Source organism: Puma concolor, chromosome A3 (genome assembly GCF_028749965.1).
Source record: "Puma concolor isolate L17-30 chromosome A3, mPumCon1.1.hap2, whole genome shotgun sequence".
Classification (NCBI taxonomy): domain Eukaryota; kingdom Metazoa; phylum Chordata; class Mammalia; order Carnivora; family Felidae; genus Puma; species Puma concolor.
The window spans coordinates 136265919-136515072 of NC_141669.1; the positions used below are offsets into that span (position 1 = coordinate 136265919).

At 48.7% G+C, this 249154-nt stretch overlaps 4 protein-coding genes and 2 long non-coding RNA genes across 18 annotated transcripts; 3 read left to right on the top strand and 3 right to left on the bottom strand.

The window, feature by feature from the left end:
* Nucleotides 1-15619: 15619 nt before the first annotated feature.
* On the bottom strand, nucleotides 15620-20833 carry LOC147582843 (uncharacterized). The gene is made up of 3 exons (XR_015248804.1): nucleotides 20359-20833; nucleotides 18014-18090; nucleotides 15620-15978 (listed from the first exon to the last, which is right to left on the bottom strand). It is a non-coding gene; the product is annotated as an uncharacterized LOC147582843 (long non-coding RNA).
* Nucleotides 20834-25891: 5058 nt separating this feature from the next.
* CIMIP1 (ciliary microtubule inner protein 1) lies at nucleotides 25892-32350 on the top strand. The gene is made up of 4 exons (XM_025932581.2): nucleotides 25892-26001; nucleotides 27897-27978; nucleotides 29904-30005; nucleotides 31860-32350. Exons 1-4 carry the CDS (start codon nucleotides 25934-25936, stop codon nucleotides 32019-32021), a joined length of 414 nt encoding a protein of 137 aa, XP_025788366.1. The 5' UTR covers nucleotides 25892-25933; the 3' UTR covers nucleotides 32022-32350.
* A 48718-nt stretch (nucleotides 32351-81068) lies between these two features.
* On the bottom strand, nucleotides 81069-90306 carry ANKRD60 (ankyrin repeat domain 60). The gene is made up of 4 exons (XM_086702821.1): nucleotides 89955-90306; nucleotides 85476-85606; nucleotides 83890-84055; nucleotides 81069-81483 (listed from the first exon to the last, which is right to left on the bottom strand). Exons 1-4 carry the CDS (start codon nucleotides 90304-90306, stop codon nucleotides 81182-81184), a joined length of 951 nt encoding a protein of 316 aa, XP_086558947.1. The 3' UTR covers nucleotides 81069-81181.
* A 1366-nt stretch (nucleotides 90307-91672) lies between these two features.
* LOC112869085 (serine/threonine-protein phosphatase 4 regulatory subunit 1) lies at nucleotides 91673-175316 on the bottom strand. 10 transcript variants are annotated; one of them, XM_086702566.1, is made up of 20 exons: nucleotides 175272-175316; nucleotides 175077-175121; nucleotides 146193-146325; nucleotides 133265-133371; nucleotides 131840-131982; nucleotides 122900-123046; nucleotides 112047-112154; nucleotides 111145-111210; nucleotides 109111-109269; nucleotides 108376-108560; nucleotides 106786-107246; nucleotides 104747-104835; nucleotides 101927-102022; nucleotides 100866-101051; nucleotides 100430-100591; nucleotides 99405-99505; nucleotides 97072-97192; nucleotides 96135-96269; nucleotides 93962-94103; nucleotides 91673-93133 (listed from the first exon to the last, which is right to left on the bottom strand). In XM_086702566.1, exons 1-20 carry the CDS (start codon nucleotides 175276-175278, stop codon nucleotides 92976-92978), a joined length of 2751 nt encoding a protein of 916 aa, XP_086558692.1. In that variant the 5' UTR covers nucleotides 175279-175316; the 3' UTR covers nucleotides 91673-92975. The 10 variants fall into 10 exon arrangements, 8 of the variants coding, with proteins under 8 accessions (XP_086558692.1, XP_086558689.1, XP_086558691.1 ...); XM_086702563.1 differs by having other exon boundaries at nucleotides 104747-104940; XM_086702565.1 differs by lacking the exon at nucleotides 146193-146325 and adding an exon at nucleotides 169054-169163 and having other exon boundaries at nucleotides 104747-104940; nucleotides 175272-175289.
* Nucleotides 175317-175427: 111 nt separating this feature from the next.
* On the top strand, nucleotides 175428-232716 carry RAB22A (RAB22A, member RAS oncogene family). 4 transcript variants are annotated; one of them, XM_086702574.1, is made up of 8 exons: nucleotides 175432-175755; nucleotides 176740-176819; nucleotides 209479-209560; nucleotides 219626-219697; nucleotides 219785-219891; nucleotides 220515-220624; nucleotides 225291-225422; nucleotides 230643-232716. In XM_086702574.1, exons 1-7 carry the CDS (start codon nucleotides 175720-175722, stop codon nucleotides 225386-225388), a joined length of 585 nt encoding a protein of 194 aa, XP_086558700.1. In that variant the 5' UTR covers nucleotides 175432-175719; the 3' UTR covers nucleotides 225389-225422; nucleotides 230643-232716. The 4 variants fall into 4 exon arrangements, with proteins under 4 accessions (XP_086558701.1, XP_086558700.1, XP_086558699.1 ...); XM_086702573.1 differs by lacking the exon at nucleotides 230643-232716 and adding an exon at nucleotides 226317-226880 and having other exon boundaries at nucleotides 175433-175755; XM_086702571.1 differs by lacking the exon at nucleotides 230643-232716 and having other exon boundaries at nucleotides 175433-175755; nucleotides 225291-226318.
* LOC147582845 (uncharacterized) lies at nucleotides 178989-181610 on the top strand. Its single transcript, XR_015249568.1, has 2 exons — nucleotides 178989-179771; nucleotides 180016-181610. It is a non-coding gene; the product is annotated as an uncharacterized LOC147582845 (long non-coding RNA).
* Nucleotides 232717-249154: the final 16438 nt, after the last annotated feature.

Here is a 249154-nt window from a genome sequence, read left to right on the forward strand (position 1 = left end):
ACATTAAACACACATATATGCACTAATTGAAATGAAGAAAACCTCTTGATGGGTTCAGCAGTCTGGACATAGCTGAGGAAGGAGTTAGCGATTTTGAAGCTATGCCAATAGAAACTCCCAAAACTGAAACACAAAGAGAAAGAAGGATAAACATGGAACAGAATACACCTGAAAAGTGTGGGAAATTTTCAAAAGATATATATATATATATATATATATATATATATATATATATAATTAGAATGCCAGAAAAAGAAGAAAGAATGATATGTGAAGAAGTTAAGGACAGATCCCAAAGTCCAGGTCCAAGAAGCTCAGAGAATACCAAAAAGCTACAGACCTGAGTATATCATATTCAAACTGCAGAAAACCAAAGATAAAAAGACAATTTTGAATGAAGCCAGGAAAGGGCAGAAAAACCTCACCTCTGAAGGAACAAAGATAAGAATTACATCAGAAACTGTGCAAGCACAGAGTAGAGTAGAATATTTAAAATGTTGAATTTAAAAAAATCAACTTAGAATTTTATGTTCTTTTTTTTTAATGCTTATTTATCTTTGAAGGAGAGAGAGACAGAGGGGCAGAGAGAGAGGGAGACACAGAATCAGAAGCAGGCTCCAGGCTCTGAGCTGTCAGCACAGAGCCCGACACGGGGCTCAAACTCATGAGCTGTGAGATCACGACCTGAGCCGAAGTCAGACACTTAACTGATGGAGCCACCCAGGTGCCCCAACTTAGAATTTTATATTCTGATAAATTATCCTTCAAAACTGAAAGAGAAATAATATCTCAAACAAACACACACTAAAGGAATGTGTTACCGGTGGACATGCTCACCGAGAAAGGTTAAAGGATTTTCTTCAGGCAAAAAGAAAATGATAGAGATCAGAAACCTGGATCTATATTTAAAAAAAAAAAAGAAAGAAAATAAAAAGAAAAGGCATCAGAGGAGGCAAAAATGAAAATAAAATCCTTTATTTTTCTTATTCGTGTTTCATCTGAAAGAGAACCGTGGAAAGTAGTAATAGTTTCCTAGTCAGCTCCAACAGCCATGACAAAATACCACAGACTATGGGTGGTGGGGGAGCTTCACTAATAAACATTTGCTTTCTCACAGTTCTGGAAGCTGGAAAGTTCAAGATCAAGGCTTCAACTGATTTGTTCTCAGGTAAGGGTCCTCTTCCTTGCTCTCAGATGGTCATTTTGTTTTCACGTGGCCTGGCCTTTCCTTGGTGCATTCCCCGGGAGACAGAGTATGAGCAAGTTCTTCGAAGTCTCTTCTTACCACAACACTAATCCTGTGGGATCAGGGCCCCACCCTTACGACCTCATGTAACTCAAACACCTCCTTCTGAGCCCTGTCTTCAAATACAATCCTATAGGCTGTTAGGCCTTCAACATGTGGATTGCAGGGGAGAGGGAGCCATAATTCCATACAGAGAAAATAGTAACACTGTATTGGGTGATTAGAGCATATGGGTAAGTGAAATAAATGACAGTGGTGCCATACGGACTAAGAGAGAGGAATTGAGACTACGGTGTTATGAAATATCTGTGCTACACAGGAGGCTTTGCAGAAGTATTTGAAGATGGACTTGTATTAGTTAAAAGTGTATCCTGTAAGGGGCGCCTGCATGGCTCAGTCAGTTGAGCATCTGACTCTTGATTTCAGCTCAGGTCATGGTCCTAGGGTCATGGGATGGACCCTGGCATCAGGCTCTCTGCACTGAGTGTGGAGCCTGCTTAAGATTCTCTCTCTCTCTCTCTCTCTCTCTCTCTCTGTCTCTCTCCCCCCACCGTCTCTGCCCCTCCCCTGCTCTCACTCTCTCATTCTCTCTCAAAATAAATAAACATTTAAAAAAAGACTCCAGTGAACTAAAAGTGAAGGGGTAGTAGAAGGCATCTTGGGAAGCTGGTGGAACAGGAAGCACCAGGAATCTTCTCCCCACCTAGACAACAATTGCTCTGCCTGAATGTGTCTAATATAACTATTTTGAAACTCTGGATGTCTTGAAAGCTTGCAACTTCCAAAGGAAGACTTGGACAGTAAATTTTGGTTAATTTCAGTCAATTTCAGCTCTTATCATAACAGCAGGTATTCATCTGCACCCAACAAATGGTGCTGGGAAACTGGATATCCACATGCAGGAGGATGAATTCGAACCCTTAACTAGCCCCCTATACAAAAATTAACTCAAAATGGATCAAAGACCTAAATGTAAGACCCAATACAATTTCGTCTCTTAGAGGAAAACAACAAAAGCATCATGACGTTAGATTTGGCAATGATTTCTTGGATATGATGCCCAGGACAAAAATAATAAAAGAAAAATAGACAAGTTGGACTTCACGAAAAAACAACATGGCCTCTCAGGATGTTTGTCTCCTGCAGCTTTCCCACGCTGGATGTGCAAGTGTGCATTGTGTGTTCACACAGAGAGACACAGACCTGCACAAAGACATGCAGAGTGGACTCAATGCACACGTGCTGATCGGGCACACATTCAGACACAAAGCACACAAACGCAGAGAGATTGCAGACACCCATTCTGCACGCCTATATGAATACGCTGCTCTTGTAATGATAGCCAAGATCTACACACTTCCTCTATATCTTGGTTTCTTTCCCCCAAAAAACAGAGCCTAAGAGAAGGATCTGTGTACAAATAATCCATTTGGGAGGCAATCCCAGCGAGCAGGAGTGCAGGAACAGGAAACAAGAGAAGGAGGAAATGCCACCATGGGGACACATTGTCAAGGTCTCCCAGAGGGTAATTGGGTTCAGTCCTGCCCCAAGCCTTCCAAGGAACATATAAAATGCCTCTTAAGCTTCTGTTTCTGACCATGACAGATGAACCAGTATTGTGCTGGCCTTCCCACCATAAACAATATATACTTGGACAAGATATGTGAAGCAACATTTTCCAGGCAATGGACAACAGGCAGTACAAGATTACAGCTCCTAATAAAAGAAACCCAGAAGTGAGCCCAACCAATGTCAGTGTATAACTTGTGACAATTCTTAGCCATGGTGCTAGAGGAACCCGTGTAGGATTTGATAGGCCTACTGAATCGAGGAGGCACAAAGCAGAGTTCAAGGCAACTAAAACAGCTGCAATCTATGGGTTGGGGCATCAGAAATATAGAAGCTTGTGCAAAGGGCCCCAGGGTTCCATGTGGGGACCCCCTCCTCAACTAAGGAGAGACTCAAGACCATCTGAGTGCTACCAGGTAGTGGGTGTTATTGATTGAGAGTATAGGCATATTAGAGGTTGAACAGTACTAGAGATGTTGTGGTTCTGGCCCTCACCAGAGTGGAGAGAGCCTGTTAACAGCCCGCTGACATGCCTGACATCCAGCTGAGACACCACATTATTTTTAGGAGTAAGAACTACATCAGAGAGTAGAGCCTACTTGAGAACTTCTCTAACAAAGTCTAATCAAGTTCTCATATGATCTACAGAGGACCGCAGTGCTTAGGGGTTAAGTCTCACTAGGTAAGAGAGCTTGGGAAGTGCCCTATGCTTTGCACAGACTCACAAGAGGAAAGCATAAAATCAAAATTACAAAAAAAATTTCAAGAAAAACAGCCAGCAATTGAATAGCCTGATAAAACAAAGAGGAACAGTCTTCAGAGGAAGATAACAGAATCCAAAGGCTCTACAACATAGTTTCCATATTTCTGAGATTCAATTTAAAAAAAAAGAACATAGGGGCACCCGGGTGGCTCAGTTGGTTGAGCATCTGACCGGCTCAATTCATGATCTCATGGCTTGTGAGTTCGAGCCCAACGTCAGGCTCTGTGCTGACAGCTCAGAGCCTGGAGCCTGCTTGGAATTCTGGGTCTCCCTCTCTCTCTGCGCCTCCCCTACTAATGCTGTCTCTCTCTGTCTCTCAAAAATAAATAAATATTTTTAAAAATTTTAAAAAAGAGCATAGACCTACAAAGAAAGAGGAAAATATAATTCAAAACAAAAACAAAAACAAAAACACTGCGCTTAGCAAAGCGGATTTTGTAAATATGTTAAAATAATTCAAGGAAAGTATGGTCTTAATGATTGCTCAAGTAAGGAATTTCAACAGTAAAATGAAAATTATAAAAAAGAATTAAGGCCATATACAAAAGACCCACAGCTAATATAATCCTAATGGGGAACAACTGAGAGCTTTTCCTCTACAGTCAGGAACAAAACAGGGATGTCCACTCTCACTCCTGTTATTTAACATAATACTGGAAATCCTAGTCTCTGCAATCAGACAACAAAAAGAAATAAAAGGCATCCAAACCAAGAAAGAAGTCAAACTTTCACTATTCACAGAAGACATGATACTCTATGTAGAAAACCCAAAAGACTACACCAAAAAAATTGCTAGCACTGATACATGAATTCAGTAAAGTCACAGGATACAAAATCAATGTACAGAAATCTGTTGTATTTCTATACACCAATAATGAAGCAGCAGAAAGGGAAATTAAGGAATCGATCCCATTTATAATTATACCAAAACTCATAAGATACCTAGGAATAAAACTAACCAAAGAGGTAAAAGATCTGTACTCTGAAAACTAAATAACACTTACGAAAGAAATTGAAGAGGGGCACCTGGGTGGCTCAGTCAGTTAAGCATCCAATTTTGGCTCAAGTCATGATCTCACAGTTTATGAGTTCAAACCCCACATCAGGCTCTGTGCTGATACCTCAGAGCCTGGAGTCTGCTTTGGATTCTGTGTCTCCCTCTCTGCCCCCCACTCTCAAAAATAAATAAATATTTTTTTAAAAAAATAGCATACTATTTTAAAGAAAGAAGGAAGGAAGGAAGGAAGGAAGGAAGGAAGGAAGGAAGGAAGGAAGGAATTGAAGAGAACACAAGGAGATAAAAAACATTCCATGCTCATGAATTAGAAGAACAAATATTGTTAAAATGTCTATACTACCCAAAGCAATCTACACATTCAATGCAATCCTTATCAAAATACCACCAGAATTTTTCACAGAGCTAGAACAAGCAATCCTAAAATTTGTATGGAACCACAAAAGACCCCCAAATAACCAAAGCAATCTTGAAAAAGAAAAGCAAAGCTGGAGGCATCACAATTCCAGACTTCAACCTATATTACAAAAGTGTAGTCATCAAGACAGTATGGTACTGGCACAAAAACAGATACATAGATCAATGGAACAGAATAGAAATCCCAGAAATGGAGCCATAACTATGCAGTCAACTAATCCTCAACAAAGTAGGAAAGAATTTCCAATGGAAAAAAGACAGTCTCTTCAATAAATGGTGTTGGGAAAACTGGACAGCAACATGCAGAAGAATGAAACTGGGTCACTCTCTGACACCATCCACAAAAACAAATTCAAAATGGATGAAAGACCTAAATGTGAGACAGGAAACCATCAAAATCCTAGAGGAGAACACAGGCAGCTACCTTTTTGACATCAGTTGTAGCAACTTGTTACTAGACACGTCTCTGAAGGCAAGAGAAACAAAAGCAAAAATGAACTATTGGGACTTCATTAAGATAAAAATCTTCTGCGCAGCAAAGGAAACAATCAACAAAACTAAAAGGCAACCAACAGAATGAGAAAAGATATTTGCAAATGACATATCTGATAAAGGGTTAGTATTCAAAATCTATAAAGAACTTACCAAACTCAACACCCAAAAAGCAAATAATCCAGTTGAGATATGGGGAGAAAACCTGAATAGACATTTTTCTAAAGAGGACCTACAGATGGCTAACAGGCACATGAAAAGATGCTCGACATCACTCATCATCAGGGAAATGCAAATCAAAACCATGATGAGATATCACCTTACACCTGTCAGAATGGCTAACGTTAACTCAGGCAACAACAGATGTTTGTGAGGATGTGGAGAAAGAGGATCTCTTTTGCATTGTTGGTGGGAATGCAAACTGGTGCAGCCACTCTGGAAAACAGTATGGAGGTTCCTCAAAACGTTAAAACTAGAACTGCCCTACAACCCAGCAACTTCACTAATAGGTATTTATCCAAAGGATACAAAAATACTGATTTGAATGTGATGTTTATAGCAACATTATCTATAATAGCTAAATTATGGAAAGTGCCCAAATGTCTATCGACTGATGAATGGATAAAGAAGATGTGATATATATATGTATATACATATATATACATATATATAATGGAATATTACTCAGCCATAAAAAATAATGAAATCTTGCCATTTGCAACATCATGGAGGAGCTAGAGGGCATTATGCTAAGCACTATGGTAAGTGAAATAAGTCTGTCAGAGGAAGACAAATCCCATAGATTTCACTCATATGCAGAATTTAAGAAACAAAACAGATGAATATAGGTGAAGGGGAAGAGAGAGAGAGAAATTAACAAACCATAAGAGACTCTTAACTATAGAGAATAAGCTGAGGGTTGCTGGAGGGAAGGTGCGAGGGGGGATGGGCTAAATGGGGGATGGGCATTAAGGAGGGCACGCATTGTGATGAGCACTGGGTATTGTAGGTAAATCACTAAATTCTACTCCTGAAAATGATATTACACTACAGGTTAACTAACTAGAATTTAAATAAAAACTGGAAACATAAAAAAAGAACCAAATAAAAATTCTAAAACTGAAAATTGCAACAACTGAAATTTAAATTTTTCTAGGGTACTTAACACTACAACATGGCAAAAGAATTGGTGAACTTGAAGACAGATGAATAGAAATTATCTAACCTGAAGAACAGAGACAAATGGGATTGAAGAATATGATTGGCAGCTTGGGAATCTGTGGCACAATGTCACATGTCTAATGTATGCAAATTGAGTGTCCCTAAAGAAGAAGGAAATGAGAATGGAGCAGAAAATGTATTTGAATAAATAATAGCTAAAAATTCCCCAAATTTGATGGAACACATAGTCTTACATATCCAAGAAGCTCTGAAAAGCCCAAACAAGATGAATTCAAAGAAAAATCCACTTCGGCACGTCATAGTTAAACTGCTGAAAACCAAGGACAAAGAAAAAAATTCTGAAAGCAACTAAAGGGGAAAAAAAATGCTTTATACGTAGGGGCATGAGGATAAGAATTATGATGACGTTTCATCTTAAAACAATGGCAGCTGGAAGACGATGGAATGACATCTTGAAAGTGCTGACATCCTTTCTCAGGATTGTCTACACAGGGATTTACCTAAAGAATTATTTAATCAGAAGCTCCCCTTCCCCATTGCTTGACGGTTTCCCCTGGGGTGTTAACTTCTCTGCACTTTCAAGCTGAATGAGTGTGATGGATGGGCAGGTACCCAGCACTGGGTGCATCATCAAGGAATCTTCAGGGCAGGGGCATGAATTACAGCTGAATTACATGAATTACAGGGGCACACCTGGAGGCTGGCTGCCCCAGTGGTCCAAAGCTCTCACGGAACCCACAGCAGACACAGCTGAAATTACAGGGGAAACAAGAGGTTGTAAGTCAGGGGGCAAAGACACCTGCCATTCTATGTGCCGGGCACTGTTCTAAGCACCTGACATAACCTGACAGCAACTCAGGGGAGCTGGTGCTAGCCATTCTTTAAAGAGGTGGAAACAAAACAAAAGCAAACAGGAGTTTGGTCATATGCCAAGATCCCAGAGCTGGTAAGTGTTAGAGTCGAGCTTGAACCCAGGTCTGCAAGCTTTCAGCCACTACCCCACATTACTTCTCGAGATGCACTGCACACAGTCACTGAGGCACAGCTACGTATCCCATGCTCAGACCTCCGCACACATATCCAAAGACGTAGTGTTCCTACACACAGACACGTAACTCTACGTGTGCTGCCGCACTGCCCCACACATGCATGTGCACACACACATACACACAGACACAGAATCAAGGACATGTGCATGCACACACTCAAGCCATAGGTGCATGCAGCAGAAATATACTCATTAGGGAACCGTTCCAGCTATTTCCTGGACCTGAAGACAATATAATTGGGCTCACCACAGGTAGAAAAGAAGGGCTACTCTGGACCCAGGCAGAAGACCTCCCCGATCCTCTTCCTCCCCACTCATTGTGGTTAGCTGGTCACTTCCAAGGATGTTATTCATTTCCCCCAAAAGACACCTGCTCTCACAGACCTCTCCCTTGTCTCACCCACGCCTGGCAATCTGCCCACTTCCGCCCTCAGCCCTCACATGTGCTTTCCTGAAATTTCTACGTCTGTGCTGTCACCAGCAGTCAGAATGGAGCTCGTTATTCTAAGCCCTAGAGTCTCAGCCTCGCACTGACAGCTGGGTGGGCAGGTAAGGAAATGCTTCACCGCTGGCTCTGTTGTTTCACAGAATTTGATCGCAGCCTCAAAGGTGTGTCCTCCCACTTCCTGTTGCAGCCAACAGGGGGAGGCCTCTCCTGTCCAGGGAGCTGGCCACCTAACTATCCCCAGGATTCTAAAGCCCGCCTTGACCAATTCTTCGTAAGCCATAGCACGTGGGTGTGCAGATGCTTTCCGAGCATGACATCATTTGTTTTATCGTGTGTGTATTCAACAAACATTACATGAGCAACTACTGTAAACCAAGCCCTGGGGTTCCAGTAGGAACCATTTCTTTTGTTTTACTCCCAGTGCCAAGCCCAGGGTCCGGAATATGGCAGGTGTTCCATTCATGTCTGCTGGATGAATGGGTGAATGGACAGATGGACAGATTGACAGATGAGGACGGATGGGTGGGTGGATGGGTAGGTGAATAGACGAGTGGAGCAGGCCCTACACAGAGGGGTGCAGGCTGATAAATAAGACACAGCTGCCACCTCAAAGGGGTTCACTCCAATAAGACTTTGCTTAGGTCGCTCTGTTACACGTGTGCAGGGGGGCGGCGGGAAGAAGGCATGTAGGAAGCGAGGGAGTGAGGCACAGAGGGGTTACACACAGCTGGGGTATTTCAGGCAGAGCATTTGGCCAAAGCCCTCTCAGCTACCTCAAGCCCAGGAAGAGGAGCTGTGCCCATGCCCTGCACCCACAGAAATGGTCATCCAGAAGCATCCTTTGGGGGGGGGGGGGAGGTGACCACGGGGCCACTGGAGTGGAAACTGGCATCAGTGGATTTACCCGAGGTGCAGCCAGACCTGGGTCCTTCACAGGGTCCCCTGCTTCAGGGTGTTTGCAGGAAGTGGACCCACTCTGGACATCTAGCTCATCCTGGTCACCCCATGGCCGCCTCGGCACCCCTCTTGGCTGCGCACCCACGCTTTCTGCCTCCGCACACCGCATCGCGGCACCTTCACCCTCTCACGTGTGCATCCTCTCTTTCAGCTAGCCCACCCCCCCCACACACACACCTACCCACCTCCTGGGCCAACACATGTCCCTCCAGGTGTGGTCAGGGGTTAGAAACGCCCAAACCAGACTCCATTCCAGGCCACCCGGAAGGGTAACAGTAACCTCTAGAAAAGCCAGGCCAGACCAGCTTAAGTGACATCCATTCTTGTTTTTAAAAACTGGGACACCAAAGCAAGCGCACAAACCCACCCCGCCCCCAATGCCACTCTGTCACCGCAGAATGATGTGGGGCACGCACGGGAAGCTGAGGATCCGAACCTGCTCAGCATTTAATTGGCAAAAAGTCCTGGATCCCAAACAAACCAACATTCCGCTCCATCACGTGCTGCTCTCCCGACCTCCACCTTCACTGTTGTCCATGCCCTTGAGGGACAGGCGGGCTTGTAGCCCCACATATCAGGTCAGAATTACCCCCAACTGCCTCCATATTCCAAGCATCCAGGGAAATTCAGGGCGGGCTAGGAGTGTATTTTAAAATCCAGCTCTGGGGTGCCTGGGTGGCTGGGTTGGTTGAGTGCCCGACTTCAGCTCAGGTCATGATCTCGGGGTTCACAAGTTCAAGCCCCGCATCGGGCTCTGTGCTGATGGCTCGGAGCCTGGAGCCTGCTTAGGATTCTGTGTCTCCCCCTCTCTGCCCCTCCCCTGTTCGTTCTCTCTCTCTCTGTCTCTCAAAAATAAATGAAAAATTTAAAAATAAAAAATTTTAAAAATGCAGGTCTTCCCTACAGCCCCTCTCAAACTCCAGTTTTGACTTTGAGCTGTTAATAAAGATCTCATGGAGCCAACGGTTCCTTAAGCTTGTCTGCCACGCTCGCAGGGCTTGGTGCGCCCACTGAGATGGTTGCCATGGAACTTCTCAGCCAATCAAGCGCAGCGGAGAGACCGCAACCCACGCAGAGACGCCCCACCCCTCCCTTCGCCCTCCCCCAGCCCTGCCCCTCTCTCCCCTCCCCCCACTGCTGCCGCCAGCTGGGGGCTGGGGGTGGTGCCTCTTGTGGGTTTACGCCAGCATGTACCACCTGGCCGCATCCTCAGAATGGCTCGTGTGTGTGGGTCCCTCACCTGGCTCCCCTGTGGCCTCCGTGACCTCACCCTTCCCGTCCCTGAGTCCACACAGGGCTGCGGAAAAGCACGGCCCAGCCTCAGAGCTGAGGCTCTCCTCGTGCCCATTTTACAGCCGAGCACACTGAGGCCCAGAATAATGGGACAGCGCACCCAGGATCGTGCCGCTGCTAAGTTACAGGCGAAACGGAGTTGGAGCTGGGGTCTGTGGGAAGCCCACCGGAAGCAGGAAGGATGTGGGGCACAAGTAGAGACCACAAAGTACCACAGTTTATGAGAATAAAAAATGATTTTAAAAATTCAGGCTTAGGGAAGTCTCTGAGCGTCTTGGAAGGCTTTCCAAACGTTCTCCCTCTGCGGCTTCGTTGGGCTTGTCAAATAGAGAGTGAGGAGGGGACCCTAGAGTCTGCCGGTTCCCTCCCTTTCTTTCTTCCCCCCTCACCCCCAGGGCCCCACCAGCCTGTCTAGCGGATGCTGAGCAATCATTTTGCTGATGACTTTGAACTTGGCCTCTGGGAGGGGGTGGGCAGCTAGTGTGGGAAAATGAGAGCCTCGCTCAGATGGTTTGCGGTATTGTTTCTCTGCTGAATTCTTTTCATCCTCTCCGGTTCCTTAGCCGCAAACTGCAAGCGTCTTATTTCTCCCCCCCCTTCTTTGCCTCGGTTGAATTAACTCAATGAGGGCACTCGCTTTCGACGATGCTGAGAGATTTTTAGATCCCGAACACTCCTCAGGAGACCAGCACAAAGTCTGACGCTCTCTGCCTGCGATTACAGAGCTAATCACTCAGGACACGCTCACTCACTTGTATCTGTTTATACCTTGGGACACAAACCACATTTCCATGTGTATCAGGCAGCGAGCTAGTTACCAGGGGCACGAGATGAGCCCGTTTATTATGGGAACACAGACATTAACAAATAGTAACAAGTCATCACCGGGTGGCAGAAGCCGCCAAGAAACAACGCTGTGCAATATTGCCTGCTCTCTGGAGTTCTTTAGAACACGGGGAACTGGGACACACACCTTCGAAACCAAAAGCGACGCGTTTTGAAAGAGTCCGTTGGCAACCAGACCCGTTTCCCACCCCACAGTTGATGGCGGGCTCGACGTGTCCTTTCGTTCGCAGCCGGACCCTGTGTTTCCCGACGTCCAGCCCTGAGCTGGTCAGGGGACACTCTCGGAGGCGGCTTATGTCAGCGGGATGGCTGCTAAAATTCACACTGGAACGACAGGACCTGAGCTCGTGTGATTAGACCTATTTTCGTGTTTCTGCTTGAGTCGCGGATGTGCTGTGCTCGACCTCAACTTGTCAAAAAAGACAAACCTTTCAGTGTCAGGGGAACAAAAAAAAGTACCGAGAGGAGAAAAAGAAGACAAAAAGTAATCACAAGATCAGAGTCCTCATTGTTTCGCAACTTGCGAGAAACAGTATCTCTCCCAGCAGTGACTGGCAAGTGCCCTGAAAACTTCACCAAATTATCACTTTTTCCTTTATTTAAAAAAAAAAAAAAAAGCAAGAGTATTTAGTTGTCATTAGTTACAACCAAAGTTCTCTAAATATCCCAGTGCTTCTCAAAAAACTATGTTAGCAAGTTCAAGTAAGTTTATTTTAAAAAAGGAGGGCTTCAGGAGTTTTGAAAAATGTCGGGTTAAAGGGGGCACCTGGGGGGCTCAGTCGGTTAAGCATCTGACTTCAGCTCAGGTCACGATCCCTCAGTTCATGGGTTCGAGCCCCGCGTCGGGCTCTGTGCTGACAGCTCGGAGCCTGGAGCCTGCTTGGGATTCTGTGTCTCCTTCTCTCTCTGCCCCTCCCTTATTCGCGATCTGTCTCTCAAAAATAAATAAATAAATAAATAAATAAATAAATAAATAAATAAAACAAAACTTTAAGAAAAAGAAATGAATGCAGATCAACTGTGGGGTTTGGGAAACTGAAGTCCTAAATGTAAGCTGTGCTGGGTTTGAGGAACGCCGTCCTCTCCGTCCATCCAGGGCCATCACACCAGAGGCTCTTGGAGGGGGACGCGTCCCAACAGGGAGGTCCCCGCTGCCTCTGGAGGTGCCGGTGGCATCACAAGGCATGGAAACATGGCAACAAAGTCATTCCTCTACAATCCATGCCCCTGCCTCAGCCAAAGAGTGTCTCCACTGGAGGCTAGCCTGCTTTTCACAAACCCCTGAGGCTGCCAGCCCCGTGTTTAATAAAGACAGCAAGCCGCTACGACATCTAACTGGAATTTCACCACCTCTGCGCCCGCGACTTTTACGACCACCTTCTGCATACGGCAAATGGCGCTGGTTTTCCATTTATGGTAATGATTTAAAGTTTCCTTTTTAAAATCAGTGTATGCTTTTAAAAGTGGGTTAAGTGTAAAAGAAAAGATTAAGTAAATAATAGCAGAGATGTAGGGGGGGTGGGGAATGACAGGTTTGGGAAAGCGAACAACCAACAAAAATAAAACCCAAGTGGGTTCTCCCGCTTTCCCACTGCTGCAGCTCAAAAGAAAACTAAAATTAATTCCTTTTGCTGGATGAGGAAGAAGAAAGAGCCCCCGCCCCCAGGCCCCCAAAGGAAATTCACTAAACCGTTAAAAGTGATTCCCCCAGAGAAGGGGCTTGAGGGCAGGGAGAAAACATCCACGTTTTACTTTAAACCCATCTGGATTATTTGAATTTTTCTGTTGCAATAGAAATTAACCCTCTGACTGACGTATAGAAAGGAAAAGTTAGAAATACTTTTTCCAGCTTAGTCGTGTGTGTACTGCCTTTGTGATACCTTTGGCATGGAAAGCTTTTTTAATTTCACAGAGCCAAAAAACAATCACTTTTTTCTTTACGGCTTTTGGGTTTGCAATCTCGATTAGGAAGTTCTCAGCCCCTAGATTGTACATGCAACACGGGCTGTCCGTATAGACACCTCCTGAGTGATACCGGCCCCTACTGCTTCACGCATCAAGGTGCCTGCTCGAACACCAATACACACGTGTTTACTGGGTCTTTGGAGCATATACTAATATCTGGAATGGCAAATCCCCCCCACTGTCCTCATTTCTCACATTTTCCCACCTATTCTGGGGTCCATTTATTCCGTGTGAACTCCAAGGTCATATTTTTATGCATCACTTTAATGTTTTCAAAATAAAATTTCTTTCATTATTAAAAAGGGGAAAGGGGTCTTTTCATGAATCTTTCTCATACACCAAGAATTAAGATATACCAGCATTTTAGGGGCGCCTGGGTGGCTCAGTCGGTTGAGCATCCGACTCTTGATTTCGGCTTAGGCCATGATCCCAGGGATGTGGGATAGAGCCCCGCATCAGCACTTCAGCACTCAGCACAAAGCTTGCTTAAGACTCTCTCTCTCTCTCTTTCTGTCCCTCCCGACCCTCTCAAAATAAAAATAATTTTTAAAAAAAGATATACTAGCATTTTCTGTTTAAGAAAGCAGCTGCGAGTTTATCTCCCTGAATTTGCTGCACCGGGAAGGCAGGGGACAGGAGACTAGAGCCCCAGACTCTAGAAGCCCCACATCTGGTGCCCAGACCCCTCCTGCAAAGGCCCCTTCAGATAAGCCAGCACGTTGCGGGGAGTGGGGGGTGTGAAACCAGTGCATCACAAACACTGCCCTGGCTGTGAACTGGTGCCTTTGCTAGAAGGCTGTGAACATAGCACTGGCTTAAATAAAAATCCGCTCTGACTACAGAAAGCCCTGGATGGGGCCTGGAGAGCTCAGGAAGGCCCACAGTCAACAGCCTTCAGAGACAGCAAGGAAAACATGCAGTACGCAGATACACCAGGGGCTCTCATTGTGGGCCACACACTTCTAGGCCACATGCTTGACCCTACCACCACTCCCAGTTTCACAGAGAAGGCTCCAGAAAGCTCACCTCTCCTCGACATCCACAGGAATCAGGTGTGCTTGAGCTGAGGGCCACTCCACACCCAGCACTACTGTGATACTCTGGGCAAGATCAAGGCCATGACAGCTGGCACTGACCGGGAAGAAAGCATTCACCTGTACCTATGCAGCTGCTTAACGATTTGGACATTTAGGAACAGATGTAATTAATGCCAGCCTGTATATACTCAATAACGGCCAAGCCTGGATCACCTCTGATAAGCCAAGGAGACAGAGACCCATTGATGCCAATGTCAGGCACCTTATGGGAAAAACAAGAAAATGAGAGTCATACCTTCTAAAGATTTCCACATCAAACCCACTATCATTCCATCTGGACTTTAAAAGAGGCTCAACCCAAATCCTAACCGTAACCCTAATCCCTAGTCCTGACCTTGACCCTAACCCTAAACCTAACCCCTAGCCCTGACCTTGCCCCTAACCCAAACCTCTAACCCCGACCCTTACCCTGAGCCTAACCTAAGCCCTAACCCTAACTCCTAACCCTGACCCTAACCCTTACCTTAAACCTCACCCTAACCCATAACCTTAACCTAAACCATAACCCTGGCCCTGACCCTAACTCCTAACCCTGACCCTAACCCCTAACCCTCACCCTGACCCTAACCCTAACCTGTAACCATGACCTGGCCCTGGCCCTAACTGTACCACTGACCCTGACCCATCTGACGCACAGGGCGGTGAAGTTTCCATTATTTCCACTTCCACTTGTCGAAGCTCAGAGTCCCCGCGAGAGAACGTGAACTGAGTGAAGGGTTCTGACAGCTCCTCTTTTCGGGACTTTTTAAAAGTTTGGTGTCCACAGGACTGACTCTACAAACCCAGACCCTAATGATCATATTTTTGCACAGAATTCTGGGATCAAAATACAATTTCAAAAATAATATATTTTCTGACATCCCCCAAGAAAAAAATGACTGGTTTCTTCCCTCTAAAAGGGTTTAGATGGAATAACATCTGTGTTGAGAATATTGTGAATATGTTAAACTGACAGGCAGTCTCTAAGGCACTCTGCTCATTAATGTGCTGTGCATAAAATTAAAACTTGAAATATATTTTTAAATCCATTTTGAATCATTTAAGCAATTCTCCCGCAAAGGAACTATTGTGCTAAAATAATATATTTGGAGCAAGGAATATGAAAGCTATTAAAGTGTCTTAGACCCCCTGCCTTTCATGGGAAGAAGGGGGGATAATGTTCCCTCGCTTTGATTTGAAACATGCTCTATATAAAATAGACCCAGCAAAAGAAAAAAAATAAAAAAAGAAAGTAGTTTGAAATTACACTAAGAGTTTGATTTAAACCCAGAGGAGCCAAAGAACTCAAAGTTGCATCTCTTTATTTCTGCCTTGATGTGCACGGCCCAGCCAGCAACGCTCAGCGGGTCTGGGAGGGCCCAGCGGGGGTCCCTAGGTCTGCAGCAGCCACCGCTGGGAGCGGGAAACCCCAAAGGAGGGAGGAAGACAGGGGTGGAAAGACAGTCTCGTCCTGCCCTTGCCTCGTCCGGAGTTCTGCAAACACCTGCACGGACGTCCAGCACACCAATCGGTCCGTTGGTCTCTGCAGCCCGTGGGAGTGAATGTGTGGTGAGAACAGCAGGCTGCCTCATCCACACCTTCACCAAGCGAATCCTGAGTGCCAACCAAGAGCCTTCGTTGTTCTGGACTCTGAGAGGTCCCTGTTGGGCAAAACTCACTGGTGAAAATTCATTATGAAAATGTGCTGTGAGGCGGGGAGGGGGGCTGGGTGGCTCAGCGGGTTAAGCGCCTGACTCTTGATTTCCGCTCAGGTCATGATCTCACAGGTTGTGGGGATCCGGCCCCACATCAGGCCCCAGGCTGACAGTACAGAGCCTGCTTGGGATTCTCTCTCTCCCTGTCTCTCTGCCCCTCCCCCACTTGCCTGCACTCTTTCTCTCAAAATAAATAAACTTAAAAAAAAAAAAAACTTTCGCTCTCTCTCTCAAAAATAAATAAGCATAAAAAATTTTTTAAAAAACTTTAAAACCCTGCCTACAAATGCTACCAAAGTGTGGGGAGGGCATCTGGCCTGGTCTGGGAAGCCTTCCTGGAGAAAGTGACAGCAGAGTTACTTTGTAAGGGAGGAGGAAGAAAAGCGACATGCATTCCAGGCATAGAGAAAGCCAGTGCAAAGGCCCAGAGGCAGGAATTGGCCTGAAGTGTCTCCTAGATGGAAACCAGGTGGGTGAGGCAGGAGCACAGCCTATGAGAGGTTGGAGGTGAGGTCAAGGTGAATGCATCAGCCTAGGCAGGGCCTATGTCCACCAGGAGCAGTCTCCACCTGACCCTAAGAGCAAACACTTTCGTTGTCTATAACTTGTGCTAGGCCGTGTGCAAATGCCTTTCATACATGGTGCTAATTCATTTCTTCCTCATGACAACTGTCGAGAGGGTTATTATTGTGATTTCCATTTTACAGATGAGGAAGGAATCTTCTCAAGTGAGCACAGCTGGTAAATAGGGAAGGATTCGAACCCAGGGAGGCCAGTTCCACAGCCCAGCTCGCACCGCACGACGTCATTCCTGAGAACACGGGAGGGCCGCTGGGGGGGCCTAACACAGGGAGGGTCCACGCTCCAGTTTGGGACCGCCGAGCCCCCCTGGCTGCCCACGGGAGCGATGAGGGGGCCTGGTGGGGGCTCATCGGGTGAGATGGGAGGGGGAGGAGGTCAGGGGGCCACGGACACGCCCCCAGGAGTGTCCCCACTTCCCCCTGAATGCTCCCTTTCAAGGCTGTCCGACGACGGGGCAGACAGTGGTGGGCTGGGAGCCACTGCTCTCCTCGTTCACTAGCTTTAAAAGACCTGGCCCACACGCGGTCCCCCAGTAACCGCAGCCAGGTCTCTGAAACAACCCGCATTCCCACCTTAGCCTTTTGCATCTCGTAGAGGCCCCGAGCTTTCCTTTAAAATCCACTCGACTGAGGGTTGATGGGGGGTGGGTGAGGGGCATTGAGGAGGGCACCTTTTGGGATGAGCACTGGGTGTTGTATGGAAAGCGATCGGACAATAGATTTCATATATTGAAAAAAAAATAAAAAATAAAATAGAATATTGTAAAAAAATAAAAATGAAAAAAATAATAAAATCCACTAGAGACGAAGTTGTCTGAAAGCAAACAATAGGCCTCATAGACGCGTCTCCCCCGTCTCCGAGGTGAGGCCCCCGAGAGAGGTGACTCCACAGAAGCCCTTCGCCTCTCAGATCAAACATGCGGAGTCCCCGTGGGTCCTGTCCCCACGTCCATGACAGGCAGAGGGGACCACGTTTCTCAGCTACGCGAGATGCCGTTTCATGTCCCAGGTGAGGCCTCCCGCTCCGGAAGGGCCAGAACAGCCTTCGTTCCACCAGACAAGTGTCCCCAGAGGGCCTGCTGCGTGCCAGGCACTGACCGGTGGCTGGGCCTAGAGCGTGGGAGGACGCTTAGACCCCCGACCGCCCACGCCAGGAGCCCGGCCCACAGCAGGTCCTTAAGAAATGCCCAACAGACGCCCACGGAGCCTGGGGGAGGGGTGCGGTGGGGACGGAGAGGAGAAACGCTGTTCTCTCCTTCCTTTGCAGTCGTTTACGGTCACGTGGGACGGCCCAGATTGTCGCGGGAAAGGTACTGCGGACCACTGTCCATCCAGGAGGCCCCAGGACACCCCGGGTGAGCCCTCGCCTTGCAGTTTGCCACACTGATGCCTAAGCTCACCTGGATCTCGGCTTTCCGGCGATAACGCTGTGCGACCGTGGACCAGCGCCTGAACTTCTCTGATGCTGTGTCTGCCTCTGCAAAAGAAGAACGTTCATCACTCCTGCGTCACGGGGCTACCGTGAGGTCGCAAGGCAGAGGGGCTTCGCAGGTACTCAGCCCGGTTAAGTGCTAAGTAAGTTCCAGCTTATACGTGGTCGTCATCACCGTGGGGTGACAGCCAGGCGGTACACACGTCAGGACGCCCTACTGCCCGCGCAGCGGAGAAGGCGAACCTCTAAAAAGGAGCGGCCGCAAAGCGGCTCCGGGTCCTAACTGGAGCGGTGGGGAGACGTGAGGGTGTCCCCAGAGCTCCAAGATTGACATTCTGGCCCCTGAGCCACCGCTCCCTCCCCGCGCAGCCCCCTGTGTGGCTTCCTCCTCTCTCTGGAAGGGGCTTCCTTTCCCAGCCACGAGGTGGGGGGGAGGGGGAGGGCTGGGGAATGTGCCTGACCCGCAGGGCGTCCCTAGGACCGAACACAGGCAGGGCCTGTGCACTAGGCAAACGGCAAACCCTTGCCACACCTGACCCAGCCCGGAAGCAGTGGGGCCACTGGGTGGGGGAGGGGGGGGATTAAGCAAATTAAGACCAAGGACGTTTGACTAGACAGATCTCAGAACACTACTCAGCCGCACGACTTTCCCCGAGGCGGGAGGGTCAGACGACTTTCCAGAGCGAAATGGTCTGAAATCCGTTTTGTTGCAACGGGTAGACCCCCATCACGACCAAAACTGGAGTGGGCTTTAACTGGTTCGAGTAACTGGGAAACCCAGGGGCAGAGCTGGCCTCAGGAACCTGCAGCCATCCAAACCATCACTAGATTTTTCTCTTGCGCCCTCACTTCGACCCTCCCCTCCCCCTCTCTGCACACTGGCCTCCTTGTTTCCTGGAGCATTCAGGCTTCTCCCCTACCCACAGGGAAGCAGCACAGCACGCACAGCGGCAGGAAGAGAGGGGTTTGGCCACAGACAGCTCTAAGCTTTCCATATCCCAGCCTAGGGACAAAAAGGGTCATCCCAGCTTGGTGTCTGTTCATAAAAACCCAGGGAAAGACTCTGATTGGCCCTGCTTCGGTCACATGTCCTCCTATCTGGCCAATCACTGCAGCCCGGTGAAATGTCACCTGGTGATCAACCAGGCCCCAGCCAGGCTGGAGGGAAGTATAGTTAGCTGCTATCCCAGAACCACTTGAAGCACGGAAGGGGATAGTCTGCAAAAGATTTCAGGAGCGCGATCTTCCTACTCTCTTTCATGAGGTCCCAGCCCTGAACCCATTGATGCCCTTGAACTCCAAAAAGCAGCAATGAGAACATGAGAGAACATCGTCTGGGGGGCGGGGGGGGGGGCTGTGGGGACACAGGGGGTCCTACGCTGTGCCCGAGGCCGCAAAGCCTGTGTGTTGGACTGGACAGCCCTACCCAGGTGTGCTAAGCACCTCCCACTGAACTTGGAATAAAAAGTCCAAATTCCCCAGGCCCACCTGGTGCCGAGGCCTGGTGGACCGCCCAGCCCCCATGGGTGTCCTCCTGTGTCTCCAGAGATGGCTTGCTTGCACTGCTCGTGTCCCTGCTCAAATGCCACCTCCCCTGGCATCCTATTGCCACAACTCCCTCACCCCACAACACCCCTTACATGTTCTGTTTTGTTCTTTTTAACTCTTGTCCCCATCTGAAAGTCTCCTGGTTTATTGGTTTACTAAACTGGGAGCTTCCTGAGGTTGGAACCAGTCCTGCCTTGCCCCTGATGGGTCCCCAGTGCCTGGCACAAAGCCCAGCACGTAGAGGAGGTTCGGTACATCTGTCAGTTGAGTGAATGAGCGAATGAATGACCACTGAAAACCGTAGCCTGCCTTAAGCCTCAGCGGAAGGGGAAGGGGAGAGGTCTGCCTGGTAAGTAAATCCGTAATCTTACGGAACAGAACATGGAAACCGCCTCCCGTCTCCCCTTCCTGTGCAGCGGTCTAGTTTTCCTTCCAAACCTTCTGTCGGACCCTCTGCTGGCAGAACGCAGGGTAGCTAGTCCACCCTGGACAGCAAAGCCCTGCGCCTGGCCAGGCCAGCTCGATGAGGTCTCTCTGGAATCACAGGTAATACGCCACTCGAGTTCCATTCAAGGACGGTACCTGCGACTTCAGGCTACTCCAAGCCCTTCTTGGGTGACACCTGCATTCTCAGAGCACATGCACTTCTAAGCGGACTCCTCCTCGAGCACAGAGACTGCATTGCCGACGCGCCTTGTGACAGCCCGTGGACACCCTCTGCCTTCCATTCTGACAGCCACCCGAGGACCGCTCCCGGGCACTTACCACCTTCCCCTGCAAAGATCGCTGAGTGTTAGTCTCGCTTGGAAATCAAAGCTGGCTCTTCTCCCCTAGCATTCAGGCTTACTTTTCACACAGGGGCTGGGCTTTTCTCACATCCTAAGAGCTGGCACAAGAGAGGCTGGAAAGGAAGGGGCAGGTGAGAGCGAAAGAGAGGAACAAAATGCACCCTGACCCGGAGGGGCCGCGACGTGGAGTCATTGATAATTGCGCCCAGCGGAGAACAAAGCTGAGAGGGAGGCTTCTGGGGCGCGGTGGGAGGGATTCGGCTTTGTTCTTCTTCAATAAGCCCCAGAGAGTGATGTTAATTGTTACTTTAGGTGTGTGGAGTGTGGACAATTTGTAAGGTAAGACAAGAGTCCCTTTGCTGTGACCCGAGCTAACATAATGGGGGCGTAAGGACTAGAGACCCTTGGAGTTCCTTAAGCTCGGTGAAGCCATCAAAAACCTGCCCTGCAAATTGGCACCTTTATCTCAAGCCTTCATGTCTTTGTTATGCAGTCGAGGTAATAATCACCCGCCCTGCAGAAAAAGGCACGCTGGCTGGCTGGCTGGCAGGGACGTTGGCTGCACAAAACATTCTTTGGTTTAAAAAAAAAATCACAAAATAAAAAAGAAAACTGTTTAAGCTTAAAAACTAAAAAGAAACAGTTGGCTCCAGTTGTTGAAAGGTTTTATAGAGCAACAGCAAGATGGGGGAAAAAATAAAAAATAAAAAATAAAAACTGTCCCAGAATGCTGAGAGATGGCCAAAAATATTAATATGCAGGAATATGGCAAACCTTCCCAAGCTGTAAATATTTCCTCCCTTTCCCATGTATGATGGGAATCAGCAAGTGTGGCCATCCCTTCCCCTCCCAGCTCTTCCTGAATAACACTCTTTCCGAAAGAACGGAATTAAAGTGAAGAAATGGTGAACAGTGTCCGTCAGAGGTCCGCGAATGTCTTGTTTCAAATATCGTAGGGAGGAGGTTTCCAGTCCTAGAACAAGGAGAGGAGGAGAAGGCACACGCACCAATGCAGAAGTTCACTGAGACTAGGATGTTCAGAGATGACACAGGACCCAGCGAAACCGCACGAGATTTCTTTTTTCTTTTTAATTTAAATCCAAGTTGGTTAACATATAGTGTAATATTGGTTTCAGGAATAGAATTCAGTGATTTCTCACTTGTATATAACACCCAGTGCTCATCCCAACGAACACCCTTTTTTATGACCATCCCCCATGTAACCCATTCCCCGCCTCCGCGACTGCCCTCCAGCAACCCTCAATTTGTTCTCTGTATTTGAGAATCTCTTATGGTTGGCCTCTCTTTCTGTTTTTATCTAATTTTTCCTTCCCTTCCCCTATGTTCATCTGTTTTGTTTCTTTAATCCACATATGAGTGAAATCATATGATATTCGTCTTTCTCTGACTAATTTCACTTAGCATAATACACTTTAGCTCTATCCACCTTGTTGCCAATGGCGAGATTTCAATCTTTTTGATTGCCGAGTAATACTCTATTGTATACATATACCATAACTTTATCCACTCATCAGTCGATGGACATTTGGGCTCTTTCCATACTTTGTCTATTGTTGCTAGTGCTGCTATAAACATTGGGGTGCATGTACCCCTTCGAATCAGCACTCCTGTATCCTTTGGATAAACACCTACTAGCGCAATTGCTAGGTTGTAGGGCAGCTCTGTTTGAACCGCCATACTGTTTTCCACAATGGCTGCACTCGTTGGCATTTCTACCAGCAACGCAAAAGGGTTCGTCTTTCTCTGCATTCTCGCCAACATCTGCTGTTGCCTGAGTTGTTCATTTTAGCCATTCTGACAGGTGTGAGGTGATATCTCATCATGGTTTCGATTTGCATTTCCCTGATGATGAGTGATGTTGAGCATCTTTTCATGTGTCTGTTGGCCATCTGGGTATCTTCTTTGGAAAAGTGTCTATTCATGTCTTCTGCCCATTTCTTCACTGGATTATTCGTGTTTTGGGTGAACAACACACAATTTCTTAGTATAAACATAGTGTGGCATAAGTATGCTCCGTGAAATTCAAATTTAACTGGACATCCTGTATTTACTGAATCTGGCAACCCTAGAGCCCTCGGTGGTCAAGCTGATTGAAGATGGGTCATTCATGCTGACAGGACGGTGAGTGGGGGCTCTGTTCATAGTTGGCTGAAGCAAATCCGTGCCCGTCAGTCAGGAAGGTGTCTTCAGGGAGCGCCTGCAGGTGGCAGCTCAGGGCCTCCGCCTCATCTGGGTCCTCCACCAACTTCGGCCGCCTGACAGCAGTTTCAGGGAGAGGCACAGAACCTCGCAAGACCCACCGAAAGTTCAGGCAACACCTCAGAAAAACCAGAGGTGGGCTTCTTTCCCACTGTCCTTTGCTGCTTGGGTTGGACACCCACGGCCAAGCTCAGCTGCTTAAAAATCATCCAGAGAGAGAAGGGCCTCCTGATTAGTCAAGAGAGAGGAGGAGGATAGGATATGTGGACGCCCCATCTTCCTGCAGGCCCTGCTCCTAGGGAGGAAGAGTCACCCCCAAACCCAGAGTTCACGGTCAGACGAGGGCCTTTGAAGTTTGCTTCAAATCCTTTCTCTCCCACCAATTGTTCGAGCCGGTTTTCCATTCTACAAAATGTCACCAAAGGAATCCCTCCTTCGTGAAATTGGAGAATGTAAAGAAGGATCCAGCTGGGGCCCAGGGAATGCTGGTGCCATGATGGTTACTATGGCGCCCCAGAAAGGCCCATGGGGCTGCCCCAGGTGAGTGTAGCTCTCTCCCCTCTCAGGAAAGAAGGAATCCCGCCCTCCGGGCCAGTCCACCAGCCGCCCACAGCCTCTTCTTCAAAACCGACATCCTCAAGAAGCAAAGCCCAGCTCCAGTCAAGGCCTCATTTCCATCTCCCCACACTGTCTCCCAAACCTTCGTGCCTTTGGCCAAAGACGCCTCCTATGCCGAGGCAACCCGCAGGCCGGTCATTGGGCGACGTTCTCCATTATTCATGACCACCAACCACTCTGGCAGCATGCAGAGCCATTCACACTTGCTCCCCCCACGCCACCTCCTCAGACCCCTACAAGTTCATTTGGCAGATGAGGACATGGGCTCAGAGAGGTCAACCAACTTTCCTGAGGCCACTGAGATGGAACACAGCAGAGGCAGGGCGTGAGGCCGCATCCAGTCCCAAAGCTTGGGCTTTGAACCTCAACCACTTCTCATCCTAGACCCATCTCCCAGGGTGGCCCATGCAGCTATTTCTGAGGAGAATGGGCAGAACTTGCAAACTCCTACTCATCCTTCAAAACCCAACTCACTCCTCGCCGCCTCTGTACTTCCCTGCCTCATCAGGGGCATGCTCTAAATCACATCATCCTACTGTTACCCCATCCAGAATGATGAAACGATGCATTATCATCTGGGGGCATTCACATCTGTGCCCCCACTCGACTGACCTCCTGGAAGGCACTGTCCTTGCTTGTCCGTATCTGTACCTGCCACACCTTCCAGGAACGCCTCCAGCTGCACTGACCTCCTTAGTGTTCTCCAGACACTCGGGGCCGGCTCAGCTCAAGACCTGAGCTTCCCTACCCACTCACAATAGTTCTTCCCATACCTCTCCCCTGACTCCCCGTCACCTTGAACCTCCTTCCTGATTTAGCCTCCTCTGGGCCAGACGTGTCTTCCTGGCATGAGCCAGTTTGTGCATTTGTTTATTGCCTCATTGTCTTTCCTCCAGACGTGTCCACCCCTCCCCCTGGGGCAGGGACAACGACTTAGTCCGTCTGGTCCCTTCCTGGATCACCGCGCACATCAGAGGTGCTCGGCAGACATTTGTGGAATGAATGAGCCCGGCATACAGAGACATTCAGTAAGTGAACTTACTCTTAATTAATCATTTTAACAGAATCATCTTGGAAGCTTCCCGAAGGGAAAGCTGACTTTGCCCTCCTACATGATGGATCCCCCTCTCCCCGCCGTCCACTATTCACACCGCTTTCCAGATTACTTACCCCCTGTTGGAAGAATGGTGGCCTCACAAAAAAAGGCCCCAAAGAAAACCCTGAGCCCACCCGGACACTTGTCCAGCCCGTGGCAATCCGACCAGGCCCACCAGCTTGCTCAGCCAAGGGCATAATGTGTACCTCATTCATGAATTAACCTATCCTCTCTAATTCCAGCCCCCGCCCGGCCCCGTCACTGTTTTGGCTGAGTGGGCAAATGGGACCACCCATTTGGGTGGTCTACCCCAATTTGGGGCCTCTACCCAGCACCTCCCAACAGCCAAGAAAAATATACACGCCTTGGGTGCGGAGAACATTGTTATATGTAAATACATCCCCCAACAGCCCCATAAAAGCACAAATCTGTTGATAAGGGAGCAAGGAGGTCAGGGAAAGGGAGGGAGGCAGACATTCCAGGGAGAATCATAGGTACCCAACTGGAAGGTAAAACACCCACGCCCCCTCAGGTGACCTCGGTAGTTGTCCCGGAGATGGCCTGTAGTTCAGCAGAAGCACGCTGACCCCCTTCGCTCAGTCCCATGAGTCTCTGGGCACCTGTGTACCTCTTGGCTGCTTGGGCAAAAAAACATGGCGCCCTGCCCTCCAAGTCTGTCCATTAACTGTTGTCTCTTAGACCCAGTGTCCAATTCCAGGCCTCTGACAATGTGCGCTGGTGGAAACCTTGGGAGATCACCAAGTCAGTCAGTGAACCGATTGAGAACCCCGGCCGCAAAGGGTTGGTGTTGATGGGCATGATGGAGGGTGTGGGTGTGGGGTGTGCAGGCCATATTATCTGTGCATTTCATGCAGGGGATTGTTATAAATGGCGAATACCAGCAGAAATGCATACATATGCGAGGCTCTCCCCAAGCCATGTGCAGGAATACTCGGGGCAGCGCTGGGGTGGCCAAAACCCCAATCCCCACCCCGGTGGCAGCAGGATAGACTTCGGGAGTGGAAACGAACAAAGAACACGCCCAGGCACGCACAGCAAGGTGGAGGAACCTCTCAAACACAACCTTGGGCCCTGGACGAGTCACTTCTGCAAAGTTCAAATGCCAGGGAAACTAATCACCCCCCAGAGAAGTGGACAAGGCGGGCGGGCTGGAAGGTCCTAGTTGATAATCCAGACCGTGGCTTCGGGGGGGGGGGGGGGTGCGTTCCTCTGTGACAGAATTCATCAAGCTTGGTACATTTAGGATGGGTACACTCGTGGGTGTGCGTACTTGCCTCGCAGGCCTAAATTTTAAAGGGGGAGGGTGGTGAGGCGGTGAGGCTTCCCTAGGGCTTCCCGCACAGGAGAAGGGCTGCCGCCGCCTCCAGGGCCAGGCAGGTGGGCAGGGAGGTGGGCGGAGGGCTCGGAGGCGGGCGGAGGAGGGCAGCGGGCGCGCGGACTCGGCAGGAGCCTCGCGCCCGCACCCCGCGCCAGGTGCAGCACAGCCGCCGCCTCCGCGTCCCGCGTTGCTGGGCAACCGGTCTCCCTGGCGACGCGAGACGCCGCCGAGCCCAGGGCTGGTGCGCGCCCGCCGGGAGCCCAGAGACCAAGAGCCCACATGACGCAGAAACCTCTCAGCACCGCTGCGGCCGAGCGCATGAACCTCGTGGCCCAAGACGAGATCTGGTAACGCCCGGGATCTCGTACCCGATGGGCAGGGCCGTTCCCACCTCGAGCGTGCACACCTGGCGGCCTCAGTTTCCCCTCCAGCTCCCGGAGGCGGTCGACCTCCGGGCGCCAGGACCGTGCGCTGGAGGTGGTCTGGGCGACGTCAGGGACATGAGGGCCACCAGAAAGCCTTTCTCCTCTTAGGCCCACCACGAAAGATAAAAGATACTACATCTGGTTTTGCAATCATCTGCAAATCTTTGCTTGTTGAGCCGACCAACATGTTATTTTTAAGATTTACCAAATTACAAAAAAAAATAAAATAAAATAAAACAAATATCTTAATACTTAATTTGAATGAGGTATGCATAGGCTCTTTACATTCTTGATTTTCCTGCCTTTTTAAATAGTAAGAGATTTCAATTTAAAAAACCGATCCATTTTCTAAAAGGTTTATGTTCAGCAGACATTTGTAATGGGTGTTTTTATTCGGCATTCTATTGAATCGCTAAATATACCATCTCTCTGAAGTTTCCACCAATATGGGAGGTTACTAATTTAGATGCAAGTAAGTGAAGTTGAGTAACAATAAAGCATAATTGCCTACCTCGTAAACTTCAGTTATCCTGCTGGCCATCTCTCTGATGTTTATCATTTCCTTGGGAAACCTGCGTTAATCATTTCATATTTTTCTTTAAACTGGCTTTCTTTTTGGCTCAAATTTATTTTTATAGGAAACTTTACCTCTCTCTTGTCCATGGGAAGCCAGAATCCTTTGCCATAAAATACACAGCTATTCATTGGTTTTTATCTTTGTCTCAGACACCTGTAAGACTGCTGTGGCAGGTATGTTCCGCCCGTTTAAAATGCCCCTCCGTCCCTTCTCCACCAGACAAACTCATACTCATCGTTCAGGACCCAAATCAGATGCCCCCTCCTGTGTGAAGAGAGCCGGTTCAACCGTGAGACGGTTCTGTCCAACGTCCAAAGCGGCTACTGAGCCAGTGGCTGGCCCAAATTGGAACGAACTGTAAATGTAATATAAACAACAGATTTCGAAGATTTCATACCCCCCAAAGAAACTACTATTAAAATTAACTTCAGCTGTTTATTTTCACTTTTTTGTTAGTGTGGCTTCTAGAAAATTGTTGTTATGTACGTGGCTCATACCTGAGGCTCACATTATATCTCCATTAGACTAGACTCTGCTTTAGATGCTCAGTGCCCAGGGCAGAAAGCTTGTTCGGGACCTCCAGAACGGTCGAGACACTGGGCGCTGTAGGGGTGGGGGGTGGGGGTGCAGATACCGATTCCAAAAGAGGAAAAGAAGCTTGAAAGTCAAAATGAGTAAATGTTTAATTAGATGTGCGCAAAATGTGACACACCAGCCCTCAACTAGTAGGTCACTGTATATAAATCATATTTACTGTGGAGCACAAGCAGGGCCGGGATTAGGGCAGGGCCAGTGGGGGACCTGGGGGGCAGTATTTAAGGAGGGCTCATTCTCAGGGTCAGGCCATGCTGGCTCTGCACTTGCTAGAACCTGGAAGTGAGCACCCCTTAAATTCTGCACTCCAGACGCCTCACCCCACCTCACTCACTTCACCAAAATAAGGATTCTAATACCTAGATGGCCCCTCGGGCAGAGCCAGCCCCAAGTCTTGTCCCCAGCGTGCCATCCAACCCATACCTCTGGTAGACGCCTGTCACCCCTCGTGGTCCCCAGAGACCGGGACTCCTGCTCCCTCTGGCACCCAGCTCCCTTTCTGGCACAGAGGCATAGTTCAGTGAATAACACACATGGAAAAAAGTAAAATTTTCCCCAGTGGACCTTTTAGAGTTTGCTACTTTAACCTTTTTCCAATGCCGCCCAGCACTTAGGACCTTTTGTTTTGTTTTGTTTTGTTTTTCAGGAAATACCGCTTGAAAGCTGAAACCGAAGCGCGGCAAAACTGGGCCCAGAACTGGGGATTTTTAGCAACCCCTCTCGAGGAGGTAAATAGAGATTTTATGAGCCCAGAGGTTACAGAATTGATTATTTCAAAGAATAAATGGTTAGGAAGTGCATAATTTGTAAGAATAAAGTTAAACAGAGTGTGGTATACGAAAACCGGTAACTCTGAAACCTACAGGTTCCTTCCTTTCGCGAATTTATTGAGCACTTACTACGAGCCAGCCATGTTCTGGGTGCTTCATCCGAACCAGCTCGTTTAATCCACACAACAACTCTTGCACAGAAGGGAGTGCTGTTTTATGCCCATTTTATGAATTAAGAAATTGAGCTCCAAGACTTGCAAAGTCATACAGTTAATACAGGGAAGCACCAAGGGGAGAAACTGGTCTGCCCGGTTGCAGGGCCACTTGGCCTCAGACTACCCATCTGTAAAATGGGTTGCTAGTCCTCAAGCGGCCTCATTGGGTGAGTGTGTAGTTCAGATGGGACGAGAAGTAGAAGCCAGGTGAATATATAGGGATTACCGGGGAAATATTCTAGGTATTTCCTAAACCAGCCGGGTAACAGAAACAGGCAGAAGGGCCAGGCGTAATTCCCAGGGAGTGGTAGACGTGACGTAGAAACCCCTGGGCCCATGCAGAGCTCATCAGCTCAGCTGAGTGCTACTTGGTAGACAGAAGTGCAGATCCCCCGTGGCTCAAGAGAGTCCGGAAACCCACAAGTTTAAATGAAATCTGGCCAGGGGCGCCTGGGCGGCTCGGTCGGTTGACCGTCCGACTTCAGCTCAGGTCACGATCTCCCAGTTCACAGGTTCGAGCCCCGCATCGGGCTCCGTGCTGACAGCTCAGAGCCTGGAGCCTGCTTTGGATTCTGTGTCTCCCTCTCTCTCTCTGCCCCTCCCCACTCACTTCCTCTCTGGCTCGCTCGCTCTCTCAAAAAGAAAAAAAATATTTCTTTAAAAAAAAATTTTAAGTAAAGAAATGAAATTTGACTCTTGAGTAGTGGCTCGGGTCTGTAAATCACCTTACAGATGTAAAATGCTTGCATGGGCTTCAGTGGGACGGTGGCCACCAGACTACAACCTTTCTTTCTTTATGTTTATTTATTTATTTTGAGAGAGAGAGCGAGTGGGGGAGGGGAAGAGAGAGAGGGAGGGAGAGAATCCCAAGCAGGCTCTGCACTGTCGGCCCAGAGTCTGACGCCAGGCTTGATCTCACAGACTGCAAGATCATGACCTGAGCCAAAACCATGAGTCGGACACTCAACCGACGGAGCCCCCAGGCGCCCCATGACCACAGTCTTTCAAACGACCCCCAGGACACAACAACCCGGAGACCACATTTCTTGGGAGGGACTGCGGAACGGCACAAGAATCGCATAATTCCAAACCTTCGTGATTCAGGGCCGCGTAACCCCTTTCGTAATTCACCCCACCCGCTAGCTTTCAAATTATGCCACTCTTAATGAGTTTTTTTTAATACTTAAAGAATTCTACAACTTGAGATTTTATGCATAAAATGAGTCCTTATTAATACAAAATGCATAAAAAGAGTCTGTATTAATATTCCTCACATGTAATTAAATTGGGATTTCGGAGTTCGAAATCGCTTTAAAAATTAAAAGGGGGGATGGGGACTCTCCTCTAATATTTTAAAGATTCGTCCTGGAAGCTTGTTGGCAAGTTTTTGAGTCCATAACCTGTGAGGTTTTCCCAAATTACGACGCGGGAGTATAAATTAGCAGGTGCAAAAGCTGATACACGGCACAGCAGTCAAGCGCCGAGTCCCGAGGCTGAGCTGTCGGTCCCGTCTGCCCCTTTCTCACGGTGTGATTCCTCCAAGCTCCCCAACGTTTCTGAGCCCTGCTTCGGTCACCTGCAAACGGCGGCCTTCCCGGGGGGACGGGGACGAGACGGCTCCCACCAACCTCAGTCTGAGGCTCCCTGTCTCTGGGGATTGTGTTTCAGTTGCTCAAGGGTGACGAAGAACCTCTCACCCCAAAGCCCAAAATCGAGCTTCCCGAGCGATTCCGCATCCGGCCCGTGACCCCAGTGGAGAAATACATCAAGGTTCGCCAAGTCGTTTTGAATACTTCTTTTCCTAAGTAAGAAATGAGCCCTGCAGGGAACTGTGTTCGCCCCACTCCGCGGTAGGTAAGGAGGCGGTGGCGCCCAGCAGGGGGGAGGCCAGTTTCCAGGCCCTGTTGGGGCCCCCGTGCCCCGACACATCAGGCTACTTGTCCCCACACGACACTCGCGAGGACCTCTGCGTCCAGCGCTGCAGAAGCAGAGGGCGGCTGAGAAAAGGATGGGGTTGGTCCCGTCATTCAGCAAACACTTCTAGGGGCTGGGCCCGAAACCGGGGCGGGGGAAGGACCGGGCCCAGACCACCGGGATCCAAATCCTGCTCGGCTGCTCACCCTCTGCGTGTCCGATTGCCCGTGTCTCCTTTCCCCCCTGTACGATGGGGGTTAACGAAAGCACCTATTTCAGGGAATAGTGTCGGGGTTCCGTGGGAGAACACCTGCGAAGGATTTGAAACATTACCCGGTGGGTTTTAGAGAGTTCCAATGACGGTTAGCTATTGGTGGGTGCCAGGGGCTTGCTTGGGTAAACAGTGGTAAACAGGAAGAAAAGACAAGGGGGTGGGGAGGGGGGGCCCACATGAAACAAGAAAATCAACACAATTGTTAGATGCTGTGCTGAATGCCATGGAGGAAAGAGACAGGTGAGGTTTTAGAGGATAACAGAGGACAGGGTGATGCCCTTTGAGCTGAGGACTGAAGGATGACAAAGAGCCAGCCCTGGCAAAGCTTTCCAGGCAAAGGGAACAGCGTGTACAAAAGCCCTGAGGCAGAACAGGGCCTTATTTCAAATGGAAGGGGAGAAACTAATGTAAACATTTGCCCTCGTTTTCCAAATATTTCAAGTCTGTCCAGGGAATTGACGAACAAAACGGTGGTTTTTCATTTCAGACAGAGCCTCATTTTCCTTCGGTCTTTAATTATATTCTATCACTTTTCATTCTTGTAGCCTCTACAGTTTGGGGGCGGGGGAGTGTGGGTGCATGCACACACGTTTCATAAAGCCTCCTGAGGAAAACAGGAGTATTTGTAACCGCCGGGATACCATCCGACAATATTGTTACATATTTTATAAAGGGGGATGTGAACTTAATATGTCTTTTTTTAAAATGTTCACTTACTTTTGAGAGAGAGACAGAGCAGGGGAGGAGCAGAGAAAGAGAGAGGGGGGAGACAAAGAATCCCAAGCAGGAGCTCTGTGCTGTCAGCGCAGAGCCCGGTGTGGGGCTCGAACTCACAAACCGGGAGATCGTGACCTGAGCTGAGATCAAGAGTCGGACACTTAACCAACTGAGCCACCCAGGTGCCCTGATATTTCTGAACCTTACTTTTTTTTTTCTTTTTGCTCTTTTATCAAATAAAAATTATTTTCCCAGGGGCGCCTGGGTGGCCCAGTCGGTTGAGCATCCGACTTCAGCTCAGGTCATGCTCTCACGGTTCCTAAGTCCGAGCCCCACATCGGGCTCGCTGCTGTGAACCTGTCAGCCTGTCAGCACAGAGCCCATCTCAGATCCTCTGTCTCCCTGTCCCCCGCTTGTTCTCGCTCTCTCAAAAAATAAATAAAAACATTTATTAAAAAAAAATTACTTTCCTGGAGGTCATGGGTCAGTGTGTGAGGCATGACCAGATAAAGAATCACCCCTGGCTTCATGGTTTTGTGGCGAGAAGCGAGTCTCAGGGTCCAGCTGACCGGAGCGTGCGTACCTTGGGCGCACCTCACTTAGGGAGACCTTCCTGTCCTTTCCCCATCGGGCCTCACGTGCCGATCCTGGTGCCTTGGTGGACACGCCCCGTGTCACTGTGGCCCAAGGTGGCTAAACCCCCTACGTCTCCATTCCAGATCCTTCCGTCCCCGCCAGTCCCGAAGACGACCCAGGGCTTCATCGGCTGGAGAGCCGGGGTGCCAGGCCTGAACAAGGGTCTGGCGCACGCTTTTGAGATCAGGAGCTGCAAAGGGGCGTATGCCAAAGAGCTAAGCTGGCCGGAGCAAGGCATCCACTGAGTCCAGAGGCCAGCCGCTGGGCACCTGCCGGCCGAGCACCAGGCCGCTGATGTCGAAGCCGGCGCGGGGAGGAGCTCCCCAGCCCCCCCTCTGCAGATACAGCTCCCCTCCACGTTTGCTCAGGGGATGTTGCAAAGAACACAAAACAGCCCCTTGACATTTTCAGTTCGTCAACACCTCCCCTCCAGAACGTTCTCCTGACACACTCATTCCTGGCTAATATAATGAATAAGGCAAAACAGAGTCTCTGAATTCTGTTTTGATACCTTGGGAATCTCTACGTATGGCTTTTAAAAAACAACGTGATTGAATTTTAAGAATCAAATTTCGTCTGGGCCCTTTATTGTCACTTTTGATCCTACGTGCCACCGTCCGTTCAATGTGGCGTATGGATATGTATTTGTATATATACGTACGTACAACAGAATATTACTCGGTGATCAATAAGAATGAAATCTTGCCATTTGCAACAACGTGCACGGAACTAGAGGGTATTATGCTAAGCGAAATAAGTCAGTCAGCAAAAGACAAATATATGATTTCACTCATGTGGAATTTAAGAAACAAACATGAACATAGGGGAAGGGAAAGGAAAATAAGATAAAAACAGAAGAGAAGGCAAACCATAAGAGAGTCTCAAATACAGAGAACAAAGTGAGGGTTTTGGGAGGGGAGGTAGGTGGGGGATGGGCTAGGTGGGGGATGGGCATTAAGGAGGGCACTTGTTAGGATGAGCACTGGGTGTTACACGTAAGTGATGAATCACTAAATTCTATTCCTGAAACCATTATTCCACTAACTGTTAACACGGATTTAGATAAAATTTTAATGAAATAAAATAATAAAATAAAACCTCCCCCACTTACCCGCCCCAGCCGCCCTGTCACAGCACCTACAGCAGCCGAGCTGGCCAAACCAGGCCGTTTTCCTTCTGCCGTGGACATGTGATATTGACCCTTTGGTTAACATTTTGCTTCTGGTCCCTGACGGGCCCTGAGGCTTTGTTCCAGGGCCTGCAAATGAGGGACAGAGGTAGGTGTAGAAAGTGGGGACATCCAGGTGGTCAGAGAGTGCCAGAAGGAAAAGCCAGCATGCCCACAGGCCCCTCCATCCGGGCCCCAAGGAGAGTTTGTAAGAGGCTTGTGGAAGCTGGTGGGTGTTTCTGAGGAGCAGACCTGGAGGGGGCAGGACGGGAGGGGCCATGCTCAGTCATCTGTCCTCCACGGAGACACGGTCCTTCCCCCTTCAGCTCGCACGCGTCACTGGTCACAGTCCTCCCTGTGTTTGCTTGACTGGGGCCGGGGTGCGGGGACTTCTATATGGCTCGATCCGCTTACAAAGCCCATCCACCCACTCCTTTCCTGCTCACCTTCCCGTCCAGGCATTGGGCGTGCTTTACCAATCCAAGAATCCCTCATCTAGAACCTTCCCCCAAGCCTCAACACTGGCCTCTCCAGCAGGCTCCTAAGCGGACTCTGGCTTTGAGGGCACCAGATACGAGGCGGACAGAAATCCTACTGAATCTAGGCTATGCCCTGCAAGGGGGGGCTCGGAGCCTCTAAATCCTAGAAGCCTCCGGAAGAAGAGCTTCTCGTGTTGTTTGGAGACGTCGTTCTCTGGAAGGTCTGCGGAACGTGACCTGATTGACCAGCCTGCCTACTCCAGGGCACTGACTGCAGACACCTTTAAAGCCAGCTGCTCGGGTACTGAGAACAGAGCCGCATGGCCAAGTTCACCCGCAGCCACCGGTTGGTACTCCCCCCACCCCACAGCCCTCCTCCAGCCCAGACTGGGCGACTCAGGTGCTCATGGCTTCACCCAGAAGAGCCAGAACAGAAGCAGCCTCCGGGAAGCCTTTCCAGCCTCCCTGAGCAGGGGCACCCCCACTAATCACCTGCCACCCCGGCCGCAGCCGCCAGGAAAGCCCACAGGCATCTTGGCTCACGTCCCCCCTGCCACCCACAGATCACACAAAGAAAGGAGAAATGTCACAGCTCCTTAGGTTCTGAGGAAAAGAGAAGCCAGGTATTACGTGGGTTGAACTGTGTCCCATCCTAGAAGGTATGTTGGAGTCTCCAGGGGCTGTGAACGTGACCTGAAATATTGCCGATGCGATGAGCTAAAGTGAGAGGAGGTCATATTGGGAGAGGGCAGGCCTTTCATTCAGTATGACGGGTGTCCTTATAAGAAAAGGAGAGAGACACCCGCAGGGAGGAGACGGACCGCCGTGTGAGGAACAGACGTGCGGGGGAGGAGGCCGCGTGGTGACGGGGGCAGAAAGCGGGGTGATATGTCTACAAACCAACGAAGGCTGAGCATTGCCGACAAGCTAACAGAAGCCAGGAAGAGATAAGGAAGGATTCTGCCACCCTGTAGGTGGGCAGAAGGAACATGGCCCGGCTGTCACCTTGCCTGCGGACTTCCAGGCTCCAGACCCATGAGAGAATCAGCTTCTGTTTCTCTCTCTCTCTCTCTCTCTCTTTTATTTCTTAATTTTTTTAAATGTTCATTGATTTTTGAGAGAGAGAGACAGAGACACAGAGCACAAGTAGGGGAGGGGCAGAGAGAGAGGGAGACACAGAATCTAAAGCATGTTCCAGGCTCCGAGCTGTCAGCACAGAGCCCAACGTGGGGCTCGAACTCACAAGCCATGATGGTGACCTGAGCCAAAGTCGGACGTTTAACAGACAAAGCCACCCAGGAGCCCCTCTCTCCTTTTTTTTAAGTTTATTTTTTTATTTTGAGAGAGAGAGAGAGAGCAGGGGAGGGACAGAGAAGGAGAGAGAGAATCTCAAGCAGGATCTTCACTGTCAGCACGGAGCCCGACAAGGGACTTGAACTCACAAACCGTGACACCGTGACCAGAGCCGAAACCAAGATTCAGATGCTTAACCAAATGAGCCACCCAGGCGCCCCAAACTTCTGTTTCTCTAAGCCCCTGGGGTTGGTCCTTCCCTCAGGCCAGGACTGAGCACACCGGGTCTCCTCTCTCCTCCCCTGCCCAGAAAACACCCTCCTGAGAGCACGTGTCTCTCACTGGTCTTGACCCAGCTGCGTCTCCAGGAGAACCGGTCACGTGGCCCATTCAACTCCCAAGATGTCTCCAATCATCCAGATGTTTCGCCTGATGTAGACTGAACAACACGATGCTTGGCCAAGGCCGTCCCTTTCCAAACCTAACATTTTGGCATCTTGGTCATCACTGCAGGCAAGGCATCTGTCCTTGAAGAAACCCACGTCACTTCTTGTGATCAGAGGCCACCACCACGGTTGGGCAGAGCAGCCAGGAAGGATGGCTGTGCGGGGCCAATCATCCGAACCCAGCAGGATCGTAATTCTGTCTGACCGTCAGGTGTGAGGCAGCGAACACCTGTGGTCTGGGACCAGCCGTCAAGGGCAGGTGTTGCTTTCTGTTCTAACCTTTTTTTTTTTTCAGTAGGCTTCACATCTAGCACGGAGCCCAACATGGAGCTTGAATTCACGACCCTGAGATCAAGACCTGGGCTGGGATCAAGAGTCAGATGCTCAACCGACTGAGCTACCCAGGCGCCCCACTTTTTGTTCTAATTCCTGATCATAAAATGAATCTGAAAGCCATCTTGCACCGTGTGCACACTTGTAATGCTTTGGCCGCAAAAAAAGATGGGGTCCCTTGACCTGTCTTGACTCCTACCGGCATCCTGACCAAACCTGGACAGGGATTCAACAAGCCCAGTTCAACTCCTCTGAAACTTGATGGTGTGACTTTTATTCCGTGTTTTTTTTTTTTAATGTTTATTTATTTTTGAGAGAGAGAGAGAGCACGAGCGGGGAAGGGGCAGAGAGAGGGGGAGACACAGAATCCAAAGCAGACTTCAGGCTCTGAACTGTCAGCAGAGCCCGACGCGGGGCTCGAACCCATGAACGGTGAGATCATGACCTGAGCCGAAGTCGGACGCTCAACCGATTGAGCCCCCCAGGTGCCCCACTTTTATTCTGGTTTTAACGGACTGGTCTGTGTTGCCTGGCAGCCTCACTTTAGGGAGACAGGTCAGCAGATACTGTTGACAGAAATGACCACGGTGGAGCTGAGAAAGCACTCCACTGAGCCTCTAGGAAGACCACAAGTCAGGGCTGTAAAGGTTTGTGAGGCTGTGCTGCCCCTCGTGGTCACTGGGTACCAGTGGAGGAAGTGGGCCCACACCCTTGTTAGATCTTCCCAACTGTAGTTGCTCCCAAGCAAGAAACATTTCAAAGACCCAGATCAACCTTGTGCCCTATTGGTGGGAATGCAAACTGGTGCGGCCACTTTGGGAAAGAGTATGGGGGTTCCTGAAAAAATTAAAAATTGAACCACCATACGATCCAGCAATCCCACTCCTGGGTATATAACCAAAGGAAACAAAATCTCTGTCCCAAAGAGATGTCTGCACCCCTATGTTAATTGTAGCATTCGTTACAATGTCAAAGATATGGAAACATCCTAAGTGTCCCATCAGCTGATGACTGGATAAAGAAAATGTGGGGTGTACTTATATACACCATTTGCAACAATGTGGATGAGCCTTGAGGGCATCATGCTAAGTGAAATAAGTCAGAGAGACAAAGACAAATACTGTATGATCTCACCTATATGTGGGATCCAGAGGAACCAAACTCATACAAACAGAGAATAGATTGGTGGTTGTCAGAGGCAAGAAGAGAATGTGAGCAGGGAGTCAAAATGTACAAACTTCCTGGCACAAAAATGACACTCAGATCAATGGAGCAGAATAGAGAACCCAGAAATGGACCCACAAACGTATGGCCAACTCATCTCTGACAAAGCAGGAAAGAATATCCAATGGAATAAAGACAGTCTCTTCGGCAAGTGGTGCTGGGAAAACTGGACAGCGACATGCAGAAAAATGAACCTGGACCACTTTCTTACACCAGACACAAAAATAAACTCACAATGGATGAAAGACCTAAACATAAGACAGGAAGCCATCAAAATGCTCAAGGAGAAAGCAGGCAAAGACCTCTTTGATCTTGGCCACAGCAACTTCTTACTCAACACGTCTCTGGAGGCAAGAGAAACAAAAGCAAAAATGAACCACTGGGACCTCATCAAGATAAAAAGCTTCTGCACAGAGAAGGAGACAATCAGCAAAACTAAAAGGCAACCGACAGAATGAGAGAAGATATTTGCAAATGACATATCAGATAAAGGGTTAGTATCCAAAATCTATAAAGAACTTATCAAACTCAACAGCCAAAAAACAAATAACCCAGTGAAGAAATGGGCAAAAAACACGAATAGACACTTCTCCAAAGAAGACATCCAGATGGCCAACCGACACATGAAAAGATGCTCCACATCGCTCCTCATCAGGAAAATACAAATCAAAACCACAATGAGATACCACCTTACCCGTGAGAATGGCTAACATTAACAACTCAGACAGCAACAGATGTTGGTGAGGATGCGGAGAGAGAGCATCTCTCTTGCATCGCTGGTGGGAGTGCAAACTGGTGCAGCCACTCTGGAGGTTCCTCAAAAAATTAAAAATAGAACTACCCTACAACCCAGCAATTGCACTACTAGGCATTTATCCATGGGATACGAGTGTGCTGTTTCGAAGGAACACATGCACCCCCATGTTTATAGCAGCACTATCGACAATAGCCAAAGTATGGAAAGAGCCCAAATGTCCATCAATGGATGAACGAATAAAGAAGATGTAGTATATATATACAATGGAGTATTACTCGACAATCAAAAAGAATGAAATCTTGCCATTGGCAACTACGTGGATGGAACTGGAGGGTATCGTGCTAAGCAAAATTAGTCAGAGAAAGACAAATGTCATATGACTTCACTCGTATGAGGACTTTAAGACACAGAACAGATGAACTCAAGGGAAGGGAAGCAAAAAGAATATAAAAACAGGGCGGGGGACAAAACAGAAGAGACTCTTAAATATGGAGAACAGAGGGTTGCTGGAGGGGTTGTGGGAGGGGGGATGGGCTAAATGCGGAAGGGGCACTAAGGAATCTACTGAAATCATTGTTGCACTAGAGGCTAACTTACTTGGCTGTCAATTTAAAAACTAAAATTAAAATTTTAAAAAGTACAAACTTCCAGTTATAAAATAAATAAATTATGGGGATGCCGCGTACAGCACGGTGACCAGAAGTTCTAAAATTTGTTTTCAAAAAGAGAGAGACTCAGATTAAAGTCTGAAGATGCATACACCCTTTGGACAGTGAGAAGACAAACACATTTAAATGTCTAGGTAACTATTTGATGCTTTTTGCTACCCCTTAATTTAAACGAGGTTTACTGCAAGTTTATGGACATGTGCTTCATGCCCCTTAAAACTACTACTTAACACATTGAAGGACGAATTCCTTTTCGCCCTTCGGTACTTGTTCATACACAGGTGGTTAGGTTTTATCAACTAACCGACACCTTGAAAACCTCAGTTGGTAGGGTCTTTCTGCCTCCGATAATTTACTTACCAACTAACCACATGTGTATTTCATTTTAAAAAGTGTAAATGAGGCAATATTTCTTCGGGTATCAAATTCCACTGCCCTGAGCCCCCCACTCCCACTGTGTCCCCTGGCCTCGGTCAGACCTAAGTAATTGGGGCTGCTCTTGTGGGCTCATAACAGCACAAATGTCCAGTCAACAGTCTCGGTTGAGAATCTAAGTGGACAGCGCTCCAGGATTCAATTACCCTGGACGGTTTCAAACTTGACATTTAATCTATGGAAATCAACCTCTTTGTGGGTGTCCAAATGGGCTCATAAATGTCACCACACACTGTAAAATACCACAACATTTCCAAGGTCGAGACGAGGCTGGTGAACCTGTGTACATGATGCCGAAATACATCACAGCAATGAACCTCCAGATGGGCCTTGGTCTGAGTGAGCGGCCTCTGAAATGATGCAAGACATAATTGTGTTGGGGACTCAGAATGGATTCTGTCACGAGCACATCTCAGTCCGAGATAAATTAGAAACTCCTACGTCTGAGTTACAGGAGAATTGCAAGGTGGAAGAAAATGAAACTACTAGAAAACACAGCTCTCGCTGCTACATGTTCAAGTACACCTGTGTGGAAAGGCCCCAGCGGGCACTGATGTCCAGTGGCCAAAGCCTGAGACCACGTGTGTTCGAGAATTTAGGACTTCGTCGATTTCTGCGCATCACGTTACCCCTCTGACAAGGTCTGGGGCAACCCCACACAATTAAACCCATTAATCTTTCTGTAGCAAAACTTAAGACTATTCACGTGGACTCAAGACTCCAAGGCACCAGGAATCAGTTAAGGTCAGGTTTTTGCCACCATATGAGCATTGCTGTCAAACTAATAGTAACGTTTCTTAATTTGGGAGTATTTTGGCATGGGGGATTGATAAACAGATTTTGGACTTAAAAGGTTAGCAGCACTGGGACGCCCGGGTGGCTCAGTCGGCTCAGTGTCAGTCTTCAGCTCAGATCATGATCTCACCATTCATGGGTTCGAGCCCCACGTGGGGCTCTGTGCTGACAGCTCAGAGCCCGGAGCCTGCTTCCGATTCTGTGTCTCCCTCTCTCTCTGTCCCTCCCCCACTCGCACTCTGTCTCTCTCTCAAAATAAATAAAGGTGAAAATTTCTTTTAAAAAACTGTTCTTAGCAGGGAAAAGATAAAGCGAAATAAAATAAAATAAAATAAAATATGAAATGAAATGAAATGAAATGTGTCCTTAGCCGTCTACGCGGGCTGGCTATATCTTCTCTTGAGTCAGTGGAAAGGTGAGGACACAGGCAGTGCGCTGCGTGGAGAGTGGGGCTCAAACCCAGGCCCTCCCCTTTCAGGCCGTGTGGCTCTGGGCAGGTGGCCAGACCTCCCACCCCTGCTTCCTCAGCTGAGAAACGAGGACACAAAACTATCCCCTGGGGGTGGTGTAGGGATCAACAGGGATGAGGTTAGAAAGGGCTTGGCCGAGCATACACTACAGAAGATGTTGGTTTGCATCCCTTGAAGCAAAGGAATAGATTCTTTAGAAACAGCGTAAGGATAAAATGAGAAGCTGGTGATAAAGTATCTGTTCAGACGTCTAGCCTGGCCAAGGGATTCAGCCAAGGGTGACTGTTGCTACTGTTACTGCTGTCCTTGTTGCTGGTTAGAACGATGCTCTCTCTTCAAGAGGTAGAAAAGGGCTGTTCCCGGGCACTTCGGTTCCATACACATGTATTCACCACCTACTGCATTTAAGACCTGGCTGTTGCTAAGGCTCAAGAGAAAGCTGGGCGCTCCTTCCGAAATCCACAAATAAATGCAACTCCGCCCATATCCCCGTGAAAAAGATAAATCTTCACATCCTTCTGGGCCATTCACTCAAACTTTCAAAAGGGAGGCCGGAATAATTGTGGATTTTACACTCGCCACGTGTAATCGCATCGCCGGGAGGCAACCTGACTGGGCTTCAGTTTGGAGAGATGGTTGTGTGGCTAATAAGCCGCGTTCCGCATGGGCGGGTGACGATTCTGATTCCACGAGATGCAAACGATAACTCCTGGATAAGCTGCAGCCTTGGAATCCCAGCACCCGGAGGGAGCCGTCTGTTCCCCCGGAGACATTCAGACAGGAGTTGAGCCACTGTTGTCTGTGTGCTGGTGTGTGGGTATGATTGATCGATCTGCGGTGCAGAGATGCTCTCATTTAATTAGGAAATAAATCTTGCCTCTCGATGTCTGACTATAACATTCCCACGAGGGCACACATGGAGTTTTGAGCCGGGGGACACCGGGCAAAGAGAAAGCCACCTGTGCCGTATGGTGGGCACAGAGCAATAGAGCAGAGCCAGCCCCGGAACCAGAGGCTGGGACCCTGGGCGCCCCGCAGAAGGGGTGCGTTGCCAGGGCCGAGCCTGCTGGTGGTGCTCCTTATAGGGACAGCCACTGGGGGTGGGGGGAAGCATTCCTGGGTCTCTATGAAGCGTCAGTGTGATAGTCTGACCCCATGTTGTTATATCAAACTGCTCACCCATCGGTCTCCCACTCCGCCCGCATCTGGGCACACGGGGAAGAAGGCAGGGCGCCCGATGCTTTGGCACCCGTGGCGAGTTCAGCCCCGCCCCGCCCCCAGCCACCACCCTAACCCCAGCCGTTCACCCCCTTGCTCTTCCCAAGAATCCTCACCACGTGAGTAATAAATTGGTTCCTGCCTTCCGGGTGTGTGCAAGGCCACCAGCCTCGACGGCCGGCCAAAGTTGGGGTGGGGCCCGTTGTGTCTCTGTAGGCTGGGGAGGGGGGGGCTGGCCAAGGCACCAGACGCTGCGCTATGTAGTGCCACACCAATGTGACGTCATCGTGGCTTTCGAGACTAAACAGAAAACCATCCAACTTACCTCCTGTGAGCACCCACGTGGGCCACGGCACACCATGTTGCCTCACGTCACCTGCCATGGTGGGCCTCCTGTGTCAATTGAGCAGGCCGCGGGGGTGCCCGGATCAAGCATTAATTCTGGGTGTGTCAGTGAGGGGGTTTCCCGGTGAGATTGGCATGACCGTAGACGGCCCTCCCCGATGGGGGCTGGGCTCACCCAATCCACTGAGGGCCAGAATAGAGCAGAAGGTGGAGGAAGGAGAAATTCCCCCACATTTTCGTCCCGTCTGCCTGCTTGAGCTGGAATGTCTCATCCCGGGTTTCCTGGCCCTCCCTGGGCCTCCAGGCTCGGACCTCCCTGGGTCTCCAACTCGCCCATGGCAGATCAAGGGACTTCTTAGCCTCCATAATTGCGTGAGCAATTCCTTATGGAAAACAAATATATGCTTACTGGATATATATAATATATATAACATAAATATATATTACATTATCATTATACTGTACATCATATAATGAATATATTATATACTATACATATATTTTCTATATTATATCTAATGAATGTATATTATATTTTATTATATTATGCATATATATATAAGGGATCTAAGTATATATTATACATATATCATATATATTATACATAAGTTATACGTATAACAAATATGTATATGCACGCCTGTTTTATATATGTGCATACAGATAGTTCTGGAGAACCCTAAAAAATACCACGCCCATCTCTGTTGCAATGACATTCACGTGGGAGACCTTTGCCTCTCATCCCTGGTCTCGGCAATTCCTGTTTTCCCACCCGTCTTCGTGAAACGATGACACTGAAATATAGGAGCGTAGTCACAGGCTTGCACCGACAAAAGCCAAGGGTGCCTGGGGCCGTTCTGATCTTGGGTGTGCAGGTTGCGCACGAGGCAGCCGCTGAAATTCCTCCGCTGGCTGAGCCAGCAAGGGTGACCCTCTCACACACAAGAAAACGCACCAAGTGTAAGAAAAAGCACATGCCGTCCGAATTCCTCTGGAACGTGACTCTCTCGCACTGTCTTTTGTTGAGCTAGTTTCAGTGGAGACGTGGGTGCGGAGAAATAGCTAAGGGCCCTCTCCACCGCAGCATCCTGAGCGAAGCAATGAATGGCAACTGACGTGCAGAATCAGGGCCCCGGGTCCTCTGGGAATGGCAGTCGCGGTGGCAGATTGTATAGCGACCCTGCTCCTGGGCTCTGGCAGGTCGCCGCCGCGGGAAATTGGGGCCCAGCGTGGCCAGATCTGCCCATTATTCAAAGGAGGCGGGACCCTTTGGATTTTATAAATGTAAAATCTCCCAAATTCTTACAGGTTTTAAAATCTTTTTCTTTCTTTGGATTTTTTTTTTTAATTTTTTTTTTAACATTTATTTATTTTTGAGACAGAGAGAGACAGAGCATGAACGGGGGGAGGGCCAGAGAGAGAGGGAGACATAGAATCTGAAGCAGGCTCCAGGCTCTGAGCTGTCAGCACAGAGCCTGATGCGGGGCTCGAACTCACGGAACGTGAGATCGTGACCTGAGCGAAGTCGGACGCTCAACCGACTGAGCCACCCAGGCGCCCCTCTTTGGATTTTTTTAATTTTTTTAACGTTTATTTATTTTTGAGAGACAGAGAGAGAGAGAGAGAGAGGAGCAGGGGAGGGGCACAGAGAGAGGGAGGCACAGAATCCGACGCAGGCTCCGGGCTCCGAGCTGTCAGCACAGAGCCCGAGGCGGGGCTCGAACTCACGAACCGTGAGATCATGACCTGAGCCGAAGTGGGACGCTTAACCGACTGAACCACTAGGCGCCCCAACATCTTTTGTTTTTAATCTCTTGTGTTTAAATCACGGTTGAGTACAATGCCAGTTAAACCAAATACGCCAGCAGCCCAGTTTACAATTTCTAAAATAAATTCGTGTTTCCAAGTGCTTTTCTGACACCTGCTTTTGGACGCCGCAGAGGCATCTCCAAGTTGACGTGTCAAAAGAGAAATTCTCGATTCCAGCAGTTCTGCGGCCTCTGCTGCAGCCACGCGTCTCGGCCTCCCCTGGCCCCAGACAACGATCCTTCTGCCACCACTGTCCCCGCAACAGAACGGTCATGGGGCGCGTGATCACACCGTTTGGGGGGGTGATGGTGGTGATAGACGGCACGGTCCACGACAGATGTCACTGCACGCTGGCCTGGAGGTGACACGTGTCACTTCTGTTTACGGCTCATTACCCAACGTAAGTCTCCCAACCACCCCTCAATGTAAGGGGGGGCAGAAATCTTCATCAGCATCAATAGCGTCCACTGCAGGGACTAGCTACTTGTATCAGTAGTAAGTTTTTGTTTCGGTAAGTAAAGATATTTTTTTAATTTTTTTTAATGTTTATTTTTCAGACAGAGAGAGATAGAGTGCGAGCAGGGCAGAGGCAGAGAGAGAGGGAGACACAGAATCCGAAGCAGGCTCCGAGCTGTCAGCACAGAGCCGGACGCGGGGCTCGAACTCACCGACCGTGAGATCGTGACCTGAGCCGAAGTCGGACGCCCAACCGATGGAGCCACCTGGGCGCCCCAGTAAAGAATATTTAAAGAACATAACCATCAGCACCGTTTCTTAGAGGAGGGCTGGCCGACTCTGGCCTGCCACCTCTTTTTGTCAGTTAAGTCTTATGGGGACACAGCCACACTCATTTGTTTGCCTGCTGATGTGACCGCTTTCCTGCTACGTGGCCGTGGGGGGTGGTTTGCAACAGAGATGCCGCAAAGCTGAAAATACCTGCTTTCTGGCCCTTTACAGAAAAGGTCTGCTACCCCCGGACAAGCACCATTTACAACGCAAGTATCTCATCAAAGAACAATTTAACACCAACGAAGTGAAGCACACGGTCTCTTGGAAAAGAGGCCAGTTCTTAAATCAGACCTTGATGGAAGAGACGTGATGTCTTCATTTTCTTCATTGATCTGCAAAGCCAGTGGCTCAGCAGAGACCTGCCACAGGGCACAGACAGGTGTCCTTCAGGGGCTACGTAGTCGGAGGCTGGCGGGGGCGGGGAGCGGCCGGAAAGTGAAGTGGGTCCAATGGACCTAGAGCCACCTGCAGGGCTCGTGCTCTCCTGGTGGGGGCGCCATGCAGCTGAAGTCCCTGATGGTTACCGTGCTCAGCGCAGGGGCTTCCGATCCGCTCGAAGAGGCCAAAGCTACAGACCTCAGGTTGCCCGTCAATTCCCAGTTTAAATTTTTAATGTTTATTTATTTTTGACGGGGGATGGGGGGGGGGGCGTGGGGGAGGAGCAGACACAGAGGGAGACAGAGGACCTGAAGCGGGCTCCGTGCTGACACCTCAGAGCCCCAGGCGGGGCTCGAACTCAGGAACCGGGAGACCGGGACCTGAGCTAAAGTCGGATGCTCAATGGACCGAGCCACCCAGGCGCCCCCATCAATTCCCAGCTTAAAGAGAAAACTGCCCGGGACTGATTGCATGCCTGGAATCGAGGAACAGGGAACAGAAGTTCTGTGGCAAAAGGGGACTCTTCCACCTTCTCAGTAATGTTTCATGGTTCTAAAAAAATGACCAAAAATGAGCAGAAGTCATAAAAAAGAAACACAGTACAGGAAGCATTGACATGCGCTGCTCGCTACAACACGGATGAGCCTCAGAGACGTAACGCGAAGTGAGAGAAATCAGACGCAAAGGGCTACCTGTTGGACGGAAAACAGTCTGTAGGTCTCTGGGGGAAAAATCATAGAAATAGCATATGATCCAGTATTTCTACTGCTAGGTATTTATCCGAAGAAAACGAAAACACTAATCTGGGAAGAGATACGCACCCCTATGTTTACAGCAGCATTGTTTACAACAGCCAAGATAGGGAAGCAACCTAAACGTCCATCAGTAGATGAATGGATAAAGCTGTGGTATACATACACGGTGGAATATTACTCAGCTGTGAAAAAGCATGAGGTCTTGCCATTTGCAACAACGTAGATGGTGCTAGAGGGCGTTGTGTCCAGTCCCATGTATGTGAACTCTCCCGGAGAGATAAACCCAGGGAGCCAGAAAGCGGGTTGGTGGTTACCAGAGGCTGGAGGGGGCGGGGGACGGCAGAGACTGCCGATGGGGACCGCATTTCCCTTTGGAGGATGAAAATGGTTTAGAAGCAGAGGTGATGGCCGCACCACATCATGAATGTAGTAAGCAAGACTGAATTGTGCATTTTATTTTATTTATTTATTTTTTTAATGTTTGCTTTTATTTTTGAGAGACACAGAGACAGAATGCGAGTGGGTTAAGGGCAGAGAGAGAGAGGGAGACACAGAATCCGAAGCAGGCTCCAGGCTCCGAGCCGTCAGCACAGAGCCCGGCCCCGGGCTCGAACTCATGAGCCGTGAGATCATGACCCTGGCCGAAGTTGGACGCTCAACCGACTGAGCCACCCAGGCGCCCCTGCATTTTATTTTATTTTTTTTAACGTTTTATTTATTTTTGAGAGAGAGAGACAGAGAGCACACGTGAGCAGGGGAGGGGCAGAGAGAGAGGGAGACAGAGAATCCCAAACAGGCTCTGCAGCTGTCAGCACAGAGCCTGATGGGGGGCTCAAACTCACAAACCGTGAGCTCATGACCTGAGCCGAAATTGAGAATCAGATGCTTAACCAACTGAGCCACCCAGGCGCCCCTGAACTGTGCATTTTCAATTTTTTTTATTACATTTATTTATTTTTGAGAAACAGAGTGAGACAAAGCATGAGCAGGGGAGGGGCAGAGAGAGAAGGAGACACAGAATCCGAAGCAGCCTCCAGGCTCTGAGCAAGCAGTCAGCACAGAGCCTGATGCAGGGCTCGAACCTACGAACTCTGAGATCGTGACCCGAGCCGAAGACGGATGCTCAACTGACTGAGCCACCCAGATGCCCCTGAACTGTGCATTTTTAAATGGTTCTTTTTATGTGATGTGAATCTCACCTCAATAACAACAACAACAAATGACCAGAAGTGTTTTAAGTTGTCAATTCTGGACAATGTGTGTGAAAATATTCTTTTATATTTCCTCCACTTTGGTATATATATCAAAGTATCCAATAAGCACTGCGTAGGTCAGATTAAACCTGATGGAGGACAAGACAGGCCCCTGAGCCACCGGCCTGCCACCCTGGATCTCGAGCATCTGTGATGGCCATCTGGGCATCACTCCTATAAGCCACAACCACCCAGTGGACCTGCTTCGCGGAATCTTTCCCCGCCTTTGGAAAACTGCTCTGGTGGGATCAGAGATAAAAATAAATCCCCAGCATGCTGGTCCAAGGAAGCCAGACACAAAAGAGAACGTGCCTTGTGATTCCATTTACATCGAATGCAAGAGTTGGCAAGACTGAGGGAGCCAGAGAGAAGTCAGGGTGGCGGGGTCTTTGTGGGAACAGGGGGCTCCGGGGCAGCGGGGGGGGGGGGGGCACAGGAGCAGGGGCCGGGGGGAGGGGTGGTCATCACAACATGTGGCTTAATCTAGAGGACGGTGACACGGGCGTGTTCAGTTGTGAAACTGCACTAAGCCAGACAGGACGACGTATGCACTCCCTGTGTCACGAGCACTTCCGTGTTAGAGAAGTTCCAAAATAAGTCGTAATTGCGTAAATCCATCAGATACATCTAACTTCCTGCCAAATCTTTGAAATGCAGACCCAGGCCTTGGCTTCAGGTTGCAAGCCGCCAGATGGGTGAGTCTGTGGATCCAAACCTCCATCCCCTAGGATGCTAAGACGTCCCGGAAGGAAGTCGAACACAGGGGAGGTGGATTGCAATGGCTCATCACAGCTCTGTCCTGTGCACACACAGCCTTTCCCCGCTCAGGATCCCCTCTGGACGGGGCATACCCAGCTCGGGGAGCAGAGGGTCTATGCGTGCTCCTGTGGACATCCAGAGCTCAGGAAAGAAACCGGAGTGCCGGGATGCTACCAACCCAGACCAAACTGTTCTCAGGCTTGAAAGCGGGGGAAAGAGACACAGGCTCGCAGAGGGCAGACGCTTCTCTGATCTTTTTAGAAAGAATCCGAGTGCTCTGGCCTGTTACTGAGTCCTTGGAGAAGCTTCTGGCCCCCACCTCCCCTCCAGGGGCTCACAGACACCTAGGAAGGCTGTGAAGCCCAGGATCATGCCCAGAACGGCCTTCGGAGCCCCCAGCCCCCAATCCTGGCCCAGCGTCCCTGGCCCTTTGGGTCCGAGAGCATCAGCTCAGGAGTTTCCAGTTTGTCACCATCGCGGCAAACGGCAGGCCGGGGATTCTATGAGAGACAAAGGAGGGAGGGAAGAAAGTGAGGGAAAGGATGGAGAGGCATTGATTTGTTTTCTTTCTTTCTTTTCTTGTCTTCCTCTGAACGTCCCCTGTGCTTTCCCAGGAAAGGGACAGCTCCCTAGAGGTGGCCAGTGATGTACACTGAGCAACCAGCCTGAAACCAGATTGCATGAGTTCAAATCCTGGCTCTGTCCCGCTGGGCTGCATGACCCCAGGGATGAGCTGCCTTCCGGGTGACCAGGTGCTCATGCCCTCCCCCCGGGAGAGCGAGGGGGAGGCAAAGGGTGTTTGTACACACAGCACCAGGTGGTGGGCGAGTTCCTCCGACACCAGCGGCCCCCTCGCTAAGGAGGATCCCGGTGACACTATTGCTCGGTTTAGCACCTGTCCCAGGCAGAGCTGTCCGGCTTCTGCCACTTGCACTGTCCCCCTTGGTCACCGGCGGGGGCTGGCCTGGCTTCAAGCCCCACCTGCACCACCAACCTGGGTAACGTGGACCCCCACGGGGCACGTGGCCTGCGGCCGTCGTGTGGGTCAATGACACAGTGCACCTGCCGGCTCGAGATCCTTCCTTCAAGTTGGCAGTGAGGTTGGCAGAGCTCAGAACTGTCCCAACACTGGGACCAAGGATGCCCTTACAGGCCAAGCGTCACGGGCCTTGTTCCTGACTGGGCACTTCAAGAACCCATCTTTTCTTTTTTTTTTTAATGTTTATTTATTTTTTAGAGAGAGAGCACGAGCAGGGGAGGGACAGAGAGAGAGAAGGACAGAGGATCCGAAGCGGGCTCCGTGCTGACAACAGCACGCCCAACGCAGGGCTCACCCTCACAGGCTGTGAGATTACGACCTGAGTCAAAGTCGGACGCCTGACCGACCGAGCCACGCAGGTGCCCCAAGAACCCATCTTAGGTAGGGTCCCCCAAAAGCGGAGCCTTTGATGAACACTTGGGAGCTGGTGATCAGGGAAGAGAAAGTGAGGGAGAGAGACGGGCCAGGACGGTCCCTGTCCCAGTCTGAAGATGAGTATATTGAGGCACGAAGGTGGGGAAGGGGCTGCCCACAGGCCCCAGCAAAGGGGGTGAGCCTACTTCAAACCCTGATGATTTGGCTCTGGATTCTGGCCGTTGATTCCCACAGACCTTAGCGGTCCCTTGAGGGCAGCGGCCAAGAATGGGGTCCAGGGGTCTGCAGACCCGAGGGCTCAGCACCAGAGTCCAGCTCAAGCCAACAGAGATTTTTGCCACCTTCCCCGGGGGCCACAAGGGCTGGGCCTCGGGTCCCCCGGCCCTGAAGAGCCCTCCCCGGCTCGCATCACCCCAGCCATGGCCCAGCCCGAGGCACCCCCCTTTCAAAAATAAAACACCAGAGTGGGGTTGTGGTTCAGCAAATTCTGTTCTCTGCCATTCATGGCAGGATCCTGAAGGAAGACAGGAACACAGAGTCCTGCTATCTTCTGGGATGGATAAAAAGAAAGGCAAACAGCAAGAACACATCGCAAATTAATATCCTAATAAACCAGGAGGCCCCACGCTTGCTTTGTGAGGCACTCACGGACCTGTCGGGTCTCAGCCAGCCTGAACCCTGCCGGGATGCACTTCCCGCTTCCTGGGTGACAGTGGGGGCCTGACATTTAACGCAGAGGACGTCTCTGAACCGGGGCCTAGACAAATAGCACTCACTTCTGAATCCATTCCTCCCAAAGGTCACCAGCCAGACACCCACGGAAAACGCGGCAGGCGCCGGCCATCCGTCATCTTTCTCACCCCTCCCCCTCCCTCTCTCCGTCCTGTGGAGCCCGCACAGGCCCCAGGGCACCTGCCAGACTGTCACCCTCCCGGCTCCTGGCATCCCCTGCTTCCCGCCTGGGGAGGGCCCAGCTGGAATGCTCACGCACCTGTCTCACCGTGGGAGGAGCAGGAGGCTCCCGGGCCCAGAACCTTCTCCTGCCGCCTGAGGTCCTTCCCTGCACCTGGAGGAGACAAAGCCCCGTGGCCAGGTGACAGCCCCACGCCCTGGGAAGGGAGATCCTTCGTGAACCTACAGCAAGTGCAGACCCCTCCCCGCCAGGCACCTCTCCCGCCAACAGAGCAGCTCATGCCCACAGGTTGCAAGCCTCGGCCCCCCGTGTGCCCCCCGACCCCTGCCAGCCTCCACACATCCTTCGCTGCACCTGGAGCATCTCAAAGGTAGGCGGTCCACTCACCTGTGGGACCAGTAGCAGGCACAGTCCACAGCCCCACAGTCCGGAGGGGCTGGGCAGCTCTGTGCCTCAGTTTCCCCCTCTGAGCTCACAGACGCAGTGAGTGGGGCCGCAGGGCCTCGCACATCCAGGTCTGTTGGCCCTGAACACGCCCTTTGCAGGACGCCACGCTCCCTGTGGACCCCAAAGGTTCTGACTTGTCTAAAGGGAATCTTCACCAGCTCTAGAAATGTCTGCGTTTTACACAGACCATGCTGGAGTCCCATCCGAGGGGGGCAGGGGGCAGGGAGTCAGGAGGGACGGCACCCTTTAGGGGTCTAGAGTCCCGGTCCACCTCTTCTGTGCTGTGTGACCTTTAGCAATTTGCTTAACCTCTCTGGACCCCAGTTTTCCTGGGAAACGGGAACAGTGATAAAAAGTGGTACCCACCTCACGAGGTTACTGTGGAGATAGCATTTAGTCACCACGACATAAAGGTCAGTGATTATCACAGCTTGGGGGTGGACGCAGCGGCACACCCCGTCCTTCTGGAGGGGACAGTGGACAGACACTCATCGGCAACCCAGCCACCTGCTTCCCCTCATGCGGGAGACCACTTTTGACTAAGCATCCCGCTAAGAGCTCACTTTAGCTACATTTTCTCAGTTAATTTATGTCTAAATGTGCTTTTATCTAAGAGTCTTAATTTTTTGTGGTTTTCTTTTCACATTATGAAAGGCAAGGCACACTTGCCTTTGTAGAAAATGAGTGAAATATAAAATGCACAGAGATGAACAGAAGACCCCTCCCACCAGTGCTGGCCCCGGGGGTGGGGGTCGGGGAGGGGGGTCCCCCCTCCCCAGGTGCCACTCAGAGCTGTGATGTGCCCCCAGCCTCCTGGCACAGGCCCCTCATCCGTGACATCACAGTGCCTAGAGCCACCCTCAGCTACTGTACAGGGAGGAACCCAGGCCCCCACCATTATTCACTCCCTCGGGCCGTGTCATTTCTTCACTCGGTCACTCATTTGATGAGCTAAGGCCAGCAGCCCTGGGTCTGAATCCTAGCAGGCCTGTGACCTGGGCCCCCCCTTCCTCATCTGTAAAATGGGGCCACCCTAAGGATTCCATAGGGTAAATACCACAAGGCCCTTTCCGAAGTGCCTGGCATACAATAAGCGCTCAATAAATGCTATTGCTGGTGGGGGCAATGGGGGGGGGCAAGGGGAGGTGTTCTCAAGGCCGACCACCACCTGGGCCCCTGAGGCTCAAGCCCACGTGGGAAGTGGGGTGAGGCACCATACTTCCTCTGGTCGTCTCACCTGCGGGGCATTGACTGCCACTCCCACTGGGCACTCCCGGGGGGGGGGGGGGGCTGCCACAAGGGGACGATAACTCACTGGCACTTGGGCCCGGACCCGAAGTTGGGGCTCGGGGAAGAGCTTCCCGGGACATCTGCAGGGGCCGTAAGGGCTGATCCGTGCGGGCGGTGGGGGGGGGGGGGGGGGGGAGGGGGGTGCCGCCAGTTCCAGGCCCCCCGCGGAACCCCATCATTGCAAAAGGCAGAATTTTGCGCAGCGAACCCGGCAGGTGTTGGGGGTAACAGCTCTCGGCTCTGCGAGCCCCTCAGAGTTCGGTGGAGACCGCACAGAAGCGGGTCCCCGTGGGCCACTGTTCTGAAGACAGGGCAACGGGGAAGACACATCCAGCCCAGATACCCCCCTCCCCTGCCCTGGGAGTCCCGCTCCCCTCAGCCACGGGGTGCACATCTACCAAGCGGGGCTCAGAGTAGTGAGCACCTCTGAGCGCAGCTGAGCGGGGTCGCGGGGGGGGGGGGGGGGGGGGACCGCTGCAAAGAGCCTGGCACGTAGCGAATATTCGTGCATACTTTGCACGTGTGAACGCGTGAACTTTTTTCCGTTCCGAGGCAAGAAAAAAAAGTGCGTTTCACCAAAACAGAACTCCGAGGCTCCTCCCTCTCGTCCTCCCTCCCCCGGGAGTAGGAACTGTCAGCAAGGGGTTAAAGAGCAGGCTCGTCAGCTGTCACTTGATCTGGCCCTCTGCAAGACGTGGGAAGACGGGCACGCGCGGGAAGAAAACGGCCCCGGGGCTGCAGTCTGGGAATGCGCGTGCCCACGCCGCCCCCTGCTGGACAGACGCGGAGTTGCAGGAACAGAGGGGGCGGCGCGCGGGGACTTGGGCACCGGGGTGGGGTCCCCCGTGGAGGGGTGGAGGGAGGCGCGGGGCCTGGGGTCTCCCCTGCAGCCGCAGCCGCGGGGGTGAAACGCCTCCCTTGCCGTCTCGCGCCTTAGAGAGGAGGGAGCGGAGCTGACACAGACTGGGGAGCGCCTCCGGAGGGGATGGGGCAAACGACCGTCCCAAACCTGCAAGGACAGGCCCGGAGACGCGGTGGCGGTGGCGCCCGCTGCCGGGTGGTCCCTGGAAATGCCCATATCCACTCCCCCAGTGCGCGCCCCCCAAGACACGGAGTGGGGTGAAATGGAGAGTAAGATTGAAAGAGGCACCAAAAAGCCAACAAACAAAAAACAGGGTTCAAGATAAACCACATTTTCAAATTCAAAATCAGGGGCCTCTGGGTGGCTCAGTCGGTTAAGCCTTGGACTCTCGGTTTCTGCTCGGGTCCTGATGTCGTGGTTCCTGAGTTCAAGCCCCACTTGACAGTGTGGAGCCTGCTTGGGATTCTCTCTCTCCCCCCTCCTCTGTCCCCCACCCTGTTCGTTCGACCTCTGTCTCTCTCTCCCTTAAAATAAATAAACTTTAAAAAAAGTTTTTAGGTAAATAAAATAAAATTCAAAATCACTGCAGGCATAGCCATGACGAACAAAACATGAAAATTTTAAATGAAGACGGGATCGGTATTCCTGATTTTTCCCTTTGCCCGGGGCTCCCATGTGGCTTCGAGCAGCACTGTTAGTTATCCATCTTTATTTAAAGCTTTGCTGTTTTGTTCTTCATGGATTTTTTTGCTAATTTTGATCTTTTAAAAATTGCATTAGAATATCATTTATCTTGATCACTGTTTCTGCCATCCCCTTACGTTTCTGCCCCAGGCGAGTGCCTTGCTGGCCTCACCGCTTGTCCCCTCCAGCTGTGCCTCCCCTTGGGCTCTGCAGGCAGCCAGACCTGCTGTCGCCCGGGGGTGGCTTCTTAACCATCTCTGCCGCCTGGGGTAAATTACTCAGCCTCTCTGACCCTCTGTTTCTTCCTTCTTCTGACACAGTTGTTTCTACCACACAGGTTGTTGAATGGATTAAGTGAGCTAATGATGCGTGGGAAGCAATTAGCCTTAAGCCAACTTCTTTTGAAAAGCCTAGTGACAGCATTTGTTTCCCTAGTACACAATTCAGAGCCTAGTGATGGCTCGGAAGGATGTGTACATGCAGCCCTTTAGCAGGAGAGGGAAAAAAAAAAATTCCAATTGCAGAGAACGCTCGTGGGGAACCCAAAGCCCGGAGCGAAACATCCAGTCCCTTCTCGATCTTCATCTACGTGGCACAGGAGAGTGGGGTCCCTGCGGACCTGAGTGCCACTCCTTGCTCCATCGTCCCTCTCTAGGACCCTTAGGACAAGTGACTTTGGCTCTCTGCCCAGCAGCTTCCTCCTCTCAACAGTGGGAATGCTGGCGGTGTCTCATAAGGTCCTACGAGCAAAACACCGGGACAGCACGCAGTAAATGGCAGCTAACGTGACCTTTATTAGGAGCATAATCGACACCACTGGCTGAAGCACAGGCCACGTCTTTGTGCTAGGCCTTGCCAGCTCTGTGCACATGACCTCGGGCACATGACCGCACGTCTTCAAGCCTCGGTCTCCTGATCCACATCAAGGGATTGAGAACATTCTACATTCAACGTTGAACATTTAGCTCCCTGGCCCACCACCCCGGAGGGGGAGACACCCCCAGGGGAAGGGCTGGGAGAACTGGTGTGCAGGCCTCTGTCCTCCTCGGACGCCTGGCCCCCCAGCCCCCTGCACCCCAGGGGGTACATCATTCAGATACGAGACGTGTCCCGTTTTCATACGGTCAGCTGTCATTTCACGCAGTCTCTGGTGACAGGAGCCCACGCACACTCCGTGGTTTATGATCCCTACAGATGGAATTATAGCCTTACTGTGTGTAATTGGCCACGTATAAGCCCACGTTTTATTTTTATGTATCATTATTGCTAGTTATACGGGCAACCCCTGGTCATGTAGGGAAGCATATAAATTATATCTCACTCATTTGTGCAGAACTGCTTTCCAAAGGAAGGAGAGTCAACAGGCCCATCTGTCTCAAGAAAGATTTTATAGGGGCGCCTGGGTGGCGCAGTCGGTTAAGCGTCTGACTTCAGCCAGGCCACGATCTCGCGGTCCGTGAGTTCGAGCCCCGCGTCGGGCTCCGGGCTGATGGCTCAGAGCCTGGAGCCTGTTTCTGATTCTGTGTCTCCCTCTCTCTCTGCCCCTCCCCCGTTCATGCTGTGTCTCTCTCTGTCTCAAAAAAATAAATAAACGTTAAAAAAAAATTTTTTTTTAAATAAAAAAAAAAAGATTTTATACACATGTATCATACATACATGCCTCCCCACACATACACATATATTCCATATATTTTTATATACATATAGATGGATACATGTATTTCTATTTCTTTCCCACCTCCTCCAACCTCCCAGGATCTGGGAGTTTATTTTCAAAGGAAGCCCCGTAAAAAACAGACCGTTTGATGGGTCAACTTAGCCAGACTGCAGTCTCCAGGTAGGCCAGCAGATACTGATGATTTGCAGACGTGATTGCAGTCCATAATCAGGTGTCCTCGATGCTCTGGGTGGGCCTGATCCAATCAGTTGAAAGGCCTTAAGAGCTGGGCTCAGGCTGTCTGGTGAAGAAGAAATTCCACCTGTGGGCTGCAGCTTTGGCTGGTGCCAGAAAGTTCGAGTCCTTCCGGATGGCCTGGCCCATGGATTCTGGACCTGCCCAGCTAGCTTCCACAATGGCCTATGGCAACTCCTTCCCCTACTGTATACCTCCAGCTGGTTGAGACAAGGACCCACAAAACAGGCTGGGGGCTCATGAGCTGAGATCTGGTACAAACAATTTAAGTGAAATCATTGAAGTCCTGTGAGTCACTTAGGCCCTCTGACTTTGGGAGAATCATTTTAAAACTCTAATTCTAAAAGGCCAGCAGCATATTCCAATATCTTCAAGACCCATCAGCCCATCCTTTCAGTGGGGAAACTGAGCCTCAGGGAGGGTGTGGACCACATTGAGACCACCCAGGGAGGCCCAGCCTCCCCCATTTTCTCGGAATCATCAGGGCGCCTTCCCGTCTCCCCAAACACCAGCTGAGCACAGCTCTTCAGCGAGGGCTTCCCTGACTCTCCTGCCAGGTGCCCTGTTTCTCGCTCTCCATACAGTCTCCCTGCAGCTGGCGATTATACAGTTATCTGCAGGGTCCCTTGTGGGCACCCCCCTCCCCAAGTGTGCTCACCATAGTGCCCCTGTCACCCAGTCAGGGAATGTTCAAGGCACGTTTACTGACTGAGCTGATCGAAAAGCCGTCAACTGGCTGGGTGAGCAGGGGTGGATCTGTCCCTCCATCACTGGACAGAGAGCTCAGGGCTGAGGGCCTGGGCTTTGGGGGTCCGGCCGGTCTAGCTCGCCTGTGAGTCTAGACAAGCCTCCTGGAGGCATCGACGCCTCCTTCTCTCCCCGTGTGCCCTGGGAGGCCCTGTGCACCTCTTGGTAAAACAAACCTTTCTCTCCAGGTGTCCGACCCGCCCCACGTGCGGGCCGATGGCACCTCTCCCGTGGTCCTGGCCCTCTCATCTGCTGCCCTCTCTAAGCCCATCCTGTCCCCACCACCAGATTGTCCCAGGCCCCCCCCCCCCCCGGGTAGGAATCCCAGCCCCTCCCCTCAGGTGCTGTGTGAGCTGGGGCGGGTCCCTTGGCTGTCTGAGTTCCCCCAGCCTTAAAGAAGGGTAACATTAACCCCTTCTTCACAGATTGTCCTGAGGATTCGGTGGGTCAGGGACGGTTTGTGGTGAGGTCACTGTGAATGTTAGCCTCCGCTGGCAGCATGAAAGTCCCCTCCTCCAGGAAGCCCCCGGCCCAGCCGTAGCTAAGCAGCTTCCACTGCGGCCCCCACACCCGCCGCTCTGTCATTGCCCTGACCACAGTCTGGACTTTTCTGAGCTACTTGGTTTGGAGCACAATCTCTCCTTCCCCCACCAAGTCCCTGTACTCCCTGAAGGGAGAGATTTCCGGATTTTCAGTGCTAGATAACAAGTCACTTTAAGGTCTAGGGACATGATGATCCAAGCTTCTTGTGCCAGGGCTCTGGGCAGGGCTGGGCCGGATGGCTCACCTCTCTGCAGGGAGGGGGCGCCACGGCCGGGGAATTGGGACCTGGGGCTGGCCGGGCCTCTGTTCTGTTTCTCTGTCTCTGTGGTCCCTCAACTATTTGCTTTTTTTCATTAAAAAAAATTTTTCTTAATGTTTATATTTGAGAGAGAGAGAGAGAGAGAGAGAGAGAGAGAGCGAGCATGAGCGGGGGAGGGGCAGAGAGAGGGAGACACAGAATCCAAAGCAGGCTCCAGGCGCTAAGCGATCAGCACAGAGCCCGACGTGGGGTTCAAGCTCAAGGACCATGAGATCATGACCTGAGCTGAACTCAGACACTCAACCCATGGAGCCACCCCAGTGCCCCGTCTCAACTATTTTCTCTTTCCATCACAAGGTCAGTCAATGCACTTGAGAGCCGTGACCCCCACATTCCCCTGGGCCCCCCTGGGCCTGCAGATGTTCCCCCCCCCCCCCCCCCCCCGCTTATTGGAAGATTCTACCTCACTCTTGCTTAAAGGACAGGCAGAGGCCCCAAAGGAGGCGGGTGCCCCATAAGCCAATGCCCGCCCTCCTTACATCTGCCCCCAACACCACCGCCTTAACCGGGACCAAATCCCACCATGGTGACACCGGCTGCTGAGAAAAGAGGGGGCCCTGGCCCCCTGCTCTGGGGAGGGTGGAGCCTACGGCAGGGGGAGGGGGCGTCAGAGAAGCAGAGCCAGGGTCAGTGGCCTCCGTACAGGTGAAGGTTCAGAGGCCTCACGACGTGGGTGTGGACATTGTCATCACACCCCACCTTCTCCCTCTAAGGGAAAGGCGTCTCTGGTCCTGGGGACCCCACATGCCGCACCTGCTGCTGTGACCCACTCATCGGGCAGCACGGAAGGGGCCCAGAGCCGGAGAGGACTCCGTGGGGGTCCAGGCTGCAGCTCAGGCAGCTCGCCTGCTTGGGCCACGGGACCCAAAAGATTCTGCGGTCACTAGAGACCAAGAAAGATGCCGTGGGACATCTCTGGGAAGCACCAACGGGAAAGTCACCATGAAGGCCTCGGGCTGCCAGATCCCGGTTGTGGCAGAAAAAGCACCAGGAAGCTTCCTGGCCTGCTGCCAGCTGCTGGTGGGACCTGGGCATCTGGCCACGGGACGTGAAGGGAGCACGTGGCCAGACCACAAGGCCAGAGGGGCACAGCAGCACACAGGAAGAGGGCACACGGAGCCTGCGTGAGCGCGTGTCCTGACCACATCACCCACCACCACTGTGCCTTCTTAAAGGAGGTGGGGGGGCTGGTCCGTAAGGCGGGAAGAATATGTCTGGTGCTCCGGGGGCCGCCGTCGAAGCTCTGACGCCAGGGACAGCAGCCCTGGCCCCCTAAGGACGTGATACCAGGAGCTCAGATCCCTCCAGGATGAGGGTCTGGGTCGCCCCCCTGGGCAAAAAAGTGCCAGCCAAAGGGAGGCGGTGTCCAGAGTACCTGATGGGGGAGGGAGAGGATGGGCAGCCGGCATGGCCGCAGGACACGTTCCTCGTCTCCCCCGCCCTCCCCTGAGGGAGGTCCTTCTGTCTGAGCCCAGGGCTGATCCCAGGAGGCAGGTGAGGGGAGCAGCAAACACCGAAGGCAGCCCGTTCAGAAAGCCCTAGAAGGTCTTCAGGAAGAAACAATCTATCGCACAATGGATAGATACATCTGGACAGAAAGGAACTTCGGGCGACGGGCGAAAAGCTGGGGGTGAGTCAGTACGTTTAAAAGAAACACGCACACACACACACACACACACACACACACACACACACACACACAGGAAAAGAAAACCAACAAGGAAAACGGCGGCTCGTAACCCCGGGAAAAACAAAGTCAGACAGAAAAGTAAAACCTGTCATCATTTCCCATGTGGCCGAGCCACGTTTATATTGGACACGCTGACTGTTGACCTCTAACTCGAAGACGGGTAGGGTGGGTGCGAGCACGGGGGTGGGAACAGCAAAACCCTGCTTCCAAGGTAACCCCTAAAACGGCAGGATCGGGAAGAGAGCAAACCGAGCACCTGACAGGTCTCTCCCGAGTGGTCGGCTCCTCTTCCGTGCCTGCTTCCAGCTGCTGGCATCTTGCCGCGTCCCCAACACACACCTCCGTGCCCCACACTTCAGGGATCCTTCTAGGGGAAATCTCCAACGTGGCGGGCTTGCCCTGAGCCGGCTCCGGGGCCCCGTCCCCCACTGTCCCGGAGCGTGGAGGGGACGCTGCCCGCGCCACCGTGTCTCTGCCCGGCACTCGGCCCTCCGCACGGACCAGGACCGAGCGGACACCCAGCCGGGGAGAGAAGCCCGCCTCCCACGTCGCGGACGCCCCCACCCCCGTTGCCGTGCTTCCCCTGAGCCTCCCTCTTTGCCAACCTGCCGCGATCGAGTCCTTCAGAAACGAGGCACCAGGCGCCGTCCGAAGTCTTGGCTACATTTCTCATAGGATCAGGTGCCCTCACTAATATTTTGTTTGTAACAGTATAGCTGTGTTTGAGAAAGACCTTGCCTTAAAAAGGAGAAAGTGTGGTTTCGATCAATGCTATTTTACTTAGGGAAAGGGAAACTCACCTGGAGGCCATCAACAGGAGAGGAGAAAAAAAATAGACGCCACTGAGTTGGTCATTATCAGGAAACTGTCCTCCCAAGGGTCATTATTGGTTCCCGTCATAAATGAGTGCAGGAAAGGCAGAATTCTAAGATGACCGTGATCCAGCCCCCACTGTCCACACCCTTGTGTTGTCCCTTCTTTGGAAAGTGGGCAGGACCTGTGACTCGCTTCTACCTAACAGAATAAGGCAAAGGTGAGGGAAAATCACCCCCGTGATTACGTTATATGGCAAAGGTGAAGGGACTTTGCAGGCATAATTAACATCCCTAATCAGTTGCTTTGAATTACTCAAAAGGCAGGTTATCCTCTGTGGGTGGGCCTGACACAGTCCAGGGAGCTCTTTAACAGAAGGTTTGGGGGCGTCTGGGTGGATCAGTCGGTTGAGCGTCCAACTCTTGATCTCAGCTCAGGTCATGATCTCACAGTTCACGGGTTCGAGCCCCATGTCAGGCTCTGTGCTGACAGCTCGGAGCCTGGGGCCTGCTTCAGCTTCTGTGTCTCCCCCTCTGTCTGCCTCCCTGCTCATACTCTCTCTCTCTCTCTCTCTCTCTCTCTCTTTCTCTCAAATAAATAAACATTAAAAAAAATAATTTTTAAAAATAAAAGAAGGTTTAGAGGTGAGAATCTCTCTCTGTGTCTCCCTCTCTCTCCTCTCCTGACCTCATAGAAACTTAAGAAAATTCTACAACCGCAAGGAACTGCATTCTGCCAACAGCCTGATGGAGCTGGGGGACTCCTACCCTAGTCAGGTCTCCAGATGAGATCGCGGGCTGACCAGCACTTTATCTCAGGCTCATAAGATCCAAAAGGAGAAGCCGGCCAAGCTGTGCCAGACTTCTGACCTAAGGGCTGTGGGATGATACGTGGGTGTTGTTCTGAGCCACTAATTTTGTGCTAGTTTATTACACGGGAACAGAAAACTAACATGACGAGCCAATTAAGATTCGCTTGAAGCTGCAATAAAGTCAGCGATGGCGCTGAGAAGGTCACCACCACCCGTCGGGGATAAATGGGGCACGTGGCCCAATGTCAGGCACACGTGCCTTATAATCCCACGTTGAGTGACAGCCTCATAGAGGGGATGTGGGAAGTGCTGTGTTTCTCGCCACCCGGCTGGGAAGGAAAATGCTGAGCTCTGGAAAACGGGGGCCCCTCAAAAGGCCGGGCGATGACAAGGACACTGGAGGAGACCCACGTGAAGAGTTGGCATAAAACTGATGGATGGAACGTGAAGAAAGGGATTCTCCTTGTTGCCAGAGTAACACCTCGCGTGTTGTGTGGTTTTAAACACGCACGCGGTACTAGACGAAGAAACGTCGTGAGTAGGCATTTGACCATCTCATCCACGTCTCGGCCAATATGCTCTCTGTGCTCAGATCTTAGCAGGAAAATGGGGAGAGTCGCCTTCTGGTTCAGGTCCCCATGTAGTCAGGCATATATGGTGACTGTTGTCAGTGAATTCACGGGTGTCTGTTTCCCAAATAGGTTGGAAGGAGGGGAGCCAGGACGCAAAGCAACCACATTTGGCCTGAAGACCACCCTGTTCAGACTACTCTAGACACACCTGGAGGAAGTTTCCAGGACCGCAGGAATCCGCAAACGGCGGGGACGTGGAGGTGGCCCTGGGCCCTTCTGCTGGAATCACAAGCGTCCACAGGCAGCAAGGCCAAGGCCCCTCCAGACTCCCCTAAACCTCTTGGTTCAGGTGCAAAAACCCACACATCTTCCCCGGCTCGTCCCTGAAACTCCCAGAGATAACAACTTGGCTTTCAACACAATTTCAGTTGTGTTAATGGAAAAAAATATATCCCTGAACTAAGGGTTTTAATGACCAGCCATACATTTCTCATTCCCCAGCCCATAGGGATATGGATCTTGTCCATTTACTGTCCCCACCGATATTTGGGGTAATGTGTCCCAGGAACCTAATTCTCGACCATAATGGCAGAGAGAGCCCATTTGGGGGCCACATTTTGAGTTAATGATATATACTCATTTAGCGTATGGACAGCTAAAAGCTAAAATGCGTGGACAGCAAATTACTGTCAAGTTCTACTTTTTTACTTTAATTTTGTTTTGTTGGTTTTTTTGTTTTAAGTACCATATATCACAAGAGTTGTGAAAAGGTCTCAAACTTTGATAAAAAGCCACACATCAAGTTTGGTTTCCAAACTAGGCCAACTTAGGAAAAGAGATGTTGCCCCCCCCTTTTTTTTTAACCATAAAAGAATTTAATGAATAGAAAAATTTATTCTTCCTACCCCACACCCTCTCCTTCAGGAGAGGTCCCAGGTGTGACTGGTGCCGCATTCCGAACACGTGTAGGGGACGGACCGTGAACCAGATGGCCAACCATAATGGAGTCATCCTGCTGGTCATGTGACTCGAGTGGGCCAATCAGAGACTTCCCTGGGACTTTATGCTAAGAGAATTTCTCTTTCTTGAGCTGTGAAGGGCAGGTAAGCTGGAGCTTCCTGCCACCCTTGTCCCCAATACAGGGAGGGACCCAACCTCAGGAAAAGAGGGACGCAAACGTGAAAGCAGAGATTAACGGAGCTGTGAGAGGAACAGAGAGAACAATCTGGTGATGCCACTGGATTCCCTGGAGCCTCTAGACCCGGTGGTACCCCTGAACTTCTCTGTTTCGTGAGCCAACAGTGTCCAATGGGGGCCAAAGCCTGTTTGAGTGGATTTTCTGTCAGTTACACCCAAGATGTCGGATTGAGGCAGAGAACTTCTGTCATTCATTCATGCACTCAGACGAGAGAGACGCAATCCTGTTCCGTGGGGAGGACAGGGGAGCAGAGGCGGCCACTGTTGGACACAGGCGGCCCAGGGAGTTGGTCGCCAGGCGGGGCCCTCTGGGGCATGTGCCAAGGGAAGCCACCTCCAAACGGGGGACTCGGGGCATCTTCCCCAGAACTGACCCAGATGATTGACAACAGCTCCCAAACTCCCCGTTTTGGTCCTGTGGGATTTTCTTCTTTAAGTAAAACAAACACTGTCGTCCCGCTCTCTCGAGAGACACCTCCGCCTCCTCCCGTATAGAGATAAACACTCCTCGCTGTCACAGACAGCCCTTGGGGACAAATGAGCCGCCTGAAACAAAGTCCGGGGGGACGTGTGCTCTCCTCGCTGCCCCCGGAAGGGACCACTGAGCATCTCCCAGGAGGACACGGGGGACCCGCTGGCCTGCAGGCACGCGGACAGCATCCCACCGTGGCTCCGAGGTCCCCACATGCCATTCAGGGTCACATTCAGGAAACTCCCCAGAGAAGCTCTGCTTCCAAAGGAGCCAGCGGCCGGTAGTCACGTAGGCTTGAAAAAGTGCCTGCGTGTTGGGGCACAGACGCCGTCCTCGGAGGGTGGCAGGCCCCGCCCAGCACCCCTGTTCTCGGCCAAGGGCATGGAACTGCCTGCCCCCCTCCAGAGTGGCTACCTTGCATCTGGGGGGACTGCCTGTCTAGGGGAGCCCCTCCTCCAAGGCCTGTGGGTCGCTGTGCAGAGTTGGCCCCATCATCTGGGTCCCCCACCCTGGCCACACCCTCGGGCCCCCCCCCCCCCGTTCTGGCCACACTGGTGTCTCACCAGGGGTGACAAACACAGACACACACACACACACACACCCCTACAGACACGTGTGCAATCACAGACATGCACGTGGGCGCACACACACACACAGATACACAAATACACAGACACACAGACACACGGCGGGGGTGGGGGTGGGGAGCAGAGGGTGTGGAGCTGAGTGTGAGAGGGAAGCAGAAGGGAGAAGGAAGAAGAAGGGACAGGATGGCCACAGACACTTGGGGTCACCGTGGCTCCCTGCGGTGGGTCGGGGGTTCCGGGCCCCAGCTTGGACTAGCCCAGGATTCAGCCGCCTCTGTGGGACAGACTGGATTGGAATCCCAGCTCGTCCCCGAGCTGCCTGAGCCTCAGGGGGGTCTTCCTGTAGAGGGTGGAGGTGACAGCAGCGGCCTCAGGGGGTGTGGACCCCAGGGTCTTAGCACGGCGCCTGGCGCAGAGCAAGTACGCATGGCAGCCGGAACAGCCCTCGTGACTTTAACACTGAGAAAGAAAGTTCCGCCGGCCCCGAGTCTGAATCAGAGAGGGAAGGAGAACAGGTGAGCTGCACCGTCACGTCGGAAGTAGCAGCCTCCCTAGAAACTCTGTAAGACCGCTGGGCCCAGTCAGCACTGCTGGGGCCCCCCCGACAGCATGACAGGAGCGCTCAGGGTCTCGATCTCCCCTCCCCCGCAGCCCAGAGACGGTGGCCGCCGTGGCAGCGCCCAGGGACACCAGCAGAGGGCAGTGACGGCCAGCAGATAGACCCGTTCCGGAGGCCATGTGTGACAACCTGGAATCCCCCAGAAATGTCTGGGCTTTCCTGGGGACCCAGGTGGCAAGGGCACATCTCGCTGATACTAGGCAATGAAAGTGGCCCCCCCCGGACCCCCCCCCCCCCACCGGCCAGTGAGAGACGGAAAGGTCAGGCCCACGAGCAGGACTCGTTCGTCCTGTTTGCAGAAGGAACAGGACTAGAGAGGCACTGGGCTGGGAAGGATCCAAAAACATAGACAGCACAGACCCCGTGGAGATCAGCACTGGGTGCCACCCAGCCGCCAGCCGGAGGAGAGCTCGCCTCCCCCATGGGGGACGAAGACAGCAGCCCCTGGGAAGGTGGGGGGAAAGGCCTTGGCCTTGCTCCTTCCCACCTGAGGGTCGTGCAGCCCGTCTGCTTCTCCCAACACCCGACAGAGAATTTCTCTGTCTTTAAGTCCACAAACTTTCAGGCGTTAACTCTCTGCCGGCTGCCTTAAAGAAACACGGTTTCACGGACATAGAATTCACGTACCGCAAAGAGCACCCATTTCAAGCCTACAATTTCAGTGTGTTTATACAATTCAACAGTTTGGGGTATTTTTACAGACTCGGGCACCCATTGCCATAATTTCATTGTGGAGTGTTTTTGTCACCCCAAAAAGAAAGCTCCATTCCCAGGAGCGGTCACCAGCACCCCGCCTCCGCCACGCCCCCTCCGCCACGCCCCCTCCAGCCACGCCCCTCCGCCACGCCCTCCTTCAGCCACGCCCCCTCCGCCACGCCTCCTTCCCAAGCAATCACTGATGTGTTTTCTGTCTCCGGGTTTGCCTGCACCGGACATTTTATACCAATGAAATCCTACGATATGTGGCCTTTTGTGACGCGCTCCTTCCACTGCCCGTCCTGTTTCTGAGGTTTGCCTTCTAGATGCCACCATCCCCCCCACAAGGACACCCATGCGGTGTCAAAACAGCTGAGATGCTGGCCTTTCCTTCATGCAGCTCCCCGCACTGGAACGGAAACGGAACAACGATGGCGGCGTAAATAGTTCGTCGTGACAAGTAAGGGGTGCTCTAAGGACCGTGCCAGGCCAACGGCGAGGGGCCTGCCGGGAGAGCAGCCACGCGGCCGCAGAAGGGGAGAGTAGGTGGGGTCAACCTGACGACGACAGCCAGAAAGAGCGTCCAGGCAGAGGGAACAGCATGTGCAAAGGGCCTGGTGAAGGGAGCGAATAAAAGAAGTCGCGGAGGAGAGGAATGTGGCCCAGAGCAAGACCCGCGCGAACTTGGTGGGGCACGAAGAGTCTTGAGGCCTTCGGTCGTCGGGAGTCTTGACTTCCTCCTTTGAAGAGCGAGGGCGGGGGAGGGGTCATGGAAGGTCTGCAACAGAGGAGAGATATCAGCACAATTTTGCTTTCGGAGACCATTCTGAAGGCTGGGAGGAGAAGGGAGGGCAGCAGGGAGACATGAGGCGCCGCCCAGCGGGATGAGACTTGGTGGTGGGGCCTGGGACAGCTGTGCCACAGGCCTTGGAAACGGGGCGGGCACAGGGGCCACAGAGAGGCCGGGGCCCTGGGCTGGGCACCGTCCGAACAGTATTCCGCACGATCTGGGGACAGTGCAGCTGGTCCTTCCGGGCCTCAACCTCCCTACCGAAAGGCGGCTCGGCAATGAACTTGCACACGCGGCTCATCAGCTCGTGCGCGTTGTCGGGTAATTTAAAGGGCATCCGGCCCGCTCCTCCAAGCGGCTGCCACCTCACTATTTCACATCATCAGCAAACTGGCACCGTCGTAAAATGACGCTCCGCTCCCAGTCGATGCCTGAACCTTAAACGTTTGCTGTAACCAGCGCCCCTCGTGCCTGCTTTAATGCCGGGGGTGATTTGAGATCCCGCTTCTGCACGGCAGTGCCCCCCACCTCCCAAGTTCCCGGGCCGGCCTCGCTGCAGGGCAAGCCAGAGTCAGCATCCAAATGACCAACCTGAGCCGAGATGTGCCGGACCCTCTGGACGCCCTAGGCACGCTCTCCCTTCCCAAAGGGGCCCCCATCCTTGCTCCCGGAGTGCCCCGGCTGGCCCTGACCTCAGGACCCCTTGGGAAAGAAAACTTTCACCAACTACGAAGGCTCTGCGTAAACCCGAGCAGAAACGGGCCCTGGGAAGGGGGGGGCGAAGGACATAGGTGCCCTGTATGAATTGTGTCTTACTACTCTAGGATCAGGGTCTAAACCAGATCCTTATCTTTTGGTCTCCGGACATATGAAAACAGGATGTCGGGGTTTCTTGTTCCCAAGGATTTAGCAAAACTTTTGCTTAAAAAACAAAAAAAAAAAAAAAAAAAGGAAAGAAAAAGAAAAAGATTCCAAAAGGAGTTTTTCCTTCCAGAAGCAGGGTCATGGGGTCTGAAGCCAAATATAAGAGGTCAAGGCCTTCCCTCTTGAACTTTCTCTGGCAAAGGCTCAATAGAATCATATCCGCTGGTTCTAATTCTAAACTTCCTGGAGGAGGCGGACGGCAGGACGCCTTGCCCAATCTATAGCCTTTCTCAACATAAATCACCAGCAGGTCACGGCAGCAACAGTTATTCAAATATTATTTGCTGTCTCCGTGTTCCCCCCCGCCCTCTCTTTAAGCAGACTTAGAAATAAATGCCTTTAGGCAGGGAGAAATCTTATCAAAAGCTCGAACCAGTTATCTGGTACTGAATGCCTTCAGGCGCCCACAAGTTGTGTAAACTGCGTGGCAGGACTAGGGGAAAGCGGTAAGGACTGGGGTAACCTTAGAAAGGAGCTCAGAGGGGCACCTGGGTGGCACAGTCGGTTAAGCGTCCGACTTCAGCCAGGTCACGATCTCGCGGGATCTCGCGATCTCGCGGTCCGGGAGTTCGAGCCCCGCGTCGGGCTCTGGGCTGACGGCTCAGAGCCTGGAGCCTGTTTCCGATTCTGTGTCTCCCTCTCTCTCTGCCCCTCCCCCGTTCATGCTCTGTCTCTCTCTGTCCCAAAAATAAATAAAAAACGTTGAAAAAAAAATTAAAAAAAAAAAAAAAAGAAAGGAGCTCAGATACTGGGGTCCTTGGCCTTGCCAAAGCCTCTTGTGACACCCCGGCCCCCAAAATAGGTACACGCGTCCTGTGCCATCAGGCCATGTGAGGACCGAGTGTCCTGGAACCGCTGATCGATGACCTAAGCTCAGTTTACAGCAGTCCAAAAAGATGAGCCCCCCCCCGCCCCGAGTCAAAACTTCAATCTACCTCCGAGGAATATTTTCCCTTCCCCTTCCTCCCCCCATCATGAACCCTCTCCTAGGGTGGGGAGCAAGCATTTGGTGCCATTGCCTCTGAGAAGGGGTTGCGGGGGGGGGGGGGGGGTGTTGGGCTGTGATCTGCAAAGAGGAGGAAAACCAGAATCGGTTCTCGGCGTTGGGATGTCAAAAGTCTCATCCTCAGAGAAGCGGGGAGCTATCGGGGACTGTGGAACCGGGAGCAGTTCTGGGGACAAAAATAGGCTTCGTAGGAAACTGACCCCACCTCATCCATCCCTGACATGGGCGAAGTTTCTCCAGGAGAGGATTGCTAGGGGGAGGGGGGTCCTCTTTTCAGGAAGAAGCCCTTGGGAAAAGGACAAGGCCCTCCCAAGGATGCGGCTTGCCCAGGGTTTCTAAGGCACAGAGGACACGAGCTGCTGTGGCAGGAAGGAGGGGCAGCAGAAGGGTGCTGGCTCCCCACCAGGGGCTAGCCCCAGGATGTCACGGGAGTAACTGGCTAGGGTCGTGCGGCCTCCCGGACCCCCAGGTTGCTCCAGATGGTAGGGGAGCAGCTCAATGATCCCACTGTCCCGGAGAATAGAAGGGAAGTGGCCCAGAGACAGCGGGAGCAGGCAGGACCCCGCAAACATCCAAGGGAGGGTTTAGTGATCATCTGCATGGAGCAGAGTCTGAAGGTCAGGCTGGACCACACATGTCCGTGGAGGCCAGCTGCCCAGCCCTGATGCCTACGTGTGCCACAAATGGCACAGAACAGAATTTTTTTTTTTTTAAGTTGCTTTCCCGTGTCTTCCGGTTGGAGGGCTTGGAACAGACACTCACCAAGTCTGGTGCTGAGGTTTCCCTGAAGCAGTGCTGTGTTTGTGCAAAAGGGGATGGGAAACTTCTGTGAGAGGTGCTCAACTGGTAATGCACATGCAAATGTCCTGGGGTTTGTTGAAACGCACACTGACTCAGCAGGAACGGAGGTCTGTGTGCCCAACACACTCCTGCGTGAAGGCATGCTGCGTGTCCAGGGAGTATACTTGGAGTAACGGAGTTCTAGAAGGTGTGGAGGGAAGACCCACATCCTGGAATGCACTGGAAGCCCGGCCAAAGCTCAAACTCTGCCTCACTGGGGGCTTCTGGTACATTCTCTACCTGGGAATTAAAGTTAGCTGATAGGGGCGCCTGGGGGGCACAGTCGGTTGAGCGTCCGACTTCGGCTCAGCTCATGATCTCACAGTCTGTGGGTTCCAGCTCCGCATCGGGCTCTGTGCTGATAGCTCGGAGCCTGAAGCCTGCTTCGGCTTCTGTGTCTCCCCCTTTCTCTGCCCCTCCCCTGCTTGTGCTCTGTCTCTCTCTCTGTCTCTCTGTCTCTCTCTCTCTCTCAAAAATAAGCATTAAAAAAAAATTTTTTTTAAGTTTAAAAAAAAAAAAAAAAAAAGGACTCGGGGGGGTGCCCGAGTAGCTCTGTCAGTTAAGCAGCCGACTTTTTTTTTTTTATTTTTTAAGCGTCCAACTCTTGACTTCAGCTCAGGTTTTGATCTCTGGGTCTTGAGTTCAAGCCCTGCGTTGGGCTCCACGCCAGGCATGAAGCCTGCCTAAAAAAATAAATAAAATAAAATAAAATAAAATGAAATAAAATAAAATAAAAGGACTCCAGACAGAGCAAGCACACACAGTGACCAGATGAAGAGAGCCCAGTGTGGAACGGCTGTAACAGACATTTGGGGGCAACTGGGGCGATCCGCACACAGACTGGCCGCTAGGCACTTTGCTCAGCTGGCAGACGGCCCCTAGAGATGCCCTGGGACCTGGGACGGGTTCTTACGTGCAACGTGCCTCTGCGGCTGTGAACCCTGAGAGGGGGAGTTACCCCGACCCCGTCGAAGCGTGACGCTTCTCATGGGGACAAGGAGGAGGGTGTGCCCGCGAGAGAGCAGATGTGGCCACGAGAGGCGGGCAGGGAGATGCCACGGGCAAGGAGGCCACGAGCCAAAGCGTGCAGGCGCCTCCGGAAGCTGGAAAAGGCGAGGGGGCGGACTCCCCGCTGACCCTCCGGGGGGAGCCAGCTCTGCCGACACCTGGAGGTTCAGCCCGGTGGACCCGTTTCAGGCTTCTGACCTCCGGAGTGGAAAAGTAACGAGTCGGTGCTGTTTTAAGCCCCTGCGTCACTGTGGTCGTTTACGGCGGCCACGGCAGCCGCAGGAAGGGACCACAGAGGCCACGGGGAAGCTTTGTTGGTCTGTTAGGGCATCACAGTGGCACTGCCCGTGTCCTCAGAAGACGCAGACCACGCGGTTCGGGAGCGTGCCCGTGACCCTGGCCAGACGGCTCTACGGAGGAAGCGGATGCGGCCACAGTGAGCAGCTGCGGTCAGATCTGCGGGTTCTATTGTCTTCGCGCTTGCTTATTTGTTGCATTTGAGAAAGAGAGAGAGAGCATAGGGAAGAGGGGCAGAGAGAGAGAGAGAGAGAGAGAGAGTCTCAAGCAGGCTCCACGCGGTCAGCATGGAGCCTGACCCGGGGCTCAAACTCACCACCCTGGGCTCGTGACCCGAGCCAAAATCAAGAGTCGGACGCTCAACCCAAGTGAGCCACCCAGGCGCCCCTGTTTGCTTCACGCTTAGACTTTTCTGTAATAACGAGGCGTTAAAAGCGTGGCTGCGGGACAGGCTCCGCCGTATCCGGGGATCCGGGCCTGGGCGGGGAGGGGGAGGGGCCTCCGCGGACCCCTGGGCCTGCAGGAAGCGGTAGCCCCTCCATCCCTGGGCCTCTCGGAGGGCCCGGCTTCCCCGAGAACTTCCCCTGGGGCCCTCTCCCCTCCCTGCCCCACGGTCCGCCAGACCCTTCCCTTCGACACGTGAACCGGGCCCCCTGGCTCCCGGCTTTAAAACAGCATCTCCTGGGGCACCGTGGGGCCAAACTTCCGGAAGGAGCTGTCCTCACCCGCAGGCCCCTCTCCTCCAGGTTGGCTGCCGGCTCTGCAACCGCGCTGGCAAGGAGTCCAGTCCCCCGCGTGCCACTGAAGGTGGCCTTGTCAGGGACACTCATGGTGCCACGTTCTCTCTCCACCGCCAGCTGGCTGGGCTTCTCCGCAGCTTTCGGCTCCAAAGACCACGCCCTCCACCCTCAGAGTCTCCCCCCTCTGCACCCCCCTCCCCCAGCACCTGCTCTCCTCCTTCTTTGCAGCCTCCCCCCCTTCCCTGAACTCTCTAGGAGCCCCTCAGCTCCGTCCGAACTGCTGCTCTGTTCCATCCAAAGCCTTCTCTCTCTGTAGTTTCCTCTTGACTCCACCTGCTGGCTGACAGCCCCCTGCGACCCCCCCACCCCCCCCCCAGCCATCTGTGCCCGACGTCCCCGTGGACCAGTGGTCGATACCCCCCCCACAGAGCCGCTGGGGTGGGTGGGGTGGAGGATAAGTCCACCTGGAACCTGTGAGTGTGACCTTCTTCGGAAAAAGGGTCTTTGCAGATGCGAGGAAGGGTCTTGAAGCGAGATCGTGGAGTCGAGTGGCCCTAAACCCCATGACAAGTCCTTATAAGAGAAGCGGGCACAGACAGACACACAGAATGAGGCCGCGCAGAGACTGGAGTCGGGGCAGCGACGAGCCGGCGGATGTCTGGAGCCACGAGAGGAGGTCGGCCGTGCTGGTGCCTTGACTTGAGACTTCGGGCCTCCAGAACCGGGAGAACCGCCGAGTCCACAGCGGCCCCCGGAAACAAACGCCCCGGCAGACACAGAAGCGCCCGTGACGGTCGCGACAGCCCTTCCCTTTCCTCGGCTTTCCCCTCCTTGGAAAACAGCCTCACCACACACCGGACGGCTCGGTGCTCTGTCTCTGACCCTCGCGTCCCCCCCCATCCCCAAGCTCCTATATCCGGAACCTGCCATCACAACCCGGTCCAGCCACCGCCTTCTCTCACCTGGACATCAGCAACCTATTGGCTTCCACTCTTGCCTCCCACAAACTAGTCTCTTAAAACCGGCAGGTAGCTCACATCATCCCCCCTCCTGAGCCTTCAGTCACTCCCCCTTGCTCTCAGAACAAAATCGAGACGAGGGCGTCTGTGAGGGAGTAAGACATCGGCCCCAAGTCTTCACCCCTCTCAGCATCCAGCCCCTGCCACGGCCTCATCAGGGGTGGGGTTAATTTCTCGCCCCTTGACTTGAAACTTGACTTGCCTGTTCTATGATCTGTTGTCAGGGGTCATCATTTGGTGGCTCTGAGCTGGTACCTCCAAGCGGCTCCACCAGTTTGGTGACATGGCAAGACCACGCCCAGCCAACCTGCTCGGCCAAGGAGGGTGAGAGGCCTGTGGGGCAGAGCGGCTCCAGCCAAGCCCAGCCCGGAGTGGTCAGACCCCAGCTGCCTCACTGACATGTGAACGGGACTCTGTCACCCGGAGTCCTAAGTGGCTCCACAGCATGGCCGTGCCAACGGCTGACTGGGACAGCCTCTGAGGCACCAGTCAACTGGCCCTGTCTCCTCTGCTGTGTTTGTTGGACCACGGCCCCCAAAACGGCAGGTTCCTGAGGCAGGGACGGACTGGCTTTGCCACGGTTTCTCAGAACGTCGAATAGGATGTCTCCTGCTTTCTTGGAATTTCAGCTGAGGAACACGGCTGCAGACAGGAAGTGAGGTGTCCCCATCTTCCAAAGAGAGGCACTTATCAGTCAGGTGACATCCGTACTTGCTAAGCGACGGCCAAAGCCACCTCAGAGACCCACACCCCGTTCCAAAGAAAATAGCCAGCCGCTATTTTCCAGAAGGTTAGAAACTCAGCACGGGGAGTGAGGATCTCTTTGGAGGGAGTTGTCCTCCTGCAGGGGGCTCTAGGCATCTCCCCCACTCTCCCCACCACCGAAAGCCAAGTGAAGAGCATCTAGAGACACCTTGACAGGGTCTGGGCTGTTCCAAGGGAGACTGACATCTCACCCACCCCGGGGAATATTTACCGGGCCGGTTAGAGACCTGGTTCATGGGAGCAGACCGTACCATACTTCAAGAGTCTGGGAGGAATATGACAAGGATGGTCTTCCCAGGGGCCAAGTGAACACAGAGGAGGCAGGCAAGGGGGCAGGTCCCATCTTGAAAGCCTCCCGCTACCCAAGAGTCTTGCCTGCCTGTGGGACCCACAGAGGCCAGGTGGTGGACAGTCAGAGGGAGGAGGGCGGGTTTTATGAGGTCAGCAGGGGGTCACCACTGTGAGAGTCACCACCGTGAGCTGGAGGGGTCTCCAAACACCTATTCAGTGCCTGGAAACCCCAACAGGGACTTTTGGCAGCCAGGGGAGAGTCACATGCCGCCTTCTGCCTTCGCCCTGCAACGCCGGGCCCACCCCGCAGACATCAGAAACAGCCGGGCAAGTGGGCAGGAGTGGGGGACGGAGAACGAAGGCACACAGCCCACGGCCACCAGCAGAGCCCCTGGCAAGCCTGGGTCAGCCCTGAGCCGGCAGAGGGGGCTTCCGGAGATTGCAGTCTCTATTTGCACCAGGCTGGGCTTTTAAAGATTTGCAAAAGATGGCTGTTGACTAAAAGCAGAAAATGGACAAAGGGTCTGGTGACTGCTCAAGGCAGGGAGGGGAAGTCGATCGGGCGGGTGTGCAGGGCAATAGTGGGGCAGCAACGAAACCATTGCCCATGACCCCCAACCAGAGGGGCCTAGAGCCTAGAGGAACTTTCTAGCACCTGAAGTTCCACCACCAAATGTGTTGAATGCACATCAGACACCTCCCCTATCGCTGTCCGAAGTCTAACGCTCAAGCTGCTGGGTACCAATTCATTTCTTTTCTTTTTTTTTTTAATTTTTTTTTTCAACGTTTATTTATTTTTGGGACAGAGAGAGACAGAGCATGAACGGGGGAGGGACAGAGAGAGAGGGAGACACAGAATCGGAAACAGGCTCCAGGCTCTGAGCCATCAGCCCAGAGCCTGACGCGGGGCTCGAACTCCCGGACCGCGAGATCGTGACCTGGCTGAAGTCGGACGCTTAACCGACTGCGCCACCCAGGCGCCCCATCATTTCTTTTCAAAGGAAGTAGCTTTGTCTATCCAAGCCTCTGTCTCCCCGGGGTGGAGATACTAACACCTCCCAGGGTCCTTACAAGAAGCAAGTAAGATTATGGGGCGCCTGGGTGGCTCAGTCAGTTAAGCGTCAGACTTCAGCTCGGGTCATGATCTCACGGTTCGTGAGTTCTAGCCCCGTATCGGACTCTGTGCTGACAGCTCGGAGCCTGGAGCCGGCTTCCGATTCTGTGTCTCCCTCTCTCTCTGCCCCTCCCCTGCTTGTGCTCTATCTCTCAAAAATAAATAAATGTAAAAAAAAAAAAAACTTTTTTTTAAAAAAAAGAAGCAAGTAAGATCCTTTGTAGGTCCGCCAATAGCAAATCTGATACATTTATTTCATTATTTCAGTACAATTCCTAAACCACGTGTGAGGTGAAACAGGTAGGAACTATACGGCAGTTTGCTACCGGGGGAAGTAAATCGTAAAGTTCTTTGAAGATGTAATTTGGTAAAAATAACGCCAATGTGGGTTCATTTCAGGCTCAGCCCTTCTCTGCAGGCTGGGGCATATATTTTGATTGGCGGTGGTGGGTGGGGAGAGATAACATTGAGGATCCTGGGTTGCAACCTACCTAAATTAGCAACACCCCTTCTTGCTTTTCTTGTTGCAGCCCCTCCTTGATGATAGAGACATTATTTAAAACGTTCATTAGAACTGCAGGGAGGGTCCTGGACTTTTCCTCCTTTTGGGGGTTAAAAGAAAAATGGAATTTATCTCTAAAGCTGGCTGGCTCTTATCCCCGACCCCTCGCCCATAATTCGTGAGGCCCTGGAGGAAGAATCTTTGAGCGGGAGCACCGTATTTCTTTCTGAATTCTTATGTTAACTTTCCGCGAAAGTTCTAGTTACATAAAGTTAGGTTTTTAAAACATATTCTATACTATACACAGATCAAAGCAGCATGAAAGAATCAAGAATGGAAAGCCCTTGGGGCATCATGGTCTCGGGAGAGGAGAAAATGAAGGAATGCAACCCGGTCTACAGTTTCTTTGGGGCCCCTGAGGCGCTCAGTCTGGATCAAAGGACGTTGCCCGCGCCCAGAGTTGATCCGCGGTCTCGCTGCGACACCTGCTGGCCGCTGCGCCCGCCCCCTTGAGACGGCAGCGCTCAGCAGCGCCACCTGGCGGGAGCGCCCGGCCGACGCTGGGAGGCGCTGGGGAACCCCCAGGGGCCTGTCCCCGAGGTCGCCCCGAGGTTTGATTACCTGCTCCTCCATCCGGAGCTCGGCGCTGCCTGGTGGGGCCCAGCAGGGCTCTGGGTGAACACTCCTGTAATGCTTTGAAAATGAGAGCCAGTATTTTCTGCGTTTTACAAACAGGGAAAGGGGGTCTTGGGGGGGTAACCAAGGTCACAGCCACCAGGCAGGCTGGTTGGCCGCTGGAGAAGAAGCGTGGCCTGGGATCAGAGAGGTTAACACCGTCAGGTGCTTGTTACCACCATGACCTAGGTCAGGTAACTTCACGCTGCCATTTACTCGCTGTGTGACCCTGGGCAGGTTGCTGACTTCTCTGCGCCTCAGTTTCCTCAGTGCAAAAGGAACACGGACTAGACTAGGCTCAGGGCCACTCAAAGCCAGCATCTCTGGGTGTGTGTTAGAAATCTCGGGCTCTGCCCCCGACCCAGTGAATCCAGGGCTTCTGGGAGGTGGAACCCATCAATCTGTGCCTTTATAAGCCTGCCGTGTGACTGATGCATGCTTAAGGTTGAAGACCTCTGACTCTCAGGATGGCTGAAAAGGCTCAATGAGATAATGCATGCAAACTGTCTGGCCTGGGATAGGTGCTCAATAAATGATTACTCTCTCAAACTTCGGAGAGCTCCTATGGAGATTTCTCTTCCCTTCATTTTTTTTTTTTTTTTTTGGTATGTTTTTAATTACAAATGTAACATGTGCCGTCAAACACAGAATTACCTCATGACCCAGCGGTTCCCCTTTTAGGTGTATACGCAAAAGAATTAAAAACAGATCCTCGGGGCGCCTGGGTGGCGCAGTCGGTTAAGCGTCTGACTTCAGCCAGGTCACGATCTCGCGGTCCGGGAGTTAGAGCCCCGCGTCAGGCTCTGGGCTGATGGCTCGGAGCCTGGAGCCTGTTTCCGATTCTGTGTCTCCCTCTCTCTCTGCCCCTCCCCCGTTCATGCTCTGTCTCTCTCTGTCCCCAAAATAAATAAACGTTGAAAAAAAAACAGATCCTCAAAAACCCTTATACACTCATGTTTATAGCAGCAGCAGCATCCACAACAGTCAAAGGCGGAAACCACCCAGATGCCCATCAACTAATGAAGGGACAGCAATCAGGTATTATTCAGCCAGAGATAGGAACAAAGTACTGACACATGCTATGATGTGGCTGAACCCCAAAAACATCAGGCTAAAAAGCTGGATACGTATTGACTAGATTTAAAAAAAAAAAAATTTTAATGTTTGTTTTTGAGAGAGACAGAGGGAGCCCGAGCAGGGCAGGGACAGAGCGAGAGGTAACGGAATCCGAAGCAGGCTCCTGGCTCTGAGCTGTCAGCACAGAGCCCTCCTTGGGGCTTGAACTCACAAACCTTGAGTTCATGACCTGAGCCGAAGTCGGACGCTTTACTGACTGAGCCACCCAGGCGCCCCATATCGACTCGATTTATATGAAATATCCAGAATGGGCAAATCCAGAGAGACTGGAAATAAATTGGTGATTGTTCAGGGCTAGAGGGAATGGGGAGATGGGGGGAAGACTGTTCGTGTGAATGGGTTCTGTGTTCCTTTTTAGGGTGATGGAACGTTCTAGAACTAGATAATGGTGATGGCTGCACCCCACTGCAAACGTGCAAAACACCATTAAAGACAAATTGTACATCATGTGTATTTCACCGTAATAAAAAAAAAAAAAGGAGAAACACTGGCTGTAGCAATTTCGAGATGTAAAAAGCAACCTCGCTGCCCTGAAATAGGCAATCGTAGGAGCTAGAAGATCTTTGACATCATTATTTTTGCTCAAGTAAACGTATATGCACATTTATTGGAGGTGCCTCCTTTTTAAAATTGTAACTCAATGATCTCATGCACGTCTCCCCGGCAACCTGCTGTTTTTCACTTACTGACACATCACACTCCTCCCGGCCGTGCCTTGGCCCGTCCACACAAATCATTTCTTAACTGCTGCACAGCGTGTCACTGTCACCCTCACTGGTGGGCATTTGGAGCGTCTCCGGCGCTCGCCACCGTGAAGGCCCTCGCGAACATTCGCACACCCGTCTCATTACGTTCTGGGGCTCCGTCTCTGCAGAGTGGAGGCGCGAAAGTAGGGTAGCGGGGCTGAGTCGTGGGCATTGAGAGCACCTGTTGTGGGATCCTCATGCTGCAGGGTCACCGGAACCGAACGGCTCCCCCGTGCAGGGGAAGAGAAGCCACTTCCCAGGTCCCCCCACCCCCACCCCCACCCCCACCCCGTCCCGGCCACCTGCGCGTGCACGCACAAGCCCGCGCCCGTCACGGCGCCAGACGTGGTCGGTATTTCTCGTCTTCCCAATTGCACGTGGCCGGGCCCAACCGCAGGGTAGCAGGTGACTCCAGACTGAGACATGGGGATGTGATCTGACAACTGGCATGGTGGGCCTCGTTACGTGGCCCAGGTTTTGGAACCTGTCGGGCAGGGGTCCACCGATCCTTCGAGGATGTGAGGGGGGCTGTCACTCCCCGCACCCCCCCGCTCAGAGCGCGCGTGTGCGCGCACACGTTCGCAGACGACCGCGGGGCTTGGGGCAGAAAAGCCGTCTGCGCGCCCCCGTCACTGAGCCCTGCTCTTGAGTTTCCAGTGCGGTGCAGGATCTGTAGCATCTCTGACATTTCCAGGGAACACAAATACCAGCGTTTTTCTAAATGTTAATGGGTTTCTGTGCCCTCTGCTGGATGCTCGCGTCGTCAGGGCGGCCCTGCGGAGGCCGAGCTGAGCGGCTGGAATTTTCCTCTCATCTCAGAGCCTTTTTTTCTTTTTTTTTTTTGCCTCTCTCTCTCTCTCTCTCTCTCCTGCGGAACTGGCCACGCAGTTTTCAATTCAGAACGACTTTCTAGAAGTTGCTGAGGAAGCCCTGTACTTAATACCAAAATCAGCAAGTTTCAGGGCAATTATAATCTCCCACTTTGGGAATTATTAGTTCTGGATGGAGACTCTTACTGTATCAGGTTTGCGGAAAATTTATGAGGCTATCTGGAAACCGGGAGCGTATTGATTCCCGGTGAGTAAACATTTTAAGCAAATTAAGTGCTGGTGGTAATAATAATACTAATTGCCACTATTTTTCAAGTGTCTGCTCTGTGCCAGGCATTTAATCCCTCCAGTGATGACAGGGGCAGATTTTATTACCCAAATGTTACCGACGAAGACGCTGAGGCTCAGAGAGGGGCAATTGCTTGGCCCCGGGACACGCAGCCAGTGGCGGGGGAAAGTTCTAGACCGGACCCGCCAGGCTGTGAGCCCAGCCGGCCACACGGACAAGGCTCCGGGCCCTGAGCGCACGGCTCACATCGGTCCCCTCATCTGAAAAACACAGCCAGGTTAGGATGGAGACAGTAGGGGCCTGTGACGGACAAAGAAAGCGGAGGCCTTGGGGAGGTGACAGTTTGCACCGAGGTCACACAGTAGTTAGGAGCGGAGAGAGGAATAGAATCCCAACTCACAAATATCCTGAAGACAAGCCCATGGCTTTCAATCCTAGCAAAATCTTCTGGCCTGCAGAAGCCTGCCCTTTGTGTGCATTTTTAAAGGGGAGATGAGTGGGGCGCCTGGGTGGCTCAGTCGGTTGAGCATCTGACTTCAGCTCAGGTCATGATCTCGTGGTTCGTGAGTTCGAGCCCCGTGTGGGGCTCTGTGCTGACAGCTCAGAGCCTGGAACCTTCTTCAGATTCTGTGTCTCCCTCTCTTTCCCTGTCCCTCCCTGCTCATGCTCTGTCTCTCTCTCTCTCTCTCTCAAAAATAAATAAACATTGAAAAATTTTTTTTAAAAAGTCATTTGGGGCACCTGGGTGGCTCACTCAGTTGAACATCTGACTTCGGCTCAGGTCATGATCTCGCAGTTAGTGAGTTCGAGCCCCACGTCGGGCTCTGTGCTGACAGCTCGGAACCTGGAACCTGCTTCGGATTCTGTGTCCCCCTCTCTCTCTGTTTCCCCACCCCTACTCATGCTCTCTCTCTCTTTCTCTCTCTCTCTCTGAAATAAACAAACATAAAAAGGGGGGATTAGCAAGGCTCAGAAAAGCTCACTAACACCAAACACACTTTCTCCTTGTTGGAATCAGGACTCGGAGTAATTTGCACAGGGAATCACGTTTTCAGCCTGTGTCTCAGTGTCGCTCAATGCAGTGTCAGGGCCATCGGGAAAGTCCCCCACGTTGCCACCAGGGGGAATGTCCTTCCGCCTTTCCGGGGAGCTCTGGTTGCTGAATACTCCTCAGGCCAGGAGGCATCCAGGGCTGAGATGCATGGAAGATTCAACGGCAAGGGAGAGACCCGGGCAGTGGCCGATCAAGGCGCCCACATCCGGGTTCTGGAGGATGCTGGAGACCAGGCCATTAGAGCAGATGTAGAGTAAAGTTCAGCACCTCTGTTCAGCTGCTTCTGAGACAACGGGAGCACAGCAGGGTGAACCAGAGGCTGGATGGCTAGGAGGCTGGGTCATCCCGGCCAGGCCTGGGCAGGATGCTCGAGTTATCCTCTGAGCCCCCATGATGTGTGGGATCTCTTTCTGGGTTGTACTGCATTGACTTCCAGAAAAGATTTGAGGCAATTTACAAGTGAACGTGTGTCCAAGAAAGGGCAATTCATTATCACTCGTTCAGGGCAGGGGAGAAGGTAGGAGGAGGGGCAGGCGAGGAGACTGGAAACGTAGGGCTGGCCCCGCTGGCATTTTCTGCTTCTAATGAGTCGTGCATTTCTCCAGAGGGCTCCCCAGCCTGGACTGGTTTCCAGGCTGACGCGAGGGAGAATGACAAGGGGAGTGTAACTGGATATTATACTCACAAGACTAACCAGAGCTCCTTTCCAAGAGGTCCCCATCCTTCGACACTCAAGGGAGGTCCACCTGGGCGATCACAGACCACAGTTCCTTCACCGCTGAGGACCATCCCCCAGTCCCCTGGGCCAAAGAGGATTTCAGGGTCCCACAAAAAAGCTTGAAATCTACCCCACAAAACAATTTTTTTCTGTTAGTTCCTAAGTATGACCAAAAAAAAAAAAAAAAAAATCAAAGGCTCAATGAAATACCTACAAAATATAACACAATTGTGACCAATCTCTTCTATGGCTATGAACATATTTTATTCAATGGGTGATACAGGCTTGTTTGGATATAAGAGGCCGTACGCTAAGAATGTCTAAGGGGCGCCTGGGTGGCTCAGTCGGTTGACCGTCCGACTTTGGCTCGGGTCATGGTCTCACAGTTCGTGAGTTCGATCCCCACGTCGGGCTCCGTGTTGCCAGCTCGGAGCCTGGAGCCTGCTTCGGATTCTGTGTCTCCCTCTCTCCCTGCCCCTCCCCTGCTCTCTCTCTCTCTCCCAAAAATAAGTAAACATTAAAAGACTTTTTTTAAAGATTGCCTAAAATGAAGGCCCCTGGGACATGTGTGAGCGTACAGATGACCCCTGCCACAGACGGAGCAGAACGTTAACCACGGAGTTTGGAACTTGCCCCTTTTCTGGCCACGTGTTTAGTTGAATTGGGGGCATATGAAGATACAGGGCCTGCCTCCAAAGTTTTGGGGACAAGTGTCAGGCAGTTGGCTCTGCTAACAACAAAGACAGCAAAACAAAGCCGCTGGCAAACACATCACTTTGAGTAATGCCACTTGTTACGTTAAAAGGGTCCCCAAGTCGCCCCGCCAACACCTCATTAGCTAAATGAATGGACCCATTGGATGGGGTTATTTAATATGTGTCTACTGGCTTTGGAGAATGTCTGCCAGAAACAAGATCTCAGTTTTGACATAGTTGATGCTGAGCTGTATTTTTTTTTTTTTTTCTGACGATTATTTGTCAAACAGATTGCTGAGCCGGGTACAGCCACGTCTCCTGAGTGGAAAGCCACATCGTCAACACAGATCTTCCTTGTTATGACAGCGGGAAATGCAGCCAATTAATTTAAAAGCCGAATCCGGTTATCGGGGTGCGCGGCGGAAAGAAGGGCAGCCGGGATACGGGGCCGTTTTCCATCACTTTACAAACAGAACTTCCACGGTCGGGAGGCCAGCGTCACACAGGCCCCAGAGGTGTCAGACTATAGGGCTTTAGAGAAACACGCATAACCGCGCGGTGGGAGAGTGCAGGGTACCCATCGCCCAGCAAGACCCACGGCCGTCCGGCCTGTGGCTTCTGAGCCCTGCGTGTTCCAGGAGCCATTGGTGGCTTCCGCCGTCTTCCTCAGTGAAACGAAGTTTGGCGACGGGAGGCAGTTCCACAGGCGTGCCTCAAATCTGCTAGTCCTTCTGTACCACGCCACCATTTTTAAAAAATTCAGGCCAGCCCTTCAAGATCGGGACTCATCTGGGGCGCCTGGGGGGCTCGGTCGGTTAAGTATCCCACTCCAGCTCAGGTCATGATCTTGGCAGTGGGTGAGTTCGAGCCCCCACGTGGGGCCCTGTGCTGACAGCTCGGAGCCTGGAGCCCGCTTCGGATTCTGTGTCTCCCTCTCCCTCGGCCCCTCCCCAGCTCACGCTCTGTCTCTCAAAAATAAATAAACGTTATTTATTTATTTATTTTTTTTAAATCGGGACTTATCGTATCAAAACGCTCTGGAAAGATCTAGCAGCCTTTGGGTCACGTTTCCTCTGGAGCTGAGTCGTGGCGCCCCCTTCAGACAGGGGTGTGAACGTCCGCTCGCCCTGGTCCCCACCTTCCCCTCTTGCTCCTGCTCTGGGCTCAGACACGTGGCAGGCTGGGTCCCCTGCAGGTGCACAGCCCTTGCGAGGTACGGAGCCTGGAACTAAGCGTAGGAAGGTTGGTGGTGCTTTCGCGGTTCTAGCAGGGAAAGGACAGCGGACCACCAGGGGCGGGACAAAGGGAAAGAAGGTGCCAGCTCGGAGTCTCTCCTCCACGAGCTCATCAGCATCCTTTACGCTGTCTCCTCCAAATCCAGTGGGGACACATCGCCTTCAGCAAGACTAGTAAGGCACCCCGTGGAGGACGTGTCTGGAGAACCAAGCTCTCTCTGCTCTTGGCCCCCCCTCACTTCTCCACCCCTCAAGCAGCAGACCCCTCAGAGGCGGGTCAGGAAAACTTCCGGAACCTCGCTAGCTTGGGCGGCACGTAGCTCCTAGGTTTTACAAGCCGAAATTCACAGCCCGCACGGCCCGCAACCTCGCGACATTCGCTGGCACTGGTTTTCTACAATGGAACAGTGCTATTCTCATTATTGCTATCACTTCTCTTATGCTGACGCATTAGATGGTCTCCAGACGGGAGAGAAGGTAATTGGTGCCCATCACCCCAAGCAGCGTTGTCAGAGGCAATGCACAAATAGCACAAAATTAAAGGCTGGCATCAGAGGCCGCTCAGTCCGTCATGGATTCCAGAATGAGCGCAAACTCACCTACCCCCCACCCCCCCAAAGCCGTGCGCGAACAGGACAGATGATGTAATACCTGATTCAGAGGGACTGCCATGTTTTCTTGGCTTCCTGCTCACCGAGGGCCACAGTGGACTTGAACTCCGAACAGTGACCCAAGTCAGCTTCGACGCGCACACGTGGCCCGTGGGAGCTAAATTGGGCCCTTCTTGGAGCCAAACCCACCCTTCACCCTGTGAGAAACCTGGTTCGCGAGCAGTTTCTTCGGGTCCGTCGTCCCTGACTTTGTCATCCAGTAGAAAAGGAACATGCGCCTCTCGCTGTGTTTGCGGTTCATGCGCCGGGCAATGGACATGGGGGTCTCCCCCCTGGCATCCTTGTCGGTGACCGAGGCCCCGTGGTTGAGCAGCAGGTTTATACAGTCCAAACGGCCCATGGCCCCAGCCGCGTGCAGGGCGGTCCTGCCCATGGGGGTTCTTTGGAGACAGTCGGCTCCTGTAAAATAAGACAGCTGGCTGAGGGAGGGTCGCCCTCCCGGCCGCGAGCCTCCCCTTCGGAGTCACGTTCGAGAGGAGAAGCGCGGGAGGGGCGAGGCCACGGAAAGAAAGCTCGGGAGAATCCGAACTGCCCCCGACCCCAGCAGCGAGTGTGAGAGGGGAGGCGTCGCTTCACTGGCCCCTGAACCCGGCACCGCCTTGCCTCCAGTCTGCCCAGAGCACACACTTGCTCCAACCCCGTTTCTGACGTCCGCTACCCTTGTGGTGATTTTCTAGGTTGTCAGTGCTCTGTCTCACCTCTACCTCCCCCTATCACTCCAGCATTACCCCCACCCACCCATGCTCTGTGCCCACTCCCTCCATGCTCCAATTATACCAGGCTTCTATCTTCATCGCTTAAATACACCCTGCTCCCTCATCCTGCCCCAGGCCTTTTGCATATGCTGTCTCCTTTGCTAAAAACCCTGTCACCTTTTTCCGCGCCCCCCTCCCCGCCCCGGGCTCTCTTGCTATCCTTCATTTATTTCCTCAGGAAACCCTTCCTGAGCCCCTCTTCCCGTGTATCCCCCCCACCCCCATACGCTCAGTAGACACACTGTATCTTCAGAACATGCCATGCACGATTGACCATGGAATTAATTATTTGTAATAATTTGCTGACTTCCCTTCACAAACTGCACGGAGGCAGAAAACACACTTGTTTTGATCACCGCTGTTTTCATCCCCAGCACGTAGCGCGATGCCTGGAGAAGACAGGCACTCGGGAAATGACAGACGATGGGCACCCTGACTCAGGGACAGATTTCACTTCGATTGAATTCCTCACTGCCTCCCGCAGATGGATGGGCTAATGACAGGTGTCCAATATGGACTTGTTGAATTGAATCAAATTCTGGGTAACAAATATCATGACACAGAAAACAAGGCGATTCAATTACATGCAGCTGACATTTCTGTAGCCAGTTTTTATGAGCTATGGCTGGTCGGCGAGGTAAAGTTTTAAATAGGTTCTCCTAACGCCCAGCCTCAGCCACAGCACGGCTTTTTTGCAGCAGCTGTCTGCAAAGCCCAGAAAACTTTGCAGAGCTGGCTGTAATGTTTTAACTGGTGCTTGCGAATACATCGCAGTTCCATCAGAGTGAAAATGACTTTTTATGAGCTTAACGGACTGCTGGGCTGCGAACAGCCAAGGAGGAGGCCGCTCAGGAAAACCACCACCCGCCAGACAGACACAAGCGCCATTCGGCCCAGGCCGCGGGGATACTCCCGCCCTGCTTGCTGGAAGCAGGGGGCGCAGAGAGGCTGGGGTCAAGGCCGCGGGCAGGAAAGAAAGGGTTCTGACTTGAGGGCAGGCTGATATGGGAGACCCTGGTATGAGGCTCCCTTCTGAGCCTCAAACCACTGACCAAACGGCACGTCACGTTCTTCCTTTTCCCCAGGAAGCCGGCGGCCTGGGCCGTCTGCAACTATTGTCTATTGTTCTTGGATGGTCGACACCTCGATCGGTCCGTGGGCCTCTTTGCCCAAAAATATCCTACGTCCGGGGAAGAGAAAGTTTACCGTGGCAGGACTATACACAGAAGCCTTTAATCCAGAGACAATGCAGACTAAGGCTTCTATGTCTTTCTTTCTTTCTTTTTTTTTTTAAGTTTCTTTATTTATTTTGAGGGAGAGAGAGAATGAGCAGGAGAGGGGCCGAGAGCCAGGGGGAGACAGAGAATCCCAAGCAGGCTCTGCACCACCAGCACAGAGCCCGACGTGGGGCTCGAACCCACAAGCCACAAGATCATGACCTGAGCCACAGTCAGACGCTTGACCGACCGAGCCCCCCCAGGTGCCCCGAAGGTTTCTATTTCTATGGACAGAGAGAGAAGGAGCAACTTGCCCTCTGGGTGGGGGTGGGGGGCAGAAATGAAAACGGGGTTTGGGGTAAGTGTCTTCTGAGCGAAATAAATCCAAAGCCTCGGAGAAAGGAGACTGGCCAGGGACCGGTGCCGGCTTGGGGCTGGGTGCCTCGGACTGTTGCTGAAACCCAAGTTCAGGTGGGGCAGAAATAGCACAGACAGTTTGGGGACGTCTCCGGCAGCGTGTCTGCTTTGGACGTAACAGGCCGGGAAGCCCTCGCGGCTGCTCCTGTGAATTCGTGTCCTGAAAGCTGCATCTCTCGCAACAGAAAGACTCTTCTGGAGTCCTGGCCAAGAGGGGGGGGGACACAGCCTTTAGTAGGCAGGTCCTAAGACGCCTCGGACAGACGGCGAGTGGTCCACTGGGACCGTGAGGGGTGGTGGACACAACTTGAATCCAGGATGCCATTGCCGAAGGGGCCAGAAAGCCAAGCCACTCGGTCCCCCTACCCGCACAAGACCCCAGCTCGCGGACACACTCAGCTGTCTCTCAGAATTACCGTGCTCTAGAAGGTACTGCACAGCATCTGGGTGACCTCTGTGGGAGGTAATGTACAAGGCCACGAACGCCCTCTGACATATCCATTCCTTCCTCCGCTCGCCTCCAAGATGCTTTGAATTTGCAGTTTGGTAGACGGAGTCCTCATCAACAGCAAGACAAGACAGCTGGGCAACAGAACAGAGTTACTTCAAAAGGGCCCAACCTGCCTGGTGGGGGCCGGGACCCTCCCCAGGGGGAGGTTTGCTCCAGTGGCAAGTTGAGGCTTGTGGTGGACACAGAGGGGGGCAAACCCTGACTAAGAAGCCGGGACACCCCCCGGGGGAGGACATTGTTGAACACTCTATGCGTGTCCAGGAAATCCGCATTTACCATCAGGCAGGCTCGGGAGGCAGGAAATTCTTCCTGTCGGTGTTTTGAAGAGAAAATAACTTTTCTGGGTGTCCAGAGGAAGGTGGCTCTGGCCATTAAGGAAGACACCAGCCAACACGAAGTGGCCTCCCCAGAGGGGAGTGCACTTCTCTGGAGACTTGATGAATTCTGGCCTTCCGATCTATTTTCGGGCCCATTGTCTCTGCTAACTTTTGGAACGCTCTGAACTCCACTCGCGGATGAAAAATAGCCCCATAATATAATCATCTCATGCTGAACTAAGGCTCTGAGCACGAGAGGAAGGCTGTGGGCCCCGACAGAGAGGAACTCGGTCCTAGATATGGGGCATCCGGCGTAGGAGCGGCCGTGGGGGGAAAGCAGAACCCGAAAGTGTGGGAGACAGGAGGGAATCCCGGGGTTCAGGGCAAGAGCCAGAAAACCCAGGCAGGGCCCAGGCCTCGGTGGCAGAGGGGAGGCAGGGGAAGGCCAGGAGCAGGAGGAGACCGGGGAAGGACCCGGGAGGGGAGCCCCTCCTTCTAAGGCTGCTGCACACAGGTGGTGGGAGGGGGTTCCAGTCAGCCCTGTCCCCGCCTCCCCGGAGACGACCCACCCTTCCCAGATCTAATTCCCAGCAACCCTCCTGCAGCCCACCTTCCTCGACCCCTTCCCCGCACACTCATGGCCTTGCATCCAAATGTGCCTTCTAGAAGGAACATACACTTGGCCGCCCCTGTCCCCCCAGCCTCCCGTCTTCACTGTTGGGCAGACCGTCGGGCTCCCTCCTCCCTCCTCCCCACTGCCCACCCAGAGCCCAGCCGAGAGCTGCGCACAAGGCCTGGCAAAGACCAGGCACCTGCTGCGTATCGAGTAGTGTTGCCTTAGGGGAGGGGCAGACCCACATTAGGACTTTCTTTGGACTACGCGTTCCCAGCTATGGGGAGCTCTTCGTTCACTGTTCAATCAGGTTTTCAACTTTACAAAATATACATACGGATAGAAAATGCACTGCCCTGTCTCCTTTGTGGGGTGGCGTGGGGCACGAGTGGGTTACAGGTGAACACCGTGAAATAGCAAACCCGAGAGTGACTGGAACCACGCAGTGTAGGATTTGATCATTAGGAGCCCACGATTCCCACACCACCCTCCCCCACACACATCCACAGTTTACGGTTGCTTCATGAAGTATAATATCCATTTAGAGAAGCGTGAAAACACCTTACTAGGATCCCCTTCCACAGCCGCCAAAATCAGTTCTGTCCATCCATCATAATGCCAGATACATAATGAAATAATTCCACCAGGAACAACATCATGGAACTTCAGTGTGGTATCATCCATCAAAACTCCTACAGGGAATAATTTTTTCTTTAAAAAAAAAAATTGGGTGTTAAAGATAAACAATTACATTGGTTAACTTAAGAGATTATCTGACCTTGGGCATCACAAAGATAATTTTAAAACCTTGAGCACCAATCTCATTTGATGACTCCACATGAGTCTGTTTGTGGTCGTTAATGCTTTTTAGAAAATTAATTTGGCTCAGCTCAAACAGAGGCGAAACCACCCCCCAAAATGGCAACAATTTATAAAATTCTGTAATTATAACTTGTTCTGTTGGGGGAAAAAAAAATACATGAGCCGGTAAAGTCATTTTATGAGGCAAACTCTAGAAATAGAACTACCTGACAGTAAACAGTACAATGTATGTGCGTCAGTCATACATTAAAGTCAAATACTAACTCTGGTTGGTGTTGTTAACAGTTGGCTAAAGATGTAACAATGACAGAACTCGGTTGCGTCTCTACAGCAGGGTTTCTCAATCTTGATGCTACTGACATGTCAGACTGGATCATTCTCTGTTGTGGGGGTCACCCCGGGCATCGCCAGGTGTTAGCAGCATCCCTGGCCTCTACCCACCAGAGGCCAATAACCTGCTCACCTAGTTGTGACCATCAAAAACGTCTCCCGGTGTTGCCAAAACGACCCCTGGGGGACAACTCGCCCCAGCTGAGCATTTATGGTAAGGGAAGAATTGTAATGTTGACGTTCACCGTGATTTGGCCTTGAGACGTTACAACTCCTTTGTGTTATCGCCCAGAGCAGCCCTCCACGCACAGAAAAGAATGGGGTGAGTGGATCGACTCACACCTCATAAATGCAGACTCTTTGGGAAAGAATGTCAGGGCTATGGAGGACTCTAGAACATTTTCAGCAACGTTATCTTCAGCCTACCTTTTGAAATATACACTTCCTTACGTGGCCACCTATAATCTTGCTTAGGGGTCGCATAATTTCTTTTCTCCGCGAGCAACCCTACAAGCGCGAAGTCTCAACTCTGCCAGGCTGGATTTACCATTTATTCCGAGTGGAATTCATGAGTTTTGGGGACTCGCGACTGAGTGATTACTAAGCGCCTTGTACCGAGCGCCTACGTTCTTTAACCCTCGTGACAAGCTAAGTTTGTCATCTCTGAGTGTCGGTGAGCACACGGAGGCTCCCATGGCTAGGAGAGTAGAGCCAGGGCTCCGAACAGACCTGCCTTCCCTCCAGTGCCACGACCTCGTCCCTCAAGGCTCCGCTGGCCACCCCCCCCTTTGGTGACGAGAAACTTCAGACGGTGGATGTAAACAGGAGTAGCAATTAGCAAATTTGTTAATTAGGTTCCTATCTGTGGTTCTCGCACAGAGGATAATCAGTCATCAGTCTTCAGCAAGACAACTTGACTTCCTAACAACTTTGAAAAAATTGAATCAAGCTGTGTTTCCCCAAGAAAGAGTGCAATTCACACATGCCGAACAGCTCCGCCATTCTCTGTTTACAGGCAGCAACTGCCTTCGGCTTAGACAAAGACTAATTATCACCAGCTAAATAAATTATTAGAGTTGACAACAGACGTGTAAGGTTGACCCTCATCCATGAATTTGCTCACCCCTTTTAGATTTGTGTCCCTCAAGGTTTTCACACACACGTGATCTCATGTAATCCTCCCTGGCAACCTTGCGGTGGGGAGAGAGGCATCGGCGGATCATTTATAGGCAGAAACCCAAATTTCTTTTATCAACGTAGTGACACCTTCTTCCCGTCTTGTTTGCTATCAACAGTAAGGACTGCAGCCGCGAGAGAGGTCAAGCTTGCAGTGGTTGCTAAGTGCTTGCTGACTGGTAGGATTGTGACATCAGTGCTAAGTCACTCGGTCTCTTTCACTGCCTCTTGGCTTTCTCGGATTTATTGCTCAGCATAGCTCATCAGTGAAAATGAATTAACAGAACGGGTGCCAGACATTTACTGTCCCTCAGCCGCTCACCTCCTCGTTAATGTGTTAAATACACTCTGGGTTCGAGATCTACTTCTCTCCAAATAAAGCCTCCGCCAGGCCCCCGGAGCATCTCCCAAACACTCCGATAGCAAAATAAATACATCGCGAAAGATGCTTCACCTATTTCAAAGAGAGCGGAAGGAAGGTATTTTTGGCCTTCAATGTGCATTTTGAGTTTCCCGAGTCCTCTCTGCCCAGAGCGGGATACGGCCCGAAGGATTGGAGAGCTAAGAGGCTCCGTGTTACACATCAGGAAACTGAGCCCCGGAAGGGCAGCGTCTGGGGGAGCGGAGACTGTGAAGACAGGCTGCGCTCAGATCTCTGTCTCCATCGCTCCTGGCCCCTGCAGGGGTGCTGCAGTATGTCTGCATTACGGGCTCCTCACGTTCTCTGTGCAGCAGCCCAGAGAGTTTTTTATATCTCCGTTTCCTTGAAGTCTTTTTGCACTGATTTCAACCGGGTGGGGAGATGATGGAGCCAGGGGCCCTGATCCTGTCCTGTTCTCGTATCCTAAACATTGTAGATACCAGGACAGGGACAGCCAGGTCCTCAGGCTGAGGGAAGGAGATCAATGGAGGGAGAGACTGGGCTCCGAGTCCTTACCCCACATGGGATCTGTCTGGATAGGGGGCCTTGGGGTCCTGATCTAGCCACAGTGAGCTTTGGGTGCTGGGTTCTGATTCCGATGGGGCTAGTTTTGAGCTCCTGATGTGGACAAGGAAGGACACACCTTGAGATTCGGGGCTCTGGTACGAACTGAGTTAGTGCCAGTATTTGGGGTTCAAACATGGCTAGAGTTTGTTTTGAGATTTGGGGTCCTGATGAGGGCAGTGTTTGCTCTGGATTTGGGGATTCTGATGAAGGCAATGTTTGCTTTCTGTTTGGGGGTCCTGGTGTGGGAAGGGTCTATTCTGGGATGTGGAGTCTTTGTGTGGGCAAGGCTTGTTTGGGGATTTGGGGTTCTAACAGAGTCCTGCGTACTGTAGCAACGCAGGGTAAGGAATCGGACAGGTCAGCCCTGGGCTCTGGGGGTCTTGAAGGCGACAGGCTCTGCTCTGCGATTTGGGGTCCCGAGATGGTCAAGGTTTGGCCTAGAACTTGGGGTTCTGGTATTGGTAAGGTTGCCTGAGGGATTTGGGGTTTCAAATACAAACAGAGCTTGCTTCGAGTCTTGGGGTCCTCACGTAGGCAAGGCTTGCTTGGAACTTCGGCTTCCTTACATGGATATAGTTGGCTTAAACATGGTTTCCTTGAGACTTGGGTTTCAGATATGGGTATGTTTGAGTTTTGGGGTCCTATGGTGGGCAGAGTTTGCCCCATTCTTTGGAGCCCTTAGGAGGACATTTTGCTTAGGATTGGTGTTCTAGTGTCGTCACGGTGAGCTTGGGAACTAGCTCCCAGATGTGGGAAGAGCTCATTTTGGGTTCTGGCATCCTCACACAGACAGAGATGGCTGATGGATCGGGGTTCAAAGGCACAAGCGGTTAGAGACTGGGGGCTCAGGATTGGGCTTGTCCACTCTGAGCTTTGGGGTCATGATCTGAGAAGAATCTGCTTTGGGACTTAGGGTTCTGTTGTAAGCAGGGGTAGCTTGGGGAATTTTATTTGGGGTTCAAACTTGGGCATGGTTTGCATAGAGGTATGGGGTCCTGAGGTGGGCAGTTCGTCTCAGGCATTAGTATCCTTCAGCGGACACGGTTGCTAGAGGATTCAGGGTTTTGAGGGTCACAGGGTTAGCCTGGGGACCTGGGGTTCAGTCTTGGCCAAGTTTGTTCTTGGTTTGGGGGTCCGGGAGTGGGCAGCGTTTGTTCTGTGCTCAACGGCTGGCTGGAGGGCTGAGAGGATTTACGAGTCCAACATGGGGACTTGGAAGTTTGCGGTGAGTTTGGGGTCCCGATATGGGAAGGTTTGCCCTGGATTGTGGGGTCCCACTCAGGACAGGCTGTGTTTCAGGCTTCTGGTTTGGTGTGGACGCTGTTGGCTTTGGGATTTGGGCCCCTGATGGAGACACAGCAGCCCGAGGGTCTTGAGGGGTCCGGCTGTGGCAGCACCTGTGTTGAGATTCGGGGGTCCTGACGTGGACAGGTCTGACCAGACAGCTTGCTTCAGGATTGCAGTCCTGACGCGGGCAGGATTTGTGGATTGGGGTCTTGCTGTGTGGACTGGGTCTGCCTTGAGATTTGAGGTCTAATGTGAACCTGATTTGTCAGGGACTGGGAAGTCCTCGCGGGGGCCTGGGCTGGCTTTTCCATCTGGGGTCTCCTGGCGGGGGGGAGGGGGGGGGTCTGTCCGGACACCTGGGGGCAGCACTTGGGACCGCACGCTGGGAAGGGCAGAGGCCATGCACTTGGCGAGGGAAGGGGGCGGGCGGGGGCCACCTTGGTCCAGGTACTGGAGCCGCTGCAGGTCGAGGGGGACGCCGACGACGAGTTCCAGCTCCTCCTTGAGCTCGCGCACGGTCATGTCGCTGTGGCAGTGCGCCACCTGGAACATCTCCCCGGTCTCCTCCAGCAGCACCCGCAGGACGAAGACGTCCGGGGCCTGGTCGAGTGCCAGCGCGGGGCTCCCGAGGGCCGGGGACGGCGCGGGGAGGGGCCCCGGGCCCGCCGAGCCCGCCCCCCGCCCGGCCGGCCGGCCCACGGCAGGGTTGGGGTCCGCGGCGCCCCCCAGCGGCGCCCCCGCCCGCGCCCCACCGCCGCCGGCTGCCCGCCGCCGCCGCCGCCCCCGCATGGTTCCCTGTCCCCCGGCCCGCGTCACCGGCGCCCCCGACTGGCCCAGCCCCGCAGCGCAGACCGACGGCGGAGACGCCCCGCGGGGGCCACGCCCCCAGGCCCTGCCCTTCGGGTCAGTTCCTGGGTCCACCGCCAGGACGCGGGCCCCTGGTGTCCACGTCCGGTTAAAGAACAGTCCTTGCCGAAGTCGGGGCCCACCACGTGGGGTGAATAGCGCCCCAAATCCTCATCGCGGGCACCGACTACCGAGAGCTGTCAAGGGCAGTCTCCAGTCATGCTTCAAAATCCTATTCCGGGCACGAATGAAAAACCCAGCACGGCGTTAACAGGCGCCCTTCCTGCTCCTCGAGCGAGCGGAGACGCGCCGTCAGCCCCGCAGACGCCCCCGAACGCCCCCCAATTCCGGGAGACAGGTGCTCATGAAGACACTTAACAAGGGGGCGACGCCTGCTGGATGAGAAGCGGAGACGGTTCCATCGCGAAGATACCTTTCAGAGGAGCGCCGTCTGCGAGAAACCCATCTTGTGCTTTTCCATTAATTCGCCCGAGAGGAGGCAGAGTGTTCAAGTAAACAGGAAGCTTACGTGAGATGCTCGGATCACACACACTTAACACCCTGCACCTATGAACAAGTAATATACATCAAGAGCTGAAGTGATGGCGTAAGCAGCCGGAGAGAAAGGAAGGAGGCACAGAACCATCTTAGAAAAAAACCTCCGTTGTTACAAAAGAAGAACATAGGAGCCTTACACGTATTTTTGGCAGAGAGATTAGTCATGAAAAAAAAAAAATCTTTGCACCGGAAAGGCATTCCTATCAAGTTATTGACGATCTTCAGTGTATAACCGGAGATGTTTAAAGGTTGGGTTATTTACGGGAGAGTCGCTACAAGCACATCGGATTCAGCACCCAGATGCTACATTACCCATCAGGACACAAACCGAGGGAATTTTTTTTCCTTAGTGGAAAATTAACCTCTGCACAGAACCCAAGATTCCAGTTGAATAATTCTACGTGCTGCTAGATCAACAGATTTTAACAATAGGCCAATCTCAATTTCTAACACGAAAAGGATCAAAAATGGTTTGTTACTGAAGCAAAACAATTAGCTCCATCTATTTCCTTGAAGAACACAAGATGGACTGATTCCCCCCCCCCCCCCCCCCCCCAATACGTAGCCTCCAATTTATTGGCTCACTCTTTGCTGAAGTTGCCAAAATGCTACCCTGGGTTACAATTTGAAATTCTCACACATGTACCTTATTTTCTTTGGCACGGTACAGATTCCTTCCTTTCTTTTTAAAGAATCAACTCAGTGGAATTTGGGGGAGGGGAGAACATCCTGTATTCCCGGAAATTCAATATATAGCTGCAAAGATTTTATTTTTTAAAAAAAGGGAGAAAGAAAAGACGGACAAGAAAAAGATCCAAGGGGAGAATGGCCACAGCAACATGACCTTTGCAGCCAGCTCTTGAACCCCAAATGGGCCTCTCCTTCCTTCCTTTGATGCCTACTTTCGAGAAGACAAAGATAAAAATAAAAAGAACACGAGCATACACAGTCTACAGAATTTAAGCAAACGTCTGTAGAATCTTAAATGATTAATGGAAAACTCGTTTAAGTTTCCAGAGCATCTTTCCCCCACTCTAAATTTTAAAAGCGTGAAATGTAAGTTCTGTGTACTCAGGTCAAGTTGAAGGGTGTCATAATCTAACCCCCCAAACGACTGGCAAGTATATGAACTGATCAGATCTGCGGGGTCCTATTTTTCTGTTACTTTCTGTTAAGATCCTAGAGCATTAGATACAAAGTCGATATCCATGGCATCTCAATGATCAATTTCCTTCTCTCAAATGTATGATAATGAATCCATGTAAGAACGAAAAATCTTTCTACTTTATGCTCTGTCAAAGGCCAGTACGTGTCTTTATGGATACAGTTCCTACGAGAAGGGGAGGGGTAAGTGCCTGAGGAAAAGTTCCAAGTACAGTTTATACAAAAGTACAATATTAGAAAGACTTCCATAAATCATTCTTTAGTAGATTTCCTTAACTATCACATTTTTCAAAAGTAAACAAATTGGGCTATATTTGCAGTAACTCAAAGTGCAGCATAAATTTAAATGATGTATTTGTTCTGCTCACTGATAGGAGGCTAATGTTACATTAATATATTAGCTCTTCCTGTCAAGAGCTATTTACATATGTACATTATTTCAGTTAAAAATAAAATGTGATACCATAAACTATATTTTATAGGAAAGCATAAGAGAAGCCAAATGTGCAAGTCTATGAAAGACTTAAAAGCTTCTAATAAACTACTTGATGTGTGTGGGGGGCGGGGGGGGGGGGCGCTTAAATAATCTGGTCTGCTGGAGAGAGGGCAGTCTGATGTTCTGGAGGCCCCACCCCCAGCCAGCCGCCTGGTTCCACCACCTTGGCCCAGACCTCCTGATCAGGCAGGGAGGGGCGCAGAAGCGTGGCGCCTGGCCCAGGTGCAGTCCCTGTGACTGTGGGAGGGGAAGGGGCCATCTGAGTGCCCGCCCTCAAAGTTTCAGGAATCTTTCCTCCCCCGGAAGGTGTGACACAATCAGACCCCCCGACAAACTGGGGTGAGCAGTCCGTGCCGCGTGCGAAGTGCCCAGAGCGTACGCGACCACAGAGGGGTTAGTTCTGCTCTTCTAGCACACGGCTGTCTGCAGTACTCCGCCGCTCGGGTTGGAGAGTGGCAAAAAAGGACACGTCTGGGTCCGGGTCAGACTGCAGGGCCAGGACGGTCTCTTCAATGACTTCAAGATGAGGGTTACCGGCATTTCTCAAATACGCTAAAGACAGAAAACAGTAGTTGGGCTCGCGTGTGCCATGAACTGTGCTCCAACACAGACTCTCGTTTTGGGTTTTTCTGAAACCACACCTCAGGACAATAAATCGTTCTTCCCAGAATAATCACACACACAGGGCCTCACAAAGATAAAATGATTGCCTCCATCAAAGGGTATTTCTTAAATTTCAAAGATGAAAGAATGGGTAGGTATGCACATTTTTAAAACTGTAGTTCAGAAATGTTCAATGTCATGTCTTCTCCCCGCCGCTACAAAATAACTGACAGCGTGTGGAGTACGGTGGGGGCGGGGGGGGGAGGTTGCAGGTTTGCTGGCAGGGGGAGGTGTGGGAGGGAAGGGGCAAGGAAGGTACGTTCAGGGACAGGATGCTCCGCCCCACCCGTGGCTTAGATGTGAACGTGTCATCCGAGGGACACAATCTAAAGTTAAGTCCTGTTCAGGCTGAGCTCGACATTTTTCTGACTACAGAATTAATACCATCAAAACCTCAGCGTAATTAAGGCTTACATTTGCTGCCTTTCATAACGTCTGTGTCCTAAGTCGACGTTTACAAAAGTTTCCCGCATTTCTAGAACACGGCGATGTTTTGCATTCTAGCATTACGTTCACTAAATGTGAAAACTGGACCACATTCATTTCCTTAGCCATTTTCTAAACAACGAACGATTCTGCATACAAGTGAATACATCAAGTTATATAATAAGTCTGAAGTTTGCTACCATGCAATCTGCCACAATCTCCTAGAGGAAATCTAGCTGCTGCCCGATGAAGTTTTTAAAACGTGTAAGTTCAGAAAAGCGGTCCACATACCCTTTTCCAACAGCGTCTGCCGCAGAGCTCTGGCTAGTAAAACTCTCACGTTGGGCACAGGATCTGACACGAGGCTTAAAAGACTGGGGAGTAAGTGTTCGACAAACTGGTCTGCGGGGATACACTCCTCGCTCACCACCGCCTGTGATGGAAGAAAAACCACAGCCAAAAATTGATATTCAAGAGTGATCAGCACGTTTTTTCTAAAAACGTACACTTCTCTAATTCCAAGCCTAACTTGGTCACTTACTAGCTTCACAGCTTTGAGTACATGGCTTCACCTGTCTGGGTCTCAGTTTCCTCATCTGTGCAATGGGGAAGTGACGGGCAGGGCAGATCGCTTCCGCAAAGAATCTAGCAAAGCGCCCACCTGTTAAGGTTAAGAACCCTCACCTTTGTCACTCACCAGACCTCAGGTTCTGAGGGCAGGGACCACACCTGTCTTATCGACAGCCCAATCCCCATCTCCAATCCAGGCCGGGCCCTCTGCGAATACCCAACAAACACCGCCTCCGGGATGATCACCAGCACCTGCCCACCGCCACTCTGCTTACAGAGTCCCGTCTCATAGCCAGCCACGGGAATCAGCACAAGCCTAGTTTTACGGGTGAGGAAATTCTGGTCCAAAGTGGCGACGCCCAAAGGTCTCCCGATTCCAAGCTGAGCGTGTGGCTTCTAAGTCCTATACATCTTCCCACTACAGGGTAACAGCTGACATTTATTAAGTGCCTGGCAGTGTGCAAGGGGAGTCAAATGCATCAGTTCATCCCCATCTGCCACGTGGGCCCTCACTAAACCCCAGGTCAGGATCGGTCCCTGGAGCGGCACTGAAATTGCCATCAAATGACCCTTTCCTTTTGTCTGTCTTTCTGTGGGTTTTCTAAATCTTTAATAATTAATTCGTGAAAGCACATACACATTGATTTTTCTTGAACAAAATTAGCTGGGTGTTTCTTCCTTTTATCTCATCATGGATTTTCTAAATCTCAGATGGAGAACTAAAAAATAAAAGCAAAGGTATCTCATTCGCCCTTTCTCCACAAAATGACCTGGGGCACTGACTTCTTCTTTGCAGAAATCTGTGGCGTCAGGCCTGCCGTCTGTTGAGTTTGGCACTGAAATCCGTCAGTCACTGCACTTTGAAAAGCTGACCCCCAAAGTACCGTGTGATGCCCCTCCAGCCCAACAGGGGGCCCTGGTGAGTCCCTCAGTGGGGGAAGGGGGTGTGAGGGAGAGAAAGGGGGCTTTGGGGCTTGGGTGAGCTAGAGTCCCATTACAGCTCGACTGTAATATTGACAGAGCTGGGCGAGGGGTTCATGCAGAGTCATGCCGTCCCCTCCACCTTTGTACACGCTTGAACATGTGCATGGGGAAACATTAAAACTTCTCAAATAACACGTTAGCGGGAAAAGAAAAAATCACGGCTTTATGCTTCCTGTGTGATTTTGGCTGACTCACTTAACCTCTCTGGGCTTCAACTGCTTCCCCTCCAAGAAAAAAAAAAACAAAAAAACTGGTCTGAAAGTACCCAGGTGTGAGGTGCCTGACACACGGCACCTCTTGCCACTGAGGATCAGAGGTACCTGGCACGCAGAAGCATTCCAGAAGTGGCAGCCATCAGCCCCAGGCAAACCTCGACCCCACCATTTCCAGGACACTAAGTAGGGAGGGTGCCCAGGAGCTGGACCGGCTGACGTGAACTTCCCTGCAGAGATGAAATGGTCTCAGCCCCAACCCTACTGCTCTATTCTTCACCGCAGCTTCCCTCCAAGGCAGCTGGCTGAGGGGAGGTGCCACGATGGCCACTGCCCTGGACAGGGCAGGGGGGAGCAGGGCTGCGGGCCCGGCCCTCACCTCACCGGAGGGGAAGTGCTGCTGGGAGAGCAGGAGCGAGTTGGCTCCGCACCGTCTAGAACGTGCCTGGCACACGGCAGGCGTTCGGTCAGCACCTTCAGGACGAATGCACAGACGGGCTGGGGAAGCCCGGGCAAATCATTCTGCCTGACCGGGTCGGCCGCAATCTCCCGTGAGATCAAGGGGTTCGTTCGGTGCACTGATCTCCAGATGCCTGGCTGGTGTCCTATGTCTGACGCATCTGATATCAGTCCGTGGCAACGCAAGAAAATCCCAGCGGAGAACCCTGCCCTGCCCGGCCGCCCCAGGCCACGCTAACCTGACAAATGAAAGCGAAAGCTTGCCTTCCAACCCACTTAGCACAGTGCCGGAACCTTACGATGAGCTCATGGACGAAAGCTAACCCCAACGCGCTTTCACTGTGTGAATAGAACTTCTGCAGAATGGCCACAACCTGTAACAAATATCAGAAGAGCACATTTAAAATGCTGCCATCTATTTGAATTATGAATCCTACTCTACGTGGAGACTAGACATCTGTATGGCTCTTAAAATGAATTTATAAGCATGGGAGAGGGTAATTTTTGTCACGGTAATCATTAGAACACAGAGGAAAAAAGACTTGTGCAATACACGTACACTCACACATGTAGAACCCTTCAGAAAATGAAATTCAAAAAAGGACTAGCATTAGAAAAATACATTCTTAATCTTAAGATTTCCAAATTTTAGGAAACGTCCTCTTGCATAATAACGAAATCATTACCTTTCGGAACATGCCACGTTTGCAAAATTTTAATACACATCAGGGTACCTTAGTAAGACAATATTTCCAAATGAGATTCGATCCCCCCACCCAGTATTCAGCTGGTTATAAGCCCAGGTAAGAAACAGGATAAGCCTTTTTTTCCATGACAGAGCTTTTGCTTACTAACTGCTTTTCTGCAAAACCATGCCATAGGGTTAAGCCCAGCCTTGTGTTTAAGGAAACACTAAGCCATCATTTACAGGGTCTCATATAGAAAATGATTTATCCACAATTTCTATCACTGAAGCATACAGCTTAAGAAAAAGGCTATCTTACGTGCTGATAAAACCATAATGCAGTTCCTAATTTCAAATTTAAAAGCTGGCTTCATAGGTATACTGAAGAATCAGCCCCGGAAAGTAAAGGGGTTGCAATGGAAGAAACAGAAATGTTCCTATTTCCAAAAATCACAAACAAACAGACAAACAAAAAAGCCACGATTCCTTACAAGCTTGAAGGAGATCCATCGAACTTCAGAAACTTTATCTGCACACAACTTCAAGGCAATATGCATTAAATAATCATAAACATCATGGGGATTATAGAGTTCCAAAATGAGTATCAGCTGTCTGAAGAAAGAAAAAAAAAAGGAAATTGGTTTTTAGGGCAAAAAAAAAAAAAAAATACCTTACTAATGTCTCCTTACACTCATTTCATTTTATAGATAAAAAGAGCCGGGCTGGGAAGTTAAGGGCACACGTGGACCTAGCGAGGCTTTCCGTCAGTAAAATGCCAAAAGCAGAAAGCCGAGGGAAATACCACGCAAAATAAAGTGGAAAAAGAAAATCGTCTGTCTTCATCTCACCCAAACGAATCCAACAAAAAGGAAATAAATTAAACTTTGTAAAACAGAGGCAGAGAAATTTATGAACAGGGATAATATTTCAATTCTGGGTTATCAGTTGGAAAGCACATAAAACTCTGAAAAATCAGATAACATAAAAATAGCCAGAACGCTGAAGTTCCCAGAGACCAACAGATCAGGGGAACCTCCGAGGAGCCTAGGCTTTGTGGCTTTGTTCCCCAAGCGGCCGGCAGGCAGCTCGGGCCCTCCCCCCCCCCCCCCCCCCCCCCCCATCAGCAAGGTCCGCTTGGAGAGAAATGGGAGCCTCGGCTCTCTACTCCAAGGGAAAAATTCATAAGATGGCTGGACGGGAAAACCTACCACCAAAGCTCTCTCTCTCTCTTCTAAATGGGGATGGAGAGAAGGGGTATGAAAATAAATGGCATTGTTTCCAGGCTGGCAACGAAAGGAAATGAAAAAGAGATTGGAAGGAAGTTAGAACCAGAAACCAGGAGTGCCGGGGAATACTTTCATATCAAAAAGCCCTGTTTTCAGAAAAATGATACCAGTACCGTGGGCGCGGGGAGCACAGAATTCATATCAGTGGCTCTGGCTTCAATAACCACGGCAGAGATGGGAGATAGCCAGGGCTCCGAGATAACGCTGTCGGCGGTGCGAGCCCCGCCGGCCCGGCCCCCGGCCCGCGGAAGCCGGTCCTCGTGGCCAGGCCCCGACTCCGTCCCCCATTCGGTCCCCCCGCCGGGTCCCCATGCCCGGTCCCCGGCCCGGGGAAGCGGGTCAGTCCGGCCCCGGTCCCTCGGTCCCAACCCCGTTCCCGGGAGGCAGGTCAGCCCGGCCCCGGTCCCCCCCACCCCCACGCCATCGGTGCCCGGTCCCCGGCCCCATCCCCGGCCCCCATCCCCGGTGCCCAGCCACCGCCCCCGGCCGCCGGGGAAGCGGGAAGCGGGTCGGCCCGCCCCGAGACGGACCCGGCCGAGTTCCCGCGCGCTGCCGCTAGAGGGCGCAATGCTTTCATGGAAAACGTGGGCCTGTTTTTCTCGGTTCTCTGAGAATATAAACTAGGAACATGGCATAATGACTAAAACCTCAATCTCTCAAATTAAGCATAATGATTAAAGATCACAGCGAAGAGAAAATCTTTTAGTTTGCCCCTGGCATCGGCCAAATCATAGCCTGAATAGCTGCAAAAGCCTGATGGATTTCTACAGGGAAGACAATTATTTGAGAGATTTCTAGTTGAGGGCAAGAAAAATGAAAAGTAAAGCTACCGAGATAAATCCCGACAAGGTGAAAACTAACACCCACACGCCCACCGCCCACCATCGCCACCAAGTCCACCCAATACTGCGGGAAGCACATGACCTGCCTCGGGAAAGAGCCATATTAACAGCTTTAAGTCTTTTGGAATCAGGGACCCCTTTAACATTCCCTGTGCCGGCACAGGCTGGGATTAAGGAAGTCCTTCACACACGAGATGATGTGCACAGAGGAGGCACCTTGGGGGACGTTTTTATTTAACAATCGTCTGGTCTCAGTGAGCCCCTTTCGTGTCTCTCTCTGTAGCGTAATTTTCTTTAGGAGCTGAAGTGCATAACCACACTGTGCCCTGCAGAGAGGGCTATACTCAGAATGTTCGGGAAGGCTTTGGCAAAAACTCTTCCAATTAATAGGAAAATACTGAAGAGGGGGTGATTCATCTTTTATTTGGTTCGAATAAATTGCCTTAGAGAACAGCAGAACACTCTAATTCCAAAGTGACTCGAGCCCTGTCTTCATCAGAAAATGAATATCTCCCCGGAGACCGTGGTATTTGTAACTTAGTGCTGCGGAATTCACTTTATCCCTTAATAAAAACATAATCTCTTTATCCAAAAGAACACTATTACTGCGAGCTTAGAAATCAATTATAAGGTAGGAAAATTAAGAATTATTCCATCTAATTTGCCTTCTCATATCCCCAAACAGGTTTTACTTACTCTGCTAGTTCATATCGAAACCTCCAATTCCTGCTGTTATCGGTCACTACAAATTCTTGAAGCTGATAAAGATATTCTCTCCTCTTGTCTTCATGAAGCAACTATTTTTTAAAAATGTATACATAAATGATAGTGCAGAACCCCTCCAAACGACCCCAAATGTATTGTTTTATTACACTTGAACTCGTACAATCGTCCCCGGCAAGATCTGTGCATTCCCCCGATGCCTCGAGCCCCGTCTATCACCCGGTGTGGTTGTGAATTAAGGCTGCTGCTAAGGGACCTCACATGTACCCCCGAATGCCTCCGACCTCCGCCCCGGTGGGTGTGTGTGCTTGTGTGTTCCTGAATGCCCCCGAGCTCTTCCCCCTCTCACAGTTTCCTGCCTGAAAACAACACGTGCGTGTGTGTTCGGAAAACAACGCCACTGCTGTTTCCCAGGGAGTCAGCTCTCTGCCGTCAGCAGGAGAGGAAAGCAGAGCCGGTGCGTCATGCGCCCCAGTCCGTCAAGGGCAGCTCGTGGTCATGTGGATGTGAGTAATTAGTTTCTCTAGGTCTTTTTTAAAGCCTTATTTTTACACTCATCATTCCTTTAAGACAAAAATTGAAGAGGCCGGAAGGGAAGCAGCAAGGTCTCGCAGAGAGAGCCCTCCCGCAGAACTGAGATTGGAGAGCAGCCGGCTTCTTCCCCTGGGTGACCCCGGGGCACGGTGCGCACCACCCCGGGGGCCTGGGTTCCTTCGTCCTCACGGGGCGCGCTAGGCTACGCGTCTAGCATCCTCCGTGGGATGAGACCTCCGAGGGACAGGAAGAGTGAAAGGCAAGAAATAACAACAGTTACCCATCACTGAGAACACCCTTTGTAAGACTCTGGATGGTAGACTTCAACCGAAGAAACCCAGACTAGTTGCTTTTTGTTTCTCACTCCTCCTTCACACAGCCAGGGTTTTTGTTTTTGTTTTTTTTTTTAAGACATTGCTTTCAAGTGGGAATGTCTGGTCTTTATTTTTAATCCTTCTTCCTACCTTTAGAAAGTCATACAGGTGTTTGAGAATTCCTATTCGTACTTCATCCAGGTCCTTTAAAAATCCGTTGAAGATGGGTACCAGGTCAGCTGCTGTTAACTGGTCCCCAAGAATCGCAGCCAGCTCGTGAATAGAGAAGGCCAGGGTCCGACGCACCTTCCACTGGGGGTGCACAGAACACAGATCACGGGAAGCAAGCGTGAGTCACCGTCACCAAGAGCACAAATGGCATTTTTAGGGCAGAACGGACACCTCCAGGGGTCGGCCACCAAAGTGTTCATCTCGTGAAGGCCTGGTAGGCGTGCCAGATGGCACCCACATGAGAAACAGGCCGGCACGCCCTGTGGCCCTTCCCTTCACTCCCAAGTAGATGACCCCCGCCCCCCGCCCCGCCCCCCCAGTTGCGTGTGTGCCGCCGAACGGGTTCCTGCTTTACCTGCACGTCAGAAGCCAGCGTTTCGTACGTATCTTTGAGGCAATGCCAGTTTCGCCTGCCCAAGGTAAGCGCCACCCCCGGGAGGCTGTAGGCGCAGTGCTTGGCGATGTCGGTATCGACAGTCTGGGCTCGAGCTGGGTCAGTCATCGACACGTACTGATCTAGCAGGGGCTGAGGTATCACATCCTGGGAAAGAGCAGAGAAAGGAGACCATCATGCTCGCAGGAGAGAAGGAAAATGCTCAGAAAAACAAGGAGTCTGGAATTTGGAGGTGAAAACAGCAAAGCAGAGACGTCAGAGGAACCAGAGGCCTTCGTCCAAGCTCAGGGCTCTGGATTGGTGAACTGCTCTGCAGGAGGTGAATTTTCGACTTGGACCGAATGAGGCTAAAGCAATGTCTAGACCCATCTCTTCCAAATTTGCCTAACATGGGATATTCCAGAGAACATTCTAGACACCAACATCTGGTTAGTCCGATGCACACGCTCTTGAGAACGGAAACCACCTTGTCTTGTGACTGCCTGGCACCTCGAGCCCATACACGCGGATTTTCACTAGCTTCTCCCAACTGATGGGATGGGTCACCGCCTTCCTCAGACATCACCCACTTACCTTTGCTTCTGTAAGGATAATGGAATACAATCATTTAAAAGATTTAAGAGACCTCACATAACACAAGAAGCCAATCCACAAGATAGAACCAAGTCAAACATAGTTCAACCAAAGAATATGTCAAAAAATTTTCAGACCAAAAAAACCCCCAAAAACCGAAATGACTTGTATAGATACTATTAAAGGACAGGTGTCACATTTTTTTCTCATACTTGATTTGCTTTATTAAAATACTGTTCTAGATTGTTCAAAAGACTCTAAACACTCCTTCAGAACTTGTGTTTTTTTTTTTTTTTAAGTAAGTTACAGAGGAAATATTAGCAACACAGATGATGAACGAAGAGAAGTCATTAATATTGATGGGAACTCTCTGGTTCCCCTGGCCATTCTTAAATTTAACTTCCAGAAAATGTGAAGTTTTCAACTGCTTTTCTTTTCAAGGAACAAACCTGTAATTTAGATTTATTCTCCTCGAGTGGGGCGGGGAGATGCCTCTGCTCGGTCTCCAGAGGGTCCCTGACTCCACCGCAGGGTTCGCCAGGGTCCTGCAGAGTTGATGGGACACGTTACCAACTTACCCCAAACAGGAAGCTGTCCTATTGTTCCCCCCCTCAAGGAGTCCTCTTTCGGTGCCGGAAATGACCTCCGCGGACCAATACTGGTGCTTCCCTTCCAGTCACTGGTATCTCTCCAGATGTGAAAAAATACATTTGCACAGTTACAGACGACATGGTAGAGGTCAGTCACCTTAAGTGCCAAGGCAAACAGATGTCGTACATTTTCATCTCAAGACTGCTTGAGGCCCTTAGAGAGGACAGGCTGATGTTGGTGAGAACCAACAACCTGCACTGACCATCCTTTAAGCCCCAGGGTCCCAGGGTGGCTAATCAATGCCCGGCAAGTAATGTCACAAGTTTAAGACAAAAGCCATCCCAGAAGGCAGCGCGGAGCAAACTCGTCCGGCATTTCTCGGGAACTGGAGACACGGGAGCAAGGTGCACCTGCCGGGACGGATGGAGCGGAGTAAGGGGAAGACCTATTCCATCTGAGCGAAAAGACACAGCTGATAAAGGAGTATTTACCTGGAAAACTGTTCTCGATTTTCACGTGTACAAACACTTCTAATGTTTGCTGATGGACCTTTACATTAGGTTAACAATTAAAATGAGCAAGAACACTCAGCGGTGACATATTGGTCTCTGATCATTGATTACATTAGCAGAGATGAACCTGACCTTCTCCTCCAACCGTCACATGGGTTCCTACGTGCACTTGAAATGTCATGCTGTCTACCAGCTTAATGGATCCTGACAAATCAGCTCAATATATGATCCAGGAAAGTCGATTAATACACCGATAGATGCTTCGTTTGCTCCGAGGCATATGCTACCACGATCTTCAACCCCCCAGGTTTCCACTGAAACGTACTGCTTGTTTCAACAGAGGCCAGCCCAAAACAGAAATGTTTTGGTATGATAACCTAAGACCTCAATTTCTCCAAGTTAATAAATGCGTATATGTTGATATGCAATAAGTCATTCGTCTTCTCTCAGGAGTTAATCGGACTCCGAAGTCTTTGGTCCAGTTGTTACGCACAGCACTCGCCCCGGGTGCAACGTACCGCCACCAGTGACAGCAACCTCAAGAGGCACTGGGAGGTCATTTCCCCAGAAAACCACCTGGCAGTCAAGACACAGGTGAGAAGCTCCAGGGCACCACCCCCCCTCCCCCCCCCCGCAACCCCCCGCACTGGGCATCTCGCCACACGGACGGTGCACGAAGAAGACAGAGTAGAAGCAAGGAGCCAAGAAGGCAGAGTAGACGCAAGGGGCGGGGTCAACACCGAGGCACTGCACTAGCCAGCCGCCCGGCCTCGGCTGCTCTTCTGTCGTCTCTGGGAGAGAACACTGTCCTGATCACTTAAGCTCTGGGAGTTTTCTGTTCCCTTTCCCTTCTTTTGCAATTGGAAGCATCTTGACTGATCCCAGTGGAACCTAAGAGTCCAGCTGCAAATTCAAAAGCCCTGGCACCCACCCCAGAAGCCAAAGGCCTGCTTCACGCGAGCCCTTTCCAGTCCCTCATGCAACAGAGCGAACTCCGAGGAATCTGTTCATTTTCTTTTCTCTCACTTCCGTACGTGACAAAGAAGCCAGACTCCGATCACATCTCCACCACAGCAGACATGGCCATGCCTTTCTCCCTAACCTGTGATCTCCACCCTCTAGGCAACACGCTACCAACGAGAGTTTTCTTGCGTGTTTTTGAAAACAAACCAGCAAAACAGGACATCACCTCATTTCTTACTGATCAACGACAACCCGGACAAACCCCTAAACATCTTATATTCAGGCTTTTCAAGCGGGTCTTTTGTTTTGTTTTATTGGAACAGGCCCAGAGGGGAAGGGAGGTGAGGAGTTCTCTCAGTCCCTAAGATCTCATTACGGACGGTGTGGGTGGCGCAGCCGCTGGGGCTCCGGCCGCCCGAGGGCCTGATGAGACGATCCACCATGGCACAGGGACGGAGGAGAGGCCAGCACGCCCATGATTTCATGGTCCTGGACTCCTCCAGATTTTAAAGCTCTAGTCTCACCCCCTGAAGGACCCCAGCTCAAAGTGGCCCCAGAGCAAGTTACTGGGAGTTAGGAAGGCGTCGGAGCCTCCCGCCACTGGCGAGCTGGAAAGCTTAAGGGACTCGAAGTGAGAGCAGACTGCGGGCTCCCTCCTCTCCCTGAATGCAGGCTCCCAGTCTCACGGGGGCCGGTTCCAGGCTGCAGGATAAAAACTGCTGAGTCGTTGGCCTTTCAAAGTCTCTCCTCCAAGAAACAGCACGCCGGGGCCACCACTGGAGCGACCATGTGCCAAGAGGGCATCTACAGGGCGAGGACCGGACATGGTGGGCCACCTGTGAGGCCTGGGCCAACCTCCAGTTCTAGGAGCCGCCTGAACCCACCCTGTGCTATTACCAAGAGCTGTAAAACAGCAGTGAATCAGGGCATGTATGTGGCTAATCCTCCCCCAAAGAACCAAGATTCGTCCGCTTCGGAGAAGAGGGAAGATACTCGCTGGTCCCCCCACTCCTGTTTTTGTGGAGAAGAGTCAGGGTTATCAATCACCTGATTGATTGGTTGTCTCGTTATCCAAAACATGACCTTAAGAACAAAATTAAATTTGGCATTTATCATCTCTGCCAAGATATATTAATAAAAGAAAATGCAGCTTTGTGGTTTCTGTCACATCCTCGGGGGCAGAGGGAGAGGGCAAACGCTTACTGTGCTTTGTAATATCCTGGCCACGGAGAGCTCCTTCTGTGATGATGAAGCCGACAGAGCCATCTGATTGTCAGAGGCAGGGCTGGGATCTGAAGCGGACACTTCATTTAGACCTTCTGTCGGCTGGTGCGCGGGCTCATTCACAGAGTCAAGCTGTGCGGCTCTCAGTGCAGCTGATAATACCTGAACCTGAGCTGCAGGAAGAGAAGTTTCAAGAATTTTAATAACTTTATTTGATTTGCAGGGACTCACTTCAGAGGGGTGTTCACAACAAGGCAGCCTGGCTGTGGGTGTGCCACGTGAGCACGCGCCTTCCGCACATCTGTCCAGGCAGTAGCCGTGCTCCGGGGTCCCAGAACGAGCTCTCGGGGAGGCGGTGATATTTACGGCCATTAACTTTAACTGTTCCAACTAAACACCAGCCATGCACAGAGCATCAAATCTGAACTCGAAACGCCTCAATTAGGACAATCAGGGTTTGCCTCCGTCATCTTCCACGGTGCCTGAATGCCAGTGTCTGTAAGGTCCACCTACTCGGTGAGGGGTCCTGCTCCCCCATTTATAAAGCAAGATGGCTGCCTTCTCCACCACACACACACACACACACACACACACACACACACACACACACACTAGTTCCTACATCCTGTTTTCTACTAGTTACATTCAACAGACCTCAAGATTCATTGAAATGTTTAGAGCTTGGAGCTGGCTTCCCCGCTGGGCCCAGGGCAAGGTCCCACCTCCTTAACGCAGCACACCAGGCCCTTCCCGATGGCCCGAGTCACATTTCCAGCAGCAGCCAGTTCACAAAGAGCCAGCGTGTCATTTATTTCTGAAACTTTGGGGGTCACAGATCCCTATGAGCTCTGATGAAAAGCCACGGGTCCTTCCTCAAAAAAGAAATCAGGCACGCGTATACACGTGAGCTTTTACAAACGACGATTTCCAGGAGCTGAAGGAACCCTCTGAAACTCATCCCTCTCAACTCCTCTGGACGGCGGGCTCCTAGCCGTCGTCTTTCGGGGGCCACATCAAACGCTGCCCGCTCTGCAAGGCCTTCCCTCAGACATTTCCCCTGTCCTCAGGGGTCCTGCCCCGTGCTTCCATGGCGCGCCATGCCTCCTCCTGTCCCAGCCCCTGCCGCACCCTGTACCCGTGGCTCGTTTACCCCTCCACCTGACCGTGAGGTTCCTCCCGTGTCGGTCACTGCTGCCCCAGCACCCGGCCCGGGTCTCAGCGCTGAGATCAACGCAGCTTTCGAAATGTGTTTTCCAAAAACAGACCTTTGTCTGTAGCTATTAGAAGTGATATGTTACATGTGCTCAATCCTTCAGCAAACATTGACTTAATTTCCTTTATAAATTTAAAGAAAAAGAATAATCAGAGGGCTAACTGGATTTTCACATTTCCTTTCCCGAAAGCTTCACAAATCTTTGCCCGGCAACAGCAGCCAGTGTTGTTTTTTCCAATTTCCCCAACCCAAGGAAGAATACAAATATAGCACTGTTTAGAGCAAGGAGAGGCGTGATAATGGATATGGATTGCAAGGCCCGGCTCCCAGATCAGATGCTCAGTGGGAGCACTAGTCATAAAACGAAAAATACCCCAGAGAAGAAGCTGCACTTTTCCTTGCTGTACAAAGACAAAAACCTTCAAGTTTGGCTAAGGGCTGAGTTCATAGGCTCCAAAAGGAGCACCATTCTCAGCGGTTTGTAACTAGAAAAAGCATTATAACGTGGGAAATGATGTAACAGCATCCAAGGAGCTAATAAAACTTCCACCGCTACAGACGGGCCCCGCAAACTATCTGCCTTTCTATTAAAGCCGACTTCGGCCTCGCACAGCTGCAAAACCAGGAGGCGAAACCCGACAGGTACCTGCACAGAGATCCCCAGAGCTCCGGCGTGGGGAGACCACGAGAGAGTCTCTCCTGCCCACGTGGGCACTGTGTGCGTCGAGGTAAGCACACACAGGCGCTGTGGCGCACAGCCCAGAAAGGCCCCGTTTTCTCTTTAATCACGATGGATGACGTTTACCTTGAACATCTGGATCATCCATCACATGCTCCTGTAAACTATCAAGGACTTTCTGAATCTCGCTCCTGGCCACGCAGCTGTTTTGCACAGCCTCGGGTCTGCTGCAGCCTTTTTCGCGTGGCCCAGCCTCACTCAGAAGCAGCTCTTCCAGGTCCTTGCTTATGTCAGGGAGAGGAGTCCGCCAATAGAGGAAATTATTGAATACGTCCTCAGGACTCTCTGGGCAGGCCCAAGAGCCGGGTCCAGGGTGGCTGTTGACGGGGAGGTCGTTCCTCTCAGGGAGCTTGAGGGTGGCACTGGCCTCTGGGGAGAGCCCGGTCAGCTCAGCTCCAGCCAAGGCAGAGTCTTCCACTGAGTTTCCCATCATGCCACGAGAGGAGCTACGGCACAGGAAATTGCTGGTTCCCGCGGACGTGCCTTCCGTGGGCAGGTCTGGCTCCGTGCGCACCGGCCTTGCGGAACTAGGTTAAGATTGAGGGGGGCACTTTCAGCACCATGTAACAGAAGTAAGATGGGTAAACATGAAATCCACATCCTCCCAGGCCCGGTCCTCCTCTTTCCCTGGCCACCCGACCCTCCTGAGCCTCCCAGGGGCGAGCAGATCATAGCCTCACGAGAGCATGAGAGGTCTACCCAGCCCCCTTTGCCCCACTGGGCGTATCGCATGCAGTGAAAATGCCACACAAAAGTTCAGCCAATCCCTCCATTATATGCAAGTGGGGAGTCACCCGGGCTTCTGCCGCCGCACCCACACGCCCAAAGCCAGACTGCGCGTGCTTAGGGCTCAGCTCGTTAGTACCCCACCAGGGGGCAGGCACTGGAAAACAAAAGGTACTGAGCGACACTGGTGAGTGCTATTTGCTCACCACTTGGGAGAGTCTTGAGGGACGTGTGCACTCGGGCCTAACATTCGGCAGGAGCTCAGTGAATGTGGAGGGACAACGATGGGGGGGAAGGACGCACCAGTCTCAAAAAGGAGGTGTGCTATCTGACGTGTAAATCACTACTCCCGTGCTCCGGTGTGATGCTGACAAGGGAGAGACGCTTGCAAACGACCTCGAGCGGTCTGGTTAGCGTTGTACCCGTGATCCTCAGACAAAAGATGAGAAAACTCCGAGATCGATCGCTAGAACTGACTAGAGAAGCAGCACAGCGTCCGCCAACGGTGGGTCAGGAATGGCCCCTTTACGTGCACGCGATATCCCACGTTTACGTGCACGTAACATCATCCCACGGCATAAGCGTACATTTGAGGGATTTCACATCTTCGCTTGCGTAAGTCACCCAAAGAACTTCATTAATCAAAAAGTAAGAGAAAATTTTCTTTACAGGTTATTTAATCACTACTCTCAATGAATATTTTATCTAAATTTAGGAGACACAGTAGCTTCATTATTTATAACCCAGTAGTCATGCTTCAAAATCATTATTGCAATTACTTTTTGCTTCTTTACATAATTAAAGCTCTAATATTCCATCTTGCCCAGGAGGTCACTGTTACTAAAGCTCCAGACAAGATAATTGCTAAAATTTTAGGTGGACGCTTGAGGTGAAGCGCGGGCCCCGGTAATCATCCCGCTCGGAGCTCACCAGGCCGAGGACGTGCTTCCACAACTGCCTGTGCCGGGCGACCCCGGGGTGAAATCAGAGTCCAGGCCCCGAGCCGGTGGTCGGATGCTGAGGGGGCCGTCTTCTCCAATATAAAGGCCAGCCCTGGGGGGGTTCGCAAAGGTGGAAATGAAGGGGCCCAGGGACTGGAAGGCCGCCTGGCGCACCTGCGAACGGAGAGAACAGAGCGGCGAACGTGGCGTCGGCCACACGAGTCAGGCCCCAGGCCGGGCAGCTGGCTGACCACCAGACTCGTCACTGTCCGCCGAATCGGGTCTAGCGAGGCAGATTTTCTAAGGCTTTCTCCAAATTCCAAACGGACCATTTTTCAACAGAAAATAAGGGAAAACTCACTACCATCCTGTGGTTTCTATTCTCCCAGAATTGTAATCCCACATCGAGTGACTGCACACTTCACAAAGTGCTGACCAGACTGTATGGACCACAACGGGCATGTTTGTGAGAGGAACAGAAAAGGTTAACTCTTCGGTTAGAGTGTTTTCCTTCTCGTTTCTCTGATACTCGCTCACGACAGGCATCAGGGTGTGTGCCGCCTGCTGACCAAGCACCAGAGCTTCTGAGACTTTAAGCGCCCTCACCCTCGCGAGGTCTAAATACGCCAATCAGTAACCGAAGAGACACAAGTCCAGGGGCCAAGACGAGGCCAGTCGGCCCGCGGTGGCTGGCGGCCAGCGCTGCCCAGTGGCCCGCACTTACCCATCGGCAGGGGTCGCTGATGAGTCTGATGAAGAGGGGTGACAGCTGGGCTCTGCGGACCTCCGGGGACGCGCTGTAGGACACAGCCATGAAGCACTCCGCACAGGCTTTTCGCATCCCCCACACATTATCTGAGCAGAGCTCCAAAAACTTTGGGATCTACCAAAGCAAACAAAACCGTGCTACTCAAATTGATCACCCTGAGAAGGGCAGAAAGCTTTTCTCGTGCCTTTTTTAATTACGGCGTATCCATAAATTAATGACAAAGAAGACGGAAATACATCCTAGTCTAAAAGGAATCATTTGAAACGGAAAGAAACTATGGAAGGAGAGTGAGGAAACATTTCCTTTAGAGATGGAAGTGATAGAAGGTAAACTGTTAAAAACTGACAGTAATGCAAAATAATTCCTATCCACAGAAATGCAAACGCGTCCAGTGGAATGTGCTCGATGATCACCCTGGGCGCTGGGCAGTTCTGAATCCACATGCAAGTTCACGTCAGTATCCCTTGGTCTGACCAAGAACGCGTGGCCCTTCGAGTTCCCCATTAAGCCAGGTGTTGGACCTTACCGGTTCCCTCACGAATAAAGGACTTCAATAAAATCTTTGACCTCTTTCTTCACTTGCTATCTGTAGGAGGGTCATGACCACATCCTCTTTTAAAATTTATCCTTCAAAAACGAGGCTTTGTTTTTGATATCCCAACGTAAAATAACCAGCCAAAATCCTCCACAAATGTGAATACCCGACTGTGGAAATATCCACCGACAGAAACGTTAGCATGTCGGGCACTGCTGTCCTTCATTCAGACTCATTACACAGAAGACTGCCGATTCAGAGCGACGGCCCACTAAGAATTATTTGGGGTGTCAGAAGTATGTTGATGTGGTGCCCACTTGAAATAAAACAAAATGAGCTTCTGAACTTGAATTTAAAAATCAATTTAGAGAGTGTACTTTTTGAGCTTGCATTCTAACCATACAGGTCACACATCCTGTCCGGTAAAAATCCCGTCCAGTAAAAGTCAAATAAAAACGCAGGCTGGGCATCCTGTCAAATCAAAGCGGCCAGCCCCTATTTAGCATAGTTCTGCGTAGGCACCAGGGAAACAGAGAAGAACAGGAGAGGGTGAAGACCCCACATCAGCGGAACCATAATGAGGTGTGATAAGAGACATGCACGTACTCTGAGCAAAATGTTACGGGGGTGCTGAAAAGGGAGGGATTCATTCTCTCTGGCACAGTGGGTAGGTGAGCCTCGACAAGGAGAGGACTTTGCGGAGGCGTGTGCACATTCGAGCCGGGTCTGAAGTGCGAGTTGGGTCCCACCAGGCGGGGAAGACACTGGAAAGAGAGGGATGGTAAAGGAGCAGAGGTGTGGCAGGGGGAAAGGCAGAAAGCGCCACGGGAGCCGAAAGGCCACCTGCTGGCTAGGGAAGTGGTTCTCTGTCCTGCCGTACATCAGGATCTCGAGGGGACTGAGGGGAAATGCAGACCCCTGGGCTTTACCCACCCCCCGCCCCCCATGAGTCGGACACACGGCCAAAGGTGAGACCCGCCCAGACTAGGGGAAGTGGCAAGAGGTGAGGCAGGAAAGGTACTTATGAAGGGCCCCCAAAGGCCAAGAAAGGTCTGAATTTTAACCTGTAACCTAGAAAACTCCCACTGGTCTGGGAGCCCAGGAGTGAGGGGATAGAGTCTAGGTATTCTAGAAAGAGCAGAGGAGAAGGGACAGAGTGGCTTAGACAGTAAGAAGAGACTCGGGGGGGGGGGGGGGAGTGATCAGTGAGGAAGTGACAGCAAAAGGCCACAGTAAAGTGGGCTGGGGTTGCTTCCGCTCCGTTCCATGGGCCAGCTGCCTAACACTTATGGGAAAAGGTTATAGCTTCAGAAGTCAAGAAATTTGGAACGCATGAATGCAAAACTGAGCTGTCATTCCGAAGTAACGGATTCATAAGTACAAAACTTCACGCTTGATTTTAAAAGTGCCCTAAGAAGTGCATCAGCAGTTACAACTGGCAAAACTTCACATACCAGAAATTTCTCAGTGGCTTCTTGTCCAACGGCATGACAAATATCACCAAAATTTGTAGCACACACCTTAAAAAGGCAAAAGGCATACCTGTTATCCTCAGCTTTCTTTTTGTCTTACCAAATCGTGACAACTAACGAGCAGAAGCCTCGAGGGCAATGACTCCTCTAGTCAGGCACCTGACAAGCACTTACTGAGCCTGCCGCCCACACGGCCCAGCCCAGTGCCCCTGGTGCGTTGGAAACAGAAGACTTAAAACAGAGTACCAAATCTTCTAGGACTTTCTGGCTCCCAACTGATCTCAATACATAATGCATTTGGTGAGCAATAAAGCAAAAGAGACCCCGAATATTCTCTGCGTGATAGATGAGACCTCTCTTCTTGCCGATGCGTCACAAGGAGAGACCAGAGGGAAGATGGCCAGTGACGCAGCAAGGAGGAGGAGGAGGAGGCTGTCTGGGGAGGCGTGGCAACGGCCTCGGAGAGGAAGAATCTGGTAACCAAGCGAACAAGCCACCGAAAGGGAAGGGGGAGGGCAGGGGTTGGAGTTGGAAGGTACGGCAAAGGTTAAGAGGGTTCTGGAACAAAGGGGCGCAGCTCATGAAGGGCCGTGCATGTTAGGGCACAGCACCTAACTGCAAGTCAGTGAGGTCCCGTTGCTCGTGTTGCTGCGACTAAGAGTAGGGGGCTGCCTCACGCAGGACCCGTCTCCAGGTCCCTGCGTGCACCCCTAGCTGCAGCCAACACGGGCAACGCTGTGCACAGGCTCTCCTCACGTGGTTCCCAGTGGCCACATTTTTCTTCCAGCCTGCGTCTACTAAAGCAGCCGAGAAACTGCCAAGGAATCGATTTTGAATTCTCCAACTGTTGGAATTTTTTGGGTTTCGAAACTCCGTGTCCCAACCTTCCGAACTTGAAAGAGCTTCCCGTCCCCACACAATTCACAGAATCGAGGGAGCAGCAGGCGTTCAACTGTGCTCTTGTTCAGCACCGAAGCCAGTTTGCAGATGATCTAGAAGCAAGAGAAAAAGCAGAGTCACTTGACACACCACAGCTCACATACTGCACACAGCTCCCAGTAAACTCCAGAAGCTGATATTCAAAACACGGCCAAGATACCCAGGAAGTAAACGTGGAGAACGCTTTCTTTTGAGTTCTGCCTAGTAATATGATCGGTAGAAGGCCAAATATCCCTTAAGATTTCCTCAGATAAGAGTCTGTCTGAAGCTCAAGCATTGCCATTTGCCAGGTACCTAGCATGTGTCCAAAACATAAATGAACAACTTGTGTGTGTTAACTCACTTTCCTTTCCCTAAACCCTATGACCTGGGCATCATTTATCGTCATTTCTGCAGATAGAGAAACTAACACTCGGAGAGATTAATTAACGTGACCCAACCCCAGCAGTGGTGAGGTAGGAAGTACATAACAGCTGGTCAGAGTAGAAAAACAGTTGTTGGCGATCCAGTAATGACACTACTGGGTATTTACCCCCAAAATACAAAAACACTCATTCAAACACTATAAACACTATGTTTATGGCAGCGTTATTCACAACTGCCAAATTATGGAAGGCAGCACACACACAATGGACTATTACTCAGCCATAAAAAAGAATGAAATCTCGCCATTGGCAACAGCATGGATGGAGCTAGAGAGTATAATGGTAAATGAAATAAACCAATCGAAGAAAGAAAATTACCATATGATTTCACTCATGTGTGCAATTTAAGAAATAAAACAAATGAACAAAGGCAAAAAAAAAGAGACAGGGAGAGGGAGGGAGGCAAACCAAGAAACAGACTCTTAACTGCAGAGGGCACCGGTGGTCACCAGAGGCGAGGTGGGTGGGGGGATAGGTGAAATCGGTGATGAGGATGAAGAGGACATTTACCACGATGAGTACGGAGTGATGTATGGAAGTGCTGAATCACTATATTGTACACCTGAAACTCACATTACACTGTATGTTACCTGTACCGCAATTAAAGTAAAACGAAAATGACTGGCTGCCACTGGGAAATGATCAAGGGCTGGTAGAAACTACAGGAGAGCAGATCCTTGAGAGAAGGAGCCATGCTCCACAAAAATGCACCTTGCTTTTCTGCCCAGGCCTGACCCACCCCGTTCTGCATTGCTACACAGTGTAACTGGACCTCAAGCAAAAAGTACAGCATTCCTGGCTTGAAAAGTCAGAGAACAGAGAGGGAGGTTGCCAGAGCCATTGAAAAATGAGGGCAGAAATCCTAGGAAGGAAGGAAGGAAGGAAGGAAGGAAGGAAGGAAGGAAGGAAGGAAGGAAGGAAGGAAGGAGAAAGGTCAAAAAGGGCAAGCCCCGCTCCCCCAGGTCTGTGATTAAATACTCCTCTAATTCTTGGCTGAACTCAAAACCGTGCATACCCAGAGGAGATGGGGAGGTTCACAGGGAAAAGCAATTGCCCAAAGGCAGAAGGAACTGAATAGTCTCAGCTGCTGACTATCGCAGAGGGAAGAGAATCTGAACTGTTTGCTAGAACAAAGGCAACACTCTTCAGAAGAAAATAACAGAACCCAGAGTGTCTACAATGTTTCATGGGTTGCTAACAACAGACAATAAAAAGCTCACAGTACACTTACCACGAGGAACACGGAACACAGGGTGATGTATAGAATTGCTCAATCACTAGAATGTACACCTGAAGCTAACATAACACTATAGGTTAACTATATTGGAATTAAAATTAAAAACTTAATGTTGCAAAAAAATAAAAACAAAAACACAGATCTAGAAAAAAATTCATACACATGAGAGGAAATAGGAAAATGTGGCCCACAGTCAAGAAAAACAGTCAGCAGAAACAAACCCACAGAAGAGCCAGATGTTAGCATTACCAGACATTAAAAAGCCTTTGAAGCAGCTCAAAGGCTAAAAGGAAATAGAGTCCTAATGAATGAACAGAGAGGAAATCTCATCAAAGAAATGGAAACTATAGAAAAGAACCAAGCCTTCTGGTAATAACACAGTCAGCTTGATCTGACTTACCATCCTGCACATAGCAACTACAGAATCTTGAAGAAAAAAAATTAAAAACAACCATTTAAGAGCACTGGAGAGCAACCAAAGGCGGAAACTAGAGGGGACGTTATCGTTAAAAGACGAGCTTCAATAGGAAAGATTTGCAGGGCAGCCCCAAAGTGCGTGCTTGATTCAATTTGCTGAAATCTGTGATGGACTGCTAAATTATACGTGCATGGGGGAGATCCCGGGAGACCCAGCAAAGGAGTAGTGACCAGAGATTTCAGCAGCTACACACCACAAAGGAGAGAGCAGGGAGGTGGAGATCAGACAAAACAAATGCCCGCTACATGAAAAATCACTTTTAGAGCACCTTATAAAACAAAATAGCCATCTTATGACCAAAAAAGAAAAAAAAAATCACCTTAGAGAAATAAAACAGAATCCAGACTCTCAACAGTGTATCATTTATAATGTCTGGTGTTCAATTAAAAATAACTACCTATGGGGGCACCTGGGTGGCTCAGTCGGCTCAGCGTCCCACGTCATGATCTCATGGTTGGTGAGTTCGAGCCCTGAGTTGGGCTCTGTGCTGACAGCTCAGAGACTGAAGCCTGTTTCGGATTCTGTATGCCTCTCTCTCTGCCCTTCCCCCACTCATTCTCATTCTCTCTCTCTCTCTCTCTCTCTTAAAAATAAACATTAAAAATTTAAAAAAGAAAAAACTACCTATGTGTTGACAGGAAAAGGTGATCCATAATAAAGAAAAAAAAGTGGTCAACAGAAATCGACACCAAGGTGAGATCCCATGTCACAACTATCAGACAAGGACTTTTAAAAAGCTCTTATAGGGGCGCCTGGGTGGCGCAGTTGGTTAAGCGTCCGACTTCAGCCAGGTCATGATCTCGCGGTCTGTGAGTTCGAGCCCCGCGTCAGGCTCTGGGCTGATGGCTCAGAGCCTGGAGCCTGTTTCCGATTCTGTGTCTCCCTCTCTCTCTGCCCCTCCCCCATTCATGCTCTGTCTCTCTCTGTCCCAAAAATAAATAAATGTTGAAAAAAAAAATTAAAAAAAAAATAAAAAAAATAAAAATAAAAATAAATAAAAAGCTCTTATAAATATATTCAAGGATTAAGAGGAAAACGTAAGCATTATGAAGGACACATTGGGGTGCCTTGGTGGCTCCGTCGGTTAAGTATCAGACTTCAGCTCAGGTCATGATCTTGCAGTTCATGGGTTCAAGCCCCGTGTCGGGCTCTGTGCCGACAGCTCAGAACCTGGAGCCTGCTTCAGATTCTGTGTCCCCTCTCTCACTGCCCCTCCCCACTCATGTTCCCTCTCTCTCTCTCTCTCTCAAGAATAAACAAACATTAAAAGGTTTTTTAAAAAAAGGACACATAAAGAATCTCTGTATCACAGAGATTATAGAAACTATAAAAAAGGTCAGAGCAGAAATACTAGAGCTGAAAAATACAGCAACTGAAATTAAAAACCTAATGGGTAGGCCAAACAGCAGATTAGAGATGACAAAAAGAGTCACTGAACTTAAAGACAGATCAATAAAAATGATCAAATCTGAACATCAGAGAGAAAATGACTAAAAAACCAAACAGAACCTCAAAGACATGTGGGGCAGTGTGAAGCACCCCGACTCTGTGTGATCTAAGTCCCAGAACGAAAGGAGAAAATAAGAACGGTACACAGAAGAAAAGCACTCGAAGGAACACCAGCCAAAATTTCCCGAGTCAGGTGCAGTGCACCAACACACAAATCCAAACAGTTCAATAAACACAAATCAGGATAAGCATTCACTCTGCAAAGATAAAGAGAAAAATTTTAAGAGCAGCCAGAGGAAGAAAGGATACTATAAATACAGGACCGTATGAATGACAGCTCGCTTCTCCAGAAGACTACAGGGTGAGATCTTTAAAGCAATGCCAGAAAAAACAAAAATAAACCTATAAAGCCACAAGTCTGTATCTAGTGAAACCATCAGTCAAAAATGAAGGCGGGGCGCCTCGGTGGCTCAGTTGGTGGAGCATCCGACTCTTGATTTTAGCTCAGGTCATGATCCCAGGGTTGAGGGGTCGAGCCCCACATGGGACTCCGTGCTGAGCATACAGCCTGCTTAAGATTCTCTCTCTCTCCCTCCACCCCTCTCCCCCACTCATGTGTGTCCTCTCCCTCTCTCTCTCTAAGAAAAAAGAAAAAATGAAGGCAAAATAAAGATATTTTTAAATAAAAAATGGAGAGATTTCATCCTCAGTCAAGCTAAAAAAAATACTGAAGTTCTTTAGGCTGAAGGTATGATACCAGATGGAACTTTAGATCCAGGAAAGAAAGGAAGACTACTCAAACTGGTAAAAATGTGAGGCTATTTTTTTCCTTTCTTAATTTCTTCAAAATATAGGATTGTTTAAATCAAAAATTGCAATACTGTATTATCAGGTTCATAAGGAAGGTATATGTCCCAATGTGTGTGAAAACAACAGCACACAAAATAGGAGAAGGAGGGTGTGGAATGACTTCATTGCAAGGTGTTACAGGTTTTGAAAATACTCACAGAGGAATTTAAAATATAGCACTACAAAAATACTCAACTGGCCCAAAAGAAGGCAGGAAAGAATGAACAGAGGAACAAAAACAGACGAGACAAATGGAAGAAAATAACAAAATGGCAGAATTCGATCCCAATGTAATCAATAACTGCATTAAACATAAACAGACTGAATGCTCCCATTAAAGAGCAGAAACGGTCAGACGAGGTATACAAGCAAGGCCACCTCCATGCTCACGAAAGCGGGAATAGTTTAAATGTAAAGACACCTAACGAGGAGAGTAAAAAGGACACACGCGTACACTGTGACAAACCATAAGTGTAAGAGTCCCGGAGGAGTTCTACGAACATCGAAGTAGACCACAAGATGCAGATTGCTATCAGAAGCAACATCGTTCCTTAATAAAAGGGTCAAAAGAGCACAAAGATATAAACGTAAAAGCTCTGCATGCTTAAAAGGGAAAAGATGGGCTTAAAAGTAGTTTTTCCTCCTTAACAAGCTAGAAAAATATAAGCAAACTGAAGTAGAAGGAAGGAAATAATAGTAGAAACCAATGAAAAAGAAAACAAGCAATAAAGAAATCAACAAAGACAAAAGTAGGTTCTTTGAAAACATCAATAAAATTGATAAAGCCCTAGCAAGACTGATCATGAAAGAAAAAAAGGTCGGGGGGGGAGGTGCACCTGGATGCCTCAGTGGGTTAAGTGTCTGATTCAGGTCATGATCTCACACTTTGTGAGTTCCAGCCCCAAGTCAGGCTCCACACTGCCAGTGCAGAGCCTGCTTGGGATTCTCTCTCATCCTCTCTCTGTCCCTCCCCCACTCACTCCCTCTCTGTCTCTTTCAAAATAAATGAATAAACTTGAAAGAAGGAAGGAAGGAAGGAAGGAAGGAAGGAAGGAAGGAAGGAAGGAAGGGGAAAGAAAGAAAAAGAAAGAAAGAAAGAAAGAAAGAAAGAAAGAAAGAAAAGACAAGACAAACTATCACTGTCATAATGAAAGGGGAAAATACTACAGATCTTACAGGCATTAAAGAAGGGATAAAGAAATAGTATAAACAACTTTAGCCCAATAAATTTAACAACTTAGATGAAATTAATGAATTCCCTAAAATACACAACTTACCCAATGACACAAATGAAATAACAAATCTGATTATAACCCCCTATCTGAATTGGATCTGCTATCAAAAGCCATCTCACAAAGAAAACTCTTGGACCAGAGGTTTTACTGGTAAATTCTAACAAATATTTAAATTCTAGCAAATATTTAAAGGGAAAAAAACACCAATTTCGAATAGACCTTTCAGAAAACAGAAGAGCAAGGAACGCTTCCCAACTCGTTTCCTGAGGCCCAAATAACCCAGAGTCTAAAACCTGACAAAAAATATGACAGGAAAAGAAAATTGCCCACAATAGTCCTCTTGAATATAGATGTGAAAATCCTCAGCAAACCGTAAGCAAATAACAGAGAAGGGAGCACTCTTCATGGCAGATGGACTCGAACAGTCAATGCACGCTATACCAGTGGGTGCAAATTTGATGACAAGCACACTTACAAAGCCTCAAAGTGACTCCCCTTCTTACGTCCAGAGGGGAAAGAAGTCCCTAAAAGCTGGGCAGACACCGCTTCTATCTCCCCAGTCACCAGAGTCAACAAAGGCCAACTTCAGAACAAACTGGAGTCTTGGGCCTCCCGCCAGGACACATGAGAACATGTTACTTCATGTTTCTTGCCAAACAGAGCCTGAATCCAATCATGAGGAAACATCAGACAAACCCAGACTGGGAGACATCCTACCAAAGAACTGGCCTGTGTCTTCACATGGAAACGTTACAAAACTCAGAGGCTGGGGACCTGCTCCAGATAAAAGGAGACCGAAGAGATGGGACAATTCCATGCACCTAGTGATCCAGGACTGGATCCTGGACGAATGACAACATCTGAACTTGAACTGTGGAGGAGATAGCAGCATTGTACCAGTGCTAGATTTCCTGATTTTGATCAATGTGCTATGGTTGTTTAAGAGAGTATTTCCTTGTCTTTAGGAAATACACATTGAAATATTTAGGACTGAAGGGGCATAATGTCTCTCACTCCCAAATGGCTCCGGTAAATACATACACATACATACATGTGTATCTGTGTGTGTGTGTGTGTGTGTGTGTGTGTGCGCGCGCGCGTATACGCACGCATAAGGAGGGAGACTCAAATAAATTCTCCTGGAGAAGCTGGATAGAGGGTATGCAAGAGTTCAAGAGTTCATTCCTGAGAATTTTCTACAAGTTGAAAATCAAAACAAAATGAGAAATTATCCACCCCCCCAAATTTTTAAAGAACTCTCCCACTGCCCCCCAAAAAAGAAAAAAGTGGGGGGTCGGAAGGAAAAGAGAAAAGGAGGGAGGGAAGAAGGGCTTCCTGTCTCTGAACCTGCTTTCCTCACTGCACACACTGCCTGGGTCAGCAGCTCACCCGCTAGTCTACGTGGAATCTGCACACAGCAGACATGAGGGGGAAGAACACTGAGTGGCGGGAAGGTGGCGGGGGGGGGGCAGGGGGGAGGGCTGCAGGGAAGGGAAATTATCCCAACATGAAAAGGCTTGCGCGCCGAGCTCGGAGGACACAGCTCTCTGACCCGGCTCGAGGCAGACTTGTACAGAGTGGTGGCCACAATAAATGAGCACGCAGGGCTCCCGTATCCAGGGTAACGGGCAACTGAAGAGTGCCCAGTATCTCCAGCCACCCCTCTCCCTCCGCCACACCCACGTGACCTTATTACGACCCGTAGACAACACTTCCAGAATCATTAAAAGCCGGCCAGCGCGCCGAGTGACAGGAAGCGATATTCTGGTGGCCCCGGGAACGAGTCGCACGGAATGACCGTCTTCACAAAGTTACTCGGGGCCAACTGTTCTTTAGAAGACACCACCACAGCCTTCTTTTTAAGGAAATGCGCAAATAAAAATGAGCTTAAGAATAGGAATGACGACAAAAAAAGAGGAAGCCTGAATGTGAAAACGTGTTGAGAGAGAAAAATAGGCTTCTGACAATTAGTTATAATCTCAGAATGCTAATGGCCTTCCTGCGAGCAAGAGGAATTCTAATTGGTCTCCGGTGGCCTGTTTATGCTGTCTAGATCTAATTACAGAATGGGGCGCTGCCGGTCTCTACCGATTCATTCATTCAACAACTAACATTTATTTAGTACTGACTCTGGGCCTGGCACTGTGCTGGGTGCCGATGGGAGAAAGCCACCTGTGTTCAGAAGCTCACACTTCTGAAGGAGGAATCAACACCCAGCGCAATTGCTAAATGACAGAAGACAGATGACGAAGCAAGCCTTCTGACTGCACGAAGGAGGGGGTCACGGGCGCCGTCTACCAGATAGGGAGAGATTTCACGAACCGGAATGCGTGTGCCCGTGAGAAAGCAGGGTGGAAGAAACCAGCCTGTAATTTCCATCGCGTAACTCAATGTACAAATGCCCAGGCCACGTCTCGTTGGCTACCTCTGATTTCCCTAATCAAGTGCGCACCAGGGTCGCCGGCACCAGCATGAGCTGACGGTCGCCTCTAATGGGAGCGAAGGGAAAAAAGTGCAGAGGCACATTTTGCCTCCAGAGGCACCCGGGTTCCTCTGGGCGAGACGCAGAGAACCGCACTGTTCTTGGAGCGCCCGCGCGCGTGTGTGTGTGTGTGTGTTTCCGTGTGGTGGGCCGCGGCCACGTTCACGCCGCGTGGCTGGGAAGAGAGTCCAAAGCACGAGGGTGTCGGAGCAGCACAACTGACTGCTCTCCTCTCCTCACCTGTCACCTCACAAGCACATGTGGGTGCTCACAGTGTTCGGGGGTCACTCACGGACCAGCTGAGAGCCCTGCCCTCCTTGGGGAGCTCTGTAAACCACACGTGTGGGCTTCTCCTAGGGGAAGGAAATCTGCTCTCTGCCCATCCCGTCACTTCTGAGCTAAAGAGAACGGGGCCCTCTGTGCGCCTCGACACAGGGTGTCCGAGGGGTGGGTCCTCTCCAGGAACGACCCCCTCTTGGCCTTCGGGCTCCAGGAAAGGGACACAGAACAGCTTCTGAATCTGACCAAAAAGCATGCATGGGTTGGACAAGACAGCCTGAATCCTGCTTCCAACAGGGCTCCATGGGAAGGGAAGGGGAGCTCCTCCAGAAATACCCTGAAACGTGGGTGCATCCTGGCCTGCAAAGGGTTCAAGACTAAACGTTCTTTGCAGCCACGTCTGGAAGCTTTCACATTCAAGTAATGATATCAGTCACTCACTTAGAATGAAAAACACAATTTATGTAAACTAATTTGTTCTGTAAGTGATTTGTGGAGATAGCTTTTTGAAGGCTTGTTGTATTTTCCAAATATTTTCGCCAGAAGAAAAAAGGAGGAGGAGGAGGAAGAGGAGGAGGGGAAAAAGAATATTGCTGGCAAGAATGTAGTGGTTGAAAACAAAACCAAATAAAAATCATGCAAAAATGCCTCCAGCATTATCTTTCACGGTATTATCAGGCTGGAGGGATAAGATACTTGGTTGTCGGTCGTAACCTTGGGTACTTGCCTAACCAACTTCCCAACAAAAAAGATCTAGCTGGCAAAGTTCACTGCTCAACTGCCAAACAGTCCAACTAAATGCTATTACCTGAGTTCATTTTGCAAAATAAATTTAATTTCTTATAGGGAAACTTGAAATTTATAAAAGAACCCTGGAGAATTTGAATTTTAATAATCAATTATTCTTCAGCCTGATTCATCTTACAAACATATGGAATATGCAAAAATGTGAATTAGTTTAAAAAGCCAGCCCTGTAACTCACAGTTGAGGAAAACTTCTACATAAATGAAGAAGAATTACCAAACGCTCTCATGCTACAATAGAATTTTCTAGCGCCGTGCTGCTTGTTTCCTCACTTCGAGAAAGAATCCCTCTCACCTCATTCTTCTTCAACCAAGAAAACAGCCATCTCCTGTATCTTATTGTATTCAGAAATAAGGCCCAGGATTTTTTAAATCTTTACGTGTGGTTTTTCTAAACTGCTAGGATAATTCTGGGGTATTTACTCTTGTAAGAGAAACACGGGGCGGGGGAGGGGGCGTGCCGTGCAGCACCGTCTGCTTGGGTCAGCGGACAGGGGAGCAGCCGCACAAAACAAGATGGCCGCGGGTACCCTTCCCTCGGGCCACAGAGGAGAAGGCACGAGAGTCTTCGAGAGTCTTCGTCTAAGCCCGGGAGTCTCTGTGTGTAAGGCGATACGTGAAAGCTGGTACTGGCTCATTAGCAGCTACTTCATGAGTGAAGGTTCCAGAAGCAAGGAGAAAGTCCACGACTATACAGTCACTTCACAGTGGGTACAGAATCATACAAACCCAGGGATGCCACAAAATTAACTATTTTTTTAAGTTTATTTATTTATTTTTGAGAGAGAAAGAGGAAGCGAGCATGAGTGGGGAAGGAACAGGGAGAGTGGGCAACGGAGAGTCCCAGGCAGGCTCCGCACTGTCAGCACAGAGCCCGACACGGGGCTCGAGCTCACGAGCCATGAGATATGACCCAAGCTGGAATCAAGAGTCTGACGCTTAACCCACTGAGCCACCCAGGCGCCCCTAGAATTCAAAGAAGAAAATGGAGTATTTGTCCTAGTCCTCTCACTATACACCTTTCACTGGTGTGAGCACCGATACTTGAATAGGGCATTTCTCAAACTGCTGCACTCTTCAGAGTGGACTCTCATACCCACTGACACACCTACGTCCGGCCTGTCCTCACCTATAAACAGACACACAGGCCGACTGGATTTTTCCTAATTGCCCGAGGACTACCCAAAACCATCTCCCATACTACACTGGGCCCCTTGCTTTGGGAAACAAGGCCCATGATCCCAGTGGGTTCAAGGACTGACTGGCCTATAAATCTCTGCATCTCGCCCGGCAGAAGTCTGTATCTTGCCTCAACTCTGCCTAAACTTTGATTTCGACAGCTCTGCTGTCTTGAAACAACTGTCGATCCAAGGATGATTGTTTTCGAAACACGCACGCGTCCGAACTGTGGACCTTCTCCGGCCGAGGCCAAATCGCCCGGTGCCATGTTCGGGCAAGTGCTGGCCAACACCGAACACCTGTCATACTGACAGTCAGGCTCACTCCGAGCTTGGGACCGTCCACCAGGGTGTGGGGCTGTCGTTCCCTAGACAGACTCACGTTCACGGCTTCTGCTTTATATTCGTCGTCGCTGTCTGGGGCAGAGAGTGCCAGCAGGATCGGACACACTTTGTTTTCAATATCGTGCTGGGAAATTAGATCTTGTTCCAGAAGAATCAAGAGCACTTCCTGACTTGACTTTCTAACCTAGAAGAGGACAAAAGGCCAAAGGTGAAACACGGAACGAGCGGAGGTGCTCTCGGGACCCAAACTCCCGATGCAGGGTGCCAAGCTGGCCCTGTCCCCTGCCGCGTGCATGGGCCACACAAGGCCTCCCGCCCTCCACCTGTACTTCTTCCCGGAGGCCCTAGAATACGCCGCTCCCCCTGCCGGGCTGGTTCCCTCCGTTCCTCTCCTCTCAGGCCAAACATCCCTTTCCCCAGAACCCCTCTCAAGGCATGTCCCCCATCGGTCTGTGACATGCCCCCCCTTTTCCCTCACGACCCGTACCCCAGCTTTCTACGCAGACACTCGCCTACGCACACATAGGGGGCCGGGGGGCAGGGGCCCAGAGAAGACCCTGCAAGACAGGACCCAGAGGACGCCTCAGTCCAGACCAGAGAGGAGCCAGGCCGACGAGCTCTTTGTTCTTCAGAGTGGGGGGGGGGGGGGTGAGCGAACACTGCAACTCGGGGGGGATCCCGGGAAGCTGCCCAGAGAACACGCTTGGGGAAATGAAAGCGCAGGAAATTCCAATTTACAGCCCAGGTAATGGCAGACGCGGCCCAGCACAGTGAGGCTGAGGCAGGAAAAGAGCGGGGCCGAGGGTGTGAAGACAGAGTGGCAGCTTGGCAGACGACAGTTACAAAAGACGCCACGCAGGCTGACCACGCACTCTGATGTGGAAGCCTCCCAGCAAGTGACAAGATGAAAACAGTCTTCTAGAAAGATCATTCCGGCAGCGGCGTTCCAAGTAAATTGGAGGCGATGAAAGACCGAGGGCAGAAAGGTCGGCAAGGCAGCTACTGCCACAGTCCCCGTGGGAGGGGCGGGGAGAGAAAAGATGATGCCCCGGCAGTACTGCCAGGCTGAGGTGACAGGAGCTGCTGTCCAACTAGAGGCAGCAAAAGCCCCCAATAACGCTTATTGAGCTTCTGGTGCATGCCTGGAGCAGAGACCGGGAGAGCAGCGCAGACCAGGAGGGCCGGCCCCAGTCCCAGGTGGCAGCTGAGGCGCAGCAGGCAGGAAGGGCAGGGCCTGGGCGGACGCGGAGGAGAACGTCAAAGGCGATTAGAAGCCAAGGTTAGGCGCCGGGGGCGGTGGGCGAAGCTACGTGTGCATCCAATCTCTGGGGCCTTTGAACGCGACCTCCTTTGGAAAACAGGGTCTCCGCAGATGGGATTGGGGGTCACGGTAAGGACCGGAAGGCCATCCAAGATTGCCAGGATGACCCTAAGTGAAATCACAAGTCTCCTCACAAGAGAGAGGCGAGGGGGGAGGACGGACTGAGGAGGGGGCAGCACATGCAGACACAGGCAGAGGCTGGGGATGCGGCCAGCAGCCAAGGGGGTCGGCGCCTCCGGAAGCCGGAAGAGGCAACGAACAGATTCTCCCCTGGAGCCTGGAGAGCAAGCGTGACCCTGACGACACCTGGGTCTGGGACTTCCAGCCTCCGCATCTGTGACAGAATAAACGTGCGCCGTTTTAAGCCCCCTGGCTTGTGGTGCTGTTTCGGCCGCTCCTGGGCACTGCTAGAGCAAGCCAGGGATGGGGACAGGACAGCACGGCACATGAGCCGAGACTCGAGACAGGGAAACGGGCGGCCCAGGGGAGGGAGGCTGAAGGGCCGGCTGGGGTCGGGCAGGGCTGGGGCCTCTGGCGATGACTCCCGGACACTGGGAGCCCCACGCGTGGGAAAGCAGAGGAGTGACAAGACCAGACACGGCTTCGGGGAGGGTGACCCGTGAGAAGCCTCAAGCGGCCCTGAAAGCTGCAAGGGCGGGCGAGGGGTCCCGGGGCACAGCTGCTCTGGCTTTGACCGAGGCGTGGTTTCGGGGGGTGGGGCACAGAGAGGAGAGGGGAGGTTTGAGAGACGCTGCCGAAGAGAGCTCAGCTGGTCACTGCGGACGATCCTGGAAATCAACTATGCCTCGGGCTACCGCCGATCACCACATGGAAGACGTGGAAAGAGGCGCAAGACCGAAGGTAAAAAGAACAGGAGTGGGTGCTGGAGTCTGAGGGCCCGACGCGACGCAACAGATGCCCCGGGAGAACCATCAGGGGGCTGTGGGGACGCGCCAGCTCTGGAGGCCTGGGTGAGAGGCAGCCACGTGCCCGCAGAGGCAGAGGGGATCACCCAGGGAATCCGACACGGTGAGAAAACGACACCGTGGAGGGCGGGCCAGGGCCAGGGCCTGGGGAGGACCAGACCGGCAGGCAGGCAAGGGGTTGGGGGGACACCTGGGTCGCCCACAGGAGACACCGCAGTGGTTTCAAGGCTGCGCCTCATCTGCATCCCACAATCAGTAGCTGGGCCCCCTCGGGCAAGCCTCGGCTTCTTGTCCACAGAAGGGCACGATGGCCTCACCCACCTCCCAGGGCAGCCATGGGGGGCACGACCAAGGGCTCAGAACGGTGTGAGGGCGCCAGTGGCCCCCAAATGAATGCCGCTTCACTGGCACTGAAATCCTATGGCTAGTCACCAAGACAGAGATAGAGGCAGTGAGGTGACCCTGGTGCACATCTGCTTGACGACGAGCTCCGGGAGGAACGGAGAACGTGGCCCGGTCGGCCCTGTGCCCCATCGTGGGGGAGAGCAATGTTAAGTGGCCAGGGGACATCCGAGAAAGGTTCTTCAAAAACCCGAAAGTAGTTAATGGTGACCAAGGGCGCAAAAAGATCAAGTAAAGGCAAAAAAGAAGTCACTCAAAAGATAAATCGATTGTGGAATAAGTATAAATGCAATAGTTTCAAATAGTTAAGATGAATGACCAAGAGCTCTCTGGATCAGTGTGGCTAGATCTTAAAACGGAGGAATAAAAGCAAGGGGCAGAAGGCAAATACGGTCTGATGCCATTGATTTAAGGTTCTAAAGCACCTGAAACAAGGCACTCTCTTACTCGGGGCCGCTTACACGACCGGTGGGAGTCTAAAACTCTGGATGGGAGGGACACCCCAGGCTCAAGAGGGGAGAGAGGGAGAGGAATGGCATGAGAAGGGGCACAGCACAGTTTTAACCGTATCTGTAACGTGTAAAGAAAGCAATTACATAGGTCTAAGGCAAAACTACAAAAGGCTGACATTTGCTGAGTGAGTGTGTAGGTATACGGGTATTTATTACACAGTCCTCTCGTGTCATTAAAATATTCCACGGTATTTTAAAGATCAAAACTATTTTTGAAGAAACAGAAACACTGGGGCGCCTGGGTGGCGCAGTCGGTTAAGCGTCCGACTTCAGCCAGGTCACGATCTCGCGGTCCGTGAGTTCGAGCCCCGCGTCGGGCTCTGGGCTGATGGCTCGGAGCCTGGAGCCTGTTTCCGATTCTGTGTCTCCCTCTCTCTCTGCCCCTCCCCCGTTCATGCTCTGTCTCTCTCTGTCCCCCAAAAAATAACTAAACGTTGAAAAAATAAAAATTAAAAAAAAAAAAAAGAAAAGAAACAGAAACACTGGATTTCACAGTAAGACAGCTGAGTCCCCAGCAGGACACGTCTCCACGGGCTCTCGGGGCATCGGCTGCAGTGGGTTGGGTTGCCGCCTGGCTGGGAGCCCTTGCAGGGAAGAGGCTCCGGACGGACAGACGCTCCTCTTTCAAGAAGCTCGGCAGTGGTCCGCTCAGGGTCAAGGCCAGGGAACAGGAGGCTGAGGGAGATGTAGGCATGATGATACTCAAAAGAGAAAAGCCAGTGCGGGAGACTGGAAAAGTAAGGCAGCTAGGAGACAAGAAGCGGGAACAAAGAGGCAAATTCTGAAGCCATCAAATGTGAAGAGGGGTTGGGACACCCATTCCCCCGGAGACAGAAGGCAAGTAGCTCAAGACAGCTGAAGCAATGTGGCTACACTAGCGAATGGCGTCGGCTGATTCAGTTCTACAGCCCTCCACTCCAACTCTACCGGGTCCCAGGCCCTGGGCTCGGTCTCAGAGATGTATCAAATTAAGACACGGTTCCTACAGTCAGTGCTCAGAGTCTAAAAGGGTAGAGAAAATACTAGTTACAGGATCCAGAAGAGCCCGGGCAATCCCCAAACATCTACCAGATGAGCCTCAGGAAACCAAGCCCGGCATCCCGGGGTCCTTCTCCAGCTCAGCCGCGCCCCAGCACACACAACCACGTTTCTCTGCACCTCAGCTCCCTCACCTCTAAAACAAAGAGGAACTAATGAGCCCCTACTTTGCAGGGTGGTTAGGAAGGGTAAACAAGATAATCCTCGCTAATCCCGGAGCATGGTGCATCACATGGTGAGAGATCAAGAAACGGAAGCTGTTCACAGTACCGGCGACCACAGTAAGGATACCGACACCCGGCATGATTCTGTGATTTCATACCTCCCACGAGTCACTGCAAGTGCCACGGCCAGAAAGAGTACCCGATGACGATGACAGACGGAGGAAGGCCTGGGTTGAGCTGCAGACACTCCGGGACCGGGGACGGGACACACCCACCCTTCTCATATGCAAAAGAATCTGGATCTCGGCCTAATTCAGATCTTACTACCCCCTGGGGGACCGTGAGGCACTCCCACAGGGTGGGAGGGGGGATTTCTGAAAGGGCTGGCCTCAGTCACAGTGAGGCAGAGCTGGACAGGAGGAGGAGAAGAGGGGCCTCTGGAAGGAACAAGGCTACCAGCCTGGGCAGAGTGAGGGGGAGGCACCAATTGGAGGTGCCATGGCGGGTGGGGGGCTGGAGGCCCATGGAGTCGGCTGTGCCCGAAGGCACTGCAGAGTCTGAAGGAAAACCTTCGGGGAGATCGGACTCTGCTGCCTTTCTATGTTTGGAGGTGATAAGAACGGAGAAGAGGGGGCGCACTCAAGAGTTATATGTTTATCATGAACAGAAAGGACACACGGCAAGGTCCAGCTGGGCGAGGGAGGCAAGAGAAGGGAGGATTTCGATGGCCCCAGGCTGTGGCTCCGGGGGACTGGAAGAAGCAGACGCGGCTTCCACTCATCACTCATCGAGGGAGGGGATGAAGACTGAAGGTCTCTATTTCCTCTGTGGAGGCAAAGGCCAGGTCACCTGTTTGGTGCCAGGCAGGGCAAGGTGAAGAGGCTTGATGACAGTGGCAGAGGCCTGAAAGAGCTGCCTTGGGCGACGTGGGAGCAGCTGAGCAGGGACAAGTGAAAGGGTAGGCGGACAGTGCTGCAGTCGGCTGCGATCGAATCCGTAAGTGTGCAATGGCACCAATCAGTGCACCCCCCGCCCCGCAGACTCAGCCTCCGTGATGCAGGAGGGCTGTGATGGGCAGGCAGGACCAGAGCGGCAGAGGCACTGTCAGAAGGACACAACTGGGGGGGCGGGGGGGGGGGGGAGGGTACCAGTGGAGAGACCAGAAAGGGGGAGATGAGGGAGGGGACAGCCGAGGAGGACCTCAGGGACCCGTGAAGGCTCAGCGCGGTGGCTGAGCAGGGAGGGCAGGCTGCGGTGAGGGGGTGGAAGGCCCTCTTGGGGACTTGAGCTCCGGAGACGCCAAGGCAAAAGGAGTGGCCACCGTGCGAGGGCAGTGGGTCTGGCTGTCGCAGGGCCTGAGCCACTGATATGACTCTTCAGCACACACAGCCGAGAGCCTGGGGTCCAAACCACCGTTCTAGCCTCTCCCCTTCTGGAACCAAACAGATGGCAGTGATCTATGACAAAGGTCAAGGAAATGTCAAGTTCTCTGACCCAGTGCAATCTCGTTTTCAAGAACATATCCAAAGGTAAAAGAACAGATGCTCACTGCATCTACCGTATCAAAAAAGCTGGAAGAAAGCTAAGCTTTCAACCAAAGTAAAAACAGGAAGATTATGAAGATGTACAATGTCCACTACGTGCAGATTCGCTTTCTGGGGCAGGAAATCGGTCCTACTCAGGTCTTTATCCCCAGCACAAAGCACCACGCTTGGCTCATATCGGGCACTCAGAAACCGCCAGAATAAATGAATGGATGGGGAAAACTGCATCACGTTAAGCTCAGACCTATGTGGGGGAAGACGGAAGCACCTAGACAAGAACATGTAAAAGTAATCCAAACACTGACATCAGGAGAGGGGAAGCAGAAAGACTGTCTTCCTTATTGGAACACTGCCTTTAACCCTGTCATAGTTAACAGCTCAAGTATTTGCTTTTTAAAAATGCTCAGAGCAAGGGAGAAATAGCAAGCCAAAATGGCAGAACTATCTGCAAACAGTAATAATGAAAACTTGGCATATCATTAAAAATCATAAACACATTTAGCCTCTAGGGTGCCTGGGTGGCTCAGTTCATTAAGCATCCAACTCCTGATTTCAGCTTAGGTCATGGCCCGCGTCGGGCTCTGCACTGACAGCACGGAGCCTGCTCGGGATTCTGTCTCTCCCTCTCGCTTCTCCCTCCCCTGCTCCCATTCTCTCTCTCAAAATAAATAAATAAACTTAAAAAAAAAAAAATACAGTTAGCCTTTGTGCAAATCCCAGAGTAACTGACAAATAGAAAGGCTGCGAGGCTCCCTGTGGCAACAATTCTAAGTGACAGGAAAGTAGAAAGAAGCCAAGTGTCTATCAATAAACTACGCTCCATCCTCGCAGTGGAGGAGCTTGCTGCTGGAAAAAGGGATGAGGGAGCTCTGCCTAGACTGCAAAGGAGTGATCTGCAGAATACCCTGGATGGTAGGGAAAGCAAGGGACAGAGCATCAGGCATGGCCCGCCACTTTGCATCTGAGAAAGGAACAAGGAACACAAGGACATACGCGTATCTGCTCAGTTACCCTCTTGTGTGCACTAAAAAAAAAAAAATTTTTTTAATGTTTCTTTATTTTTGAGAGACAGAGAGAGAGGGAGGCAGACTGCAAGCCGGGGAGAAGCAGAGAGGGGGAGACACAGAATCCGAAGCAGGCTCCAGGCTCTGAGCTGAGCTGTCGGCAGAGACCCCCGACGCGGGGCTCGAACTCACGGACTGCGAGATCGTGACCTCAGGTGAAGTTGGACGCTTAACTGACTAAGCCACCCAGGGGCCCCCCCTGTGTGTATTTTTTAAAGGTAAGAATAAATTAAAACCTAGGGGGCGCCTGGGTGGCTCAGTCTGTTGAGCATCCAACTCTTGATTTTGGCTGAGGTCACAATCTCATGGTTCGTGAGTTCAAGCTCTGCCTTGGGCTCTGTGCTGATAGCACGGAGCCTGCTTGGGATTCTCTTTCTCTGCCCCTCCCCTGCTCATGATCCATCTCTGTCTCTTTTGCTCTGTCTCCAAATAAATAAATAAACTTTTTTTTTTTAAAGAAAAAAAAGAATAAGTCAAAACGTAGAAAAAATGGCTATCTACAGAAGGAGTAGGGAACAGATGGGGGAGGTAGGGATAGAAGTCAGATTTTTCTGAATGTGCTTTGCTTTACAGTTTTGACTTGGAATCATGTACAAACATCTTAAATAATTATTATAAGTCTAAATTAAATCCAAACGTAAAAGCTAAAGCAATTCCTAAAACTAAAAAATAAATGAAGATAAATGAGCCTAATGGCAGATCAAGTTGAGAGCTCAGGCACAAAAAGGGTTAATACAAGTAACTTTGAAACACAGTCTCATTAATACTAATGTTAATAGGACTGTGCGACTGTGCATCTCTAGTGGGAGACAGTCCAAAAACAAAAAGAACGGCAAAGAAACCTTAAACTATACTCAGTTATCCCACCAAACTGTTAGTAATCATACTGGCATTTTTATTTTGGATACACACACACACACACACACACACACACTAATGCCATTAAAAAGCAAGATGTGTACCGTGTAAAAAGACAAAAACAAAACAACAAAAAAGCACAAGAGTTACAAATATAAAATCAAATAAGTAAAAGCCCTATAATCCTCAATTTAACGTGGAAATATCAATACAAACTCATGGTGGGGAATTTTGTAAAGAACAGATAAGGCTGACAAAACCCAAATGCAGTGGCCACACTGCTTTTGTGCTTCCTGATCTGATACAGCAATAGGGCCTAAAAAGGATTCTTATCCAACAACCCAAAACTCTGAGTCTGACCAAGGCTGTAGACTTAAGTAGCAGTTCGTAGGAAGTACTGGGAACAGAGGAACATTTCAAACCACACTATGGGGATGTAATCAGCCAGATCCCAAATGTGGGGAATCCTATAGTCTAATGACTTAGTTTCCTTGGAGCAGAGGAATAAAAGGGAGGATGAATTATGACAAATTAAAAGAAATTGTAAAAGGTACATCAATCAAATGTAATATATGGACCTCATGTGGATTTGATTTAAAGAGACTGCCCGCATAAAACCAGATTTCTGAGAAAAGTGAAAAATCTGAACAATGACTAGAGATTAGTGAAATATCAAAGATCTATTCATAAATTCTATCCATGTGATAATGGGATTGCTATTATGTGTTTTAAAAAGTATCTGTATTTCTCAGAGAGTAATACTAAAGCATCTACAGTAAAAATGATATGGTATCTGGGAAATGCTTTTATCTGGGTTGGATTATCTTAAGATAAATGAGAAAACACTGGTCAAATGTTAATGACAGTCGAAGCTGGGTAGAGAGTACACGGACATTCATTTTAATATTCTCTCTACTGCTGTGTGTTTGAAAATTTCCATAATAAAAAGTTAAAAAAAAAAAGAAGTATCTCATGATAATAAGAATGAGTGCTACCCGCCTGAACAATTGGAGGAACCGAGCACAAATAGATCTTTTGTTCTTGAATCACTTAACTCCACAAAGCTGTTTTCTGAATTATGGATATCAGCTACAAATATGACTAAGGAGAATTCGCTGCACAGATCTTAAGGTTACAATTTTTCACACCTGGTTGTTCGGATCCGTGAGGTACCTCACTACGATCGGTGTAAGATAGTCCGCGAGCACCCCTGGAAAATTCGATCTGTTTTCTTGTAAAAAGACGGCAATGGGAGGAATCTGTTCCACCAGGTCGGTCCGCACCGTGGGCTCTGCAGCAATAAAAAATCAGAAAAGAATCGTATAAGAATAAGCCAAGCATCTTACAGAGTGAGTGTATGGCGATAGTTTCTAGCTTTTCTTACTAAAATACTTCATCAAGGAAATTAGACAAACGCAGTTTAAAAATCATTTCCCGTTTAGAGTATTTATGCTACAGACAGGCTTAAAAAGCTAATAAGCTATCCAGCAATATAAAAACATAAAAGGAAGGGAGAATGACAACTCTATTATAACAAGCCATATATAAATCGAGGAGGGAGCAGGCAGTCTGCAACGCTGGGCCAGCGTCCAAAAGCCATTACAACTAATGGCACATATGCCAGACCTATGGGTTGTGCTTATTTAAATTCCAGCCGGAATGTATACATTATAAATAATTCTTTCATAAGTGCACTCCCCCACAATCCACGCATCCCAATTATTTCTAAGGCAGAGCATTAAACAAAAGAGAGGCTCTAGCTCCAATATACCACATTAAATTTAACACAAATATATAATTGCTTCAGCACTGTAAATGGTGACTCATTTACAAAGAGAACCCATTTAAGGATTCAAAACATCCACTTGGGCCTTTTTAAAAGCATTGTGTCATATTCATCTGAATATTTTAAACTAATACAGGAGCTATATGGAATGTTTATTTTTCTATTTTCAGTGAAAATGATCAAAATCTAAAGCAGTGTAAGATTTCAGAAACTTTCTGAAGCTGTTCACTGATCGTTACAAATGGGGGGTCAGGGGGCGCAGGGCAGCTCTCAGTACTGGTAACCCCACCACTCACTCCTGCGTGCATGGGGGAGGGGGGGCGAGGAGGGACATCTCAGTGTCTACCACCCAGCAGCGTGCTTTCCTCCCCGGAGAGCAATCATGGAGAGGTAGAGAGAGAGAGAGAGAGAGAGAAATCAAGATCAGCCTACAAAGATTACAGGTGACGGAAACTAATGACTGGGATTGTTCTAATCCAAAAGACTTCTTTTGATGTGGTCTTTCTTAGCAACCAACAGTCGGGCAAAATGCATGAAATACAAAAGGCCTTAACTGCCAGGGCAAATGGCATTCATGGCCATTAGTCATTCTAATTTTCTAAAAATAAGGATAATTTGATGCCAAATAAGACACCCATTGTTGATGACAATATCCATTCATGCTTAGACATTGCTTAAAATTTTCGATCAATACCCAGGTTTTCTTTTTAATTCACTACCGGTGGTTATACGCAATTTCTTGAAAATACACAAGTAAAAAATAAACGTACACAATCCTTATACACACCTGCGTCTTCTGACAATCTGACCACAATCTCCATGACCATTAAGAAGTCCTCCTCATTGTTACTGAAGTCCCGGAGGATGTCATTCAGCCCTCTGGCAATAATCTGACTGTGGAGATGAGAAATGATCTATACAGTTACTTGGGCAACACTGAGTGGCGGTATGCTAATTACAGGCATTGTGTGAAGGGCAGGTAGTAAAACCAAGGAACAAAGCAAAGTCAGTGACCTCTGTCCAGAGGGAGGAGAGACGGTCAAGGAACGTCCAAAGATAGTCATTCCCATGTGGGTCACTGTCCTATAGGAACCAGACCTGTGTCCTCTGGTCTGGTGGTCACTGGAGGTTGAAACTGTCTACTTGGAGCTGGAGAAAAACGACTTTCTCCTTTTTGGATTGATTCTTCAGGCCTCGATAGACTCGGAAGAGAGGCTCCATGACAGTAGGCGGGAATTCAGTAATCAATACATGCAGAAGGAAAAGGTCCCAAGAGGCATCCAATGGCCACCTCAATCTCAAATGGCCTCTACCCACTAGGTGTCAGTAGAATCCCCCTGGCTGCCCCCCACCCCATGATGTGACAACTAAACTATGTCTCCGGACATTGCGACAGGTCTATGGGGCCAAAAATCAGCCCTGGTTGAGAATCACCTCATTAGAAGATTAAAGGTATAAGGAACCCTCTGTACTAGCTTTGCAACTCTTCTGTAAATCTAAAACTGCTGAGGGGCACCTGGGGGCCACAGTCAGTTAAGCATCCGACTCTTGATCTCAGCTCAGGTCTTGATCTCAGGGTGGTGAGTTCAAGCCCCACAATGGGCGTGGAGCCTACTTAAAATAAAATTTAAAAATTAAAAAAAATAACTAAAATTAATACTTTTATTAAAAGCCAACACCTTTGCTGGCACAGATACGAGGCAACAGGAACCCACAGATACTGTTGGTAGGAATGCAAAATAGTACAGTAATTTAGAAAACGGTAGGTTCTTAAAAAGCTAAATATGCATTTATCATTCAATCCAGCAATTCATTCTTAGGTATTTGGCCAGATGAAATGAAAACTTATGTCCACATACAGACTTGTACACAAATGTTCATACTGGCGCGATTCACAATAGCCACAAAGTGGACGAATTTCCATGTTCCTCGCCGAGGGAATATACACACAAGGCACCAACTGTCCATACAATGGACACTAAAAAAGGAACAGCCTAGTGGTAATAACGGGGATAACTTCCCAACGTATTTTACTAAGGAAAAGAAGCCAGAGAGAAAAGACAACACGACACACGATTCCGTTTATAAGGAATTCTAGAAAAGGCAAAATCTTTGCCTCCAGACACAAATCGCTGGTTGCCTGGTCCGCAGCAGGGAGGAAGCGAGGGACAGGGCAAAAGCAAGAACAAGGACACAAGGCGGTGATGGCAATGTCCAAATGTGCCTCTGGTTGAGGGTTGTGTGACCGTTGGCACGTATCCACCTGGGTGCTTTAGGTGGGTGAATTTTATTGCATGACATATATGCCTCAGTAAAGCGGCGTTTTGTTTTGTTTTGTTTCTCAATGTGTATTTATTGTTGAGACACAGGGAGAGACAAGCATGAGCACGAGTGGGGGAGGGGCAGAGAGAGAGAGAGAGAGATAGAAACTGAAGCAGGCTGCAGGCTCTGAGCTGTCAGCACAGAGCCTGACGTGGGGCTTGAATCCACAAACCATGAGATCGCGATATGAGTCGAAGTCGGACGCTTAACCAACTGAGCCACCCAGGCACTCCAGTAAAGCAGTTTTAAACAAAGACATTAATACAGGGGAAAGTCAGTGTGATCAGCTGTGGCCTGGAGGCCTCTGCCCAAGATGAGGGACAGGCACTCTGGAAAGGCTTCTTGGAGCCAATGGAAAGGAGCCCCTGCCTGCCTCTGCCTGTTCCTCTGAGCCCCTCACAACCCAGGAACAGCACGCATCATTTCTGGCCGTACATCAGAATTAGCTGAAGTTGCAAACCCACCTTGATTTGCAGGAAAAGACTGGAAACGTGGAATTCAAAGAGGTAGTCGTTTGGCCCAGCACACGACAGGAAAAAAATCCATCAACTCAAGCCTGTCCTCGGAGAGACTTATACCACCCCTGGGATGAAAGGTCGAGATCTGGCAGCCAGGAGGTTTGGGAAAGTCGAAAACAGACACTATAAAGTCCCTGATTACATTTCACTGGACCACATTCAGGTTGGCCTCCCCTGGGAAATCAAGCAACTAAGATCCCCAATCTGCTTCCAGGGCCATAGAATGGATAGACAGACCTGAATCCAGCTTCGAGTGGTCGCAAGGGACCTGCCCTCTTAAGGGAAGTGAGGAGAGGGGCAAGAGAGGGCCCCTGAAGCAGGGAGCGACAGTGTATCCGCTGCAGTGAATACAGAACGGGAAAGCTAGACTCCCACACGCCAGTGCTCTGGCACCAACACTTTGGAAAACTTGGCTGCTTTGGGCTGGAATGACCTGGAGAGGTCATAGTGGATGAGCACAGTCCAGAAACATCAGGCTCAGTCCTTCTCAGTGCCAGCTATGCTAATGAGGAGAAAGGAGAGAGAACAACTGTGCGTGATTCAGAAAGCATTAGAAAGTTCGATGAGCTCAGCCACCGGAAGCTCAGGGCATGGTCCCTGGCCCGTGGTAAGCCCTCAAGCGCATCAGCCATCAGTATCACAACACAAGCAAAGAACTGCAATTAAAATGTCTACCAAAAGAGGGAAGCTTAAATAACTTATGCTAGATCTATCCATGGGCATGCTGTATAAGCAGTTTCAAAGTTACCGATAGATATGCACTGACTTAGAAAGACGCCTGTGATACCGTAAATGAAAAGATGACGTGAAGAATTTTATACACAGTATGAGCCCATTTCTTAATACAAACTATGTTTACGTATGTATGTGCAATACACGTTACTTGTATATGCATACACTCATTTAGGGAAAAGTCTGGAAGCATATATTACCTTAGACTGCAGTAGCGGGGGAGGGAGACTTCCTGTTTCAGAGAACTCCCGAAATTGCTAAATGTTTCAAGAATGTGTTATTTTTGTGAATTTTTTGAAATATAAAGTGGATGACTCAATTTTACTCAGCAATGTTCCCTGGAACTCTTAGCATGGAAGTAACCTCTTGTGTCTTCGTCCCTTCCTTCTCTCACCCACTGGTGCGGTCACTGTCGTGAGTCTGTGAGTTAGCCCAATTACCCAGCCCCAGATGCAGGGCCAAGAGATGCCCATGTTCCAGGGCCTGCCCTGAGGGGCACAGCTCCCACCGGGATGTAGGCAAGCAAATGAACGAGGATGGACAGTGACAAGACCCTCAAGAGAGGGGAGGAGAACACAGGGGAGTGAGCCAGGGAGCTCAGGGTGAAGATGTGCAGGAGGAAGGCAGGACACGGAGGGGGAGGACATGGGACCCAGACACAGACCGATCACACAAGGACTTTAAAATAAGCATGATTATCATGCGGAAGGGCTGGGGTGCCTGGGGGGGGGGAGGGGGCTCCGTCGGTTAAACGCCAGACTTCGGCTCAGGTCATGATCTCACGGTTCATGGGTTTGAGCCCCACGTCGGGCTCTGTGCTGACGGCTCAGAGCCTGGATGGAGCCTGCTTCGGATTCTGTGTCTCCCTCTCTCTCTGCCCTTCCCCTGCTCATGCTCTGTCTCTTTCTGTCTCTCTCTCTCAAAAATAAGCAAACATTAAACAAAAATTAAAAAAAAAAAAAAAACACGCAGAAGGGTTGCTGGAAAGGCTGGACGTGCTCGGACAGTGAAGGATACAGGAACTCTGCATGCTCTGCTTGATTTTTCTTGAAATCCAAAACTACGCTCAAAATTAAAATTTATTAACTAAATGGAAGCGAAATAAAGACTGTTTCATATAAAAGCTTGTGAGAATTCACGGGCAGCAGTCTTAGACTAACAAGAGTCAAAAAGGAGGTTCTTGCGGCCAAATGATGCCGAGTGAGAATGAGCATTTCACAAAAAGAAATGAAAAGCACGAAAACAGCCTAAATGATGGCAAATATCAAAAAAGTATGTTCCTCATTTTCATTGCTTTAGAAGATGGTTGGATATCTCCAGGAAATAAAGTAGCAAGGTACGGTGGGTGGGATGCATGATGGCGTGCACTACAGAAAAACAAGAGCACCAAAGGTGGGAAGAGGCAACGGCAGCCCCCGCGAGCATAGTCTGTACTCTCAGGACGTGCTCACGCAGGACCTTGCACCGTATGCAGAGTGGCATCATTTCATTGGAATACATGTTGTAATAAGTCAGCGAAGTACATTATACTCCCCAGAACAACCAATACAAATTTATTAAAGGAAGCGTAACTAATAAGCCGATAGATAGTGAAGATAAACTGGAATCGTAAAAATGGAAGCAAAAAAAGTCCAAAGAAATGATTCTTCTGTTTCAAATATGAAATACAAATTGTTTATGTTCACACACCCCCTCTCTGAAAGCAGCAGCAAAGGAGAAAAACAGCAAGACGAGTGGAGTCGATAGAAAACGAAAAGGGGGCATCTGGGTTAAGCGTCCGACTTTGGCTCAGGTCACGATCTCGTGGTTCATGGGGTCGAGCCCCGCGTGGGGCTCTGTGCCGACAGCTCGCGGAGCCGGGAGCCTACTTCGGAATCTGTGACTCCCCCCCACCCTCACCCCCTCCCCAGCTCATGCTCTGTCTCTGTCTCTCAAAAAATAAACAAACGTTAAAAAAAATTTTTTAAAAAGAAAACGAAAAGAAAGATGGTACATTTAAACCAACCAAACCCTATCAATCGTCACTTCAAATGTGTATGACCTAGGGGCGCCTGGGTGGCGCAGTTGGTTAGGCCTCCGACTTCAGCCAGGTCACGATCTCGCGGTCCGTGAGTTCGAGCCCCGCGTCAGGCTCTGGGCTGATGGCTCAGAGCCTGGAGCCTGTTTCGGATTCTGTGTCTCCCTCTCTCTCTGCCCCTCCCCTCCCCTATTCATGCTCTGTCTCTCTCTGTCCCAAAATAAATAAAAAACGTTGAAAAAAAAATTAAAAAAAAAAAATGTGTATGACCTAAACATTCATATTAAAAGGCAGAGATTATTAAATTGGGTAAAAAAGACCCAACTATATGCCTTCTATAATAACTACCCTCCAAATATAAGACATGAATAGGTTAAAAATAAACATACGAACAGAAATATATCATCCAATCAGTAATCAAAGGAAAGTGCATATGTTAAATTCAGGGAGTAAGGTTCTGAGAAAGGAATATTTACTAGGGACAAAGAGAGGCATTACACAGAGATAGACAGATCAATTTATTCAAGAAAACAGAACACTACTAAATGTGTATGCACCCAAGCACAGAGGTTCAAAATACACCAAAGAAGCTGTTAGAATTGAAAAATAGACAAATCCATAATCACAGCTGCAGATTCCAACACCCCTCTCTCAGTAACTGACAGAACAAGCAGACGGAAAATAAGTAAGAACACAGAAGACCTGGACAGTGTTTTCAGCCAACTTGCCCTAACTGACGTTTATAAGATACTGTACCCCAAAATACTGGGATGCACATTCCCTTCAAGTGTACATGGAACTTTCACCACCTAAAGCAGTTTCAGAAACGTTAAAGGAAGAGAAATAATACAAAGTAAGTTCTCTGACCACAGAAGACTTAAACTAAGAATACAATTAACAGGGGGCGCCTGGGTGGCGCAGTCGGTTAAGCGTCCAACTTCAGCCAGGTCACGATCTCGCGGTCCGTGAGTTCGAGCCCCGCGTCAGGCTCTGGGCTGATGGCTCGGAGCCTGGAGCCTGTTTCCGATTCTGTGTCTCCCTCTCTCTCTGCCCCTCCCCCGTTCATGCTCTGTCTCTCTCTGTCCCAAAAAATAAATAAACGTTGAAAAAAAAAATTAAAAAGAAAAAAATACTTGATAGCAAAAAGCAATAAAAATATTACTATCAGAATTTGAGGATGCAGCTAATCTAACACTTAAGTACTTCCAGTCCCTAATAGCAACCTGACAATGTTATTTTAAAAAAGGCCAGGGGGTGTCTGGGTGGCTCAGTGGGTTAAGCGTCCAACTCCTGATTTCCGCTCAGGTCATGATCTCAGGTTCATGAGTTCAAGTCCCACGTTGGGCTCCGTGATGACAGTGAGGAACCTGCTTAGGATCCTCTCTCCCTCCCTCCTTCTCTGCTCCTTCCCCTACCTCAAAATAAGTAAATAAACTCAAAAAAAAAAAAGGCCAAAAACATAGCTAAACATAACTCACAAGAAAAAGAACAGCAACAAAACTCGCCTCAAAAAAGAAAATAATATGAATTCGAGGAGAAATTATTGAACTAGAAAATAAACACACAATAGGGAATATCAAAGCCAAAACTTGATTCTTCAACATAACTAATATACTTGATAATCCCCTGGTAAGAATTATCCAGGGGGAAAAGAAAGAAAAGGCAATAATAACAAATAACAGAATGGAAAATGGGGCCATACTACAGATTTCACAGACAATAAAAAGAAAATTACCATTTTCTAACACAGAATGAGATAATAGATCTAAGCAATGATTATTTGTGACCACTAAAGTCATGAGAAGAAAGGCTGGTGGGGAATTTTATAATGAAAGAATCCAACACCTGCACCCACTGCTCGACATGAACATCTCCAAAAGCGGAACACCCGGACATTGTTTCGGGATGTTTTGTAATGAGAAATATACAAAACAACACAAGAAGTATTGTTTAAAAAAAAAAAAAATTGAAGCAAAATCTAATCAAGTCTCCAAGTGTAATTTTTGGTTCACAGAAAACACAAAGAACAAAGGAATATGTTAAATTACACCATGAGAATAATGACCACCAAACCCAGAATGTGGAAAATTCTACAAGACTAATGACCCCTTCAACAAATAGATGATGTAGGGAAAAGATGAGAGGGAGAATCAATTAGAGATTAAAAGGGATTCAAGATCAAAAGGAAAAGAAAAAAAACTGCAAACCAAAAAAGACTTAAGAGACACATCTACCTAATGAAATGTGTGGACCTTATTTGGATCATGATTCAAACAAATCAACCATAAAAAGGCATTTCTGAGACAGGGAAAATTTAACATAGATTGGTAGGCTGAAGGCATTCTTGTTAATTGGGTTGAGTGCAATAATGATACTGCAGTTAGATTTAAGTCTTTAACTGGATAAAATGAAATGTCTTGAATTTCTTTGAAAATACACCAGCAAAAAAAAAAAAAAAAGCACAAAACTTCCACAGAGAAAATGACCAGATTTTTATCGGGACATTCAAGAAAACCTACATAAAGAGAAAGATATACCATGTTTATGGATTGGAAGTCTAAATATTGTAAAGAGGACAATACTCCCCAAACTGATATATCCATTCAATGCAAACTCAAGCAAAATCCCAAGAAGTGTTTTGTTTTATTAGAATCTGATGAGCTGATTTTGGAATTTATATGAAAATGCGAAGGACCAAATCATGTCAGAGAAGAAAAACAAAGTTGCAAGTCTTGCTCAATCAAGTATCAAGACCCACTACTAATCTACAGTAATCAAGACAGTGTGGTACCGGCTGAGGGGGAGACGAACAGACTGCTGGAAGAAGAGACAGCCCAATCACAGACTGGATTATAACGGAGGTGGCACCCCAGCGCAATGGGGGCAAACCTATTTTTGCAAAGTGGTATTGTCATAATTAGGAAAATGAAACTGGACCCCTTGTTCATACAAGGAACAAAAATTACTTTCAGACAGATTGCAGACCCAAATGTGAAAGAAAAAAAAAATCTTTAAAGCAATATAAAACATTCTGTTACGATCTTGGGGTAAAGGAAGACATTTTAAGGAAGCTTCAAAATGCACTAAGGCTAAAAGAAAATGTTGATAAATTTACATCAAAATGAATAGCTTCTGGTCACCAAAAGAACACCATAAAGACAGCCGAAACACAAGCCACAAGATGAGGAAAGATGTTTGCTGTACATAACTGACCAAGGTTTGAAATCCAGAATATATAAAGAGGTCCTACAAGTCAATAATAAAAAGAGAGATTGGGAATGCAAACAGGTGCAGCCACTCTGGAAAACAATATGGAGGTTCCTCAAAAAATTAAAAATAGAAGTACCCTGCGACCCAGCAATTGCAGTAGTAGGCATTTATCCAAGGGATACAGGTGTGCCGTTTCGAAGGGACACATGCCCCCCCATGTTTATAGCAGCACTATCAACAATAGCTGAAGTGTGGAAAGAGCCCAAATGTCCATCGATGGATGAATGGATAAAGATGTGGGATATATATACAATGGAGTATTACTCGGCCATCAGAAAGAATGAAATCTTGCCATTTGCAACTACGCGGATGGAACTGGAGGGTATTATGCTAAGCGAAATTAGTCAGAGAAAGACACATATCCTAGCACTTCACTCGTATGAGGACTTATGGAGAACAAACTGAGGGTTGCTGGAGGGGTTGTGGGAGGGGCAGATGGGCTAAACGGGTAAGGGGCACTAAAGAATCTACTGAAATCATTGTTGTACTAGATGCTAACTAACTTGGATGTAAATTAAAAAAATAAATTAAATTAAAATTAAAACTAATAATAATAATAATAGTAATAAAAAGAGAGATAATCTATCTTCCTCACCAAAGAAAGATTTCAGCAGGCACTTCACAAAAAAGAAATGCCGATGTCCAACACACATATTAAAAGGTGTTCGAACTCATAAATAAAGAAGATGTAAATTAAAATCGCAAAGCAATACTGTCACATCTACCAGCACACTACCAGACTGGCTACTATCTTAAAATCTGACAATACCTGCTGGCCGATAAAATGTGGGGCAAAGGTGGGAATACACACTGATGCAACCACTTTGGAAACCTGGCAGTTATCTCCTAAAGCAGAAGACAAGCATGTCTCATCACTTAGGAGTTCTTGCCGGGCTGTACGTCTTACAGAGATGTGTACTAATTTGCACCCGTCTACATATATTAGATTGTTTACGGCAAAGTCGTTCATAAGAGTGAGAAAACCTGGGGCACCTGGGTGGCTGGGTCGGTTGAGCGTCCGACTTCGGCTCAGGTCATGATCTCTCGGTTCGTGGGTTCGAGCCCCGCGTCGGGCTCTGTGCTGACAGCTCGGAACCTGGAGCCTGCTTTGGATTGTCTCCCTCCCTCCCCCCTCCCCTCCATTTGTGCTCTGTCTCTGTCTCTCTCTCTCTAAAATAAAAAGTAAGAACACTTGAAGTACTCTAACAGTGGATGGATAAGATGTCAGTACGGTATATTCAAACAGCACACTGTTATAAAATCAACAAACTCAAAACGACATGCAAAACCACAAAGTGACATATCCTATATGATTTCCCACATCTCAAGTTCAGAAACAACAAAATTAACTTGTTCTATTTGGAAGCAGATACTTAGGTGCTAAGACCGGAAACAAAATGAAGGATGTAATGAACATAAACATCGGAAGGTGGCCACCGCATGGCAGGGAGGGAGTGGTGGTCAGGAGGGTAGGGAGGACACGCATCTGGGATGACCTCAGTCATGGCCACATGGGCATTTACTTCATAAACACTCCTTGGGTTTTTCATACACGTTTTATCCAATTATCTGCAAGTGCTATATTTCATAACAAAAGAAGTTTTCAAGAAAGTTGGAAAAAGATTAAAGGAGAAAAGGCATCTCAACAGATATAAAAGAAGCATTATATAAAATGCAGACCTCATTGAGGATTTTTTAAAAAACTCTTAGTAAGTTTATTCTATATAATAAATCACCTGTACCCTTCAAAACTGTCAAGAGTATCAGGAGAGGCGAAGAAAGGCTGAGAAACCGTTAGAGATTGAATGAGCCTGAAGAAACATGACAATCAAATACAATACACGATGCTGGGTTGGATTCTAGACCTGAAAACCAACCAAACAGACAAAAACCCTGATTTAAAGGACACTCTTAGGACCACTAGAAAATTTGATTAAAATCTAGGTATTAGGTAACAGTATTGTATCAAAGTTGAATTTCCTGAGTTGGATCACTATTCTGTGATTATATACGTGAACAGTGAATGTCCTTGTTAGAAAAAAAGCACACGGAAGTCATTAAAGAGAAAGCAACATGATGGGCACATTTACTCTCAAATGGCTTTGAAAAACCGTGAAAATAAAGACAGACTGAATGTTAAAACAAACTTGATGAATCTGAGTAAAAAACAGACAGGAATTCTTTATATTACTCTTAAAACTTTTCTGTAAGTCTGAAATTATTTTTATTTTTATATTTTTTAACATTTTTTTAATATTTATTTTTGAGAGAGAGAGAGTGAGCGTGACGAGGGGAAGGGCAGAGAGAGGAGACACAGAATCGGAAGCAGGTTCCAGGCTCTGAGCTGTCAGCACAGAGCCCAAGATGGGTCTTGAACCCACAAACCGTGAGATCATGACCTGAGCTGAAGTCGGACGCTTATCCGACTGAGCCACCAAGGTGCCCCTGAAATTATTTTTAGAAGTTTAAAAACAGGAGCACCTGATGGGCTCGGTCAGTAGAGCATGAGACCCTTCATCTCAGGATTGTGAGTTCGAGCCCCATGTTAAGTGCAGAGATTCTTATAAAACTTTTAAAAAATTGGTTTTCATTTAAGAAAAAAGTTGAAACATAATCTCTTAGCAAATAAGAAATACACATTTTCTTTTTTTCTTTTAACGTTTATTTATTTTTGAGAGAGCGAGAGAGAGAGACTGGGTGCGAGCGGGAAAGGGGCAGAGAGACAGGGAGACACAGCATCCAAAGCAGGCTCCAGGCTCCGAGCTGTCAGCACAGAGCCCGACGCGGGGCTCGAACTCACGAACTGTGAGATCATGACCTGAGCCGAAGTCAGATGCATAACTGACCAAGCCACCCAGGCGCCCCAGAAATATACATTTTCTTAAGCTGATAAGATGTAGCTACTAAAAATATAAAACAAGATAGGAAAGGAAGAAATAAAATTATCATTTTTCACAGACAACATCATTGTAGTATGTAGAAAACCCAAAGAACCCCCAGGGAAGTTACTGAAATTAGTAAGTAAACGTAGCATAATCAATGGAGACAAAATCAAAGTATAAAAATGAATTCCATTTTCATATTATCAACAACCATTAGAATATAAAAATTTTAAGAAATGATACAATTTACATTCACATAAAAGATCAAATACCTAAAACTAAATGGAAACGATACAGATCTCTACAACAACGGAAAACCATGTATCATAGTTTTAGTTATTTATGTGTATGTACACACAAATTTAAGAAAATCTTCAAAAAAATGGAAGGATCAGAAAACTAAATATAGTGCAAAGGTGTCAATTCTTTACAAATTGATTTATAGATGCAACACAATTCCAATGAAAATCCCAGCGGGTTTTTTTCTAGAAGTTGATGAACTGGTGCTAAAATGCATTTGGAAATGCAAAAAGTCCAGAACAGCCAAGACCATTTTAAGAACAAAGTGGGAGGACTTTCTTTACTTTATACCAAGATTGTGATGATAAAAATTGCAGAAATGAAGACAGTGGGGTCCCAGTGCAATGACAGACAAATAGACCAAAGGGAGCAGACTAGAAAGTCCAGGTATGAACACTTGATTTAAGACAAAGGTGGCAAAGCAAAGCATAGATAAAAGGCAGTATTTTCAATAAACGGCACTGGGTCAATTGGATACCATATGGAAGGAAATGAAACTTGACGCCTACCTCACATAATACACAAAGAAAGCAATTCCAGGTGGGCTGCAGTTCCAAACGTGAAAGGTAAAACAATAAAACATCAAGAAGACAATATATAAGGAAATATCTTGATGGCCTTGGGGGAGGAGAACGTTTCTTATACGTGACAAGAAAGCCCCGAGCATAAAAGAAAAAGTTTCAAAATCGTGAACTACATTTAAATTAAGAAGTGCTCATCAAAAGACATCATTCAGAGTCCCATCATTTCTCTATCTGTAAAATTGGGATAATAATCGGACTCACTCAGCAGCAATTGCTGTGAACCTTCCACGATTTAATAGACAGAGAGGCACAGAATGTAATTTTTTTAAAGAGGCAACGGAAAGTAAAGAGACTCAACGAGTATCATCCAGCCTTCCCAGAACGGTGTACTTAAAGGCAGGTATGAGGCAAGGCCACAGGTAGACAAGTCCAGAGGACTGTTCGGAATGAGAAACACACAACGGCTTGTGAGTGGAAGGAAAGGGTGTGTGTCACAGGCGAGAAGGAGGATGCTGAAGACAGCAGGTGTATGTGATGGAGGAAGGGAGACAAGAAGAGAGCTGCCTCCTCCTGGCCACTCGCCCCCAAGACAGGAGGGAAGAATGCCCTCAGACTCAGGTTTGGGCAGATTGTAAGGTGAAAAGAGGTGCCTTAGTTTCTTACTTCTTTAGGAAATAACAGTCAAGGTCATCTGTCAAAGAGGCGTGGTCTGAGGCTGGAGAAGAGTCCCGCCAGCACCCCAAGGAGTGACATCACATTGGGACAATCTGCAGGAAAGTTCCGGTCAAAAATCAAAACAAGAGAGCCATGCTCCCAACGGATGCTCCTCAATTATGGGGGCGCATTTTACTTTTCTGCGAATTGCACAGATGGAAAGAAAGCCGGTCAGCAATCCTATCTAAACACCATTAAATTGCGTCACCATTTTATTCCTGGCTTGTACCAAGTGATCAGCAAAACGGTCACAAGAGTAACAGAAAAACCTAATCAAATGGCACCATTCAGACAGGATCCCGGCACCCTGGGAACAGCCCGCGTTCCACCTCATCCACGAGAGTCCTCAGAGCTGTCACAGAAAAACGGCCACTGTTGTCAGCTCAAACCAGACCCAACAGAGGGCTGCGAGCGTGGGAAGGACTGGCGAGCTCACCGGTTGAAGACGTTCTCACTGAAAGCATACTTTTCCAGGCGAGCGAGGGGAGGCAGGTTACCCTGGCCTGGAATGTCCAGAAAGGCCGTTAGCCTCATGCTGTCACGATCTGGGCCGTAGTCTTCAAATCCATCTAAAGGGGAAGAGGGGACAAAGCCATACTCATCAGGTCACACCTGAGCAAAAGCAGGTCCTTGCAGCAAACCTTCTACCTCCACACCCTTTCCCGTGGGAGTCTTGAGAACTTGACCGACTCCTCTAAAATGAAGTGGGTAGGTTATAACGCAAGAGAAGGGTGACCGGACCAGAGTCATAAAGAAAAGCTAAGTGCCTTTCTTTCAGTGCTGTCGACCTGACTTGTGAGTCACCTCTCATCAACACGATGGTAACCTCTCCTCTATCGGGGAACTCAGAAGTGAGGGAACGAAGCAGCTGGCCGAGCCCTGGCAGAAATGTCCGTGGAGTGCTATGCAAACAAGTGTCAAATGGTCAAAAGAAAAACATATGGGGGGGGGGGCGCCTGGGTGGCTCAGTCTGTTAAGGGGCCGACTTCGGCTCGGGTCATGATCCCGCGGTTTGCGAGTTCGAACCTCGCGTCGGGCTCTGTGCCGATACCTGGGAGCCTGGAGCCTGCTTCGGATTCTGTGTCTCCCTCTCTCTGGCCCTCCCCTGCTCGCGCTCTGTGTGTATCTCTCTCTTAAAAATAAATAAACATTTTTGGGGCGCCTGGGTGGCGCAGTCGGTTAAGCGTCCGACTTCAGCCAGGTCACGATCTCGCGGTCCGTGAGTTCGAGCCCCGCGTCGGGCTCTGGGCTGATGGCTCAGAGCCTGGAGCCTGTTTCCGATTCTGTGTCTCCCTCTCTCTCTGCCCCTCCCCCGTTCATGCTCTGTCTCTCTCTGTCCCAAAAATAAATAAACGTTGAAAAAATAAATAAATAAATAAATAAATAAACATTTTTAAAAAATATTTTAAAAAAAAAAAAGAAAGAAAGGAAAACAGATGAGTTTGACCTCGTAACCAAGAATCGGAAAGAAAGTCCGCCCCGTGTCTTGTCTTGCCCTTAACGTACTTGTCGCACAGCTTCACACACTCCGTGACACTGATTCCCATCAAACCACGTGGCGACACCCAAGCGGAGCCCTCCACGTGGATGTCTAACGGCTTCCTCCAACTCACCCTGGCCAAACACGAGCCCGCTGCCACACCGGCTCTTCCCCATTAAGCCAGCTCTTCCCTGCCTCCCCAGCGGACGGCAGGCAACCCTCCCTCCAGTGCAGTGGGGAAGTGCGGCCGAGCTCATGGGCACTGGAACCGAACGTCCCTGAAATGAAATGAATCCCCCGACCACAACTCACTAGCTGCGTGCCCACGTTAAGTGATTTAACCTGTCTCCACCTCCGTGCTCTTATGTTAGGGACGATGTAAAAATGCGCTCTCAGGATGCTAAAACAAGGGAGACTGGGCATGTCAAGCCCCGCAGATCTGGCCCCTCACAGTCTGGCCAACCTCGATGGTGGCCACCACCCTTTCCCCACTCACGCATTAGGGGCATAAACGCTTCCCTACTGTCCCCTGCACGGAAAGAGCTGAACAGGAAACGCTACTCACGCAAAAAAGCAGACGCTTCCTACCTGGCAGAGAGGAAAACCAGCTGATTTAGGCAGTAACTGATAAGGGTTTAAAATAAGAAATGACACGTTTGTGCCTAGGTGTTTACTTTGAAGCACTAACCACATTTTCCCTCCACAAATTCTTTTAGGCTAGTAATTAGAGCTTATTAAAAATTTACATTGTGTAACAGTTACCCAGAGAATTTTAATAAAGAAGTATACGTCTGTAGAAAAACTACGTGTGACGCACTCAAATACATCATTTCTTGCAGGATCCCTGCCAGGGAGGAATGGGTCCCCACTGAGTCACAGCCAAGCCCCCACCTCACCCCCGACCACAGTCACTTTGTAGGAGCTATTTTCAGTGCGTTTCAGGGCCCATGAGGAACACACAGCCTCCAACCCACAGACATTTACAAAGCAGCGTGAACCTAGCCTGCAGGGGACTTTAAAAACATGAAGTTTAAAAAGCCGACGTGTCTTGGGGCGCCTGGGTGGCTCAGTCGGTTGAGCGTCTGACTTCAGCTCAGGTCACGATCTTGCAGTTCGTGAGTTCAAGCCCGGCGTCGGACTTTGTGCCGACGGCTCAGAGCCCAGAGCCTGCTTCGGATTCTTTCTCTGCCTCCCTCTGCCCCTTTCCCGCTCGCGCTCTGTCTCTCTCTGTCTCTCAAAAATAAACATTAAAAAAAAAAAAATAAAGCTGAGGTGTCTAAATGTTTGGGGTCACAGAGAGCTTTGGAACTGGATGACGCCCACAGACATACATACTCAGAACTTTTCCTAAAGAATCAAGGGTTTCAAAAGATCCCCTGAGACCCACCTATGTACTTGGTGGGTTAAGAGGCACTCTTCAAAAAAACTCTATCCGCGAACTAAAGAACTTAGCAATTAGTTCCACAAAGAATAACTGTTATCAGGGAATATTAATGATTCCATTATATTAACTATATAACATTAGACTAACTATATACATGGAAATAAAAGCCATAAACCATAAACTACGGGGTGATAACTAATCTTCATTGATCTTCCTATAGGCCAGGAACTGTGCTAAGAGCTTCACAGATAGCGGTGGTTCATCAACTCCTGACAACCACACTATCCCCATGTTTCTGTTAAGGGAGCTGAGGCTGAGAGGATCCAAGACAGCTGGAAAGGCCACACAGCCAGAGAGGAGCAGAGTCAGAATGAGAACCGAACAGTCGGACTCTACGGGGCGCCTGGGGGGCTCAGTGAGTCCAGCGTCCCATTTTTTAAAAATTTTTTTGGGGCGCCTGAGTGGCGCAGTCGGTTAAGCATCCGACTTCAGCCAGGTCACGATCTCGCGGTCCGTGAGTTCGAGCCCCGCATCAGGCTCTGGGCTGATGGCTCAGAGCCTGGAGCCTGTTTCCGATTCTGTGTCTCCCTCTCTCTCTGCTCCTCCCCCGTTCATGCTCTGTCTCTCTCTGTCCCAAAAATAAATAAACGTTGAAAAAAAAAAATTAAACAAAAAATTTTTTAACGTTTATTTCTTTTTGAGACAGAGAGAGACAGAGCATGAGCAGGGGAGGAGAGGGGCAGAGAGAGAGGGAGACACAGGCTCCAGGCTCCGAGCTGTCAGCACAGAGCCCGACGCGGGGCTCAAACCCACAAACTGTGAGAGCGTGACCTGAGCCGAAGTCGGGAGCTCAACCGACTGAGCCACCCAGGTGCCCCTCCAGTGTCCCATTCTTGATTTCAGCTCGGTCATGATCCCAGGGTGGTGGGATTGAGGCCCGTCAGGCTCCGCACTGCTTGGGATTCTTTCTCATTCTCCCTCTTTCTCTCTGCCCCTCCCCCAATCACACTCACGTGCTCTCTCTAAAATTAAACACACACACACACACACACACACACAAAACACAGTCAGACTCTAGACACAGCACTATGCTGTACTGCCAGAGAGGAAACCTACATTTTAATTTTCGAAGAAATTCCTCCCACGTCCCTGTCTGGGCTTCAGGCACGGTGACCTTCCAATGCACCAAAGTCCTTCACCTCAGTGATTTTCTACATGTTGGTTCCACTGCCTGGGACGCTGTCACTTCTTACCCCCTCGCCCCACCCCAGCTGAGGTCCCCCTTGGGGACGCGAGAGAAGGCCCCCGCCTCTGCATATAGCCTCTCACGGAGCTGGGGACTCCCCTGTCCTAACACTCCCCATGAAAGTGGCAGCATCGGGCTTTGTGACTGTCTTAGGTTCGTCTCCGAGCTCCGTGGAGGCGCTGTGACCCCAGTGCCCAGTATAGTACCTGACAAGTAATAGGTGCTCAATGAAAAGTAGCGAAATGAGGAATGATACCACCAGAAGAAACTTAAATAAAGAAAAACAAATGCTGAAACAAATGGGTGTTCTCACACAGACTCGTAAAGAAGAAGGAACCTTACAGCATGCCTCGATAAACTCCCTCATTTTATAGACCACTAAAGAGGCACACCCCCAAAGCCAGCGGCAGAGCTAGGATTCCTAGAGCCTAAATGTTCTGTGTTCCAGACCAGTGCTCTTTCAGGAGATGAGCAGAAAGTCTACTCAGGTGAGGCTAAAGGAATCAAAGAACACCAAGGCCGGAGGGAAGGGTTATGGTCTCCGAGGTAACTGAAGGAAAGTCAAAGACTTCCGTTTCCGGCCAAGACGGTAAAAAAGCCTCACGTTTCACACATCTAGAAAGCTAGAAAACCGTCCATGAAACCAGTCTTCAGGCACGCTACCTGCGGTAGCGCAGGACCGGGGCCCTCAGACAAGGGACGCAAATAAGGAACCCCTGAGACAGCAGCCTCCCATCGCCCAGAGTCCCAGCTGGGGAGAAGGAAATGTGAGGAGGCCAAAGAGGATGGAGTTTGCAAAGGAGGGAGTGGCAGCGGCCAGCCCAGTAGCCTCTGGAAGCTTCCACTGTGTACTGAGCCACGCACACGTGAGAGAGAACTACCGAGACTCGGGAGGAAACATAAGAAAGGAGCCAGCGGGTCCTTCCCGGCACTGACGTGTAGGGAATAGCAGTCTGTTCCCACCAGCCAGAGGAGAAAGACCCGTAACATGGCGTTGTCTTAGCAGTAGGGCTAAATTGCTCTAGACTAACGCCTGCTCTAGACCCACCCCAATAGAACTTACATCAAGCCTCAACGGAATCAAGCACAATCCAGGAAAGTTCACTGCACACCATAACAAAATCCAGCATTACTGGATCATACAATTTGTACTGTGAAATCTAACAGCTAACAACCCCAAATTCCTAATGTCTGGCATCCAGTCGAATATTACCACACATGAAAAGAAGTCAAATAATATGACCACGATCAGGAATAATGAAGAAAAAAATCCCCCCAAAATGTCAGAGATGATAGAATAGAAAATTATCTTTAAACAGCAATTAAAAGAATGTGCCATAGGGGCTCCAGGGTGGTTCAGCTGATTGAGCATCCGACTCTTGATTTCAGCTCAGGCCACGATCTCACGGTTCCTGGAATGAGCCCCATGTCAGGCTCTGTGCTATCAGTGCAGAGCCTGCTTGGGATTGTCTCTCTTTGCCCCTCCCCCACTCACGCATTCTCTCTCTCTTTCTCCCAAAATAAATAAACATTTAAAAAAAAAAAAAGAATGTGCCATATATTCCATGAAAAAAATGTTGATGAGAAAAATAGAAATTAAAAAAAGACGCCAGTGTAAATTCAAGAGATGAAAAACACAATAAATGAATCAAAACATAAACTGAAAGAAATGAACAGATTAGAGAACTAAAAAAAAAAAAAAAAATTCAGAGAACTTGAAGATACAGCAATAGAAACTATCCAAACTGGGGCGCCTGGGTGGCTCAGTTGGTTAAGCGTCCAGCTTCAGCTCAGGTCATGATCTCACAGTTCGTGAGTTCAAGCCCCATGTCAGGCTCTGTGTTGACAGCTCAGAGCCTGAAGCCTGCTCTAGATTCCGTGTCTCCCTCTCTCTCCGCCCCTCCCCTACTCACACTCTGTCTCTCTCTCTCTCTCAAAAATAAACATCAGAAAAAAAAAATTAAAACAAAAGAAACTATCCAAACTGCAGCACAAAAAGAAAGAAATAGAAAAAAAAAACCACACAAAGCATCAGTTACTAGGTGACATTATCAAGCACCATAACATATGTATAACTGGAGTCCCAGAAAAAGAGAGGAAAAAAAAAAAAAAGGCAGAGATGGAGAAAATATTAAAAATTTTAGAAGAATGGCTGAAAATTTTTAAATTTGATAAAAACTGTAAGCTTAAAGATTCAAAAAACTGAACCCCCCCAAAATTACACATAATGAAATATCACACACTGAGACACAACATAATCAATTGCTAAAACTTAGTGATCAAGAAAAAAATCTAAAAAAGCAGTCAGAAAAAAAAAATACAGATTACATTAAAAAAGAGATTATAAGGGCACCTGGGTGGCTCAGTCGATTGAGCATCCAATTTTGGCTCAGGTCATGATCTCACAGTCCGTGGGTTTATGCATGGGGCTCACTGCTGTCAGCATGGAACCCACTTCTGTTTCCCTTTCTCTCTGCCCCTCCCCTGTTCTCTCTCTCTCAAAACTAAAAACATGTTAAAAAGGAAAGAGATTATAGACTTCATGTCAAATATCATTAAGGAAAAAGAAGATGAAAGGTGTCTTTAGAAGGCTGAAAGAAAAAACACTAGTCAGAACTCTTGAAGAAATCTTTTTCAAATTTTAAGGGGAAACAGACTTTTTCAAACAAACAAAGGTGGAACAAATTCATCACCAGCACACATGTGCTATGAGAAATGTGAAAGGCAGTTCTTCAAACAGAAGAAAATGATACCAAGATGGAAATCCAAAGCTACTCAAATAGAAGAGGCTCGAGGATGGTGTATGTGTGGGTCAATACAAACAACCACTGTCTTCTCATTCTATAAAGTCTCTTAAAAACGCCTTAAAACAAAAATCATAACAACGTATTACTGAGTTCATAGCATATGTAGAAGTGAAATAGCAATAAGGCAAGAAAATCAAATAAAACATACAGATTGGAAAGTGAAAGGAAAAGTAAAACTGTCTTTGTTCACAAGCATGAGTGTCCAAGCAGAAGAGTCTAATGAGATTACAAAGAAACCACCAGAACTAATAGGTGAGTTTTGCAAGACTGCAGGAGGCTGCGCATGTATGGGGGCAGGGGTGTAAGGAAAATCTCTGTACCTTCCTTCAATTTTGCTGTGACCCTAAAATAGCTCTCAAAAATCGTCTTTTTTAAAAATAGAGTTACACCATTTTCATGGATCTGTATTGGACTGAATCCATTTTATGGATTCAATATTGTTAAGATGTCAATCTTGCCAAATTTACCTATAAATTCAATGTTATCCCAATCAATTTGCAGAAATCAATAAGCTGATTCTAAATGTATACGGAAATGCAAAGGACTGAGAATAGTCAAAGCGATTTTGAGAAAGAAAAGAAAACACCGGGCACCTGAGTGGCTCAGTCAGTTGAGCGTCCAACTTCGGCTGAGGTCATGCTGAGAGCTCAGAGCCTGGAGCCTGCCTCGGATTCTGTGTCTCCCTCTCTCTCTCTCTCTCTGCCCCTTCCCCTCTCACGCTGTCTCTCTCTCTCTCTCTCTCTCAAAAATAATTTAAAACATTTTTTAACTCACAATTCCAAACCTCAAGATTTAGCATCATGATACTGTGACATTGGCTTCAGGGTAACATACAGGTTAACAGAACGTAAGAGAGAACCTACAAATAGATCTGCAAATCTAAGTCCAATGCATTTTTCACAAAGGTGTCGAGGTAATTTAATTCAGCAAACAGAGCTAGAATAACTGAATAAACACGTGAGGGAAAATGTCCTTTGTTCTTACACCACAAAAAATAATTAACTCAAAATAGAGCATGGACGTAAAAAACATAAAATGATAAAACTTCTAGAAGAAGACACAGAAAGATCTTTGTGCTCTTTAGTTAGGCAAACATTTCCTAGAGTGGTGCAAAAAGCATGTGCCATGAAAAAGATACTGATGCATTCAACTTGATCAAATGGAGAACTTTGGCTCTTCAAACGACATTGGTAACAAAATGGAACACCAGTTGGAACAGCTGGCTGGCTCAATTGGTGGAACATGTGGCTTTTGAGCTCAGGGTTGTGGGCTCAAGAGCCACTCTGGGTGTAAAGATTACTTAAAAATAGTACCTTAAAAAAAAAAAAAAAAGAGGGGCGCCTGGGTGGCTCAGTCTGTTGGGCATCTGACTTCGGCTCAGGTCACGATCTCACGGTTCGTGAGTTCGAGCCCCTGCATCGGGCTCTGTGCTGACGGCTCAGGCCCTAGAGCCTGCTTCGGATTCTGTGTCTCCCTCTCTCTCTGCCCCTCCCCTGCTCATGTTCTGTCTCTCTCTGTCTCAAAAATAAATAAAAACATTAAAAAAAAAAAAAAGGAAAGAAAATGGAATATTGAGCCACAGACTGGGAAGAAAATACGTGTAAAACACACATCTGATAAAGAATCTGTATCCGGAAGGCATAAAGAACACTTGGAGCTCAATCTTTAAAATGGGGGCGGGGGGGGGGGGGGGACCAAAAACTGAACAGACATGTCACCACAGAAGATACCCAAATGACAGCTAAGCACGGGAAAAGATGTTCAACATCATTAGTAATCATGGAAATGTCAATTAAAAGCACAGTGAAATACTACCCACCCACTAGGAAGGCTAAGAAAAATTTTTAAACTGTATTAAACGTGTTGCAAGCAGCAGGTGGATCTCATTCATTGCTGGTGAAAATGCAAAATGGTACAGCTACCAAAATGGTTTGGCAGTTGCTTCAAAAAAGAAATATACACTTAACCACAATCCCACTCCTCAGTGCCTGCAGGAGAAATGAAAACACATGTGTATTTATACTAAGACTTGTATTTGTGCGTTCACAGCAGCTTTATTCAAAACAGCCCCAAACTGGAAATAACCAAAATATCTATCCACAAAGTGGATAAACAAATTGTAGTATACCCATACAAAGGAATACTTCTCAGTAACAAAAAGGAATGAGCCGCTTATATGCAACAATATAGATGCATCTCAAGAGCATCATATCAACCGAAAGAAGCCAGACACATACAACTTCATTTTGCAGGATCCTGCTGATATGAAATTCTAGGAAGGACAAAACCATAGTATTATATAGCAGATCAGTGGTCGTCTGGGGTCAGGGGTGGGGAAAGGTGTGACGGCGAGAGGCCATGACATGACTTCCGGCAGGTGCAGGAAATGTTTTATTTCCTGGTTGTGGTTGTGGTCACACAACAGTACATACTTGGTAAGATTCACTTTAACACATTAACCTTCAGTGAATATTATTATATATATATTATACTTCAGTAAAGGTGGAAAAAAGCAAAGGAGAAAAGGGAGGAAGGAAGAAAGGGAAGGAGAGAGGGAGGAAGGGAGGGAAGGGGAGCAGAGACAGGCCATTCTTCTACTCTTCCCAAGCCCACCTTACGAAGGCTAGCATGAAACTACCTGGCAGGTTGCTGGCAGCACAGTGATTAAAAGAATTCTTAAGAGTATCTAACTTCCTTTGCTCTGATTCTATATTTATGAAGTGAGCTTGAGATCTTAATCTCCTTGAGAACTCCGATTCAAATCCAGAGAATGCACAGTACTTATGAGACCACAGGGAGCTGTGTGGTCTTCAGGTAAAACTTCAATTCATATTAAAGGCATGCAGGGGGGCGCCTGGGTGGCTCAGTCGGTTGGACGTCCGACTTCGGCTCAGGTCATGATCTCGCGGTCTGTGAGTTCGAGCCCCGCGTCGGGCTCTGTGCTGACAGCTCAGAGCCTGGAGCCTGTTTCGGATTCTGTGTCTCCCTCTCTCTCTGACCTTCCCCCGTTCATGCTCTGTCTCTCTCTGTCTCAAAAATGAATAAATGTTAAAAAAATTTTTTTTTTTAAATAATAAAAAAATAAAGGCATGCAGGAACGCATCTCGAAATTGCCAGGGTGTTCATACTTGTCAGTAGGGTGCTATCTGCCCCTGAATGGTGTGGAAAAAAAAAAAAAGAAAAAAGCACTGTCCAGTTCCTATTCTAGACTTTGTCCAGTGGGGAGGTACTGATCTATCCACCACAATACCTTAGCCTTCTGGGCTAATATTCACCTCCTTCTAGCAAGTAATGAACTGATATTTTGATTTCTTTTTTTTTTTTTAATGTTTACTTATTTTTGAGAGAAAGAGAGAGAGAACGCAGGGGAGGCGCACAGAGAGGAAGACAGAGGATCCAAAGTGGGCTACTCACGCAGCAGACAGCCCGACACAGGGCTCAAACCCACAAACTGGGAGACCATGACGGCAGCTGAAGTCAGACACTTAACCGACTGAGCCACCCAAGCACCCCCTGACATTCTGATTTCTATTCTGACCCCAGTCCCCTTTCTCCATCCCCATTATTACCAACTTAACCCAGCACAGATTACCATAGGAGCAGAGGCTCTGACAACTCCATTCAAACCCCCGTTACTGGGATTTCCGACAACTTACGGCGGGCTGAAGAGAAAGGAACCCCTTCCCACCACAAAAAAATAAAAATAAAAAGTAGAAAATACAGAAATGTAGATATTTTAAAATGCAGGAAGGCAGGAAAGAAGGCAGAAAGGACATCCTCAACGCTAGAAAGGAAGATAGAAAAGTGAGAGCAGTTAGCCTAAGTTGACACCCCAGGATCAACATTTAAGACCTAGACACAGGTCTTAGGCACTAAGACTTTTTTTTAATTATTATTATTATTATTTTTTTTTTAATTTTTTTTTTCAACGTTTATTTATTTTTGGGATAGAGAGAGACAGAGCATGAACGGGGGAGGGGCAGAGAGAGAGGGAGACACAGAATCGGAAACAGGCTCCAGGCTCTGAGCCATCAGCCCAGAGCCTGACGCGGGGCTCGAACTCACGGACCGCGAGATCGTGACCTGGCTGAAGTCGGACGCCTAACCGACTGCGCCACCCAGGCGCCCCTATTATTATTTTTTAATGTTTATTTATTTTTGAGACAGAGAGAGACGGAGCATGAATGGGGGAAGGGCAGAGAGAGGGAGACAGAATCTGAAGCAGGGTCCAGGCTCTGAGCTGTCAGCGGAGAACCCAACGTGGGGATCAAACCCACGAACTGTGAGATCATGACCTGAGCCGAAGTTGGAGGCTCAACCGACTGAGACCCCCAGAGGCCCCAGGCACTAAGACTTCTGAAGGCCACATGGGGATAAAAGATATGGGTAGTGAATTCGAAACCAAGCCCCCATATAAGACAGTTGAGGAAAGGGACTACAGTTAGGGTGGGAGTGGAGAGAGGCGTAGTCACTCGTGAGAAATCAAACCACAGGCCTACGTGGCCTATGAGCGCAGAGTCAACTCACACCCCTGCAGAGGGAAGGAGCCCTGCCCTGAGCTACGAGAGGATCGCTGTCCAGAGAACTCCAGTTCTAGGCATCCCGGCAAAAGCGAACAAGAAGCTGCTCTAAAGAGCCGTTCACAATCCAATAAGCACGCAATTTCACAAAACAATCCCTGCTGAAGATAAATAGGCGAGAAAAAATTTCAAACTGTATATGGCTACAAGCCTTCAAGACAAAGACTTCGCAGATACAACAAATGGGAATTTGCACCCCCAAGATTTGAAATATTAGAAAAATGTAAAATAGACTATAGGATTTAAAATATACACATCAACATGAAAAAAAAAAGATGCGCAAGGGTGGGAAGAAAAGGCACATTTGAAAAAGAACCATGTAGAAATGAAAAATAGAGACAATTTAATTAAAAATTCAACAGCTGGCTTAAATAGCAGTTTAGACACAGCTCAAGAGAGAGTTAGTGAGCTGGAAGATTGATCTGACAAATCACCCAGAACACTGCACAGAGAAAAAGGGAATTGGAAAATCTGGGACGGCAATTAAGGCACATGAAGAATGGAAAGCTAACATCTAAGATAAGTCCAGTAAGAATTCCAGAAAGAGGGATTAATGAAAGTAGGAAGAGGCAATATTCAAAGAGATAATAATAGCAAACAATTTTCCAGAATGGAAAAAAAAAAATGAAGATTCAATTTGAAGAAGTACAAATCCTGAACTGAATGATTAATAGCAGATCCATACTGGGGCACCTGGGTGGCTCAGTTGGTTGAGCATCTAACTCTTAATTTGGGCTCAGGTCATGATCTCATGGTCATGAGATCAGCCCCACATCAGCACTGAGCATGGAGCCTGCTTGAGATTCTCTCTCTCCTTCTCCCTCTTCCCCTCCCCTGCTCACAATCTCTCACTCGCTCTCTCAAAAACAAACGAGCAAAAACCCACAAATCCGTATGTAGATGCATACTGTAGAACACCCATGGCAAAGAAAAGCATCAAAAAAAAAAAAAAAAAAAAAGAAAGATTAAAAATTAAACCCCAGATCTCTCACTGAAAAGATGTTACAGGCCTATTACTTATTACTTATAATCAATAAGAGTGTGAGTCCTTGAGTTAAAATACCTGGTTATGAAATCCACGCTGCCTCTTAGAAGGTATGTAACTTGGGATAGAAAGCTCTCCTCTCTGATTCTGTTTCCTTACCCTAAAATGGATGCCTGCCTCAGATGATTGCTGTAGTGGAGATTAAATGACATTAGACAGTCAGATACAGTTAGAACCTGAAACACATAAGCGCTTCGAAAAGATCAGCTGCTATTATTATTATTAAATCACTGAGCGCATCATATTACCAATATTGCTTATGTTTCTATCTCCAGGCTTCAGGGCAACCATAGCCACTAGAAAGTGCGGCAGGAAGTGGGGGGAATTCTCAGAAAGGAAAACATCAGAGGGGGAAGCCTCTGTATTAAACTTGGCCTGAACTCTATCTTGACCCCTAGACCATGCATGTTTGTGGCAAATTCTACAGCACAGCTAAAGCTAAGAGAACTGAACTGAGATCTGGGATACTACCCACCACAGGAGAGACCATTAACAGTGGGACCTCATTCGTGTTAGGTACCTCCTGAAACAAAACAAAGAAATCTACACTCTTTGGAGGCATATAACAGAATCCAGAGACCGTATAGCATGTAATATTCACAATATCCAGGTTACAATCCAAAATTACTCAATAAACAAAGAAACAGAAAAACATGAGCTAGGCTTTTTAAAAGAGAAAAAAAATCACAGAGTGACTCTGAAGGGACCCAGATGTTGGAAATAGACAAGGATTTTATTTTACTTTATTAAATACTTTTTTTTAAGTTTATTTATTTATTTTGAGAGGGGAGAGAGAGAGCAGAGGAAGGGCAGAGAACCAAGCAGGCTCCGTGCTGTAGCACAGAGCCTCACGCAGGGCTCAAACCCACAAACCATGAGATCGTGACTTCAGCCAAAACCAAGAGTTGGGACGGTTAACTGACTGAGCCACCCAGGTATCCCTGGAAATACACGAGGATTTTAAAGGAACTATTATAAAGTGCTTATGGCTATAAAAGAAATACACCTGTGATGACTACAAAGATCCTGAATCTCAGCAAAGACGTGGTGATTATTAAAAGATATTAAATAAAAATTCTCAAGTTGAAGTACTGTCTGAAATTGAGAAATTCACTGAGTGGACTTAACGGAATGATAAAATAATGGCAAATCCCCCAAATCTGGTGAAAGAAGTAACTGTACAGAATCAAGGATCTCAGCAAACCCCAAGAAGATAAATACACAGAAACCACACCTAGACACATCCTAGTCAGCAGAGAAGAGCGAACACTATGTCTGCACAAAGAAGGAGGGCTGGAATGCTCTCTGGCGCCTGCGAGAAGCAGTGGGGGCAGGAGAACGTTCAGATCACATCTGTGAAGGACTCACAGGAAAACCTATCAATCCAGAACGAGATATCTGGTGACACACCCTTCGGGAATGATGATGAGGTAGGGCCACTGTCAGACGACAACAAAAGGGGGGAGAATTGTTTTTAACACACCCTTTTAAACAGAGCCAGCCAACACAGACCATAAGAAATGGTAAAGGAAGTGTTCTGCAGACTGAAGAGACATGGTATCACTTGGAAACTTTATCTTCAAAAGGAATGCAGAACGTTGGAAATGGTAAATATGTTGGTAAGTTTTTTTTAAAAACTAGATTTCTTCTTAATTTCTTCAAAAATATGTACGATAATCTAGAGCAATACAAAGCAGAAACGATACTCTTGTTTTTGTGGAATTTATAACATCTGCAGATACACTATATAATAAAAACTATAATGTGAACTAGGAGGGTAGTGAATGGAAGCATACAGTGGTCAGGTTTCACCATTTTACATAAAGGTGCTGCATTATGAACTCTAAGTAGACGGTTTCTGGCTCCCCAGTTGGGACTTGGGAACCCTTTAACACCCTGGACCATGTCATATAATGCCTGGCACACGGCAGACACTTAATAAATACTGGCTTCTGTAGAAGTCAGTGTCCCGAGACTTTGATTACCGGGATTCAATTCAGGAGTCCAGCAGCCCCTGAGAAAGTGGAGAAAATCTAGTTTCCACAACGACAAACGTGAGACATGGCAGCGAGCCACCCCCACAACCCGAGTTACAAAGCAACCAGGACATGAATTCGCTTCTGCTTGCAAAAGTGAGAGATCTTAGTCTCAAAAGGAGAGAAAGCAGGTCACAAACCACCGTACAAGTGCTAAAATAAGGTGAAGGCACTCGAACATTCAATATAAAGTACATGAGTTAATCAAAAATATCCAATCATCCTAACAATGGGTATAGCAGAAGGAAGTATTGGGGATTCCCAGGAAATATGTAAGGAAGGGCAGAGGGAGTCAAGATGTGTCAAGCACATCTGAAATAGTAAGAGATCTGAGTTACAGGGATTTTTAAGAACCAGGGGCACAGATTCCGTCTTCTACAGAACAAAGACCCCAGTGATCTGAGAGTCGCTGGTCTGGGGAGCCCTGCATTAATATGCTGCTGGCAGCCAGTCCGAGCCAGAGAACCGGACTCCAGTGCGCCTCGAGTTGGTCCCACACTCTCCGACTGCAGCTCTGACCCAAGCCAGCCGGCCACCTGGCCACAGAGTAGGGGCAGCTTGGGACATTGCGTCCCCCAGTGCGGCACAGGGAAGGTACATGGAGCATCACTAACTCACACAGTGGGAAAGTTATTCCCATTCAATTCTCTAATTAAATCAACAAAGTCTCCTTTTGGTGCTCGGACGCCTTGAACTCTTCCCTAAAACTGGTGAACCTTCCTTTTTTTTTTTTTTTTTTTTTTTTCAACATTTATTTATTATTTTTTGGGACAGAGAGAGACAGAGCATGAACAGGGGAGGGGCAGAGAGAGAGGGAGACACAGAATCGGAAACAGGCTCCAGGCTCCGAGCCATCAGCCCAGAGCCTGACGCGGGGCTCGAACTCACGGACCGCGAGATCGTGACCTGGCTGAAGTCGGACGCTTAACCGACTGCGCCACCCAGGCGCCCCCTGTGAACCTTCCTTTTTTAATACAGCACAGGTCTCGCGCTCCGAGTCTTGTGCAGGCAACTGTCTAGAATTTAACGTCATTTTATTTTTTATCTTAGGATTTTTTGGTTAAGTTTCATGTTGAGCAACTGCTACAGGTTTTCCAAATTTGTTTAAAAATAAGCCATTTGATATAAAGAAAAATACAAATGGCATAGAGAGAAAGCAAAAATAAGAAAAGCAGTACAGAAATGACTGACTTCTGGGGGCTCCTGGGTGGCTCAGTTGGTTGAGCATCTGACTCTGATTTCGGCTCAGGTCATGATCTCCTGGCTCTTGGGAGCAGTCTCCGAGTCAGGCTCTGCGCTGATGGTACAGAGCCTGCTTGGGATTCCTTCTCTCCCTCTCTCTCTGCCCCTCCCCCACTTGCTCTCACTCTCTCTCTCTCTCAAAACAAATAATCATTAAAAAAAAAAAGACTGACTTCTGAAAAATACTGGATTAGTGTAATCCAAGGAAAATATTCAGATTGATGACGTCACATTCACGTGCAAATAATAATGCCTTTTATTCCCGGTACCGAAAGAAAATTTTTTAGGTAAACATTTTCCCTCCTGTGGATCAACATCCTTGGCCCTTTTCAAAATTAGAAAATCCTACTGGAGTCTGAATTAATGAGATTATCAGTGAGATTATTACTATTTACCTATAAATGACAGATTAGATTTTGTCCTTTACCTATCTCATGAAAGCACCAGAGTTTACCAAAATGTCCCTGCAAGCAAGGTCCGGATCCCCTTTCCCCAAAGCGAATGAAAACGGCCGGCATTATCTTCGATGTCACTTGTGAAGGCACCTGACCAGGGGCTGTGATTAATCACCTCTTTCCGTGGTGTCTCGATGTGTTTCTTTGTTTTACTAAGTTTTCCAAGACAGACTGAATCAATCAACAGCGGATAAACTATATAACACTAGCCTAGGATTTCTCCACTACTGACCCGCTCACTCTCTGTGGCGGAGGTGGGGGGTGGGGGGCGTGCACTGCAGGATGCCCTGCAACATTCCTGGCCTCAGCTCGCTAGATGCCAGGAGCACCTTCTGGCTAGATGCCAGGAGCACCTTCTCCCCGAGTTGAGACAATCACAAACATCTCCAGTCGCTGCCACAAGCCCCCATTTGAGAACCACTGTAAAAGAGAGGATCAGGTGTCCTTACCTGAACAGCCCCTGGTGAGAGGTTGGTCCCACGAAGGGCAGGGTCTGGGGTCAGTAGGAAAGATCCACCTTTGCCCCTCTGGGCACTCCCACTTCTCCTTCTCCCCTTCACCGTCCCCTCCTCCAGCCACGTGGCTCCCAGCTACTTCCCAAACACTCCAGGCCCTTCTCTGGCTAAGGGCCATTGCACTGCAGGGTGGTTCCCTCCGCCTGGAACTCTCGGCCGGCCGGAGATGTCCTTTCTGATAACCTCCTTCTCTCTCTTTTTTTTTTTTTTAACACTTTTTTTTTTAATGTTTATTTATTTATTTTTGAGAGACAGACACAGAGCAAGCAAGAGTGGGGGAGGGGCAGAGAGAGAGGGAGAGAGAGAGAATCCCTAGGAGGCTCCGCCTTCTCAGTGCAGAGCCCACGTGGGGCTTGAACTCACCAACTGTGAGTTCACCACCTGAGCCAAGATCAAGAGTCAGACGTTTAAGCAACTGAGGCACCCAGGCGCCCCTTCTTTTTCTCTTCAAAATCTGCCCCTTCGTCCACTCAGTGAGGTCCTCCCTGACCTTTATTTTGAAATTGCAAGCCTCCCACCTATTCCCCACCTTACCATGATCTACCAACCTATTTTTCCAGAGAAATCATCACCTTATAACACACAAAATGTTTACGTCCTAGGTCTACTGTTTATCAGCTGGTCCACTCCTCTCCCCACACCCCTGGAAAATCTTTGATTCACTGATATGCCTGGTACACAGCAGGCACTCAGTCAAAGTTGCTGAATGAGGGGCCCCGGGGTGGCCCCGTCAGTTGAGTGTCTGACTTCGGCTCAGGTCGTGATCTCACAGCTCGTGAGTTCGAGCCCCGCATCGGGCTCTGTGCTGACGGCTCAGAGCCTGGAGCCTGCTTCGGATTCTGTGTCTCCCTCTCTCTGTCCCTCCCCCCGCTCGCACCCTGTCTCTGTCTCTCTCAAAAATAAATAAATATTAAAAAAATTTTTTTGTTAAGTTGCTGAATGAATGAATGAATGAATGAACGAATGGTAAAGATCTGCCAAGCCAGCTTGCTGTGCCTCCTGACAGGTCCGTAGCTCATAAAATGACTCCTGCTCTCACAAAGAATTTTCTAGAGCTTACATCTCTAGCCCTGCTAAGAGGGCCTATTGTCTGGTGAACTGTTCACAGGAACCCAAGAGCTGAAGTCTAAGTGGTGATATCCTGAATAGTCAATGACTCTCGGACCCAGCAAGTCTAGGCCACCCACAAACACCAGGAATCTCAAGCTTTCAAGTTAGAAATATGAGGTACAGGGGCGCCTGGGGGGGGGGGTGCAGTCAGTCAGTTAAGTGTCCTACTCTCGGTTTCGGCTCAGGTCATAATCTCACTGTTGTGAGTGAGTTCGAGCCGTCCACGGGGCTCCATGCTGACAGTGTGGAACCTGCTTGGGATTCCCTGTCTCCCTCCCTCTCTGCCCCACCCCTGCTCACTCTCCGGGTTTCTGCCACGCACCAAGTCTACCTGCAAGTTCATCACTGACCCTCTACCAAAAACGACTGATAATTTAAAGCTAACAAAGACCACTAGGGGAAGGGCTTGGAATGATTGTAGTTTGATACGTGGGGTGGGCTGTATGAAATGCTCAGCACCCTGACCGCCCCGCACACCCATGTGCCGCCGTGCTTCCCTGAACTGTATGGCCAACATCCCAGCAGCCATCCGGTCAGCGGCTGTGGCTGCTACCTGTCCTCCGCAGGGACGGTCCCGGTTTTAAAACCCAGCTAACTAGCTAAAAGATATGCAGCTCACCTCCACCATCCAACCCAAACCAGAGTGGTTCTGAAGCAGTAGCCCTGAGCCCACACAACCCGAGACGAGATGGGCTTCTCTTCGATGAGGTTCCGATCAATTTGCAAAGAATAACGTAATCCCTAATCCTTTAACCGGATGCCAGGTAGCGACATCGAAGAAAGAAAAAAAAAAAAAATCTCTTCCTTGATTTAAAGTTCCACCAGAAAAACAGATTTCTGGAACCTACAACTCTGAGGAAAAAAGGATTCATCCTCTTTTATGCTAACGCAAGGGTCATCTACCAAAAATAATGAACACAGCCAGTATATTCATCATTGAAAACAGTCTGGGGCATGGAGTAAATGAGATGAGCACGCTCTAGTGGAAACACAATGGATCCTTGAACACTTGCCCGTGTGTCAACGTTCTTCACAAGACGCCGATCTGTCTTGAGAAAGGCTAAGCACAAACGAACGTTTTAAGTATAACGTTAGGTGAACGTGCTTTTACAGGTTCAGAGCACAGAACGCACAATCGAATAGAAAGAAAGAAAAGAAAAGTCACTGGCCATCTTGCACTAGGAAGAAGATGAAACGATCTAGTACCAAAACCGAAAGCATGTTAATAGCGAACCCACCTCAAACATGTTTTCCTGCCCCCACGGCGGTTAGCTTCAGGTGACAACGGTAAACCGTAATTCAATATTCAACTGGGTACTGGTGATTCAGAGATGAGACAGACACGGTCCCGGGGCCCGAAAAGCTCCCAAGGGAACAAAGAGCATCGCACCCATCATAACCCACTCGGATGGCAAGAGCCATAGGATACCGATGGAAACAAGCCAGGAGAGAGGCCAGCTCGGCCTGGAAGCGGAAGGTGAGATGGCAGATGCTTCCCTACGACAGGGTGCCATTCGAGCTGGGCCTTGAAGGGCAAGTAGGAATTCACCATAAGGGAAGAGAGAGAGGATCTGGGAAAAGGAACATTCCAGATGAAGGGAAGAGCGTAACAGAGGGAAGTACGCTGAGTGCCTGCTGCCTTTGACCAGTTTGGGGAAGCCAGAGATGTCACAGGAAGCCACCAGGCCCTGACTGAACAGACACGCTAGAATTGGGTTTAAGTGGAAAGGTGAGAAAAAATAAACACAATAAAACATACCCAATGAGATCCCTTTATCGGCACAGACGTGAACAGAGGTAGAGACGGAGGCAGAACGTTAATAGCATGTCTACCCTGGCAAGCATTTTCATTAAGAACCCGTTCCCCAGGCATTCCCAATATTTACGATTCCCCATTCAACATGCCATCCTGTCACTATAAGTCTATGTGAGCTATGCCACCCTGGGCCAGCCCAATTATCCATACAATCCAATATTCTGTCTCTGACACAGCACTAGGGGACATCGGTGGGGAGAACACGATAGATGTGGCCCACTCTGTCTATGTCCATCTCAGAATGTTAGAATATTGGTTGATGGTGAAGAAGGACCTTAGCCTTATTTGCAAAATTTGTACTTAAAAAAAAAAAAAAGAAGAATGCAGTAATGTAGAACTTACATAACTGATAATTTTATAGAGCGTCTCATTAGCCACTCTTCGATGAACAATTACTAAGTCTTTTTAAGGCCTTAAACAATTTTGGGAGGAACCACAGTAAACCATCCATTAATGTGTTATTTAAAGTGGTTTCATTCGTCAACGCCGATTCCTCTATTGGGACTATTTCTAATAGCTAGACTGGACAAACCTGGCCCATCTAAAAGCGAAAGAACACTCTTGATTCTTCACTGGCTTCTAGGGGGAAACTGACCCCCAAACACTGCAGGTCCTTGTTGACTTAACTAAATTTCAACAGCAAGTTGCACGAGCAAACTTTCTCTATATAAATGCCATTCTCTAACAAGACCCACGCTGATTTATTAGCTCTTGTATGAGCAGATCTGACCAATGCATAATGTTTTATATTGCAAATCTTTGAGGGCTACCGATGGTTATTACTAGCGCTACGCAATGGGCTGGCCGAAAAGACCGACTTAACTCATGAGCAGCCGTCCTTTCCACCCCATGCATACATGGAAATTCCCCTTTGATTTGTGGCTTTAATCACGGCTTCCAAAACCGGTCATTATTTATGACTCTGACTTTTACATTGACGGTTAACGGGAAACATTTACTCGGGCTACCTGACAGGAAAGAACTCTGCAGCTCAAAGCAGAGCGTGTGCTCCATTCTGACATTACACATCTCCATTTTCCTGCCGACTCACCAGGTTGGGGATGGAGTTAGAGGAGGTGGGAGAGTGCCAGGCGTTACATAATATTACTGAATGGAAAGATACTACTTAAATATGCAGTGACTCCTCCAGTCAGATGTGAGGCCGATTCGAAAAGGAAAACAGGTTGTAAGACAAAACCCACAACCTTTGGGGTTTGTGTAGGTGCGCGTGGGTCTCGACATTCCTACTGTTCAAAATATTTGAAATCGTCAAGCAATGCCGACCGACATAAAGTCACTTCTCTACTGACCACCTTGGCCAAGCTGCCAGGAAGGCCGCCCTCCTTCTTCTAGGAAAGAAGCACACTCGTCTATGGATGCACCAAGCTCTATTCTGGTCTCATACGATCCAACCCCCACAAGTCTTCCACTCTTTCTGCTCTGTCGTCTTTCGCTTCAGGGAGCGCCTGGCTGGCTCAGTCAGCAGAACAGGGGACTCTTGATCTTGGGGTGGTGAATTCAAGCCCCAGGATGGGTGTAGAGATGACTTAAATAAATAAAAAGCTGTTTTAAAAAAGTCAGTATGGGGGGCGCCTGGGTGGCGCAGTCGGTTAAGCATCCGACTTCAGCCAGGTCACGATCTCGCGGTCCGGGAGTTCGAGCCCCGCGTCGGGCTCTGGGCTGATGGCTCGGAGCCTGGAGCCTGTTTCCGATTCTGTGTCTCCCTCTCTCTCTGCCCCTCCCCCGTTCATGCTCTGTCTCTCTCTGTCCCAAGGATAAATAAATGTTGAAAAAAAAAAAAATTAAATGCAAAATGGACAGACAGGAGGCTTTGTACCATTTACAAGAGGTACAGCCCCCAAAAGCACTCTGCATTTAAAAAAAAAAAAAAAAAAAAAAGTCAGTATGGGGGCGCCTGGGTGGCGCAGTCGGTTAAGCGTCCGACTTCAGCCAGGTCACGATCTTGCAGTCCGGGAGTTCGAGCCCCGCGTCGGGCTCTGGGCTGATGGCTCGGAGCCTGGAGCCTGTTTCCGATTCTGTGTCTCCCTCTCTCTCTGCCCCTCCCCCGTTCATGCTCTGTCTCTCTCTGTCCCAAAAATAAATAAACGTTGAAAAAAAAAAAAATTAAAAAAAAAAGTCAGTATGTCATCTTTCCCTTTTCATGGACTCCTTCTCCTCAGTCCCTGGTTATACTCTCCCTTGCACCTTGATTCTAAAAATCAGTGCCTTTTAGAAAATCCAAGCATAACACTATATGGAAAAGTGTACAAATAGCGAGCGTTCCACTTGAAGGATTTTCACAAACTGAACACACTGGGGTGACCAGCACTCGGCTCAACAATTTTACCAGCACCTCCAAAAGCCCCTCGGCCCCCTTCCACTTTCTCTCCTACCCCAAGGATGACCACTCTCCTGCTTTCAAACAGCCCGGATGCCATTAGCTTTGCTTGTTCTTGTAGTTCGTATAAATGCCATCGTGCGGTATGTACCCTTTTGTGTCTGGCTTCGATCACTCATTATTATGTTTGCGAAGTTCACCCACATTATTAGGTAGACTCCTAGATCATTCACTATTATAGCTACATAGTTTTCCTTGTACGAATGGAACCACAATTCATAATCCATGATGGATTGTATTCATGATGGATGTGTGGGTGGGTTCCCGTTTCTGACTATTGAGAATAGTGCTACTATTTGATGGGTGAAACAGATAAAGGAGATTAAGAGCACACTTATTGTGGGGCACCTGAGGGGCTCAGTCAATAAAGCATCTGACTTCGGCTCAGGTCATGATCTCACGGCTCGTGAGTTCGAGCCCCGCGTCGGGCTCTGTGCTGACAGCTCAGAGCCTGGAGCCTGCTTCGGATTCTGTGTCTCCCTCTCTCTGCCCCTCCCCCGCTCATGCTCGCTCTCTCTCTCTCTCTCTCTCTCTCTCTCTCTCTCACAAATCTAAACATAAAAAAAATTTAGTAAGAGCACACTTACCATGATGAGCAGTGAGTAATGTATAGAATTGTTGATCGTTATAGTGCACAACTAACATAACACTATGTTAATTACACTTCCATAAAAACTTTAAAAATAAAAAATAAAAACAATAAATTATATATATATAATACATATGCAGTGTGAGAGAAAAAATTATCAGTTCTAGAATTACTAAGAAAATTTTTCCAGAGTAAATAATACAATGTCAGGTAACAGTACATAGGCAATAAATTATTATTACATGACTTTTTTTCCCCTAACCTATTCAATATATCTAAAGTGTTAATCTATGGATAAAGTTAACAAGGCTCTGAAACCACAAAGAGTGCTTAAGATTTAAGACAAAAGAAAGAATAGTGCTACTATGACCAAGTCTTTTTGAGAAGAATATGTTCACATCTTAAAGTAGAATTGTTGGGCCATTCAAATGATACATATATAATATATATCATATGATATACATATGATATACATATGATATATACACTATATATATATATATATATATATATATATATATATTAAGGGCTTCAGAGTAGATATAAATAATGCAAATGTGTTCTGGGCTCTTCTATCCAAGAAAAGCAACTGACCTCAATCCTTCCAGCTGCTTCTCCTTCAAAGGGTCTGTTTTCCCCCTGCCGGGCTGTGAGCTCACAAGAACGGCGACCATTCCCAAAAGTGCCCAACTGCTAGCCAGTGCCTGGAATACAAGGGCTAGTCAATACGTGACCACTCAGCTAGTGAACTAAACGTGACATTGCCTTAACTCCTCGTGCCTTCCCAACTGATTCTGGTCTGGCTTCTGCTCCTTGGCTGCCTTGGAAAAGCTCGCACTGAGGTCACCGTAGACCCTCCGAACTACCAGAGCCCGTGGCTGCCCTTCAGTCCCCACCTCACCTGACCCTTCTGTGGCAAGTGGCAGAGATGATCGACCCAAACGGAACAACCCAAAGAAACCAAACCCTTGGCTTCAAGGGTCCCCTCGTTTCTTACCGCTGGGATATTTGTTCTCCAGGGCTCCGCTACTGGAAGCTTCTGCTGCCCGGGGCTCCGTTCCTCGGCTCAGGCTTCCACCCACCAGTAATGACTGTCTTCAGTCCTAACTCTGCTCCGGAACCCTACAAGGGGGCTTTCCGGTGGCCTCCCAGACTGTGTTCCCGGGACCTCCTGTCCACGCCTCAAAAGTGTGTCAGGTGGAAAATACGAACTCCACCCTCGCATAATGCCTGGTGTACTTATTCAGCGTGAACTTCTGCAGGTCTGTTGTGCTGCCATTCAGCATGCTAGACCCTGGGGATCCAAGACGGGGAAGAGCGGCCCTGATGGACAAGAACGGACATCTGGCCATGCTGGGCTTAGATGCCACCACAGGGTTCAGGGAGGACGAGGAGAGGTGCCCAGCCCAGCCTGGGTGGAAGGAGGCAAAGGTGCTTTCACAGGGTCTGTCTCTGAGCTGACTCTCCCCTGTCAGAACTATCTATCGACCCCACTCGCTGCTCTCACACCCACCTCCGCCATCGAGACCCCATTGCCCTTGCCTGGATCCCTGGACCACAGCGCTTTTTCCAGGCCTGGCTTGTTTCTCCACAGTCTGTCCTTTACAATGTAACTCAGCTTTGGGCACTACTCTGACTAGAACTCTCCAGTGGCACCCCCTGGCCCCTTGAGCAAAAGGCAAACCCCTTATCCCGTGAGGGACCAAAGGTCACACGTGGGAGCGTCCCCCCTCCTCCAATTCCTGTGTCCAGTGCTCAGCGTGCTCCAGATGCACAAGTCCTGGCCAGCACCAAGCCCGTCCAGCCTCCGAGCCTGCGCCCTTGCCGTCTGCCATGCCCGGACGCCTTCTCCAGCTCCACGAGGAAACATCTCCGTCTTGTTATTCAAATCCTAGAGCACCTGTCAGAGCTCCTGACAAGCCTTCTCTGGCCACTCAAGGTAAAGCAGCAACTCCGTCGCTCCAACAGCCCTGCCTGGCACTTCTGATCACACTCACCTGTCACACGTCCTACACCACCACTCCCGAACTTAGCTCACTCATTTATGTTGGCTTTTTCAAAGCTATCTCTGCCGATGGACTGAAAGCTCCGTGAGAGCAGAAATGCTGTTTGACTTACTCTCCTCTGCGTTCATAAGGCCTAGTGTAGTGCCTGGGACTTAATAGGTCCTTAATAAATATTAGTCACGCACTAAAGCCAAAGCATGGCAGCTTTGTACAAATTCCGTAGCCCAGACTCCCTGGTCTGAATCCCACCTCTGCCAATCACTAGCTGTGTTGCCTGGGGCCAGTGACGTAGCCTTTTTGTGCCCCTTGGGAGCTTTGCTTGGTAACAAAATAAAGTTAAAAATACTCTGCCTGAGGGCACCTGGGTGGCTCAGGTCATGATCTCTAGTGGTCTGTGAGTTCGAGCCCCCTGTGCTGACAGCTCAGAGCCTGGAGCCTGCTTCGGATTCAGGGTCTCCCTCTCTGTCTGCCCCTCCCCCGCTCACGCTCCGTTTCTCTGTCTCTTAAAAATAAACCAACATTAGAAAAACACTTTCTAAAAAGAAGAACAAAACAAACAACAACAACAACAACAACAGCAACAACAAAAAAACCCCTCTCTTTTTAAACAGAGACAATTTCAGGGAATCTGTGATGTTCATCTGTTTGTCTCACAGGAAATGGAAAATACAGAGCAACAAAAGTAAAATGCGTTCTGATGATCAGAGGGGAAGCAAAGTTGATACTGAGTCCACCACTCTGACTCTTTTGTTCCTTGCCACCTCATCCTGCTGGGAGGAAAGAGGTACATGTTTTTATCCCCAGTACACCAACAGGAGAAATGAGAGGCGAACCCTGAGCAGTATGTCAGGGGTTACTTAACAAAACAGAGGCTGTACTAGCAAAGAGGTCAGCTCTTCAAACCGAACCTGGTGGGAAAGACAGTCTGTTAAGGTTGCCTTAGCTAATACGCTCAGAGGCTCTGAAAGAATGAGATCAGAATGATTTGGCCCGTGGACCGAATCCAGCCCACTGGGTGTATGTGTAAATAAAGTTTTATTAGAAAACAGCCGTGCCCATTCATTTAGGCATGTCTGTGAGTCCTTCCAGGTTACAACAGCAGACTTGACTGGATGCATCAGACCTTCCAGCCCACAAGGCCTAAAATATTTACTATCAGAGCCTGTATAGAACAAAACTTGCCCGTCTCTGATTTAGAGAATAGTGCCATGTGTCCGGATTGTGTTCTATTTCACAAGTGTCAGCATACTCAAGTTCCTGTTCCTGTTCAAACTAGTTCACTTAACAGGGAGGGTTTGGGGGGGGGGGGGGGGAGTTAATTGACAATCTTTGATTCAAGTGTATCTTACAGTTCAGAGAAAGAGTTCAATGGTTTGGTTCTGGGCTCAAATTAATATAGCTTCTCCACTTCGGGGGCACACAGTTTGCCCGTGGTCCTTGAACAGAACATTTTTACAAACTTGGAACAAAGCAGGTGAAATGGAATGCTTTTTGCTCTGGAGGATGTCTAAACCTCTGAAAACAAACACACTGTTCCCTAAATGCTAATACAGTCTTTCAGTCTGTCTTTTGAAGCTAAAAATGCATCTTACTGTAACTTTGTAGTGCCTTCAGAACTGGGAATCCAGCTTTCCAACTCTTTGTGCAGATGTTTGGTCACAGATGAAACTTTCATTTTTTAAAAACTGTACTGTGGACATTTTCACACATATGCAAAAACAGAGAGAACAGTATAATAAGCCCGCCGTCCCCGGCAAGCAGCCTCAACAAGTATCAATATTCTGCCCTTCTTCTCCCCCTTATCCTTCCTCCCAACTTCGTGCCTGTTTATTGTTTGCTGCGGTATCCGAAAGCAGACCTCCCGCATCAAATCATTTCGCCCATAAAAACTTGCTTGTTTCTGTTAGATAAGGCCTTTTCTCCTTTGAACGAAACTGTGATACGACTATCACATCTGACAGAATTCATAATAATCCTTACCATCAGCTACCACCCAGTCCAAGTTCAATTTTCCCCAACTGTCTCAATAATGTCTTGTTAAAGCTGGTTTGTTCAACTAAGAGCCCAAGTATGACCACATATCGAACTTGCTGATAGGTCACTTAGGTGTCTTTTCATCCACAATGGATTGCGCTCGGGGTGTTTTTTGGTTTGTTTTTTTTTCCCACCTACCACCGACACGGGCTTACGTTCTAATTGGCCAACAAACCTTACTGAGAGTAATACCTCTTCAGGCTGCACATGCTGTAAGCAAATTCATAGGCCCCTTAGGCACAAACTCACAAAGCTCCACTTTCCAGTGCAATCCTCCACCGGGACCAATATGCCAGGCCACCGCACACACTTTCTGCTCTCGAGAGAAGGAATTTAGCAAGCTAACTCTCTAAAATTAAATTTTTTCTGTGCTGCGATGGCCTGAAGACTCTGAATGATTTTTAAAAAACAAGGCATCCGTTCATTAAGGCTTGCTTTTTTTTTTTTTAAGTTAGTCAAATTTAATCAAGAATCACCAAGTAAATCAGACAAGCCTTGCAATCCATTACTGTTCCAAGTCACAACTGTAATTAATTAATTAAACGCCTAGCTCATACAGGACATTGGGTTATAAAAAGGGTGACCTGTGTCCCTGCCCACAGCGACTGACCGCCTCAATGAAGCAGTTACTGCATCGCTTGGACAAAACACCCAAGGAAGACGACACAAAACCACTCAAACTGACAGCTGTGCCCCTACCATTAGGTTAAGAATATGTGAGGTTGATCTGGGCGGCAGGAAAAAAAAGGACAAGGGTCAAAAGGAACAGAGGACGACTGCTGCTGGTTCGATCACTTATGAGCTGTAGCAGACTGGATGAGTTAGTTACTTCACTTCTCAGATTCTGTTTTATCACTTGCAAAACTGGAACAATCTCCTCCACCTCCCAGAGTAGTAGCCATAAACACTGAATCAGAAAATCTTACACGAAAGCCCAGCACTAGTGATGATGAAAATAATAATAATGAATTCACGGACTATAAAAATTGTTACGTCAGACATTGAGCTAAAAGGAAAGAAGTGGCTCACAGGACCTCAGGGTCCTTGCTGTCTGTCAACCATGGTGTGATAATGCCTCCCAATACCAGCACAGTAAGGTATAAGGGTGAGACCCCGGGGGCTTGCGGGGGCGGGGAGGAGGGGGACAGGCCAGCCTCCCATGGCTTTTAAATCAATTGCATGGTAAAGTCAGCACCTCGCAGCTCCCACCCCTCAAAGAGGAAGCCCCACCAGACTCCCAAACTTGCAATACACAAGGCATGGGTATATTCAGAGCCATAATGGTAGTTTCCTTCTCTGTTGGGGCAAGTCTTCAGCAGTCTGCTACAGAATATTTAAGGCGTCCTCTAGTATTAGGTCCAAATACCCAGTACTTGCTCAAACAAGGCCAAAGTAAAATCATAATTATTTTTTCCTAGAGTCTTAGTTCCTTTTGGTACATATATACAAAAAAGACAAGGACGTGAGCCGCCAGAAAAGAGGTGCCTGCAGCCACCATGCTTTGAGAATCCCAACCAAACCAAGGGGAAAAGACACCTGGAGAACAGAGCTCCTGTCTGACAGTCCTGTGAGATCTCCTGCGCCTGAAGCCATCTCGGACCTTCTCACCTTCCCAGAGTTCAACGGAGAACACATGAAGCTTCTGTATCACCCAGTCAACCCACAGAACTGTTAGCGACAATAAAATGCTGTTGGTTTAAGTCATTAAGTTTTGGGGTGATTCGTCAGGTAAGGAAAACCGTCAGGACTCCTTTACCAGCCAAGCATCCCTGGGTTCGGTCGTTTTTACAAGTCAGCTCTCCTCCTGGACTGTGAACCCCTGGGCGCTGCCCCTGTTTCTGGTTCTTCTTTGTAGGTCTAGGGAGCTGCACGTGGCCTGGCCCAGAACAAGTAGGTGCTCAAGAAATGTTTGTTGAACGGAAAGGAAATGCTTCATTTACCGCAAATGGGGATTTGCATTTACAGGATGACACCTCCCCCAGCCCTCAGTCCTTAAGGCGATTCCAAAGAGAAGGAGAGCGCAGGAAGGGCCAAGTTTAGGAGACCCACCCCAGGAAGGAAGGCGCCAAAGGGGCTCGTTGGGAGAAGTGATGGAGCTGGGCTTGTGGCCAGTCCACGTGAGAAGTCCGTGCAAGTCTGTGGCCGGCCACACGGAGGGCGGGACCAACCAAACTCTGAAACTCCGCGGCACTGGGCAAAGCCCCAGCGAAAAAGTGGAGACCCTGGGTGGAAGGTGGCCGCGCCTCCTCTCGCCCCCAGTCACCAGGACTTGGGGCAAGCCCCGGCACCCTCCCCGGCCGCCGCGGGCGAGGAGGAGGAAGAGAAAGAAAGTGACCGGAAGTCAGAAGTTTCCCAACAACAACCAAAATCCTCCCTCAGGAGGGGAGGGCTCCCCATCCTCGCCCGGCTCCGCCCAGTGAGGAGGGACCGCCACCAGTGCATCCAGGAAGTTGGGGGTCCTGTTCTTCTGTCCCAACAGGGAGGGCCTGGCCTGTAGCTCTCCCGCGGCGTTCCGTGCACCCCGAATTCCGTGAGAGGTTCCCCGGGACGGGCGGGGGCGCCCCAACTGATACTTACAATCGTCTAAGTCATCGTGCAAGTCCACAAAGTACAGAGGGATCTCTGAAAACCAAGAAACACACTGGAGTTACACATAAGGAGGGGGACCGCGGCAGGCGGGCTCAGGGGCGGGCGGGGTCCCCGGGCCTCCTGGGGTGGTCCGGCTTGGGGGGAGGGGGCCGCCCCTGCGCCCAGGGAGCCAACCCCACTCACCCGCCATCTTGGGATGGGCCAGGAGGCGGGGTCCGCGCGGGGTGGGGCGGGACCGGGGCGGGGGGCGGGGCCTAGGGCTCCGGGCCCCCGCCCCCCAGGGCCGGCACCTCCCCGCGAGCCTCGCGGCGCCGGCCGACCCCGCCCTCCCGGCGAAGGTGGCTGCCGAGGTGGGCGGGGAGGTCAGGTGACCCGGCAAGGCGTCCCAAGATGGCGGCGGCAGCGGCGCCCGGGAGGCCGGAGCACCGTCCGGGCTGCTGAGGCGGGCCCCGCGCGGCTGGCGGCGGACGGGACGGGCCGAGGGCTGGCGAGCGGACGGCCGCCGCCTCTGCGCGCCCCGCAGCCGGGGCTGAGCCGTGCGGCGGCGCCGCCGGGGGATGCTCGCGCTGGGCCCGGCCTCTCCCTCTTCAACTTAGGGCGGCGGCGGGCCCGCGCCCCTGGCTCCCGGGCCATGGCGCTGAGGGAGCTCAAAGTGTGTCTGCTGGGGGTGAGTGGCGGCTGGCCGGCCGGGAGGGCCGCGGGAGGCCGGGCAGGCCGAGGACCCAAGCGTGCCCAAGTCCCCTCCGCCCCTTCCCCCAGCCTCCGTGCGGGACTTGCCCCGGGACCCTCCCTCCGGCCCCCGGGTCATCCTTGCCCCCCTTGCCACCCGCCCCTGAGGGTCCTACTGGCCGGAGGGACCCTCTCCCCTGTTCCTCCCTGGAGCCCAAGGACTCCTCCCGCCCCCAGAGGGTGAGGAGCCTTCCCTGCCTCTCCGTTGCATCTAGGTTGAGAGCAGCTCCCAAATAGTTTCCTACTAAGGTACTAGTTAGAAGTTGGCCAAGTCTTCCAGAGTGAAACCAATAGCAGGTCTTCAGGTTTTACAAGCAGCGTCCTCTCCTTTCTCGTTTGTTTGGAGTTTTTGAACTTGTGGGATCACCCCCCCTCCCCCCTTCTCGCAGAGTTACTTTCTTGGGGGAAAGTTCAGATCACGAAACTCCAAGAACTAGTTGGAAGCTTCAGCTTCCTGCCTTGTCAGGGCAACTTTGCCTCTTGAGATCCCGCTTTGCGCAGTGAATGCTCTCTTGCCTGAGTTGCTGCTTTAGAGAGTGAAAGGGATTCCAATAACTAGCCTTCCCCCTTCCCAAATAGGGTGGGGCTGTGATTTATCAGGGATTACTCAGAAGGAATTCAAGAGTTCATAGTTTACTTATACACGTTAACAAGAGAGTTCGTCACTTTTCACGCTAAGCAGCAACTTTGGGTTTTTCAGAAGATTCTAATGGCTCCTGAAAACTGCAGAACCCCTCTCCTGCAGTGCATTTTGAAATCTAATTACTCCCGCTGGATGTTTATGAAAACCTTCTTTGTGTCTCCTAACTTCTGAAACTTAGCATGTACAGTGATTTTTCTGAAATCCTGAACCCATGGCCCAATGTAGTTTTCGCTGTCTGCAAGCAAGGAGATTTATTTGTGTGTCTCCCTTCTCTTTCAGGATACAGGTGTAGGTAAATCCAGCATCGTATGGCGGTTCGTGGAAGACAGTTTTGATCCAAACATCAACCCAACAATAGGGTAAGAGATTAAATCTGTTGAGTATGTAGCTAAAGGTGTATTGGAAGTCCTTCCAAATTAACAAGTGTGTTACGGGAGAGGGAGTGGGTATGCGTTCAGCGGTGGCAGTCTCCATCATCTCTGGAAGGACTTGAAAGTACAGTGAGGACCGGTGTGTTTTGGGAAAGTTGTCTTTTGATTTGTGAGGTGAACACTTCAAACTAAAAATACAAGTTACAGTTGCAGGTAGAGTGTACTTCGGTCTGTAAATATGAACGACAATTACGTCTTGAAATAAAGCAGAAGAAAAGAAAGAGGTCCTGGTAATACTCTTTCAGGGACATCAACCGAAAGATACTTAGATGGTTTTAGTTCTTTTCCTGAAAAGTGGGAGGCATCTGTCAGACCGGGAGGGCTGGCACATGGGTAAGTGGACGCCCGGGACAGCGCTTCTGGCCGCGTCACCACTGCTCCTGTCTCCTTCTCATACATTCCTGCGCAAGTAGGAATCATGAATTAATACATTAATGTTGAAATGGCAGCTTTTTCCTGGTGTCTGGCTCTTGGGGTAAGTGAAACTGATTGGCTATATAGGTTTTTGACTGTGAGAAAACCTTTCAGGGCAACTAAGTATTGTGATATTAAGACTTTTGCTGTGAGAAGTTGTGTCTTATAGGTTTTACTACTGTGCAAGGCTTATAAAATTAAATAGCTTCTATGCTATGTTTATTGCAAACCCCCCAATCAAATGGTATCTTCCATTTAAAGAAACATTCAGTGCTCCTGCAGAAACAGTTTACAACGTACACAATCCCGTTTGCGGGCATGGAGGCGAAACCACCACTATCGTTTTGAAATTAAAACGCCTTTCTGTATCCTTCAAGAAAGAACTGCGTATGTGCACTTGTGTAAAACGTGACCTCATCCGCCTTCGGGCCTGCCTGTTGCTACCTGCCTGGGAAAGCGAAGTGACAGGAAGTGATAGCAAGTAGTGCTGGTGACTCAGCGCGTGACGCGTTTCACACCAGGTCAGAGCTGGAAACACGTGTCTGGAATGCGCAGACACCACCTTGGTGAAAAGTGCTCTCTCAGGCGAGGAGACAGAACAGGAGGGGTATGGTTCCGGTGGTGGTGGTGTGGCCGGCAGCCCCGTCCTGGGCGTCCACTTCCCCAGGCTGGCGGACGCTGGGGTTCCCCACCTTGACTCCCGCTCCCTTCACCAGGAGGTCTTGGCTCACGTTTCACAGGCAAGAGGAAGATGAGGTTTTCCCTTCATTTCCCTCCGCCTGTCCTGGTTTCTTTTCTCTCGGCCTCCGCAGGTATCTTCCTCCTTTTGTGACCAGCTCCCCTCACACCCGAGCCCTGGAGCCCCCTCATCACCACTTGTCCCTTTCTTCTTCCCGCGCCCCGCCTCCTTGTCACGGCCTGCAAAGGTGTCCCCGACTCACCTGCGGTCCTAAGACCATACCATTTCCCAAGCCTGCTGTGCCGGTGGCGGGAACTCCTGGAAGAGAGGTTGCTGCTGCCTCAACTGCTGTTCCCTCTTGGACCTACTGTTGTCTCCATTCCACCCCCAGCATCCCACTAAAACCACCTTCCCTCCGTACTGGTTTCCATCGAGTTGACAAAAACAAGAAACAAGGGCTTTTTTTTTTTTTTTTTTCTTTTTTCACTGAGCGCTTTCTATATGCCACATGCTGGACTGGGTGCTGGTAATTTAAGCCAGGGGTCAGCAGACTGGACCTTTGGCCTCCCTGCTGTTTTTATAGATAAAACTTTACCGAATCACAGTCGTACTTACGCACATACATACGCACATACTGACGCACATACTGTGTCCACTGCTCTCTGGCTACAATGGTAGAGTTGAATAGCTGTGACTAAGGTCCTGTAGCCCAGAAAGTTGAAAATATACGCTGTTTGGCCCTTCTCAGAAAGTTGGCCAACCCCTAATGTAGATAGAATCGGTTCCTGCCCTGGCGGACCTTCCCTACAAGGAGGAAAGAGATACATCCTAAAATTAACGTGCAGGAAATGATTTATTGGACCTTTATCCGTGCTACAAAAGAGAAACATGGGAGTGTGCTGAGAGCATGATAGGTAACAGGGGCTTGGCCAAACATAAAGGAATGGCTGATTCTCAAGGGCAACAGTGGAGGTGTAAAGCATTTGGAAGCCCTGTTTAAAAATTGGAAGATGAGTGGATTATGCAGTCTTTAAATTTTAGCTGTGTTGGAGGGTGCATGGTAGTACCTCATTCTGGTTTTAATTTCCATTTCCCAAAGATGGACGGAGGGCATAGGTGCAGAGGGAGGTAGAGGGGCAGGATGTCTAAATTCCCATTTTCCACAGAAAGCTCCAATTTAAGTCCAGGCCTGATGGCTCCTAGGGCCCATGCTTCCCCTCACCCCACCCTGTATGACATATGTGGCCATTAGGGAAGGCCCATGAGTATGGGAGGAGTGAGGGCCTTAGGACAGGAAGAGGGATGGCTACCAAGTTCTGCAGGGGACGAGGTCCAAATCACGGGTTGGAAATATGGGCCTGGCCCTAAGGGGAAGCCTGGAGAAGTTGACTTGAGACTACAGCGCACAGGTGAAGTTGAGTTGTGGGGGGGATGAGAGCGCTCGTGGGAAACGTGGGGAGCAGGACACAGCTGGGGAAGACCTACATTTGCAAAACAAGCGTTGGGGGGCGGGAGAGGAGAAGACAACAAGGGAGCATGATCATGGAGGAAGAGAACTAGGGAAGACAAGGGTTGCCCTCCAGCACACCAACACCTGGTAAGTGGTGTTGGAGCCTCCCCTGAACTCCAGGACCTGGCCACCCCCGACTATGCCCTGTTCTCCCGCCTCATAGTTGCTGCCGTCCCCCCTGCCGCTCACTTCCCTCAACGCCAACAACTAGTTAACTTCCACACTTCAAAAACTTTCTTCTTAAACTTTTGATTACAGTTTCTTTTAAAGAGCAAAGGTGTTTTTTTTTTTTTTTTAATTTTTTTTTTCAACATTTATTTATTTTTGGGACAGAGAGAGACAGAGCATGAACGGGGGAGGGGCAGAGAGAGAGGGAGACACAGAATCAGAAACAGGCTCCAGGCTCCGAGCCATCAGCCCAGAGCCCGACGCGGGGCTCGAACTCACGGACCGCAAGATCGTGACCTGGCTGAAGTCGGACGCTTAACCGACTGCGCCACCCAGGCGCCCCAAGAGCAAAGGTGTTTTTTGATCAAGTCCAGTGTATCAGTTATTTTTATAGTTCATGTTTTTTTGTGTCTTACACATCCATCCAAAATCATCAAGATTTTCTCCTATGCTTTTGTTTAGAGTTCTTACGCCTTTATGTTTGAAATCTTAGTTTGTGACTTAATTCTACTAGCTGTAGTTTACTGTGCGAAGGAAGTCAAGGATCATTTTTTCCCATGTGTCAGTCTAGTCATTATAGCAACATCTGTTAATGATGAATTCTGCATTTATTTAATTAAATTACCTTGGCGCCTCTGTCAAAAATGAGTATGTATGTGTGGGTCCATTTCTGTTGCATGGATCCATTTGTGTATCGTAGTGCTAGTACGATACGTGGCCCTGGTTGCTGTAGATTTGTAGACATCTTGAAATCTGCAAATGTTGAAATCAGGCAGTGTACGGCCATTGTATTCATATTTTTAAAAATCTGTTTGACTCCTCTCAGTCCTTTATATTTCTGTTTGAACTTTAGAATCGTAATGCCCAATTTGTGAAGAAAAGAAAAAAAAACCCTGAAATTTTCATTGGGAATATAGCTAATCTACTGAATAATTTGGAGACAGTCGACATCTTAACAATATTGTGTCTTCTTATCCGTAAACATGGTATACTTGTGCACTAATTTATTTCTGATTTCTGTCCACAAAGTTTTTTAGTTGTCAGTGTGCAGGCTTTGCACATATTTTGTTAAATTTTTCCCAAGTAGTTTGTTTTTATGATTAGCAGATGGAATTTTTTTATTTCAGTTTTTATTTATTTATTTTGAGAGAGAGAGAGAGAGGGCACGTGAGAGCAAGCACACGAGCAGGGGTGGGGCAGAGAGAGAAGGAGAGATAGAGGAGGGGGGAAGAGAGAGAATCCCAAGCAAACTCATGCTCAGCATGGAGCCAAACGCGAGGCTCGATCTCATGACTGAGATCATGACCTGAGCTGAACGCAAGAGTCAGCCATGGGACGCCTGGGTAGCTCAATCCGTTGAGCCTCCAACTCAGCTCAGGTCATGAACTTGTGATTCCTGAGTTTGAGCCCCATGTCGGGCTCTGTGCTGACAACTCAGAGCCTGGAGCCTGCTTTGGATTCTGTGTCTCCCTCTCCCTCTGTTCCTCCCTTCCCCCCCCCCATACTTTGTCTCTCTGTCTCTCAAAATAAAGATTAAAAAAAAAAAAAAAGAGTCAGTGCTTAACCAACTGAGCCACCCAGCTGCCCCTAATTTCAATTTATTTTTAATGTAATTTATTGTCAATTTGGCTAACATACAGTGTGTAAAGTGTGCTCTTGGTTTTTGGGGTAGTTTCCTGTAATCTCAATTTTTTTAAATGTTTTTATTTTTGAGAGGGAGGGTGGGAGCATGAGTGGGGGAGGGGCAGAGAGAGAGGGAGACAAAGGATCTGAAGCAGGCTCCACACTGTCACTGCAGGGCCCACTGTGGGGCTTGGACTCATGAACCGCGAACTTATGACTTGAGCCAAAGTCAGCCGCTTAACCGACTGAGCCACGCGGGCACCCCCCTAAATTCAATTTTTAATTGTTTGTTGCTGAAATATAGAATAAATTTTATTTATATGTGTTGGCCTTGTATCTTGTGACTTCCTAAATTTACTTAGTTCAGGCACTTTTTTCATAGATGCTTTGGGATTTTCTTAGGTGTACAATCACGTCCTAGGTAATAGACTGTTTTACCTCTTCCTTTCCAATCGGTATGTCTTTTATTCTTTTTTTTTTTTTTTTTTTTTTTGCTTGCCATATTACATTAGCTGAGACCTCCAGTACTTTGTTGAGAAGTGGTAAGAGCAGATGTCTTTACCTTATTCCCGATCTTGGGGTGGGAAACATTGGATCTTTTACCATTAAGTTAGATGGTTAGGCCCTAGGTTTTTTTATAGGTGCCCACTGTCAGGTTGAAAAGAAAATGTTCTCATCTATCCCTAAATCAGTGAGATCTTTCATCAGGAATTATGTTGAATTCTGTCAGGGGGTTTTGTTTTGTGTTTTGTTTTTACATGTTTTGAACTGTTCTTATTTTCTTTTTTAGTCTTAAAATAGTGGATAACAACAATCTATACTAAAATATTAAATGTGTTCCTAGGAAAAATTTCACTTGGTTATTGTGCGTTATTTAATACATTATTGGGTTTGGGGGCACCCGGATGGCTCCGCCGGTTAGGCGTCCAACTTCAGCTCAGGTCATGATCTCATGGTTCATGAGTTCGAGCCCCACATGGGGCTCACTGCTGGCTGCCCATCCCCCACTCATTCTCTCTCCATCTCTCACCCCCCGCCCCAAAATACATTATTGGGTTTGATTTATTAAAATTTTGCTAAGGGTTTTTGCCTCTATGAGGTGAAGAATTATCTGTAGTTTTCTATAATGTCTTTTTCTTGTTTTGGTATCAGGGCTTCATAAAATAAGTTGGGAAATGTTTTCTCCTTTTCTACTTTTTTGCAAGGGTTTATATAGAACTGGTGTTATTTCTTCCTTAAAGGTTTGGCGTGATTCACAAATGAAGCCACTGAGTAAGGAGTTTTCTTTGTCAGAGAAATTAACTACAGGGGCGCCTGGCTGGCTCAGTTAAGCATCTAACTCTTAATCTCCACTCAGGTCCTGATCTCACGGTTTGTGAGTTGGAGCCCTGCGTTGGGCTCTGTGCTGTCAGCTCGAAGCCTGCTTAAGATTCTCTCTCCCTCCCTCCCTCTCTCTGCCCCTCCTCACCTCTCTCTCTCTCTCTCAAACATTTTTTTTTTAATTATTAAAAACAAAATTTTAACAACAGATTAAATTTCTTTAGTAGATACAGGTGTATTCATTTCTTCCCAAGTAAGCTTTGGTAGTTTGTGTTTTTCAGTGAATTTGTCTGTTGTATCTACTTTTTAATTTATTGACATAAAATTCATTTAAAACATTTTATTATCGTTTTAATATCTTTAGGATCTGTCCAGTTTACTAATTTTAATGATCTTTTCAAAGAACCAGCTTATTTCATTAATATTTCTATATTTTCTATTTCATTGATTTTTGCTTTTATCTTTGGGTTTCCTTTTTTTCCTCATTTGCTTATTTTGGCTAATTCTTTTTTTTTTAAGTTTTTTAACCTGGAAGTTTACAATATTGATTTTTAGGGCCTTTTTTTTTTTTTTTTTCCATTATATGAGCATTCAGAACTGTAAATTGGGGCGCCTGGGTGGCTCAGTCAGTTAAGCATCCGACTTCAGCTCGGGTCATGATCTCACGCTCCATGAGTTCGAGCCCCACATCAGGCTCTGTGCTGACAGCTCAGAGCCTGGAGCCTGCTTTGGATTCTGTGTCTCCCTCTCTCTCTGCCCCTCCCCGGCTCATGCTCTGTCTCTCTCTGTCTCAAAAATAAAATAAAAACATTAAAAAAAAAAAATTAAAAAAATTAAAAAAAAAAAAAGAACTGTAAATTTCCCTGTAAGAACTGGTTTAAGTGAATCCCACAGATTTTGATACATTGTATTTTCATTTTCATTTAGTTCAGAGTATTTCCCTTGTGATTTGCTTGACCTGTTGGTTGTTGAGAAGTAGTCCCTAACCTCTAATTATTAGGGATTTTCCCGAAATTTTTCGGTTATTGATTTCTAGTTTAAATCTATTGTGGTCAGAAAATGTATTCACTATTATTTCAAACCTTTTACATTTGACATTTGTTTTATGGTCTAGAATATGGTCTTCGCGAATGTTCATGTGCACGAGAAAAAAATGTGTTCTATAAATGTTAGCTTGGTTAACAGCACTGTTTATGTCTTTATCTTTACTGTTTTTCCCCCCCTCTCATTTGCAGTGACAGGAGTGTTTGAAATCCAACTCGAATTGAGAATTTGTCTATTTCTCTTTTGTTCAATTTAATCAATTTTTGTTCATGTATTTTGAAGCTCTTAGATTGAGTGTTTCCACGTGTCGCATTATTTTTCCTGATAACTTGACCCCCTCACCATCATAAAACCTCTTTTTCCCTGATAATAGCCCTGATTCTGAATTTTACTTTAGACATTAATACAGGCTCTTCAGCTCTCTGTTGATTAGTGTTTGCGTATCTTTTCCCATCCATTTACATTTAACCCGTTTATATCATCTATTTGAAGGAGGTTTCTTGTAGACAGCATTATGGGTCCTGCTTTTCAGCTTAATCTGACAGTCTCTACTTTTAAATTGGAGTGTTTAGACCTTTACTGTCCAGCACAGTTGCCAAAGCCACATGTGGCTATTTGAATTTAAGTTAATATTAAAAATTTAGTTCCTCAGTCATACAAGCTATCTTTCAGTTCTCATGAAAAGAAGCTATGTTGCATAATACTGATTTGCACCATTTTGGGGGCACCTGGGTGGCTCAACCAGTTAGGCGTCTGACTTCGGCTCAGGTCCTGATCTCACCGTTCGTGGGTTTGAGCCCCACATCGGGCTCTCTGCTCTCAGCCAGCACAGAGCCCGCTTCAGATCTTCTGTTCCCTTCTCTCTCTGTCCCTCCCCCACTTGCATGCATGCATTCTCTCAAAAATAAAATAAATATTAAAAAAGACAAACCATTTTTACTTATTTGAAAAGAAAAAAAATTTTTATTTATTGTAACTATCAATATGGTTTGGCTTAAACCTACCATCCTGCTGTATTTTCCTATTTGGCCCATGTTAATGATTCCATTTCAACTCCACTATCTGCTTGTTAGCTCTGTTTCTTTGTTTTTTATTTTGGTGGTTGCACTAGGATTTACAACGTACTTTTTCAGTCTACCTTCAAATAATACACAATTTTCACATATGGTATAAGAACCTTACAAGAATATACTTTCATTTTCCCTCTTGTGCTTTGTGCTATTACTGTGATATGTTTCACTCTTCACTCCTGCATCTTACAAGATTCATAATATACTTTTTTTTTTTTGGCCTCAGTCAGAATGGATCAACGATCCTTTAAAGAGACTGTTGGTCTTTTTTTCTGGGTCCTTATGCCAATATCACAGTTTTTTCCCTTCTGTATCTTTGTAATGAGTCTTAATGTCCAATGATGTGGCCTTGTGTTGTTCTTCAAGAATGCCTTGCCTTGCATTTCCACATAAACATTAAAAAATTGTCTTGTCCATTCTCACACATACCAACATGTTAATCTCCACTGTTTCTGATTGGCATTCCACTGAATTTATAGATCAGTTTGGAAAGAAATGACATTTTGATGATAATGAATTTTCTAATATATGAACCTTCATTATTCTTCCATTTATTAGACAAGCTTCTTTATTTTCTCTCAGTATTTTTTCTACTTCTCTATATAGTGGACTTGCACATTTTTCATTATATTTATTCTAAGGGTTTGATGTTCCAAAGCAATTTTATGCTGTTAATATACTACATGGTACTGTTTTGAAATGTACTTATTTCTAATCTTAAACTTTTTATTTCTTTTTTATTGAATTGAGTAGGATCTCCAGTACAATATTGAATAGAAATGTGGTCCTGGGTATCCTTATTCTAATCTTAGGGGGAAAGCTTTCACTGTCATACTATTAAATATATTTGCTGTAGGTTTTTTGTTTTTTGAGTGTTTTTTTTCTTTTTTTTTTTGTCCATGCGCCTTATTACAGAGTGTCCTTTACATCATTTGCTGGGATTTTTTTTTCTTTTTTTACATGAACAAGTGTGGGGTTTATCAAAAGATTTTTGTACATCTACTGGATCAGTCATGTAATTATTCTCTTTTACGCTGTTAATGTGGTAAATTACACTGCTGAATTTTCTTGGAATAGATCCACTTAGATCATGATGTATTATTCTTTTTATATATCACTGGATTTAGTTCGCTATTTTTTGGGCTTTTTGTGTATGTTTCAGTAAGATTGTCATGTAATAATTTTGTGATGTGCATGTCAAGTTTGGTGTCAGGGTTTTGCTTCTCTTACAAAATGAGTTGGGATACTCTTCTACGGAAGAGTTTGTATAAAATTGCTCTTAGTTTTTAAGTGATGAGTAAAATTCATCAGTGATGCCATCTGGGCTTCTAGGCATCCTTGTGGAGTGGAGTTTAAGGAGCCAATTTCTTTTCAGAGTTGTAAGATTATTCATTTACACATTATCTATTTCTTCTTGTATTGGTTTTGATATTGGAGTCTTGTGGGTTTTTTAAGGATTTTGGCTCTTCCATAAACTTTTTCCAATTCGCATAAAGATGTTAAGATTCTAAACTGATACCCTTTTACATTTCTGACTTGAGTTTTGCCCTTGATCGGCTCTACACTATGTCCACTTTGTAATTCATTAATTTCTGCTCGTATCTTGATTGTTTCTGTCCTATTCAATGTGCTGCTCTTTTCTAACGTCTCGAGGTAGATGATTATATCATTGATTCTCAGTCCCTATTTTTTTCATGCCCGCAAGACGGGGAGGGGCAGAGAGAGACCATCCCCAGCAGGGATTCCGATATGGACCTCAGTCTCACGAACTGTGAGATCACCACCGGAGCCAAAATCAGGAGTTGGACACTCAACCGACTGAGCCACCCAGGCACCCCAGTTGTAGCGATTACATTTTGAAACCTTAACCATAGCTCTTGCTGATTCCAACAAGTTTTTGTATATCATAATTTCCTTATCATTCATTTCAAAATGTTTTTCACTTTCTGGTAAGATTACATTCTTGTGGGGGGGGGGGGGGGTTGGGTGCGGCGCCTGGGAGGCTCAGTCAGTTGAGCTTCCGACTTCGGCTCAGGTCATGATCTCACAGTTCTTGAGATTGAGCCCCACATCAGACTCTATGCTGACAGCTCAGAGCTTGGAGCCTGCTTCAGATTCTGTGTCTCCTCTCTCTCTTTCTCTCTGTCCCTCCCCAACTCACATTCTGTCTCTCTCAAAAATAAATAAACGTAAAAAAATAAAAAAACAAAACAAAAAGATTACATCCTTGGGGCGGCTGGGTGGTTCAGTCGGTTAAGCTTCTGACATCGGCTCCGGTCATGATCTCACGGTTGATGGGTTTGAGCCCCGCATCAGGCTCTCTGCTGTCAGCATGGAACCCACCTTGGATTCTTTGTCCACACCCCTTCTCTCTGCCCCTCCCCTTCTTGTGTGTACACGCTTGCTTTCTCTCAAAAATAAACATTTTTTTAAAAAAGATTACATCCTTTTTTTAAGTGTCATTTAGATGTGTTTCTCAATTTTCCAATATAAGGAAGTTCTCTAACTTTCTGTTAATGATTACTGACATAATTGTACTGAGGTGACAATGTAATTTTATGATTTAAGTCCTTTAAAATATGATACAGTTTACTATGTGACACAGCATATGTCAATTTTAGGAACACGTATTCCATATGTGTTTGAAAAGTTTGCATACTGTGCACCTGTTAGGTGCTGTATTCTATGAATGGAATTAGGTCAAGTTCATTAATCATGTTGTTTATTCTTTCTGTTATCCTTGCTAGTTTTTTAGTGTATCTAAATCCAGCAGTTACTGAGAGAAGTAGATTAGAAACTCTCACCATGGTTATGTGTTTGTCTGTTTATCCTGTTCATTCTGTTTCATTTTATCAAAACATTAAGTACCTATAAATTTAGAATTTTATATCTTACTGGTAATGCAAACCTTCTAACATTCTGAAATGTACTCTTTTAAGTTCTAGGGTGCGTTTTGCCTTGAAGTATAATTTCTTTTGGTTGGGAATTGCGTGCTGCATATTTTCTCATTCTTTTGTTTTTTAACCCTTCTGTATCTTTATATTTAAGGTGGGTCTCTTGTAAGCAGCTTATGATTTGATTCTGGTAATGTATCTGGTAGGGTGTATATAACCAACACCCTAATTAAACTCCAGAAATTTACATCACCTCAGAAAGTTCCTTCTGTGAGTCTCATTCCCCTAAGCAGCAGCTGTAGTGATCTCAGTCACTATGGATGAATTTGCCTGTTCTTGAATTTCACCTAAATGAAATAAATGGTGTCTAGTTTATTCTTCATAAAACAAATGTTTTGGAGATTCAGCTGTGTTGCTACATGTATTATAGTACTGCGTATTTTTTAATTTGTGAGTGATGTTCTCATATGAATAGGTCACAATTTATCTCTTCGGGTTTTGGACCTCCAGACCGTTTCCAGGTTTTGGCTATTGTGACCATAGATACTGTAAACCTTCTTTTACAAGTCTTCTTGTGCACATAGGTTTTCATTTCCCTTGGGTAAATAACTAGGTTTGGAATTTCTAGTTCACAGAGTAGGTGGATGTATAATTTCATAAGAAGTTTGCAGACAGTTGTCTAACGTAGTTGTATCATTTTACCCTCCCACTATCAATCAATGTGTAGAATTCCAGCTGTTCTACATTCTCTCCTGTATTTGTCTGTCTTTTTAACATTAGTTGTCCTAGTGGAATCAAAATGGTATCTCACTGCACTCTTAATCTGCATTTCCGAGATGACGGATAATGTTACGTATCTTTGCGTGTGCTTTTTTGTCACTCGCCTGTCTTTTATGAAGTGATATTCAATATTCAGGTCTGTCGCCCATTTTCATTTAGGGTTTGTTTTATTTTTTATTTTTTAATTTTTTTTAATGTTTATTTATTTTTGAGAGAGAGACAGAGCATGAGCGAGGGAGGGGCAGAGAGAGAGAGAGAGAGGGAGACACAGAATCTGAAGCAGGCTTCAGGCTCCAGGCTCTGAGCTCATACCATGGAGCCTGACGTGGGGCTCAAACCCACAAACTGCAAAATCATGACCTGAGCCGAGGTCAGACACTTAACTAACTGAGCCACCCGGGCGCCCTTGGAGTTTGTTTTAATTTCCTTAATGAGTTCTTCTGATAAAGAGGAGTTTTAAAGTCCACGCTATCAATTTTGTCTTTTTTTATTTATTTAAAAAAAATGTTTTTAACGTTTATTTATTTTTGACAGAGACAGAGCATGGGCGGGGGAGGGGCAGAGAGAGAGGGAGACACAGAATCCCAAGCAGGCTCCAGGCTCTGAGCTGTTAGCACAGAGCCCGACGCGGGGCTCGAACTCACAGACCAGGAGATCGTGACCTGAGCCGAAGTCAGCTCAACCGACTGAGCCACCCAGGTGCCCCTCAATTTTGTCTTATTTGATTCATGCTTATTTGGTCCTCTCTAAGAAAATTCTGCCTGTCCCAAAGTCTCCACAATATTCTTCTATATTTCCTTCATAGTTTTAGCTTTACATTGAGTTCTTTGGTCTATCTCAAATTTCTCACCCTTTCTGTGGATCAGGAATCTGAGTGGCTTAGCTGGTAATGGTTCTAGCTCAGAGTCTTTCGTGGTGTTGCAGTCAGTTGGGGCCGCAGTCAAATGAAGGCTTGGCTGGGACTGAAGGATCTGCTTCCAAGATGGTACCCTCACACAGCCGTTGGCTGGAGGCCTCAGCTCCTCAGAACTCTGCCATGTGAGCCTCTCCATAGATAGGGCCGCTTATATGTCCTCAGAACAAGGCCGCTAACTTTCCCCAGGACAGGCGAGCCACAAGAGAGCGAGGGGGAGTCTGCAGTATCTTTTATGACGCATTTAGGAGTCCCCTGCCATGGCTTCTGTTCATTAGAGAGGTGACCACATTACCCACCCCACATGTGCAGCACACAGAATGGCGCTCCGCTCTTGAATTTTGGGGGGGGGGGCGGTTGAAACACAAAAACGGGAACATATTCTATAGCTGCCGCCACAATTACATTAAGTGAACTTTACAACTGTGATCATCCCTGATGGGTCTGATTGTGAGCCAACATCTGAGAAATTCAAACTGAGAAAAACATTTTACTAAACAACAGGCTTGTAATCTTCAAAAGTCCAGAAAAGTCAAGGAAAGACTGAAAAACCGATCCAGGTTGAAGGGGGCTAAAGAGTCATGACCACTAGTTACAACATGTGACTTTGAACTGGATTTTTTACCCAAAACTCGATCACTGTGACAGTTGACAAAACTCAGATGGGTTCTGAAAAATGCATGGTGATGGTGTATCGTTAATTTCATGATTTTTAGGCTCGTTGTGCTAATGGAGGAGAATATTCTTGCTGTTAGGAAATGCCTGCTGACCTTCAGAGGTAATGAGGCAGCTTATTGTCACATGGTTCAGGATAAATTCTGTGCTCCTAAGTTTTCTCTAAATTGAGGACTGTTTTAGTTTTTTTCTTTTTCTTTTTCTTTTTTTTTTTTTTTTTTTTTTTTTTTTTTTTTTTTTTTTTTTTTTAGTGATGGCAAAGAAAGGCATTAAAAAACAAGTGGCTTTTTTTTTTTTTTTTTACTAATGTCATTGAAAGACAACTGGCTGTTTGGTGTAAAGAAAGCATGATTAACATTGTGCTCTCGGTGCTTCTTCGCCTTCCACAGGCCCTCAGAGCCCAGGGCCCCTTCCTCTCCCCAGATGGGGACTCCTGACTTTGGCCAGCCGCCATACCTCACTCTGGGCCACTCCACCCCTCCACCTGAATGGCCCACCTAACTAGCAACTGTGACATTAAATTTCTTGTTATTGGGGCAAAAAAATTTCTTGTTATTGGGGCACCTGGGGGGGCTCAGTTGGTTGAGCATCCGACTTCAGCTCGGGTCATGGTCTCGCAGTTCGTGAGTTCGAGCCCCGCATCGGGCTCTGTGCTGACGGCTCGGAGCCTGGAGCCTGCTTTGGATTCTGTGTCTCCCTCTCTCTTCACCTCTCCCCTGCTCATGCTCTGTCTCTCAAAAATAAATAAATGTTTTAAAAAAAATTTTTTTTTAATTTCTTGTTATTTTACACACATACTGCCACATCCATTGCTGCCCATTCCTTCCTGGAGAAGTGAGTTTTCATCCGACGTCATTTCCTTTTGGCCTAAGAACTTTCTTAGTGTCTCATGTATTCCGGGCAACTGGCGACAGGTTCCCTCAGTTTTTGTTTATCAGAAGACGTCGTGCCTGTACTGTATTCTCACTTCTGAAGGATATTTTTGCTAGCTAAGAGATTTCTGGGTCGATTTTTGTTGTTACCGTCGTGTACCATAATGATTCGATACTTGTACCTATTGTGTTGTGCGCAATAAGTTTAGTTAACACCCATCACCACGCATAGTCACAAAAGCTTTTTTTCTTGAGATGAGAACTTTTAAGTCACTCTCTTAGCAACTCGAAATACACAAGACAGTATTATTAACTATAGTACCACGCCGTACGTTACATAGTCGAAATGGGTGAAGGTGGTCAGAAGGTACAAACTCCCCGTTGTAAGTCCTGGGGATTTAGTGTACAGATTTTTCTTTCATGATTTTAAATATGTTATTCTATATATTCTGGTCTCATGGTTTCTGTTGAGGGGCTTATAATCATCCTTAACTTTGTTACTCTATATGTGATGAATCTTTTTATTTTGGGGCTGCTTTTAAGATCTGCTATCTTTTTTTTCTCTTTTTTTCAGCAGTTCACTATAATATGCTGGGTGCATAAAATACTCTGGATTCATTGGATCAGAGTTTCTTAGAATAGAAATTTGATTATTTGGGACATTTTCAGCCATTATTTTTATTTTATTTTATTTTATTTGAGAGAGAGAGAGCAAGTGAAGGGGCAGGGTTGGGGTGGTGGGGGGACAGAATCCCAAGCAGGTTCTGTGCTGTCAGTGCAGAGCCCTATGCAGGGCTCAAACCCACCAACCATGAGATCGTGCCCTGAACCAAAATCAAGAATTGAATGCTTAACCAACTGAGCCACCCGGGCCCCCCCAGCCATTATTTCTTTAAATGTTTTGTCTACCCCATTCTTTTGCTCTGCCTATGGGATTCCAGTTATAAGTATATTAACCTGTTGGATATGATCTAACAGATGACTGAGTCCTGAGGCTTCTGAGTTTGTTTTGGTTTTTTTCCATCTTTTCCTTTGTGTTCTTAGGATCCTGTTTTTTCTGATCTGTCTTTAAGTTCAAGTGATCCTTTCTTCTGTCTCTTAAGTACATCTAGTGTATATTTTTACTCAAATACTATCCTTGATTGTAGAGTTTCATAGGATTCTTTTTTATATTTTATATGCTTCGATTCCCCATCTGTTCACTCGACCTGATTCTTTTTCTTTAAGTCCTGACTGTATTTATAATAGCCTCTTTTAGGGTGCCTGTCTGCTAATGCCGACATATGGATCAGCTCAGGATCTATTGCTGTTCACTCTTTTCTCTTGACCTTGGGTCACGCTGCTTTGCATAGCTAGTATTTTTTTCTTATATACTGGATACTGCAGAAGATAGGTTGCAGAGATCTTAGATTCTCTTATCTTCTGTCGAGGAGTGCTAAGTTCTGCTGGAGCAGACAGTGAAATTAGGGAGCTCTTACACTCGGTTACGATGGTTGTCTCGGAGTGTCGCCGTTAGCCTCATGGCAAATCCTTCTTCCCAGGATATCGTCTTTTCCTCTCAGGTACTGTTTGTGGGTTTTCATTCAGGGTGTTCTCTGGGCCCCTGTGAGTTGGCAGGATTCAGACTCCCAGCTTTTTCCCAGCCTTCCGAGAGTTGCTATCCTTGGAATCTCCCCCGTGTGTGTGCGCGGTTCGGGGTCAGCCGTGGATTTGAGATGAGTGTATGTATAGATTCAAGGCTCTCCCCTCTGCAGCTCCTTCCTTTCTAGGACATTCCCACTCTATTTCCAGCCACAGCAGTGGCCTCGAATGAGGTCCTCTAGCCAGGAGCACTGGTTTTCCACTTGACCGGTTGATGGCGGTTATTCCGGTGCAAGTTACCGGCACCACTGCTGGACTCGGAACTCCCCAACTAGACTTTTAATTTCAGTGTATATTTTACCTTTCGTATAGTTACTGATGTCTTTCTGTTTAAACTTATGGTTTTCCACTTTGCTTTTTATTTACCCTGCCCTATATTCTTTCGGATTGAATTTTGTTTTGTTTTTAGTGCTATGTTTCTCCCTTCTGTTATCTTGGTAATTATACATTGCTTTATTATTCTTTAAGTGTTTACTCTAGAAATTACTTGATGCATCCTTGACTTATTTGAGTCTTAACATAAATTACTTTCACCACATTTTCCAACAATACAGGGGTCTCAAATCTAATTCCTCTGCTTCCTGCCTTGCATGCTCCTATAGTGTATTTTAATTCTAGATCTCACAGGACATTTATTATTGTTATACAGTGAACATTCATGTTGATTTCTTCCATATGTCTACTCTCTCCATTGCTCTGCATTCCTGCTGCATTTCTGACCTTCCATCTGGGATCATTTACTTCGTTGTGAAGAACACTATTTTGTATTTGCTTTAGTATCCTCTTCTGGTACAGGGTTGTCTACCTGAAAATGTCTTAATTTTAATTTATCTTTTTTTTTTTAACTGAGCTTTTATTTACATGCAATAAAATGTGTAGTTCTGTGAATTTTTACCTTGTGTCTGTTCAGGTACCATCGAGATACAGAATATTTCCGTTCCCTCAGACAGCGGCCTTCCTCGTATACCTACCCCGCCTCACCAGCATAACCACGTTCTGCCTTCTGTCACCGTAGAGTACGTGGGTGTTTTGTGAACTTCATGTAAACAGTCATATTACTTATACTCATTCATGCTGCCTTCTTGTGCTCAACACGCTGTTATTGAGGTTTATCCATGTTCCTTTTTATTGCTGGCTAGTATCCTATTGTGTGAACGTCCCACAATTTGTTTATCCAGTCTCCTAGTGACGGACATTTAAATAGAGTCCAGTTTTGAGCTATTATGAATAAAGCGGCTGTGAATATCTGCATACAGTTCTTTTTGTGGGCATCTCCGTGTGTTACTCTTGGGCACATGCCTGAGGGTAGAATTTCTGGTTAATAGGCATGTTCGTTACCTGTCTTCGTGTAACACATTAATTACCCTTACACTTAGCAGCTTAAAAAAGAAAAAAAAAAAAAAAACACGAACATGCATCATCTCTCACAGTTGTTGTGGGTCAGGAATTCGGGAGCAGCTTAGCGGGGTGATCCCGGCTCTTGGCCATGTAGACCCCTGCCTCCGACCGCTTGAGTGTCCTCACCACGCAAGAGCCATCATCCTCAGGATGAGGAGTCCGTGAGAGCCCGGGATGGAAGCTGCCGTGTCTTTATGACCACCTGTCGTTTCCGTGACGTCCTCTTGGCCGCACGGAGCCCTGTGCCCCGCGGGAGCGGCCCGTGCAAGGACATCGGCGCCAGGAGTGAGGACCCCGAGGGCCACCTGGGTGCTGGCTGCCGCGGCGGGTTGAAAGGCGTGTGTAACTTTTGAAGAAAGTAGTGTTTTCCTGCATGGGCCCCCTCGCTCCCCCCGCTCCCCGCCGGCAGTGTGTGAGCGCCCCGCAGGCCGCTCGGCCTCCCGACACCTGCTTTCAAGTTGGATTCGAGTTGGACGGTTGTCAACCGTTATCTCTTCAATACTGCTTTTGTTCCATTTTCTCTCCTCGTCTCTCACTGTCACGCGGCTGTTACTTTAGTCTAGAAGTTTCCATGTCGGTGTCCCATACTTCTCTGCATTTTCCTTCATTCTTTTCCTCATGCTTCCATCTACGTATTTTTCCTCGCCCTTCATCCAGTTCGTTAATCACTTTTTCATCTAACTAATCTGATTTGAAGCCTGCTTAAAGAACCATGAAGTTCTTGACTTCAGTTAAAGTTCTAGTATATCCATTAAGGTTTGTTTTAGTTTCCCTTTTCTCTGCTGAAATTGTTAGTCTGGGTTTGGGTTTTTGGTTTTTAAATTTTATTTATTTACTTTAAGTAATCTCCACACCCGGCATAAGGCTCCAACTCACGACCCGACGTCAGGAGTTGCATGCTCTCCCGGCAGAGCCAGCCAGGGACCCCTGGGTTTTTGTTTTCTTAAATGGGCTAGACATGGTTATTTTCAAGCTCATTTTTAATAACATAACGCAGTGGAAAGTGTTATGGATTATTGGAGTTGGGTAATGGATTCTACTTTTGTGAGAATTTTCATAATAAAAGTTAAAAATAAGCATGTCTGATAACCAATCCATTCTCCAGATGACCTTCTCTTCATTGTCTTGATTGTTGATCACAGTGACTTATCCCCTCTTATGCACAGCATTTTTTAAATTGCATTCCAGACATTGTTTATTACAGTTTTATAAATAATTTGAGGCTCTAGTTCAGGGTCAGCAAACTTACGACCCAGGAGCCAAATCCGGTCACACCAGTTCGTGTACGTACTGTTCATGGCCGCTCCTGCGCTACAGCGGGAAAGGTGACGAGACCGTGACCAGCAGGACCGCAAACATTGGCCTTTGACAGAAAAAGCTCACCGGCTCCTGCTCTACATGTTTTCCGCCAGACTCACAAATCCAGTCCCTACTTCCGCCTTCTGCTGCCTTCACCCCAAACCTAGGACTCTGGACCTGGGTGACGGCTTACGGTTTCACAGCCTCCCTGCGGTGTTACCTCGTCTTATCTTTGCGTGTATGATTCCAGCTACCTGAGCACGCTTACTGTAGAACACGCCTGTAGATGTTCCGCTTGTCTCGTAACGTGTCCGTCACACTGTTTTCTCGTTGTGGGAGCTCTCCCTGAACACGGTCGCTTGGTCTCTGTTTTGCCAACTTGCCACTTGCTGCGGTGCTCTGTCCTCCGTTCTGCCAGATTTTACGAGGGTTTACCTGCGCCTTGCCCTAGCCTGAGTCCTCGAAGGCTTTATTTCTCGGGCCTAACACGGATTGGCCCTCTGGCTGTGTTTTTGAGGGCGTGACAGGAAAGGTGTCCTGCTCCCCTCGTCTTGCGCTCCAGAGCTCATTGTTTCCTCTTTAGAGGGGGACCTGGCTCTCTGAATCGAGCCCTCCTTTTCCTCTGTCTCCACAGTCTTCATCCACTCCTATTCACCCCAGACACACAACTTCCAACTGAAAAGCATTCCGTCGTTGGATCTGTGTTCATTTGTTAGCCTTTTAGGAGATGGCGCCTGTCTTCTTCCCTCTCACTGTCCATCCCGTCAGACCTCAGATCCAGGAGACATCCTTGAGTCCGCCTTCATTTTTACACTTTATATTCAACCCATCTGTAAGTCTTGTTTGTTCTTGGTCTTAAAATACATTCATATCTTTACGCTGCCCTTCATATCGTCTTGATTTGATAGTATCAATTGGATGGTCTTATTTTTCTTTAAAAATCTTTAGTGGCTTCCTATTACCCTGTGAGAATAATAACTAGAAACTTCACTGTGATTTTTATCACTTTTTCCTCTCTCACTGCACTGCGGCCACGGCCCTTTCCAAACACCTGTTCTCTCCTGCCTCAGGGCCCTTGCACTTCCTGTTTTCCCCGTTTTGAAATGTTTTCTTCTTTCCCAATTTTCACATGGCTAGATCTTCTCACGTGTTAGGGTTTATCCGAGAGGTTTTCCCTACCGTCCGATCTCAAATTACCACTTCAATCACTATCACCACACGATGGTTTGATATCTTCATAGTAAGTAAAAATCTTTAATCGTTCATCTATTTATCTACCTATTTATTGTCAGCTCCTACCACACCAGTAGAAGTTCTGTGAGAGGAGAAACCTCATCTGAAAAGATCACAAATGTATCCCCAGTGCCTAGCCCATAGTACTTGCTGAGTAAAAAGTTGTTCTTCAATTACAGGATTTCTGTAATTGTGTACTCTTACTGGCTTCTGCCCCATTATTCCTCTGGAACCCCTGTTGGAGAGTTGAACGTCAGCTTGTGAGTAGCCAGATATGAGCTACAGGTTGCTTTTTATTGTATTCGTTCTCTCTAGAAGCATCTGGCATTGTCTTGATACCCTTTTTTTTTTTTCCTGCAAAGCCTCTGGCGTCCCGGGACACAGCTCTGATTCTCCTCCTCCCCACCTCTTGGGGTAGTCTTCTGTTTTGTTTCTCAGCCTCAGTGTCCGGATTCTGTCGGGCGCCGCGGGCGTAAGGGCTCAGTCCCACCAGGCCACGGGCACTTCGCACGCCAGCTGCAAGTTGTGAGCACCCACACTTCTGCCCGACGTGGCCATCACCTCGAGAGTTCCCACAACAGCCCCCGCTTCAGGTTGGATAATTTGCCAGAACTGTTCACAGAACTCAGGAACACGCTTTACTTACGTCTACTGGTTTAGTATAAAGGACACAAACGAACGGCCAGATGAAGAGGTGCATAGGGCTGGAAGGGCCTTGTCAAGCATAGGAGCTTCTTGTCCCGTAACGTTGGGATACGCCACTAACCCAGCGGCTCTTCGAACCCAGTCGTTAAGGCGTTTTTACAGGGGTCTGATTACTAGGTGTGATTCGTTGAATCGCTGGGCACCGGTGATTAGCTCCACCTGCAGCCCCTCACAGCTCCCCAAGGTTGCGGGATGAGACTGAAAATTCCAGCACTCTAGTCAGTATTTGGTCTTCGTGGCAACCGGTGCCTCCCTCCCCGGTCCCGGGACAGTGTCAGAGCCGCCAGGAGTTACCTCCTGAGAACTAAAGACACTCCTGTCACTTCAGAAATTCCAAGAGATTTAGGGTATTTGTATCAGACCCTGATGACAAAGACCAGATGTATGTTTCTCATTATACCTCATTTGCCTACGCCTCATTGGCATCCCAGAAAGGGGGAAAAGAATGGAACGAAAGGAGTAATTCAAAAGATAAAGGGCAAGAACTTTCCAAGATTGATGAAAGTGACCAATATGTAAATACAAAAATATCTCTAAACTCTAACCAGGATATATACAAAACAAACCGTAGCCTAGATACGCTGTAGTCAAACTGCTCAAAACCGAAGAGCAGATCTTAAAAGCGATCAGAGGGGGTATTAAAAAAACACAATCTGTGTGGGAGAACGGCGATAAGAGTTATCACCGACTTCTCAACAGAAACACAAGAGGACGGAAGACAGTAGTATGGCATCTTCAGGTTGGGGGGTGCAGAGGGGGACCTGCCAAGCAAAAATTGTACATCCGGCGAAATTTTTTCTCAAAACTAAAAGTGAAATAAAGACATTTTCAGACCAGACCTGGGCCAGAAGAAATGCTGAAAGAAATTGTAAAAAGACTACTGGCTTTAAAAATAACAATTACTGTATTTATAACATATGAAGAAGTGTAAGGCAGCAAGAATACAGTAGGTGGGAGGGGGATTCGTTGAATTACACCATCCTAGATCATGAGTTGTTCGTCAAATAGCATATTATGTGGAAATACGCCAAAATTTGCAGTCACGTTATAATCTCTCGAGAAACCATTGAATAAATGGTCACACAAAAAGAAAGCTAGAAATTCCATACAAGAGAAAAAACAAGAATGAAAAAAAAAGTGATGTATCCAAAAGAAGGCAGAAAAGGAGCGAAGAGACAAATGCCAAAATGGGAAATACCGCCAGCCATCTAAATGACTGCATTAAATGTCAGGTTTCTTGTTCCTAGCATTTATATATTTTCTAGATGCCACAGAGTGTTCTACATTTCTGCGTACACTATCGTGTTTGTAGGTATGACCTCTGTGACAGTTTGGCAGTTTTTACCGTCTTTGTGCCTTCTTTTTTCTCTTTGTATTGGCTAGACGCTCCGGCCGGATGTTGGGTAGTAGTGGTGAGGGCGGGCAGCCACGCCTCGTCCGTAGAGCATGGCCAAGGTTAGGATGGATGCGGACCAGCCAGAGCCTGATGCGTTGCCTGGTGGGAGTGCACGCGATGCACCTGCTTTGAGGGACTCTCTTTTCATAGAAGTTAAACATGCATCTACCCTGTGACTCCACAGATCCCCTCGTAGGTAGTCACCCGAGAGAAGTTGACGTACATCCCTCCAGAAAGACCTGTGCAAGATGTCTTATTCATAGAAGCTAAAAACTTGATATTTGGAGAATTTCCCAAATATCCCTCAACAGGAGAATGGGGAGAGTGGTGTCTCCATCAGCGGAATACCAAACAGCAATAAAGAATTAACTACCGCATAATATAGTGGATTTCAAAATCATCGTTAAATGAAAGAAACTAGACAGAACAGAGTGTATTTTGTGATTTCATTGATAGATCCAAAAACAATCAAAACTAATCTGTGAAGTTGAAGTCACAATGGTTTGTGTGGCATGGGTACAAGAACGAACTAAAAATGGGCAGGAGGGAACTTTCTGGGGTGATGGAGGTGTTCTCTGGTTTGGGGCAATAGTGATAAGGGTATATGAACTGTCAAAACTCATTGAACCTGAAACCTGTGCCCTGTTTTTTATTTTACTTATTACTTTATTATTATTACTTATTACTTAATTATACTTCAACAAAATATATGTTTCTGTATATTTTCACAGCCCTGTGTTATTGGTACTGAAGTTCTTCCCAGTTTTCAAACGAGAGAATTGGGGCAGAGAGAGGTCTGTTGACTTGCTCAGTGATACACAGTTCGTGGCAAAAGCTGGGTGGTCTGGCTTAACGGTCCACACCCTTGCCCAGCGCCCTCATCTCGTACCCTGGCCCGGCAGTTCCCTGTCATGGACTTTGTCCTTCAGATAAACTCCCATTAGTTCCACACAACAAAGTTAATAATTGTGCAAGGTTAGTCATTGCAGAATTGCTGATCAGTAGGGGTCTGGGTATATGATTTATGGTGCAGTCATTCAATAGAATATGATAAAGGGCAAGAGCCAGCTTGAGAATAGCTTACATTTTTTTTTTAATTAAAAATTTTTTTAATATTTATTTATTTTTGAGAGAGAGCGAGCACGAGCAGGGGAGGGACGGAGAGAGGGAGACACAGAATCCGAAGCAGGCTCCAGGCTCCGAGCTGTCAGCACAGAGCCTGACATGGGGCTCAAACTCACAAATGGTGAGATCATGACCTGAGCCAGAGTCGGACGCTTAACCGACTGAGCCACCCAGGCGCCCCTGGAAAACCTTATGTATTTATACTGGATGATCTCCTAGGTATAGGGTAGAGTGGAGACAAATCAAAGATACGGACTACATGCTACCATCTGTATTAAAAATAATGAAAGAACAAGGGACACTGTATATACCTGTGCCCGTGGAAACCCGAAGCAGTTCTGAAAGGAGACTTAAGAAGCGGTGACATGAGCTTCCAGGGAGAGGGATTGAAGATCTGGGCAGAAGGGGTGGGAGGGAGACGTTCCAGCAGGCACCTGTTCCGTACATCTTGGGTAATGAAGCATATGAGTCTATATTACCTATTCAAAAAAATGAATGAGTACAATTCCAATTTGGAAATGACTGAAATAGCTCATCACCCACCTATTTGCGTGAGCTGACAGAAGCCGGCCTCAGACTCCTCAGAACTGTCCCTCTCCCTCACGACAGTCAATGCCCTGTGGCTTGTGTGTGTCAGCCTCAACGTGTGCCTCCCTTTCCATCAAGCCTACCCCGTCTTTCTCCTGGATCGTTTCTCTCCCTCCCTTCCTTCCTTGCTTCCTTATTTACTCCCCTGCCTTCTTTGCCATCCCTGCCTGTTTTCCCTCCGTCCCCTCCGTGCCCTCGCTCTCTGATGTCCCCCAGGTTTTGCCTGCATACCCACGCCTGCTTCTGCCCTGCGAGCTCCTTAAAAGCAGAAGTCCATCTCGCTCATGCATGGCTTATTCAAGGCCTGGTATCTGACAGAGGGACCCAAAGCTCTGTTGCCTGCTTCCAGAATTCACCTCTAAAACAGGTCTGATAACAACATCCCTTCCCCTTCAGGGCCCCCCCCCCCCCTTGACCTCTAGCTGTCTTTCCCAGACACCATCTGTAAGTGACTTGTGATGGTGCAGAGGAACATTTTAAGTTTCTATCAGGTGTCTTCCGGTCTCTCAGTCCGTGAAACCAGCGGGCTTTTAATTTTACCAACATTACTGCTTAGACAGACAAGGCAAAGTTAAGAAATAGGAGAGTGATTTTTCTTTTTTACCGTATTCAGTAGTGAGTGACACAGATGGATCACGGGGCAGACGTGATGGTGGTGGAGCTCTGGCCTTTGGGGAGCTGCTTGCTTACAGGAAACGGGGGCCTCCCACGGGGTAGACGCTTATCACTGTGGAGAGTACAGTGGCTTCTGTCCCCAGCCTACCTAGAGCCTTTTCTGTGGTTCCCCGTCGGCACGTACCACCCCCCCCCCCCCGCCCAGTCTAACCATGCAGAACCCCTGGGATTCTTCCCATACGTTCACAGTTTTGTGCTTTTGTTCCTGCTGTTTATCTTTTTAGAATGTGACCCCCTTCTCCCTTGGGTCCTGTGTCCCTGTCAGCTGGGCAGACTCCCTCCTTAACTTGTGGGTTTGGCCCAGACTTCACCTCTTCTCTGAAGTCCTTGTTAGCGTATTAGTTTCTTGTTGCTTCTCTGACAAGTTACAGCAACCTTAACTGGCTCACAGGAACACAGGTTTGTCATTTTATGGTTCTGAAAGTCGGAAGTCTGACACCTGATTCACTGGCCGAAACTCAGGCTGTTGGAGGAACTGGTTCCTTCCAGAGCCTGAGGGAAGACTCTGTTCCCTTGCCTTTTTCAGTTTCTGGTGGCTGCCTTAGTTTGGGGTTCTTTTGCCCATCCGTCTTCAGGACACATTGTCCTGGCCTCTGCCTCCGTCTTCACATCACCTTCTTCCCTGGCCCTGCCTCCTCCATCCCTTACAAGGACCCTTGTGATTTCATTGGGCCCATCAGGATCATCCAGGATCTTCGCCCCATCGCAAGACTCTTAACCTAACCGCATCTGCAAGATCCCTTCTGCCACGGAAGGTAACATAATCACAGGTTCTGGGATTGGGGTGTGGACATTCTGCCAGGGTAGGAGCATTGTTCAGCCTCCCACACCTGGCATCACCGCTTTCCTGGGTACTTAGATTTGGCTTTCCCTTTGTACCCCCACAACTCTGCCCTTCAGGATCTCCCAGAATATCTGCCTTGTAATTATCTGTTCACCTGACCGGTCCTCCCACCGTGAGCCTCCTGGGGGCAGGGATGGAGGTACACTCATGTGGCCTGCCCAGTATTCCTGCCGTGCGGTAGAAGGCCACGTGTTTGAGGGAGTAGACGATCCAGCGCAAGACGGCATCACAGGGCCATGCTTCCAAGGACAGGGTCAGGGGCCTGGCCACCTGGCCAAGGATCCTAGCCGTGCCACTCACTGGCTATGTCCCCCCATGTCTTGTCTGCAAATTGCTGAGGAAGAGTCAGACCCAACTCAGAGACGCACAGTAAGGACTAAATGGGTCACACGTGTAAAAGTATGAGAATCCCCTGGAGTGCCTGGGTGGCTCAGTCAGTTGAGGATCTGACTCTTGATTTCGGCTCAGGTCTTGATCTCACAGTTCACAGGATCGGGCCCCTCACAGAATCTGCTTGGGATTCTCCCCCTCTCTCTGCCCCTCCCCTGCTCGTGCGTGCGTGCGTGCGTTCTCTCTCTCTCTCTCTCTCTCTCTCTCTCTCTCTCTCTCTCTGTGTCTCTCTCAAAATAAGTAAATAATCTTAAAAAAAAAAAAAAAAGGCATGAAAATCCTTGATAGTAAAAAACACTGAACCCTGTCAGGATAGCTACCTTCATCACCGTTATTGTTGATTTTATTGTTTACGATACGGAAGCTTTTATATTACTGTAAGTTCTTCTTGACAAACTTAGGAAAGAGGAGGCTAAATTGTTACTAAATTTAGTTAGCTCTATGTTTAAAGCAATTGTTTGCCTGGGTGCCTGGGTGGCTCAGTCGGTTAAGTGTTCGCTTCGATTTCCGCTCAGGTCGTGATCTCACGGTTTGTGGAGTCAAGCCCCCCATCGGGCTCTGTGCTGATAGTGTGGAACCTGCTTGGGATTCTCTCTCTCCTGCTGTCTCTGCCCCTACCCTGTTAGCGCACGCTCTCTCTCTCTCCATCGCTCCAAAATAAATAAAAACATTAGAACTTTAGAAAAAAATAATAAAGTAATGTTTTCCTTGGTTTTAAATATTTTTTCAAAAGTTGTTAAAATGACAAAAGTATAGAAAGCCCTAAGGGATTTGCTTAGGGTGACAGCGGACCTGTGGAGCAAACCATCCACACTGTGCAGTGACTGCCAAGAAGGAAGAACCACGCGGAGGGGTCGTAACCCTTAGACCTTGTCAGCCTAAGAGACACTAGTGTTTGAAGGAGCGGTTAGAGATAGTCCTGACCACAGAGCCCACTTAAGTAACTGAACTTATGGATACTCAGAGACTTCTGGCTCTTTGAAGCCACGCTAACAGGAGACGCACGTGCCCTTCCATCCACTTAATTCTCACCGAGCGCCCATCAAGTGCCTTGCGCCATCCACAGCTCTTTCCAAGACCCCCGGTGTGTCCACTAGAGGAACTGCTAAATTTCATGTACTTCAGGTTTTTCATGTCTCAATCTTGGCACATCAGTGGCCTTTCTATGACTATACATTACCTGGAGATCCGAGCATTGTTTGCCTGAAATTTAGAGTCGGCTAAGACATATTGAGTTGCTCATCCTTCAAAGGCACCACATAGCATCATAGGGATGAGCCTCCCATGTGCCATTCCAAGAAAGGGGCTGGCAGTCAAAAGAGGTATGGGAATGTGGTGGCGGGCACGCCCGTGTGCCGAGAGAGCTAACCAAGTCTACTCCAGTTAAAGGCACTTTCGAGATACCTCGTGGCAAGTATTCTCATTGGGAACACGTACTCCGACCAAAGATCACGACTACTTGGTGTGCATAGAAGTCGTATTTTTAGAATGTCATGAAAAATGGAGAAGTATATGAAAGGCATTCTAGCTTTAGGAAATAATGCTAGTGGGGATTTTAGATTAAAGAGGTAATAAGATCTGCCTAGCAGAGTGAAGAGAGATGGTTTAGTAGTGAAAAATAAGGTTATCAGACAAGTAAATGGCAGGCTGGAAAATAAAAATGTATCATTTGGATGGCAGGAAGCCATTGCCTGTTTTTCAAAAAGCGAGATACTGAAGTTATCAGACCGTCCGCATCATTTCACTTGAAGGCGAGAGGAGCGACCCTGCAGCGTGAGTGGCAATGGGAGGGACAAATTGTCGTAGTCCTGCTCCAAGATTAGGGTCCAATTTGGGAATTTATCTCGGGGGTTAAGGTTCAAGTATAGATCAAATATAAAATGAAGAAGCGGACAGTTCTACAAAACCGGATGCAAGTAACGAAGGACAAAGAGCAGTTGCCGACCAGTCCGTGTCCTGGGGAAGGCAGACACGGTGCTCCGATGGAGCACGCCGAGTTTGGTGCTGTTGCGCGGCGTGTGGAATAAGCCCTGTGTTCCCTGTACGTGTGACACGGTGGTGAAGTATCTGGGTCGTTTACAGTTGGGCGAGGCTTGGTCACATGTACAAAAGTGCTGTCGTCAACAGAGAAACATGTGAATCTTGGGGAGGGGTTCGTTGGGGTGAGTCATGCAGGAGACCTTCTGCCCCAGGGCCAGCCCAGGGCTCCGCTGGGGTCACTTGGGGGAGACACGGGTGACACCCCCCCCCCCCGGGTCTGGCCCTAAGTCCGGGTGTCACCGCTGCGTAGTCTAATCAAACCCAAAGGCTGAAGAGGAAGAACTAGCTCTCACAGGTGTGATAGGCCAAGATTTCAGACCGTCACAAATCAACAGAGATGCCCGTTGTAAATAAGAGGCCCTTGGGGGGCTCCAGGGAAGAGAGGAGAGGTGGGGGAGAGCTCCCGACTCCGCACATGAAGCAGCAGCAGAAAGAGCCCGTAGAGCGCCACCGCTTTCTCTTTGGCAGGACCCCAGAGGTCCCAGTGGAGGAGGGCACCGTAATTCTTCACGATGACCCCCCCCAGGATTGCCCGTTGGCTGGCACAGAGCTGAGCGCCTGTGGCTGAGCGGGCAGGGAGGACTTCCCGGGCAGAGTCAGCCCTGTGCTGTCGAGCCTCATGCCGCCCCCCCCCCCCCCCGTCCGCAAGGGCGCTCACCTGGCTGCGGTTGAAGGGCCGGGGTCCCCTGTAATTTCAGCTGTCCCCGCACTTCTGAAGTGCTGGGCCAAGACGCCCTGGTCCTGGTGAAGTGACGGATGGCAGAGTGGTTTATGGCAACACGGTAAATGTTTTGTCCGAAATCTAGGGGGGAGGTGAGGAAGATACCCCCGTTACAGAGGAGGAGCTACAACGAGGCCCCTGAACCGGGCTTACATTTTCCTCAGGGGACTCAGACATTGCACAGGCAAATTAAAACAAAAAACAACCCGCAAACAAGCCAGTCAGGCGTGGCGCACAGATAGGTAGTAGGCGTCCTGGAGACAAACAGGGTGGGGTGCAGTTTGCAGGGCGGAAGCTGCCTGGTTTCGGGGCACCGCGCAGGCTCTGGGATCATTGGCAATTGGGCTAAGGTGGGAAGAATAAGGACTCTAGCCATGGGTCAGCTGAGGGAAGAGTACTGCGGGAAAAGGGGCCGCCAGTGTGAAGGCAGAAGCAGGAACGGTTGGAAGGATCTGAGACGGGGAGCAGAAGACCACGTGGCTGCAGCGGCCCGGACAGGATGTGCCAGATCGGGGTCGGGCAGCGCGACGGAAAAGACCTCTCTGACTTCCCCGAGGTGAGAAAGACGGAAGTCACGGTCAGTGTGAATGGCAGTGTGTTCATTCTCAAGTTGGGAGGGTTGACTGGGGAACACTTTGGGGGACTGAGGGCTTATGACCTTTGTTGTCTCTGAGAAGGCCGAACCAAGCTGCTGCCCGAAAGGGAGTGGAGCGGGGGTGGAGGGGACTGGAAAGTAGTCACAGCAAATCACGACGAGTAATTGGGAGTAATTGCTATGTGGAACGAGAGGCCACAGAGTGCCGCAGCTCTACAAGGACCGTCTCCACACTGGTCCGCGCAGCTCTGAGGCTCTCCTCCAGCAAGGCAGTCCCCCCCCCCACCAGCCCCCTGCCCCCCTGCCAGAGGGGACCAGGTGCAGGGGCTCCTTGGGGCCCTCGGCCCTTCCCTGCTTCCGCCTGTACCACAACCTTTGTTTCACCCACGGAGATACAAGGTTAAGTTGGGAGTAGATTTGGGTGCTCGTGGATTGGTGTCAGCATGTGGGAGCCTTAGGGGACCTGACTGGGAGCACGCAGGCCTGGAAAGGCACCGGGCAGCGTGACTTGACTTGGCTGCGCCAGACTGTCACGGCACTTACTGGCCTCCCGGGGAAAGGGAGCCCCTCCTTTCGGTGACTGGCTTCAGCTTTTCTGGTGCTAGCCAGGCGGGGAGTTCGGTACCTCTCCGTGGGCATCCATGTGGGTGAGCGGGCGCGTGTGCTTGTGGACGTGTGCCTGCACTCACGGACATTAGAACCAAACGCAATTACCTTTGTGACCAGGGGGTGGGTCTCTGGCCCCGGTCCACCCCCTCCCTCTCCTCTGGGATTTGGCACATTCAACTTGGTGCCCGTGGCCAGGGATGCAGCTGCGCGTCTGTCTGGTCCATTCGAGAATGGTCCGAGCCCCACACTAGCTAGAGATGGATGGGGGAGAGAACAGGAAAAACCACTCCCTGATTTGTAAGTCACACGAAGCCATAGTCGAACTCTGATAGGCCGATGTCATTCCTGTGTGCTGGTTCGAAGGACAGCAGCAGAGCCAAAGCAGTGAGAAAGCCGGGGACTGTGAAGGCAGACCCCAGACCTTGCTTGCACTGGTTAGGGAATCCCGGGTCACCTCGGCTGGAGGGGAGGGAGCAGCTCTGGGCCCGGAGATGATAGTCACACGAGATTCATTCAGAGTGGAAGGCCAGGTCACCTCCCCAGCCACCCTCTCTTCTCTGGGGCCCTCCACTTCCGGTTGACTTCTGAGGCCCGTCCCATCCATCCACTCCTTTAGTTCCTTGAATCTCATCCACATCAGCCTCCTCCCTCCATCTCCTGCCTCTGGCTCCCTGGTGTAACCCCCCCCCCCCCACCCCGAGACCTCTCCTAAGACAGACATCAAGGGATGCCCTAAGAGGGTCTTCCCAAAGGGTGCTTGCTCAGACACTGTCGCTATGTCAGAGTTCGTTTCTTTGCTTCTCTCTTGTCTTCAGACTGTAAGGGGCAGGGATTGTAACTCAGCGCCACCTGCACCCCCCAGCACACTGGGGATTGTAAGTATGTTCAGTGATAACAGACAGTAGACCAAAGGGGTGTGATGAACTAAGCGTTAACTTGTTTGTTGCAGATGTGATCCAGGTCTCAAGGGCAGGCTCTGGAGCTGCTGTGGGCTGGGAAGTCATATGTGCTTTGAAATGTCCACTACTTGAGTGCCCAGCATCTGGTGGGCCTGGGGTGCTGGGGGCCAATGAGGAAACTCGACCTTCTGGTGCGCCATCAGTGGGTTTTCGCGATGAATGAGACGCTGCATTCGTGCTGTCGAGCCCTTGCCAGTGTGCTTGCTTCTCGTAAGAAAAAGCCCGGAGACTTTTCTGGGTGGTCGAGACAGAAGGACAGATGAGACTCCTACAGACACGAAGAACAAGAAGCCAGCAGATGTGGCTGCAAGAAGACCTCAGTTGAGCTTGCAGAGCTCAGTTGACTCGCCAGAGCTCCGTGTAGACAAGAAGGAGGTGTGTCAAGAGTGATGACGATGGGGAGCTGGGAGAGTGGTCTCGGGTCAGACAGGAAGTTGGATTTAATCTGTCAGATTCTTATGTTGCATCGCAGCTGCCATTTTACGTGTCTTTCACCTGAGTAGTGAACCCATGTATTCGTTAAAGGAGAAATCGTTGGCGGATGGGTTGAGCTTTGGGGAATTCTGATTCTGGAATGAAACATTCCCTTTTAATTGTTGCATATACCTTTCTCATCTTTTTGTCTCCTTGAAGCATATTTCTTCTCTTGCTCTTTGAGCGGCCAAAATGGATGTGTTGGGTGCGTTGGTTCTGTTCACAGGCCTCTATTGGATGCCTGTTGTCACTCTTCAGTGTAACACCACAGCCGTAATTGATGGAGAGTTGAGCTGTAAGCTTTTAGGACTAATTGCAGAGTCTAAACTAAAACATTTCCTGGAGCTGCCTTTAAATAATAATAATAATACCTTGTATAAGTATAGTGCTTTACAATTTACAAAGCACTTCCCCATGCCTCATAGCATTTAATCTTCACAAGAAACACTGCTTTTTGAATGCTCAGATCTTTCCTAAGTGAGAGATCACGTCGCACATCCTGATTTAATCATGGTGGGTCGTCAGAAGTTTTTGATACGATAACCATTTATCGAGCACCGTCTATGCATAAAGCACTTTACTAAGGATACCAAGGGGTAAATTTCCAGTAAATAAATATCCAGTAAATAGTACCTGTCCAATAAATGTGATCTTGCTTCCTCATCACAGTCACTATTCCAGAGGCTGCTTGCTAAACCATAAACTGATATAAATATTGCCAGGCATTCATTGTATTAGAGTTTAAGTTTTTAAAACTAAGGATTGATACTTCTCTAAACTCCGTGATTCTTCAGAAAATCATTCTATGGATTTCAGCTTGCACTTTCTTAAAGAACTTGCACAATTAACTTGAATCTCAAAAAATATTTCAGACATCCTGTGTATTTGAAAATGCCTAGCCGTCGCATTCATGTCCTGATTAAGATGATTAGGGTAGGATTCTAAGAGTACGACTTGGCCCTCGGCCCCAGAAGGCTTGTTATCCAGTACAAAAGAAGGCATAATCATCTCTGGGTTCTGCCAGCAGCCTGATAGGCCACGTGGAGGAGCCTGGGGGACAAAGGACTTCCCAGGAGGGAGCCGTCTGCCTGAGATGCGGGTAGAACACCGGATAACACTGGAGCTGAGCCCAGCCCCAGGACTTTGAGCCTGTGTCCAGGAGCCCCCGGAGTGTCCAGGCATATGCTCTGGGCCACCGTGGCTCCTCACAGGATCTCCAAAGAGGAGAAGACGCCCAAACAATAGGGACCTTCCAAGGCCTTGGGGCAGAGTGGTCTCTCAGAGTGAGTGACCTACCCACCGTCCCTCCTTCCCCATCGAGGGCGGGGTCAGGCCCAGAGGGCTGGTGTGGCCCACCGGGTCAGCTGGAACTCGGAAGTGGCCCCCAGGTCATCATGTCTTCGGCCGTCCTCTTGCTCCTTGTTTGGCACCTGAATTTTGTTAACTCTAGTGTTGTACGACCTCTCACTCAGCTACTTGTATAGTCGTGTGGTTGGGGAATGGGGAGCACAAACCGCAACGGCCTATTATTTTTTATTAGTGCACTCCCTTCCTGGACACACGGGTTTTTTTAGAAAGTTTTCCCATGATACCATCTTTGTTAATAACAGCTTCTGTGTAGTTTACAAGGGAGGTCCATATCTAGATTACCAGATCGTCTCTTGGTTCTTTTGATAAGGAGCTTAGGCAATCCCAAACCAAAGAACTCTTTGGGGCAGATGTGCCAAATGCTTTCTTTTGACCCAGCATATGCAGCTAGCGTCCGAGCCTCCCATAAATACTCCAGAGAGGACCACAATTAGGAGATGGGGTGGAGCGGGAGTGTGAGCTTAAGTCTAAGTGATGTTTCCAACTGGGGCTGGCGTCGTGCTTTAAATAAAAGTATTTTATTTCTAAATAAAAGTATTCTGATCATTTAGGTCTCTCTTTATAGGGCATCTTTTATGACCAAGACTGTCCAGTACCAAAATGAGCTACACAAATTCCTAATCTGGGATACAGCTGGACAAGAACGAGTAAGTTGCCCTTTAATTTACTATGTGTTCTTCTGAGGCCCACAGTAAAGCTCCGACCAAACTGTCATTGTCCCCATCATTCCACGTCACTCACTTCTCTCCCGCGCACCAGAGACGCATTTATTTCCATTTGCGTGGGCCAGCCTTTTTCTTTTCAATTAGAGCCACAAAGTCCACTGATGGAGAAAGTGATAATGGGCACTGAGGGCATTTTTATACTTTTTAGTGTCTCGGAGTAAATGCTGACTAACAGGCCTGATAAAATCCCACTCAGAGCATTGTGTGTAATTTGGGGCTCCATCCTCTAGCAAAGATATAAAAGAATTAGTGGTCGAAAGGGAGAGTTAAGCACATCTCATTTATAGCTGCCTTTTAAAAGCTAAAGAGGGAACTTTACAGCATATAAACTTTGAGGTTTAAGTGAAACGGATGAGCTAACACGGATCTGAGCAATAGGTAGTTAATAAACGCCTGACGATAAAATTGTCCGAGATGGTTCTCTGCATAAGGAAGAGCCTGAACCAGGGGTGGGGCCCGGGCCAGGGCATCCTGTGCAGAATGGGATTTCCTGAGGCCCACCCGTATCGGACTGGGGTGGGAAGGCAGGGAAGGGGACAGACACTTCTCTGCTGCCTCGTTTTCCCTCTGGGCTCCGTGTCTGATTTCCCTGTCGAGGGGCCTCTGGCAGCCACCCCATTATTCAGCTGCTGTTTAATTTTGTTTTCAAGCAGTACTATCAAAACAGAACATCTGATGGATGCACGGTGCTATCGTAAGCTCTTAAAAGGGTAGCAGAAGTAACCAGGAGAAATAGTCTGTCGTCACGGTCTTATCTAAGACGCCATAGATACCGCGTACGCTAACAGATCTGACAAGAGTCGTCACAGACAAATGGAGGAAGACAAAACAAGCCATTACTGTTGTCCTAGACGTAGACACCATACATTTGTACAGATTTCACGTCTTAAGTTGGCTCTGTTTGGTTTCTTCTGTCGTTTTCTTGTTTGTTTTTTTAACGCTGGATGTCGTGCCCTGCGTCCAATTACTCATCTGAGATATGTCTGCCTCATCTCCCACTCCCCACTCCTACTCTGTTTGTGTTGTGCATCTAGAATGGAGCAGTTAGGACAGCTAGACCTTTGCTAACCATCACTCTCCCAGCCTTCACAAGCGTGGCTTCCCGTAGCCTTTGTGAATGTATCTGTAGACACAGCCCTGGCGTCTGTCCTATTAGCCAAGAACGCCTGTGGCTCTTCGTACCAATAATATATGTACCTTTCACTGAATCCCCAAGTTCCAATTACCCCCTCCCATATATTTGAAGATCCAGCAAAACCCTCATCATAAAGAATCATGCTAGAATATAGATTCCATTATACTTTGAATCAGAGCCTGTCCTAGGATACACCATGATGTATAACATCTCTTTTTTCTAGAACATAAAAAAAGAATAACACAGCGCTTTACGCCTCTCTCTTACCGCTACCATAATAGCAGGTTCTTTTAAGTTTTGTAATTAGCTGGCTCGCCTGCCTCTTGTTGCCCCACTTGTGATTGATTCTGCGGTGGGGTAGTTGCTCCGGGATGCAAGTCTACCTCCCCCTGACCCGAAGCTGGGGGCTCGCTTAGGGGATGGGCAGCGGACGGGCAGGGCTGGGGAGAGCCGCCCCGTGGAACCCCGTTCCGTGGAGACCGTCGGGAGAGGAACGCCAGCTACGGGGCAGGAGTGACATCCAAGCCAGCCAGGCCGCACGGGGTTTAAGAAAAGCAAAACATCTGACAGCCGACCACAGACGGTTGAAATGCTGTGAGCCTCCTACGAGACCCGTCCGTGGGCTCGCTGACTGCCAGCTTGTCCTGGGCGAGGCCTTTAAGACCTGAGTGTGCCACACTCGGCCAGACTCCATTTTCGTCACTTCCCCCCCGTTTAACTTTGGGACCAGGCTGCTTATGGTCCTCCACCATGCCATGTGGTCCCCTCCCCTCGTCCCTGTGCACTGTTGTTCCCTCGGCTCGGAATACCCTCCCTCCCACTTGAGCCTAGAAAGCTCATATCCAGCCTTCCAAACTCACCTCTGATGTCACCTCAAGGGGGGGGCTTTCCTAGCATCCCTGCTCTTCTCAGAGAAGTGACTGCATTGCCGCCTGCCCCCGTTGCTCACAGCCGAGTCTGGAAGTCGCCTTGGACGCGTCCTTCCTCAGCTGCCCTCACATTTTGCTCATTCCGCGTGCCGGGCAGCTGTGTCTTCTGAATGTACGTCACATACGGTCACCTCCCTCCACCTCTCCTGCCAGCGCTCCGCTCTCAGCCACCTGTGACTCACAGAGGGTCCCTGTAGCCTTTTAACTGGTCCCCTGCTTCCCCCTTCCCAGCCTGCCACCCTGTGTCACTTCTCCTCACAGGACCTGGAGGGATCTTCTGAAAACAGGAATCAGACACTACTCTCTTCCTTCAGTGGCTTCCCACTGCTTCTCTCACAATAGCCAAGGCCTAAATGGCGGCCTACAAAGTCCTGCACGGCCTGCCCTGCCTTCTAGCCCCGGTGCCCCTCCTGGTTCATCCACCCTCTCACCCGCCGAGTTCCAGCCCACTAGCCTCCACTCAGTTCCTCAAATGCCCCAGGGCCCTTGCCTCTCAGGCCTTAGGTACATCCCTCCTTCTGCTCTCTTCCTCTGCTCAGAGCATGGCCCGCCGGCCCAGCCTGTTAGGCTCAGGTTCAATGACACACCCTGGAGTTTTCCCTAACCCCCCTGTACCGAAGCAGGACCCCAGTGCGTGCTCCATCACTGCCCCCTGTTCATTTTCCTGAGGACCCTCATTACAAGTTGCAGTTAGATGACCTGTCTACTGAGCTTGATTGACAAGAGCTGGAACCAGTGTCCTTTCACTGCCCTGTTCCCGTGGCCTAGCATAGTGCCTGACAAAGCACTGATGATCAGACGTTGGTTGAACCGATCAGTGAAGGAACTCTTCAGAGTATTTCCTTGTGTCCCACACGGTCTTTGATTGCCCCATCCACGGGATTGTCGATTTCCTCACTTGTGTCTTCTGTTAGACTGTGAGCTCCTGGTGGGCAGAGACTGTATTCACGTCTGTGCTCTCAGCCCCTGGCACACAGTATTGATGTCAGTGGACTTAGTCATTTGACTGCCAGCCCTATCTTTGCACAGATGAGAAGGACAGATCCTCTGCCTACTGTTACCATGTGAGTATTGCATGCCTCAAATTATAAAGTTCTGGTATTTGCGTACGTATTGTTCAGTTCTCTACAGTAGTAACGTACATCATGGAACCAAAAGGCGTCATAAAATGAGAATCCTTTCTGATGAACCGACCGTTCAGACATCCTCCCCATTGGACCCTCGCATCTGTTGCTGTCTATGGTTTTGGCAGGTGGATTGTCTTTCTGATGGTCTGGTTGCAATTGATTTGCCAATTGATTTCATTACATCAACGAAAGTGATTTTGGAGAACTTCACAAATGTCATGCAAAGCCATTGACAGTAGGGATCTTGTTAAATGATGAGGAAAATACCGATAAGGATGATGATATAAGTGTTTCAGAAGATAATGATTTGTGGACCAAAGAGTTGAGCAGCCTAGGAAAAGCTGATGGAGTCCTCAGATATTTTTGCGAAAATTTCCTTTTTATGACAGGATAGGAGAGTCAAGCATGAAATGAAAGACAGACATCGTATTGTGCTAGCATATTGTTTCATCAGGAGAATCACAAGTCCTCAATCAACTTCGATGCAGTGTTCATTCAGGAAACTAGCTCGTGCTTGCAATGATAAACCCAATGTTTTCCCTAACATCACATGAAATGAAACTTGTTTTCATAATTTAAATTTATTTTCTCAAGAGAGTGCCTTTGTCAGATCTTTGTGTCACTATTTGCTATCCTAAGTGAATTCATTTGAAGTGACCTCCCTCCACCAGTCATCCTTCACTAACAAGGACGTCAGCGGTGGCATGGAGGCAGAGCCAGCAGCACGCACGCAAGCTCCACAGATCCCATAAATACCCCAGAAATGGAGAAACATTTCAGATACTTCTGCCAAGAAAGCTTCTGAACCACAATCTAATAGATGCTGTGTCCAGTCCTTAGGTTTATGACTCTGAATCTTAATGTGGATTCTCCTGATGACCGTTCCCAGAGGTCAGAGCGCCAGGAAGGCACAAAGTCTGTTACTGTCCTGTTTTAAAATCGGGAAAACGTGTAGTAGCTGAGTATCATGCTAGTCTGGCTTGTCAACCAATGCAGCCTGCTGCCTGTTTCTAGAAGTAAAGTTTTATTGATATACAACCGTACTTTTTTGTTTATGTAGTCTATAGCTACTTTCAGTAGATTTCTTTAGTAGTAGAGTTGAGTAGTTGTGACAGAGATCAAATGACCCACAAAGCCCAAAATCTTGACTACGTGGTCTTTTCCAGAAAAAGTTTTGCCAACCTTGATCCAGAGACAGATTTGGAGCAGAGACGTGCAGATGTCCTCTGAGTGTCTTTTTAAACCACCACTTTCTTTCTTTACATCAAAAGGTCATGGAAAGAGTTTCAGTGTCAATAACGGCAGAGTGGCTTCTAAGGGACTAACCCTCCCAGAGACAACAATTATATACAAACTCTGGACAAAACATTAAAAAACAATTCTGAAGGCACTGCCGAAAGTAGTCTTTCGGGGACTACAGAAGGGATGGCCATGGTGAGGCTCATGTTTTTTTGTAGCTTTTCCCCAGAGGCCACTCTCCAGACCATGCAGCACAAGGTAGCTAGGACTCACACAGAAAGCCCTGGTTTTTAGCTTGTGGTATTTGAGGACAGAGTTTGATGCTGCTAGAGACTCTGGGGAAAGGGGGCGCAAATCCCAGAAAAGATGGACCCAACAAGGAAGCAACCTCTAAAATCCGCTCATGAATTCCCCTCAAGCCTCCATTTGACCCCCAGTTGCAAATGCACAGGGGAGACGCTAAGGAACTGGACAGAAAAACAACAGCTAGAGCGGTGACAAGGCTGAGCCGAGATTCGGCCCCTGCTCATCACAGGAGAAGCAGAGTCCAGAGGTGGAGTCCAGTCCTGCCTTATTGGAGAGGAGTGCCAGCACGACACCCTGGGCTTCCGCTGGAACCTCGGAAGGGCCGGGCCTTGCAGGTGAGACCACGTCCCAGACCACAAGTAGGCCCAAGTAGGCCCTCCCTCGCCACACGTAAAACCAACGTCAGGGCGAGTGTCCGGTATTTTAACACTCTTCAGACGGGCTAATAGAAGCCAGATAGTTTAAATATGTTCAAAGACTTCAAGAAAAAGTAGTCTTACTGACTTAACTACACATGGGGACCCTCGCACAGAAAGGAAACTAAGGATCAGACCGACAGAAATGCTGAAGCTGAAAAGCTGCAGTGCCTACGATAGAAACTCCCCTGCACGGGTGGCAAACAGGTTAGCCAGTCAGAACAGAGAAAGAGCAGGAAATCCGAACACTGTCTCCGTACTGCTGGGACAGATCCAGACAACCTGATTTGTGCAACTAGAGACCCAGCAGTGGTGAAGAGACAGGGGAAACAAGGAGAAGATCCTCCCAAGAGAATTTCCCAGATTTGGCGTAACACATCATCAACTCACAGATCCAGGAAGTTCCGGCAGACCTGTCAGTACAAAGAAACCACAGAGACTGCTGAAAACCGGAGTCAAAGAGGGTCACCTCGAAAGCATCAGGGACAGTAGACACACTGCAAGGAACAGCAGTGCGCGGGGGCCCCGGCTTGTCACCAAGACAGCGGCAGCTGGAAGACAGTGGGATGAGGTATCTTGAGAGGGCTGAGAGCAGAAAGATGTCCGTCTGCCAGAATTCTCTCTCAAATATGAAGTCAAAGGAATGACCTTTGTAGACGAACAAGAACAGAGAAGACTCAGCCGCAGCCCCAGAGAGTCTGTCTGGCCAGACGGACGCACCGCCGGGTGGCAACTCGTCCCCGTGAGAATGGCTGCCGGAAAGGGTAAAGAGGAAAGTCTGTCTTTTGTTTTCTTATTTACTGGCTATGAATGTAAACATCCTAACGTTGGATCGTATGGCTTCTAGTACACGTAGACTTTGAATATTTGACAGCACAGAGACCAATGGGATTTAAAAAATTAGACTCTTGCAAGGTCCTGATATTTTATGCGAGGTGGTGCATTTTAAACTCTTAAATAGACAGAAAAAAGCGTGTATTGTAGTCACAAGAGCAACCACTTAAAAATACAAGAAGGTGTGTGGGGCGCCCGGGTGGCTCAGTTGGTTGAGCGTCCGACTTCGGCTCAGGTCACGATCCCACAGTTCGTGGGTTCGAGCCCCGCGTCGGGCTCTGTGCTGACAGCTCGGAGCCTGGAGCCTGTTTGGGATTCTGTCTCCTTCTCTCTCTGCCCCTCCCCACTTGTGCTCTGTCTCTCAAAAAGAAATAAATGTAAAAAAAAAAAATTTTTTTTTTTTTAAATACAAGAAGGTGTAGCTAAAAGGCTAGTGGGCAAATTAAGATGTTAAAATTGAGTGCTAAAAATAGTGAAAAAAAGAGGGGATGAAAGGAAAAACAGGATTGTGTTTTTAATGAAATAAATCTAAAACAAATAGCAAAATGGGAGACCTTCTAACCAGCACATAGTTCAAGCCTGGTTTTTGATGCAATCTGATAACGTCTGCCTTTCAAACAGAATATTCAGTTCCTTTACCTTTAATGTACTTACTGATGTAAGAAGATTACCTTCACTGTTAAAACATAGCTTGAAAATAAGAGAATGAAAAAGCCTATTCTGTGTAAATCATAAGCAAAAGGAAATTATTGTGGTTACATCGCCATCAACAAATACCAATGAAATAGACTTGAAGACAAGAGTGATTATCAGGAATAAAGAAGGGGTGTGATAAGAGGGGCGTTAAAGAACTTTCTGTATGGATAGAAATATTTTATATCTTGCTTGGTGTTTGCATGGATGTTGTATGTATACACATACACGTTGGTTGTTTTATCAAAACTTAAGATCTTTTATCTAACTTAAGATCTTTGCATTTCTCTACATGAATTTTACCCTTACAAATTTAAAAAGAAAACCAAAAACCCAACAACTTTATAAAGGTTGTTGCCAGTATCATACATCAAAAGTGAAAGCTAAGGGACACCTGGGTGGCTCAGTCAGTTGAGCGTCCAACTTCGGTTCAGGTCATGATCCCACAGTTCGTGGGTTCGAGCCCTGAGTTGGGCTCTTGTGCTGATGGCTCAGAGCTTGGAGCCTGCTTCGGATTCTGTGTCTTCCTGTCTCTCTGCCCCTCCCAGGCTCGCTTTGTCTATGTCTCTCAAAAATAAACATTAAAAAAATTTTTCTTCTCTTAAAAACGAAAGCTAAAATTATATATCCGATAAGGGGTTAATACCCAAAATATTTAAAGAACTTAACACAGTTCAGCATCCAGAAAACAGCAACAGATAATCTGATTTTAAAATGGGCAGAGGAACTGAATAGACATTTTTCCAAAGAAGACACACAGGTGCTCAACAGACACATAGGAAGATGCTCAACATCACCAGTCACCAGGGAAACATAAATCAAAACCACAAAGAGATACCATCTCACGGCTGTCAGCATGGCTAGTCTCTAAAAACACAAGAAACAACAAGTGCTGGTGAGGATGTGGAGAAAAGGGAGCCCTCGTGCCCTGTTGGTGGGAATGCAAACTAGTGCAGCCACTGTGGAAAACAGGATGGGGCTTCATCAAACAGTAAAACTAGAACTACCATATGATCCAGTAGTTCCACTACTGAGTATTTAACCAAAGACAATGAAAGCATTAATTCAAAGAGATGGATGTACCCCTTGTTTATTGCAGCATTATTTACAGTAGCCAAGATATGGAAGCAACCTATGTGCCCATTGATAGACAAACAGATACAGAGATGTGGTGTGTGTGTGTGTGTGTGTGTGTGTGTATACACACACACACATAACAATAGAATACTTCTCAGCCATTAAAAAAAATGAGATCTTGCCGTCTGCAACAATATGGACGGAGCTAGAGAGTATAATGCTAAGGAAATAAGTCAGAGAAAGACAAATACTATATGATTCCACTTACATGTGGAATCTAAAAAAAAAGCAGAAACAGATCCATAAATACAGAGAACAAACTGGTGATTGCGGGAGGGAAGCAGGGTGGGGAGGTGGGCAAAATGGGCGAAGGGGAGTGGGAGGGCCAGGCCTCCAGCCGCGGAATGAAGAAGTCGCGAGGAGGGCAGGAGCAGCAGCAGAAGTCGATCAGTGGTGCTGTAATTGCAGTGACAGACTGGCAGCCGTCCTGACCAGGGGCACAGCACAACTCATAAACTTGTCAGGTCCCCTGCCGTACACCTGGAACTAGCAGAGCGTTGTGCGTCCGCTGTGTGTGACAGCAGTGGACGGATGACCGAAGGCACAAAGGGAAGAAGGGACTGGAAAGGGAAGCTAACGCGTCACCCGCTGTGCCGCCTCACCCTGTGGAAGCCCGTCCACAGTCTTTTCCGTCCGGTAACGTAGCTTCCTGCTCCGTAGTGCTTTCTTCCTTACCATCTTCTGTTCTTTTCTCGTGCAAACTGAACCTGTTTGTTTGGAAATCATCAGGGTTTCACCCCAGAGGCAGAGATCTTTCTCACAAAGCGTAGTGACACTTCATACATACGGCTGTGCCGTCTGGCACTCAGCTGGTAACGTCACCTCATCCTGAAACCGTTCTCGACTCATTTGCTCCCCGATTCGTGCTCACCGACAGCCTGCCAGGCACCAGGCTCCAGAGATGAGATGGTAGACTGGGCAGACGTGCTCTCCCCTCACCGAGCTTGCACTCGTAGTTTCACTTTCTCGTACGAAACTCAAATTAACTTAAAAGTTTAAAAGCCAGGGGCGCCTGGGTGGCGCAGTCGGTTAAGCGTCCGACTTCAGCCAGGTCACGATCTCGCGGTCCGTGAGTTCGAGCCCCGCGTCAGGCTCTGGGCTGATGGCTCGGAGCCTGGAGCCTGTTTCCGATGCTGTGTCTCCCTCTCTCTCTGCCCCTCCCCCATTCATGCTCTGTTTCTCTCTGTCCCAAAAATAAATAAAAAACGTTAAAAAAAAAAAAAAAAAAGTTTAAAAGCCAAAGGTTAAGCTCATTGGAAAAGAAGTTGCAAAAGCGGTAATTCTGCATGTGAATTGTTCCGTATGCCAGATACTCCCCTGTGACGACGGTGCCTACCTGTATTTGGGGGTCAGCCACCAGAGCAGAGAACAGTGGTATCACATCAGCCGTAGGTGGGCTCAGCTTTCAAAGTCGGGGTCTACAGTGAAGCTCGGCTGTAGGTAAACGTCACGTCCACTGAGCAAGATGCCCAGCAAGCAGCGTCCCGTTTTCCACTTGCCGTCTCTCGCGCTCCTCGGGAGAGGTGGCTGCTGAGGGGGCCCTGCGGTTATCCGGGTCGGGGCCGGGGTGCGAGGGGTGGGGAGGGGCCGCACAAGACAGTGAGATCCACGTAAACGGAATGAGATTTGCGCCCGCATTTGGGAACTGCCACGTGCGCAGAGAGATCAGACGAGCAAGCTACAAAGTCCCCCGAGTAGCGAATGCAAACGCGGACGCGTTTCTGTAGTACGATCGGCATTTAGATTACAGGGTTATCTTTACGACACCCAAACGCAGCCACTTCTCTGGAGAACGATTCACGGCATTATTTTTATCTCCGTGATAGTTTTGGAAGCCAAAGTGTAAAGGACTATTGAACAAATGAATTCGGGGATTATAACACAGAGTTCAATTAAGAAGCCTTTTTAGCTGAAACAATTGTTTATAGCACCATATTTAATTCCTATAAAACTGTATTCTAAACTGTCTTCTGCGAGACATTCAGTGTTACGTTAAAGGTTTTTTGCCTTTGGTAATTACCGGTTCATCTGCTCTAACGCATCACGTCATCTTCTTTGGCTTGAGAGAAAGATTACCTTCTGTGCAGGGATAATGGGCCTAAAAGTCAAATAAAAAACATCTTTAACCCGCTTTCCCAATTTTGTTGTTTCTTCCCCCCCCTTCTCCGCAGTTCCGTGCCTTAGCACCCATGTACTACCGAGGGTCGGCTGCAGCTATAATTGTTTATGATATCACAAAAGAAGTAAGACTTTCCATTTTCCTTAGACTGTTCCGAAACCCCGGTTTTGGCTGCTTAGCCCTCCAGCCGCTTTCCTTTCTTGTGTTCCAGGAGACATTTTCAACATTAAAGAACTGGGTGAGGGAGCTCCGGCAGCATGGCCCGCCCAATATTGTGGTTGCCATAGCAGGAAATAAGTGTGATCTTATCGACGTCAGGTAAGTTATTAGAACGGGAGATTACGGTGCTGATTATGTGTTCCTTTTCTTCCTGAGCAATATCCAATATAAGAATCTTCTTTTATTTTATCTCTGACATTGAAAAATTCCTTTTGGTTCAGTTGAAGTCCTGAAGTTTCCAACAAAAATTAAGAGTTCAGACATTTGGGGGTGATTAGATTACAGAGAGAGAGAGAGAGAGAGAGAGAGAGACGATGTGTGCTTTATTTAAGCACTGGTGACATCATACTTGACGTTATCTGAGGTTAGTCTAGCCCCCACCCTGTTCCCATGACCTAGGGTACTTGAATAGGGGAAAACATGTATACCTTAAGGAAGGCACATTTATTGGCAATTTCTCTGGACCACTTCCGTGATTCCCAAAGCGAGGACTTTCCTTTGGGGGGTGGGGGGAGGGAAACCCCCCCCCCTTGCCATTCTGTGACCATTCTGTCAGATAGCTGGATTGCTCGTACTGCTGGGTTCTGTTTTGTTTTGTTCTGTGCAACCATATAAGTGGTGTAATCGGGAGGACCATGTTTTCAGGGCTCAGTCACTAGCCGTTCATGACATCCTTTGTCATCACAAATCTGGTTAATTACCGGGTAATTGTTGCCTTCCAGAGAAGTCATGGAGAGAGACGCGAAGGACTACGCCGACTCCATCCATGCGATTTTTGTGGAGACCAGCGCGAAAAACGCAATAAACATAAATGAACTCTTTATAGAAATTAGTGAGTATCTCTGTGCCTTGTGGGTTTCCTCTGTGCAGAGCAACTTAATACAGAATTACATGGCTGGGGAGAATTCCCTCCGTACATAGAATAGTCTGGTCTCTGACATTGTTCTCAGTGGCACGAGATTGGAGAACGTAAGAGTGGCGGCTGGGTTTCAGCTCGTGTTCTCATTGCTGGAGAGCCCCTGCCTGATGACTGCGACCCTTCTCAAAAGAATGTTGCTGCCGAATAAATAATGCTCAGGGCCTTGAGGTCCTGGAAGCTGTCATCTTGCGCTCTGTCTCTCTAAATGTGTTTCAATTAGCCATCCAGAGTCATCGACGGTGAACAAAACGATAAAGGGAAGTGAAATTCAAGTGTGATTCCACTGTAAGAAAAACCTCAAAAATTAATACCAGGAGAGTAAAAAGTAAGACCTCCCCTTCCCATCCCTCCCCCTTCCCTTTCCAGAAGTGTTAATATGATGCTGCTAGATGGAAGGAGGCTGCCGCATACCTTGGGGACCCTCTACAGATTGTATCTATGTTTATTCATTTCATTCAAATTCATCAAAATATTTATTGAGAACCGTTCCTGGCTCGGGGGAGCCGGCGGTGAACAAGACAGGCGTGGCCCTGCTCTCCTGAAGCGCACTTTCTGCTTCGACAGGCAGGCAGCGAGCACAAATATGAGTAAGATCCCTCCCGGTGATCTGCAGTGATGGGAAACGGTAGTGTGGGATGAAGTGAAGGCGTGTCCGCTGGTGGTCAGGGAGGGCCTCCCCGAGGAGGTGAGACTGGAAGGGTCAAGCTCTGCAGGGACCTGGGGTTCACGTTAGCCGGACGCGTCAGACTTGCAGGTGACCGGGAGAAGGCTGACAGGGCACGGTGAACTTACCCGTCCAGATCCGTCGACGGTGTGAGGTCAGAGGTCACTGAGGCCGGAAGGGCACTTGGCCATCGTGTAGAGGAGGGAGTGGGGAGTGCAGCACCCAGCACGGCCAGGCAGGGACGGGCCCCCAGCCCTGGGACGCGGAAGCCGCAGACAGCCCCCGCGACCCCGACAGCTGGCGTGTGGGGCCCCGCACCAGCAGGTGGGGTCACACTGGCATGTAGGCCCCTGGTTGCCCAGTTGCTGGGGTGGTTTTTATCTTTATTCTTCGATGGTTTTAGTTGGCTCAGGGTCTGGGTTTTATGTGATACGTCCCATTGTTTAGACTGGGCCACCGATTCAAGCGTCGTCAGAGTACCGTGCCAGAGTCCTCGGAGTCCTTTCAGAGTATTGCCGAGGCCATCTGCCACCACAGAGGGCCACTGGCCCGCTGATCTCCAGCCCCACGTCCAGTCCCTTCACTTCAGCATTTGAAGTCACGACGTGTAGTGCCTTCCTGGACTGTAAATAGCAGTTACCCAAATACACACTTGAAAGGCAGCATGAGGCCAGTCAGGAATTTTTCAGTTCAGGCGGAAACATCCAAGAGCGTGCTGGTGGGAGCGTGCCAGAATCGTTGCCATTTTTTTTGGCGTGTTCTTCAGTAGTATTAAGAACAAAGGTAGTGAATGATGCCAACAGTGACAACTCTTAAATAAAACCTAGCACGTACGTGCTCATTTTCACTGTGAAAAATAAAAAAATCTATGTTCCCAAAGATCAGAAAAATTTAGAGAGACGTAAATTGAGTTTATTGTTTACCGGGTGTAGTAAAACGCATCAGCGCAGTGCCTGGCATGCGGACTTTTTATTGAAGCATAATACGCGTCCAGGAGGGCGCTTAGAATTACGGAGCTCAAGGAATTTTCAGAGTGAGCATTCTCCTGTAATCAGGACTGAGATCAAGACCCGCCAGCACCCCAGGAGCTCCCGCGTGCCCTTCCTGTCCTTCCTGTCCCCACCCAGGGAACCGCTGTCCTGACCGCTAGCTCTTCAGATTGGTTTTGCCTATTTTTGTACTTTGTTTTTTTTTTTTTTTTTTTTTTTTTGAACCTACCGTATTTACTCTTTTGCGTCTGGCTTCTTTAGTTCTACGTTACATTTGTCAGATCCACCCGGATCATCACCGGACTCGCTCTCGTTACCGTAGAGTGTGTGCGTGTGGAGAAGGGGGTGACATCCACGGTGTAGTCACCCGTTCTGTTGATGGGGGTTTGAGTAGATGTTTGCAGCTCGGAGCTATTGCCGGTGGTACCGTGAGCATTCCGCTCCGTGTCCAGGGTGCACCCTCTGTGCACGCTTGTTTGTCAGGTCTGTTAGGACCCAGAAGAACGATCACTGAGTCGCGGGGTGTGCAGGTGCCCATAGGAATTTGCTGCCAGACGGTCTCCAAAGCGGTTACACCAGCGGACACTCAGGCTGGTGGCCGCATCCGCTCTGTGGGTCTTGATCTGCAGTTACGACCTGCAGTTGATGACGTTGAGCCCCTTTCTCCATATTTATTTACATTTATGTGAACAGATCTGGATATCCTCTTTTGTGAACCTTTGCCCGTTTTCCTGTTGGGCTACCTGCCTTTTTCTTAACTATGTTTATCATTTATTTTGGATACGAGGCTGTCGTTGATCACGTGTACTGGTGGCTTGACTTTCATTTGTGAAGCGAATGTTTTGGTGAGCTGGGGGTTTTGATATAATATATTATAATATATTAATATGTAATATATTAGTAATACCTTATATGGTGATATACGATTATACCTAATATAATATATTATATTATAAACCTTCACATAATCCGGTTTATCCTTATTTCCCTTTACGGTTAGCACCTTCTGGCTCCTACTTAAGAGATCATGGTCTGTTCCCAAGTCATGAAGATGTTCTCCTCTGCTTTCTCCTAAGACTGTTTCAGAGATGGCAGCACCAGCTGCATTTCCACGATCCGTTTATTGGAAACGTGTAACAAGAAGCTTCAGTAAAGCTTTTAAATAAATTTGCAGTTTATTCACAGCCGTGTCTACAGGCATCTGAATAGTCACTGTAGGACGCTCTGGGGGACACTTTCCAGTGTAGACACCACGTCGTGTACTGCCCACCTGAATTTGCGGGCCGCTCAGCCTGCTGGAGGCTCCAGGCTTGGCGACCAAGGCCCTGAGAGTGGCAGGTTCCACCTCAGCCTCGTTCGTGCAGAAAGATGCACGTATCCATTCATTCCACGCTTTCAAAATACCTCCGTTCCTGGTAGTGTGCTCAATAGACCCCAGAAACAACGATGGAGAGACAGGACCTTTTGCCTCGCACAGCGTAGGGTCTGATTCAAGAAACCTAGTTCCGTAAGCAAACAAGTAACGTGCTTCTGGCTCCTGACTGACTTTAGGGTCGGAGGTGTTGGAGAGATCTGGGAAGTGGGAGGGCCTCAGGAAGGCCTCCGTGCACGGACGCAACTCTTGCGTTCCCGTCTGGGTAGGTGGATGGCGATTTAAGGTTTCTCCTGAAATTGACATTATGCTTCACGGAGCAGTAAAGTGAAACCTGTTCATTCTCATGCATTGTTGGTAGGAGGATAAAGTGGCACAGCCTCTTCAGAGAGCAATTTGGTGGCATCTGTCCAAATTTATTTTATTTTATTTTTTTTTAAATTTTTTTTTTCAACGTTTATTTATTTTTGGGACAGAGAGAGACAGAGCATGAACGGGGGAGGGGCAGAGAGAGAGGGAGACAGAGAATCGGAAACAGGCTCCAGGCTCCGAGCCATCAGCCCAGAGCCCGATGCGGGGCTCGAACTCACGGACCGCGAGATCGTGACCTGGCTGAAGTCGGACGCTTAACCGACTGCGCCACCCAGGCGCCCCATGTCCAAATTTAAAGTGCACGTCCTTCTTGTATTTGTGCTAGATAGACACTGGGAATGTGGTGTAGGTGTCAGATGAATACCCAGGGGCAGAATAGCGTGACCCGGTTCTTCCCCTCCTGTTAATTTATCTTCCGCGTCGGTTCACAGAGATATTCTTTACACTGTTGTTAATACCATCACAGTGTTGGAAACAAACTAAATATCCATTGACAGGGGAGTGGTTAAATAAATTCCGGTGCCTCCATGCAGTGCAGTAGCTCGGAGCCGTGAAAAACCGTGGTGTGGTAGAACAGCCCCCAAAATACGTTCAGCGGAAGCAGCAACGTGGACAACCGCGCACGTGGCTGCCCCTCTCGGGGCCGAAGGAGGGGGACAGCTAAAGGTGTGGGTGCACACCTGTCTCTGGACGGTGGCTCTGCCCCAAGGCAGAGGGACAGGCATGTTCTGATGGTGGAATTTTGTGTACCGGGGTGCGTACGTTCCCTGCTTATTAAAACGTTTGTCAACAAGTAATTTCTTTCTGATTAAAAACGGTTTTGCTGAATGCAACGTTGATATCCTCGTGTGGACCCCTGCACAGAAACAGGACATGAGTGGAAAAACCGCGGTCATCTGATAAAAGTCTGAACCTTAGTTAGTGATGTGCCAGCATGGGATTCTTCATCGTCACAAGTGGTCCGTGGGAATGGGAGATGTTAACACACCCCGGGTGAAGGATGTGCGACAGCTGTCTACGATTATCTTTGCAGCTTTTCTATAAATCGAAAATTGAAAATCTGTGAAATCCTTTTTACTTTAGTGAAACCTGTCAAGCTGCATGTGCACAATCGTTGCGTCTGGGAACCAACCGATTGGAAAATTAAAGCTCGTTCCCTTCCCTCCTCTCCTCTCTGTCTAGGTCGAAGAATTCCGTCCGCCGACGCCAGCCCACCATCTGGCGGGAAGGGCTTCAAGCTCCGGAGACAGCCTTCCGAGCCGCAGCGAAGCTGCTGCTGACCGAGCCTCGGCCTCCGGACTGGGTGATGATGAAGTAGGTGGTCCAGAGAGTTAACAGGAGGGCTGGGGGCCCTGCTGGCAGGTTTCGCCTCGCCGGTTTAGGGTCTTCTTCGTGCAAAAAGGATTCAGAGAAATTGGCCAGTTCCGCTTCCTCTTTGGAGACTGCAGCAGTACCATTTCAGTCTGCGGACCTCCATCCCGTAGAGTCTGCTGTGCAAAGGAAGGGACTGTATCACTTGACCTTGCGGAAAAGGAACATGTAATTGTATGGATGGCAGGATCAAACTGTTGAGTAGTTTTGTAATCAAGGTTTTATGTAACATTTGTAAAGGGAAAATTAGCACTTTTGTGGTTCTCGAGGGAAAAAAGACCTTGTGGAGATTGTAATTTCCTTGGCGTCCCGTTACCGCTGCTACGGGGAGTCGTAGCATTTAAGATGTGGTAGGTGAGGTAAGCGGATGGATGGCAATTATCATATGAAGCTAGATAGAATGGGTTATTTATAGGCCCGATGGAAATTACTCCCCCCCCCCCATCTCAAAAGCACTTTTCCTTGAAGACTTTAGCCCGTGACGCATCCAGTAAATCAATACAGTCCCAACAGGTGCACGGCTCACCCGAGGCTGGCATTCCGGCCTTGTCCTGTACGTGTCACAAAATACATGACTGGCACCTTTTTAAATACGCTCTCGCGATCAAGATGGCGGTGGCGGAGAAGGTGCCTGGAATGAACCAAACTGCATACGTTGGAACTGACTAGCAGTGGTTTTAAAAAGAGGAAGAAGAGAGAGCGCAAAGCGGTGTAAACGGTGGGGAAGCCAGTTCTCTGTTGCTCAGCATATGTAAAGTTGTAGTCTATATTTATGAGACCATTGCTTAAAGATTATAAATTATGTAAATACATGAATAAACTCTATGTTTCCTCTAGCACTCCATTTCATCTTGCACCCCGTGTCTTCGTGTGCCCGCCCACTTTTCAGCCCGTCCACGGGAGACTCTGAAGCACGTTCGTGTCGTGCGAGGGCACAGAGCGCTTGGCTCTCGGTCTTTAAAGATGTCTCTGCCTCACCTTCCACGCACCCCTCCCTTCCACCCCCCATCTGGAAATCACAATAAAGACATATGCCACTCTGACAAGCCTGACTAGCCCTTCCTAGCCTGGGGGTGAAAGATTAAGCTCCGCGTTCCCGTCATTTCACCTGGTCTGGGCGATCAGTTTCTTGTAGCATTTACAGCGACCCCAGACAAGTGTTTTAAGGGAGCTTTCCTTGTTAACAATTCAGCTTATCTTTCTGTTTCCTTTATTCCCCTGCCTCTGTTAGTGGTTAACACTCTTTCCCTCAGGGAGCCTAATGAGGTTTTTAATATAATCTAAAAATAAAGCACTGAAGTGAAGTTGGTGACAATTTGCTCCTGGTCTAATTTGGCACCCTTCCAACCTGAGTATTGTAAGGGAAGGAAATTTACAAGATTAAATAGGAAATGAAACAGCTTGAATTTCAAACTAAATTGTGTTTTCAGAGCTATCCTTAAACTGAACAGTTGAAACTTTTAAAAATAATTGTTATTTCCCTGTGCTCCCCCCCACTTGATAGGGGTAGATTTTAATGGGAAAATTATAACGCAGATTAAGTAAAAAACGATTCCCTTTTCCCTGGTGGATATCTTAAGCATTTGAAATTATTTATTCTCTTCCTGAAATCATATGGAAGGAATGTGGCTAGGGAAAATTCTAGCGTTGTGTTTAAAATACGTGTGGACTCTGCCCTCCCAGCCTCTTGCTTCCTTCCCACCGTGCAGTTAGCTCTGAGAGAAAAACACACGGTTCTGAGCGTGGGCTCCTGACACCTGAAGTGGGCGGGCAGGGGACGGTGAACTTTATTTCCTATGTATCCAGATGGGCCAGGACATCTGGCCCACGCCCTGGTATGTCCCTGACATCCCCACTGCTGGGCCTCTCTCTCCGCGAAGGCCCACAAAGTAGAAACAAAGGTTGCTCGACTCCTAACTTCGAGGCGGTGCACGCGTGGCCCTTTTCTGGCTCGTTCCGCCAAAAGATGCCGCAAGTCTGTGACCTGCACGTCTTCTTCCTGCAGACCTGTCGGCGATGGCACGGTGCCTGGGTGCACGGGGGGGAGGGCGGCCCCGTGCCTCTTCCCGGCGAGGCGCTGGGAGGCGCCCCTCCCCTGTTGCGCCCCTGGCCGCGTGCGGCCCAAGAGGGCCAGCTCCCCAGCCCCCGCAGCTGCTTTCTCTTCGTGACTTCTCACGCGCCTCCCCGCTGTCGAAGGCATTTCTGTCGGGTTGCAGCCACGCGTCTTATCCGGAGAATGGCTGATGTGGGGCGCCCAGGTGGCTCAGGTGGCCGGGCTCCTGACTCTTGATTTCGGCTCGCGTCACGACCTCACAGTTCGTGGGTTCGAGCCCCGCGGCGGGCTCCACGCTGACCGTGCCTCCTTCCTTCCTCCTCGCTTCCGACAGACCGTCTCGGGAGGGGACGAGACCCTGCCCCTCCCGCGGTTGTCACCTTCCTGCTCAGCAGCAGATTCTTATCTGAGATCCGTGTGGTCCATACCCCGTGAAAACGGGGGGCAGATGTTTCCATTTGTCTTGTTTGCTTGTGTGATACAAAAGAGGAATGTTAGAGGCAGAAGCGGTGTTTTCTTTTGAACACACTTTGGATCAACGACCTGACCAAGCAATGATCTGATACACATTTGGTACATTCTCTGTGGTTCCGTCTTAGGAGGAAAAAAAACTAGATTTCAAAGGAATCGAGACGCAGCCCATCTCTAAAAATCTTCTTTTTGGTTCTCTTCTGACAAAGGGCCATTTGAAAAAACTTTGGGGACTGGAAGGAGAAAAATCACTAATTAGCTGCAAGGGTGTATCGATTCCTCTCAGAGAAATTGAAATGAGCTCTTTTGCAGGTGTCCAGTCCCAGGAACCATCGGTCTCCAGAACTCTCCTTTCACACAAGTGTTTTTCTGATTCTATGATAACTAATTAGCCATCATTTGATGATTAAAAGAACATAAAGTAAGAGTATGATTAAGTGTCCTTCATTTTAAACTCTCTGTAAGAAGTGATTAGGAAGAAGTACCTATTGGAAGCCCTTCTGGTTCCAAATGAAACCTCCATCACCTGCTTTTCAGCCGCAGGCAGCCCGAGTGCTACGCGCGGCAACTGAAAGATTTAGTTCTTTGAAAATAACACACTCCTTGTTGCCCATCTGCGATTTTGTTTGAAGCGGACGCCTCCCGTATCTGGAGGATCGAGCCGTTTGTATTAGAGGCTTGACCTCCCCCCGCCCCCCCCCCCTTTGCGTGGGCTGGTGCCCTTCTCGAGGTGATCGATTCTCATTATTTTTAAATATATTAAAAAGGGAAAGAAGACCACATTTAATCTGAGAACTTCTAAGTCTTGTATTTTCTTTTTTTCTGTTCTCGAGAAGGAAAACAGGTCTAGGAGACCTTCTAAATTAAACTCTGGGAGATAAAGTAACGCAAATGTCCTTTAGGTAGCTTGCGTGGCTTTCCTGGAGATGTCAGACCGAAATATCTGTACTTGCACGGCACTGTGTACAAACGGCCAGGTCGGATTCAGGTTACACGGCACTAATTGGCAAGTTAGCCTCAGAGCTTGGAAAGCCATTTGTTCATGGTCGTAGGCACCTGTTACCTTCTGCGGGCGAGATGCTAAAGATCTATAAACTCTTGTAAGCGTTTTTTTCCCCTCGTTTGTTTCTGGTTGGGTTTTTTTTTTTTTTTTTTCTTCTTTCCTTTTTTTTCTTTTTTTTCCAGAGCACACTGAGAACATGCTTCATGGCCCCTTGGTCATATAAGATATAGGAGCCCGGTATGTTATACATGACAAATGGGCCCTCACACATTCCCGTCTTTGCAAGAACCGGTATGAGTACAGAGAGAAGCCTTTCCTTCTGGGGAAAAGTTACTGAAAGCCCTGGGATATCTACTAGGCACCTGCTTTAGAAGGTTGTGGCGGGGGGGGGGGAGGGGGGGAGACAGCCCACAAACTCAGGCTGGCGCTCTCCTCTTTTTTTTTTTTTTAATGTTTATTTATTTTTGAGAGAGAGAGAGCGTGAGCAGAAGAGAGGGAGACACAGAATCCAAAGCAGGTTCCAGGCTCCGAGCTGTCGTCAAAGAGCCCGACGCGGGGCTCGAACCCACGAACCGTGAGATAATGACCTGAGCCCAAGTCGGACGCTCAACCGATTGAGCCACCCAGGCGCCCCTGGCTCTCGCCTCTAAACTCTGTAGTCTGTAAATGTTCCTCCGACCTCTATAATGATGCAAGTTAAAGGCAGCAGTAAGCTAGATGGTGTGAGCTTGTGGAAAATCTCCCTCGTTTAAATTTGTTTCAGAGGGACTAGGAGCATGACTTCTGTTTGCTCTTTGACTTCAGGAGTTCCTCTACCTCTTAACGGTTCCAGTGTGTTTTAAAGGAAGCAATGGAAGGGACCTTTAAGGATCAAGCTATTACTGGGTACCTGCCTTCAGTTAGCTTGGTGCATCAAAAGTTCAATAGCGATGCAAGGTAATGTTTAGGAGACTTATTTTAACCCCTGTGGTGCTATTATAAAAATAGTCCAAGCAACAGATTTATCCGAGAGCTATGCATTATACTGCGTAGTTTTAGAAAAAGGGCGTGGGGTGGAAATTCAGCTGAGGAGTGGAAGAAATGACCTCTGCCAGTTCTCCTGGACAGCAGAGTTACTTGTCTTGACTTCCAGGAATAGAAATCCAGGCAATTTGATGATCTGATTTGCAAAAAAAACATTAATGGCATTCTGGGGGCATTCGTCCTGTTTTGTGTGCAAATGAAAGTCTCTAAAATATTAGAAGGGTGTTACATTTTTCAGGAGCCTCTACTTTTTCAATCTAAGAGAATGATAAGAGAGACCTCGTGCGATGAAGTTTCATTAGACGTAATGAAGAAAGTAAATAAATAAAACAGAATCCCCATATTTCTCCGTCTGTCCTTCAGAATTCTCTGAGTATACAGGAAAATGATTTACTTTCCAAATCTAGAAGGACTTCCAGTCGGCATAGATCAACTTTAATTTGATGGTCTGTGCCATCAGAAATAACTAATATCTGTGTTCTTTCCTTTTAGAGTGTAATCAATTACAGATGCTAGAATATTTTTGGCTTCAAAACAAAAGGGCTCCGAAGTTTAATAAAAAGCAAAATTTTAACCCTTCCATCTTCTCCTTTTATTGCATTGAATATTTTAGATGGTGAGATGAGGATGTGTCATCAGTGGACACTGGAATTAAAACCACGGAGTCTGAACAGATTTAACAACAGCAAAAGCGTTTATTGCTAGTTCATTTTCAAATGTGTATGGTGCCCCGTACCTCATCAACATGCTTCGTAAATGAAACAGACAAAATTCGGGGTGGCTTTCCATACACGGGAATCCAAGGGCCCAGAATTCAGCTAATGAACAGGAAAGGTAGTAATGATTTTTTTGAAAAAGCCCTCTTTCACTGGCAGTCTTGAACTGCAGATCTTCGTGTTCCCCTTAATCACGCAGCGGAAACAAAACATGCTGGTCTTCGTGCCACTTCTTGATTCAGGAACTTGTCCTTGTTTCTGGAAGCGAATTGTTTAAGGCAGCAGTTTGAAGGAGCTCTGTCCAAACAGCATACTGTGCACAAGGCCGATCATCTTCACTTGGAACCGAAATTGTCCAGGAAACTCACGCATCCTGTGTCGGGTTGTAGAAAAGCGGTGCCCGCCTCCTTCGCCAGGGCGAGTCTGAGCCCACTGGCTCCCCAGGCTGGCCGCGTGGCAGGTGGCACACCCACCCCCACTCTGGAACACTGTTGGGCGGGCATTTTGCTCTGGGGCCTCATTCTAGTACCATTTGGGCTTGATCACGTTTCTCATCGAGTTTGTGCTTGAACGGTCCGTTTTAGCCCCTGAAACATTTTGAAAACAAGGCTGAAGTTTGTGTGCCTCTGCTGACTTCGCATATGAGGTTATTACGCAGTTGATGGAACTTTGTGTTCGTGCAGGCCACGCACGTGATGTCAGGGTGCCTGGTCGATCAGGCGCAGGCGGTGGAGTTATCGGCAGGTGGCCAGTCAGAGCAACTGACGGGTGGCTCCATGTTTAAACCATTTGTTGTCTTGTGTAGACAGAGCTGTATTGCCCCGGAAAAGATTTTTCTTTTTTTACTCTCCTCCAGCTCAGTCTTTCCATCATTTCGCTTGATGAGTCATTCACATAATTGTCAATCATGCCTCTGACCTTCTTAAGAATTGATGTCTTGCCTTCTCTGTGATCGAAACAGACTTCTTGCCTTACTTCTCTTCTTCTCACTTGGCGGTGGGCTCTCCCTTAAGGACGCACGGCACCGGCCGCCTCCTTAGTGCACGTGGTGCCCTTCGCGGGGCTGCCTGGCAGTGGGCTGCGCCCACCACGTCCAGCGAGCGCTGGCGGAAATCGCGAAGGCTGGATAATTCTAGGCGAGGGGCTCCCATGCTTCCAGAGAGGGGATGGGCAGCACCGGTGGACGGTGGCAACACGAGTGAGTGGCAGGATGGGTTTTAGAGTCGGTGATGAGATGGTTGGTCAGAACGCTGCGTAATTTGCGTTCGGGAAAGTGTGTAGAAACACATGCCTAAAGTCTTGAAGAGAAACAGCTGTGGAGATGAGCCTCGACTTTTAAAAACGAACAAAAAAATAAACAAATAGAAGCTATGCTGTCGTACCAGCAACTCTCATTTCTCCTAAGAATGTCATGCCTTTTCAAGACCCGATGCAAGGAGTAAGATATTTGTGCCTTTGTATACTAGCATCTATTATGAAAACACACACACACACACAATTAAGTTGCTTACAACTTAGACTGCTTTGTAGCACTATAAACAGCCTGCATTTATAGCCGTGGCTTCACCGCATGACATCGCTTGATTGCCCGTGATGCAATACTGTCGGGGGGATGGCCAAGCTCTTACGGACGTCGAAGACTTTATTTTTGCAGTGTATACCTTGGGCTGGACCTAAGTCTACATGTGAACCGTATGATGTCTGTATCGTTTGTAGACGCTGACAAAAGAAAACCAGATCTTTTGATTTTTTTCTTGTTGTTGTAAGATTTATCTTTCTCTACGTAATGCTGGTAGAAGGTAGTTTGCGAGCAGTGGTAGGTTTGGCATACTTTTATTGAACTGTATTGCTTTAGCTTGCGTATTCTGTAATCAACTTTTATAGCGCGTAACATGCTAAATCACTCCAAAGTTTGTTGCATTGTAAGAAGGGTGTAAACATTTTGTTAATAAAATGCTGTGTTTACAAATACGTGTATTTGCCTTTCAAATGGTTTGGTCTCTCTTTGTGGCAGTACTGAGCACGTGCCTTTCTTAGCCACGTACCCTGAAACGGTTTGAAAACTGTTTTGGAAAAGTGCCCAGGCTTTGCCAGCTGCCGTCCCCCGCCCCGGCTGGTGAGCAGCAAGGCGGTTGTGTCACTGCTCCGGCCTCCCGGCCCCCTGCGGCACCCTTTCCATGCCCTTGCTCCATGACCTTCCACTGAAGGTGGAAGTGAGGCCGGGCCAGGGCTGCTGGGGCCACACTCGCATCTGCTAAGTGAGGAAGCGCTTCGCACCATCCCCCGTCCTCCGCGGGGTCTCATCCAAGGTGCCGTTCCGTTCTGGCGTCGGCTGGAACCCTGGAGTCCCTCGGTGCCCTTCTTCGCCTACACGAGTGCAGCCCCACCTGCTCGTTCTCTTTTCCACGTCCCTCGCACAGAAGCGCCTTTGTCCACCCGCTACGATTGTGTAGACCGCACTGACAGGTTCAGTGCGGGCACCAGAGAGGACTCTAGACGGACAGACCTGGGTTTGAGTCTCAGCCAGCCCCTTTCTAGGCTGTGGGGCCCTGGAGAAAGCTCTCAACCTCTCTGAGTTCCGTTCCCTTCATCTGTAAAATGGGAAGCTGATACTTGGGGACGATACCTACGGGGCTGGTGTTCAGCGCAGCGTTAACAGAGAGTAAGCACTCTTCGTATAATCTGTTGTGTGTTTTTTTTTAAATATATTTGACCCTACAACTTTTTTTTAAATTGTTTATTTTTGAGAAAGAGAGTGTGGGGGAGGGACAGGGAGAAAGGGGGACAGAGGATCCGAAGTAGGCTCCGCACTGACAGCAGAGAGCCCGACGCGGGGCTCAAACTCACGAACCACCGGATCACGACCTCAGCCAAAGGCAGACGCTCGACCGACTGAGCCACCCGGGCCCCCCTAATTTGTTTTTAAAAGCCGTCTCCCTGGTCATCTTTATCTGATTCAGTTTAAAAAACTATTTGTCATTAGCTTGTTGGTTTTTTTGCGTTTTTTTCTGAAGTAGAACATGTACAGAAAATGCCATAAATACTGGGGAAGCCTCGTTACATTTTCACAAAGGAGACACCCTCGTAACCACTGCTCAGATCGAAAAGCACATCATCCATAACCCAGAAGGCCCCGCGTGTGCCTCCTTCCAGTCGCTATCCTGTTTTCTAACATCGCAGGTCACTTTGGCCTGGTTTTGAGCTTCATGTGCACACCTGCGGTTCCGGTCTGGCTTTCATTCAACACGGCGTGTACTGCTCATGTTTGTTCTCACAGCTGCTTACTCTTCCGTCGTGTGAGTAAACTGCCGATCGATCCATTCTGCGCTCGCGGGTGCTGGATCGTTTCAGATGTTTGCCGTTCTGAGCGTTCCACAACAAACATCCTTACACGTCTTCGGCGTCTTCTTAAAAAAAAGAAGAAGAAATTTTTTAAAAAGTGAACCAAAAAATGGGAGGAAATGTTGGCTACATATACAGAAGAATGGATTACTATCTTTAGTTTACTAAGAGTGTCTATAAAGCAAGAAGAACGCCCCTCAAAAAAGGAAATGATCCACATTTGAAAACCCCAGACAGGTTCCATAGAAGAATTCCTAAGTCAACAAGGGTAGCGCTGCAACCTTGTTTATTACGTATGGAGAAGAACGTAAACAAACTGTCACAGACGAATTAGTGGGAAGTTGCCCAGTATACAGTTGAGTGAAAACAGCTATGCGTGTGGAGTCCGGCTCTGTTTATATAAAACAACTCACACCCTTGCACATGCCTTCACGATACGTGCATGCTTTTAAAATGCACAGATGCGTCCTCCAAGCTGTTAGCAGGCACTGTCTCTGAGCAAAGAGGCTTGGATGACAAAGTCACCTTTTATTCTCTCCGTGCTTTATATACGCTCGCGTGCTTTTTTACATTTCTTTACTGGGTGTGCGTGTGTGGGTTTTTTCTTATTAAAACCAAGCAAAACTTCAGGAATTCCTGCACCCTATGGCTGTCTCAGATCCCGAATGAAAACGGGCTGAATAGATAGACGGAAGTGACCTGCGTCCTATGCTTCCTTTTTAAAACACACCTCTCCCCTTCGAACCCTCGTGCCCAGTAGGTGAGACTGCAATCAGATGCTGCCGCTCTGGAAAGCGGGGGGGGGGGGGGGCTCCTCAAAAAGTTACAAAGAGAACTACCCTGTGATCCAGTAATCGCACTCCTGGGTATTTACCCAAAAAATAACAAAAGCACTAATTCAAAGGGATACATGCCCCCTCCCCGTGTTTATTGCAGCGTTAGTGGCAATAGCCAAATTATGGAACCAGCCCAAGTATCTTTCGACTGATGAACGGATAAAGAAGATGTGGTGTATATATACAAGGGAACATTACTCAGCCATCAAAAAGAATGAAATCTTGCCATTTGCAACCACATGGATGGAGCTGGAGAATGTTATTCCAAGCAAAATGCCGGTCAGAGAAAGACAAATACATGATTTCCCTCACACGGAATTTAAGAAACAAATGCACACAGGGGAAAACCGACAAACCAAGAAACAGACCTTTTTTTAAAAAGTTTGTTTGTTTGTTTATTTATTTATTTTAGAGCAAGCACGAGCAGGGGAGAGGGGTGGAGGGAGAGAGAAAGAGAATCTCAAGCAGGGTCCACGCTTAGCATGGAACCCAATACAGGGCTCGAGCCCACGATCCTGGGATCATGACCTGAGCCAAAACCAAGAGACAGAGGCTCCTGGGTGGCTCAGTCAGTTGAGCATCCGACTTCCGCTCGGGTCATGATCTCACCGTTCATGGGTTCGAGCCCCGCGTCGGGCTCGGAGCTGACAGCTCGGAGCCTGGAGCCTGCTTCGGATTCTGTGTCTGCCTCTCTCTCTGTCCTTCCCCCATTCGTACTGTCTCTGTCTCTCAAAAAAAATGAATAAATGTTAAAAAAAAAAAAGAATCCCATGTGGGGAAAGCTGTATATATAGAAAAAACAAACAAAAAAACAAGAGTCAGATGCTCAACCTAAGGAGCCACCCAGGTCCCCCAACAGACTCTTAACTAGCTGATGGTCACCAGAGGGGAGTTGGGCGGGGAGATGGGGGGAAATAGGTGATGGGGGCGGGGAATACACTTATCACAATGAGCACAGGGTGATATATGGAACTCTGAATCGCTATATTGTACACCTGAAACTATCATTACACTGCGTGTTAACTAACTGGTATTTAAATAAGAACTTAAAAACTAAACTTAAAAAACAAACCACACCCCTCCCCTTCAAGGTGGTCAGTGAAAAGCTTAGCGCCACATCTGCAAGTATGTAGAACTTTACACGCTTTGTGATATTTGATGTAAATCTTTTCAAGCTGCCCTAAATCCTCTTGGAGGGGATATAAATAAATATATGTTAAGAAGAAGAATATTAATCTATAGCCTGTCAAAATAGTACTGTTGGGAAACCAGTCTCATGTATGGATGCCAAGAAAAAGAGAATGACTCTATGCCAAAAAGGAAGAAACAAATTAGCACCCACCCGAAACAAACAGGGATGTTTTAAACGCATACACTAAACAAATTAGCTTTATTTTTCCACAAGCAATTGGCTGCTTGCCTTAGAGCGTATAAGAAACAAATCACGGACCTGGGTTTCCAAGCAACTTTAATGTTTATTGCAGATTTTTTTTTTCCATTAAAAGTTAAGAACTAGATTGCCATTACGATGGTAAATTATAAAATAAAATGCAAAGCCTTTTAAAATTTCCGGTTGTATGGCTTATAATAATATTAGCCAAAAACATGATTTTTCTACTAAAACTGTCAGCGTTGGTTGGGAAGTCAAGAACCTCCACTCTCTCGAATTCACCCCTCGGGAGAATCAAAGGATCACTTCTATACCCTTTCCAAGTCATTCAGTTGAGCGTCTGACTCTTGGTTTCGGCTCAGGTTGTGATTTCATGGTTCGCGGGACAGAGTTCCGCATCGGGCTCTTCACGACAGCACGGAGCCCGCTTGGGATTCTCTCTCTCTTTCCTCTCCCTCCCTCTCTCTCTGCCTCTTACCCCACCCCCAGTGCATGCTCTCTCTCTCTTTCAAAATAAATAAATATTTTTTTAAAAGAGAGGAAAGGAGGGGCACCTGGGTGGCTCGGTCGGTTAAGCGGCCGACTTCGGCTCAGGTCGTGATCTCACGGTCCGTGAGTTCGAGCCCCGCGTCGGGCTCTGTGCTGACACCTCAGAGCCTGGAGCCTGTTTCAGATTCTGTGTCTCCCTCTCTCTCTGCCCCTCCCCTGTTCATGCTCTGTCTCTCTCTGTCTCAAAAATAAATAACCCTAACCCTAACCTTGTCAGAATGAATCAGTTCGTTAATTACGATTTTTAACCCGACCTCTGGTCACTTGCATTTTTTACCTTCAGCACAACCTTTCAGCATCTTCCAGGAAACAATGTAAGAATGCGGAGATCACCTTTTTAAGGTTGATACAACCACAGCTCTTGCTGTTAAAGCGGCGGGAAGAAGGAAGGAGGACCAGAATCCTCTCCATTAATGCTCGGCCTAGAGTGTTACCTCCAGGCCTCTGCTAAAAGAAAAGAGACGGAAAACATAATGAGAAAGCTATGAAGTCTCCATTCCATTCGAGACCATTTTAAGAAGAAAACTGCAGGGTCGTGAATGGAAAGCAGAGGTAACGCGCAATCTTAGGGCACAGAAGCCGGGCCCGTGGTACACTATCATCGACGTTCAAATTTCAATCCGCTGCCCCAGCAGTGGGGTGAAGTCACGTCTTCTTTGCATATAAAGGAGAACACATCATAGTTTTGGGTTTTTTAATTAAAAAAACTAATAAAGTGAGCCAATACTACGGCAATGACACGGGGGTTCTGTATCAACAGGTGATCTGTAGTCTGGCTCAGTCAGTCACTCCCGTCTGGGCCTCCAGATCATGAAATATCCCACCAACAACGTTTTGCTTGAATTTATTCTTCTATTTCCTATCTCCAGTGTGATAGCTTCATGTTAAAGAAGTAGGATCCCTGTGGGTTTTCTCACCCTGTTCTTAAATTACTTCTCTCAAAACAAATCTTCTGAATGTAATAAGAGATGGGAACATGGGTGGCCAAGAGGCAGTTTTTATAAACGGCCCGTCAACAACCTTGTGGGTGCTGAAGTTTCAAAGCCTCTTATAGTCCGTATATGGAGATGATTATTGAGTATATCCAATTACCCCCTGGCCCTCCCTCCCCCACCCCTCCCTAGATACACAGCCCCCTTGACCAGAAGAAGAATCTCACCAAGCTGGAAAGGCCCTGTGGCATGAGCTAGTTTAAAATGATGTGCAGGTTTAAGTGATCCGGAAATCTAGAAGAGAACATTTCAACAAGGAGAATAAAATCGCGTTTACTTGGGAAATCGCCTCTGAGATGAATGGCCCGGGGCTCCTGTTTCAAAGAGGGCTCCACGGCCAGCAAGAAGACGCTTTTTTTGCTGACTCAGTCACTGTGCTGAGACTTTGGCTGCTTCCTCTGTGAGTCCGAGTGTGATTTTATTTGCAAAATGATAATGATGCAACTTTATGGGGTGACTGAATAGCTAATGATGGCAAGCAGTCAAGCGATGTAAATCAATAGTATTAATCGCACCAATAATAAACCTATAAATTCCACTACCAGCCCTGGCCTCCAACTGTCTGTTACAAAACCACAACGCATTTAGTGCCTGCTTGCTTGTTGTTTTTTAGTTTTGTTTTTGGTTTTTTTTCACCATGAATCCATCAGGGACTTCTTTATTGTTTCTATAATACAGCCTAAGAAAATATAAAAAAAAAAAAATTGCCTTGACTTTTCATAATGCTGTGATTTAAAGAAATACACACGCCCACACATACCCACGAGTACGCACACAAACCCGAAATGGAGAAAATACAAATGATTTAAATTGCAAAGTAAAGTGAGCAAAAAACAAAAGATTGCTTAGAGCTCCAGCTGCATGAGAACAACACAGCTCGAAGAAGCTCGGAGGAAGCCCAGGCAGCAGAGAGAAGGTGGAGAGGGACAAGTGCAGCTGAAGGGACAAGCATCTGTAAACAGTGCCTTGGCAACGACAAGGGACGCGTGTCACCCCCTCCCCTCCCAGATGCCAGCTTTCAGAGGCTGGCACATCACCATTTATTATTCAGATCGTCGAACGTTAAAACTCAGGCCACTAGAAGCCCCCACGTCTCAGCGCAGAAGAATAAATAAATGAAAAATCAGGACAGGGTTTTATGACTCCTGTCGCACCCCGTGTGTTATCACGGCACAAACACATGAGGACCCCAGGAGGCCATGTATCTGCTGAGCGTGTTCTTTTGTGATAGGGGGGGACATAACGGAAGGTCTCTACCACGCGGCCCCTTTTGTAATTGCTCAAGTTAGGAAGTGTTTACTTTTGTTTAGTAACATTTATCTAGGGGGCAGCTGGGTGGCCCAGTCAGTTAAGCGTGCAGCTTCGGCTCGGGTCACGATCTCACGGTTCGTGAGTTCGAGCCCCGCGTTGGGCTCTGTGCTGACCACTCGGAGCCCGGAGCCCGCTTCGGATTCTGTGTCTCCCTCTCTCTCTGCCCCTCCCCCACTCACGCTCTGTGTCTCTCGAAAATAAATAAACATTTAAAAAATTAACGTTTATTTAAAGACCGCGGGAGAGGGGATATCTTCACAGAGTTACAAATTGGTGACAACGCACCAGTTCTGTCTTTGTTCTCGTCTTTAGGTCACCTTCACCCCCAATGTGGTGCTCAAACCCACAGCCCTGAGAGCAAGAGTCCAAGAGTGGCTGGCTGCACCCACTGAGCCAGCCGGGGACCGAGGAACGAGTTGTTAATGCCTTGTTTCCTGGATGGGGGGGGGGGGGGGGGGGGTTGTCCTACGTGCTGAGCTCATTTCCTCACAAAGTATCCAAAGCCCTGCAAACCTTCCCCACGATTCCAATAATCCCCAGGAGCATGACAGCTCCCCCGTCCACCAGCCTCCCAGATGTCACGCCCGAGGCCTGGGGGACTCTTTGAAATGCACCCCGATGGTAATAGCGAATACTTCATCCGGGCTTTTGCCCCCATGCCAGTCACGCGGCACTGAGAACCTCTCTTGAGCTCGTTCACTGAACCGTCCCCAGATCTAGGAGGCGGGAACCGTCACCCTGCACCTTCCGCACGGGACACAGGCGCGGCCCGGACCCCTGCACCAGGCCCACCCGCCCCCCCCGCCCCCCCCCCCCGCCCCCGGGGACCTTGACTGTGGGTCAAGGCAAAACCAAGACCGCCCCGTAATCATTCCGGGCCAGACGAAAGCAAGATCAAAACCCCCGAACTGGCCAGACACCCCCTCTCCTGGCTAATCTGAGCGATGATCATCGTGACTATGGCTTTGCCGGTTGGCTGTAGGCTCTAGTCCGCCATTCCTATGTACCCACCCGGCCATAGACCTACCCCTTGGAGCACCCAACCCAGGGCCAAACCCCACTTCCTTTAACCCCTCCCCCCCCCCCCCCAAGCTGCTGGGACTGGGTGGGCACTAGGCTGCAGGGCTCTCGCACCCACGAGGGGGTGGGAGATGCTGGGGCTTCAGCAACATCCGATTGGATTCGATTCGGATTCCGGGGGATGCTTCCATTGCTTGACACACAGGGGTCCCCTGGTTTTGTGTGTCCTCCGGATAGAAACGCAAAGTCGGAAGGGTCACCGGGGAATCTGTAGTCCCAAGCATCCCTGGGAATGGAGCCCTTTCTCTCTCCCCCTTCCCTCTCCGTTCCCCCCTCCACTCTCCTCCCTCTCGCTCTATCCCTCACTCCCTCCCACTCTCTTTCCTTCTCCTTCTCTCTCTCCCTTTCTCTCCACCCCTCTTCCTCCTGACCTCAGCCCCCAGCACTCCCCAAGGCCGGCCGGGCCACCTTCCTTCCCCTGTGACACTGCCAGCCAGGTTGCCCCACAGGTTCTGTTCCCCGAGGGCCATGGGGGCGGTCGCTGGGTCAGCAGAACAGTGGATGTGGGTAACGATATCCGTCTATACCTAGACCTACAGATTTTTTTTTTTTACATGCTATTGTCATTTATTCGGGGTGGCCGGGGGGAGGCAGACAGAGATCAGGGGAAGGAGTGTAACACTCCCAGCCCCCAGTCACTCTCCGGAGGGGCCACTGGAAACGGTCTTGCTTTGCTTTGACTCCTGGCTGGAGAGAGCAGGTGGGGTCCCCAGCACTCAACCAGTGCGCCCCTCCAAGGATGAAGGCCACACAGCGGGTGATCACTAGGGCTTAGGGAAAAAGAGGTATGCAAATTGTACAGACACACACACACACACACACACACACACACGGATGTGTTTCTTATTCCCTCAACCCCTAACACGCTGGAAATAATCTGTGGGGACCCTGCAAAGTCTCCCCACAATAAGACCATGCTCGCTCCCTGCCTCATCAAACATTTATCATGTAGCTCTTTGCCTCACGCTTGCCTCATTTACAATGAGGTAAATATACCTTCCTTACCCCTGAGGAGCAAGGAATCTAATTATCTTCTAGAGATCCTTTGGGGATCTGCTTAATAAATCAATACAAATGATTTGTAATTAGAATATCAATTATTTGTATGCAAATGTGGCCTTCTGGGTGCTCGGGGACAAGTCCTAAGGATTGAAAAGACTCTCCCCCCAACTCCCCCCTCCCCAAATTCTTAATTACATTATTTCGTTCATTCATCAAACATTTATTGAGCACCTTTTACGTGCCAGGCACAGAGATGGGGACCAAGAATCCGTCCCTGGTGGGGCATTCGTTCACAGTCAGGAACGAAGAACCAAGGGAGTCGTGGGCATTGGGAGCGCTGGCCTCTGGGGGTGAGAACGGTAAAAGCAACGGCCTCCCCCTGCCCCCCAAACCTCCCAGCGTCCACCTTGTTCACGGAGACCCTCAACCGAGCAGGCAGCTGCTCCCGAGCTCTCCCGCCAGAGGCTGGAGGGGCCCCCGGTTTGGGCAAGGGTTAGGCCACGTGACTGCACCCCGTTTGCAGACCCGTGGGTGTGGCTCTGACTCTGGGACCTCCCCAGCCCCCACCCAGGCCGGTGCCGAGCTGCCCAGTGCGCGTGGGTTTCAATGCATCCTGTGCACAAGCTGGTCCTGAACCGTCAATGCCTGGTGATCCCGGCTCGTCATTCGTTCATTCCATCCTTCCTTTCTTCACTGGTTCCTCAGTTGATCGCTGGGCTTCCCGCCTCCGCCAAGGGTTGGGGGGTAGGGCGTCAAATCGGGGATGGGGCCCTGACCGAGCTGGCTTCCCAGTGGGAGACAGACAATGGAAGAGCTGGGAAGGGAGAGAGAGCAGACTCAGGGAAGCTTTCCAGAACGGCATTCTAGCACCGGCCATTTGAGAAACCAGTACAGCTCACACCCACGCACAGTCGCCTTTTCACACTCCATCCCCGTGCCCTGCTGTGTGTTTTCTCTGGAGGACTCCCTTCCCGTGGTTCGTTTTCACTTGCGTGCATGTGTCTCCTGTGCCCTCACCATCTGAAAACAGGCTCCACACGTCCCCGGCACCTGGCAAGATGCCCAACACGCGGCAGGTATTCAAGAAGCTGTGTAATGACGGTGACGGTGCAGAGACAGCCTCGGGAAGGCCAGTGCAGGCGAGGACAGCAAGTGCAAAGGGCCTGTGGCAGGGCCAGTGGAACTCCTGGGCTTGACCCCGCTCCCGCACCAGGGCCCCTGGTTCTGACGAGTGTGCCCCTCGCTTGCCCCTGTGGTCTCCTTCATCTAAGTCTTCCCCTCCATCTCCAGCTTCTCTTTCCTCCTGGGTAAGTTTCTAAACCTCCGTGCCTTGGTGTCCTCACCTGTAAACCAGAGAAGATAATGTTACGACTTCATTGTTGTGAGAATGTGTGAGGCACAGGAAGCTCTTGGCACAGTTTCCTGCTCGGGGCACTTGGTCAAGAGCAGCTGTCCTTTTTTTTTTTTTCATATCAGTCCATCCTCCATTTGGCTTCTGGAGGACGTCTGTGAAAAACAGGCTTGCTGAACACGATGTGGGAACTTTGGGGCGGGGGAAGGACACCAGTGGAAACACTGGTGACATCCAAAAATAGTCTGGAGTTTAGTTAATAATAATGGTCCAATATTGCTACCATGAACAGTAAAAACGATGTGAAAATGATAACGCTGGGGGAGGCCTGGGTGGCTCAGTCAGTTAAGCGTCCGACTCTCCATCTCGGCTCAGGTCATGATCTCACGGTTCGTGAGTTTGAGCCTCCTGTCGGGCTTTGCGTGGACAGTGTAGAGCCTGCCTGGGATTCTCTGTCTCCCTCTCTCTCTGCCCCTCTCCCTCCCACATATGTGCACTCTCTCTCACTCCCTCTCTCTCTCTCTCTCTCAAAATAAATAAACTTTAAAAAATAAAATTACTGCACAAAAAACTTTATTTAAAAACATTTTTTTAAAACAAAAAATACAAACAAACTAAACAAACAAAATAAAAAAGACACGAGGAATTTTTAAAAATTTTTTTAACGTTTATTCATTTTTTTGATAGAGCGTGAGTGGGGGAGGGGCAGAGAGAGAGGGAGACACAGAATCGGAAGCAGGCTCCAGGCTCTGAACTGTCAGCACAGGGCCCGATGCGGGGCTCGAACCCACAGACCGTGAGATCATGACCCGAGCTGACGTCGGTCGCTTAACCAGTCGACTGAGCCACCCAAGTGCCCCGGACACAAGGAATTTTTAAACAACAATACAATAAAAAAAATAACAGGTCACGTTACTTCTCTGTACAAGAACATTGGGGTGGGTGAGGGTTTCCGAAGGATAAAACCTATCGATAAAACCAAGGATAAGGCTCTGAAGCATAACAGAAGATCTTGTCGCCACTGGCCCTTGTTGGCCATACTCCTTAAGCTTTGGTCTCATCTGTAAAGTGGGATAAATGACCCCCCTCGCCCACCTGGCGTCCTCTCAGAGGCCCCCCAGTGCTGGCCAGTCCACACCCCCTCCTCAGAAGTCCTCTTCCACCTGCACGAAGCCCCTCTTCCTGGGGTCTAATGACTGTGTCTCTCCAGCTACCCTAGGCAGGGAGTTCAAGTTCAGACCACACTCCCTGTCTGGCGAGAGCCTACTTCCTGGCTCACGGCCCAACATTTCTCCTACCCTCTGGGGCTTCTTCTAGAAAGACACTAATCCTGGGGTGCCTGGGTGGCTCAGTTGGTTGACTATCCCACTCTTGGTTTCGGCTCAGGTCATGACCTCACGGTTTCATGGGTTCAAGCCCCCCCATCGGGCTCTGTGCTGATAGTGTGGAGCCTGCTCGGGATTCTCTCTCTGTCTCTCTGTCTCTCTCTCTGCCTCTCCCCTGCTCATGCTGTCTCTGTCTCCCTCAAAATAAAATAATACACTTAAAAAAAAATTTAGAAGGACGCCAATCCTATTGACCAGGGCTTCACCCTCACGACTTCAGCTCCTCCCACAGGCCCCACCCCCTAACACCATCACCTGGGGGATTAGGTTTCAACTTATGAACTGGGGGTACGGATGTTCAGTCCGTAGAGCATTTATCCTGCTTGAAATCACAGGGTTTTCTGAATTTGCTGTTTGGTGTCTTTCATCTGATTCTAGAAAAGTCTCAGACATTAGAAATTCATTCCGTTGTTTTGTTTTTTTTTAATTTTTTTTTTAACGTTTATTCATTATTGAAAGATAGAGACAGAGCATGAGCAGGGGAGGGGCAGAGAGAGAGGGAGACACAGAATCCGAAGCAGGCTCCAGGCTCTGAGCTGTCAGCACAGAGCCCCACACGGGGCTCGAACTCACGGACCGCGAGATCATGACCTGCGCCGAAGTCGGACGCCCAACCGACTGAGCCCCCCCAGGCGCCCCCATTCCGTTGTTGTAAGAGACACGTAACATAGAATTTACCAGCTTGGCCATTTTAGGTATGCCGTTCGGGGATATGGAATACGTTCACATTGTTGTGAGGCCACACCACCATCCATCTCCAGAATTCTTCCTCCTGTAAATCTGGAACTGCACACCCAGTAAACAATGACTCCCCATAACAACTCCTAGTAACCACGGCTCTACTGTCCGTCTTTGTGGTTCGGACCACTCCAGAAACCTCCTCTAAGTGGAATCACACAGTGTTTGTCCCCTTGTGCCTGGCATATGTCACCTGGCGTAATGTCCTCCAGGTTCATCCGTATTGGAGCAGGTGCGAAAACATCGCCTTCAAATATTGCCTCGGCCCAAGTCTCTCACTGTTCTCTTCTGGATGTTGGGCTAGTAGTTTATTCAACCAGTGTTATTCAAACTGTAGGTTGTTTCCCAAGAGTGACTTATAAAATCAATTTAGTAGGTTGTTACCAGCGCTGAGAAAGAAAATAAATAGCAAATATAAGAGTGTATTGTATTATTTCATGGAGCTTCTGTTTCGGTTGTATTGATTAACATACTTATACATATATCTATGTAGCGAGTCACAAATAAAATGCATTTATTACTGTGGGCTGTGCTAAAGAGAGAGACCGAGAAAGAGAGGTCTGTAAAACATATCATTCTCCATATCTCTTTACTTATCATAGCTTATCATAGCTTCATCTCTCATTTTTATGTCCCACATCATGGATATTTCTTCAGACCTCCCTTGTAGTCACTAATTTTCCCTTAGGCTGCTGATAAACCTGTTTCAGGAGTTTTTAAAAATTTTTTAAACGTTTAATTATTTTTGAGAGAGAGAGAGAGAGAGAGCATGAACAGGGGAGGGGCAGAGAGAGAGAGAGAGAGAGAGAGAGAGAGAGAGAGAGAGAGAGACGGAGACACAGAATAGGAAGCAGGCTGCAGGCTCCGAGCTGTCAGCACAGATCCCGACACGGGCCTCGAACTCACACACTGTGAGATCATGACCTGAGCTGAAGTCTGACGCTCAAGCGACTGAACCACCCAGGCGTCCCTGTTTCAGGAGTTTTTCATTTCAGGGTTTATTTACTTATTTACTTTTTGAGTCTGTAAGTCCTGCTTTGTTTTTTTACATATCTAAGTGGTCACTTGGCAGGTTTCTAATGTCGGGTTTAGCCTGCACCCCTACTCAGGGAAGGGTGCCATATTGGTTTTAGGGTTAGTCTTCACGGTGGTCACTGCAGGCACTCAGCTGTGGCAGTGGCCAGGTCAGCTTGATGAGGGACGTTCATGTTCTTGGGTCCACACACAGCTCCCTCATCTGCGCCATGACCACTTTGTAAATAAACCCAATGGCACAGCTGGGAAAAGAGACTGTCATCCGCAAAATGTGTCACCTTGTCCACTTGATGATTGGAGAGTCACCGCTTCGGCGGATGCCCTCGGGTGGGCACTTGCATGGGACGCCAGTATCTTCTCACTGTTCCCATCCTGAGAACCGTCCACATCCCTGCTTTCCACACCTGCTTCTCATCGTATCCAGCTCCACCGTGCGTGTCCCTGGCCCCGGTTGCTGCTCAGTGTACATTTGCGCTCTCTGGTCATTTCTCAGCCAAAGTAGACATCCAAAGGTACTGCTTGAGATTTTGGCAAATCTGTGAATTCCATTTCGGTTGTGATTCTGCAACCTGCCTAATTAACTTTTGGGTATGATTTTCAACAAGGTAAAACACCTGTTGCTACTAGAAATAGGGGCGCCTGGGTGGCTCAGTCGGTTAAGCATCCGACTTCAGCTCAGGTCACGATCTCACGGTCCAGGAGTTCGAGCCCCGCGTCAGGCTCTGGGCTGATGGCTCAGAGCCTGGAGCCTGCTTCCGATTCTGTGTCTCCCTCTCTCTCTGCCCCTCCCCCGTTCATGCTCTGTCTCTCTCTGTCTCAAAAATAAATAAACGTTAAAAAAAAAATTAAAAAAAAATAGCAATAGATGATTATTGTAGGGCTCCGCAGAATCTCCCCGGTTTTCTGACTGTGACTGAAGCTAAGAGTTGAAAGAGCTTATCACTTCCTTTCTGGAATAGCTCCAGCGAACCTGGGTGCAGCTGGCCCCACCCCGCAGTCCAGCCACTCAGCTCTCCAAGGCCCTTCTTTGGGCGCCGTGTCGCATTCAAATGCAGCTGATAACGTAATTAGCAAGGATATCAGCAAGGATGCCACCATGTATGTTACTTGTGGATTCCTTGTAACACACGCTGCATGCTAACCTAGCTCTCTGGAGAAACAACAACAACAACTCTGATGTGTAGTTCTTCCGGATTTCTGCGGTGCAAACACTCCCACCATGACTGATTTTAAGCAATTTATGGGATATCACTGAACGGAGTTGAGAAGTGACGTGCACCATTGGCTCTTACAAGCTGATATGAGCTCACTCCAGCCGAGCCCTGCTTGTCTCCCACATCCCACTGGCCCTGCCGTCTGGCAGGATGACGTGACCACATCAGACCCAGAATACCTTCTTTGAGGCTCTGTGTCCTGGGGACCACTCTTGGTAGCACGTAGTGTCAATGAAGGTCCAGCCAGGAAAGCAGAAATTCCAACGGTTATCTTGACAAAGGTAATTTAGTGTCAGAGAATGGTTAATCAGGTAACGGAAAATGTAAAAGCCAGGAGACACTGAGGATCACGAGGCTAGGAAAGTGAGTGTGGGGGGGGGGCTACTGTTTAGTGGGTGTGCAATTCCAGTTTTGCAAGAGGAAGAATTCTGAAGATGGATGGTGGTGTGGCCTCACAACAATGTGAACGTATTCCATATCACCGAACGGCAGGCTTAAAACAGTCAAGCTAGTAAATTCTATGTTATGTGTATCTTACAACAATGAAATGAATTTCTAATGTTGTCTGAGAATTTTCTAGAATCAGATGAAAGATACCAAACAGCAAATTCAGAAAACCCTGCGAATTCAAGCAGGATAGATGCTATACGGACTGAACATCCGTATCCTCCCCCGGTTCATAAGTTGAAACCTAATCCCCCAGGTGATGGTGTTAGGGGGTGGGGCCTGTGGGAGGAGCTGAAGTCATGAGGGTGAAGCCCTGGTCAATAGGATTAGCATTTTTTCTAGAAGGAGCCCCAGAGAGCAGGAGAAATGTTGGGCTGTGAACCAGGAAGTGGGCTCTCACCAGACAGGGAGTGGCTGCGCTTTGATCTTGGACTTCCCAGTCTCCAGAACTGTGAGAAGTCAATGTTATTTAAGGCATCCAGTCCATGCCATTTTGTTATAGCAGTCTGAATGGTCTAAGACAATAAATAAAAAGCTATATCATGGTAAAACAGCAGAACCCCAGAATAGGTGGAAAAACAGATCACCTTTGAGGGGACGATGGGGTTGTCATCGGGGATCTCAACAGTAACAGTGGTAGCCAGAAACCCGTGAATGATACCTTCCGGGGTGTTGAGAGAGACCTGTCGCTCATAAGCCTGCCAAAGTATGTTTCAAGAACAAGGGCAAAGTAAAGTCATTTTCAGATTAACAGAAAGGGAGACAGTTTGCCTCAACAAACTCTCCGTGAAACAGAATTTAAAGAATGTACTTCAGTCACAAGGAAGTGAAAGTGATCCTAGTTGTTAAGTTCCGAGATGCAAGAAGAAAAGATGAGCAGATTATTTTGAAAGAGAGAGAGAGAGAGAATACAAGCAGGGGAGGGCCAGAGACAGAGGGAGAGAGAGAGAATCCCATGCGGGCTCTGTGCTGAGACCATGGAGCCTGATGCAAGGCTCGAACTCAGGAAGTGTGAGATCATGACCTGAGCCGAAACCAATTGTTGGGTACTTAACCGATGGAGCCACCCAGACGCCCCTAAAACAATTTAGTAATGACTCATGGCATGAAAAGGAAAAAGTAAACCTGAAATACACCGTAATGAAGGCGTATAATTTGGGGGATGGGTGGTTAGAGTTAATGTGTCCCAAAGTCCTCAGATTTCAAGGGAGCATGGTAAAGGCATTTTAAAAATTGGACTTTCATAAATACCCATGTCACAATTTCTAGGGTAATCAAGAAAACAGCAGAAATAGTGTGTAAGAGGAAGAAAAAGAGAAAGAGGAAAAAAAAAAAACAGCCCTAAAGAAGAAGGGAGAGGAAAAAGAAAAAAACAGGCATGTTTTTAGAAAGACATTTTAGAAATAGAAAGCACAAAATAAGACAGTAGAAATGAATCCCGATATATATTAGTAAATATAATAAGTGTAAATGGACCAAATGCTCTAGTTAAAAGACAAAGATTATCTTTTTAAAAACTTTTTTTTACAAAAAATTTCAAGTGCATAGAAAAATGGAAGGAATACTACAAAGAATACCACAGTAAAGCCAACTTTAACTATTTGCTGTTTGTTTCCTCTACATGTGTGTATATATATAGGAGACTAGTAAGAACACATATTTTATGTAGTGAACATTACATAAGGACATAATATTTAAATGGGCATAATGTAGTGTCCACTTTGGAGGCTGAGCAGA

Coding starts and splice junctions, on each gene's coding strand:
- RAB22A (XM_086702574.1), top strand. CDS start 175,720: ATGGCGCTGAGGGAGCTCAAAGTGTGTCTGCTGGGG. Junction 209,561..219,625: donor ATACAGCTGGACAAGAACGA/GTAAGTTGCCCT, acceptor CCTTCTCCGCAG/TTCCGTGCCTTAGCACCCAT. Junction 219,698..219,784: donor TTTATGATATCACAAAAGAA/GTAAGACTTTCC, acceptor CTTGTGTTCCAG/GAGACATTTTCAACATTAAA.
- LOC112869085 (XM_086702563.1), bottom strand. Junction 112,155..122,899: donor ATAAAGCAGAAGCCGTGAAC/GTGAGTCTGTCT, acceptor TCTTGCTTCTAG/ATCATCTGCAAACTGGCTTC. Junction 99,506..100,429: donor ACCTGTATGACTTTCTAAAG/GTAGGAAGAAGG, acceptor TTTAAAAAATAG/TTGCTTCATGAAGACAAGAG.
- CIMIP1 (XM_025932581.2), top strand. CDS start 25,934: ATGACGCAGAAACCTCTCAGCACCGCTGCGGCCGAGCGCATGAACCTC. Junction 26,002..27,896: donor GTGGCCCAAGACGAGATCTG/GTAACGCCCGGG, acceptor TTTGTTTTTCAG/GAAATACCGCTTGAAAGCTG. Junction 30,006..31,859: donor CAGTGGAGAAATACATCAAG/GTTCGCCAAGTC, acceptor TCTCCATTCCAG/ATCCTTCCGTCCCCGCCAGT.
- ANKRD60 (XM_086702821.1), bottom strand. CDS start 90,306: ATGCGGGGGCGGCGGCGGCGGCGGGCAGCCGGCGGCGGTGGGGCGCGG. Junction 85,607..89,954: donor GCTCCAGTACCTGGACCAAG/GTGGCCCCCGCC, acceptor TATTCCCTGTAG/GAGTTTTGATGGATGATACC. Junction 84,056..85,475: donor TGGAAGGGGATCCTAGTAAG/GTGTTTTCACGC, acceptor TCTGTTGCCCAG/CTGTCTTGTCTTGCTGTTGA.